Genomic DNA, 270,828 nt, shown 5'->3' with positions numbered 1-270,828 from the left:
TAAGGGAAGGTGCATTAAGCTGGAAGGTGCATTAAGCTGGGAGCCGGGAGGTTATGAGTTTCATACCTCAGATGTGCTCCAAAACTTTGTTGATAGAAATCTGCTATTGTCAACATAGCCGTGGGGGTGCCTACAGACAATACCTCCAAACTGAAAAAAATCCAAGTTTCTGTTTGTAGAATAGCCTCACCTGCCTGCACCAAGCATGATGTCAGCTTACCACAGCCTCTGGGGATGGGAAAAAATCTGCACCTTGGCCAGCTACAGCCATCCGCCAGCACCAATGCCAGCCCTGCTACTGCAGGCTTTAACTCCAAGGGCCCACATTCAAACTGACTGGAAGCCCTTCTTCCTCTTTAAATTGTGTTTTTCTTCAAGCATGCCATCGTAACAGGTGCCTGCAAGTGTGGAAAAAGATGTGATGCAGAACCCCCAGTGTGTAACCCAACCCCCTGCTCCCACCTGCCGCAGAGCTGAGCTCCTCTGCCTCCTCAAACCCCAACCAGGGGAAAAATACATGGGAGCATCTTCAGAGAAATCTCTGTAATTGCTGCACATGTGAAAAGAGCGCTACAAGCAAAACAGTGCAGGGCCAAAGCTAATGATGCCTCCAAGGCTTGCAACTGAGCTGTCTTTAATATTCTATGCTGCAGGGCTTCTGTTGTCTCCAGCCCTTTCTGCCCCTGTATATGCTGATAGCACAGGTGCAGGAGAGGGGGAAGATGGTTGTGCTTCCGTGCTCCAAAATGTCCTGGCTGCTGCATTGGGATGCATTCTCTGAGGCTCTCATTTATCTGGAAAGCATGTCCCTTTATCTCAGCCAGGATCTCCAGTACGCACTCACACACTGTCCTTGTGGTTCCTTGTCCCTGAACTGTTCCTTCACTTTTATCTGCCTCTCTGAGCACTTTGAGTTCAGTAAAATGCTAAAACCATAACCTGGCCTCTAAAAGCACTGAAATTTGCTTTTCCCACCTTCTGCTCTGCTGCAACTGGGAAACATCGGGCAACAAAGCACAGCATGCGAAGAGGTACAACATTAATTTCTGCAGGCACTCACTGCACAGGCCTGCCTGTGCCTTCTAGCCAAAGAAGAGCACTTTGCTACTTGCCATGCAGCCCTACTAGGCATACCAGCAATGAGATTTGTTTGCAGGCAGCCTTCCATCTGTACTGCTCGTGTGAAATGCCAACAGAGAAGTGCTGGGAGCTGGCAATAATCATTATGAAAGCTAAGAGAAATAGATAGGTAAGCATCATGGCTCTTTTTCATTGGCATCCCATAGCATGTTGTAAGGGCACACCATCTGCAGTTGCTGTAGAGCTCTTGGCAACGAGCAGGCATTCAAACACAGAAGCATTTGGAGCTGATGATCAGGTACTGCAAAGGGTGACAAGACCAAATGTGGTGTGGACTGCTAGGAGCAGCAAAGGACAGGAAGCAGCTGTACCTATGGGAAACATTATGGTTTCTGACAACAAGCAGAAATCCTACAGAGCTGCTTGACCAAGCTTGGGTTATGGAAATGATAGAATCATGGAATGGTTTGGGTTGGAAGGGACCTTAAAGCCCGTCCCCTTCTGACCTCCTGTCATGGACAGTTTGTCAGCTAGATCAGTTTGCCCAGGGCCCCATCCAAGATATGGGAATATAATGCAGTACATTGGAGTTTTCTGATTTTTACCAACTTTCCAGACTCTGCATCCAAACCTTCAGCCCTTCAGAGCTCAGAAGCGGCCAGCAGAGGGTGAGAGGAAGCTGCTAAGCCCCAGGAATCACTCGAGTACGCTGCTGTCCCACCCCAAACCTGTCCTTACTCAGTGCTATGGGGCAGTGTGCTGCAACGCGATGTAACAAGCTCTCTCCTTGCTTCCAGACAGTGTCTCCTGCAGCTGGAGATGTGCCATGCTGGCACCAGCCTGGCAAACCCTACGCTCTGCTGCCTGCTATGAGTCACCGTTATCGTCAGCAAAATCCTGCTGTAACCCTTTTGTCTGATCTTTTCTATGGTCTTGTGATGATCGTTTTCTGTGCTTCACAGCTTTTATTGCTACAACCTTGTTAGTCCTTTTTCATAGGCCTGAAGGATTCTTTGTCTCATAAGACACCACATGACCTAAGAGGATGCCCAGAGCTGTTCTTACCAGAAGTAGGAATGAAATCCAGACACTAATATGACAGCTTTAATTTCCATCTATTAATTACAGACACAAATAAAATTACAACAGTGATTGTTAACAGCGCAAACTGGAATGTAAAAAGAGACCATGCATATTAGTTCTCCTTATCCTTTGCTCACCCTGCCCCACTATTCTTTTTCCTGGCAGAAATACATCATCGATCTTACATCCAGCACGGCCCAGAAGTTTATTTTCGATGGAAAGCATAAAACAGCATTACCTGCAGCTTTGCATGCATTGCATTTCAGCACCCAAGTATATGGCTCAAGTTCTGTGCAACTGGTACCTGCCTATCTCCTCTTGGCTGAAGCCTGCATTGGTAAGTCTACACAGTAACTTTGGCAAGGGCAAGAGCTCCCTTGGGTCAGGTTTCTGGTTTCCTATCAGCATTCCCGTGAAGAGCCAGCCCTGCAGTCACTGTACCATGTCTGTTCTATGCCCAGCCTGAAGGGCATCCAGGGAGATTCAAGGTGTCACCTCTTGTTTTCTGTGTTGGCCAGCGGAAAAGATTTCTCATCGATGGTGAGAAATCAGTGAAAAATTGAATGTTTTCTTTATCTCGAACCGATTCTCACAAGAGAAGGGGTATGAAGTTCAGCTCTTTACCTCTGTGGTTTCATATGGCTCACAAAAGCATTGAATTCCCAACCAGCCCACTTTTGAGGTCATCCCATCAGAGGAGCACCTCTGTTCATTCACAGGAGCGAGTTATGCCTGGAGCAGAGCTTTTTCTCATTGACCGTATGGTTCAGCTGCACACATAAATGACTGAGAAATGATTGTAAACCATTGCTGTTACAGGAGTAGACAAAATACTCTGCTGGCAAAACTGAGCATTGTCAAATATTGTTGTAAAATGGGGAGGCAAGAGAAGGGAAAATATCCCGTCAGTATTTTGAGTGTGATACTACAGCAGTTGTTAGCTTCTGCCTGGACCATAACTGGTTTGGACACATGTTCCAGAGGCATTGAATGTAATACAGTTTCTGGTTTCTCTTGTAGTTGTCTGTAAGTTACTTTCTGAACCCTTGTTTAACTTAAGGAGACTCAGAAGTGGGGAATCCGCAAACTGTGTCTTCATGTCAGAGGGATAGCAGGCAATATCCTCTACATTTCTAAGCAGAAAGTGCTCTGTATCCTGCTGATTTCTGTATGACATTTCAGGTGTTGGCAACCTTCAACAGGCGTCCAACTATCTCTCCCAAGCTCAATGGATTGTCCTCAGAACTCCAGATTGCAGCAGTGCCTTTCAGCATAGATTGCATCGCGGTTTTGGGCTTCTCTATGTTGCTGATGGAAACTTCGATCAGGCTTTATATCACCTGGCAAACGATGTAAGCCAATAACAATACAGCAGCCTTTCAGTTTTCCTTCCTTCTGTAGCTGTTCTAAGGAATATGAACATCCCAACTGATAGGTCTGCAGAACTGATTTGAGGAACCAGGACAGTACACATTAAGAACAGCTGAACTGCATGAGTCTTAGGTACCGTGTATCCAAGTGTTAGCCAAAGTTGTGTTTTTCCAGCTATGGTTATTCTTAAGTGATATCTAACTCGTCTTTCCTGCATCTGCTTAGAATTTTTTTCTGTCAGCTTTTTTAATCTCCTGATATCAACAGACATTCCTACCACAAACTGCTACAGCTGCCTTTTGTTTAGCAGATAAGACATTGTATATTTTGGTCATTTTCCTATTCTATTCAATGGCAATTCTCCATCATCCATTCTTTAATGAATGCCTCACTTCACTATGTAAATGCCTGATTCAGTACCTTTGTCCCCAGTTCAATCTTTTTAGCCACGAGAGTGGTTTGAGACATGTGAAGTGGTTATTGCCAGCAGTGTTCCTGGGGATGCTTTGCCTGTTATTTAACAGCCCAAAGGCAGATGAACTCCGTGACTTCCTATTTATGTCCCACGTTGACTAAATTTACCCAGTGCAGAGTGATGTATACCCACTACTGTTGAATTTGATAGTCTCTTTTTACAACAGCTTTCTGTGGGCGTACAGATGACATACAGTGAAGGAGAATTAGAGGCTTTCTATCATAACATATACAACTCTGTCTTTATTTAGTTTGTAAACCTGCTGTAAACCTACCGGGAGAGATTCCCTGCTATGCCTCTTTTGTTGGTTTTTTAGGTTGCCTTGGTCTGGTGCCTGAAAAGGAGTAGCACAGCAGGTTTTTTACTACTATTGAGTCTCTGGGCTGCATCAGAACAGTGCAGGACCTGCTTGGATTTTGGCTGTGTGTCTGAGATCTGCTGAGAGTCACATGCTGGCTCAGAATAGCTGGAATGTGCCACTGCCTTCCCACTACCTTCCCCTCTCTTTGGCTGGGGCTCTGGGGAGGAAATGGGCATGTCTGGAGCTCTGAAAAGCAGCAGCAAGTTGTTCATTTGAAGACAAGAGACCTGCAGGATGCACACTAAGAGGGAGAGGTGTGAGGAACCTGCCCCATGCTTCAACAGGGCAGCACACCATGAGAAGGAATCCTCTGCCCCAGCTAGTGAGGCATCTGGGCGTGCTGCATTCCTGTGCATAAAACACAAAATACTGCTTTGCCTCAGTACCTCATTTTACAGTTACAATCAAGTGTAACTAATGCTATAGTTACCCAGAAAGAGACAGAATTTTGCAGTATTATTAATCCATAATAATTAAAGATGTATCAGGGTTGACATGATTGTTAAACTCCTGCTTTTTCTTTTCTGTTAATATTGTTTCCAGATTTACCTTGCTAGTTCTACATTTGGACTAAAATCTGTTGAGGCCTCTGGAGGGTATTTCCACATGGCTAATGTATTTTTTCGCCTGAACAAAATGGACATAGCAGACTCATTGTATGCTGAGGTTGGTAAATCCAAAGCTCGTCCTGTCTCTGTTTCTCAGTTAACTTTCTTTTCTTTTTGCTTTTTTTCTGTGTGCTTTCCAATGTTTCCCTGTTTCTGACTGCCTTTAATGTGATGGCAACCAACCATATCAGTGTTTTAGCATCAACATTTTCATATCCAAACATTTCCCCGACTTAAAACCAGAATAAATAAATTCTGGAAAAGGCATTGAAGCTGTAATTTTCATAGGTAAATCTCGTTAAAAAATAGCTCTACTACCCAAAGCCCCACACCAAAGGCTAAAGATATTCCCACAGGCAGAGAAGGTGGCCAGGGAGTTTCCATAACTACAGAAGAGTGGCTGAGCAGCAGTGGGATGCAAACAAGCCATGTAAAATTGAAGCAGAATATCAGTGAAAAGTCACACTGCTAAAAGCTTGTCAAGCAAAGGAAGTGACAGTTGTCTAATGACCATAACAACTGGGGAAAAATTGAACTTCCAGTTGTCTAGCTTGACTTTTTAATGAGGCTTTGCCTCCACTCTGCTCACATCTAATTTACTTTGAGTTATCAGTTGACTTTGTTTTGTTCAAGTTTGATGAAAACTAATATTCGGATAGAGCAATGAGCTTCCAACTCAGACTCCCGCTGGGAGAAGAGCCATCAGATCTCCATTTGAAACATCCAGCTTGGCAGCTGCCTGCCCACTAAGCAGTAGGCGCTGAGGTTGTTGCAGTAGGGACAGACACTGCAGAATGCATTGTTTATAGAACAGCCAGTTGCTAAATACCACGTGTTCAATTGGGTGAAATAACTCATTCACTTCCTGGTAGGTCACTGACATCTGGCACACCTTTCTTGCAAAGTCAGTTCAAACGCAAGAGCAAATTCACAAGTTGAGAGCAGAAAAGTCTCCGTTCACCGAGGACAAGGAAGTGGAAGTCAGTGAAGACACCATGAGTAAGCGCCTCTATTGTGCAGGAGTGTTTGAGAGACAGGAATTTTAAACATCCATCCATCTTAGCATTCATATTTACTGCATTGGATTTTGCACTGTGTTTCTCTAGACCAAATTTAATCAGAATTGTGAGTATTTGTGATTGTTGTACCCAGTAGATAGTGCTGGATGAAACAAATGAGGCCACTTTAGAAATGAGTGTTCAAGAGGAAACACAGCCTTGCCCTTTTGGTTTACCCTCCCCTTTTCACAGTCTCCTTGACACCAACTTCAACAATACATGGTGGTGCTTTTCAGGTTTCAGTTCCACTTCATCATTCTTGTTTCTCAGCAGCTCCTTTCATTTAATTGGGTGAAATTTCATCTCACTTAGGTAATTCCAGCACTATCATGTGAAGCAGTGGGACACAATGGAATAGCATGTGTTGATAACTGGATGTATTAATCTGGAGAGTAAGCTAGAGGAAGGTGCATGAAGCATTGGGAAATATGCCAGTGTGCATGGTATGACTTCAGCACTCCATGAAGTCAGTCTAGATTCCATTCTTTGTCTTCCTTCTACCATCTGCACCCATAAGAATGCTGCAAAGAAAAAATGCTTCTGCAAATCCCTTTACCTGGCGTTCTCTCAAATCATAGTTGCTGCAATAGGAATCACACAAGGCAGGTCTACATGAATCCATCTTTGGATGTGACAGGAGTATGAACGTTGCTCTTTTCATGCAGCTGTTATGACTTCACATCCTTACTGAAGGCTCATCAACACGATTACAGACTGGATGAAAAGATATCTGTTAATGGGTATGGAATTTGCATGGAGCTGGTATGCCACACTGATGCTTGTTGTAGAAGTGCTTTGATGTCTAGAAGAGATAATTGGGCAATTTTGAATATATTATCTTGTATACATACATCCAACAAGATTATTTCATTCTCATTGCAGCTGAAGCCCAGCAAGCAGAAGCAATTCAGGTCCTGAATGCAGTACTAGATATCAGAGAAAAGGCACCAAAGCAACAACCTGGGGAAACTGCCAAAGTCTTGCATGCTCTTGCAATGCTTTATTACCTAATCATGGATTTATCAAAGGTAAGTTTCACCTGTTGAAAGGGTGCAGGAAGGTGTTGGCCCCATTCCACAAAGGCATGAATGCAAGCCAGCTGTGTTCCTCTCCTGAAAGCACAGCTGCCTTGGAGCACTGGATAATACAGGGCAAAGCTGCTTCAGTAGCTCTGCACAAAGCCAGCTCATGCTCTGCATTCTGTCAGGGCTAAAATAAACCAACTGGGTCTGTTTCAAGCTCTGCCTCAGCATCCACAGCAGATCTTGTACTTACTCACGTTTTCTAGGTTTGTCCTTCATCCTGGCAGTGTAGGTGCCTGTCACAAGCCACATTTAGATACCAGGCTGGATGTTACGCAGTAAGAAAGACATAGGCCTTGCATGTATCCCTCCATGAGCAAGACTCCCTGTCATTGCCGTGATGGGACCTTGTAATTCAGTTTTGAATTTGTGCTGCTGTATTTGAGCGCTTGTGGCTAAAAATTCAGATGCAACTGCAAACTTCAGTGTGCAATTTTCTGCATTTAAGATAATTAATCGTGAGAAAATGCTGAGCTTTAACTGCCTGGAAATCAGGTATCTTTGGGCTGAGCAGTCAGAATCTCAGGTTTCTTCTGCCTGTGAATTGGAGGATGGAGATACAGATTATTAACAGTCTCTGTTGCGTTAGAGAAAGCTACAGTACAAATAAGTGTTTGGAAGACACAAAGAAAGAAATTCAAAATAGAAGAAGGAAAAGAAAAAGCCGAGTTTTGTAGTTGTGAGACTGTCTGTGCAGGAAGGGCTACCGAGGGAAATGAGGGATTTAGCTCAAACTGAGTCAGTGCAGCTGTTTTCTCCTGAAATAGCTTTCAGAATGTTCAGATGAACTGGTGTGTCAGATGGCAGGTAATGCTCTCCAGCAGGAGGAGCTGGGGTTGGTAATCTCTTCTGTCTGCACCATTGGATCCTAAATATGATATCTGTGGGCAGCTTTACTCTCTCCTCTAAAGCAGCTTGTACAGGTCACCCTTTGAAACAGGTGGCTGAGCAATTGGAGCCTGGATCAGATCCAGCGCAGCCATTTCAATGAGTCTCTACAGGTATTTTAAGTACCCTTTGAGAAAAGCCAAATTCTCCACAATTGCATTGTCTTTTCTGTTTCACTCCAGGCACGTGAAATGGGGATGAAAGCCTTTAACCTGTTGAAACAACTACCTGAACAAGAGTCTCTAGAAGCCATCAGCTATTTGTTGAAGCTGATCGACTCCCAGCCTTCCTGCACAAAATAAGGAGCTCCTTCTACCAGAGCCAGGTGCTTGGCTAGGTTATCTAAACAGGTGTCTGAAAACATGGAAAATGCATTGCGAGCTGTAGGTCCTTTCTGTTGTCAGCTCTCCATGAGTGTCCTTTTCATCTGGAAGTGTTTGAAAACTAAGCTCGTTGTCTTAGTTAATTGTTACATGCTTGTCAACCTCAGCAGACTGTTACAGAGTAACAGCATGAGGGTGGGAAATAAAAGCACTACGGTGCAAGGTGCATAAATCGCTGCCGACTTGCTAATGTAAATAAGGGTAACAGCCTCTTATCTCCTCTCGTTGTCTGACAAGATTTTAAGACCAGCTGAAATGTGTTTGCTACTGTTTTCCTCATTTTTCTTTTCACTTTGATGAGTAAGATGGGGTGGAAGGCTGTGGGAGAGGCCTGGGGAATGTGCCCACTACATTCCTAACTTGGATGGTTGACATCTGCTCCCCAGAACCTGGTTGGGCTTGTTCAGGTGCTGCACCTCTCTGTAGTGCCCCTTCATTTCCAAATCCACGCTCTCAGTTTTTGCAGGCCTCCATCAAACTGACTGCCAACGGGGAACCCCCACAGGTTTCAAATACCCCTGGGAGCAGAGAAGGAAGGAAGGCAGGGCACGGGGTGCACGTAGCCATGAGAGTGAAGGCCAAGGGGCACTAGAGAAGGGCTAGGGGAGTCCCTGAGAGCAAGATGGTTGCAGGGCTGGAAGCAGCTGTGGAGTGAACTTGGTTCAGACACTGGAGCATGTGACAGCCTTGCACCGCTGGGAAAGAGGTTAAGGGAAACTTGCCCTGTTGCTAAGGTCTGGATTCAGCTGAGCTTTAAGCCTACGATTAAGTCTCATTTACTTCAGGAGGATTTATGAATGCATTTAATTGCCTTGCTGAATTGGGTTGGAGTCAAGTACGCTTTTAAATGCTTCGTCGAGCTGGGACCTGAGCAATTAGAAGGGATTGATGCTGCTGCTAAAGGAAAAGTTGCTCACTCCAATCCAGCTGATTTTTAATTGCACGGGGTGGAATAGCTGTGATCAGTGCACGCAAGGGGCCCCGTGGCAGAACAGGGCAGCTTCCTGAGACTGTAGTAACACATGTGGGAACAGGGGATGCTGGCAGCCAGGATGCTTAGTGCCTGCTGGCACAGTGCCTCAGGACGTGGAGGATTTGGGTCACTGTGGCTGGGGATTTGGAGCTGTGGCAGTAATCCCCCAAGACATGCTGTGGCCAGGCTAGCTCTATGTGACACATCAGGGCCGGCATCCCTTCCACGGTGCTGCCACATGGCACACTATCGCTGTGGGCTGCTTCAAGCAGTACAGAAATGAATTTTTCATAGGTCTGCAGGCTGGGCAGCTGTGGCAGCAGGGCCTGCACAGCAGTGAGAAGGGAAGTGCTGGTAAAGCAACCCAGTGTCCCAGCACACAGAATATTTTGGGGAAGCGCTGGAAGATTTTTACAGGAGCTTTTCTCTATGACCCTTTGGAACAGCTGTCTCCACTGTACACACTTCAGGGCAAAGAGCTATTTTGACAAATAGCTGAAAACCAAAGTGAACAAGCTCAGCACTTCTTTGCCCGGCAGTGTTCAGACTTGCAGCCCTTGGCACTGGGTTAGGTAAAGGAGAAATTTCCCCAGGAAGCAGCCAGGAGATGGCAACAACAACAGCCAGGAGCACAGTGTGGACGTTTCATAACAAGGAGCCTTACATCCCTGGGAGGGAAAGCTTTGGCAAGGAGGAGCACTCACTGCGGAGCTACTCTTAGAACAGGGATAAGACACAAACACCCCATGAACAGCAACTGAGCTGCACCCAGGGCTGGCCTTGCTGAAGCTCTGACCTGCTGCACTCTACCAGCACTCCTCCTAAAAAGAAAGGCACACAGCACAACAGGTTGGGTCGCTGCATACATTCCTGTTTATTGTTAGCACACCACACGCCTTTCTCCATTCTCTTGGCACTTATGTTTATGCACATTAGGGAAGAAAAAAAAAAATAAGTGTGTGCAGTTTCTGGGATGCTGCACAGATACGTGTTGAGTTTTGTCATGGTTTTTCCTACCTTTATTTTTTCAATGTACTCACTTTCAAAACAGACAAATAAATTAAAAAAAGAAAAAAAAAAACACCAACACTATTAAATAACTGCACACGGCTCTGGGAATGTGCCAGTAGTTCCTACAACAGCTGCACTCAGGGGAAAAGGGGCTGCTTTTTGTGTTGGTTTTCTACGTTTTGCTTTAAAAGGACAGTATTTCTCACTTTTAATATACTAAAGGACTAAAATTCAGTGCAATAGATACAACTACAGTGCAGGTAATTAACTATACAAAAGTCATCCTAACCATGTACAAGCTTTCCTTAGAGTTGCTAAAGAGACTAAACCTTTGCATCTGTACCTTTTTGTATACATTATACACTGTGAATATACTCCGAGAATATTTACAGTACAGTTCCTTGTCAATCAGAAGCACTATAACTTAACGTCTACTATTAACACCATTGAACAAAAATATATATAATATAAATATCTTCCAGTCTATACACAGAGCAGGAAATGTATGTATCCATGTGGTGAATTTCGGTGACTCTGGGATCCATGTGGTGGCGATGGGAAGGTGTGCTGCAGCGCGGGACCACCGCCCGCTCCTGGCACTGCAGGGGCCAGCATTGTGCTGGGGAAGGCTGAGGCCACAGCTCCGTGCTGCTGCTGAACCCACGCTCCTCTCCGCCAGCACTTTGCTCCACAGCTGACCAATAAGGCAAATATTGCCAAGAATACATCAAGAGATCCCCTCCCCTCCCATCTCAGCCTGCCCAAGCGCACAGCCAGCACGAGACCGGATGAAATCCAGGCGAGGAAGCACATGCAGCCCTCTGCTCAGAAAGGTGAGAAGCTGTTCCAGGAGCCTGCAACAGGGGGAGAGTGCACTCTGCCTCCTGCTCCAGGACTGCTGACCTCCCCAACCTGCTCCAGGGGAAGCACTGCACTCCAGCCGCCCCAGAGGAGGACTGTGCCCACACCTCACATCCTCAGCACTGCCCCAAGGCGCTCCCAGAAGGCAAGGAATCCCCATCCACAAACCCAATGGGGGGGTTGAAATCTTAGACTGCTTTAAAAAATAACTTTTAAAAAAAAAAAAAAAAAACCTTGGTTTAGACTTAATCAAATTACAAGATTTCTCTATGATTAGAATGTTAAAAAAAAGAGTATCCAGCTTTAAAAACTTCCGCTATGTGATTCTTCACATGGAATAACCTATCTCTTCATTAAAAAGGGAGCCACCCTCCTGCTCGCAGAGGCTGGAGGATGCTGCTGGGTTGGTTTTAAAACATTAGTCACTGTTGCTGAATCTATCGGCTTTGAAATCCTGGACGTGAAACCAGCTAAAATCGTTCCTAGCAAAAATACATCAGTCAGTCACTGATGAACCAGGCGGCCACTGGGGGAGTCTGGAGAAGGAGCATATGCAGAAGAGCCAGACCCCCCCGCTCCCTCCTTCCTCGTTTCTGTACAAGTATTAAAAACACTCAGGAGAGAAGTTAGGAGGCTCGGAGGAGACGAGATGTGCCGCAGCTGGTTAGACCTGGGAGTCAGCACCCAAGCTGTGGAACTCGTCTGGGGTCTTGTCACTCTGGCTCGCACCCCCCTGGCGGAAGCCGGAGGCGATCTCATCGAAGGTCCGGCCCTTCGTCTCCGGCACCTTGAAGTAGGTGAAGATGAAGAAGAGGACTAGCAGCACCGTGAAGATGATGAAGACATAGGAGCCACAGAGTTGCTGAAAAGGAGAGCACCAAGAAGCAGTGAGCATGTGGACGGAGACAGCAAAACCTGGGGCCCTGCTGGGGCTGCCAGAGTGCAGCCACCCACCAGTGTCAGGCACGAAGCAACGCACCACTGCCTGTGCCCTCCCCACCCAAGGGAACTGTCATCTGGTGACTGTGCTGCCCATACCCACTGCTACAAGAACAGTGCCAACTTGCTCCAGGACATGGCTTCCCTGTGCCTCATCCCTAGGGGCATTCTGCATACCAAGCTGAAAGCAAACCCAAGTCACAATCCTAATACAGGTTTGAGGGCTCAGGAATATTGTCTATACTCATAATCCAACTGGTGTAACGTAGGGCTACCTGCACACACACACCCAGACCCACTGCCCCAGAGAACATGAGATGATTACCGCAATGTACTGGAAGCCCATGCCCACAATGAAGTTGGAGGTCCAGTTAGACAGCCCAGCAACAGCGAAGGCAGCAGGACGAGGACCTTGGCTGAACAGTTCTGCCACGATAAACCAAGGGATGGGGCCTGGACCAATCTCAAAGAAGGCCACAAACCCGAAGATGGCAACGATGCTGAGGTAGGACATCCAGGACATTTGGTCCTAGTCCAAGGGAGAGAGAAAACAGGTCAGTGAGTGCTGCTCATGAAGATGGACAAAGTGTGCAGCCAGCACAGGTGAGACTGCAGACAAGCATGGTGCTAGCAGAAGCCATGGGGTTTCTCTGGATTGGAACCACGGTTTCTGGGATCCCAAGAGAGATCTGCACAGAGGGGACCATGCGGATCCCAGGGAGGAGGATGTCCTTCACCTCCAACCCCATCTCCCCACATGCCTCCACAGTGAGGAGTGGTGTGCAAGCCCTCCTCCCACCCACCCACCCCCAGCAGTCCCCATCACTCACCAGCAGCGTCAGAGCAACGGTCATGAGCACTGCACACCCTGCCATCCCTGCCAGGCCAATGAGGTGAAGGGTCCTGCGTCCAGCTCGCTCCACCACAAAGAGCTGCCAGGTAGGCAGAAATCTGTCAGCACCTCCAGCTGGGGAAAATCTCCCACCTCCCTTCTCCCTCCCTCCCTGCATGCACTTTCTCAGGCAGCAAGCACAGCACACACTCACCGCTCCCCACCTCCATAAAGCCCACCAGCCCAACACGAAGCTCTCAGGCAAGGTAGAGGCTACAACTCACCGAAACAACAGTGAAAGCTGTATTCACCACCCCAGAGCCAATGGTGGCGTAGACGGGCTGCTCCACACCTGACTTCTCAAAGATGCTCGTGGAGTAGTAGAAAACCTACAAACAGAAAAGATGTGCCATGAGCAAAGGAGTCACCCTCAGCTTGGGGCTGGCACCAACCCACAAGCCATGCACACTGCACCCAGCACAGCCCACGCTCTTGTGCCTGGGTGAAACAAGCTGACCCACAGTGGGTCCCCGGCCCTATACTCACCGCATTGATCCCTGAGAGCTGCTGGGACAGCTGCAACACGATTGCAATGAGGATGGGCTGGCGGTACATGGGAGAGCGGAAGAGCTCCATTATAGTGACCTTCTTCTCTCTCATCATTTGCCGGCTCTCCTCCTTCATCTCCTGCAGGTCGCTGCTGACATCTGTCGTACCCCGGAGCTTCTTGAGGACTGAAGGAAGACAGAGAGTCCAGGTCAGGAGTGGCTAAGGGCCCCATGCACAGCAGGGTGAACTCAGGGATGCAAGTCACTCACCACTCTTGGCTTTGTTCTCCTCATTGCGGTTGATCAGGAGGAAGCGGGGGCTCTCAGGGGCAAAGGGGAGGATGATGCACTGCAGCAGGGCAGGGACGAAGATGAACCCCAGGAGCAGCGGCCAGAGCGACTCATTTCCCATGATCAAGTCCAAGCCAAACACCTGAGAACAAGAGGTTTTGAGCCACATGAGTGCTGTGGAGTCTCCCCTTCTCCTTTAATCCAGCTTACTACAAGCACCATCCAGCCCCGCTTCATGGGGCACCCACAAACACTCGAGCCTCACAGTGTGCCTATCAGAGGGGCAGAGCAGCAAGATGCATCCAAGCAGCCTATAGACATTACAACACAATGCTGGGCATCCAAACCCTACTTTTTATCCTGATGCCTGTTGATCCCTGCTCCATACCTCCAGCCCTCACCCTTCCTGGGGGGCTGTGCAGAGCCACAGAGCTGGGCCAGCTGAGACCCACAGCAGCAACAACAGTATGAAGCAAATCCTTGTTGACTGTCCAGAGACAGTGCTGCAGACAGACAGATCCCCCTGGAGAGCACTTACTTGTGCAATGAGAATGCCCAAGACAATGCCAAGCTGATGGAAGGTCCCCAGTGCACCCCGTAGTGCGGTCGGTGACACCTCGCCCACATACATGGGCACAAAGCCCGTGGTGAGGCCAGAATACAGGCCGATGATGAAGCGGCCAAGAATGAGCATTTCAAAGGACAAAGCCATCTTGGAAAAGCCCATGAGGACAGCAGCCAGGAAGGCGAGGATGTTTGACATCAGCATGGAGTTACGCCTGTGGAAGCAAGGAGGGAACACGATGAGATCAGACTGAAGTGCGTATTGGAAGGGGCTGTTTTAGCCATGTGAAACCAAACGCCAACATTACACACGAGGGAGGTGTCCACAGTCATTCCCCATGCAGGAAAGCATCCAAGGCTGAAGCGCAAGCACCACACAGCGCTCACCATCTGTCTCTACAGCCTCCAGGGCAGTGCAGGCACATGGCCACACACCGCTGGGAAGCAGAGGCACTCACAAGGTTCAGGAGAATAAGGCTGATGCTCCCCCATGACAGCCAGACAGTTAAACAGATGCTGCCCTAAGGAGCACAACAGTGTGGTTTTGATGCATGCTTAGTTTAAACAACAGACTCTGAAAAGGCCAACAGGGAAGCTATTAAGGGACAGACTACACACTTTTGGCTCGCGCAAAGGGCTCAGCTCTGCAGCAGGCCAAGCCTTGGGGAGGCTGGAAAAGAAGGCTTGCCAGCTCCCAGCACAGGCAGTAACAAGCTACAGAGGGAGGAAGAATGGTCTCACGAGCAAGGTGTGAGCCCCAGAGCCAGGCCCTGCCACCAGGGAGGTGGCACATGGTTGGTGCTCACCGGCCAAAGCGGTTGACAAAGAGTCCTACAGAAAAGGATCCAATCATGCCTCCAACTGAGAAGATGGCGACGGAGAGGGACCACAGTGTGGTGAGGGTGGCAGGGCTGATGGGCTCCTCATATCGGTACAGCCAGGTGCGGTTGTAGAAGTCTTCAATGACCTGCAAGGGGGAAAATATAAAACCGCAGGGTAAGGCTGTCTCACACCATGAGGTTCGTACACATCTGCCCATAGGGCCACGCTGTGCAGGGCTGGGCACGTCCGTGCTCACAGCCTGCCCCAACACACAGCTTTTCCTTGAGGAAGAGCAGCCTACGGCCAGACCCACGGCACCGACAACACTCCATTGCCATGGCAGATGCAGCACAGCCCCCAGCACACCTTGCCCCAAGCACTGTCAGCTCAAGAAGGATGTGACAGCCCAACATAGGCCCGCTGTGTCCAGGACTGTGGCCTGGCCCATCCCATCCCCCTGGCACCATAAGGCAGGGTTCACCAGCTGCAGGATGCAAAGCTTTGCCTGGGCTCGCTTGGAAGTGGAGCAGACACCACAGGCTCCAGCCCTGCAGAGCCCGGTGTCAGCCCAGCACAGCTCCTCCACCACAGCCACATGCGGCCGCTCAGATGGACCGCGTTGAGCCTCGCATCGCCTGCCAGCAGCCAGAATTCCCATTCCCAGTTTCAGTGAGGAATGAGACTCCTGGCCTCATCACAGCTGCTACCATTCCAACTCCTCCCTGCAGGCAGCTGTACGTCCACACCTGGGGCAGCAACCCTGCCTTGATTCCAGTGCTGCAGCCCAAACAAGGAGGCTGGGATCACCTGGCAGCAGGGCACCTTTGCTGCTGACACCCAGGCTGATGTGGGCACAGAACTGAGCACCCTTCAAAGCTTTCCCTAGCTATTACCCACACACCCTTCTGCTAAGGCTGGGCAAGCCCTCCTCCACTCTTGCTGCTCAAGATTTCATCTTCATCACCAGTGCCACGAATTCCTCGGCCTCAGCCCAGACACCTACAGACTGCGGGCAGCTCCCCATCACCGTGCAAGCCTCAGTCACAAGGCTTGGCCCAACTCTTCCCCATCACAAGACAATGTGTCACTGAGCAAGCCCTGGTTTGCCGGCACATTCCCATTAAACCCAGCACTCTGCTTTCCATTAGATGGGAGCCACCCAGCTGCAGGCTGGCAGCAAGCTGATAGCACGGCTCGGATCTGGGAGGAAACCTGACGGGATGAGCAGTGAAAATGCAGCCAGACAGGTTCTGGGCTCGCCCTGCCGAGGCTCGGCGCTGCCAAAACGCCTCTGAAGCCACCGCAGGAAGGTTGGGCTCCTCCTCGGGTCACTGCGGACAGTCAGGGATACAGCAACCAACAGCGAGGGGCTGAGCAGGGCTGCAGGAGCAGCACAGGGCTCCCTGTATTTCTAAGGAAACACAGAGCCTTCCCAGAGCAACACACCTGTGCCCCGGAGAAATAGAGCTCAGGTACACCGACACTGACCCTACTAATAAAGGAGCTCCACTGGCTGCACAGAGGAAGGGCCTCATGCTGCTTTTTGACAAAGCGATGGGTCCTGAGGCTTCTTCCCACCTAAGGCCACCAAAATATTTGCAACTACGGTCGAAGCACACATCAGAAAAAACAAGAAGCCCGCTGCCTTACCCACACACAGCAGCACAACTTGGAGCTGCCATGGCCCTGCCGTGCACACAGCAAAGAGCAGGTTTCATCCTTCAAGCTCTTGATTTCCCTTCCCAGATGATAAAGGAGGGCCTGAAACTCCCAGTCCTGCTTATTAGACACCTGAAAATCGCGTTAGGGAGGCGGATGGTTAAAGGGAAGCTGTGTGTAAAGCTCGAGCTGGGCAGAGAAGCAGCAAGCCTGTCTTCTCTACCAGGAACTTAGTGGCTGCAGTTATTTAACAATTTATGTAATGAACGCACCAGCGTGATGCGAGCTAAAAATAGGGCCTGCAATGGGACCTGGGATGCAGCTCCACACAAAGCTCGGTCAGGTTGCAGTGGATCTTCTCCAGGACACCACAAGTGGAATCTTTATCCCCAGCAGCCCCGATTCATTGCTTTACAGCCTCGCAGGGAAGATAAACGTGACTGGGAAAGGCTGCACCAAATTCCTCCCTGCCTTCCCCAGCAGCCTGCAGCTCACTTCCTAAGAAGCAGAGAGGAATCCAAGTGACGGCCGATGCCCCAGAGCTGGCCAAGCCCTGCTTCCTCTGGGCTGTGGTTTTGCTGCTGCTCCTCCCTGCACTGTAAAGGCCCAAGGGGTCAAACAAACACTGCTCCAAATCCCTCCTCCCAGCCCCTTTCCCTCTGCAAAAGGGACCCGTGGGGAACCCTGCTGCGAGCCAATTGCTGCGAGGGGATGAAAAACCCTTTTGAGCTTAACAGAAGAGGAACAACCAAGGGGGTGTTAGAATTCACATAGGCTGCTTGTGCCTCCCTGCCTTCCTCCTGCTTCATTGCAGCTGAGTGTTTTCTACCAGCCCTCCTCACCCTCTTTCACACCATCCCCTCCACGCATCACCTCTGCCACAGCCCCGCAAGGAACAAGTGGCTGTTTCAGCAGCACAGACTATATTGGGAGGACCACAAAACCAGCGCTCAGCCCTCGCAGCAAGAAAGGCCCCTTTCTTGGCTGTTTTTGGTGAGGCAGCCGGACACGGGGAACGGGTGCAAGCAAACCATGCTGTGCATGCACTGCTGAAGCCAAGAGATTAGTGCACCTTTTCTGCAGTAAGAAGGCATCCCAAAGTGCTTCCCCAGCTCTTTTGCATCCCCAGGCAATACAGCTTGTTGGAAGGCTCGCCCCCCAGAGCACAGCACAGCCCCCAGGAAACCGAAACAGCACATGCATCTCTGTGTGCTGCAGGTCTGCATGATGCTGAGCCCCCAGCACCGAGGGCACAGCTGGACATCATCCCCCAGGCTCTGCAAGATGGGGGAACACACCTTGTGGGAAGGCCTTACCCACCCCTTGCCAACATCCATTGGCTTCCCCCCTAACCTAGTGCTGCCTCAAGGGAAGATCCCATAGGACAATTGGGATGCACTTGCAGCCCCTCAGCTGGAGGTCAGCAGGACAGGCTGCAGAACAGTCCCAGCAGCCATCAGGAAGATAGAGATGGAAGGAAGTGACTCGCATCCCCATCCCAGGCACCGAGACAGGCAGGTAGGGCGCTGATGCAATGCAGTAATTACAGCACGTCTGCTCCCCGAGGTCCCTGAGCACTCAGCACTGCATCAAGATCCACTCTGCACAGGGCTTTGGGGATGGGGAAATTAGAACAATGTCATCCAGGGCTCCTCAGCTCACCACACCACTCCTACCACTGCGCTTTGGCTCAGGTGTGAGGCACACAGCACTCCCCAGCCCTTGCCCTGCAGAGCCCATCACCCAACACAAAGGCCATCAACCAGCACAGGTGGGCTGCAGGTGCCTGGGCACAATGGCAAGGCCGCTCACCTCCACAAAAGGACTCCTCTTTGCACACACACAGAATCTGGCAAGATTTTTTGCATGGGGTCTTTTCTCCTTCACACATTTTTCAGTGCTCAAGGTGACACGACGCTGTTTGTGCTCTAATGCAACGTCAGAAGACCTTGCAGCCCATCCACCAATCCCACCAGTAATAGGATTAATACTCTCATGGCACAAATTCTGCCTCGGAGTTTTAATTATTCGGGATTGTGCATTGGAGGTTTGGATGTTTCGCTCTCCCCGCAGCCCAGGAACAGCCAGTTCCTTCAAGCAGAGCAGCAGCTGAAGCCCAGTTTGTCTTTCAACACCTTGCCCTGGCAACCGAGCTTTGCCCAGGGCATGTTACAAGCACAATAGAGAATTTCTGAGCTAACACTTCCAGGGCCATAAAACTTCAAAAGGCAGTTCAGGGGAGCCCAAGTTTCTCAGGGCCCCCAGGTCCCCACCAGATGCCTGGACACAGGAGGGTCCTGGCTCGTGTTAGCTGTGGTAGAGGAAGGAGCAAATCGCCCTTTGCACACAGATTGTGTTTCCTCTTCTGTCCCAAAACACACATTCACCTCCTGGTGACATTTGGCCTCTGGCGGCTACACAGGGTCCCCCCCCATATCTGCTCCTCCAAGCATCACAGTGCTCTCACCCTTTGAGACCCCGATTAGTTGGTAATGTAAGCTTCCCTTTGGGGAATCTGTGTAGGATCTCACTTTGCCCCATTGGGGACCGCCACCCCCAGTGTGTCCACAGCCGCCCCACAGAGCCCAGCAGCTGGGCGACAGGTTGAGGTCCCAGCAGCAGGACAGAGCACGGCACAGCCCAGCAGTCACCCAGGCCAGGTGAGTTATTGCTCCCACACCCAGAGCGCAGGCAGCCCGGCCTTCCCCCTCTCCAGCCACCACCACCCGGCGCCTGCTGAGTCAAGGATGAGGCAGCTGTCGGGCATCCCCCCACCGCGGTGAAAGGGCAGAGGAAGCGCCGGGTACCTGCCCTCCTGCAGCCCTACCCTGCAGCCAGTGGGGCAGGAGGGCCAAAGCAGGAGGGGGGGACACTGCGTGAAGGCTGAGCAGACACAGGAGCCCCACGGCACCTCACTTTCTTTCGGAAGGGGTTGGGCAGCTTCTGGCAACCCCAACCCAGCACTATCCCACAGCCTCTGCCGGAGCAGCAATTATCAGCCCCTCCTTATGTGGGCAGCCCACCAGGGCTGTTATCTCCACCTGTCGGGCCGTGTGGGTGAGCACTCCCAGGCTGCTTTGTCCCAGAGTTCTCCATTGCTCGCCTGGCAAAGCCACACCAGAGAAAGTGCTGCAGTTCTCATGGCGTGCCTGGACTCTGACTCTCAGCCATCGGGGCTGCCCAGCAGGGAGTCACTGCTCGACATGACCGAGCTCCTAATTAGCTTCCAAAATCTTCGCTAAGGCCGAGGTTCAAAGTTACACCGACCCACCCCAAGAGCCTCTCAAACACAGGCATGCAATTCCCAGAAACAGCCGGCAAAACGCTAAGCAAAAAAGGAAACTAATTCTCCAGGGAACACAAGAGCTAAATAGCTCCTTAACAAATCCCATTAGGGCGGTAAGCTGCCTAGCAGGATGTACTATTTCAGCCAGGCTCAGGGCGGATGCGCGAGGCGGGACGGAGGTGTGTTTGTTTTCACCGCTGGGCTCTCACCTTCTGCGGGGCGTTGATGACGCCGGTGTTGTAGCCGAACTGCAGCGATCCCAGCACTGCTCCTCCCACGGCCAGCATCAGCCGGGCTGTCATCTATGGGGAGAAGAAGCAGAGGGTTATGTGTGCCCCACAGCCCCGAGGAGATGAAAGGGAACCCCCCACACACACACACACTCCCACCCCCCCACTTCCCCAGCACGTGGGCTGAACAACAAACAGAAGCACAGGACGCCGTTTGGGGATCCCATGGATTTACTTATTGATTTTACTGTTGCATCCAGATTCGGGCCCATCAGGGTGACCGCATGCACCACATCCATGTGCCAAGAGGCAGAGATAACCGTGGGCTGAGCGTGCCACTGCTTGGCTTGGCCCATCCCTGCCTCCACTCGCGGGGACACGGCAGCAGCCTGTGGCTTTCACCTCTCTCCCAAGTGCCTGTCCACGCTGCGAGGCTCTGCACCCCCTGCTCTCAGATCTGGGGCAAAAAGTGCTCCCCGTGAACTGACCGAGGGCAGCAGAGCCACCCAAACTCAGGGTCAGCCCCATCACCAACATGGGGATGCCCTGCCGCTAACAGAGTTGTGTCAGAGCCCAGCTTATCATTTCCCAGCGACTATCCAGTACCTCAGTGCCTCTGACCATTTGGCAAGCCTTCGTCCAACTTCCCTTTCTCCTGCTTAAGCTATGGCAACAATTGAAGGCTTGTTTTGGAGCAAGGTCAGGGCAGGCCAGCACTTGGACACCTCCATCAATGGCCCAATTATCCCAGGCAGGAGATTTCCCTGCTGCTCAGCCCAGCCTTGGTGCCCCGAGAAATGGGATTGAAGTTCCCAGGGTGGGTTAAGCAGCTTAGGGATGTTCACGTGAACCTAAAGCCCCTTCTCCAGGGCTTGGGGGGGCCTCATTGGATCACCCAGTCCCCGGGACCCACAGCAGCCTTCCTTTTCCTTCCCAATGGCCACTACCCATCTCTGGGTTATCAGTGAGCACCATGTGGGAGCCATCTGCTTCCTGCATGGGCACTCCCCTGCTGTCCTGCCACAACCCTGGCAACTCAGTTCAACTCATGCCATGCTCCGACCCGCCACCTAACTGCTTCCATACCCACAGATCTCAGCCTGCTCCCTGCCTGCTGGCTTCCCCACTGCTATCACATAGAGGGTCAGGCTGGGGGTTAGGGAAGCACTCTGCTCCAGACGGCAGTGGGCATGGCCTCATGCTGGGAGCACTCAGACACCACTCTCAGCCATAGGGTTTGGGCATTGGCATATGCAGACAGGGTTTGGGCTCTGGGATTCCTATGGGTCCCATCCAACTCCCAGCGTTCTGTGATTACTGAGTGCACTTGAGGCAAGTCCCCAGACCACAGGTGACCCAGCACAGCAGCCATCCAGCGCTGGGCATTCCCACAGATCCTCCATTGCCCTCTGCTGCTCATCACTCCCTGGACCCCCATCCCAGGTCCTGCCACATGCCCGGTGAGCAAGAGAGGTGCAGCCCCACACACCTCCAACACAGAGCAACACCTGCTATTGCTGGGCCCACCTAAGCATGGGAGCACAGACACACCAAGGGATGCACACTGTGATACGAAGCAATCAGCAGCAGCTCACCAGCACCCCTACCAACCCGCCCTTCTCTGCCATAACAAGGAACTAGGAAGTTCAGTGGGAAGAGCAGCAATGGGACCCCAGGCTGCCTCAGGAAATAAAGCCAGCACGCCGTTAATTAAGTTCATTAATTAGGATTGGCCTGAATGCAACAATTGCGCTTCCCAGGGAATCGGGGAGGTTTGGGCACTTGGCTTTGTTCAGCGTCTGAGCAGAGAGAGAGAGCCCGAGTGGAGCGGGCTCAGCTCCCAGCAGCCATGGCAGGAGGTGCTCAGCACCGAGCTGCACAGCTGCAACGTGGGGCTGAGAGCAGCGCTGCCAACAAGTTAAAGAGCAGAGCACGGTGCCACCGCCTCTCCCAGCACAGACTTCCGCACAACCAGAACACACGGGGATGCAAGAAGCGCCCCATGCTCGAATCAACACCTAAAAACAGCAAACGACGCTCTGTGCTTTGCTTCTCTCCCTCCCCAGGGCGGTGACTGCAGCCCCATCTGACACAGTGCAATGCTCTCCTGAAGCAGGAGCGGGCTGGTGAGCGCCAGTTTGCACATCTAGCAACGCGTGCCATCGGTCCCACGTATGTCACGACGAGCAGGAAGCGACGGTGAGTCACCCGCTGCATTTGGGAAGGGAGTGAGAGGAGCTGTGCTTGAACTTTGCTCCGGGAAGATGCTGGCGATGCTGGCCGTCCCCAAAGGGCTCCTCCGGCAGGGGGCTGGGATGCACTGCAGGAAGCGGCGCTGCTCAGAGAGCTGCATTTACATGGGGTGTAGGAGGAAGAAGTGGGGCACACAGCCTCAGTGCATTCAAGGAATGAAAGTCTCCGGCCTGCACTGAGCACACTGAGCAAGGGGGGGAGATGCTCACCCAAAAAACAAACACGTGGAGTGACCCCAACTCAGTGCCCTATGGGGAAGAGCGAGGCGCTTTAACACAAACCACGGCGTTTGTGCTCAGGAGGAGCCCAGCTGTTGGACGCAGTCCCGGGCGGCCGTGAGTCAGTGGCCATGCGGGGTGCAGCACAGAGCCTGGCCATGAAAGGAGAGGCTCAACATGGGGGAAGAAAAAAAAAGGAGCCGGTTTCTAGTGGCCGCCCGGCGTGAGAAAGTCTTGTCAAGCTGCGCAGAGTGCGGCTTTGTTAGCGCTCACTGGGGCCGAGCTCCTGTCCCCATGCCCTCTATGGGCACGGAGTCCGAGTGCCGCACAGAGAGAAGCTGGGGAGCAACGCCTCGGTGTGTGCCCTGCACGGAGCACCGGGGAGCGGCTGGGAGCAGCACGGGATGAAGAAGTGAATAATCCCGTCAAAAATATAAACCAAATCAAGAAGTTCCAAGGAGGGAACGGCACAAAGATCCCGACTGGCACTTCCCTTCGGGGCTCAGCACACCCTGGGCCATCCCGAGCCGCACTCCGTGCAGTCCCACGAGTAACCGGCGTCCCACAAATCCTTCCCGGAGCAGTAAATCCCCCCCTGCCCCCCGGCGGCCGCCAGCAAGGTCACAGAGTGAGGCTGCGGGGCAACGGGAGCACGGCAGCAGAAAACTGCTCTGCCCGGCGACTTCACGGCCTCCCCGGCACAGCACCGACCGCGCTCGGATCCCATTTGGGGTCGGGATGCGGCACGGGGCTCAGCCACGGACACACAGCGCTGCCCGCAGCCCCTCGTGACACCACGGACGCGCTCGTGGGTTCCAGCAGCTGCAAGGCCTCCGCGACGGGAAGGAAAATGGGTCACCGCCTTCACTCGCTGTAATATTTTCTTGCAGTGAGGTCAGCCGGGGACATGGACGGATATCTCGGCGTTTCCCAACCGCGGGATCGCCGCTCAAACAGCCCCAAAGAGTTGTGTTACGCAAAGCCCTGAGCACGAAGAACGGCGCTCCCAACCCCCCCACCCCCACAGCCCGGGACCACCGCGCAACAGCGCATCAGAGCACGGCACAAACCGAACCTAACGAACCCATCCCGGACCGGAATCGGGTCAGGAAAGCAGGGCCCCCCCCCCGGCCCGGCGGAGCCCCCCACGCCATCCCTCGTCACAGGGGCCGCTACCACGGACCCCAGCAGGGCAGCACTGGGAGATGGGCCGCTCGGTGACGCGGGGCAGCGTCAGCCGCCGCCATCAGCTCTCTTCCTCTCCTAAAAAAGTTGCGTCAGTTTCGCGTTCCTCCCCCCACATCGAGGATCCGCCGCACCGAAGCGCTCTGCGCCGCCCGGACCCGAATGCGCTCAGCCCGGAACGGGGCAGCGACCTTTCCTCGCTGCTTTCCCCCAACAACCCCCCGATATCGCCTTACCCCCCCCGCCCCCCGCCGCTCCGTCCCCATTCCTTTCCCCCTTTTCAGTCACTATTCCGGCTGCGCTGCCCTCCCCGCCGTCCCAGCCCGGCGGCACGTTGGGGTTTTTCCACGCTCGCTCCCCCCGCGCCGCGTTGCATAACTCCATCCCTTCCCCCGCAGCCCCGGGACGGGCCCCCCCCGCATCCCGCCGCCCTCATCCCCGCTCCGGCCGGTCCCGCACCTTGCTGCCGCTCTCCATGTCGCTGCGGTGCGGTCTGACGGGCGCGGGGCAGCACGGCGATGTCGCGCGGCCGCCGCGGGGGCATTGGAGCGGCTTAAGAGGCGGCGCGGGGGGCGCGCGCGGCACGGCGCGGGGCGGCGCCCATTGGTGGAGCGGGAGAGGGGGCGTGGCCGGGGGGGCGTGGCCCGGCGGGGGGGCCCGGCGGGGGTGTGCGGGGGGCGGGAGCGCGGGGCGGCGGGGAAAGGGGGGGGGGCGGCCGCGGGGGGAGCACGTGCGGGATGCGAGCGGGGAACTGCGGGGGGGGCGCGAGCGCGCGCACTCGGAACCGCGCGCGAGCGCGCGCACGTGAGCATCCGTCCGGCCGAGAGCGCACGTGTGCTCTCTCCCACCCCCCCCATCCACCTCGTATGCGCGCACACCCCCGTGTGTCGGAGCGCCGCGGGACGGGGCCGGGAGGGGCGCGGGGCGATGTGCGGCCGTGCACGTCCGCCGGCTCCGCCCCTCCTCCATCCGCGGGGCCGCGCCGGGGCCGGGGGCTTTGTGTGCCCGGGGCTGAGCGCCCCCCTTCCCCTCCCTCCCCAGTTTGGCAGCCGCGGTCGCAGAAAGGCCCGAAAGCCGCGTTTTCCCCCCAAAGAGCGATGTGGGGGCGGGCCGCGCGCTGCTCCCCGCTCGGCTTTTTGCTTTGGGAAAAGTGGGAATTGTGCAAAAAGTCGCGATCTTTGCGGGGGGGGCTAAAGGGGGGGGAGGTTCGCTTCCCGGAATCCTCCTTTGCTCCAAATTTGGGCATTCGGGTGAATGTCGCTCCCGCACGGCTCACACCGCACGGCTCACAGCCCGCGCTCCGGCGGCCCCACTCTCCGGTCTCCCCCTCTTTGAGAACGAGAACCCCAAATCCCAGTGAAGGGCTTTGAGACGGAGCGATGTTTGGCTCCAAATGGAAAAGGCCGGGAACGAGAACTGATGGGACAGGAATGAAGGAACTGCGCATCCATCCGGGCCTTCGGGGCTGCTACAAAGTGGGTTTGGGGTATCCAGCAAATGGTGTGCGCTGCGCCCCAGCCCAGCCGTAGGGCCGTCACCCCACCCGGCACAGGGATGGCCCCACACTCTGTGACACCGACACGGGCTCACCCCATCCGGGTCACCCCGCGGTTGCAGCGTCGCATTTCAGCGCTGCAGCACCCCAGTGCAACGCCCTCTCCCATCACTGCTTGCACAACAGCTGCTGACAGCTGCAGCCCCAGCGACCCATCCGCAATCCTCAGTGAATTGGGTCAAACCGGCCGGATTTGGGGCCCCAAGCGATGAAACTCCACGTCCAGCATGGAGCTGGGCTGGACGATGCCATCCCCAAATGCTGGTCTGGTGCCGTCTGACCTGAGCTTGCCCCTAAATCACCACAGGGAGGAGAAAATGGAGCCAGGAAGGGATCTGGGGCCAGCTGAGGGCTTGGGGGTGGGCTTCACCCTGCTGGACCGGGGAAGCGCTCCCTGCTCTGGGATGCGTTGCGGCAAGCTTGCTGCAGCAATTACCCCATGCAGGAAGACAGATTAATACCCATTACCTAAATAACTCCCCGCATAATAATTAGTCAGGTATTCTTAGTCCTCAGTCATGAAAAAGCTCTTTTGCAGAGGCATGTTGGAAACGCGGTCCTGAGCATCAAACGTGCCGACGTGGGATTCTGCTAACTCAGAAGTAGCAAAGATCAACCCCAGGCGCAGGCAGGGAGCATCGCTGCCACCCCATCCCGGTGCTGCTGTTTGCAAAGCCCGTGGCTGGGGGATGGGGGTGGGGAAAGAAGGGGGGCTCACCCCCTTTCTGGTGGTAGTGGGAAGCAGCTCGCTGCATCGGGCAGCCAACGCACCCCAAAGCCCTCGGCCACCCTCAGAGCCGGGTCACCGTCCCACTGCTTCTCCCAATTAAAAGAATGAAAGAAAGGAAATTGGAAATGCATCCAGCCCTGCTGCACCTCTCGTCTGGAGCAATTAAAGGCAAAGTTTTAATGAGCGGCTGATGAAGCACAAAGGCGGAGGGAAATTCTCGGCTCATTAGAAGGAGAAAGCCGTGGTGCGGGGCCGGGGCAGCGCGTTGGAGGGTCTGTTTGGGGAGAACCGCCCCAAAACGGGGCCAGCTGGGCCATTCCCTTCTGAATTGCCCACACTTTGAGGTTCCTCCTGCTGGGTTTGGTGCTCAGGGCGTCCCCCAGCCCCGGGGCTGTGCCTTATCAGGACCATTTTCAAGGTTTTACACTTGTAAGCCAAATTTAAAGGCTCAGATGGAGCGTGAAAGTCCCCCACGGCCAAACCAGCTCCAATATCTCCCCAGCAATCGACGGCTGATTTTCATGTTGTTTCTCATTCCCGGGGGCTGTAAATGCAACGGGACCTCTGCAGAGCCCTGAATATTCTTCACCCGGGGGCTGCTGCAAATGGGGCGGCCCCAAAACTGCACGGATGTGGAATATTCCCCTTCTTCTTAAGCATACATCCCATACATCCCCCATATCTGCCCTGCACGTGCAGAACAGGTTCTCCCTGTGCTTCCAGCTGTCACTGGGGACAAAGAATAAACGGGCCTGGGAGCTTCTGTGTGGTCAATAGGAGATGCTGAGCTATGAAGTGGGCACAGAGTGGTGCTTCCATGGGGTCAGTGGGGATGCTGAGCTATGGGACAGGCATGGAGCAGTGTTTCCATGGGGTCAGCGGGGGTGCCGAGCTATGGGATGGGCACAGAGCAATGCTTCCACGGGGTTGATGGGGATGCTGAGTTACGGGATGGGCACGGAGTGATGCTTCGTGGATGTCAGCACGAGGTCACCGTCAGAGCTGGGCACGCGGCGCTGCTGGGGCTTGCGGCGTTCCCACGCAGCCGCTTTGATCCCAAATACCTGCGGCTCCCCACCTGCCTGCCGCTTGCTGCTGCTCCCTGGCTCTGCAGGGACCTGCCCTCGCACCCCGCGCCGCCGTCCTGTGCCTGGCCAATAGCCCCGAATTGCCAGCTCAGGTCAGGGCTTGTCCCTCCTGTTGCAATACCCCGGCTCTGCTCTGGCATGCTGGGTGCAGCGGCCACGTCCCAACCAGCCCACAGTGCCCTGATCCCAGCTTCATGTGGGGTTCGGGGCACAGAGAGCTTCTTCCCTATAAGGGATCAGGAGGGTCCCTCCCTCCTGCAGCACCTCGTCCCCATCTCCCACCTCCAGGGATGCTCCCAAGCGGGTTCCCCCTGGTTTCCTATTGGGGTGGGAAGCACAGACACGTATCATGGCATATTGACAGCTCAACCCATCAATATGCTCATTGCACCTTGAGAGCTGTGGGGCTGCTTTCTTGTGTCCCCGTGCCTCAGTTTCCCCACTCTCAGGACCCACCCCAACACTGCAGCTGAGCAGAGAGCTCCGTGCCCTGTGCCCTGTGCTCCCCTTGACCAAACATGCAGGTCCCCAGCGCTCAGCACTGCCCTTTGGAGAGCTGAATTCTGAGATTCACCCCACCGTTCTGAGATTGACCCACCCACAGCCCCACAAGGTGCATTTATAGCCCCAGCAGTGTCTGCTGGATGCCTGCCTGCCTTCAAAGCAGCTTTTTTTTTTCTTAATCTTTCTAAAAGAGTTAAAAATAATGATAATAAAAAGAAATCCCGTCTGTATTTTGCCTTCGGGGGCAGAAGCCCGTGGGACCTGCAGGCCGGCACTCGCAGTGTTTGTGTTGGATTTGCAGAGTCAGGGTGTCCGGGCTGCGCTATATGTCTGTGTTTGCTTTGCAGGCTCAGCTTCTGCCTACGTGCGCCGCCAGAGAGCCGGCCCCAAACCCGGCCCCAAAATGTGGCCCCAGGGCACTGCGATGCTCACCCCAAAATGGGCCCTGGGGCAGCAAGAGGTCCCCATGGTTATGTGCAGCCCAGGTGTTCAGCCTCCAGAATGGAAATACGTGGCTCATCCGGAGCCTCAAGCATGGGCATGGTGCTACGGGGCCGTGTGGCAGCACCGCGGTGTTTCGGTGCATTCCCGTTGTGTCAAAGCCATCTGCCCCCCATTGACATTTCCACCCGAAGGCCAAAAACCAAGCAAGAGGCTCCAGTTTGGTGTGGTTTCTCAAGCCGGTATCCTGGTTGGCCCCACACTGCACTAGGAACAGGCAGACAATGGGGCTGGGGGCTGCAGGCAGGGCTCACCCCCACCCAACAGCTCCCAAACAAGGAATTTGGGGGGAGAAATGGTCAAAGGTGGAACTTTCCCCACTGGCTTTGCATGGGCCGCACCACTTCCCACGGCCGTGCTCCCGGCCCGGCTCCAGCCCCTCGGGGGGAGCCTATTTTCACGGCCCCCTGCAGCGAAAGCTTTTCTCTCTCTTCCCTTCCCCTGCCCAAGACTTCCTCCGCCTTGCCCCAGCTTCCTGGCCCGCCTGTTTATTCGCTTCCCGCTCCCAAACCCCTGATTTCTTTGTTCAGCCCCTGGTAATTTTCCATCACCGCTGCTGCATCCAGCTCGCCGACGCCACGCGGCACCGCGGCACCGCACTGCGTGGTTGGCATCCTGCGTTGCCCCACTGCAAAAATCAGGGTCCTGCTTTTGGCCAGGTAGGCATTTCTCTGTCTGCCAACCTCCTCCAGTGGTTTCCAAAGCGTGTCCAGTGTTGGGTTGCAGATGGGCACTTCGTTCCTATTGCACGGGGAAATGAGTTGTAGAGCCATGGAACCGTAGAAACACTGAATCATAGAGTCATAGAACCATAGAATGGTGGAATTGTGGAGTCGTAGAATCATAGAATTATAGAGTCATGGAACCATGGAATCAGAGACCCATAGAACCACAGAACCAGAACACCGTAGAGTTGTAGAGTCACGGAACCATGGGATCATAGAGCCACAGAATCATAGAACCATAGAATCATGGAACTGTAGAGTCATAGAACCATGCAGCTGTGGAGTCATAGAACCATGGAACCATACAACAGTAGAATCGTAGAACCATGGAACCACAGCATCACTGAACCATGGAATCATAGGATCACAGGATGGCTTGAGTTGGAAGGGACCTCCACGATCATCCACCTCCAGCCCTAGATCTAGGAGAACAAATCCCAGGGGTTCTACCTCAAGTGGTTCTGCTCCGGGGGTGGTGGTGTCTCCATGCTCCTTTGCAGCATTGTTCTGGCTCTGCAGATGAGAGGTTTTACCCTAATATTTGCCCACTGCCACCCAGCCTTGTTATGCCCTGCTCTAAAAGGACCAGAAATGAGCCAGATAAGCACTGGGGAAACCTTGCAACCACAGCAGCAGCGGTGGGCCTTGCTAATTCAGTAGATGTTATGAAACCAAGGAACATAATTCACAGGATCCATAGGTTTGAGAAAGAAGATATTTTCTTTATTTTTTTCTCCTTTCTAAGAGCTTCAGCTTTCTAAGGAAGAGCTTCAGGCCCACCAGGAGCAGAGCCTGCTGGGGAGGGAGGCAAGGTGCAAACGCTGATGGAACCACACTTGTGCCAGAACCTCCTCTGTTTCTCCCAGAGCCTGGCACCACTCCTGCTCCATATTTCCAACCCTTCCCATGGCAAAGGACTTGTCAGAACTTTTTCTGAGGGGATACAGAGCAAAACATCCTGGAGATGGGAACCCTTGGCCGGGGAGGTGAGGAGTCATTCAGGGGAGCTCATGGGGATGTAAAACTCAAACCACGGCCTTGCAGAATGCAGATCCATGGGTGGGCAATGGGCAGTGGGAGAGTGCTGCCCACGGGCCTGGCACTGAGAAGGAAACGGGGTGTTAAGCTGGGTTAAGAGGTAATTTCCGCACCACTCCTTGCTTGTTGCTGTGGGCACAGGCTGATGCAAAACATCCCACATCCCAACAGAACCGGCCCTGTGTTGTCGCATCCCTACGCACTGGGCACAGCAGCAGCACCGTTTGCTGCTTCTCCCGTTGCATTTGTCAAGGTTTGGGGTTTTGTTTTAGTTTGGTTTGGAATTATTATTATTTTCACTTTCCTTTTTTTTTCTTTCCAAGAGCCAATCCCATCTCAGGGAGAAAATATTTGGTGGCTGTGCCCGACACCAGCTGTGTTTGCTTAGTGAGGGCTGGGCTGCAGGGCGCAGGTGTGGGTGCCATATGAGAGAGCGCTCTGGAAGCTGATGGAGTTGGGTGGGAAGAGCATCAGTGCACCAGTGCAAGGGGAAAAATGAGGGCTGGAAACAGCAGGCAAAGGGAAAGGTGCTCTCAGCCCATAGAGCATCACCAGTTTGGTGCCTGAGTGGCACCAAACGTGGCTCTCAATTGAAGGTGTGCTGTGGACACAAGGATGGCCCAGCCATGGGTAAGAGGCAGTTGAGCCCAATGCCCCGAGCATCCTCCTGCATCCCAGCACAGCGGGCTCACGCGGCCAAGCTCCTCGGGAAAGGCTAACGAGCTTTAATCCAAGCAGGATTTCGTCTCTCTGCAAGCATTAACATTTTTCAGATATTATTCGCTGCTGTCACCTGACCCGCAGGGACGTTCCAAGGCGTTTTTTGATGCCTTCATGGTGGTTTTTCTTTTTTTTTCTTTGGTCTTGTTGTTTTGGGTTTGTTTTTTGTTGTTTTTTTTTTTCCTCTTCCCGGAATAGTGCAAAGCTCAATAACAAAATAAAACACACAAGAGGGGCATTCACAGGGTGAGGAAAATTCCAGGTCTGCAGAAAGGTGGGAGAAGCGCCGAGCCGCTGTTTGTTTAACTCAGGAAACGCCGGCCGAGAAAGCGCCGGTGCCATTGAAGCCGGGATGTGCATTGTGCCGACCCGCTTCACCACTCCGGTTCCCCGCTAAGGGGGGGAACAAAGCAGCCGTGCCCCCCACCAGGCTCAGCCCCATCAGCACCGAGTGGAGAAACTGCATGGAAAATGCCAACCTGACACGAGGAGGAGGAGGAGGAATGGAGCGATGCTCTCCATCCGCTGCAGTGCAAAGCTTGGGCACTGCTCTTCCAAGAGCCCACGGGAACGCGTGTGGCTGGCAGGGTGATGTGGCCGTTTCATGCCTTTTCAGATGGTTTGCGGTTTGTTTTTTTTTTTTTTCTGGAAGTATAAGAATTTTCTGGGTGCCCAAAAGAGGCGCTTCCATGAATCGCAATGAGCTGTGCTGGTGGGCATCCTCCTGCACTGTGGGTTTGGGCTCTTGGGACATGACACTGGTTGCCCAGAGAGGCGGTGGTGCACCAACCCTGGAGACACAAGGTCAGGCTGGAGTGTCTCTGAGCAGCTCTGGGTGTCCCTGCTCAGTGCAGGGATTGGGTCACGCGGCCTTTAGGGTCCCTTCCAACTCAAGCCATCCCATGACTGCGATTCTATAAATATTTTCATCATCCTGGAATGAAATGGGACCGAGCACGACATGAGGCACTAATTGGAAGACGCCACTTGCTCAAGATGGGCTGTGTCAGGGACACACCTTGCTTGTGGCGACGCGTGCAAAGGGCAATATTGGTTCAGAAATGGGGAAAAATGCTTTCAAGGCCTTAATTTTGGTTTAGGATGGGGTGGCTTTCCTTCAAGGAGGTGAGGTACGCCTAAGGATGGCGTGCACTTAAAAACCTCGTGGTTAATTATGGTTGTTGCAAAAAAGTGGATGGAATCCTCAATAGCGGAAGGAGGAGACAAAAAACAACGATGCAATTTGAGCGGCCCTTCTGTGCCAACCCAATGGGGAGCACTGGAGGAAACACATCCAAAATATATCATTAAGGAAGAGCAGGGTGCAAAAAACATGTCCAAAAGAGCCCCAGGAGACACAGTTCTACACAGACCTGTGGGGATGTTGCTGGGCAGGGAGGATGCTGTGAGCTGGGGCTATCTTTAGGCCAAGTATATTCAGTCTGCTGTTATCTCTGCCTTGCTGCAAAAATATTCCAGCCCAGGGGCCCAGCGCTGCAAAACTTGCTCACTCTGGGGTCCCGCAATACAAAAATAGCCTTGTCTGGGGGCTCAGCACAGCAAGAGGGCCTCTCCCTGGGGGCCCTGTGTTGTGAAAGCATTTCTCTATCCGGATCTCAGGGCTACAGGACTTTGCTTGGAATCTTTGGAGGCCCCATGCTGCAAAAATGTGTCTCCTGGGAGATTCCATGCTGCAAAAATACCCAGCAAGAGGCATCGCCCTGAACCCATCCCTGCCTTGCTCACACAGCCGGGGACCTCTCGCTTGAGATTTTTGTAGCAGGGAATTGAAGAATTCTGCAGTAACACAACTGTGAAACCATGGAGCCATAGAGCCATGGAACCAAGGAGTTGTGGAACCATGGAGCCATGGAACCAAAAGTCATGGAACCATGAAGCCATGGAATCAAGGAGTCGTGGAACCATTGAATCATTCCATAGAACTGTGGAATCATGGAGTCACAGAACCATGAAATAACGGAACCATGGGGCCATGGAACCAAAGAACCATGCAGTAGTGGAAGAATGGAACCATAGAATCAAAGAATCATGGAATCATGGAACTATAGAACCATGGAACCGAAGAATCGTGGATTCACAGAAACATGGAACCAAAAAAATCATGGAAACATGGAATCTTGGGATCAAAGAATTGTTGAACGATTAAATCATAGAATCCTATAACCATGCTCTCATAGGACCATAGAATCACAGTACAGAATAATCATGGAATCATGGAAGCACAGACTCAAGGAATCGTGGAACAAAAGAACCATGGAATCATGGAACTATGAAACCAAAGTTTCATACAACTGTGGAACCACAGAGTCACGGAACCATGGAGCATCTCCAGGTGAACCCTGGCTGCTTGTGCAAGGCAGAGTTGGGTTGGCCCAGCTCCTCAATCTGAATCGAGGAGGCTTTGCTGACAGCTATGGGAGAATGACAGCACATCTCCGCTTCATATATTTTGGATCAATGGACCAACCCATCCCTGAGCGTTCTGCACAGTGCCGGGCTGGAGCAGGGCAATGTTTCCTCACCAGCCCCATGGCCACACTAAGAACAAGCAGCTTTCCTGCTATTGAATTGCTTTCCCAAAACAGCCCCTCCTTACATCAGAATCCCTTCACAGGGCATGGGGAGGATGCACAGGCATTCATCTGCCCCAGCAAAGCTGTTTCTGCTCCAGAGCAAGAGATTTTTAGCACTCTCTGCACAAAAACTGCCCTTTTTTTTTTTTCTTTCTTTCTTTTTCTCTTTTTTTTCCCCTGAAATACCAGCCCAGGGATCAAGTTCTTAGCAGATTAGCTGGGAAGAAATCACACGGGGATAAAAATATGGGTAATACCCGTTTTCCTGGTACTCACATCAGGGCAGTGTGATGGGTGTGAGGAAGAGGGGCCTCCCCAGTTTGTACCATCTTTTGGTAACCTGGGACCCCTTTGCACAAACCCAGGGCCCCATTTGGCTCCAAGTTGTTCCTTTTCTTAAATGTGGGGTCCCTTTTTGCAAAGCTGGGGACCCTTTTGGCAAATGTGGGTCCCCGTGCTGCAAACCCAAGGCCCCCTTTTGCAAGCGTGTCACTGGATTTGGTAAGATGGGGAGCAAAAGTGGGATTCTTGCCTTTCCGAGTTTCCTGCATCTCTTGCAGCTCACAGGAGAAACTCTGCTAGTGCTGGGCAGCTCTTCCCCTTTGGCCAAGCAAAGTGCCAAGCATTTCTGTTTCCTATGCTAAAAGCAAAGCTCATTGCCTGCGAGCCCCTACTCTCTCATGGCTTCAGCATGAATTACCTCCAGCATGAGTGTCACATCCAGCTCCAGAGGGACGTTTGCAGGGCTGCAAAGGATGGGTTTGTGGCCCCATTTCCAAGGGGAACCCAGCACTTGGTGTCAGCTGCAGGGGGCTCAGAGGTTCCTGTTCCTGAGACCCCCAGTGCAGGTGTCCACAGGGGCATTTGTCATCTCCTAAACAGCCCACAGCCCCCAAAGCACTCTGGCTTATGGGGCCAAGCTTAAAAACTATAAAGCTATTTACCGGCTTCACACTATCCACGTCAGTTCCCGGAGAGCACGCATGCACTCTTGTCATTTCCAGGAGGGTGAAAAGCTTATTTTGCCCTTAAAAGCCCCAAACCTCAGCTGAAAGCATGAGGATTTTGGGGCACGTGCCACACGCCGGGTGCTCTGCTGGCCTGGGGGTGTCAGCAGGAAATGTTTTTGAGCATCTGCAGTTTTCCTTCCCCCTCTCGTGAATAAGAAGCCCTTTCTTTGTTGGGGAGCTGGCAGGAATTAGGCTGATGGCAGCTCAACTCCAGCCGAGGCCAGAGAAGGAGGTTATAAAGGTGATGTTGAGATCAATATTGGAACTCGTATTGATGTTCTGGGGCACCTGAAGATGTCCCAGCATACACTGGCTCTGCCCAAAGCAAGCTGCTTCCCCTAGTTTTCCCCTTGCTGGCCCATTCTATTCCCATCCTTCCTGCTGCTCTGCTTTCCACCCCTGCAAAATTCATGTTAAGAAGTGAAATCTCCTCATAGCCCACTCGGACTCCGGGGTAGACCCAATGCATTGCACACCTTTGTGTGCTCTGGCCTTGTGCTTTGCTGTTTGCACCGTGGCATTCCACCCCAGGCTGAGCTGGACGTGGGTTTTGTTGCTTTCTTTCTTTTATTTTTCAGGCTCATTTCTCCCGCTGGTGCAAAGGGCTGGAAAATGCAAAGCGACAGCTCTGCCGGCCCAGTGCCGCGCAGCCGTGTCCTGCCCTCCTGCTGACCTGCTGGGCTGACATCATCCGTGGGGCTTTGATGGGTTACCCGCTTTTCTGGGGCCTTATCACTGCTTGGATACAAAATGCAAAGCTGAGGCTGAGACTGGAGATGAGACGATACCTTCAGGCTTGGTACGTGGCATCGCTTGGTGCAGGGGAGGTGCTGCCTTGCTCAGCCTCCATCATGTGTTGGAATACATTGGAATTGAGGTTTTTTGGTGGGTTTTTGGTTTTTTTTTGGTTTTGTTGTGTTGGTTTTTTTTTCATTTTTGCTGGGAAAGCGTAGAAGCTCCCCTGGCTGCTTCGAAAGGAAGCAAAACCGCTGTTTCAAAGGGAAGGAAGAGGAAGAAGCCAAGTGGTGCACAAATAATCACCATCAGACAGAGCAAAGCGGGAGGATGTGAGCCCCACGGATGCAGTGCTGGGAATGGGGCTGCTCTCCTGCAGAAAACCCCTGCCCCATTTCTTGGCTCCTGGCGTGGGCACTTTGTAGTGGGGTTGGGCCATAGAAGCAGAGCGTGGAACACGAGAGCTGACATTTGCCATCTCACATCGCTTCAGGCGCATGCGACGGCAGAGGGAGCTTCACACCGGCCCTGGGTCTCAGCTCTGTGCAATGGGGATCATAGAGCCATAGGGTGGCTGGGTTGGATGGGACCTCACTGCCCCAAGTCCCAACCCCTGCCACTGGCATCCCCCACCAACCCTCACTAATGACTGGATGCTTCCCCTGCTGGAAGAGTCGATTCACAGTGAAACAATGTGAAACCTTCCACCTTGGCCTTATCACTGCAGCTGTTGACAAATATTTGAGCAAAGCAGCCGCTGCTCTGCTGTTCTCAGGGCTTTGCTCAGCTGGAGGTGTTAGGAAGGAAGGACAGGCTTAGCACTCACCATGTCCTCTTGCCAGCCCCATTTTCCCAAGCCTTTATGTAGGTCCATGGCAGAGCAGAGATGCATTTCCAGCTAACCACAGTGTCACCATTCCCGTCCTGGTGCTGAGGACCAGCCTCAGCTGACCTAAGCCCAGCTTACTGCCCAAATCCACTGTTTACGTTCTGTAATTGGAGATAAGATCCTGAATCCGGATCCGCTCCTGCCAGCCCAGGTGATGCTGAGCCTGGCCCACTGCCATGTTAAATAACCTGGAACGATCTCCTCACGTTTGTTTCCCTTTCTGGTGTTCCCATCCAGGAAGGGCTGCAGGGGCAGATCCCAGTGATAGGAATATGGTTGGGATTTTGGAGTGGGCACCTACCGGGCTCCAGGCATCCTCATGAGAGGCGGACTGGGAGCGTGCGGGTGTTCTGGAGGTGGTTGTGTCCGTGTAATGGGCAGGATGAGATGTGCTGGGTTTTATACAGGTAGAAGCATGTCTGAGGTCAGCGGGGTGTTCCCACTGCAGGGACTCAGCCTCAGCTCTGACCCTCCTGGGATCCTCCCAAAATCATTCCCTACCCAAGCTGGATGCTTGTCCCCACAGTGTAAATAAATCAAGGGCTTACCCATGTGTGAGAGCCATCGCAGACAACCCGTTCCTTCTTTACTTTGGATCTTGGAAAAGAAAACACGTAGTTGGGAAAGGCCAGGAACCTCTCAGACCAGTTCTGCCACCATGGATATGGCTGTGCAATCGCCTCTTCCCAACCTCCACCCCAAAGTGACCCCCATGCTTCCATCTCTGCTTATTTTCCTGCAACACCTTTTGGGATGGCTGCTGCGATGCCTGCAAACCAGCTCATATCCAGGTCTCAGGGTTGCTTAGAGCAGGGTGATTCCCAGCATTGAGCACTGCTGTCCCTGACCCATGGATACCCAGATTTGGACATGTTTATAACACCTCTGGAGTCTGGTACACAACATCTCCCACCGAGCAAAGGCAAATCGGGAACCTCAAAGCTGAAAACTCTATCAGGTCCTGCTGCAAATAGGGGAAAAGAGCATGAAGCTCTTGGTGAAATCTCAATGGTAGAATAGATTCATTGAAAGAGACAATCCACAACTGCAAGTGTTAGATAATAGATTGATAGGATAGGTATAATGGGTGGGTGGGTGAATGGATGGATGGATGGATGGATGGATGGATGGATGGATGGATGGATGGATGGATGGATGGATGGATGGATGGAAAGACAGAACAATGAATGGATAGATGGGTAGATGGATGGATAGATGGATGGATGGATGGATGGATGCGGATATAGATGGATAAATAGATGGATAGATAGATGGATAGATAGATGGATAGATAGATGGATGGATAGATGGATAGATAGATGGATAGATAGATGGATAGATAGATAGAATGGTGGACGGATAGACAGGTAGATGGATACATGGATGGATGGACGGACAGATGGAGGATTATTATTAAGTATGTTGCTTGCTTTACCTTGTCTTCATCTGAGAAAAACAATAGAAAATGGAGAAGCGGGACCAAGAGTGGGTTGGGTGGGTGGTGGTCAATGTGATACAGTAATGAAAGAGATGAAAAAACAGTAAGCTGCAGCCTTGGATAGGGCAGTAAATCCAGGACAGCCCAAGGGCAAGGGGACAGAGAGCATGCATAGCATTAATGATAGGAGTTCTTGCTGGTATTGTCACAACCATAGTTATGCTCCAGGATGAAAGGAACATCAGAATACCCAAGGTGACCCTGCCAGTTTGAGCCAATCCCTGCCAGCACGTTCACCTGGGTTTGCCAGTGACTCAGTGCCTGTTACTCTCCATTCTGGGCTTTTGTAATGTTGGCTAAACCACATTTATTAGAAGAGAAGCACTAGGCTCCTTGCAAGGGACAATGCAATGGTGGAAGCCAAATGGAATACTTGGATAAGTCAAACCCCCATGCACTCAAATTTGTTGATACCTTTTATTTCTGTGGGGTATTGAAGGGTTAATGAGCATTTTAGAGCAGGATGAAGGCTGTTGCTTATCTGCATTACAGATGGTTGCAGCAGCATCCTTCTAGGGGCACAGATGGTTGGGAGAAAATGTGGAGCTGGTGGGGAATTTAACATGAAAATATCAATTCAGGGAATAAAGGGGGCAAAAGAAAAAGAAAAATGAGGGGGAATAACTGTAGGAAATGGCTGCAAAATACTTGGAAGTTGGGTTGGTTCGACAGGCCAATGGCACTATGGGCATGGGACTGCTCATTGAGCCGGGTCACAGTGGGACCTTCAAGGCTTTTCATTGGACAAAAAGTAGGGTTGTTTTTTGTGATCAGCAAGGACTGGCTTCCTCTAGCTGCAATGCATATGCACAGAAATATGTGTTTTAAGTACACATTGGATTTCCCCATCCTCCTGCAGTACTTGGAGCAAAAGCAGTCCCACAAGCAGGCTTCCCTCTTCCCGATGGAGGAACAACTCACTCTTATCTCCAACAATGCGTGGGGGTTTTGTTAGGGCAGGGCTGGGTTGGTTATCTGATCCTCGATTTGAATCTCACTGCTTCTATGACCCAGCAGCCATCACCTTCAGCATCATGGTGCTTAACAGCCCACAGATCAGCTGGTCTTTCTGGAGGCAGCTGTGTGATGCGGAATGCAGTACACCCCAGCAGCACTGTGCTCCCCAGCCCAGGTATGTATGAGATTGGTTTGCAAATGAGTCCCATTGACTGACCCTAATCTTTCTGGGGTGTCACTGTTTTGCTTTGGGGGACATAGGGCCCAAGGGCAGTGCTTCCATCATAACTCCCCCAAAGCAAAACAGTGTGATAAGCAACAGGGCAAACATCAAAAACAGGCAGCAACAGCTCTTGGAGTTCTCTGCCTAGAATCACAGAATATCCCGACTTGGAAGGGACCCACAAGGATCCCTGAGCCCAACCCCTGGCTGCACACAGGACCACCCAATCCCAAACCCTATGGCTGGGTGTCCCAGTACTCCCAGTGTGAGGCTGTGCCCACTGCTCCATGGAGCTGTGCCGTGCCCACTGCCCTCTAAGTCACAGCCTTCCCCTGGTTCCCTCTTGTCAAGGGAGTGTGCAGCTCCTCCTGACTCTTCTTTGCCCACGAGCTTATTTAGCACATATTCAATGCCTGCAACTGGATCACTTATAAATACATTAAAGAGAACTGGCCCTAAAACCGAGTCCTTCTTGCCCTTGTATGGCAAGAAAGGGATCAAGTAGCAGAACATACGAGGAAGCAGACACGTCAGCACCCAAAGTAAATACACGCCAGCATCACGAGACCAATCCGACGACTTCCCCAGCCGAGTGTTAACAGCCAGCAGTTCAATGCAGCACACTCTGCCATTATCTCAGAGCCCCTCGCTGGGCACCAAATAGGCTCCTGTGGGTCAGTCCTGGAAAGGCCAGCAGTTCCCAGCCGCTTGTTGCTTTCCCCTGGATCCCAATGGGTTGGGAGAAAGAAAGGGCAACAGCAACAGCAGGAAAACTTGGGGCTTGAGGTGAATGTTGGGTAAAGTGAAAGAGGAGGATAAGGAGAGAGGAAGAAAGCAAAGCAAATCAAAAGAAGGGATGCAAAGGCAAGCTCCCGCCACCTCACATGGGGCAGAGCAATGCCAGGCAGTTCCTAAGCAGAAGAAAACCAACACCCAGCAAACCTGTGTATCCCCACACAGGCTGCTAGGAATACAGCTCCATCCCAGGCAGACCCAGCTCCCGAACCTGCTACAAAACCCACTGCCAGCCTGTTACAAGCCCCCCGTGAGCCCATCCCGTTCCCACCACTGAGGCTGGGAAAGGACACGTGGAGCCTGGAGCGAAGACACCACCTCCCTGGGCCCAATTCCCCCTCCCTGCTGGTTCCAGTTCATGAGAAGCTGCAGGGTTTCATTCATCTGGGGAAGGAACGCGGCCGTCCTGCCTCCCGGGCGCAGCCCCACGCAGCATCGCACCTCCCACCCCCCCGCTCCCAAGCGGCTCTTTCGTCTGCCCCTCCTGCAGCTGGTTTGCCTTAAATCACTGAAAGCAAAGCAGAAGGCACAGGGAGCCAACGCAGAGCTCTTCCCAGGGTGATGTGAAGCAAAACTTCCCCCTGGATGGCCTGAAAGAAGAGGCATCCATCCCTGGGAAAAGCCGCAGGCTGGAGGTAACAGGAGGAAAACAACTTTCTGGAGCCTCCAGCAATCTGCTGCACTGGATAGGAAAGCCTCACTGCTTTTGGGAAGAGCTTTATTAATAGCCAGACTTGCACACAGCCACAGATGCTTCCAGAGATGCAATTTAGACCGATCTGCAGTGAGGCTCGGTGCTCCTGACCGACCAAGTGGGCAAATCCTCCCAGCTCCGGTGGCAAACAGTGGTGGGAGCGCAAGGAGCTGAGGACATGACAGGGATGGTCAGGATTCAGCCTATTTGATGGCTTTGCAATGACAGAGCAGCCTCCGTGCACAGTCTGGCCAGCCTGCTCTTCAGGGCGGTGCACCAGCACCAGGGGCTGGGATGGGGCTTCCAAAGACTTGCTAATTGCTTTGCCTTCAGTCAAAACATCAGGACAAAGACTGATGGAGGCTCTCTGAAGGCCCATTGCAAACCCATTGCCAACACAATTCAAGACCATTGCAAATCCATTGCAAACCCAAAACTACCAGTTCCCCGGACTCTATTACAGAAGACATCCAAGACCCCACCTCACCAACCCGCATCTCCGGTCAAACTGCCTTCAATTAAACCTTTTCTTTTCAAGACACCGATGCTATCAGGGAGGCAGAGGCTTGGCACAGCCACCAGCGGGCTCTGCCCCCTTTGAGCATCCCCCAGGGCACCAAATCTGCCCTTTCTCCATGTAAGCCTTGCCCAATGGGATCCAGGCTGCACAAACAACGTGGATCAGCCTACGACCTCACCGGGAGTTTGTTAAACCCAAAGTAATTAAAACTAAAAAACAAAAACGGGGCAGAGAAGGGATGAAGATTCCTTCCTGCAGCGCAGCTGTGCTTCCTGCTGCCAGATGTTGGAAGAACGATGGAGAAAGAGAAAATAAAAGCTGTTCTTCCTGCATCCCACCACTTGCAGAACTCCAACCCAATCCAGACAGGTCAGCAGAGCCCACCGACTGCCTTGCCAGGCCTCATTAGGGCTCATTAACGAAGCGTCAGTCTCGCCACGGTTGCAGGGGCTGCTGGCCCGAGCTGTCAGTGCCCATTAGGAGTTGGGTCCTATGGGCTGGGAACGGGACAGGGCTGGGAGGATCAAAGGCAGTGAGTGTCCGGCTGCAGTGGGGCAGAATAATTTAATAGAGAGGCTTACCCGGGTGTTTTACAGGATATTTTTTTCCTTTGCTCTTACTGGTGCTGACTCTGCCCTTCAATCTTTGCCGCAGCCCCTCTGCTGCCCCCTCCCTTCCCAGCTGCACCATGAGGCAAAATCATCGCAGTTATTGTTTCCAGTTCAACCTGGAATCACTGGCAAAACCCACATCTCTGCTTCTAGCACACCTAGAGCCCACTGCTTGCTGGCAGAGGAATGGCAAAGTTGGGGACCACGGGCAGCAGGCAGCCACAAGGCCAGAGCGCTGTGACCTCTCCAGATCCTGCAAGCCTCTTCCCAGCATGCAAGCCCCTGCCTTGTTGGTGCCCATTAACCTGCACTGCAACCTCAAGGTGTTCACACACACCAATGCTGAGTGCCCCGCCATGTACACAGGTGCAGAAACATCCCCAGCAGCGCAGGGCTCATCCTGCTTCCAGGTGCTGGGGCAAATTCACATTGCATCAGCCAGGCTTCGTCTTGCAGTTCCTGCCACCTTGCTGCATAACCCGACAGCGCGCAGGGCTGGGATGTGCATCGGCTCGACTGCGAGCAAATGAGAACTGTTTGCTCTAATGTGGGATATTCGTGGTGAGGAGAAGATGGGGCAGTGATTTATATGGGTAAAAGAAGGCTTTAATTGCAGTGAGGTTAAATCATCGCTCCAAGGAAGGTCAACATGCCTGGAGTGATTTGGGACGGCGAACGGGGCTGGAGCAGGGGCTGGAGCTGACCCCAAGTGGATGGAAGCTGAAAGTTCCACTCAGTGACAGCAAACAGGAGGTTCGAGTTAAAAGCTGGAGGACTGCGAGAAAACTCCCCGGCTGTCAGCAGATCTCACGGCCCACCGAAATGGTGCAAAAAAAAATCCCTGAAAACATTAAAAAATACAAAGCAAACAAAAATAAACAACCCCAGTTTTGTCCATGCGGAGCCCTGAGGGCAGCAAACTCTCCTCTCCCGCAGCCCATCCTGCAGGCATTCCAACCACGCAATGGATTGGAGCACCCCCAAAAGAACTCCCAGGGGGGGCTTTTCTCAGTGCCCGGCCCCACGGGGCCCTTTCAAAGCCAGCGTTTGACAAACTGCCCCCAGAAGCTGCAAACCCCAGCGGGAAATCCGCTCCTTCCAGCCCCCCGCCGGGATCCAGCGCAAGCCGGGGACGGAGGCGTCGGTGCAGGAGGAGCTGCGTCACCAGGCAGTTTCCTTTGGAAAAATACCTGCATCCAAGGCACAGAAATACAACAAAACCCAAAATGGGACATGGCACACTTGCATAACCCACCCTTCCCCTTCTCTTGCCTTCTCGACATGGCTCTGCCATCCCCGGATCCTTTCCAGCAGCCTTCCCAGGGAGGGATGCTTAGGAAACAGGAGGGTTGACACTGCTGTGGGGATGGCACTGGCACCCATTGCAGTGCTGGGGGGAGAAGATCAAGGGAGAAGAATTTGGGAGTGATTTGCTCCGGAAACGAGGTCAGGGGAAAAACAAACCCTATGAGGAGCAATGGTGATCACCATGGGAGGATGTCCCATGGGGGGGGAGGGCTTCAGGAGTCGGATGGCTTGGTCAAAGCCCCGTTAAAACAGGACAAATGGTGCCCACTGCAACCGAGATGTGTGGTGCATCTCTCCACCCCCGTGCAGTAATGGGGGCGATGCTGACAGGGAGACGGGACCACCCGAAAGGGCTTTTTGTCCCCCCTCAGAGCCCACACGATGCCTCGCGAAGCTGCCGGGCAGCGGGATGCCGCGGGCCCACCCAGGGGCTGCAGGTAGACGGATGTGAGGCAGCTCTGGCAGCGGGCCCCGCTCACATCACCAAATATCCGGCCCCATTGTTTGTGGGGATGCGCCGCGTCCGTGCTTTGTTCCCCCCCGGCACCCGCAAGCCTTTGTGTCTGCACAAATATTTGTGCCCTCCCGGCCCACGCGCGGGGCGGCAGGAGGAGACGTGGCTCACCGAGAGGCTCCCAAACACGTCCGGAGGGAAATTTCCAAGTGGAAACCCAGCCCTCGGCCTGTCCCAGCCTGAATGGCCGCCCCACTGCGTGCACACAATGAGCCTCTGGGCTTTCAAGCTGTTCCCGCCCGACTCCCCGGGGTGAGAAGGGAGATGGCATCAGGCGTGAGGCCGGCCCAGCACTAGGCCCAGAACCGGGCACAATGCTAGGCCCAGAACCGGGCCCAGAACCAGGCCCAATGTTAGGCCTAGAACCAGGCCCAATGCTAGGCCTAGAACCGGGCCCAATGCTAGGCCTAGAACTGGGCCCAATGCTAGGCCTAGAACCGGGCCCAATGCTAGGCCCAGAACCAGGCCCAATGCTAGACCTAGAACCGGGCCCAATGCTAGGCCCAGAACCAGGCCCAATGCTAGGCCTAAAACCGGGCCCAATGCTAGGCCCAGAACCGGGGCCAATGCTAGGCCCAGAACCGGGCCCAATGCTAGGCCCAGAACCAGGCCCAATGCTAGGCCTAGAACCGGGCCCAATGCTAGGCCCAGTGCTAATCCTGCTGCTAGCTCCTGTACTGTGCCCAGTGCTAGGCCTCATGCTGGCCTTGGTGCCAGGTCCTGTAGCAGGCCACGCTGTACATCCAGGGGCATTCATCACAGCAATGGCATCTCACAGCACAGCGGTGGGGATGGCGGCCATGGTGCGAGGATGAGACTGAGGTGTGCTGCTGTGCCCAGGTTGAGTCACCCCAAGCCCAGGGTGATTGGTACCGGGGGGACACCGACCCTGTGCCACTGTCACAGCACGGCCATTGGGTCCCAGTGTCCACACGGGTGGTGGTCTCACAGGTCATCTTCTTTTGGGGCAGAAAGCGGGCGGTTTGGGACACGTGCTGCTCTGAGACTGACAGGCAATGTCCCTCGGGGGCTGCACCCACCACCGCTCCTCACTGCCCAGTGACAGCTGTTGGCTCCATGCATTGCAAAAGGAGCCCCCCCCCCAAAAAAAAAGGGAAGAGACAATGCTCAATGCTCAGAGCCGCCCGCAGGCTCCATCTCAAGGCAGCTATTGCCCTCTGCTGGCTCCAGCCACGCAGCCCCAATGTTCCCCAAACCCCAGGCAAGGCAACTCCACCCCCAAGCGCTGAGGGGTGGCAGAGGCACGAGCAGCGCTGCGCCCAGCACCACGAGGACACTGCGGGCACAGCCAATCCCGAGAGCCCCGTTTGCAAACCCGCCCGGCTGCACAATCCCAGCCCCTTCCTGCAAATCCGGGCGTCCTGCTGCAGACCGGGACCCTGCCTGCACTCCTACAAATACCCCTTTGCAAACCCACGTGCAAATCCTCCAGCCCCACGTGCAAAGCGCGGGGTCCTATTGCACATCCAGGAGCCCTTTAGGAGCTCATGCACAGCTCGTGGCCTCCGTGGTTGCAGGGCTGCCTTCACTCGTGCAGCTTTGCCGTACGCAGCCCGTTTTGCACCAGCTCGCCCTGCTCGTTGTGAGTTTGCACTTCGCAGCCCACCTACCCCATCTCTCCCCCCCGGCACCCCGCTTCTTGTAGGGTCGCTCTTCGCACCATTTCCTTTCTCGCAGCCCGCTCCCTACAGGACCGGCACATCCACTCCCGTCCGCTCTCGCAGCCTGCACCCCATTCCTTGCTCTCTCGTGCTCACGCTTTGCACGCCTGCTTCTTGCACGCCTGCTTTTTGCACGCCTGCTTTTTGCACGCCTGCTTTTTGCACGCCTGTTTATTGCACGTCTGTTTATTGCACGCCTGCTTTTTGCACGTCTGTTTATTGCACGCCTGCTTTTTGCATTCCTGCATTTTGCACGCCTCGCTGTGCAGGCTTACCCCGTAACGCCGCTACCCGCACCCCGCGGTGCCGCATCCCGCACACACAGACACGCACCCGCCCCCCCCCCCCCCCCCCCCATGGGGTCGCCGCTCCCGTTTCCGGCCCCGCCCCCTCTCGGGGCAGCTCGCGGGCAGCCCCGCCCCCCGTTGCCATGGCAGCGGCCCTCCCCTCCCGGCCCTCCCTGTTGCCATGGCGAGCCCGAGCCGCGGGCGCTGGGGGCGTGGCCGGCGGGCCGGCCCGCTTTCCGATTGGCCGCGCGACGCACGTGACGAGCGGCGGAATGCAAATGAGCGATGGCCGCGCCGCCGCCCGAGGGAGCGCCGCGCCGCCCCGGCGGGAGGGAGGCGGGCCACGCCCCTCCGCGCTGACCACGCCCCTCTCCGGTAGCCCCGCCCCGCCCCGCCCCGCCCCGCGCCGCCGGCCCGCGCGGCCGCAACCCCGGGAGGCGCTTCCGTCATGGCCGGCGGGAGCCGGGCCGCGGGGCCGCAGGTACGGAGCGCCGGGCCCCGCCGCTTTGTCTGGGCCGCGGGAGGGCGGGGGGTGGGGGGGCGGGCCGCGCACGCGTCCGGGTGTCGGGTGTCCGCGCGTCCCGGCCGCCGTGCCTCAGTTTCCCCGTCGCTGCGGGGGGGTTTGGGGGGGGGAGGGAGGCGGTCGCTCCGATCTCCGCCGTGCGCCCTGCCCTCCTCCCCGCGCTCACGCCGCCTCGGGCGGAGGCTCGGCCCGGCCCCGCGCGGCCCCTCCACGTGCGGCGATCGGCAGAGCCGAGGGCCGGCCCGGGGCTGCGGGGGAACCGCGCGCCGCTCGGCCCCGCGTGGGGTTCGAGGCCACGGAGCCCCGCCGTGCGTGTCACCGCCCCGCCGCGTCCCGGTGCCGCACGCGGGGACGGACGGGGACCGGCGGGGAAGCTCCTCGCTGCGTTCGTAGCTCCGTCGCGGCCCCACGCGTGGGGACGCCCCGATGCCGCCGGGACGTCACGGCACCGCTCGGGGATGAAGCCGCGGCCCGGGCGCCCAAACCCTGCGGTGCTGAGAGCGGAGCGCGGCGGATGTCACGGGCACCGGACGGCGCGTCGGCAGCCGCCTGCAGCGTGGATCCCCGTCACACCTGTGCGTGTCCCACCTGCGCTGGCACAACAGCGCCCTCCGGGGATGTGACCCCGCGTCCTCACGCCGTGGAGCTCAGCGGGCATCGCACTGCCGCGTCCCGCCGTCCTGCCGCCTTGTGCCGTGTTGGTCCCCGCGGGGCTGAGCCGTGGCCGTTGGGGTCGCCTGGCACCGAGACCCCCCGCTGTGGGCACGTGGCTGCTGTCCATGGTGGGCAGCCCGGCGCTGCTGTCCCTGGTGCTGGCTGTGGCACCCGCCATGGTGGCACCCTCCACGGTGGCACGGGGCCTTGGGTTTCTTGCTGCTTATCGGAGGTCTGCGGGCACACGTGCGTGTAAGCAAAGCGTGGGTGCCCACAGAGCCATTGGGTGCTGGGGCCTGGCAGTGTGGGCACGGCCCTTGCTGGGAGAGATGATGGCGGTGGTGGTGGTGGTTCTTCTGCTGCTCACCTCCCACCCCCCAGTGGCACTCAGCACACAGCGCTTTCCCCTCCATCGCTGTCCTCGTCCTTCTGCCCGTCCATCCTTCTGTCCTTCCCTCGCACCCTTCAATCCCTTTTCTTAGCCCCTTTCCTCTTCCCGTCCATCCTGTTGCACATCCTTCCCTCCCTACACTTCTTTCCTTCTTCTTTCCTCCCTTCAGCCCATCTTTCCTTCGCCCTTATTCATTTCCTACTTCTTTGTGTCCATCCTCCCTCCTTTTGTATTTCTGTCTGTCTATCCTTCCACACCTTTCCTACTTCCTTCCATCTTTCTGTCCACCCTTCCCTCCCTTCATCCCTCTACTTCCCTTCATCCCTCTTTGTCTATTCTTTCATGTCTGTCCATCTTTCCCTCACTCCTTTGCTTTCCTGTTCCCTTCTGTCCATCCTTCCCTTCTCCCTCTTGTCCCTTTCAAACTTTACATCCACCTTCCCATCTGTCCTCCTTCCCTCCCTTTGGCCTTCCTCCCATCCTTCTGTCCATCCTTCTATTTCTTCCTTTGCTGTCATTCTGTCCGCCCTTGTCCTTTCCCCCCTCCCTAATTCCTTCTGTTTGTCCTTCTGCTCATCCTATTCCTACATCTTTCATTCTTTCCTCTTTGCTTCCTTCCACCTTTTTCTTGCTTGTTCCCGTCTCTGTCCTCTGTCTCTTTGTCCTTTCTGTCTGTCCCCTCGTTCCTTCCATCTGTTCTACCTTCCCTTTCTCTCTTTCCACCCTCTTTCATTCCTTCATGCCTTTTCTACCTCCATTTATCCATCCCTTTTTCCACCCATCCCTCCATCCATCCCTTTCATACTTGTGTCCTCATCTGTCTGTCCATCCTTCCCTCCTGCCCTTTGTCCGTTCCCATCTCTTTTCTCTTTTCTCTTTCTTTCTTTCTTTCTTTCTTTCCTTCTTTCTTTCCTTCTTTCTTTCCTTCTTTCTTTCTTTCTTTCTTCTTTCTTTCTTTCTTTCTTTCTTTCTTTCTTTCTTTCTTTCTTTCTTTCTTTCTTTCTTTCTTTCTTTCTTTCTTTCCTTCTTTCTTTCTTTCCTCCTTTCTTTCTTTCTTTCTTTCTTTCTTTCTTTCTTTCTTTCTTTCTTTCTTTCTTTCTTTCTTTCTTTCTCTTTCTTTCTTTCTTTCTTTTCTTTCTTTCTTTCTTTCTTTCTTTCTTTCTTTCTTTCTTTCTTTCTTTCTTTCCTTCTTTCTTTCTTTCTTTCTTTCTTTCCTTCTTTCTTTCTTTCCTTCTTCTTTCCTTCTTTCTTTCCTTCTTTCTTTCCTTCTTTCTTTCCTTCTTTCTTTCCTTCTTTCTTTCCTTCTTTCTTTCCTTCTTTCTTTCCTTCTTTCTTCCCTTCTTTCTTCCCTTCTTTCTTCCCTTCTTTCTTCCCTTCTTTCTTTTCTTTCTTCCCTTCCTCCCTTCATCCCTTCATCCTTTTCTTCCTTCTGCCCTTCCTGGCTGCACTTCCTCATCCATCATTCTGTCCATCCTGCTTCCTTTCGTCCCTCACTTCCTCCCTTCATCACTCTCCTCGATCCCTGTCTGTTCATCCTTCCTTTGTCCGTCCATCCACACTTCCTTCCTTTGCCTCAGGATCTGAGGTGCCACTTGCACCGGGCACAGGTAGAGGTCAGCTGGGGCACGCAGGGCCGCTCCATCTACCACCCTTGTGCTCCCCACCCCATGGGACCCCCATGCCCACCTCCATGCTCTCCCCCAGCTCTAGGCCACTCCAGCCGCCCTGCGTGGCCCCTGCCACTGCCATGGAGAACGAGCAGGTCCCGGCACCTCCGCCTTCCAGCAGTGCTGGTGGCACCGGCACGACGCCCAGCAGCACCGGCACCACGCGCCCACCTGCACCGCAGATCTCTGTCTACAGCGGCATTCCCGACCGCCAGACTGTCCAGGTAGGGCTGTGCTGCACACCCTAATCCTACCCATCACCCTACAAATGGGGCCGGGGTTGGGGTGCTTGGGTCTCCTCTTGGGTTTTAGAGCAGGAACGCTGCATGCATTAGGGGGCTCTGCTTAAAGGATAAGGTGGAGCAGCATTCAGGGTGCTGTGGTCGGAGTGGCCTTGGGTGTTGTGTCCCACGGCCCCGCTGCTGCCCCACAGGTGATCCAGCAGGCCCTGCACCGGCAGCCCAACACGGCGGCGCAGTACCTGCAGCAGATGTACGCCGCCGCAGCAGCAGCACCTGATGCTGCAGACAGCCGCGCTGCAGCAGCAGCACCTCACCAGCGCCCAGCTCCAGAGCCTGGCGGCCGTGCAGCAGGTACACACCCTCCCTGGGTCACCCGTAGGTGCCGCAGTGCAATGTACACACAATGCTTTGCTCCCGTCCCCAGGCCAGCCTGGCAGCCAACAGGCAGAGCGGCTCCTCTGGTAGCAATGGCACGCAGCAGGCGCCTGTGCAGCAGCCCACGGTGAGTCCCCAGCTCGCCAGGAGCACCCCGCAGCCCCCACCCTGGCCCCAAAACCCCACTGTCCCATTGCAGATCAACCTGGCCACATCGCCAGCAGCCGCCCAGCTCCTGAACCGGGCACAGAGTGTCAACCCCGGCGCATCGGGCATCGCGCAGCAAGCTGTCCTGCTGGGCAATGCCGCCTCGCCCGCCCTCACCGCCAGCCAGGCACAGATGTACCTGCGGGCACAGATGGTAAGAGGCACTTGGCCCCACGGCACTGTGGGGCAGCTGGGACCTACTGGTTGGCCATCGCAATGCAGCAAGTTAGCACAGACCCACGGGAATCAGATGCTATAGGGTCCCCTTTGCCCCCACAGCTCATGGGGCTCCACAGCTGTGCTGTGGGGGTGGGCTGGATGCATGCAGAGTCCATCACTCCATCATAGGGTAACCAGAGCCTACAGAACTTTTAGATTTCCCTAGCTGTGGGGTAGCCAGGCCCTGTAGGGTGCTGGGAGATGCCTAGATCTCCCAGGTTGCCCATTGCTCTGCCATGGGGTGACCAGACCCCACAGAGTGCCCATCACCTGGCTGCAAGGTGCAAGGCCCCTGAGGGGGCACCTGACCCTACAGAGTGAATGTTGCTCTGCTTTGAGGTGCCCTGGCCGTATGGGTGCCCAGACCCCACAGGGTAACCACACACTGCTCTGAGATCCTTGGACTCCATAGAGTGCCCGCTGTCCCCACCCTAGGAGTGCCCAGACTACATGGGGTGTCAGCACGGGCTGTATGGGCTTCATGGGGTGTCCTCACCCTATTGGTGGTACCCAGACCCCAAGAGATGCCACCCAGACCTATAGGGTGTCCCTCACCTCACTGTTGGAGCCCACTCCAGGAGGGTACCCTCTGCTATAGTAGCAGGGTATCTGGATCTCATGGGATACCTACACTCTGTGGAGTGTTTGCCCAGACCCCATAGAGGGCTGCTACTCTGAAACGGAGTGCTCAGACTCCAGAGGGTCACCCAAGGGACATGGGGAACAGCAGCATTGAGCAGGGACGTGGGCAAGTATCCCACATGTCCCGCACTTCTGCCATCACATGAAGACATGGGGGGGACACTCAGGGTGCCCCCACAACCCTTGGGGATGCACACCCACCCTTCTCTCCCCCCAGCTCATCTTCACACCCACGGGCCCCGTCAGCGCTGTCCGGCCTGAGAGCCCTGCACCTGTCCCACCGCCAGCCCCACCGCCTGCCCCACCACCCGCCACCCCCCAGGTGAGCCCCCCCCATACACCCCACATTCCCCTTTCCCCCCAGCCCACTGACCTGCTGCCATTGCAGGTGCACAGCCTGGCGCTGCGCCCCGCTGGTCCCCACCTCCCTGCCCTGGCCATGAAGCCCCCTGGCAGCACTCCACGGGCCGGCCCTCCCCGGGCCCCCCCACCCGAGAACCCCGGTGACCACCTCAAAAAGGCTGAGGGTCCCGATGCCCGCACCCACCCCCTGGCCCGCACTGCCACTGCCCCTGCTGCCGCCCACCCACTCGTCACCCCAGGTAAGGCACCGTGTTGGGGTTGGGCTGGGACACCGTTAGGTGCTGCAAGGAGCAGCAGGTGTTCACTCTGAAACCTAATGATGGCCCTCCCTGCTGTTTTCTGGGCACCCCATCTGCACTGGGGACCTGTATAAGCCCCAGTGCCAGCACTGGTGGATCAGAGGGGGAGGAGGTTCCTCCTCGTGGCTCAGCTCTGGGGGTGAAGGCTGCCCCTTCCCCAACACCCACCAACCCCCTGGGGTTACCCAACCTCAGGGTGCTGCTGTTACCCCCCTGGCGTAGCCTCATCCCAGCCAAGAGCGAACGCCGCCAGGGTGAGGAGCAGCCTCGCAGGGAGGGGGCTCGGGGGTGGCACCACTGATGAAGCCCCTGGGCCTTATCCCCCCACCTCCCCCCACAGCCTACACCCCGCTGCAGCAGCCCCAGTTCCTGCAGCAGCCACCGAAGCCAATGCAACAGCAGCAGCAGTTCGTCATCCAGCAGCAACAGCAGCAGCAGCAGCAGCAGCAGCAGCTGGCGCCCCGTGGGCAGCCCCCTCCAGGCCCAGCTGCCCCCCAGCTCCAGCCGCTGCCCCCTGCCAGCCCTGGTCCGGCCCCTCCGCCCAAAGCAGGAGCCCCCCACGGTGTGGGGACGGAGGGCGCAGCCCCCAACGGGCACCCCGGCTGCTATGGGGCACCTCGCAAGTTCCAGCACGCCTCCGCCGTCATCCTGCAGCTGCAGCCCACCGGCAGCACGGTGAGGACCCCCCCGGCCTTAGAGAGCAGGGGGTGCTGGGGGTCAGGGTGCACCCTGAGCACTTGGGTGGGTGCATGTCTGCTGTGTGCATGTCTGCTCTGTGCACGTGTGCGACTCTGTGCTGGATCCAAGTGTGTGTGCATGCACGGCTGGTGCACGCCTGAGCTCTGCCAGCGTTGCATGTGAGCATGACCTGCACGCCGCTGCCTGCTCCGTGCCCAGTTGTGCCACATGCATGTGTGTGCAGCGGCCCGCACGCGGCTGTCCACAGAGCTTATGCACCGGGGCCGTGCTTGCATGCGTGTCCGTGGCTCACACTCAAGTGTGCGTGTGTAAGGCGTCGGCTGCGTCCACGTGCACACCCCTACCTGTCCCATGTGCACGTGAGTGCGTTCCTGGCCTGTGCTTGCACGTAGGTGACCCCGCACGCGTGTAGGAGCGTCACCCCGCCCCCAACGTGCGCACACATCGCGTGTCCCCCGCACACACGGACGGCCCGTCCCTGCCGCCCCCCGCCCGTGCTGCGGGTCGCTCTCCCGTCCCGCTGACGCCGTTCCCGCCGCAGCCGCCGCTGGGTGCCGCCGAGGCCGCCCGCCGGGACGCGCCGCCCGCCGCCCGGAGTCCTCCCGCCGCCGCTCCGCCCGCCGCCGCCGCCCCCCCGCCGCCCCCCGGGCCCGAAGCGCCGCAGGGGGAGCGCGCCGCCGCGCACGGTAAGCGCGGGAAACTGAGGCACGCGGGGCGTGGCTCCGCTCGGCCCCGCCCCCTTTTCCCGCCGGACGCCCCGCCCCCTTCCCCGAAGCCCCGCCCGTCGAGCGGAGCGCGCGCGCGCGCGGCGGCGGCCAATGAGGGCGATGGGCGTGGTCGCCGCCCGGCCCCGCCCCGCGCAGCCGCCGCCGCCGCCCCGGCCCGGCCCGGCCCCGCTCCGCCTTTGTCCCCGCTCCGCCGCCGTCGCCGCCGCCTTTGTCCCCGCCATGGGGCTGCCGCGCCGCTGAGCGCCGCCGGTGAGTGCGCGCCGCCCCGCTCCGGCCCGGCCCGGTGGGCGCTGACCTCACTTCCGCATCCGCCCTCGGCCCGGAGCCGCCGCGGCCCCGGTCAGGTGAGGCCGATGTGGGGGAGCGGCGGCGGCGGGGCCTAGCGCGGCCTAGGAGGGAGCGGCGCGGCCTGGCGGGCCCGGGGCGGCCGAGCGGGGCGGGGGCGGGCGGTGCCGCGTGGAAGCTGACGGCTCCCTCCTCCCGATCCCCCCCCTCCTCCCTTCCCCCTCCTCCGCAGAGCCGGGCGCGGAGCGCGTGGATGCGCCGCCCGCCGCCCCCGCCCCCGGCATGACCTCGGGCAGCGGCAGCGCTGCCTCCACCGTCGCCGGCGCCGCCCCGCACAATGGTGAGAACAAACCGCCGCAGGCCGTGGTGAAGCCGCAGATCCTCACGCACGTGATCGAGGGCTTCGTCATCCAGGAGGGCGCCGAGCCCTTCCCGGTACGTTTCTCTCCTCCGTAACGCAACGCGTTCCCACCCCCCCCCCCCGCTCCCTCCCCCGCTCCCCCGCCGTTCCCCGGCCCCGCTGACGCCGCTGCCGCCCGCAGGTGGGGCGCTCCTCGCTGCTGGTGGGGGGCCTGAAGCCGCAGTATGCGCAGGAGCTGCTGGCGGAACGTGCCCCGCAGCACGACAACACCACCACCACGGACTCGGAGATGGAGGAGCCCTACCTGCAAGGTGAGCGGTGACGCCGGGACCGCCGGGAGGACTCGGACCCTCCTGTGCTCAGCCGCCCGCTGCTCGCTCTCTCTCAGCAGAGTCCAAAGAGGAGGGAGCCCCCCCGAAGCTGAAGTGCGAGCTGTGCGGCCGCGTCGACTTTGCCTACAAATTCAAGCGCTCCAAGCGTTTCTGCTCCATGGCGTGTGCCAAGAGGTAAGGGGTAAAGGCCGGCCCCCAGCCCTGCACCCCTCCCCTGCCCTCCTCTCACCTCCCCCCCCGCCGCTGCCCACAGGTACAACGTGGGCTGCACCAAACGCGTGGGGCTGTTCCACCCCGACCGCAGCAAGCTGCAGAAGCCCGGAGTGCCCCCCCACGGCCGCCGCCGCGCCTGCAAAGTGCCCACGCTCAGCAAGGACGCAAAGAAGCAGGTGAGGGGGGGGGCGTGGGTCCGACCCGGGGGGCGCAGTGAGCCGCAGGACCGGTGCTGCCCGGTGGCTCCGTCCCGCAGACGCCGGTGTCCCTCCCGCCGGGCTCGGGGCCGCTCTCGGTGACGGCATCGCTGCAGCTCAACCACAGCCAGGAGGACTCGAGCCGCTGCTCAGACAACTCCAGCTACGAGGAGCCGCTGTCGCCCATCTCGGCCAGCTCGTCTGCCTCCCGCCGGCGCCAGGCTGAGCGTGACCTGGAGCTGCACGACATGGAGCTGCCCGACATGCACGTGAGGGAGCTGGCGGGCATCGGGCACCGCTTCCTGCCCAGCGAACCCAGCAAGTGGAACGTGGAGGACGTCTACGAGTTCATCCGCTCGCTGCCGGGTGAGGAGATCGGGGTCACACCGTAGAGGGGCTCCGTTGGCTGCAGGGCTGTGCTGTGACTGCGTTGTGTCCAATTCCCCTGCAGGCTGCCAGGAGATCGCAGAGGAGTTCCGCGCGCAGGAGATCGATGGGCAGGCGCTGCTGCTGCTGAAGGAGGACCACCTGATGAGCACCATGAACATCAAACTGGGGCCGGCCCTCAAGATCTACGCCCGCATCAGCATGCTCAAGGACTCCTAGAGCTGCGCTGCCGGCTCGCACGGACGCTCCCACCGGGTGGGGAGGGGGGGGGACAGACCCGCGCCCCCCCCTCAGCTCTGCCTGTCCTGGTTGGGGGTGGGGGGGACCCATCACTGAGCACAAACAGCCCCGGGGCGGCCCCCCCCCCCCTCGGCTGCGGGGTGTGTACATATAGCCCGTAGCGATAGTGGCCCCACTCTGGCAGGGAACTCCCCCCAGCACGACGGGGCGCAGCAGGATGGTTGCCTTAATGCGTGGCCCTGCCGGGACCCGGCTGCCCGCCCCGGTGTGGGGGTGGACGTGGGGGGTGCCTGCAGAGATGGCACTGCCCCCAGCGGGCACCTCAGTAAAGGACAGAGGTTGGTGGGGGCTCGGTACCCCCAGCAGGTAAGGACCCCCCCTCCCCCTCAGCCCACACCGCCGTTGCCGGCTGCCACAGTCTTTCTAAGAAAAGGAGGAAAAAAGGAAAAAAAGGAAAAAAAAAAAAACCACCACAGGACCCACAACCCCTTTTTTTTCCCCCCGTTTTGTTTCTAATAAACACTGAAAAAGAAAACTTGATCACCCCCCCATACTTTGCTTCCTCCTCACACACGCTCCCATTCCCTCTGCATAAACTGAGGTGCATCCCAGGGACGGAGTCCCGGCACAGCTTTGTGTCACCTCCCACCCCCCCCACTGGGACACCCCTGTCACACACACAGCTTGGCTGCTCTGTGCTGCTGGTGGCTGCCCTGGGGGGGCACCTTTTGTTCCCTTCCTGTTCCCATGTTTGTCCCCCTGCCTCACATCCCTGCTGGCATCCAGAGCCCAGTAGGTACCCAGAAGTGAGACTGAGGAGCAGTGAGGTCCCTGTGCCTGGCTGGGGGTCCCTAAAGCTATAAGGGGGGAGGCGTGGGGGGGGAGGAGGAGGCCCTGGAGCTGGTGGCCATGGCAGTGATGTGTCCCTGGAGCTGGTGGCCATGGAGACACCGTCCCCAGAGCTGGTGGCTGTGGTGGCACCGTTGTGGTGATGGCTGCTGGCGGTGTGAGCTGGTGGCCGTGGTGTCTCTGTGTCCCGCTGCTCACACCCATGGCTGCCAGCACTCCCAGAGCTGTAACCCCCCAGCACAGCAGAGCTGCCGCCTTCCCCACCACTGCATCACCCACCATCGGGGTGGATGATGGGGAGGGTTGTGAGCCCCCCCAGGTGCCACCTTTGTGACCGCGCTGCCCCTCGCCCCGTCCCCACATCCCGGTGGCACCACACAGAGCCCGGCTTTTGTTTCCTTTTCTTTTATTCTTTTCTCTTTTTTTTCCTCCTCTCCCAACCGGGCACTGCTTTGCAGTTGGACCTGGGGGGGGGTCCCAGCTGTTCCCAACATCCCGCAAACACTCCGTGCGGCCACAGCTGCCCCTCGGGCTCCTCCATGAGCCACAATGCAAGACAGTGGGGAGGGGGGGGAATAAGGGAAGAGGTGGGGAGGGAGGGTGTCTTTTTTTTCTCTCTTTTCTCCTTTATTAAAAGGCGATCACTAGCTCTAGGGACGCGTGGCCTGGATTCCAACTAGGAACATAAAAAAAAAGGCCCCAAACGGGCTGGTTGAGGGGTGGGGTAATAAGGGGGATGGGGGGGGAGAGGCGTTAACAGTGTGTGTATAAGAGGCGTATTTACACAGTATTAACATGCTGACAAAAAAGGTTACAATATTGAGTATCGTACAACACCGAGGGGGAAACAAGGAGCCAGAGGGTGGATGGATGGGGGGGCAAAGGTGGGGTTGGGAAAGGGAGGGGAAGGCTGTGGGGACTCAAATTAATAAACAGAAGGTAATAAACACCCTGGCAAAACAATGAGTTAAGGCTTAAAAAGTGTATAAAAAAATAACACAGTTAATATCCAAAACGGAACCAAAGAGTACATAATATAGATGAGTTTCTGTCGAGTCTCTCTGCGGGGAGCGGGGCCCCCCCGGCTCTGTACACAGGGCTATGTACACACAGCGGCACGCGGACCCCCGGCGCTTCCCCGGCTGCTCCCGGCGACAGAGTCCGGTGTGGGGGGAGCAAACCCAGAGGGGAAAACGTCCTTAACATCAAACGCAGCCCAAAGGGAGCGGCGCCCCCAAAACAAAGCCCCCCCCCACCCCCCCGACCCCCGCTCTGCTCCGGAACAGTCCTGGCTGGGAGGAGGGGGGGTCTGGCGCCCGCTGCGCTCCGTTCCGCGTCTGATTTCATTCTGTGTTAGCAGCACCGACTTCTTGGCCAATAAATATATATATATATTTGTATCCAAAATGAGGGCAGGCGGAGGGCAGGGGGAGCGAAGGAGAACAACCCCCCCGCGCCCCCACACACACTCCCCAACCCCAAGAAAACTGCAGATTCAAAGTGCTCTGAAACCGTCTTTGGATGTCACCAAACCTGCAGCCCCCAGGGGGGGGGCTGGGCCCGGGGGGGGGGCGACACCGTGTCATCCCCCCCCCAGCAGCAGCGGGGCGGGACGGAGCCCACTTAGATGAGCGAGATCCGCACGGGGATGCCGGGGGATTCGGTCCTTTGAGGAGAGTGCTGGCTGACCAGGTGCTCCACCACCGTGTGTTTGGACATGTGCTTCATCAGGTACGTCTCCTGCGGGGCAGAGGGACAAAGGGTGAGCAGCGGGGCAGGGGGAGGAGGGAGGCTGCACCGTGCAGGGACCCCAGAGCCCCTCACCGAGGTATAGGCGCGGCCACACATGCTGCAGCAGTAAGCCTTGGCATGCTTGATGGCGTGCGCTGAGAGGTGGATCTGCAGCGAGGCCGAGTCCGTGTAGGCCCGGTAGCAGTTCGGGCACTTGTAGGGCTTGTCCTTGTTGTGCTGTCGCTGGTGAGACTGCCAGAGAGCGGCACAGGGTTGGGTTAGGGGGCACAGGGTTGGGTTAGGGGGCACAGGGTTGGGTTAGGGGGCACAGGAGAGCCCTGAGAGCCCCCGGCTTCACACCCCCCCCGTGGGGCCTGGCACTCTGTGCCCCCGTCCCCGCTGTCACCCGGGTGCAGCTGACCTGGAGGTTGGAGAGTTGTGTGAATGCCTTCTCGCAGCCGGGGTGCGGACACTTGTAGGGTCTGTCGCCGGTGTGGATTCTGCACAGGACGTGGGTATGGTGGGAACGTGTCAGGCAGAGGCTTCAGCGTGGCTGGGAAACCCCACAGCCCTGAGCCCTACAAAGCCCCCAGCACCTACATGGCCCCTGAGCTCAGCAGAAAGCAGGACTGGGCAGTGACAGCCACGTGCACAGAAAGGACCCAGCGATGGGGCACAGGGGGAAGGGAGACCTTGGACTGAGACCCATAAGAGCCACGTGGGTCGGAGACCGCGGCTGGAGGTGGCCAAGGAGAGGAAGGCGGCACGAGATGCTGAGTGGACACCCCACCCCATCACACCCCACTGGGGACCCCCAACCCCACGCAGCCCCTCCTGGCACCTGGTGTGCTGCTGGAGGTGGGACAGCTGGCGGAAGGACTTCTCGCAGTACGAGCAGTGGTAGGGCTTCACACCCAGGTGGATGCGCAGGTGCTGGGCCAGGTAGGAGGCGTTGGCGAAGGATTTGGAGCAGTGGGGGCACTTGTGGGGCTTGGCCTCTGTGTGCGACTTGGAGTGGATCTGCATCTCCGACTTGGTGAAGAACGTCAAAGGGCAGACCTTACACCTGCGAGGAGAGCCGCGGGGGCTGGGCTGGGGCAGGACACCTCCCTGCACCCCTCATCCCCTCCGCCCCATAGCGCTGTCACAGCCCCGGCTTCCACACCAGGCGCCCTCCTACCTGTACGTCTTGCCCTCTTTGGCCATCTCCCCCGAGGCCAGGATGGGGTAGGGGACCACGAGGACAGGCGGCCCCGAAGGGTTTTCCGCCTTGATCTTCTTGCGGCCCCGCTCCGCCTTGGGCGCCCCCAGCAAGCTGTGGCCCTGGATTGTCTTTATGGAGTCGAGGAGGGGCGGGCTGGTGATTCCTGAGATAAGGGTGGGCGAGGAGGCGATGAGGCGGCTCTGGCTGGTGGAGGTGGGCGTGGAGGGGGTCGTGGTGCCCGTGCTGGACTCGGAGGTGCTGACTGTGGGCGCGCGGGATGCCAGCCCCAACCCTGGCAGCACAGACAGGCGGGTCTCAGCGGGGCACGCGCTGCCCGTCCCACGTCCTCCCCCCACACTTGAGTGTCCCGCAGGCAGCAGGACACAAAGCAGGCCCCGCTCCCCTCCACGCGGTGCCAGTACCTGTAACGGTGCTGGTGGCCGGCCGAGCGTGCAGAGCCACGTCTGGCTGTGGCACCGCCTGCGGGTGGAGGCCCGGCACCTGCTGCAGCTTGGGGAGGGACATGATGGACTGGCTGCTTTCAGCTGGCGAGGGAGGCACCAGGAGGGGCTGCTGGGAGGCCACAGAAGTGGGGGGCAAGTGCGGGGGCCGGATCTTCTCCGCCATCAGCTGCTCCTTGATTTTGTTGATCAGGACGAGGTTGTCCAACTGGCAGGGAAGGAGGCAGAGATCAGAGGTGCCCCCGTTCCATCCGTTTTCCCTCCTCCCCCAGGCCTGGGAGGGAGCACGGTCTCACCTGGCTGGGCATGGTGGGGGGAGGCGGCCAGAAGTAGGGGTTGTTGAAGCGAGGCTCCGCCATCCTGCAGGGAAAGATGGGCCGTTATGGGGGGCAGCAGCCTGGCAGCCCCATCCAACCTCCCCGTGGGGCTTTGCAACAGAAGGAGCCCCCAGGGCCCACCACAGGGCTGAGCCACACCGACAGCAACGCAGCAACCACCGGGAGGCACTTCCTAGAAGGACCCTTCCAAAAGACGGAGCACGGAGGAGCAGAGTGCAGCGGGGCAGCCGGCCTTTTGTGCAGCTCATACCCACAGCAGAGACAGCTGCTTCCAATGTCACTCACGGGTTCCCCCAGCCCCCACACGTATCACTGCTCCCCCCAGCACCTCGGGGAAGGCTGCAGGAGGACACTGAGCACGGCGCAAGCACGGCAGCGACGCACGGACCCTGAGGAGCCCCAGTAAAGGCACCTGCAGCAACCACAGACGGCTCAGCGCTCGCTCCAGGACAAGCCCTGCTTGCAGAGGGGCTGGGAGATTTATAGAGATGCTAAATACTTTGGAAAAATGAATTCTAAAATCCATCTCTAAGTTAATAGGAAACATCTGAGCGGGGACGGCAAGAAAATGATGGCAGCGGAGCAGCCCGACATCAGCAGGCATTGCTGCTGCTCACATCACAGCCAGAGCTGGCGGGGCACACCGAGGCACGAGTGCTCCTGATTCCTCCTCGCCCAACGCCCAGAGCTGATTCAGCCAGCGCCGCCATCAGGAAACTGCACACGTTATTTTGTCTGCACCCTGAGCCGGGAGCAGGTGGGACCCCCATGTCTGTGTGCAGAGCACCGGGAGCAGCTCCACGAGAAGGAAAGAGCTCCTCGGCACCTTCCCAAGCTCACCAGGTGACAGAGCTGCGGGGAGCTGACCTCCATTTGGAGCAGAAACCAGGCCACGGAGGGAGAAACCAGAACGGCACAGACCCATCCCCACCACAGCCGGCACCAGGAGGAACCAGGCACGAGATCGGCACCCTGCAGAACACTGCTGCAACAGGGGGCAGGGAGGCCAGGGACAGCGAGGTGCAGAGTGGGACCTGCTGACCTGCATGGCACGTGGGGATGCAACCACAGTGCGGGAGGGCAGCGGCCACGTGGCAGCAGGTGGTGCTGGGCAGCTCGATGTCCTGGAGCAGCAGCCCTGCACCAGGGACCTGGAGCTGAGGGGAGCTGCTCTTTAAGAGCCTCAAACAGGATCTCAAACAGAGCGCCAGGCTCTGGCAGCTTGAGGCACCAGGAGCAAAGCAGACTGCATCACAGTATCTGAGCATCCCCTCCTCTGGGGCCAGCCCTCTCTTGTGAAAGCAGAACCATGCACAGAGCCACAGGGGACCCTGCCCTGCACCAGTCTGTGCCAGCAAACGCTGTCAGAGGGGACAACCCACTGCTTACAACGCCTGTACCACGGCTTGGGATGAGCACAGCACCCTGACGTCCTCAGGTTGGAGTTCTCCTGCAACTGCCAGGAACAACAAACCCACCACCACGGCCCTGAATCCCACCACCATCACAGCCTGAACCCGACCACCATGTATTGAGTACCATCATCACAGCCTGAATACTACCACCATCACAGCACGAATCCCACCATCACAGCACAAATCCCACCATCACAGCACAAATCCCACCATCACAGCACAAATCCCACCATCACAGCACAAATCCTACCACTATGGCCCTGAGTCTCACCACCATTATGGCCTAAGCTCCACCATCACAGCTCAAATCCCACCATCATGGCCCAAGCCCTATCACAGCCTGAATCCCACCATTATGGCCTGAGCTTTACCATCACAGCCTGAACCCTACCACCATGGCTCAAATCCTGCCACAACCTGAATCCCATGAGAACGGCTCAAAGCTCCACAACCACAGCCAGAATCCCACCACTACAGCCAGAATCCTCACACCATCACAACCCGAACCCCACCGCCATCACGGCCCGAATCCTTGCACCGCCACAGCCTGAACCCCACCACTACGGCTCCCCGAATCCCACGGCCACGGCCAAGCTCCACCATCACAGCCCAAATCCCACCACCATGGCCCAAGCTTTGCCACCACGGCTCGGCCAGCGGCTGCCCCGCAGCGTGGGAAGCTGCAGTGCCCCTTCGATCCTTGCCTGGCCAGAGCAGGAAAACAGGAAGCCAGAGCTATGATTAGAAAAGGTTTTTTGGAGCCGACCCAGTGAGCCGCTGCTCTGCCCTCGCAGCAGGTGCCCTGTGCCCTGCGTCCCCATCCCGGACCACACCGAGCTCTGCCCGCCCCATCTGCTCAAAGAAATGGAAGATCCAGCACAGCCTGTAGCTACGGGGGGGGAGAGGAGCACAACCTGCCGCAGCCCCCGCTCCCACCCCACCCGAGGAGCTCTTATTTAACAGTGAAGCTGCCACAAACGCTGCGAACCTGCCCAGAATAAAGGAGAAAGAAACAGCCGCGGTGCCAAAAAAATCCCTGCTCCTGTCCCAGCCTCATCTCATCAATTGTGCAGTGTTTCATCTGGAGCACAGGGGGAATTGCTCCCCCCTCCCAGGGCTGAGCTCGGACGGCGGGGGAAAGGGGCCGGAGGGGATATAAAGCAGATGGAAAAATACATAAAGTCCCTTTTTCTAGATTCTCAGCTAACTATGAAAAATGGAAGCTGACACACAGCAGAAAAAAAAGAAAAAAAGGAAAAAAAGGAAAAATCCATTAAAATGGAAATGATGAAGGGTGGGGAAATGCCGCAGCACGTCTCCCCCCGGCTCTGCTGGGCACGGCGCTGTGTGCCCGGGCAGCGGGATGCAGGAGGTGCTGCTGAGCCAAAGGCGGCATCGCGGACACCCAGCAGAGCTCCACGGCAGGGCCGGAGCTCCCAGGTGGGGAAGGAAGAGGAGGGAGGTGGAAAGAGCAAGCAGCAGATGCACGGGGAAGGGAGAGGCGTCGTGGTGGAGCCGTGTGCAGGGGAAGGGGTGCGCAGGCGGCTGCAGCGAGGCCCGGCGGTGGCCCGGCACAGACAAGACATGGTGCACGCCGTGTTTGGTACTCACAGGCTGGCCTCAGAAGCCAGATGGCCGCAGCTGCCTGGGGAGACGTGTCGATGAGGCTCCAGATTGATGGAGGTAGATGATGGCACGGGTGGGTACGAGCGCCAGGCCCCGCAGCTCACTATAGCCTTCCAACTTCCTACCAAACTGCCGCTAAGTCAAGCTACAGTTCTCTAGGGAACGTCTCTACTTTGGCAGCCCTCTCTGTCTCGCCTTCGCTGAAATAAAAAGAAACAAGAGATTCTTTTCACGGACACGGCACGGCACCGCAGCAAGAAGGGGTCGCTCCCAGGGACCGGCGCCGCTTCGCCCCTCAGGGCCAGCAAGTGGCCACAGGGCCGCCTGGCACAGGTAGGGCAGCAAATGGGGCACGGGGAGGCAGGGAGGGGACGGGGTGAGCCGAGCGGCATGCCTGGGTACCGCGGGGTGCCAACGGCCAAGCAAGAAGCCAGCCCTCCACCAGCAAAGCCTCGCTCTCCCAAGCAGGGTCCCCAGCTGACAAGTGTCCATCAGGAGCAAGCTGGGCATGGAGCAGCAAGCACAGGGCAGCGCCAGGAAGCAGCACCCAGTGCTGGGCAGCACGAGTCCACACAGCCTCAGACTGCAGCAGGCAGAAGCAAAGGGCCCGGTGTCCGCGGCTGTCCCTGAGCTCAGGGCGCTCACCGCCATCAGATCAGCAGGAGGGGACGTGGGGACGTGGCACTGGCACGGCCGTGCCCCCATCGCCCCCCATCCTGTTCCGTTTGTCAGCTCTCCATCTGTTCTCATGCCACCGAGCTCCGCCTGCACGCATCTTCCCCCAGCAGCGCAAAGCCTTCTCACCCATCAGCTCAGCCCTGCCCTGGGCCGCACCACCTCCACCTTCCCAGCACGCAGCCGGCACCGCTCGGAACCCATTGCACATCTCCGCGGGCTGCTCACAAGCGGCCCCAGCCTGAAGCAGCAGCTTGTCAGGAGAAACCAAAAGCCCGACTGCAAAATCCCCAGCCCCGAGCTGCCGGGTGGGAAGCAGCATCAAAGCTGCCCAGCCGCCCGTGGGCTGCCGTGCCGTGCCCAGGCGGGCTTCCCCGTGCCGCAACGCACCGTCCTGCTGCCAGCTCCAGGGACCGTCCCGCGTGGGCTCTGCGCCCACGGCCTCCGGCCCAGCTTTTCCTTAGCAGGAAGAATTTACCCTAAGGTAGAAGGCAGCAGAAGGAACGTGAGCCGGGAAAGCAGAAACAACACGTGAAACCCGGGGCAGGAGGCTCAGAAATCCCCGTGAACGGCTCCGAGGCGGAGTGTGCCAGAAGAATTCACCCAAGATGGAACCAATTAAACCCCACGTTTCCGCCCCCCGAAGGGCTCTAACTGGTGTTTCTCATTCAGATTTCCTTCCCCAAGCAAAATCAACTGAAAGCCAACAGCAGCTGGAGCAGAAAGCCGATCCCAGAGGGGTGGGGGTACAGGACGGGACCCCGAGGGAGGGGGTGCGAGGAGCCGGGTGTGTGCCCGCACCCCAGGGGTCTGCTCTGGGAACGGAGTTGGACCCCCACATTCCGCCTGCAGGGCCCCAAATGCCACAAGAGCCCACACTGCGCGAGGAGAGAGTGGGATCCCAAATGGAAGAACGCGGGACTCAAAAGCTGCATTGCTGCCCAGGGTTTGGTCCCCAGCTCGGGGAACTTCTGCAGCTGCCCACAGGCAGAGGGGGAAGGAAGCGGTGCAAAGAGGATGGCGAGAGAGGGCATGGAAGGAGCCATGATGGGAACCTGCTTCCCTTGGAGCCACCCTGGAGACCGAAACGGGAGCAGGCAGGACGGGACACCTGGCTCACAGCCCCTGAAGGTGGGGACGGAGCTGTGCTGCAGTTGGAACCAGCGGCACTCGCCCGCCCAGGCGGATGGCAAAGCAGCACAGCAGGGACCCAGCTGTGACATCGCAACAGGGACAGCAGGCACCAAACCCCCAGCACCCCGCAATGCCACACTGCCACCCCAGCACCCACACGGCGAAGAAGCACCGCTCAGAGCTGGGCGCCGTGACAGCAGCGACTGCGCGACGGCGAAGCAGAGCTTTGCCCCAAGGCCAGGCAAGGAGGCAGCAAGCAGCTCCCCCCCCCAAGCCCACCGCCCCGACCCCACACACACATGCACTTGTCACAAGGCCACGGCCAGACACCGCTCAATGGGGGAGAAGGGGATTCCTGAGGGAGAAGGGATTGCTCTGCGCAGAGAAGCGCACGGAGCGGCGGCCCTGGGAGAGGAGATGGGGATCGGGCTCATGCGGTGAGCAGGACCCCCTGCGTACCCACACTGGGTTCGGCGTCCCCTCCCCACACCCCCGGGCAGGTGACCCAGCTGGCAGCCCCAGGGGGGCTCTGCTGCCCAACGCTCCCTGCTGCAGCGCGGTTCGCTTCCCTCGAGCGTGCCCACCTCTGGGAGTACTGGCGTTGCTTCCCCTTATCCGCGTCCATCTCCAGATCTAGCTGGGAACCGGTGCCGCACGCGGGGCGTTTCTCTACGGGGGGACAAGGAGGACAACTTCACACACCCCGAAAAACACAGACACACGGAGGAACAAAAGCGGAGCGGCTCCCACCGACCCGACCCGTGGGAACGAAGGGCTTTTTCCTGAAAGCAGACAAAAAGAAAAGCTGTTTTCATCCCCAAGTCGCCCCGTTCTGCGGTGCCAGCAGGGCCTGCACCCATCCAGCCACCCGCCCCGTGGGCTGCACACCAGGAGGGGGCCTGAAACTTTTTCCTCTCCTCTCCAACCCCGTTTCCATCCCCGGGGGCTGCTGAGCCGGGAGCGCCGCCTGCCCCGCCGTCCCCACGCGGAGCATCCCACGGCACAGGAGGGAGAAAAAAAGGCCCGGGGATGGATCCAAGGCCAAACCGCAGCTCGCCGGCTGGGGATGATAGATGGATAAATACGGATGTGCGCATCCCCGCTACGGCACGGCCAGACCTAGGAGTGCAGGAGGACACTGAGCTCTGCGGGCACCGCTGCCGCTGGAGATGTGGGTCCCCTCTATAAAGCTGCGGCTCCCACATCCCCGCCAAAGCGCCATGCAACATCTACCCCCCGCATCCCCTCCTCCTCACCAACCAACAACCCTCAGCCGGCTCTGTCGGACCGAACAAAAATCCAGTTAATGGGGAGGGGATGAGACGAAAGGAAAGGAAAAAGGAGGGGAGCAACGAGAGGGGGGGGTGGATAAATAAAGAAAGCAGGCAGCAGCCCCCCCGACACACACAGCACCGTGCAGGATGAAAGGCCCGTAAAAATAAAGACTAAGGACAAAAAATCCTAGTAATAAAAGGAAAGAAAGCGGGCGGAGGAGGAAAGGATAACGGGGGGGGGGGGAATCAGAAATAAGAGGAGAGAAAAGCAACGGAGGGAGAAGCGACCGAGAGAAAGGCAGCCGAGCCCCCACGCTGCATCCGCCGCTCCTCGCCGAGCACCGCCGCACGGATGGGGCCGATCGGCTGCAATTAACTTTTCCATCAGACCCTCCGGAGGAAGAAAAAGAGAGAATCCAGCGAAGCGGGCATCTTCCTGGCCGCCCCCCCACACCCACCCCCCCACCTCTTCTTCCTCCTCCCTTCCTCCTCCTCCTCCTCCTGGGTTGGGAGGGATGGGGGGGGCACACGCAGAGGGGTGCCCCCCCCCCAACCCCGGGGAGGGGGCGACGAGAAGAAGCGAGGAAGCAAAGAAAATAGAGGAGAAAATAAATAGAGGGGGGGGAAGGGGGGAAAAAAAAGGCAAAACCACGAAAGCAGAACGCGAGAGGAGAGCGAAGTTGGGCGCGGAGTGAAGTTGCTCCTGCCGGGGGGGGGGGGGGGGGAACCTCCGCAGACAAAAAGGCCGAAGGGAGAAGGGGGGGATGGGGGGGATGGGGGGGGCGGCCCCGCTCCGTGTCCCTCCGCCGCCTCTCCCACATTCTCAGACGGTTTTATTAAAATTCGCAGACAAAAGGAAAACAAAAATGGCAGCCCGGCTTATTTTTAAAGCGCGGGTCGGAGCGGAGCGGGGGGCCGCCATGTTCTGCAGAGCAACGGGGACGGGAGGGGGGAGAGGGGGGATGGGGGGGAAAGGGAAAAAAAATAAAAAAAAAAATAAAAAAAAATAGAAAATTAAAGGGAAAGGGGGAAAAATGAGAAACGAAATAATAACGATTCGGATCTCGGGGAGGAACGCGGCAGCACCGCCCTGCAACCCCCCCCCGACCCACAACCGCTGTTTACCGGAGCTCGCACCGGGGGGGGGTGGTATTAGTTTTTGAATGCGGGAGGAGAGGAGGAGGGGGAGGGGGGGGGGGGGAAGAGGAGGGAAAGAAGGAGGAAAAAAAACGAGGCACTTCCTATACCGACAGCCATGCTCCCGCGTCCCGCGTCCCTCCGCCGCCGCACCGACAAAATGGGCGCCCCGCGCCTCCGCCCGCCCCCGCGCCTCCGCCCCCGACCGCCCAGACACCGCGCCGGGCAGCACCGGGCCGCCCTGCCCCGACCGACCGACAGACCGACAGACCAACCCCGGCACGGCGGCCGCGGGGCTCCGTTTGGTTCCATTCCGCTCCCTGAGCCCCCCCTCCCTCCTCATCTCCGAGCTCCCACCAGTGCCACCCAGTTCTCGGTGTACCCCACTCCTCAGTCTCCAGCTTCACTCACTGCCCCCCAGTTCTCCTCACCCCTCTCCTCAGTGTCGCCCCGGCCCCCCTCAGTGCCCCCCAATTCTCCCCGTCACCCACCGGTTCCCCTCAGTTCTCCTCAGTACCCCCCGATCCCCCTCAGTCTCCAGCCCCTTTCAGTGCCCCCCAGTTCTCCTCACTGCCCCCCAGTTCTCAGCCCCCTGCCCCTATCGGTGCCCCCCAAGTTCTCCCCAGCACCCCCCAATCTCCATCAGTGCCCCCCCCGTCTTTCTCAGCCCCCCTCAGGACTGTGCCCCCACATTGTCCCCTGTCCTTCACTCCCAGAGGCCCCCAGCCCCTCTATGGGGCAATGATTGGATTGGAAGAACTCCCCCTCCCCCCAGGGATGGGGCACCCCCAGCTCTGCAGGCAGCGGTGCCCCTCATCTCCCGCTGCAGACCGACATTGGGGTGCAGCACTGCTGGCTGTGCAGCTCGCTTCCTGCAGACCCCCCAAGTTTGCAGTGATGGTGCCATTGAAAAACAAAAGCAAAAAGCCCCAATCCCGGGCTCTGCGTGCTTTCCCAGCCCCCCAGGAGGACCCACAGCAGATGGAGAGGAGCAGGGTTCTTCTCCCCCCCCCCCCCCCCAGGCACGTTGGAGGGCAGTTGCGATGTCTCCCCTCAGCCTGCTCTACTCCAGACTAAACAAACCCGGCCCTCCTGCATGGCTGCAGTGCTCTCATCTGCCGGTCTCACTCGGAGCTGTGAGGGGATGGCAGGGCAGCACGGGTTGTGTGTTCCCGACCCGACTGTGCACGTCTGGGTGCCGTCCTCCTGAAGCACGTAAAGCCCTTCTCCCCACCCCAGGGGCTGGAGGAGTTGTATTATGGAATCATAGAATGGCCTGGGCTGAAAAGGACCGTAACCAGCATCTCGTTTCAACCCCTCCGCCACGGGCAGGGTCGCCAGTCACCGGACCAGGCTGCCCAGAGCCCCATCCAGCCCGGCCTTGATGAGCTGCTCGTACAGCATCCTCCAGTGGAGCTGAAGAGTCCGTTCCCACCTGGGCGGGGAGACGGGCGCGTTTAGGACCCTCCCTGCCCACCCTGAGGCTCCCGTTGTCCCTTTGTCCCCTGCCACCCCCTTGTTCCAAGTTCCCCTCCGTCTGCATGTGAGATACATTTCCACCACTGCTTTCACTTCTGCCTGTACAGCTGGGGGGGGTGTTGGTGGTGTTGGGCTGCTCACTATCCCCAGGGAGGACACCCCCAGACCTGCAGGAAGGGCATGCAGCCATCGGGGCAGGCTGGCCAGCAGACATCTCCTGGGGGTGCTGCGTTTTGCAGAGGCTGCAGGGGCTCTTCCAGCCGTATCCTGGGTGGGTTCCAACATCCCCCACCTCGCTGGGTGCAGGCACGGACCCCCATCCTCAGCCCAAAGGACCTGGGGGGACTCTGGCGTGCCCACCTCGCCATCCCCGAGCTGCAAAATGGCACCGCGGAGAGGAAGCGGAGCTGGCTGCAAAGCTCACGTTCAAAAGGAGGTGTTCAAAGGCTCTTCTGCCCCCGGGGCAGATCCAACCGCAATTAAAAGGGAAGGAAGGCAGGGGAGCGCTCGGCTCTGCACGGAGATGCCGCCTTTGCCATAAATCACCTCTGCGGGCGCTTGGGCGGGCGGCAGCCCTGCTCCACCTGCTCTCCCCGCGCCCGCAGAGCCGTGCCCGCCGGCAACGGGAACGGCAGCGGCTTTTCCGAGGTGGGAGATGCGGCAGGGATGCAGCGAGGAGCCGGAATGAAGGGGCAGGGGATGCTCAGAGGTGCCGCCCGCTGCCTCCGGGGCACGGCACACAGTGCGTGGAGCTGAGCCGCCGCGTTACTGCAGTCCTCGCGTGGAGCTGGGGGTGGGAAGGAGGTGCTGGTCAAAAGAAGTGTGGGATGAGGGTTAGGGGGCAGGTTAGGGTTAGGGATTGGGGTAGGGTAGGACTGGTTAGGATGAAGGTTGTTCCTAGAGAACAGTCTGGGAAAGTTGGCTGGGAAAATTGCATGGGAAAAGCCGATTGAGAACTCAGCCCCCACGCACCCGAGCTGTCACCACGCTGTGCTGGGGACCGCATTGGGGCCTTTGGTGCCAGACAGCCCTTCTGATGGGGTCTTTGTCCCCGCCAGCAGCAGGCACCGAGCAGGAAATCCTCCAGGAAATGCCTCCGTCCATCCTAACCTCGTATTTGTTTCTTTTTCTTTGCAAGAAAGCTCTCTCTTTCAGTCAAGTGAGGCTGGAGGGTTGGTGCTGGGCCGAGTTCAGCAGCAGAGCCATCAACCCGCCGCAGATGGTTCCTGCCCCACGGAGCATTCCCTGCAACACCCCACAAGTGCTCTCACAGGAGGCAAATAATTGCAGCAGGCGGCAGCGAGGGCTGGAACAAGTCGGTGCAGCACTTCCCGAGGTGTTTCCCAAGCAGTGGGACGCACACCAGCTCGCAGGCAATGACTCACGGGCGACCGCGTGAGCACTGGGGTGGGTGCAGCTGGGGGTGGGAGCGTGGAAGTGCTCCATCCTGGCTCACTGGGATGCTGCGCAGGGTAAGCAGAGCTGCAGCGTGGGTTCTTCACCCTGGAAATGGGTGAAGCTCTCAGCCCCGATGGCGCTGAGGCTGTACATACACAGGGTGCCTGGGGCTGCTGGCTGGGAGCTCGCGGAGGTTTGGGGGTGACTGGGTCAGAAAGAAAGCAACTGTGCATTTGTTTCCTTTCTCCCTGTGTAAATGGGAGGGACATTTGGTTATAATTAGGTAACGAGTTAATTAGGATTAATTAGTTAATGTTTGCAAAGCACTTAGGAGATGAAAAGCGGCAGCGCAGCGCGGCTTTGTGCATCCTGGAGGGCTGTGGGACCCCGCTCTGTGCAGGGGCACGTTTGTGTTAACCCTGGGTACAAAATCCTTGAGGATTTCCCAACCCACAAGGAGTGGATTACGGTGGCATACAGAGGGAACAGGACCGCATCCTGCAACCATGGCAGCAGCACAGCACCAATCAGAGCACAGCGGGTCCCCAAACTCCAGAGGTGTGGGCTTATCCAGCATCTCCCCCCAACCCGCTGAGAACATCTTGGCTTTGTAGCTCTGTGGGAAGGAGAGCCCCAAAGCCTCACCTGCCCTGAGCACGCAGCTCCCAGCCCTGCATATCTGCTCCGTCAAGGCCAAAACCTGCAGCAGTGCAGCGTTGGGACGCAGCTGTGCGTGCTGGGATCTGCCTGTCCCAGCCTGCTCTCCCCGCCTGCACCCCCGGCAGCACCCTTTGAACCACCGGGGAAAATTCCAGCAGCTTGGGGGCCTCCCTTCCTGCTGGCATCCTCTGTGCAAGGCACACGGCACAGAGCTGAGCGCTCACGCAGCACACAGCAGTGCTTCCCAGCTCACCCACACGCTGCTCCCTCCCTGGGGTGACTCAGTCTCTGATAACCCCTTCCAGCCATAACCATAACTCTAACCAACATAAATCCCAACCCTAACCCTGATCCTAACCCAAACTGTGATCCTGACCCTAACACCACTCCAAATCCTGATCTTAACCCCAACCCCAACCCTGATCCCAGCCCCAAATCCAACTCCAACCCCATCTCCAACCCTAATCCCAATCCAACCCCAATACAGATTCCTGGTCCCTCCTCTTCCTTTCCCTGTTCCCAGGAGCAGAAAAGCATGACCCAAAGAGGCTCCCAACTTGCCAACTGCAGCAAGAGCCCTCCAGGTGCTCATACAAGGGTTAGCAGGAGATAACGAAGCCAATTTAACAATTAACTGGGATTAATTTCCCTGTTTGCCCTGACACACATGCCCTGCTGTGTGGTTTCCCTTCATCCACACGTGCTGATACAGCTGCTGCTCTTTCCCCAGTCTCGCCCACAAGAAGGCTCCGGGCAGGGCATGCTTTCCTTCCTGCAGCACTAATGAAGACAGCTAACGAGCGGCAGTGATGTGATGTGTGCTGGGGGAACCCAGCTCCTGCTGGGGCTTCAGTGGATGACCCCACACCCACAGGCTCTGTGTCATCCCCCAGCCATCCTGTAGTGTTCCATGGGTGAAGTTCCACATTGCCCAGGTTTCTCAGTCCAGTTGCTATGATGAACTATAACCAACCATTAGCCTACCCCTCAAAGCATCACAAACCCTAACCATATCACAGACCCTAACCCTGCATCCAGCAGCCCCATGACATCTCTCAGCTGTTCTGTGTCCCCATGGGCTCGTGTCCACATTGCTCAGGTTTCCCTATCTGGACCCTATGAATAACACTAAACAAAATAGTAAACAAACCCCAAACTCAGACCCTTAAACTTACCCTAACCCTGAAACTCGGTCTAACCTGAGCCCTAACTCTAAGCCTATCATAACCCTAACCCCAACCCTGACCCTAACCGTAACCCTAACTCTAATCCAAAAGTAAACCCTAACTGTCAGCCTAGCCCCAGTTCAAATGCAAGCCCTAACCCAAGCCCAAATCCAAACCCCTAAGACTGACACAACCCAGAACCCTGACAGTAAACTAAACCCAAACCCAAACCCTAACCCTCAGCATAAGCTGAATGCTAACCCCAAACTTGATCAACTCTATCCCTAACCAGTCCCAACCCATACTCTAACACTTAACCCATCGCTAACACTAAACCTCATACTAACACTGTCACAAACTCTACCTTAACCCTAACCCCAACGTAACCATATCACAAACCCTAACCCCACAGCTCTGTGGCATCCTGCATCCCAGAGGGCTCAGGTTCCACACAGACCCAGTTTCCCAGCCATGTCCCTATGATTAAGTCCATAAACAAACCCCACTCAGCTGAGGACAAAGTGCTGGCTCTTAGTTTGGAAGGAACACGGCTGGTGCCCATCAGTGGGGTGTTCCTCCCTGGGTGCTGAGGGGGAAAACTGAGTCATGGGAAGACAGAGGACAGGGGAAGTGTGGGACACCCTTCCCACACTTGGAGATGGAGTGGGGGTTGGGTTGGAAGGTTGGGGTGAGGGTTGGGGTTAGGGTTTGGCTTGGGTTTAAGGTAAGGGTTTGGATTTGGGTTAGGGTTAGGGTAGGGGATTGGATTTGGCTTGGGTTTAGGGCTAGGATTAGGGTTGAGTTAAGGGTAAGGAATGGGGTTGGTGTTAGCATTGGGCCTGAGGACTGGGGTAGGGTTGAAGTTGAGGTAAGAGCTCGGCTTTGGGTTGGGGTTAAGATTGAGATCTGCATAACTGTTTGGATTTGGGTTGGGGTAGAGCTGGGGCTCACGTTGAGGTTGGGGTTAGGTGTGATGCTGATGTGATGCCAGCCGGGCCGCCCCTTCCCCGCTCAGCTGGCGTTCTGATGATTTAATTCCAACTTTCTCCCGTCCCCAGCAGGTCCTGGCAGGGCGAGCAGCCCCGCATTCCAACGGCAGAAACACGGGCAGAAATAACAAACCCCCGTTGGTCGGGGCTTTTTTCCCCCCTCCTTTTCCAGCCTTCGGGGCCGTCCTCCTGCCTGGGCAGGAACAAAGCGGGCGGTCATTCCCTGCGTGGGGTGGGGGCGGGGGGGCTCAGCGCTGCCATGTTTGCCTTGGCTTCCAGCCAGCTGTGGGGCTGCGTGCTGCCCCCAAATGTCCCCGTCCTTCCTTCTGCACCCGGAGCCTCACGGGGTGGGAGGCACAGGAGGGGGAACCCAGCCCCAGATCTTCCCATTGTGCCTCCGCGGGGGTCTCTGTCATTGTTTGGGGACGCTTCAGTTTAGGGGCGATGACGGTGACTCTGGGATGTCGCTGTGTTTAGGGCTGATGTCGCTGTGTTTAGGGCTGACGCTCAACCTGGGGATGGTGTTTCGGTGTGAGATCAGAGCTGAGCTGGGGACAATGGTGCGGCTCGGGGGCAAGGCTGAATTTGGGACGATGCAGAACTGGGTGACAGTGTTGAATCTGGAAACGCCGCTTCGGTTTGGGGGCAGCGCTGAGCTGGGGGCAACAGTGAACTTGGGGACAAGGCTGAATCCGAGGACAATACTGAACTGGGGCTCAGCGCTGAACGTGGGGTCCGTGCGGCGGGTGCTACCTGCGCTGTGAGGATGCCGGCGGCCGAGCAGCTCCAGCCCGTGGCTGCGCCCCCCCCTTGTCAGGGACAACAACACGGAGGGGAAAGGTCGGCACAGACGGAGCGCGGGATGGGGCGCGGCCCCTTTAAGAGCCCTCCCCCGCCGGGCGGTGGTACGCGCCGCAGGGCCGCGCCGCGCGGGGGACAATGGGGCGGGGCGAAACCACTGTGTCTGCGGGGAGGGGGGAGAGGGGCAGGCAGGAAGTGCGGCGTGGCCCCGCCCCCTTCTCCTCGCCCACCCCCCGCCCGGCGCGGCGGGGCGCGGTGTGTGAGGCGGCGGCGGGGCCGCTTCCCCGGGCACGGCAACGGGCGGCGGCGGCGGCGGCGGGGTGAGGCCTCGAACCCGGGTCTGGAGCGCGGCGGGGCGCGGAGCTGGGGGCGGGATTCGAACCCGTGTCCGCCGGGTGCGGCCTCAGCGCCGGGTGCCCCCGCTGCAGCCCCGCGGGTAGCGGCAGCCCGGGGCCTCCGCCGTGCCCATCTAGCTCAGCCCGCCGTGCCCATCTATCTATCTCAGCCCGCCGTGCCCATCTAGCTCAGCCCGCCGTGCCCATCTCAGCCCGCCGTGCCCTCCGCTCCTCACCCCGCCATTGCAGCTCCGAGCCCCTCCGTATCCCCCTGACCCTCCGTACCAACCTCAGTCCTCCCATATGCCCCCGACCCCCAGCCCACCTATTGCATCCTGACCCCCAGCGTTCCCCCATCAGCCTCGGCACCCCTTTATCCCTCTGACCCCCAGCAGTACCGACCCTGTATCCCCCTGCTCCCCACTTTCACATCCCTCTGGCCCCCATCATCACCCTCAATAGCTTCAGCCCCCCCCATATCACCCTGACCCACGCCCCCACTTATCATCTTGACCCCCAGCATCTCTAATACTAACCAGAGTACCCCCCTATATCCTTCTCATCCCCAGCATCACCCACATCTACTTCAGCCCCCCCATATCCCGACACCCAGTCCGCCTATTACATCCTTCCCCTTAGCCCCCTCGTATCACCCTGACCCCCACCCCCTTACCAACGTGACCCCCATATTACAGCCTCACCTCCAGCCCCCACATTGCAGCCCCGCTGCAGCCCCCCATTCTCATCCTGTCCCCCTTTGCCGCACTCTCACCCCTTCAACCCCCCCATCTTGCAGCCCAGCCGTCCCACTGCAGCCCCAGCCATGGCCTGCAGCCTGAAGGATGAGCTGCTGTGCTCCATCTGCCTCAGCATCTACCAGGACCCGGTGAGCTTTGGCTGCGAGCACTACTTCTGCCGCCGCTGCATCACGGAGCATTGGGTGCGCCAAGAGCCTCAGGGCACCCGTGACTGCCCCGAGTGCCGCCGCACCTTCACTGAGCCCACACTGGCCCCCAGCCTGAAACTGGCCAACATCGTGGAGCGCTACAGCGCCTTCCCCCTGGACGCCATCCTGGGGGCTCAGCGCAGCCCCTTCCCCTGCAAGGACCATGAGAAGGTGAAGCTCTTCTGCCTCACCGACCGCACCGTTGTCTGCTTCTTCTGCGATGAGCCAGCTGTGCACGAGCAGCACCAGGTCACCAATGTGGATGATGCCTTCGAGGAGCTGCAGGTGAGCATCTGTCTGTCTGTCTGTCCCAGAACGTCCATCCCCCCTCACTCCCGGGGTTGTGGTGTCTGTGGGATGCTCTGTTCATCCATCTGTGTGCACCGTGCAGCACAGTGTCCATCTGTCCACGTTCAGGACAGCCAGAGCTCCCTCTGCCTGTTTGCCGGTGGCTCTGGGGTGCTGCTCCCCATACAATCCCCTCGTCTATCCCAACAAGCAGAGTGCGATCCTCTGTCTGTCCATCTGCACTGTGTGGTCACCACCCACCCATCCATTTGTCTGTTCCTCCATCTGTGTGTGGCTCTGCTGGGCTGCTCCCTGGGGATCCCCAAGCAACCTCAATCCAGACCCTCTCCTGCCCCACACCGGACCCCACCTCCCACTGTAGCACCAAGTCCCATCCCCAGACTTGCTGTGCCAGGGCAGCTTTGTGCCGTGTGCTGACCCTCATGGGCTCCGATCACCACAGTGTCAGCTTAGACTCATGATAGATATCTATGGGGCTGCCCCACAGCTCTCCCAGCACCTCAGTGTCGTTGATGGTGGCTGGGAGCACAGCCTGAAGGTGGGGCGGGCACGAAGCTGTGCATTTTCCGCACACCCCCTTGGAACATTGCTGCTGTGGGGTGGGGAAACGGGCAGTGCGGTGAGGCCGGGTCTGAGCATGGGGTCAGAGCACTCTGTGTTGCAGCGGGAGCTGAAGGAGCAGCTGCAGGGCCTGCAGGAGAGCGAGCGAGGCCACACTGAGGCTCTGCACCTCCTCAAGAGGCAGCTGGCCGACACCAAGGTAGGAGCGAGGCCGCGGGGACATGCCCCGAATCCTTCCCCGTGCCCCCTCCCCATGCGCTCTGCCAGGATGCTGACGGGCCGCCACGGCCCGGCCCTGCCCTGCACCTCCTCAGTCCTCAGCCAAAAGCCTGAGGGCCACCATCGCGGAGGCCTTCGAGCGGCTGCACCGCCTGCTGCGGGAGCGGCAGAAGGCGATGCTGGAGGAGCTGGAGGCCGACACGGCGCGGACGCTGACTGACATCGAGCAGAAGATCCAGCGCTACAGCCAGCAGCTGCGCAAGGTGCAGGAGGGCAGCCAGATCCTGCAGGAGCGCCTGGCCGAGGCTGACAAGCACGCCTTCCTGGCCGGTGTTGCATCTCTCTCTGAGAGGTGGGTGGGCACAGAGGGGATGGGGCTGCCCACGGAGCTCCGTGCCCATTGCTACCCCGTGCCCACTGCTGCCCTGTGCCCACTGCTGCCCTGTGCCCATTGCTCCCCCATGCCCACTGCTGCCCCGTGCCCACTGCTGCCCCGTGCTCATTGCTGCCCCGTGCCCATTGCTGCCCCGTGCCCATTGCTGCCCCGTGCCCATTGCTGCCCCGTGCCCATTGCTCCCCTGTGCCCATTGCTGCCCCGTGCCCATTGCTCCCCTGTGCCCATTGCTCCCCTATGCCCACTGCTGCCCCGTGCCCACTGCTGCCCCGTGCCCACTGCTGCCCCGTGCCCATTGCTGCCCCGTGCCCATTGCTGCCCCGTGCCCATTGCTGCCCCGTGCCCATTGCTGCCCCGTGCCCATTGCTGCCCGTCCCGCAGGCTGAAGGGGAAGATCCACGAGACCAACCTGACCTACGAGGACTTCCCCACCTCCAAGTACATGGGCCCGCTGCAATACACCATCTGGAAGTCGCTCTTTCAGGACATCCACCCGGGTGAGTGTGAGACCGGCAGGGAGGCAGGAGGGGGACGTGGTGCCCCCAATGCTGGGGGATGCTGACACCCACCCTTCTGCAGTGCCCGCGGCGCTGACGCTGGACCCCGGCACGGCCCACCAGCGCCTCATCCTCTCTGACGACTGCACCATCGTGGCCTACGGCAACCTGCACCCGCAGCCCCTGCAGGACTCGCCGCGCCGCTTCGACGTGGAGGTGTCGGTGCTGGGCACGCAGGCGTTTGGCGGCGGGGTGCACTACTGGGAGGTGGTGGTGTCCGAGAAGACGCAGTGGATGATCGGGTTGGCGCACGAGGCCGTCACCCGCAAGGGCAGCATCCAGATCCAGCCCAGCCGTGGCTTCTACTGCATCGTCATGCACGACGGGAACCAGTACAGCGCCTGCACCGAGCCCTGGACGCGGCTCAACGTCAAGAGCAAGCTGGAGAAGGTGGGCGTCTTCCTGGACTATGACAAGGGGCTGCTCATCTTCTACAACGCCGACGACATGTCCTGGCTCTACACCTTCCGGGAGAAGTTCCCGGGGAAGCTGTGCTCCTACTTCAGCCCCGGGCAGAGCCACGCCAACGGGAAGAACGTCCAACCGCTGCGCATCAACACCGTCCGCATCTAGAGGGACCCCGCGGGGCGGCAGCGGGACGGGGCCGCGTCGATGCCTGCGGGGCGCAGCCGACTTTGGGTAGCGGGCACTGCGCGGCTGGAGTCCCCGTCCTGTGCTTCCACGCGGCCCTGCGGGTCCGGCCCTGCTCCGGCCGCTGCAATAAAAGGTGCATTTGGAGCCGAGGGGCCGTGCTGCAGCCCCTGCGCGGGGTGAGGGGTGCCGCGCTGCCCTGCGGTGCGCCGTGCCCATCGCCCCGAGCCGCCCCGCGCCTCCTGTTGTGCGGGTGCGGGCGGTGCAGCGGGGCTGCGTGGGGCTGTCAGGAGTTGTGCCGTGCGGGGGGCGGGCGGTGGGGCTGTTAGGTGGGGGTTTAGGGGAGCGATGTCCTGCAATCCGTGCAGGCGATGCGTGGGGCTGCGCCGTGCGGGGCTGTCGAGCAGGTCCGGGTGGCGCCGCCGCTCTCCTCCCGCCCGCCAGGGGGCGCTACGGCACGGCGCGAGCTCTATCCTCCCGGTCTCGCTGGTCGCGCATGCGCGGTGGCGGGGCCCGACCGCCGCCATCTTGCAGTGGGCACCGTCCCGCCGGTAGCGGGGCGCGGCCCGGCCGGCCCGGCCATGGAGCCGAGCGGGGGGCGGAAGGAGCGGCCGAAGGGGCGGGAGCCGGCGGCGCGCCTGGAGAAGGCCAAGCAGAGGTCGGCCCAGCAGGAGCTGAAGCAGCGGCAGCGCGCGGAGGTGAGCCGGGCGGGCCTACCCGGGGTCTACCCGGGGCCTACCCGGGGCCTACCCGGCCTGGCGCGGCGCCTGACGCGGTGTGTGCCCTCCCCCCCCGCGCAGATCTACGCGTTGAACCGCGTGATGACGGAGTTGGAGCAGCGGCAGTTCGACGCGTTCTGCAAGCAGATGCAGGCCGGCGGGGAGTGAGCGCCGCCCGGGAACGGCGCCGTCCGACGGCGGGCAGCGCGGAGCAGCGCGGAGCAGCGCGGAGCAGCGCGGCCCTTCCCCGTCCCAGTATCGACGCTTGGCGCTGCGGGACGCCGCGTTGTTGTTGGTTTGGGGTTTTTTTTTCTGCTTTTGTTTTTAATGTTTTTTTCTAAATAAAAGCAGTGCTCGTTTCGCCTTCCTCCACCTCCCGCTCGCCCGCAGCCCTTCCCCCGGAGCCTGCCCGACCCCTCCGGGATGGCGGGGCTCTGTGCCAGAGCAGCTGCAGGCGGCGGCCGCCAGCTGCACCGAGCCGGCCGCGCCACGCAGCCCCTCCCGTTCCCAGCAGTGCGGGTCCCCGCGGCGCTCGCCCCGCGATGGGGTCGTTGCGTCCGTCCGCAGCTGCTGGCGCTGCAGGATCGATCTCCCTGGAGGTCGGAGCGATGGATCTGCTCCGCTTCCTCTGCTGCTCCGCGAGGTCTGACCTTCGCTTCCTTCCCCCACCCACGCTCCCGGAGCGGGCAGTGCAGTTGTTCTCCAGCTTTTTTATTTCCAGAGAGTTCGGCCCCGGGGTTTCAGGTTCCATTTTTCCCTTCCACGTCCCTCCCTCCCTCCCTCCCTCCCACACCTCAGCGACCGGGCGCAGAAAGGAAAAAAAAGGACACGCTTCAGATATTATTTCCCTATGGTGGCACTTGAGTAAATACCGGAGCGTTCCCTGTGCCTCAGGGCTGGGCTCTGCGAGGAAATGGGGCACCCTCGTGTGATGGGCGGCCGTCTCCCATCCGCCGTGGGCCGCCTGCTGCAGGGGCTGCTTCCTCCTCATGGCGAGGATTTGGGGGACGTAAAGCCGCTGCAGTTGTGCCCTCACAATAAATTACTATGTACAGTGGGAACGCGTCGGTCACACCGCTGTCTCCTACGTCTGTGTCCCAGCTGTGGGACTGGCAGGAGGCACCTTGGGGTGATCCCCTGGGAAGGGGGTGTGTGCTCTGGTCCGGGGCTGTTCTGGCTGCGGGTACGGATGGGCAGGGCAGGTTGGAGCCCGGCCTGAGCTCTGCTGGCGCCAAGTTCCCCTCAGCGGGAGCTCAGCTGTTTTCTAAGCAGGCTCCTCCATGGTGGGAAACCCTGTGGGGCCGCAGTGTTGCGCCTGCTGGGTCTGGAGTCTGCTGCCGTGGCTGTCCTCTCTGGGAAGAGCTAACGTAGGTGGGGGTTGAGACAGCCTGGTGCTGGCATCCGAGAGTGAGGCAGAGGAGAGCTTTACTATGCGTTCGGTGGAGGTTAAGGTCGAGCGGTCTTTGCCAGGGCTGTCACCGCTTGGCCATTAGGCTTTGCAGCTCCAGATGGCGAAGGGGAGTGAGATGTACGACGCCGACCAGGCGAGGTAGTAGATGGGAGCGACCGTTGTGGGCAAGAACAGGATGGCCACAATGCCTGCAGGGGGGAACCCTCAGCACCAAGGGCAGAGTGGCACTCCTACAGCTCCCTGGGATGGCTGAGCACCTTCTGTGAAGGTGGGATGGGTTTTACCTCCGCTCCTTACCTCCAGCATAGATCACTTTCTTCCAGCTCTGTGACTCCAGCACTTTGTCGTGGGGGTAGAGGCCGCGGTCAACCATGAAGAGGACCATGGCAATAGCAGCAACGCGCAGCAGCACGATGTGGCCACCCGTCAGCAAGAAGGTGCTGGCCAGCAGCGATGAAGCGTAGGGGCACGGCAAGCCCCGGTAGGTGAAGGGGGTCCCTGCGGGGTGCCATGTGCTCAGCCCGGAGCCCGGCGGGGTGCCCAACCCCAGAGCAAGCCCTGAGCCTTACCACTGGAGAAGAAGCAGAGGCGGGCAAAGACAGCCAGCACGTAGGTGATGACCAGCAGCCCGTCCAGCACGCCGCGTGGCTGCAGCAGCAGCGCCGTGGCCAGCCCGAAGGATGTGAAGTCGGCAAAGTCGTCCAGCTTGGCTCCTGCAGGGGGTGAATGGGTGAGGGGGCGGCTGGCAGCCGGTACCCCCAACACATCCCCAGCCCTGAAGCTCACCCAGTGCCGAGCAGGCATCGAGCTGCCGGGCCACGGCTCCGTCAGCCAAGTCGAGCAGGAAGCCAACCAGGAGCAGCCAGCAGGAGCAGTGGAACTGTCTGTGGGGGGAGAGGCGTCAGCCCCACACCGCTTTCCCTGCCTGCCCCCTCGGTCGGTGCGTCCCCCACCTGTTGAGGCTGCAGAGGATGGAGGAGAGCCCCACGATCAGGTTCGCCATGGAGAGCGCGTTGGCTGCATTTTTCCGGACGAACTCCAGCGCCTGCGCCCGTCCCGCCGGCCTGCTCAGGAACAGCTTCTTGGTGTACTGGAAGATACCTGCAAGCCGCCGAGACGCTGGTCAAGGGCACAGGCTCGGGGCTGGGAGTTTACTAAGTGCCCGAGGTAGCAGGTCGGTGCTCTGCCCCCCTCCGACGATGGGAAGGGGATGGCGGAGGCTTGTGGGCAGGAGCCTTCGCGCAGCGCTTTCCCCCTCCTCCTCCTCATGCTCCTGCACCTCTCCCCAAACCATTCGGGTTCTGCAAGCCCCTGCCTCTGTCTGCCCGCGGGAGGCAAAGGAGAAAGCAAAATGCTACCAAAATAACAATCAAACAAACAAACAAAAAGAAAAACCAACCAAACAAACAAAAAAAAAGCCAAACCCAAAGCTCAGAATAAAAGCCAACCCCAGTGTTAAGCTCTATTGATCTTATATACCTATAGAGCTACGCTTTAGAGAAAGTGTTAAGGGTCATGTCCTACTAGTGTGTTTTGCACCCTGCCTTTGCCGTGGTCCCAAAGCCAGGCAAGCTGGTGAGATCCTTCATCTGAAAGAAAACAGCACGTCAGAGCACAACAAGAGCCACAACCGCTCCCCCCCGCCGCCCCGGCACGGCCGGGTCCCCGCGCTCCCTCCTGCAGGAAGGAAATATTCCAAGTATTCCTCCTTTCTGAGCGGGGTGGGGGTGCTGCTGCCGCTGACCTTTGGCCACCCCACCCCAGGCCACGCCGCTGCGGTTTGGGGCTGGGCAGGTGTGCATGGAAAAACACCCCGAGGAGGCGGGCATGGGGAGGTTTTCACCTCCAGCCCTGTTTTGCTGCAAGAAACGGCGTTTTTGGGGCGCGCAGCCCACGCAGCACAGCGTGCCCTCCCTGAGGCTGAGCGCTCTTAGGCTCTTCCTGTGCTGTGGGGAGAGGAAGAATGGGCAAAAGGCGGCACTTTGGGGTCTGACTGAAGTGGCCACGGGTCCGAAGCGAAGCAGTGCCCAGCGGGCAGCACTGTGTTCTGCAGCATCACAACGCTGCGCAGCGCTGCGCCTGGTCCTGGCATTCCCAGCCCCAAAGGCACAGTGATATGGGGAGAAAGAACGGGGTTTGGCCCTACTGCTGGCAGTGCTTTTTATTACTATTTCTGGGGGGGGAAAAACATGGATTTGTCTCTTTCCGCATTGACCCTGTGTGTGTTACGGGCACCTGCTCAGAACAGGGAGTTCCAGGGCAGGTTAGCACGAAGGCAGAGCAGGCTCAGCTCTCACTTCTTTCCATCCCCGGTTCACAGCGCTGCGGTGCACCCAGCCACACAGAGCCGCTCTGTGCCATCGCCCCGAACCACCCCACATCTGCAAACCTCACCCAGCCAACATACACCAGGAAACCCCAAAACACCCAAACCAGCCCATTTCCGACAGGAAGCCTTGCGCTGGGCTGGGGGGTGTCGGGGCATTGGAGCAGGACTTACCGACCGGCGGCGACACCATCCACATGGCTGCGGCGTGGGGAAACTGAGGCAGCAGCCGGGCAGGCGCTGTGTGTGCGATGGTGACACCGCGTTATATAGGGACGGGCTTTGCCGGGAACGGGCTGAGTCACCCGTGGGGGTGGGTCCGGCCAGAGGACACGGGGGTTTTGGAGGCGGATGGCACCGCGGCGAGGGAGGAGCTGCCTGGGGCTGCACGGCCGCGTGCCCATGCCAGGCTCACAGTGTCCATGCCAGCCTCGCAGGAGCCGTGCCAGGCCCTGCAGCGCCTGTGCCAGGATCAAAGTTCCCAAGCCAGGCTCATGGTGTGTGTGCCAGCCCCATGCTGCCCTTGCCAGGCTCTCAGCACCCATGCCAGGCATGCAGCACCCATGCCAAGTTTGCACTACCCATGCCAGGCACACAGCACTCGTACAGCCTCGTACCACTCGTGCCAGCCTTGTAGAACCTTGTGCCACCCATAGCAGACTTGCAGCACTCGTGCCACACTTGCAGCACCCACATCAGCCGTGCAGCACCCATGCCAGCTGCCCCCTGCCCAGCCCACCCACCTGTCCCAGCTTCATGTGGGTGGCACCGCTTGCACAAGGGTGTCACGAGCTGAGCTGGCCTCAGCAGCAAGAGCAAAGGGCCCCCCTGGGGAGCAAAGGTCCCCCTCACGGTCACAGGGGCCCATAAAACCCTACAGCTTTGCGCCTGCGGCAGGACGTGATGGGGATTTTCCATCTGGCTCAGGGTGGCCTCGTCCCCACAGGGATGTGGGGCTCCCAACGGGATGGGATGGGGGGGCGGGGGCCCCATGCGTGCCGGGCACAGTCAAAGGGCCCTTTGTTCCTGGTCACGCGCTGCAGACGGTGGTTGCGAGGAGACAGCCAGGCCGGGAGGGCAGGAGGCGGCGGGCGAGAGCTGGGCACAGAGCTGCTGCCACGGCCGTGTGTGCAGAACAGGGCACTCAGAGGGGACCCCTCCCCGTGATATTGGGGCACCTCGGGGTGCTTGTTCCATAGGGCCCAGGTGTCAGGTGCCTGTCCCCGTGGCACCCTGTGGGAAAATCACCACCACGGCCTCAGGTGCCTTTGGATGGAGGTTGGAGCCCATCCCCGTGGCATCAGAGCACCTGGTGCCCATCCCTCTGATATCTGGATGCCTCCAGGTGCTGCTCCTACAACACTGCAGGACAATGAGGGGACCCTTCCCGCAGTGCATGGCATCCCCATGTGCCCATCCCTGCGGTGCCACCGCGCTGCCAGTGCCCGCTCTGCCAGTGCCACCTGCTGGCAATACAGCTGCTCTCACCAGGTGTGTGCCTGGCTGTGCACCATGCGTGCATCACACCCCCCTCCCATCCCCCAGCACACAGGACACACTGGGTCAGCTCTACAGGTTTATTTGCGCACTGTGATGCACGGAGGTCGCTGCTGCCCCACTCAGCTGTTGTTTGCCATGGTCTGGGAGAGAGAAGTGGCTCAGGGGGGGCTCAGCACCCCAGCACCCCAATATCAGAGCATGATGGCACCCCTGCACCTTGGTACCCCAACATCTCAGCATCCCTGAGCCTGATACTGTGGAACTTTGACCCCCTCCCCGGCACACTGGAACCCCGACACCCTGACAGCTTGACACCCTGCTACTCTGACAAACCAGTGTCCCAACCACCCAGCATTCCAACATCTCAGCACCCCAACACCCAGCACCTCAATATCCCAACACTACAGTATCCCAGCATCCCAGCACCTGTGTCCTAACATCCCAGCATCCCAGCACTCCAACACTCCAGTATCCCAACAACCCAACACCCCAGCAGCCCGACACCCCACTGTTCCAGCCCTGGCAGCCCAGTACCCCACACCCCAGGCGTTCTGCCATCCCCACGCTCTGGCATCCCACCATCCCAGCAGTGCCCACCTCGGCAATCCAGTCCTCGAAGGCAGAGACACGGGTGAAGACAGTAGGCTTCTTCGGAGTGTCACAGCCCAGAGAGGACACAAAGCTGGCGATGCCATGCACCTCCCATTGCCCATCCTCAGCCTGGCAGTTCAGGGGGCCACCCGAGTCGCCCTGGGGACAGGATGAGGGTCAGGATGGTTTGGGGTGCTCCAAGCCCCTCGTTGTTGTGCAGTGTAGCACAGCACTCACGTTGCAGCCGGCCTGCTCGGCGCCGCCAGCGCAGATCATCGTGGTGCGGATGGCAAGGCTGCCCCACCAGTCGGGCTGTGTGCACTGCTCGTGATCCACCACGGGCATCAGAGCGTCCTGAAGTTTGTCTGGCAGTGGTCCCCCCGCTGGCAGTAGGGGATGTTTAGTGACCCAGGTGGACAACACTGTACCCAGCATCCTGCTCACCAGCCTCAGCCATCCCACATCCATCCCACATCTACTCCACGTCCATTCCATGCCCATCTACCCATCCATCCATCCATCCCACAACCACCCCATGTCCATCACATATCCATCCCACACAGAGTCACAGAATCACAGGGGCTGTGAAGGCACCTCAAGAGATTATTGAGTCCAATCCTCCTGCTAAAGCAGGTTCCCTACAATAGGACAGGTTGGCATCCAGACAAGTCTTGAATATCTCCATAGGAGACTCCACAAACTCTCTGGGTAACCTGTTGCAGTGGCCCACCACCCTTACCACAAAGGTAACACCTACCCATGCATCCATCCATCCCTACAACCCTCATTCACCCATAAACCATCCATCCACCCATCCAGCTCCCATTTTTCCAACCATCCTACCTCCATCCCGCAACCATCCATTCATCCTACGGCCAGCCATCCCTCCATCCCACATCCCTCCACCCACCACCTACCCATCATCCATCCCACATCCATCCCCACATCCCACATCCATCCGTCACCTTTCCAACCAGCCTCCCACCCCTCCCTGCCCCCCTCACCCTTCCCTCCATGCCCTGTACCCTCCCCTCGCCCCCCGCCCCCCTCCACCATCCCCGCACGCACTGATCAGCCTCCCCCAGCCGCTCAGATAGCAGGGGTAGCCATTGGGCAGCACGGTGCCCGCGGGCGGCAGCCGCCCCGTCTGCACGTAGTTGTTGAGCACAGCATTGCGCCGCAGCTTCAGCAAGGCGATGTCATTTCTGCATGGGGGGACACGTGTCAGTGTGGGGAGGCCCCCAGGGGGGCACCGCATCCCCGCCATGACGCGCCCCGCTCACCCGCAGGCCACGCAGAAGCTGCTCCACTTGGGGTGCACGAAGATGTCATCGGCTGCCACGGGGATGCGCTGCTCGGGGCCTTCGGCGGAGCTCATGTCGTACTCACCCAGCACCACCTCGTAGGTGAGCGAGGAGCTGCCCGGGGACACCGTGCCCGCTGACCACAGCGGATGGGGCTGACACCCCTCCCGCCCCCATCCTCCCCTCCTGCACCTCCCCCTGTTGCGCTCCCGCCACCTCAGTGCTGCACCTCCCAGCAAAGCTGCATCGCCCTGTGCACCGCACGGCATCCCCGTGCCCACCCTGCAGCCCACCCTGCAGCCCCCCCCGCGGGCACATGGCTCACGAGATGCAGTGTGCGGCCGTCATCACCCAGTCGGGTGCGATGAGGGTTCCCCCGCAGGTGTGTCGGAAGGTGCCGTCGCGCTCGTACTGCAGGGAGATCTGCGGGGCCGCGGGGGCGGACAGGTGTCACCCACCACAGTGTCCCCATCCCTGTCCCCTTAACGCCCCTCACCCAAACCCCAACATTAGCCCTAACCGTAACTATAAAGATAATGGTAACCCCAATCGTAGCCATAAGCCTAATTCTAACCCTGGTCCGCATCATAACCTCAACCCCAACCCTAGTTTCACCATAACCCCAACCCTTACCTCAACCACAACCCAAACTTCAACTCTGATCCCAACCCTAACCCTAATCCCAGTCCTAACTGTAACCATAACTCCTAACCCCAAACTTAACCCCAACCCCAACCCCAACCCTAACCCTATCCCAGCTCCAAACCTAACCCTAATCCCAACCCTCACCCCAACTGCTCACCTGCCATGGCCAGCTGTACGGCACCGCATCCTGCCCGTTCACCACCCGTGAGGAGTCGGGCAGCACGGCAGCATGGCAGCCTGCACAATGGGGTGACCGTCACCTGGAGGGGCACCGGGACCCCCCAACGAGGGGACAGCGGTGGGTTTGGGGGCAGCTTACCGACAGCCAGCAGCAGCAGGGGGACGAGGAGTGCCAGCATTGTGCTCAGAGCTCAGCCAGGTGGCACGGGGCGCCCACCAGCCTTAAATCCCCCCCCCTTATCAGAGCCCTCCCTGCCCCCAAGGCCACCCCTGGGAGCGGGCAGCCGGTGCCCAGATGGGTGTTGCACGGTGCGGAGAAGCCGGGCTCGGGGCTGAGCACCGGGCACAGCGCTGGGGGATGGGGTGGTGTCCCAGAGCCCCCGGGGGGCACGGCAGGGTGCTGCCCCATGGGAGACGTGCAGGTGTGGGGCCGGGGTTAACCATTAACGCCCAGCCTTGGGGGGACACGCGGCCTTCGGTGCCCTGCCGGGTGGGTGTGAGTGTTGCCGCGGCCCCGCACAGCCCCATCTCCCCAACGTGCCCCTCTGCAGCCCGCGGCCCCCCGAGCTGCGCCCCGTCCTCTTCTCACCCGCACACCCCCACATCCCCCCGCGCCCCGCAGCTCCTGCTCCTCCCGGTCACCCCGCACTGCGCTCCGCAGCTCCCCGCGCCCCGCGTCCCGCTCCCCACGCGGCTCCACGTCGGTACGGCCGGGTGTCCCCACGCGGCCCCGCTCTCGGCGGTGCCCCCACGTGACCCCGGCTCTCTGACCCCACGCCCCCATCCCGCTCCCCGTTCCCCCCGTGGGCGCGTTTCCCGGCGGCCCCGCCCAGAGGCACAGCGCGGCGGGGCGGAGCGGGGCCGGGGCGCGGAGCGGGGCCGGAGCGGAGCGGGGCGATGGGGCGGCCGGTGCCCGCCGCGCTGCTGCTGCTTGCGGCGCTCGGAGTGAGTCGGGGGGCGGCACCGGGACGGGTTGGAGGAGGGGGGGGCGGCGAGTCGCGTCCCGTCCGGCGGTTGGAGCCCGGGTTGGGGGGGGAGGCGGGGGATGGAGTCCCGCGTGGGCCGGGAGCGGCGCGGTCCCGGGGAGGAGGTGGGGTCTCCGCGGGGGTCCCGTCCCGTTTTGGAATGGGGGTCTCGCGTCGCCCCCGCGTGACCCCGAGGAGTGTGTGTGTGTGGGGGGGGTCTCGCTGCTTTTGGGGCGCTGTTGCCCCCCCCACCCCCCCTTAAGTCGCAGCCGCTCTATATTTACCGGGTGACGGAGGAATGCAAAAATAGCGCTCCCGAAATACGTCCGGGGGGCGCTGTGGGGGGGTCCCGTCGGGTGTGGGGGGGGGTGAAGGCGTTGTGGGTCTCCCCCACCCCCCGTGTCTGTGTGTGTTGGGGGGAGGTGTGGGGCTGGGACGGTGCCCGGGGCGGAGAACAGAGCGCCTTTCTGCTCGGGGCCATGCTGGCACGGCCCCCCCCCCGTGGGGATGGGGGGGGCACACGGGGGGGTCCGTTCATATGGCCAAAGATGGCCCGGCCGGGCCGCACGGGGCGGGGGGGGGGCCCGAATCGGGATAAATTAGGCAATGCCGAGCGGGGAGGAATGCACCCCCCCGTGTGCCCCCCCCGGTCCGTTACCCCCCCCCCCCCCGTGTCCCGGCCGAGCGCTCCCACCCGCAGCTGTTTCGCCCCCATATCGCTGGAGGGGGCAGGGGAGGGTCATGCAGCTGTTGGCCCCCCAGGAGGGTCCCGTCCAGCTGTGCCCCCCCCCCCCCCTCCATGGCCCTTGGGAGGAAGCGGGACGGGGGGGGGGGGGGTAACACCACCTCTTGGCCTTGGGGAAACAATGGGGGGGGGGGGGGGCGGCTATTAATAACGCCCCCCCCGGTTATTATTCCCGGCCCCTCCGGGCCCGGCCTTCCTGTGCTGCGTCACCCCCCGCTTCCTCCTCTTCCTCGCCGGGCGGGGGGGGCCCGGCTGGGGGGCGGTGGGGGGGGGGACCCTCCCCGCTTCGGGGCGTCGAGCGGAGCCGCACGTGGCGCCGGCGGACGTGACAGCGGGGTGGCGCTTCCTCCTCCTCCTCTTCCTCCTCTCCCCCGGGCCCGGCCGCGGCTCCGGGCCGGATTGTGGGACGGCAGATGGAAAATGTGAGCGCGGTGTCCGGCCGGGCGTGAGCCCGACCCGCTTCCGGAAACCCGAGAGGGGACACGGCCCCCCTCCCCCCCCCCCTCCCCGACTCCGCGCCCTGCTGGCGGCTGGACCCTGCTGGGGGGGGCGGTGGGGGGGGGGGGGTTTCAGCTCCCACCCGTGGGGGCAGAGCGGCCGCAGTTCTGTGAGCACCAATGAGAGCGGAGCCCCGAACTGTTGCATGCAGGGGGAGCGGCAGCAGAGCACCCGCAGCTCAGCGCATGCATGGGCACACTGCACGGGCAGCGCTCCAACTGGGTGCATGCTTGGAGAGCGGCAGTACAGCCCCGTGGGCTCAGTGCATGCACGGGGAGCTGCAGCAGAGCTCACGCAGCTCAGTGCATTCAGCGCATGCACAGCACGGCCTCGTGCCTCAGTTTCCCTGCCTGCAGCGCTCCCACCCAACAGCGCTCCCCCTCACTGCCGCCTTATTTTGGGGTGCTGCTCTCTGTGCCATGCAGGGGGGTGGGGGGGCCCATTTACACCCATTGTGTGGGTAAATCCCCCCCCACCCCCCCGGGCCCTGTGTGGAGCGCCCGCTTAATCCACCCGCTCTTGTTTGCACAGCAAAGTGCTGCCCCAACGGATTCCTTCTGACCAGCCTGCGGGGGGGTCCAGCCCTCACTGCCCCCCTGCTCGTGCAACGTGATGGCACGCCGCTGTGCACACACACACACACACACACACACTCGTGGGGTTGTGCACAGATGTGCTGTGTGCAGCCCTGCGTGGTGGTGCCAGACTCAGGAATGCGGTGGTGGGCGGCGAGCAGAGCCGGGGGGGCGATGAGCTCATCCCCCCACCCCGCACAACACCCCCCCTCCATCACCCGCCGTGACCGCAGCACACAGCTATGCGGCTCCGCCGGCCGCAGGGGGAGCGCGGTGACGTGGCCGTGCGGTGATGGCCGTGACCCCCCAGGTGTGCCATGGCGTACCGGCCGAGAGCTCCTTCCCCGAGGACACGGTGGCCGACCACGTGGGCAGCACGTGGCGCCGGCGCTACTACGCACAGCTGTCGGATGATGAGGACCTGCTGGCGGATGAAGCATCTGCAGGTAACGTGGCACCGGGTGGCACCTGAGGTGTGTGTGTGTGTGTGTGTGTGTGTGTGTGTGTGTCCTCCAGCTGCTCACAGTGTCCCCTTTTGCAGATGGCAGCGGGGAGCTCGGCAGCGGGGACGTGGCGGTGGTGGCTGGGGGGCCCCTGGTGCCCGGTACGGTGTTGGCACCCACTGGTAAGGGGACATCACCAGGTGACACCGCTGGGTGACACCGCCGCACTGCTCTGCGCTCACGCTCTCTCTGTTCTCCATACTCTCCTCTTTCCTTCCTCCTCTTCTCCTCTTCCTCCTCCCCTCGGTGGCAGCAGCCGTGCCCCCTCCGGCAGGCATGGTGGTGGCTGAGCCCGAGGATGATCCCCCAATCAGTAAGTGGCGCTCTGGGGACTCTCACTCTGACCTGTGGCTGGTACTGGGGGTGCCAGGGGGTGATGGTTTTGGGGTGCCGACCCCCCCCTCCCACACTCCTCCTGCAGTTTATTTCCGGGCGCTGGTGAACTTCACCCGCAGCATCGACTTCAGCCCCCGCCTGGAGGACCCCAACTCGGAGGAGTTCCGTGAGGTGTCCGAGGCCGTGGTGGACACGGTGAGGCTCTGGAGGGCTGTGGGGCTGGGGAGCAGCCAGGGGGGGCACACCGTGACTCCGGGTCTCTTCCCAAATCAGCTGGAGTCAGAGTATTACAAGATCCCCGGGGAGCAGATGGTCAGCGTGGTGTTCATCAAGTGAGTGGGGGCGTAGCGGGGGCTTGGGGGAAGGTTTGGGGGTCATGGGGATATTGGGGGTGTAAAGGAGGTTTGTGGGTGAAGCGCGGTCCCAAGGGATGCTTGGGAGGTGCAGGGGATGTTTGGGGATGAATAGGGGGGTTTGAGGTGCTGGGGAAGTGGGGGGGAGGAATGGGGAGGTTGAGGGTGCAGAGAAGGACTGGGGTGATGGGGAGTCTGAGTGCAGGGTATATTTGAGGGGATGGGAGAATCAGGGGTGATGGGAGGGTTTTGTGTGCAGGGGTGGTGGGGAAGGATGGGGAGTTTTGGGGGCTCACGGGAGGTTTGTGGGTATGGGCTGGTTGAGGGGATGAGTTTTGGGAGACAGGGAGCTATGGGGGGATGGGGTGGATGGGGGGAGTAGGGTGGTTTGGGCAGGATACGAAGTTACAGGGTGCAGAGGAGGTTTGGGGGCTGTGGGATGTTGGGGGACATGGGGATATAGGGGGCATGTGGCACTTTGTGGGGTGGAGTGCGGGGTCTGTGGGGCGGTGCTGACCCCGTGCCCGCAGAGAGCTGGAGGGCAGCGTGTTCGTGGAGCTGGATGTGGGCTCAGAGGGCAACGGGGACGAGGCGCAGATCGGCGCTGTGCTGCGCAGCGTGGTGAGCGCCGGCTCCATCGCCTCCTACGTCACCTCACCTGCTGGCTTCCAGTTCCGGCGCTTGGGGGCCGGTGAGTGGGGAGTGGGCAGAAGAGCCCCATAACCCCCCATGGGGTGCGGCGTGTCAGCGTGCCTTGAGCCCTTCTTTGTCACCGATGCCCTACAGTGGCTGCGTGTCACCTGAATTTGGGGTCCCCCTGCCCTGACGGCCGTTCTTCCCTCTGCAGTGACCCCCCAGCTGCGCCCCTGCACCCCCCTGGAGTTCTCCTGTGGCAGCGGTGAATGCGTCGCCCGCGAGTACCGCTGCGACCGCCGGCCCGACTGCCTGGACGCGTCGGACGAGCAGGGCTGTGCCGAGCTGCTCCCCAGCACTGCAGCCCCCAGCACGGCACACCCCGCCACCACCCCCCACCCGGCACTCACCACCCCCCCCGGCACCCGCCGCCCCCCACCGCCGTCCCACGGCTGCCGCCCCGCTGAGACCGCCTGTGCCGACGGGCGCTGCGTGCCCCGCGATTACCTCTGTGATGGAGAGCGCGACTGTGCCGATGGCAGCGATGAGGAGGGCTGCGGTGAGTGGCCGGGGAGCGGGGATGGCAGTTGCAGCCCTGTGGGCGCTGACCCTCACTGTGCCCCCCGCAGGCACCCCGTCACCCTGCGAACCCAACGAGTTCAAGTGCCGCAATGGGCACTGCGCCTTGAAGCTGTGGCGCTGCGATGGGGACAACGACTGTGGGGACGGCTCGGATGAGATCGGCTGCCGTGAGTGTGGTGTGGAGCAAGGGGACGTGCGGCTCGGCGCTGCCTGACGGCCCATGTCCCCACAGCCACCAAGGTGCCCGGCATGCCCTGCGGCCCCGACCAGTTCAGCTGCGTGGTCAGCGGCGCCTGCATCCCCGCCAGCTACCACTGCGACGAGGAGCCCGACTGCCCCGACCGCTCTGACGAGGTCGGCTGCAGTAAGTGACACCTGGGGACGCGGGGCAGCGCGGCGTGGCACGGTGCTGGGCGGGATGCCGGGCTGGGACTGACCCGCATTGCTCCGCAGTGCCGCCGCAGGTGGTGACGCCGCCGCAGGAATCGGTGCGGGCGGTGCCGGGGCAGACGGTGAGCTTCACCTGCGTGGCCACCGGTGTGCCCACCCCCATCATCACCTGGCGCCTCAACTGGGGCAGCATCCCCGCCAGCCGCAGGTCGGTGGGCCTGGGGGCGGGGCTATACGGAAGGGGGCGGGGCTTTCTGCCGGGTGTGGCCCGAGGTGGGAGGAGCTTTGCCGGAGGGGGCGTGGTCTGCAGCGATGGGTGGGGCTTCTGCTGGGGGTGGGGCTTGGAGCAGGCAGTGCGGGCGGGGTGCCATGCTGGTGCACGTGCTGGGCGTGCGGTGTGCTGACCTGCCATGCAGGGTGACCATCGTGAGCGAGGGCGGGCAGGGCACGCTGACCATCCGGGACGTGAAGGAAGCCGACCAGGGTGCCTACACCTGCGAGGCCATCAACACCCGCGGCATGGTCTTCGGCATCCCCGACAGCATCCTCACCGTCACCCCACGCCCTGGTGAGTGTCCCCAGTTGCCACCACCTCCCCATCCCATCCCATCCCATCCCATCCCATCCCATCCCATCCCATCCCATCCCATCCCATCCCATCCCATCCCATCTCATCCCATCCCATCCCATCCCATCCCATCTCATCCCATCCCATCCCATCCCATCCCATCCCATCCCATCCCATCCCATCCCATCCCATCTCATCCCATCCCATCCCATCCCATCCCATCCCATCCCATCCCATCCCATCCCATCCCATCCCATCCTATCCCATCCCTGCGCCCTCACCCACATCCCACCTTTTCCCGCAGGTCCCTGCCCTGAGGGTCACTTCCAGGTGACGGGCACGTCCCGCTGCCTGCCCTGCTTCTGCTTCGGTGTCACCTCCTCCTGCCATGCCACCACCCGCCACCGTCACCGTATTCACCTGAGCTTCAATCGCCCTGATGACTTCAAGGGTGAGTGATGGGGATGGGGGGGAGGGATGCAGGGTTTGGGGATGTGTAGAACTGAGTTTCTCCCTGCAGGTGTCAACGTGACGGTGGCATCGGCCCCATCCGTGCCAGCCCTGTCAGCCACCCAGCTGCACGTGGACATGGCCACCGAGGAGTTCCAGCTGCTGGACCTGTCCCGGCGCTTCCTGGCCCTCGATGCCTTCTGGGCATTGCCAGCCCAATTCCTTGGTGACAAGGTGATCTCTATGGGACAGTGGTGGGGCTGGGGGACATCCTGTTGCTACCGCTGACCCCATGCTTGTGCTGCCAGGTGGATGCCTATGGAGGAGCACTGAGCTATGGTGTGCGCTACCGGCTTGGCCGAGGGCCTCCCGAGCCAGCCCCACGCCCCGATGTGGTGCTTTGGGGCCATGGCCGCCAACTCCGGGCACACGCTGGGGCTGCCCAGCCCGACGTCCTCAACCGCCGCCGCATCCCCTTCACTGAGGTGGGTGTGCTGGGAATAGGTGCCAACTGTCACCAGTGGTCACAGATGGTGCTCCCTGGTGACGTCAGTGTCACCATCCCTGGCAGGACAACTGGGAGGATGAGACAGGCGCACCAGTGAGCCGGGAGCTGCTGCTGATGGTGCTGCAGAAGCTGGAGGGCATCTTGGTGCGGGCGGTGTATGATGGGCGCATGGCCAGCGTGGGGCTCAGTGACGTGGCCATGGATGTCACCGGTCCTGGCGACACTGGCTTGGAACCCGCTGGGGATGTTGAGGAGTGCAGGTGACTGGCAGTGGCAAAGCAATGATCCCACCAGTGTGGTGGCACCTCTGCAGTGCCACCGTCACACTTCCATGTCCCCAGGTGCCCCGTGGGCTATACGGGGCTGTCGTGCCAACGGTGTGCTGCCAATTTCGAGAGGGTGCCTCATGGCCCCTACCTGGGGACGTGCTCCGGCTGCAGCTGTCATGGCCACTCCAGCACCTGTGACCAGGTCTACGGGCATTGCCTGGTAAGGATGGGGATGTAAGGCACAGCAGCTTGGCTGTGGGACAGTGCTGCTAAACCCTGTGCCACCCTCCAGAACTGCCAGCACAACACCGAGGGTCCGCAGTGTGAGAAGTGCAAACCTGGCTTCTTTGGTGATGCCACGCAGGGCACGGCCACTGCCTGCCGCCCCTGCCCCTGCCCCTACACAGAGCCAGCCCGCAGGTGGGTGCCTCCTCTGGGTGCCTGGTGCCACATCCTGGTCCTGCGTCACCATTCTCACATCACCATCCTCTCTCTGCAGGTTCTCTGAGTCGTGCTTCCTGGACACGGACGGCCAGGCCACCTGTGATGCCTGTGCCCCTGGCTATGCTGGTCGCCGCTGTGAGAGGTGGGTGTGCAGGGTGAGGATGACGCACCATCAGAGAGTGAATGTACCCGGCTTCCTCCTACCACCCCATGTCCCCCACAGGTGTGCCCCCGGCTATGAGGGAAACCCCATCCAGCCTGGCGGCAAGTGCACCCGCATTGGTGAGTGTCCCCCACGTCCCTTCCATCCCCTCTGGCCCTGCCCACCCTCACCCTCCTCTCAACACAGGCCAGGAGCTCATCAAGTGTGATGCACGTGGGGGCAAGGACGCGGTGGGTGGCACGTGCCGCTGCAAGGTGGGTGTGTGCTGGTCCCAGCCCCGCAGCACCCAATGCTGACCCGCATTAGACCCTCTCCATTTCCCCCCCGCACCCAATCCAGTCCCTTGCAGCACCCAGTTTCCCCATCCCTGTGGCCACCAGTTTTCCCACTGCCTGTCACCCTCCTGCAGCCCAACGTGACGGGGCGGCAGTGTGACGAGTGCGCCGTGGGGACCTTCCACCTGAGTGATGCCAACCCTGATGGCTGCCTCAAGTGCTTCTGCATGGGCGTCTCACGGCAGTGCGCCAGCTCCTCCTGGAGCCGCGATCAGGTGGGCGGTGTTGTGCCATGTTGTGCTGTACCATTGTGCGCCATGCTCTGTTGTGCTGTGTCGTGACGTGTCGTGCCATGCTGCACTGTGCAGTGCCATGTTGCTCCGTGCTGTGTTGCGCTGTGCTGTGTTATGCCGTGCTGTACCCCAACGTGGGTGCCCATGGCCCTGTCCCTCCATCACCACAGGTTCGTGTCACCTCTGAGGAGGTGGCACCGTTGCACATGGCCAACCTGGCGGGCACAAGGACAGCGATCCAGGGCTCACGCTTCACCGCCCCAGGGGAACTCATCTTCTCAGACTTTCACACGCTGCCTCGTGACGTCTACTTCTGGGTGCTGCCCTCATCCTTCACTGGAGACAAGGTGCCACAAGCAGGGACAGGGGGACTGCTGGGTGCTCCTGAGCCCCGCTGAGCTCTGTCCCTGTGCAGGTGACGTCGTACGGGGGTGAGCTGAAGTATACGGTGACACACCGTGCGCCGGCGGGTGCCCATCTGCTGCAGCACCAGCCCGATGTCCTGCTGCAAGGCAACGGGATCTCTCTCAAGTACTTCTCCAATGCCAGCCCCGTGCTTGATGTCTCCACCACTGTCACCGTGCCCTTCCGTGAGGTGAGAGCCAACGTCCCTCTGGGGTGGGTATGGGGGCTCCAGGGACGTGTTGGTCACCACAGGGTTGTGCCAGCAGCACGCCTGGCGCAGAGCAGATGGGCGCGATGCCACCCGGGAGCACCTCCTGATGGCCCTGGCCGACATCGATGTCCTCATGATCCGTGCATCCTACTCGGAGCAGCAGATAGAGAGCAGGTAGAGGGGCAGGTGACACTGCCTGGGGATGGGGGATGCACAGAAAGGGCGGTGGGAACGTCCTGCCTCACCCCCCAGGCTCTCTGATGTCCGTCTGGATGTGGCCGTGCCCCATGCCACTGGCCGGCCACCAGCACTGGAGGTGGAGGACTGCACCTGCCCCCCCGGCTACCGCGGCCCCTCGTGCCAGGTGAGCTCCCCACCATCCCCACAGCCTTGGTGATGCAACTGGTGGCCCACACCTGCTCCTGTCCCTGCAGGACTGCGATGTGGGCTACACGCGCAGCACCAGTGGGCTCTACCTGGGCACCTGTGAGCGCTGTCAGTGCCATGGGCACGCCACTGAGTGCCACCCCGAGACCGGAGAGTGCCAGGTGAGCATGGCACTGTTGTGGGGATGGCGTGGGGGACACAGTGGGGACCCTTCTGTTATGCCAGCATCATCCTCTCCCCACAATACCAGGGCTGCCGGGACCACACGGAGGGTGTTCAGTGTGACAAGTGCCAGCCTGGCTACTATGGTGATGCCACCCGTGGGACCCCAGGCGACTGCCGCCCCTGCCCATGCCACGGTCCCCGTACTGACAGCCAGTAGGTGCTCTCCGGCCCTTTCTGTGTCCCCAGTGCTGCCAGCTGGGGCGCACCCATCACCCTTGTCCTCCTGTCCCATGCAGGAGCTGCTTTGAGGACACAGACGGGCAGCCCACATGCAGTGCCTGCGCTCCAGGACACACCGGGCGGCTCTGCGAGAGGTGCAGGGGACAGTGGTGTCAAGGAGGTGCATGGGGGTGTTGAGGACCCCCCTCACCGCCTTATTTCCTCCTTCCTCAAAGGTGCTTGCCTGGCTACGTGGGGGACCCACTGCGGGGAGAGCTGTGCCGTGGTGAGCCTTGGGGAGGGGAAAACGCAGTGTCCCCGTGCTGATGCTGGGGACCCCAGTTAACCTCTTTCCCCCCACTGCCACCCCCAGAGCCAGGTGCTGCTGGTGGCCAGTGCCAGTGTGACATGCAGGGCAGCACGAGTGAGCAGTGTGATGCCAGTGGGCTATGCCAGTGCAAGGTGAGTCGTGTTCCCGTGCTGCGCCCTCGTCCCGGGATGGGGACGACAACATCACCTGCCCCATCCCACAGGCCAACGTGGAGGGCCCGCACTGTGCCACCTGCCGCCCCCACCACTTCCACCTGAGTGCCGAAAACCCAGTGGGCTGCCTGCCCTGCTTCTGCATGGGCATCGTGCAGCACTGCACCAGCACCTCCTACTCCCGCGACACGGTGAGTCCCCCATCCCACGGGCCCCTCAGGTCCCTGCCATCCCCCGGTGTCCCCGAGGCACTCAGCCACTCTGTACACAGGTGCGAACTCCATTTGCTGCTGGGAGCTGGCAGGGCTTTGCGCTGGTGAACCGCCAGCGCAGCACCCGCGTGACCACAGGCTTCAGTGTGGAGATGGGCACCCAGGGGCCCCAGCTCACCTATGGGCGCTTTGGGGAGCTGTCCCCCGAGTCCTACTACTGGCAGCTGCCCCAGCCCTACCTGGGCGACAAGGTAACTGCGTGTGGGCATCCCCTCCCTGGGGCTGGTGGGGACCTCTGGCCCCAGCTGCTCAGATGTGATGAGGACTCCCAGTGCCTCCTCCCTCCTTCCTTTTCTTTCCTTCTTCTTCCTCTTCCATTTTCACTTTCTCTTCTCCTTTTGCTCTTTCCTCTGCCCTTTTTCTTCTAATCTTCTGCTTTATCTTTTCAGTTTCCTTCTCTCCTTTTCTTTTTTTCTCCTTTCCTCTTCTCTTTCTAATTTGCTTTTCTGTTTTCTTCTATTTATCTACTTCTCGTTTCTTTTCTCCTTTTTCCTTTTTGCCCTTTCTTCCTCTTTCCTTTCTCCTTTTCTCCTTTCTCCTTTTTTTCTCCTTCTTTTTTTTCCTCCTTCCTTTCTCCTCCATTTCTCCTTTTTCCCCTTTTCCCTCTATTTCTTCCCCCTTTCCCCCTTTTTTCCTTTCTTCTCGTTTCCGTTTTCTTTTATTTTTTCACTTTTTCCTTCCCCTTTCCATGTCCTCCTTCCCTTCCCTTTCCCCCTCTCCCTTCCCACCCCCCACCTCCCCACACTGTTTTCCCAGTGGCAGCCCCCATTTCCTCCCTGACTGCTGCTCTGAGCGGGGGCCCATGCTTGCACCGGGCACCCCCCAATTCCCACCACCCCTTTCCCACCCACAGGTGGGCTCCTATGGCGGGCGGCTCCGCTACACCCTGACCTACACCCCGGGGGGCCGGGGGGGTCCCCTGCCTGATGCCGACATCCAGATCACGGTCAGTAGGTGATTATGGGAGAGCGGGGATGTTTGGCACTGGGATATGCTGACCCCCCTCCTTCACCCACAGGGCAACGACATCACACTGGTGGCCTATCAGCCCGAACTGCTGCCCCGCACACCGCGTGCCTTTGAGATCGTTTTCCGGGAGGTAGGAAAATTGGGCTCAGTTGGTCCTCATCCTCCAGCGGGGTGCACTGAGGTGGTGCCCCCCTGACATCACCCCCTGCCTGCAGCACCACTGGCAGCGGCCGGACGGGCAGCCAGCCACGCGGGAGCACCTGATGATGGCACTGGCTGACCTTGACGAGATCCTCATCCGCGCCACCTACGCCAGCAGCATGGCCTGGGCCGCCATTGCCGCCCTCAGCATGGACACAGCTGTGCCCCCCCGGCCCGGCCTGCCCCCGGCACTGGAGGTGGAGGAGTGCCGGTGCCCGCCGGGCTATCGCGGCCTGTCCTGCCAGGTGAGCCGGGCCTGTGGGCCCAGTGCAGCCTGCACTGCCCTGCATGCCACGTGGGTCTGGTGCAGCCCGCATGGTCCTACCCAGCCTGCGGGTCTCATTGTGGCCGTGGCACCGACTGTCTTTCTCTTCCTGGCAGGACTGTGCTCCTGGCTACACGCGCACCGGGGGCGGCCTGTACTTGGGGCACTGTGAGCTCTGCGAGTGCAACGGCCACTCCGACGCCTGCCACCCCGAGAGCGGCCTCTGCTCGGTGAGTCGGGAGGGCTGCTGGCAGCTTGTGTTGCTCTGGGGTGGTGGGGGCACCTCGCAGGGCCATCCTCTGGCTGCTGTGTGCCCCACAGGGCTGCCTGCACAACACGGCGGGGGATTTCTGCGATCAGTGTGCTCCTGGCTTCTACGGGGATGCTACCGCCGGCACGCCTGAAGACTGCCAGCCCTGCGCCTGCCCGCTGCTGCACCCAGAGAATCAGTGAGTGCTGGGGGCTGTGGGCGCGGGGAGGGGTCAGCCCCATGCTGCCCTATTGTCCCTGCAGGTTCTCGAGGACCTGTGAGAGCCTGGGAGGTGGCGGGTACCGCTGCACTGCCTGCGAGCCAGGATACACCGGGCAGTACTGCGAGCGGTGAGCAGCATGGGGGCACCCGATGGGCTCACCCCAACATACCCGCCTTGATAGACCCACCCCTGTGTCCTCACCCTGATGGACCCACCCCATTATCCGCACCCTGAAGTACCCGCATTGGTATACCCACCCTATATCCTCAGCCCGAACGACCCACTCAGATACCTGCACCTCAGTGTACCCGCTTTGATACGCTCAGCTCAATGTTTCCACCTCAAAATCTCCATTCCAGTATCGTGATCCAAATATAATCATCCCAATATCCCCGTCCCAATATCCCCCTGACGTATCCGCCAATTAACCCGACTTATCCCGGGACCTCGACTGTCCGGGGGAGAAAGAGACAAACATGGATGCCATGATGTCTTCTCCCAATTTAATGCTGCGTCACACACCTTATATACCATCCTAAATCCCGCGCAGACACGTACACCCGCTACACAAGACCCGATGCACGCGAGAGAACCTATACACACACCTACCTAAACCCCCCGCCCACTAACTCTTAACCTACAGGCTTAACTCAGCTGTTCTAGAACACTCCATCTACTCAGAACTACTGTATGCACTCATAAATCCTTGCTAAGACAACTCAGTACCCCAACATCCCCCCCATACTCTTATCGCTGCATCCCCACCTGAACATTCCCACCCCAATATCATCACCCCAATCCGATATCCCTCCTGTATCCCAACCCCAATATCTGTACTCCAACATCCACACCCCAGTGTGGGCAACCTGACATTCCCATATCTTTGCCCCAGCATCCTCACCTTAATTTCTCAACTCAATGTCATCACCCCTTATTTCCTCCCCAGCCTTCTCACCCTGATATCATCACATCCTCACCTGAGTATCCCTTACCCCAGTGTCTCCATCCTGATATCCTTCCCCCATAACATCACCCCCATATCCCCACTCCAACATCCTCATTTCAGCATAGTCATTTTCTCGCCCTGATATCCCCATCCCTATATCAACCCCAGTATCCTCCTCTCATGTCCCCCACAGGTGTGCTCCAGGCTATGCAGGAGATCCCACTGTGAGGGGCCAGACCTGCATCCCGCTGGGCTCACCGTCCCTGCTTGCTGTCCGTGTCCACCCACCGCGCACGGCAGTGCCACAGGGCAGCGCAGTCACCCTGCGGTGCCAGGCCAGTGGGGAACCCCCGTTGTACTACCACTGGTCCCGGGAGGATGGGCGGCCCCTTCCCAGCAGTGCCCAGAGCCGGCGGCAAGGCAAGGTCTTGGGATGGGGGTGGGGTGGAGGCAGTGATGGGGACAAGGAAATGGGACAGGAGTAGGGCAGAGATGGGGATGCATATAGTTGCAAACAGCCACAAGGAACTGAAGGGATTGGGACTTGGATAGGGCAGGGGTGGGGATGGGGATGAGAACAAGAGATGAGGATGGGGACATGGGAGTCTCACCCACCCCATTCCCCCAGGTGAGGAGCTGCACTTCGCCAACATCCAGCCCTCTGAGGCCGGTGTCTACGTTTGCTCCTGCCGCAACCTGCAGCACAGCAACACCAGCCGCGCTGAGGTCATCGTCACTGGTATGGAGGGTGGTGGGGTGGTGACAGGGGATGAGGACAGGAATGGGGCTCAGCCCTCTTGTCTGTGCACAGAGACCCCCACCAAGCCCATCACTGTCACTGTGGAGGAGAAGAGGGTGCAGAGAGTGAAGCCTGGGACTGATGTCACCTTCATCTGCACAGCCAAGAGCAAGGTGAGCAGGGGGCACGGGCACCCCTGAGAGCTCAGCAGGTCTCAGAGGGGAACCCATGAGTGCTCTCTGGCTCGTTTGGGAAATATGGGCACTCATGGGTGCTCTCTGGGTCCTTCAGGCCTTTTGAGTGCCCATGTCACCATACAGCCACCCTTAGGCACCAACATGGCCACAGGGACACACAGACACCCATGGCCACCTCCCTGGACCCATGGTTCGGTGGCACCCTTGAGTGTCTACCAGGATGGCACACAGACACCCCTGATTTTCCACATGGGGGTGGAAACACATTTAGAAGCCCATCTATCCCTGTGTGGGTCCTTGTGGTGCCATGCAGGGCACACAGACACCCCTGGGTGCCCATCCAACCATGTGGGTCCTACAAGCACCCTTGGGTGCCTCCTCACTCCCTGTCCTCCACCAGTCCCCTGCCTACACCCTGGTGTGGACACGGCAGAACCACGGGACGCTGCCATCACGCGCCATGGACTTCAATGGCATCCTAACTATCCGCAACGTGCAGCCTGAGGATGCTGGAGTCTATGTATGCACTGGTTCCAACATGCTGGACATGGACGAGGGCACAGCCACACTCTACGTCCAGGGTGTGTTCCTCTCCCCCTAAAGCCTTGAGGGGATTAGCAGTGGGAACCCCAAGTGTTGTATGGGTGAAAGCTCCTGGAAAAGCTGGAACCCAGACACTGGGGTGATGGGTCCCATCAAACTTAAACCTGATCTTCCCCTTTTAGCCCCCTCGAAAACCCAGATGTATTATGGACCTGTGGAGTTTATGGAGGGGCACAGACCGGGTAAGTCACGGCAGGGGGACCTGTTTGGGGCCACGCACACCCCCTGCCTGCTGCATGCTGGGCTCCACTGCTTACCCCACACCACGCCATTGCTCTGCTTTGTGCCACCCCCTGGAGGGCACCGGCGCACCCTGAGCCCCCGCCACGTGTCACCACAGCTGCCACTGCCACCGCCCCCACCGCCAGCGTGGAGCCAGCGCAGCTGAGTGTGGCACTGGGGCAGCCAGCCGAGTTCCGCTGCGTGGCCACCGGCAGCCCCACACCCGCCCTCGAGTGGCTCGGTAGGTGCTCACCACGTGTGGGGACATGGGGACTGGGCTGGGGGATGCAGTGGGGGTGATGTGGTGCCTGTGTCCCTGCAGGTGCGCTGCCACCGCGAGCAGTTATCCAGGGTGACACGCTGCGGTTCAGTTCTGTGGAGCCATCCGATGAGGGGCACTACGCATGCCGCGCACGCAACAGTGCCGGGCAGGACATGGCACGGGGTTACCTTCAAGTGCAAGGTGAGCATTGCACCCCAATGTCCCCAGTGTCCTCTGATGTCCTTGATGTCCCTATCCCGGAGCTGGCACTGAACGCATGCTGCTCGCAGGTGCCGATGAGCCGCGAGTGCAGGTTAGCCCAGAGAGGACAGAGGTGCAGGAGGGCTCAACAGTGCGGCTGTACTGCCGTGTGTCCGGGTCACCCACTGCCACCATCTCCTGGGAGAAGCAGGGTGGCACTTTGCCACCCCAGGTGAGCTGGCTGCAGCGCCCAGAGGTATTCTGGGGTCTGGTGGCATGCTCCAGGCACCACTCACTCCATCCCCATGCTGCAGTCCCGCTCTGAGCGCACTGACATCGCCACACTGGTCATTCCCTCCATCACTGTTGCTGACAGTGGCATCTACTTCTGCGTGGGCACCAGTGCTGCTGGCACAGCCCGCGCCAGCATCGAGGTGGTGGTGGTGCCAGGTAAGGGTTGGGGATGCCACTTTGGGGATGCCACAGGGTTTGGGGACAGTTTTGGGGTGCCCTGGGTGCCTGCTGCTCCTACAGCTCACCTTGATTCCTGTAGGAGCTGCGCCACCTGTGCGTATCGAGTCCTCGTCACCTTCTGTCACTGAGGGACAGACCCTGGACCTAGACTGCGTGGTGGCAGGATCTGGCCACGTCACTGTCACCTGGTACAAGCGCGGCGGCTCCCTGCCTGCAGGCCACCAGGTAGGGCACAGGGAACAGAAGACCACTCCGAATCCTGCCCTGTGCTCCTCTCTCTGATACTGATGGGTCCCCACCAGGTATCAGGGTCCCGTCTCCGTGTCCCCCATGTCACTGTGGCTGATTCGGGCGAGTACGTGTGCCGGGCAAGCTCAGGGACCAGTGTCCGGGAGGCATCTGTCATCGTCACCGTTGTGTCCAATTCTGGTTTGCCCTATGGTGAGGCTGGGCCCTGCACTGCAGGTGGTTATGGGTGGCCCCAGGTGTCATGCCATCATCTGGCCATCACTCTTTCCCCCTCCAGGACGACCAGCCTCAGGTGGCCAGGCTCCCGTCAGGATTGAAGCATCCTCCTCTGCCGTGGCTGAAGGACAGACCCTAGACCTCAACTGTGTCGTTGCCAGCCCCTCGCAGGCCACTGTCACCTGGTACAAGCGTGGTGGGTCCCTGCCAGCCAGGCACCAGGTAGGGCATGTCAGAGAGTCTGTCTCCAAGGTGGGGAATGTTGGGAATGATTCATGTCCCTTGCAAGCCCAGTTATTACTGTGCAAGCCCATGTGGCCCCATGGGAGCCCCAACAACACTATGCAGGCTCCAGTGTTCCTCTGTCCTCCCACAGGTGTCTGGCTCCCGCCTGCGGCTGCTGCAGGTGACAGCGGCCGACTCGGGTGAGTACGTGTGTCGGGTGAGCAACGGGGCCACCACCAAGGAAGCCAGCGTCATGGTGACAATCCAGCCCAGCGGGGCCGGCTCCTACTGTGAGTGGGGACTGGGGTTACACTGCCCATGGGCTGTCCCCATGTACTGCTGCACAGAGATGGTGCTCGTGTGTTCCTGCCAGTGGAGCTTAGCCATTGTCACAATGTCACCCTCCTGTCTCTGTCCCCAGCCTCGGGTGGCACGACACCGCTGCGCATTGAGTCCTCATCCTCCACTGTCACTGAGGGGCAGACCCTGGACCTCAACTGTGTCATTGCCAGTCCTGCACAAGCCACTGTCACCTGGTACAAGCGTGGTGGGTCTCTGCCTGCCAGGCACCAGGTGAGGGATGCACAGGGCACTGTCCTCAGGTTGCGATGGCTGGGTTTGACCTGTGGTCACATGCAAGCCCAGGTGATCCTATGCAAGGGCAGATGATGCCTTGCAAGCCCCAACAGTTCCACGTGGAGCTCAGTGACCCCCTGTCTCCTTCTCACAGGTGTCTGGCTCCCGCCTGCGGCTGCTGCAGGTGACAGCAGCCGACTCGGGTGAGTACGTGTGCCGGGTGAGCAGCGGGGCCACCACCAAGGAAGCCAGCGTCATGGTGACAATCCAGCCCAGCGCGGCCGGCTCCGACCGTGAGTGGGGATGGGGTGAGAACAGGGATGTTTCCTGCAAGTGGGTGATGCTCCCTGGAGCTGCCACCCATGTGCATTCTCATTCTGGGTTCACTGTCACCAGGTGCCACCTGGTTACAGCTTTCAGGTGCAGCTGTACACCTGTAGGGGTGCAAAGCTGCCATGCAGCCATGCAGAAAGCACCCAGCAGGGAGAAATGGAGCTGAACACCCACTGTGTCCCTAGTAGCTGGGAGCATGACACAGCCTGGGTCCTGCTCCTGGTGGCCTCCCAGGATCCTGGTGCCCTTAGTCGGCACACATATGGTGGTGCATGATGCTGTCTGTAATTCTCCCATCTCGGTCCCCAGCCCCAGGTGGCACGACACCGCTGCGCATTGAGTCCTCATCCTCCACTGTCACTGAGGGGCAGATCCTGGACCTCAACTGCGTCATTGCCAACTCTGCACAAGCCACTGTCACCTGGTATAAGCGTGGAGGGTCCCTGCCAGCCAGGCATCAGGTAGGGGATGCAGAGGGGTCCCTAAGGTAGTGAAGGTTGGGGCTGATCTACGGACCTATGCAAGGCCGCATGGCTATGTGCAAGCCTAGATGTTCCCAGGCAAACTGAAATGTTCCCACACAAGCCCAGATGTCCTCAGGCAAAACCAGCCCTTGATTGGTCCTGTCAAAGCACAGATGGCATTCGTGCAAATCCAAATGATCCCATGTAAGCTCAAATGGCACCATGCAATGCCACATGTCCCCATGCAAGCCCAATTGGCAACCAGGCAGTTTCAAGTGGCCATATGCATGCATTGTCCTATGCAAGACCAAATAGTGCTTGCACAAGCCCAGAAGGCCCCATGCAGGCTATCTTGGCTCCATGCAGTCCCAGGTGTCTCCTTGCAAACCAATGGCCCCTGTGCAAGCCTACGAGTTCCCATGCAAGTCACAGCAGTTCCACACTGTCTCCAATGTCCCCCTGTCCCCTCTGTGCAGGTGTCGGGCTCGCGCCTGCGTCTGCTGCAGGTGACAGCAGCTGACTCAGGCGAGTACGTGTGCCGGGTGAGCAGCGGGGCCACCACCAAGGAAGCCAGCGTCATGGTGACAATCCAGCCCAGTGGGGCCGGCTCCTACCGTGAGTGGGGACTGGAAAGGGATGGGGACATGGGATCGTGTCACTACATGTCCCCATGGAGTGACCGTGCTGCCCTCGTCCCCAGCCTCTGGTGTCACACGCCCGGTACGCATTGAGTCCTCATCATCCTCTGTGTCTGAGGGACAGACTCTGGACCTTGACTGCATCGTGGCCAGCCAGGGCCAGGCCACCATCACCTGGTACAAGCGTGGCGGGTCCCTGCCAGCCAAGCACCAGGTAGGTGGAAATGTCAGGGAAGCATTTTGAGGCAGAAAGAAGGGTTTTGGGGTGTCAAGGTGTTCATCTGATGTGTGTTCCCCCAGGTGTCAGGCACCCGCCTGCGCATCCCCCAGGTGTCGGCGGCCGATTCGGGCGAGTACGTGTGCCGGGTGACCACGGGCAGTGTCACACATGAGACATCCCTCATTGTCACCATCCAGACTGGTGCTGGCTCCTCATATGGTACTGGGAATGTGGACTGGGAGGGCATACAAGGGCATGACCGAGGGGTGGCTGCACCCACTGACCCCGCTGCTCCCCAGCTGTGGGCGTCACACCACCTGTGAGGATCGAGACTTCATCCGCCTCCGTCACCGAAGGACAGACCCTGGACCTCAACTGCATGGTGGCCGGGCAAGGCCACCCCCAAGTCACCTGGTACCGGCGTGGCGGGGCTCTGCCCCCTAACAGCCAGGTAGGGTGCAAGGAGCTGGTGTCACTCTGAGGGCTTAGCCCCACACCCTGCACTGTCACTGCTCGCTGGTACTGACGTGTCCCTGCTGTGTCCAAACAGGTGTCGGGCACCCACCTGCGCCTCGCCCAGGTGTCGGTGGCCGATTCAGGCGAGTATGTGTGCCGGGTCACCCTGGGGACTGCCACGCAGGAGGCCTCTGTCATTGTCACTGTGCCCAGCAGTGCTGGCACCTACTACTGTGAGTGCAAGTGAGAGAGCAGCGCTTGGGATGGATGTGTACCACCATGGTGCTGAATGTCCCCATTCCTTGTTCCCAGCCCCTGGAACCTCCCAGCCTGTACACATTGAGTCTTCATCCTCTGCCATTGCTGAGGGACAGACCCTTGACCTCAACTGTGTGGTGGCAGGATCTGGTCCCACTACTGTCACCTGGTACAAGCGTGGTGGCTCCCTGCCTGCTGGCCACCAGGTAGGGCATAGAGAATGGGAGGTCACCCCAACATCCTGTCCTGTCCTCCGCTCTCTGGTACTGACATGTCCCCACTGTGTCCCCAACAGGTGTCGGGCACCCGCCTGCGCATCCCCCAGGTGTCAGCGGCCGATTCAGGTGAATATGTGTGCCGGGTGACTGCAGGCGGTGTCACACAGGAGACGTCCCTCGTTGTCACCATTGATGATGATGCTGGTCCCTCCCACTGTGAGTGCCATGCTGTGGATGGGGCTATGTGGACCGTGCTGGTCCCTGATGCTGGAAGGGATCTTACCCTTAACTCTGCCCATGCAGCCTCCAGTGTCACGCTGCCTATCCACATTGAGTCCTCAGCATCCTCTGTCACTGAGGGGCAGACCCTGGACCTTGACTGCGTGGTGGCTGGCCAGGGCCAGGCCACCTTCACCTGGTATAAGCGTGGTGGGTCCCTCCCAGCCAAGCACCAGGTAAGTGGGGATGTGGCAGGGTAGAGGCTGGTGGCCCCACGTGTCCAGCTGATGCCACCCTCTGCCACCCCCCAGATGTCGGGGTCCCGCCTGAGGCTCTCACAGCTCTCTGTGGCCGATTCGGGCGAGTACGTCTGCCGGGCAGACTTGGGCAGCACCTCCCGTGAGGCCACTGTTGTTGTCACTGTCACCTCACATGACAGCTCCAGCTACCGTGAGTGCAGCCACAGGCTAAAGAAGAGCACTGGTGCCAGGGGCAGTGTGGGTGACCTCAGTGGCTTCCCTGTCCCTTGTCTCCACAGGGCTTCAGAGCCCCATCATCTCCATTGACCCGCACAGCATGGCTGTGGCCCCAGGCGAGGATGCCACCTTTAAGTGCCGCATCCATGATGGTGCTCGGCCCATCAACATCACCTGGCGGATGGGACCTAGCCAACACCTCCAAGGTACAGTGGTCCCTTGGGTGGCCTAGGCATGGTGCCTGTGGTTGCCCAGGCACTGAACCTTCTCCTTGCCCAGACAATGTGAAGATCAGTGCCAATGGTTCCGTCATCTCCATCACTGGTGCCCATGTGGGCAACCAGGGTGCGTACCACTGTGTGGCCTCCAACCGCTTTGGCGTTGCCAGCAGCGTTGTCAACCTCCTGGTGCAAGGTACAAGTTGGCTGGGTGTCCCCGTCTCTGTCCCTACTTTCTCCTTATGCTTCACATGCTCTTTGGGTGGTGATGTCTCCATCCTTGTCCCCATGTTGTCTCCCATATGCTCCAGGATGGTCGTGGTGCCTCCATTCCCATTCTGATGTCTCTATCCCTATACTGATATCTTCTGTTAGCTACAGTCATCCCTGGGGTGGTGGTGTCCCCATCCCCTTATGGCCTTGGTGCCCAAAGGGTGGTAGTGATCCTGTCCCTGTCCCTTTGGGATTGTTCTCCAGATGCTTCCGGGGTGGTGGTGTCCCCACCCCTATGCTGACATCCTTCAGGTGCCCTTGGGGTGGCGGTTCCATGTTCCTATGCAGATATCCTTCAGGCACCCCTGGGGTTTAAGATACCCCTGTATCTCCACCTCCTTCCCTGTGATGTCCTCCGGGTGCCCCTCGGGTGGTGATGTCCCCGTGCCCATCCCCACACTGACTCCTTCCCCATTCTCCAGGTGCCCCCACAGTGTCAGTGATGCCATCCGGTCCTGTGACGGTGAAGGAAGGCAAATCTCTCAGCCTGGAGTGCCTGGGCCGGGGTGAGCCACGGCCCCTGGTGCGCTGGAGCCGACTGGGCTCACGGCAGAAGGTGGAGCACCAGACGCTGCTGCACATGGACAGCCAGGCTGTGCTGCAGGTGAGTGGGGCATCCCAGGGTGCTGCATACTCCAGGACATGTCAGGTGCTCAATATCCACTCTCTCCCCTCACCAGCTCTCACCAGCCAAACCAGAGCACGCTGGGACCTACATCTGCACAGCACAGAGTGCCCTGGGTTCAGCACAAGCTCGTGTGGATGTCAGCGTGGAGACGGCACAGAGGCACCCTGGGGCCCCCAGGGTCACCGCACCACCCACCGTCACAGTGGTGGCTGGGGACACCGCCACGCTGCACTGCTCAGCTACAGGTAGGGGATGGGGACACGCTCTATGGGAACCTGCCTGGACCCCCTGCCCCGGGAGACATGGGGTGACATGCCCACAGGAGAGCCAGAGCCCAGGATTGAGTGGTCGAAGCTGCGGGCACCGCTGCCCTGGCAGCACCGCGTGGTGAATGGCACCCTGGTGATCCCCCGTGCTGCTCAGCAGGACTCAGGCCAGTACATCTGCAATGCCAGCAGCCCCACCGGCTTCACTGAGGTTTTCATCACCCTGGATGTGGAGAGTAAGGGATTATAGTTTGGGTCCACACTCTGTCATTGCCCTTTGCTGCTCTCCCTCCGTCTGTCTGTCCAACCCTTCCAGATCTGCTCATGTCCTTCCCCATCACTTCTCATACTCCTCTCACACATAGTTCCATCCTCACTCTTCCATCTCAGCATTCATTGTCTTCTCCAGCTCTTTATGGACACCTTCATTCACCCCTTCTCCTTGATGTTTCCATTGCCTTGTCCATCTCTGCACTCATCATCTCACCATCTGTGCTCACCCTCCTCTCCATCCACTGTTCACAAATCCACTTGTTTCTCAGCCATCCCAGCATTCATCCCTGCATGCAGCTCTTACTGCATCTGCTCATACTCTTCCATCCTTCCACAACTTATGAAGCTGTCCTCACTCATCCACTTGCACTCAGCCATGTGTACGTCTCTCTCTGTTCACATCCGTCTTTTCCTTGTGGATCCATCCTTTATCTCTCATCTGCACAGTTCTCTCTCTTTTGCTGCTTACTACTCCATCCATCCCTTCTTCACCCACCTTTGTCCCGTCTATCACTTATCCATCTCAGCTGGTGCTGTATGTCCCTTTGTCTTGGATGTGTCTGTAACGTGTCCCTTCATCTTGGATGTGTCTGTAACGCATCCATCCAAGCACTCATCCCCACACTCATCCACCTTCCCCCACAACCATTCCTTGGAGATCAATCCACTTGTCCTTCCCTGCTCATGCCTCTTTTCTCCATCCATCCCCTTCTCTTGGTTACATCCCTGCACCCATCCCTACACACATCCGACTTCACTCACACCCCTCCATCCATCCCTTCCTCTCACCCATCTCTCACCCATCCCAGCACAGCTCCATTCCCACCCCACCCACACCCTCCCACTGCCACTCTCCATGCCCCACTGACACCTTCATCCCCCATCGCGTTCTCACCGTGTGCTGACCGCTCCATCTCACAGCCCCACCATATGCCACAAGCTTACCAGAGGACAGTGCGGTGCATGCAGGCGACACGGTGCAGCTGCAGTGCCTGGCCCATGGCACCCCACCGCTGCTCTATACTTGGGACAAGCTCAATGGCAGCCTGTCACCCCGCGCTGTGCCCCGTGCCGGTCTTCTGCGCATCAGCCCCACGCTGCCTGCCGACGCCGGCACCTACCGCTGCATGGTCACCAACCGTGTGGGCAGAGCTGAGACCTTTGCCCGCATTGCTGTCCATGGTGAGTGCCCGGGTGCCCCATGCCACGCTGGGGATGCCCGCCATGCCCCATGTCACCTTTACATCCCATGCAGGTGATGGTGGTGGTGACAGCGCTGGTCCTCTGGCCGTGCGGGTGACGCCGGGGAGCTTGGTGAGAGGGGTGGGCAGCACGGCTGAGTTCGCCTGCACCGCGTCAGATCCACGGGCGCACCTGGAGTGGCTGAAGGACAGTGGGGAGCTGCCCCCCCGGCACAGCGTGCGGGATGGGGTGCTGCGGTAAGGCAGGACAGGGTGGTGTGGGGTGCAGGCAGTGCCCCATGGGTCCCACAACTGTATGTGTCCCCCGTGTTCCTGCAGGATCCCAGTGTTGGCGCAGGGGGCGCAGGGGGTGTACGTGTGCCGGGCCAGTGCTCCGGGTGGTCAGGCGGAGGACAGGGCCATGCTCACCGTGCAGGGTAGGAACCACTGACCTGACCCTGCAAACAGCAGCACCTTGCTGCCCCTGAGCCCCTGCTGCACCTGCAGATGCCTGCTGACCCCAGTCCCATATACCCCGGTACCCCTCATTGCCCCTAACCCATGGGCACTTGCTCAGCCTGCCTGCTCTTCCCACAGGCTCCCCGGTACCCTTATCACCCCATGCCCTGGGTACCCTTGTTTTCTTCCTGTAGGCACCCAATCCCTCCCCCTACTCCTGGGCTCTCTGATACCTCTTATTTTCCCATGCCCTCAGATACCTTGGTATACCCAATTTTCCCCCATGCTCTGCAGCAGCCTACAGGTTCATCTGCATGCCTACAGGCACCACAGAATTCATGTTTCTTCCCATGCCTACAGGCAGCCTGACACTCACCTATTTCTTCCCATTCCCCTTAGTGCCTCGCTACCCTCTGTTCTCTCATTGTTGCCCTTAGGCTCCCTGGTGTCCCCCATCTCCCCCCATCCATGTGCACCTTGGTACCCCCTGTCTCTCCCATGGGACACTTATGGGCACCCCAGTGCCCCCTGTTTCTCCCCATGTACTCTGGTACCCCCTCCTACTTCCCCATAACCATGGGTACCCCAAAACCCCTCATCTCCCTGTACCCATGGACACTCTGCTTCTTCCCACCTCTCCCCACAGGCACCCTGGTCCCCCCAGTCTCTCCCTTTGCTGGTTCCCTCCCCAAATCTCACGGTGCCTCCCCATGCCCGGGGTCACCCCTAAACCATCCTTTCCCCCTCCAAGCTCTTCCCAGGGCCCTGATTAACATCCGAACGGCGGTGCAGACAGTGCTGGCGGGCATGGAGGTGGAGTTGGAGTGCCTAGGGCTGGGAGAGCCACAGCCCCATGTCACCTGGAGCAAAGTGGGGGGCCAGATCCGCCCAGGGGTGCTGGTTCACGCTGGCACCCTGACCATCGAGCGGGTGGAGCGGGCGGATGCAGGGCAGTACCGCTGCACTGCCACCAATTCTGTGGGCACCGTGGAGTCCCACGTCATCCTCCATGTGCAGGGTGAGCAAAGATGGGAACTCCAAAGTGGGGAGAGTGTCCCCAACCCCAGCACAAGGGGTGACGGCTCTGTCTGTCCACAGCTGCCCCGCACATTGCCAGGCAGTCGGAGGTGAAGGAGGTGTCAGTGGGCTCAAAGGCTGTTCTGCCCTGCTTGGCATCTGGCTTCCCTGTGCCAGAGATCAGCTGGAGCAAGGTGAGCAGGGATGCAGGGACATGAGGCTGTGGGAAGGCAGGGTTGGGTGCCCTGTGGGTGCTGACCCCTGATGTCCTCACAGCTGGACGGGGAGCTGCCAGAAGGTGCACGGGTGGAGGGCACAGACCTGATGCTGCCAGCTGTGAGCCTTGAGGATGCTGGTATCTATGCCTGTGCTGCCAGCAACAGCCGCGGCCAGGAGAAAGCCTTATTTGTGCTGAAGGTGCGAGGTGAGTACTGGACAGGGAGGCTGGGGGGGACTGCATCCCTGTCTGTGCTGAGCCCCATGTCCCCGCAGAGCACCTGGTGCCCTACTTCACGCAGACTCCTCGCTCCTTCCTGCGGCTGCCCACCATCAAGGATGCCTACAAGACCTTCGAGATCCAGATCACCTTCCGGCCTGATGCTGCCGATGGTGAGCACCGTGGGGGCCCCTCGGCCCCCTGAGCCTGATCATGCCACAATGGCCTGCTCTCATTCCTTCTCTCTCCTCCTCTGTCTGTCTGTCCTTCTTTTCATCTCTCTCCCTTCTTTAGCCCTCATCCTGTACTCAGGTGAGCTCCCACCCCGGGGACCTTTGTTCTCCCTGCTCCCCGGGGTGCTTCTGGGCCGCCCTGTGCTGCGGCTGTGCTCACTCTGCTGTGTCCCCATAGGGATGATCCTCTACAATGGGCAGCGCAAGAGCAGTGGTGCCGACTTTATCTCCTTTGGGCTGGTGGGCGGGCGCCCTGAGTTCAGGTGAGAGCACAGGAAGGTACTGCTAGCTGGAAGGGCAGCACACCCCTCACCCCATATATCTCCCCATTTGATGGTAGGTTTGATGCTGGCTCTGGCATGGCCACGATCCGGGACCCGACGCCGCTGCGCCTGGGCAAGTACCACACCGTGCGCCTCTTCCGCAACCTGACTCGTGGCTCACTGCAGGTGGATGGGCAGCCCCCTGTTAATGGGACTTCACAGGTACAGGGTGCGGGCACCCCACAGCTGTGGGGTTATGGGGGGTGAGCCCCGAGTCTGTGCTCACCCCCCTGTGCCTGCAGGGCAAGTTCCAAGGGCTGGACCTGAATGAGTATCTGTACCTCGGCGGGTACCCCGATTATGCTCTCGTGGCCAAGACGGGGCTGAGCCGTGGCTTTGTGGGTATGCAGTGAGACAGTGGGTGCAGGGGGCCAGCACTGGGGTTGGGGCTGAGCGTGTGTCCCTGCTGTGTCCCATAGGCTGTGTGCGCCAGCTGCGCATCCAGAACGAGGAGGTGGCCTTTGGAAATCTGGACCTGGGGGCACACGGTGTCTCCAACTGTCCCACGTGCCAGGACCAGCCCTGCCGGGTGAGACTGGGGATGATGCGCACCGTCCCCTTCTGCTGACCCATTCCTGGTGCTTATCTGTGTCCCCAACCCGCAGAATGGTGGCATCTGTGAGGACGCGGAGAGCAGCACCTACATCTGCCGCTGTCCCCAAGGCTTCACTGGCAGCAACTGCGAGTACTCGCAGGCCCTGCATTGCCACCCAGGTGGGTGTCCATGCCACAGAGACATCATCTGCCGCCCTCTGTGTGCGGGGATCCCCAGTGCTCATTTCCTGTCTCTATTCCCTGTCCTTGGGCAGAGGCATGCGGGCCCGATGCCACCTGCATCAGCCAGCCTGATGGGCAAGGCTACAGCTGCCGCTGCCACCTGGGCAAGACTGGGGAGAGGTGCACTGAAGGTGGGTACAGCCAGGGGTGGAGCATGGGGTGGGGACAATGCCAGGGACAGTGGTGTGGGGCTGGGACCCTCCTGGGGATGTGCATGGGGATGGGACCAACCTGGGGACAGGGACATGGGGGGCAGGAGGACCACTTTGAGGACACGGACATGGGAATGGGGATGAGAATGACTTTGGGGACGAGCAAGGGGCTGGGAGCCTCTGGGGACACAGGTATGGAGAATGGGGATGACATGAGGAGCTTAATCATTGAGGTGGGGATGATGCAGCTCTGACTGCCCTGGGGATGGAGGCATGGGGCTGGGGGCAACCCCAGAGACAGGGATGTGGGAATGGGGTGACCCTGGAGACAGGGGCATGGGAATAGAACAACCTTGAGGGCACAGACATGCATGGAGATAACTCTGGGGATGTGGGCATGGGGATGGGACCCCCTGGGGACATGGACATGGGGCTGGGACCACTCTGGAGACACGAGCATGGATCTAGTCTGGGACAAGAGCATGGAGATGGAGATGACCCTGGGGACATGGGATTGGAACCAACCTGGGGAAGCAGGTGGGATGGAGACAGGGAACTAGTTGCCAGCCTGGGGATGTGGTCATCATGGACACAATGGGGATGGGGAATTGGGGACCACCTTGGGGACACAGAAATGGGACTGAGTACCACCCTGGGAGATGGGGATGGTGGAGACAGGGCATGAAGTACCAGCTAGGGGAAGGGGAGCACTGTGGGGATGAGTGCTGAGGTGTGGGTGCTGCAGGGGAGGCAGTGAGCGTGCCGTCCTTCGACGAGGTGGGCGCCTTCGTATCGTATCCACCCCTGACCAACGTGCACCACGAGCTGCGGGTGGAGGCTGAGTTCCTGCCACGTGCACCTGACGGACTGCTGCTCTTCAGTGCTGGCAAAGCCTCCCCAGTTGAGGACTTTGTTGCCCTCGCCATGGTCGGTGGTCATCTCGAGTTCCACTATGAGCTGGGTTCAGGTAGGCTGGCACAGCGCAGCAGGGCCTGGTGTCACTGAGGGAGCTCTGGTGTTACTGTGAGGGCTCTGACATGGCTGGGGTGGCCTGGCATCAGTGGGGTTCCCAAGCCTTATGGGATCCCTTGGTGTCAGTGGAGTCCGCAGGCATCATTAGTGTCCCAAGGCATCACTGATGTCACTGAGGATCCCAAGCAATACTGCCCCCTCCCCCTCCAGGATCAGCTGGCGTTTCTGGGTGTCACTCATGTTTCCAGGCACTGCCAGATTCCCCAGATTTCGATAAGAAACTTTACAATCTCTGGGGCCCCCCAGGATCTTTTTTTGTCCCTGGGAGTTGTTAGCATCTCTGGGCACCATTGGGTCTCCTGATGACCGTGGGGTGTCTGGACACAGCTGGGGTCTCTGAGCACCATGAGGGTTCCAGCATATCCCTGGGGTTCGCAAACATCACCAAGGTTCCCAAGCACCACCAGGGTCCCCAAGTAGTCCTGGTGCTCTTGGGCTTCTCTGGGGGCAATGGCAGTGCTGAGTTGTGGCATCACCCTGCCACACTGCAGGCACGGCGGTGCTGCGGAGCATCGAGCCAGTGGCGCTGGGCCGCTGGCACCGGGTGACAGCTGAGCGGGTACACAAGGATGGGACGATGACGGTGGACGGCGGCGCCCCGGTGCAGCGCTCCTCACCTGGCAAGAGCCAGGGGCTCAACCTGCACAGCCCTCTCTACCTCGGGGGAGTGGAGCCCCCCCTGCGGCCCCCCACCAATGCCTCCTTCCAGGGGTGCATCGGCGAGGTGAGCCCCCCGGGCACTAATGTGGGGTCCCCCTGGTGCGGGACGCCCTGGGTTAAACCCCCATGTCTGGTGCAGGTCTCCATCAATGGGAAGAAGGTGGATCTGTCGTACAGCTTCCTGCGCAGCCGGGGTGTGGGGCAGTGTGGGCAGAGCTCGCCCTGCCTGCACACACCCTGCCTGCACGGCGGCCGCTGTCTGCCCCTACCCACCGGCAGCCCACCGTTCCGCTGCCTCTGCACCTCTGGCTTCAGTGGTGAGCACCGTGGGGCTGCGTTTGTGCGTGCTGTGTGCATGCACCTGGTGTGTGTGCAGTGTGCGCGTGCTGTGTGCATGCACCTGGTGTGTGTGCAGTGTGCGCGTGCTGTGCTTGCATGCTGTGCGTGCAAGTGGGTGCGGGAGGTGCTGAGACCCCGCGTGCCCATGTCACCATGTGCCATCACTGTGTCCCCAGGGCCGCGCTGCGAGCGGGAGGCTGACCGGTGCCTGGAGCACAACCCCTGCCTGCATGGTGGCACCTGCAAGGACAATGGCTGCATCTGCCCCGAGGGCTACGCTGGTTCCTACTGCCAGCACGGTGAGCTGGGGGTGTGGGGACATGGGGACGTGTGGGGATGTGCCACCAGTCCCCATCACCTTCTCACCCGCAGGCGCAGCGCTGTCAGAGCTGGACCAGGACTGGCAGGAGGGCAGTGGTGGCAGCGGTAAGCTCCGCAGGGTGCTGTGCACCTGTTTTCCCTTTCTGGCACCCAAACCTGCTGCTGGGGATGTGCTCAGTGGTGCCTCCTCTCCCCATCTCCCTGCAGACACCCCTGGGCAGTTCAGTGCCATGTTCCATGAGGGCTCCTACCTGGCCTTGCCCGGCCACCTCTTCTCCCATGGGTGAGTGACAGCAGGGACAGGGACCCTTGTGGCATTGCACCCATCACAGTGTTGCACCTCTTCCCACTGCACCCACAAGAGTGCTGCACCCCTTTCCTGCAGCATTGCACCCATTGCTGCATTGAACCTTTCTCCTGGTGCTGCACCCATCACAGCGTTGCATCCTTCCCAGCGTGCAGTACTCTTGCCACTGCATTGCACCTTTCCAGTGGCATTGCACCCTTCAAGGCTGCTGCACTCTCTCCTGCAGCATTGTACCCATTATGGTGTTGCATCCCTTCCTGCAGCATCACAGCCATCATGACTTAGCACTCCTCTTGCCATGTTGCACCCATTGTATTCTTGTACACGTTGTATCCTTGTGTATTGCGCACTGCGCTGTTGCACCTGCTGCATCCTCGTACCTGTTGCATTCTCGCACCCCATGCATTCTTATTTCAGTTGCATTCTTGCACCCATTGTGTTGTACCTGCTGCATTCTTGAACCCACTGCATTTCTGCACCCTTTATTTCTTGTACCCACTGCATGCTTGCACCCATGGTGTTGCACTCTCCCAGGCTCTGTACCCATGCCCTGCCCCTCTTGTTGCAGCGCACCTGACTTGCAGGACACCATTGAGCTGGAGCTGAGGACAAGCAGCACTGAGGGGCTACTGCTGTGGCACGGGGCGGTGAGCAGGGACATGGCCAGGGCATGCAGCCCTGGGGAGGGGTCAGAGTTGTCCCCATCCCGCTCACAGCCCCGATGTGCCTACAGGAGAGTGGCAAAGCCAAAGACTTCGTGGGGCTGGGTCTGAAGGATGGGCACCTGGTGTTCAGGTGAGGGGTACACCTATGTCCCTTGGGGCTACACACCACCCATGTGTCCCCATGCTCAGCCCCGTGTCCCCTCAGCTACCAGCTGGGCAGCGGCGAGGCCACCATCATCTCCGAAGACCCTGTCAATGACGGCGAGTGGCACCACGTGATGGCGGCCAGGTGAGGTCAGGACACAACGGTGTGGGGATTGGGGTTGGGACATGGGTGCTGATGCTGCCCCCACAGGCAGGGCCGGCGTGGGTGGCTGCAGGTGGATGGAGAGGAGCCGGTGTTTGGAGAGTCCCCTGGAACCAATGTCATGGCCAACACCCAGGGCAACATCTACATCGGTATGGATGTGTGGAGAGTGGGAACGGGGTGTAGGATGGGACACATGGCATGGGGGGGGACAGCACAGACAGGACGGGATATGTGATGGGGCATAATGGAGTATGGTGGAGGGAGAACATAGGAGATTGTATGGGGTAGGACATGGTGTGGGTACAGGATGGGACACAGGGCAGAGGATGCTACAAAGTATGGGACAGGATGGGGCACAAAATTCAGGATGGGACATAAGGGGACGTGGATGTGGGGTGGGACATGATGAGGCACTGGGGGCAATGGGACAGGACACGAATGCAAGATTGTACGTGATGTGGCACGGAATGGGATGTGAGACGTGGCGCAGGGTGGGATAATGGGAGGGGACCCATGAGACATGATATGGGACACGGGATGGGACATGGGACAGGACAAGAGAGGGGACACAGAAAGGGGACATACGGTGCTGGGATGTGACGTGGGGCAGGACACGGGAAGCAGACCTGCATGAGGACCGTGGGGTGCTGTGTCCTCCTGTTCCCACACTCACGTGTCCCCCCTTTCTGCAGGCGGCGCCCCAGACCCCGGCAGCCTCACGGCCGGCAAGTTCCTCACCGGCGTGTCGGGATGTGTGCGGGGCCTGGTGCTGGCGCCCGCGGGGACCCCCCGGCACCCCACCGACCTGCGGCACGGCGTGGTGGGCGGCTCCGCTGTTGCCCCCTGCCCCTCCTAGCCCCCCCCCTGCCCCCACACAGCTTGGGGGGATGAGTTTTGTCGGGTTTATTATTATTTTTCCAAAAAGCCACGAGAAAAAGGTGCTTCGCTGCCCTGGGATGGCTCCGGGGGGGCCGGGACCCCACAGCAATGTTTACACCCCCCCTCCCCACTCCCGACCCAAGCCACGCTGGGGCGGCCGGGCCGCTCAGGTGCCTCCTGGGGTGGTACCTGGGTGGGGGGCGCAAGGGACAATCGTGGGAGTTGGCGGGGACGGGGAGCTCCTCCAACCCCCCTGTGCTGGGACACCTATTAAAGGAGAGAGAACGAGCCGGGGGGCCGTGTGTGGGTCTGTGCCCTGGGGCTGCCAGCTGAAATGGGGACTGTGCTGTGGAGGAGGGGGCGGGAAAGCTGGTGTTGTGAGTGGGGTTTGGAAGCGTGGGGTTGGTAAGGAGGCACAGGGAGGTGCGGGTGTGGGGTCGAATGTGTGGGAGGGCCTGGAGCAGGTCTTATGGGGGGATGGATGGATCCGGGGGGCTGATATTGTGGTGCGGCTGTGGGGAACCGGGACAGGGGGATGTGAGAGCACGGGAGGGCCCGGAGGGGTCCGGGGGGGCCCGGATGCAGACATGGAAGGTGTAAGGGATACAGAGCTCCGGACGGGGCTGGGTGTCGGGTCCCAGGAGGTGTGGAAGGGGCTACAGGGCGCCGGGGGTGCTGCGCGGGGCGGAGCTGGCTGCCGCGGTGATCGAACCGGCCCGACACGAGCGGCGCTACGGCAGCAGGGCCGCTTAATGGCGGCCGGAAGTAGGTCCAGCCGGAAGCACGCTCCGCCGGAAGCGGGATCCGCCCCGCGTCGCGCGGGATGTGACGTCAGCATCTCGCGCCACGTCGGGCGTTACCGCGTCGCGCGTGTGGCGTCACGAGCCGTGACGGCGGCGGGAGGGGCCGGGTCGGAGCGGGGGCGGCGATGGCGCCGCGGCTGCAGTTGGAGAAGGCGGCCTGGCGCTGGACCGAGACGGTGCCGCCCGAGGCCGTGACGCAGGAGCACATCGAGGCGGCCTACCGTGTCGGGCTGGAGCCCTGCCAGCGCGGCGCCTGCCGGTACGGGCCGAGCTCCGGGCCCCGGGCCTCGCTTCCTTCCCCCGCCCTTCTTCCGCGGTCCCCGCGCTCCTCCCTCGGCTGCTGCCGCAGCGGTCCCTCCTCCGCTCCCGGCCCCGCAGCCTCGCGGTTCTCCCCCGGCTCCCTCCGTTGCCCCCCGCGCTCCCCGGGCCGCTCTCGCACCTTATCCCCGAGATGGGGGCTCCCTCTCCCTGTCTGTCACCGGATACGCGGCCCTGGGCTGCTGGGGGCCCGCGCTCCTCCCTTTGCCCTCCCCCTCCCCCCCTTTTGTTCTGTCCGGCTCCCAGCGCACCCCGGGGTTCCCTTCCCATCCCCTCCCCGTGGCTTTCCCGGTTCTCCCAGCCTTGTGTTTTGGGGAGGGGTGGGACGCTGTGAGTCCCCCTTGTTGTCCCCACAGTCACCTTCTCCCCCCCCCGCCCCTTCCCAACCCGAGGGGCTCTGTCCCTTTCGCGGGTGACGGATGGCCTTGGTGCTGGTCCCGCAGGAGGAACTGCCGGGGGAACCCCAACTGCCTGGTGGGCATCGGGGAGCACGTCTGGCTGGGCGAGATCGACGAGAACAGCTTCCACAACATTGATGATCCCAACTGTGAGCGCCGCAAGAAGGTACAGCCTGCAGGGGGACACCTCTGTGTCACACCTGTCCCAGCTGTTAGTGGGATGCACAGCGCCTCGCCTGCTCCCACCCCACCTGCTGCATTTCTACTTGCTTCTTGGCAGTGGCAGATGCTAACTGTTGCTTTCTTTGTCGTACCAGAACGCATTTGTGGGCTTAACGAACCTCGGCGCCACGTGCTACGTGAACACTTTCTTGCAGATGTGGTTTCTTAATCTAGAGCTCCGGCAAGCCCTCTATTTATGTTCCAGCAGCGAGCATGCGGCCAGGGAGAGCATCCCCAAAGACAAAGGTCAGTGGAAACTTACCACAGCATTCTCTTTTTGGTGAGAATGAAGCGGTCTTCCTTGTTTTCTTCTAAAATCTGGCTGCGTAGACTTTGAGAGTACGTTGATGGTGTGAATCAATGGCTGATGCTGCAACTGGTGGTTCCATCTCTGTGAGGCTCTTCAAGTCCTTCACTGAGTCTTTAGGAGCGAATCAAGCGAAGACATCCTTTATTATTTCTCGAATCGCTGTGATCTGATTTGGTTGAAAACTTGTTGGGTTTCTAGTCAGAAAGCTGTGCTTGGTGCCATGGATGGGGAGGATTTAGGTGCTGGGTGTGAGGGGCTGTGGTGCTGCACTTTCTGCATGGTGCTGTGCTGGAGGCGTGCTCTGAGCCACCCTGTCTTTGAGGTGCATAGCGAACAGCATCTTGCTGTTTGGCTCAAGCTGTTTGCTGACAGCTCGTGTTGGGTGCTGCAAGATGTTTGGCTGTGTGGGCACCCAGCAGCAGCTCAGCTCTGGCTGCTTTGCTCACTGCCCCTTCTCCCAGTGAGATGAGAGAAAGAACCAGGAGGAAAGAAGTAGAGCTTATGGGTAGAGATAAGAACCCTTTACTGAGGCGGAAAAGGAAGAGGGAAATGACTGTAATGATATTTTACTGAGTATTTATAAAACAAGGGGTGCACGAGGCAGCTGCTTGTCACCTGCCGACTGCTGCCCAGAGCAGTGGCTTCCGCTCCAGCCTCAGTTTTCTAGTTCCACGCGATGCCATTTGTCATGGAATATCCCTTTGGCTGCTTTAGGTCAACTCTCCTGGTTCTGTCCCTCCCAGAATCTTGCATCCTCCAGCCCTCTCACTAACAGGGCAGAACAAACAGCTGGAAAGCCGAAATGTCCTTGGCTTTGTGCAGCACTGCTCAGCAGCAATTAAACACTGGGATGTTATCAGCACTGTTTTTTCTCCTAAACATAGCATTGTACCAAACGCTGTGGAGAAGATGAACTCTGTCCCAGCTGAAACCAGGACAGTTAGCTGTCGTTGATGACATTAACCGCTTCAGATCTCATGATGGTTTAAAGCAGCACTACTAACGTGTGACTTTTAGTTATACAAGTTAACCGTACAAAGAACAATTTCTATTTTTTTTAATAGACTATGAGCCTCAGACCATTTGTGAGCATCTCCAGTACTTGTTTGCCTTGCTGCAGAACAGCAAAAGGCGATACATCGATCCCTCTGGGTTTGTCAAAGCGCTGGGCTTGGATACAGGCCAGCAGCAGGTAGGCTTGAGTCTTGTCTGTAATTACCTTCTCTAAAGAAGCGTGAAACTGTCCTTTTAGGTGTTATTTGAACAACCTCTGAGCCGGGATCTGCTCAGCCTCATTTGTACAAACACAAAGGGAGAAGAATTGCTCCAGGCCCTCCCTGGGGTGAGTGCAGGAGGAGCAATGAGACCAGCACCATTCGCGCCTGCTCCACAAGCACTGAGCATGCTGAGGAGTGAGCCAGGACCAGCTTTCCCAGATCATTTCCCAGGTCCTTCCCTGGAGCTGAGAGGCACTGGGAAGGGCTTTGTGCTGCTGAACTCCTGTGGTGGGGGGGGAGAGAGGGGGAACTGAGACCCCAACGGGATGAGAGCTGGCTGAGGTCCTGCATGAGTCTGTGAGCAGAGAACTTGCTTTTGGGATTGGTGAGCACTGCATGGGGCTGTTGCAGAAGCTGAAGAGGGCTGAAGAGAAGGACCAAGCTTGAAAATGAGCTTTGAGTAGTAAGGGAGAACAGCTGGAATCGGAGCCAGAGTGCGGGTATGCAGTGCCAGAGGAGGATGAGGGAGGGAAAGGTCGCTCCTCATCCCAGGGAAGGAAGTGTCTGTTAGTGACTGGTGAGGTTAAAGGCTGGCCAAGTGCCACGTGCCATTGTGACAGTGGTAGGAACCAGAGAGAGGAGCTGTGGGACCACAGCAGGCACAGCGCTGAGAGGAGAGCTGAGGGCTGGGCAGGCGGGCAAGGTGAAAGCCAGCTTGTTTTCTGGAGCAGAGAACAGAACAGGGCTGTGGAAGAAAGGAGAAGGGAGGCAGCACAGAAGGCAGAGAGCCATCTCGGGAGAGGGCTGCCCTGTGGTGTGTGGAGCAGCTCCTGTGCCTTGCAGGAGGAAGGGAGCAAAGCCACAGTGCAGCATCTCAGTTTTATTTTTCCTCCCATGTCAATCGATGCAACTCGATGTTTGTGTTGTGTGCTGAGGCTTTGATAACGAGCGCTAACAGGATAGAAATCTCTGCAGGAATGGTGGGCTGGAGAGATTAACTCCCACCCAGCCATGCTGGGGCAGGGGATGATTAATGCTCTGCGAGTTGCTCCTGCATCCTCTTCGGAGCTGCTGTGATCTAGCAGGGCAGAGCAGCATGGCTGGGCAGCAGGAGCCGATGTCTGCACACCAGGTGGAGCACGAAGGGATTGACGCGGTTAACAAGCTGCTGTTTTCCATCCAGAACCCCTGTGAGCAGCGGGGCAGAAGTCAAAGCCACCCGGAGCTGCTGGCCCAGAGCCAGCCTCAGTCCTGCTGTGCTCTCACGCTGGGGGCCTTGTGCTCCTTTTAGGCAAATTCCTCTTTTCTTTAGTTCTCCAGCCCGGTCTCTTTCTATGCAGGGCACGCGGGAGTCTCCGTGCAGGCTGTGTGTAGGGCTCTGTGTAATTGGCAGTAAATTAGCAGTGATTGCGCTTTGTGCCTTGGCGTATTGTTAAAAGCCTTGGCTTTCTGTTCCAGGATGCCCAGGAGTTTTCCAAGCTGTTCATGTCACTGCTGGAAGATACTTTATCCAAACAAAAAAATCCAGATGTTCGAAACATCGTTCAGAAGCAGTTCTGTGGGGAGTACGCCTATGTCACAGTGTAAGTGTGTGGTCTTTGGGAAGGAATATTTACACATTTCAGAAGGATATGAGGGGAAATTTCCCACCTAACAGCTGGAGCAGGCAGGTAAGCTGCTGAAATGCTGTGCAGGAGGTTTCTGGAGTAGTAAGCAGGTGCTCTGTGGTTTCCTGGTAGGTGCTGTTATCCTGCACACGCTGTCCTGCAGTGTTGTGATGTACCACGTTAGCTGTTACATAGCTACAGGGGGAGGGTTACTGGTGGCTGGGGAGTTACAACTCATCGCCTGGTGAACTTGCCTCACGCATTTGTGTTTTCTTTATTCTAGTTGCAACCAGTGCGGTAGGGAGTCCAAACTCGTGTCTAAGTTTTATGAGCTGGAGTTAAATATCCAAGGGCACAAGCAGCTGACAGACTGCATAACAGAGTTTCTCAAGGTACGGTCTGATTGGTTTGTGAGCTGTGCTGTCCTTAGTGAAGTGTTCTGTTCCCTCCATCAACCAACAGCTTCTGAGGTCGGTGTGGGCTGCTGGAGCTGAGCTGCCTCAGTGAGATGAATGCAAAAGGAAATGCTTTTCTGTGAACCAGAGGACCCAGTCGCCAGTCATGCACTCCAGACAGGGAGGGAGAAGTGGCTCTGGGCAGGATTGCTGCACATGCGCATGTAACAGCTTTAAAAAGCACTTGGAACGTGTGTTTAGTCATAATGCCTTCCCAGGAAAGCTGGGAAAAAGCCCCCGAAGCCTGAGTAAAGGTGTCTGAATGCTTTGTCCTGGATAGCACTGGGAGAATGGCTGCTTTTTGTGTTTTCTATACCGGTGTTCATCTGCATAGCAACGGGAGGCATTTCCTGCTCTAAAACCTGCTCTCAAAAATACTAGCAAGGCCCTGGAATAGCTGAGGGAACAGCTGCAAGTGCTTGTTTGTGACTTGAAAATCTGCTGGAATCCAAAGTCACTGCCCTGGTAAAGGCTGGAGGCGTGAGTGCAGAGCTAACCTGCAGTGTGATGCTGCCTTGCTAGCTGGTTGCTTTGTTCCTGGAGTGTGTGCTGGGAAAAATGGCAGCTCTGTGTGTGCACCTGAAGGGGCAGCTGCGTGCAGACAGCAGTGCTGCTGCCCTGATGCTGGTAGCTTCCAACTGTGTGTTTCTCCTCTGAATGAAACGGTTGGAGTTGGAGTTCTCAGGCCTAGTCCTGTCACTGGTGCTGCCCAAGCTCAGACTCTCCTTTCCCTGGCTGATGTATGTTTTGCTGAGCCCAAAGGACTGTGATTTCTAGGCTAAAATGTGACTGTACATTAACTTGGTCTGTGTGATCTCATAAAAGGGCAGTCCCTTTTTCTCCTTAGCCCTAGTGGTATTAAACCAACTTGGTGCATTTGGTCAAGCGGAGAGCAAACTTGGCAGCCTTCTAAGCAGCCTGAGGTCTGGCCTGACATTTGAAGTGACAGCATAGTCACAGCAGACTTCTGTGAAGTGCCATTATTAGCCCAGAGGATTGCAGATTTCCAGCCTGTAGATTATTTTGGAAGGCAGCTGGGCAGAGACTTAGTGGTTAAAATAATTTCAGTGCTTTCCAGTCTCCGGTGGGTGGCTTGGGCAGAGGGGCTGACTGCAGGGGTAACCTGTTCTCAAGATCTTTCTTTCTGCCCCCCCTCCCCTCCCCTCCCCTGGTCAGGAAGAAAAATTAGAAGGGGACAATCGTTATTTTTGCGAAACTTGTCAGAGTAAGCAGAATGCCACAAGGAAGATCAGGCTGCTAAGTCTTCCATGCACACTCAACTTGCAGCTGATGCGTTTCGTGTTTGACAGGTAAGCCTCTCGCTGGAGTGCGTGCTGTAAAAGCAGGAGTGCCTTGGGTGCTTGGAAGCCCTTTGGAAAGCCATCTGCTCTGCTCTTTCCACATTGGTTTGAGATATTGAGGATTGAATGCGTGCATGAGCTTCTCTTGGGATGCTCGGTGGGCTTCGAGGAAAGTTACTGTGAGATGTGAACTGTTAGTGCTGTCCCCTGAACTGAAGCTTGGCCATTTGCCTTCGCACAGACAAACCGGCCATAAGAAAAAGCTGAACACCTACATTGGCTTCTCCGAGCTGCTTGACATGGAACCTTTTATGGAACAAAAAAGTGAGTAGCACTCTGTGGTGGTTGGCAGTTACTGCTCAACAAACGAGAGGAGGTCTTGTCTGAATCTGCTCATGACTGTCCAGAACTGTTGGAAGCCGGAACAGCAGCTGGCTGTGCCTAGCTGGGCAGGATGCAGGAGCTCTAACTAGCAATGTGAAGAGGGCTTGGGGAGATGTGCAGCTAGGTGTTGCCTTTGCGTGCTACCCTGCAGAAAGCTGAAGCGCTAGGAAAGAAAGCAGGAGCTGAATAATCACTGTTTTCCTTCCAGATGGTGTCTATGTGTATGAACTGAGTGCTGTGCTCATACACCGAGGTGTGAGCGCATACTCGGGGCACTACATTGCCCACGTGAAGGACCCACAGACAGGAGAGTGGTACAAATTCAATGATGAAGACATTGAGAAGATGGAGGGGAAGAAACTGCAGCTGGGGATTGAGGAAGATCTAGGTAAAACCTTTAAGTTGTGAGTGCCCTTTTAACAATAACTCTTTTCACGGAGGCCGAATACGTGGAGGCTCTGATGCTCTTAAAAACAGGAGTGCTCCTACACGTGCTATCACATCTTAGGAGTAAGGTGTGAAACAGCAGTTCTGTTAATTACTGCCAGATCTGCTTCACTGTGCCCATGTGCAAGTGTTTATGTGCAAGTGTTTATGCAAGCCGAGTGATTATTCCCTTTCCTCTGGTATTTCTCTTGCTGCCACATGGCAGATAACACACTGATAAGCTGGGGTGCTATCGGGGTGGAGCAGCTGCTTCCTTGGCCAGAGTGCAGGAGGAGGCTCAGGAGCAGATAACAGCATGATTTTCAGCTTCCTTAACATGCTGTTTTCATTTCCGCTGCATTGTTTTACTCTTTGGCTCTATTAGGAGGCAGCAGAGAGTCTTCATACAAATCTCAATCCAAAAAATCCAAGATAGCCTTTTTCAGTTTATGCTTCTTTCTTCTGTTGTACTGCTGTCACCTTGCCTTCTGTTGGTGTCCTCTTACAGTGCCAGTAACCGATTCCCAGAACACTTTTCCCCCTGGGTGCTTCTGTTGTGCTGCATTTCCAGCACCAATCATTGGACCTGATGAAACACTGCCTTTTTTAAAGTATCCGTAAACAACAGCCTAATGAAAACACGCCCTTAGATTTGTGTTCGAAGCTGTGGGGTGTTGACCTGCCTCTCCTCTTGCCTCCCATGCAACACCTGCATGATGCGAGTTTATTTTCAGCTCTCTTGCTAGTCAACACCTTGCAGTTCATCATGGCATGCATCAGTGCAGACTGCTGCCAGAGCAGCCTTGTCACCCCGTTAATGTTTGACTGCTGCTTGATCTCGAATGGTGAAGCTGGCTAGACATCTAGTGGTGTAAGGGAGAAAAATGAGCCCTGAGAGGAAATAAAAGGTTCTCATCCTTTTCTCTTTAACCTCCCAAGTTACCCAGAGGAGCAGAATAAGATGCAGATGGACTACTGTGGCCTTGACCCTCTAAAAGATTGTGCTTAACTGCAAGAAAGAGTTCATGTTGAAGCACAGGGCTGCTTGGGTGGAAGCAAAGCATGTCTGGAAGCTTCTTCGGGCTGGAAGCCTTAGCATACTCACTAAATGTTAAGCAAAATAGGAAAGTGCTGATTTTATTTGCCTGTTCCACGCAAAACTGGAATTTGAGAGTTGCTGTTTTCATTACAAATGCATGCAGCAGCAGGAGGAGGTTGGCAGTGCAAAGCAGAGGTCTGCTGTAGGGATAGTCCTGAGGCCTGGCGTGGCTGATGGGAACAACCCAACATATTTGGAGAAAATGCAAAACAAAGACCGTCTTGGAAGTCCCCTGGGTGGCTTGGTAGAAAATGCCTGAAATTTTTCTCCAGAACCTGGGAGAGAAGCAAAATGACACTTCTTAAAAACGATTTCAATATTTAGTTTAAAGTTTGACCTACGGAGGGTTGGGATTTTTTAGTATTTTTGTTTTTGCATTAACACACATGATGAATTTTGACTCTGCAGCTGTAGGAAGTTTGCTTTCCTTGCCTGGCAGTCTGGAAGCAGTCACTCTTGCAACATGAGCTTGCATCATACGACAGCTGCTCTGAGATGAGCACTTCCACGGCTGTTTCCCTCAGCCAAACTGCCCAGCAGAACTGTCCCAGTCTTGTTTTTAAATCCATGGTCCTGTGCAAGTAGATCTCTTCCCTGAGGATGTGACCCTGTTCTTTGGTGTCAGGACACCAGCACTAACAACACAAGGCGTAGAGGAGGAATGTTTGTGCAAGAGCTGCTTTTGGCTTGGCAGGGTTGGACTGGGGAGAGAAGAAAGCCTCTCTGGAGGAGCATGGTTTACAGCAGGGCCCTCATTTAGTCCTTCTAGCTGTCCTGCCTCCAGGAATGCTGGAAGGAGTTGGGCTTGCTTTGGGCTAAATGTTGGGCTGGCGCCAGGCTTGCAGGAGCATTGCTCATCCAGGTGGCCAGCTTGGTCTGTTAAAAGAGAGTCCATAAGCAAGTTTGTGTGTTCACTGTGTTCTGCTTCTGTGCCCCACAGCGGAGCCTTCAAAATCTCAGACCCGTAAACCTAAATGTGGGAAAGGGACTCACTGCTCACGCAACGCCTACATGCTGGTGTACAGGCTGCAGACCCGGGAGAAGTCACTGACAGTGGAAGTACCAGGTAAGGGAGAGCACTCCAGACATCTGCACCTCTTCTCCTGGAGCACATCCCTGCTCATGGCTGTGCTTGAAGGATCTTTTGCTGTCTGGTGCTGCGTGGTGACTTGCTGTTGCAACGTGGGCAAAATCTTTGGACTTCCCCAGCACTCTGATTGTGTAAACCTGATAGTGCCACCTCTGGGCCTGCTGGGGGCACCTTGTCCCCACCTCTGTGAGAGGGTCAGGAGGAGGTGATATCCCATTCGGATTGACTGTCAGCAGGGCATGTGCTGTGCTGGAGGGGAATAGTGCTGATGTTTTCTGCATGTGCTTAATCTCTGCCAGATTGAGGATAGATAGCATAAAAATGAGAGACTGCAAGCCTTCAGCATGAGCTCTGTGCAGGCACGTTTGTATCTTGCTTTAGAATTACGGGGGATGGCAGAAATCCCTGAAGGTTTGCCCTGTGGATTTAATGATGCACAGTGTTTGTGTGCTACTTGATCTGAGGTGTTAATTAGGCCCCTGGTGCTGGTGAGGCTGCAGGTTTGTTGCTCCTTCTCCCTTTTCTGTGGAGCCGGGCTGATGGAGGTGTTGCTTCCCTCAGAGCTGAGCTGTGTGTCAGCGTTCTGTGTCACTGGGTGCAGGGGTGGCACTGAGCTGTACAGCTTTCTCCAACCCTGCAGGATCCCTCTGATCACAGCATCAAAGCTTTTCAGCCCTCCTGTCCCCCCCCACCATTCCAACCTCAAAGCCCACCCTCCAGACCTCACAGCTCAGTGCTGGTTTGTGCCTCCCATCGGCGTTTCAGCCTCTTTTCTGAGCTCTCTTAGGCTCCCTTCCCTCCCACCCCTCTGCCCAAAACAATACTCGGCAAAGCTTCCCCACCCAGCTCCGAATTCCTGAGCAGCCCTGCGGTTGCCTTTGTTTCACATGGAGGCGTGCCAGGTACACAGAGCAAAGGGCAGCCGTCAAGCCTGGTGGTTTTGGAGAGGCTTCATGCAACTGCAAATTCAAGGCATGTTGCTTTGATGCCGTTAAAAACGACTCTTCCAGCACGGCAGAGAAGGGCAGCTTGGCTCCCCAGCCCTGACCTGAGGGCAGGGACGTCTGGCTGATGGTTCATAGTGCTGTTTTTCCAAGGTGGTGCTGCGCTCTCTGGCTGCACAGGCGTTCACCTTTCTGAAATATTTTAGTTCTTCAAACTACCTCTAAATAGGAAATGCCTTCAGATAAACCACGCGGTACCCCTCTGTCAGACCAGTGTTGCAAGGGAAATGCTTTATCTTTCTCCACTCCAAGTTTTTTTTTCCATTGGTGACAGCAAAATTTCCCATTACCTCCACTTCTGCAGCAAGGTGAGGGTCGGCCCCGCGTATCTCTAGTCTCATCAGGGCTCTGTGCCCTTGTGTGTGCAGCACAGGGCCTGAAGGTTCGCCTGTGGGACAGGGAGCAATCAGTTCTGTCCTGAGAGCAGCTGCTCTTCATCAGCAGGAGGAGCTGCTGGGCAGCAGGCAGGGCAGTGCTGGGGTGTTCTGCCCCGCCACAGCATTCACAGCCTCTGCACTTCATGCAGCCACCAGCGCTCGGCGTTGGCTGCTCAGCAAGCAGAGGGTTTCTGCAACACAGCAAGTGTCGCTTCCCTGCACAGCACTGGGTAAATGATTCTCTTGGGTGCCTTGTATCCTGCAGGATGGCAGCATTTAATCATCTACTGCCATAAGTATTGGAAAGAGCAATGTCCGTGTGCTTTGCTTCCAGAAGGACCTGACATGTTGGTAGCCATGGGGGTGGGGGAATTCTTGGGCTTAGTTGTTGTCCCTAATAACTAATTGTGGGGCCAATGATCATCACTGCATTTCTCCCTGAGGCGACAGGTGGCTTTTTCTTTTCCTCTTTCCCCACAGCTTTCCTGCAGGAGCTGGTGGAGCGCGATAACTGCAAGTTTGAGGAGTGGTGCAATGAAATGGCCGAGATGCGCAAACAGAGCGTGGCCAGGGGCAAAATCAAGCACGAAGAGGTGAAGGAGCTCTACCAAAGGTTACCTGCTGAAGCTGGTCTGTAAGACATTGTGGTAGTCTTTTGTAGTAGCCCCTTGCTAAGATTAGTGATGTTGTATAACTAACCTGCAGCCCGGCACTGTGGCCCTCTGGGCAAGGAAGGCGATTGCTGTCTGTTGTTGCTGTGTGCATGCTTAGGATTTGCTTCCCTTCACTTGTTTATCTGCCTTAACCTATCTTTCTCCCTTTTCACTTGTTCTAATGGCCTTTGGCATTGCTAATTCCCATCTTGCTCCATTCCTGTCAGTCTCCTGTGTGCTTCCATGCATTGTGACTGCTTGCTTCTGCCTGGTGAGCAGCTAGTCTCGTTAAGAGCTCAGTGGCATCGAGGCAGAATAACTGCCCGGTCTCAGATTGCCAACTCACGTCAAGCTGCGGTGCTGTTGGTCTAAATTAACCTGCAGGTAACAGGGTACAGGAATGCTTGGCTTCCAGCAGAAAACAATTCTATTTATCATTGCTGAGGCTTCAAAGCTGCGTGCCTGAGCTTTGTAGTCTGTCTTATGAGTGACTGAGGTTAACCCGTTCCTCCTGTTCCCTGCATCCTATTGCCTTAGCATATCTGAGCACCAGGATCCTTATCTTCCACTGCCTTTCTCTCCCGTCTTCCTCAAAGCAAGCATACGGGAGCTCACTGTCTGCCCAGCATGGGGGGATTCCTTCCACTCTGCATCTCCTAAAAACTCCCAGCAACTGGAATTAAACACTTCCAGATGTTTGTTTGGCCTGTTAGACAGCTTGGATTGTTTCTAGCTTTTAGCTTGCTCTGTGCTCAGAACCAGCAGCAGGAGCTGAGCAGCAGCTTTTGGCTGAGGTCTTAAACCTCTCCCCTGTGCGTGTGCCTGCTCAGTCCATGAGCCCACGTTGGGAACACGGGAGCATAACTCACGAACCAGGGGGTGTCACAGCTCAGCTGTGAGGCTGAGGGGTGTTAAAATGTCACCCATAAATCAAAGCTATGGTGGATGGTCGTGATAGAGGTATGAATATGCTGTGAGTCACCATTAGAAAGGAGCAACAAGAGCAGTCCTGGTGAGTCTTTTATCCCCTTCAGCAGCAACAGAATAGCTCACTCTAGACATTCCTACCGTGATAAAGCAATAAATCTCAGCTCCTCTGCTCCTGCTTTAAGGTGCTGCCCTGGGGACAGCGCTGCTGAGTGGGGCAGTGCGGCTCAGAGCTGCTGCAGGCCCAGTCCCTCGGGAGCTCTGCTTCTCCCTGCAGCTGTGCAGACACATTTTCTGCCAGCTTTGTAGAGCCTGCCCCAGGAAAAAGAAAAGCCCGTCCTTCCTGGGGGAGGCGGCTTTCATCCCAAACTAGCAAAGCCTTTCTGACAGCACTGCAATTCTCCGGAGGTCACGGCTGTGCGTCTCAGCAGCGTTGTGTAAGATGGAAACGCTGCTGCTGGATTTTGCAGGAGAGAGAACTGAACACTAAGCCTTGCAAAGCCCCTGTGCATGTTTTAGGGCTGAGTATTTTGCTGGAGCTTCTCTGTTGTTGCTCCTTGGTATGAAATGATGGATGTGTGTTAATTTGAAGCGGGCAGAAGCACTGAGATGAGCCACCTGGTCGTGTGTGTTTCCATGTAATCCCAGCAAGCAGCTTCACAATGCACCACTCTTCCTCTCAGTGTAACCAGATGTGTTCTGTGGGTGTGTGCATCAACGTGGGTCTCGGGATGGAGATGCAGGGGTGTCATACAAAGCCGTCTCACAGCTTGTACTGACCTGACCCACTGCTGACCTGAACCCTGGCTCTGTGCTTCCCCTTGTGCAGGCAGGAGTGAGCCTGCAGCTCTGCTTCCAGAACAAAAGGAATTCATGTTTGGATTAAAAAAAAATAGACCAAGTTACCATTTGCATTGTAAATCTCTTCTGCCTTCCTGGGCCAGAGTGGTAAGAGAAGCCCAGAGGGCTGGACAGAGGTGCTGCGTCACTTGTTTGCCAGCTTGTACCGTTGATATATAACCAACTGCCATAGCCTGTTCGTTTATGAAAGTACCATTGAATGCCAGAGTAATTATAAAATGCCATTCACTATGTAGTGTGGTGGCTGACACGTATGGGCTTGTTTCTCTCTGTGTTTTTTCTCCCCCAGGTTCCCCGTACGACTTCATCTCTCTTGAATGGTTGCAGAAGTGGCTGGATGAGTCCACCCCTCCCAAACCCATAGACAACACAGCCTGCCTGTGCTCGCACGGGAAGCTGCATCCAGACAAGATATGCATAATGAAGAGGATATCGGAGTACGTGGCTGACTTCTTCTACAGGAGATACGGCGGGGGACCCAGGCTGAACGGTGAGGCTCGCAGGTCTGCCTCCTGCTGTGCTGAGCATGCGCTCAGGCCTTACTCTGGGCCATCCTTTGTTACCAGAACTTTATTTCTGTGCTGCTATTTCCGAATGCTTCAGGTTGTTGTTATTATTATTTCTAACATCACTTAATTATGTTAGTGTCCAAATAAATACAGTTAGTCTGATGGCAGGGCTGGTTTCGGGCCTCAGCTCTTCCTGAGAAAGCAGCAAAGTGAATTCTGAGAAATAGCACAATTTACGTGTGTAAGCCCCAGACTTTTCAAAATGATTTTTAATGCCTGATAAGAAAATCTCTGCTCCCTCGCCACCACCCACCCCACAGCATGTCCTGGGCTGATTCATTCGCTGGGAGCATACACCTGTCAGTAAACAATGCAGGTGCTGCACACATCTGCCACGTGTGTGATCTGTGGGCAGGGTTGGCCTCTGCTGTCCCTGGGCATCTCTGAACTGAGCTCCAGGCTTGGTTCCTTTTATAAAGGAGCTCAATAGCTCCCACAGAGACCAAATTAGCTTGGCTCCTGCTAGGCACTTATAGGGAAGAAATACAGACGGCAGAACATTCTGTGATGCAGGCAGGCCTCGTAAAAACAGGGCAGCCATTATCAATCAGCTGGAAAATCACCTGCAGTTTCTTCATTGAGGATGATGGAGAGGGAAGGATCTGAGTGTGACCCCCCTGCTCCCGTCCCTAGGTTTAAGCCCACGTGCAGGGCTGTCCCTGCTTCTGGATCAGTACGGCATCACAGAAGTTTTGGAGCTTTCCTGTGCTGTTAGCTGGATGCTTGCAGGAGTTCCCTGAGCTGGGTGGCAGGGAGCCCCCTCATCCCACGAGGCTCCTTGGAGGTGTCTGCATCATCGCACCTTAGTGCCACAGAAGGGCACAGCCTTTGGGGTGCATGCCTCAGCCCCCTGCCTTCTGACTCCTGCATCCAGGTGTCAGTGTGAGCTCCCTCACAGCTCTGTATTCTGGCACCAGCCAGCTGGCGGAACAGACAGCACCTCAGCTGAGCAGTTGTACCGTGGCAGTTCCCCTGCTTACATGCCACATCTCAGGCTGTGATGCACGGTGACCGATGCACACCTTCCACATCTGAGTTCTCAAACCAGCTAGGTGCTCAGCTCAGCATGCTTGGAGTGTAACAGTGTTTCTTTCCTCCTTCATCCCAGTCAAAGCACTTTGCAAGGACTGTGTGGTAGAAAGATGTCGAATCCTGCGTCTGAAAAACCAGCTAAACGAAGACTACAAAACCGTAACCAACTTGCTGAAGATAACAGTCAAGGGGTACGTGAGTCCTGGTGCCTTCAGACACATCGCCAGGGTGTTTTTAGCTGTGCTAACTGACGTCTAAGTTAGCTGTACCACTTGGGCTGTGACTTGCATTGCTAACACTGCCGTCTCCCTGCAGGAGTGATGGGTTTTGGGTTGGAAAGGCGTCCTTGCGGAGCTGGCGTCAGTTGGCTCTGGAGCAATTAAATGAGCAAGACGAAGACGCAGAGCACAGCAATGGGAAACTGAATGGAAACACACCAAACAAAGGTAGTTCTGCTGCTGTAGAGCTCTGCCAGCTCTGACTGATCCCCCCCCTAACAAAAGACCCGTCAGGTGTTCTGGTGCGTGTTGTTTTACTTCCCTTTTATGAGCAGGGAGGGAAAGCACTTTGGGTGGTTTGATATCACACAGCCTTCATTTCAGGAGCTTTTTATTTGATAAGCTTCAAAACTGCCAGGTGATCTTCATACCCAGAGAAGAAGATGAGGTAATAAGTAGTTTTACAGAGCTGTGTACAATTACCACCCCAGGCACGTGATCTTTTCATCTACTTTTATCTGAATGAGAGTGTGCAGGGGAAGGAAGAAACATGAACATTATCTTGGGGATGTTTACTGCAAAGGCCTACGGATGAAACAGCACAGCTGGTGGAGCAGCACTGGCAAAACATGGTTTAGAAAAAAATACCATGAGCTGGATTCTGTTCTGTCCCTGTATTGAGTGTTTGTAACAACTCGTGGGGATTTTTATTTGCCTTCTGTTATTTTATTTGCCTTCCATTAGAAACCCGATTCCTTTTGAGCTTTTTTCCTTTCATAACTGAGGGCAAGGAGCTCATTTGAATGGAAGTGGAGATCAGCTAATTGCATCGATCTCTGAGAACATCAGATACGGCGGTGATGCTGTCTGTAGGCTGCTGCTGGGGCTTGTGGCATCCACTGAGAAAAGGGCACTTCTTCCCTGCGTCAGCAGCTGAGGGGTCGTCCCACGTGCCATTTCATGGGGGTGCAGCCTGCTCTGAGGGCAAGGTGACCTCCCAGAAGTGCGCTGTAACTGCTCAGAAGCCAGCTTGTTCCTTAGTCACATTGTTGCACTGTTACATTGCTGGTTTTTCTGTTACTCTCACTCAGTGGCCAATGCTTCTGTCTGCAGAGCAGTTCTGAACTCCAGTGCAGCAATGCTCATGCTGGATATCAGAGCATGGAGCAGAGCACACCGTGCTGTGATGCTCAGCCCTCACCTAGAGGTTTGAGTTAGCTCTGAGCAGTGAAGCCCTGTGGTGCTGCAGCTGGAACAAATGCACCCTTTGTCATATCACAAAAGATGCTCTTGTGTTCCACACACTTCAAAGCACTTCAAAGCACTGCTGCGTGCCACGCAGCCTGGCCTGCAGGCACAGGCCCATGTGTTGGAGAAGAACAGAATAACACTTCCCAGGTTTCCCCTGGGCTGAGAGCTCTGCTGAAGAGAAACCAGGCTCTTTCCCCCCAAAGGTTTCCCCTTTTCTTCAGAGAGAAATGATAAAATCTTCTTATTTTTTCTTTCTTTTTTTTTTTTTTAATTAGATGAAGCGAACGAGGAGAAGAGAGAGGAGGAAGAAGAGTTAAATTTTAATGAGGACATTGTTTGCCCACATGGTAAGTCTCTGCGGGGGATGGAGCTGAACACTTCTGTTGTTGCCCACTGTTCCAGATGTTAACCTCTGAGCCTGGGACCAGCATGAGCAGTTACCACAGAAACATGTTTTTATTCTCATTTTCACATTTCCTGACATTTAAGAACATGGGATAAGTGGTACAAAGGGCACGAGCACAGCACAGCCCCTAAGGAGGAGGAACGTGGGTGCTGCGTGTGGCTGCAGCATTACTCTGAGAGCAGCGAGAGCTGCTAGAGAAAGCAGACAGCATCAGATCGCTCTCCCTGTATCAGAAGCACTTACCCCACAACTGCAGAAACTCCACTGTTTCTATTTGCAGCCGGGGCACCCAGGCATATTGATTCCCCCACCTGCTGTGCTTTGGTGTCCGCTTACACCAGGTTGTGACCTGATGTTGGCTGTTTTGCTCTGTGCTTTGCTTGGTTAGCTATGCTGCTGCTTGGATCTTACTGCTTGCCCCACCTGCCTGTGTTCTGATCTAGGCTCCTGTTGGCAGGCATCCATCAATTAGCAGCACACCTCCTGTCATTAGGGCTCATCAAGGCTGTAGGGTAATGGTGTTTAAACAGTTTGTCGCAGCACTACCTGCTTTTCAGACAGTGCAGAAAAACTGCTGCTGGCAAACAGGAGCACCTAATGCTGGCAAGCAGCATGGAAGCAGGCTGCTAGGGTTGTGGCAGCGTTACGCTGCTCAGCTGCTCATTGATCTGATGCTTTGGGCCATATTGGAGCACATGGGTGCCTGGCAAGTTGTGTTTCACCTGCTGGAGGTAACCTTTGGCTCCTTGTGGAAAACAGCCCTCTTCCACCTCTGCGTGCTTCAGATGTTCCTCTTCAGTGTATGGGATGAGGTGTCGTTAGGGTAATTAGGCCTTTGTTAGTTGCTGGTTAGTTGCAGCTGAGGTTATGTAGCAGAGATTTTGTTTGCTGAGGTTGCAGGAAGCGCTCAGCTCCTCTTCCACAAGGCATGGGTTTGTCTGCAGCCCGCAAAACAGAGTCACCCTGACCTCACAGCTCTGTAGCCATGGTCAGAGAGCCGCAGCCTGGTGCCCCCACTGCAGTCCTTGCTCCTCCAGGCATCTCCCCTCCCAGCTTCCCTGTGGTCTGTATTTACCCACTGCTCGAGTCTCTGAAACCTGAATGTGAATTCAAGTCTGTTTTTTTGGCAGTCAGAGCAGAGAAACGATAAAGAAGTTGAAGGTGACTTTGTGTATTAGTTGGGCTCTTTTTGCTGACACAGCTGCCTTCCCCCACGCTGATACCCACTAATCTCCTGAATCTGGTTTGGTTGCTGAGCGCAGTGGGGCAAAGCCCTTCTCCTGTCTGTCTCCCTGCAGGTGACCTGTGCATATCCGAGAACGAGAGGAGGGTGGTGTCAAAGGAAGCCTGGAAGAAGCTCAAGCAGTATTTCCCAAAGGCCCCCGAGTTCCCAAATAACAAGGAGTGCTGTTCCCAATGCAAGGTATCCAAATAGCAAACAACACTGCCCCTTTTCTGGCTGTAGATATGTGGCTGCATTTCTTGTTTCCTCTTCAACGCTCTCCAGTGCAGTGGGGAAAAACAATGTGACCTTTGAATAGCTGCTAGGAACTGAAGCACCAACCTGTTTTGGACAGATTTTGGAGCGCGAAGGAGAAGAAAACGAAGCTCTGCACAAGATGATGGCCAGTGAGCAGAAGACGTCCCTACAGAACTTGTTCCATGACAAATGCCGGCCTTGCCTGGGCAGCTGGCCACAGGTAGGGGCCAGGGTGAAGTATTGGGATGGAAGCTGTATCCCTGGTTAGCTGCTTTGGCACTGAGCCTTGTGTTTGGTACGCAGGAGTCCTCATGTGCCAGTACAGCTGTTGCTGGCCTGGAGTCAGTTAGATGAGCAGGGATGGTATTTCTCGATGGTTACATCCATCCCTGGAAATACTGATGCAGCGCAGCCTTACTGGTAGTGTTCAGAAAGTGGGGGCAGGTGGGCTGGTCTCACCCCATACTCAGGGGGACACAGAGATCTGCTTCAGAGCCCCAGTCCAAGGAGTGGTACTCGGCCACAGGAACCCCAGTGCCAGAGAGCTGCTCTGGGGAAATGGCTGTTTCCTGCTATGAATTAGAGGTAATTGGATCTAAAGCTAAATTAACTTTGTAATAAACACAAGATTAGTAATGTAAGTGCTTGGTACTTGATCTCAAATTATTTTACTTGGCTTTCCCAGTGTGCTTGGTTGGAGTTGTCATGGTAAAAATGCTGAGGTCTCGAAGAGAACAAGCACTGCAGAAAAAGCTGAACAGTCATTGCCTCTCTATTGTTGGGCTGATTAACAGAAGGTCGTGGGTTTTTTTTTCCCCCTTCCAGGAGACAGATGAGCTGTATATCGTCTCACAGTTCTTTGTAGAAGAGTGGAGGAAATTTGTCAGGTAACTGGGCTGAGCTCTTCGGTGCTTTCTGTTTGGTTTTGAGGCTTTGAGTCGGTGTTGCGCAGAGCTGCGTGCGTGGAAACAAGGAAGCTGATTTGGAAGGACCTGGACCCTGCACTTGTAGCAATTGTAATACACTGCAAGAATCCAAATTTCCTTGTTTACTGTGCCTTAACCAGATGGTCAGATTAGATAGTAACCTGATTAGTTTTTTCATCTGCCTGGAGCTGTCTCCCAGGTGGAGGTCACCGTTGCCGTGGGCTGCGGATGGTGCGGGCTGTGCGGGACAGGAGCACAGCTCTGACACCATGTTGGTGGCAGTTTCACATTCCCCATTGGAATGCCATCTGCACGTACCCACCTGCAATTTCCTTTTCTTGCTGCCTGCAGACTTGTGCTTTCTTGCTCTGTGCCATAACCTCCCCCATTTCCCTTTGCCCAAGCAGGAGGCCGATGCGGTGCAGCCCCGTTTCCTCCCTGGGGAACAGCGCTCTGCTCTGCCCCCACGGGGGCCTCATGTTCACCTATGCTTCCATGACCAAAGAAGACTCCAAGCTGTGAGTTCCTTCTCCTCTCACATCTGCCTTGCCCTGCAAACCCCGGGGAGCTTCTCAGAGCTCTCTGAGCTGCGGTGACGCAGGAGCACACACTCCCCCAAACAAAGGGAATGCATCCGCTTCCTCAGGCGTACCTTAGTATAAATCTCCATGCAGGGTGAGACCCAAATTGTCCAAGGATGCTGGCTCAGGAAAAAAGAGCTTACTTAAGCTTGGCTAGTTCCTAACAATAGCCTACCCAGAGCCTGACTGGGGCGTAGCAGCATCTAGCTGCTGAAGCTTTGCTTTCCCTGAGACTTGCTCCCGGAGCACCGGGCACTGGGCTGGAGCTAATGCTCCACAGCCTTGCTTCTTCAGTGAGGCAGAACTAACAGCAGCAGATCTTCCACTTCTCTCCTCCTCCCTCTGGCCATGCACTGGGCATGGCTGGAGCTCAGCAGCGTCACTAAGGACATGCTGCTGTGTCCCCGTTACCTTGGCACACCGGCCCTCATGTAGCTGGGATAACCGAATGGGTTCTGCTGCTCCTCTTGCATTAGCAGACTGGAAGGAAGAGGGGAGGCGTTCCCATGTCATAAAGCACGTTCTTGTTTCTTTGCACAGTATAGCTCTAATATGGCCCAGCGAGTGGGAGAGGATTCAGAAACTCTTTGTGGTGGATCACGTCATCAAAATCACCCGCACGCAAGCTGCTGGGGATCCGGAGAGTGTGCTGTACAGCTCCGAGCCCCGTGAGTGAGCTTTCCCTGCTGCGTTGCTTCTCAGTGCTGCAGGACCCGGCCCTGCTTGGGCAGATCCCTGTGGATCCCACTGAGCTTGGCGGGCACCCCTGGCACTTGTGGGTTAGCGAGGAGCGGCGCCGGGCAGGTGCAGTGCTTGGTGTCTCCAAGGAGCTGAAGCAATTAAATGCCTTTTCCTTTGTGCCTCCCCAGAACTCTGTCCAGAGTGCAGAGAAGGGCTGTTATGCCAACAGCAGCGGGACTTGCGTGAGTACACCCAAGCAACCATCTACATCCATAAAGTGGTGGATAATAAAAAGGTACGGATCTCTCCTTTGGTCCTCCATCATCCCAGCACCATTTCATTGCTCAGAAGCTGCCCCAGCTGTGAACCCACATGGGCAGATGAGTGTCTGTCTGCAGGCAGGGCAAGGCAGCTCACAGGCTTCTGCTGATTTCTTTCTCCCTCCCAGACCTGTTATGGGGGGTGGAGTGGAACCCAGAGATCTGCTCTAAGCTGTCAGAGCAGAGCACAGAACGTGGTCTGGAGCCACGGCTGTGGTTTTGCAGCCTGCATAGGGGCTGAATCCCAGCATGGTGCTTGGCTCCAGTGCGGAGGAGGGCTTTTTGTCACAGTGCTGGACAGGGCTGTGAGAACAGGCTGCTATTTTCCACCCGGCAGCTGGGGCTGGCAGAGGGGGCGAGAGCTGGCACGCTGATCCTTCATTGGTGGGGCAGTGCCCACTGCAGTGCTCAGAGCCACCGCTCCCCTCCTGCCAGCTCTGCCTCACAGTCAGGGAGTGTTTCCCAGCAGGTAGCCCCAGCCCCATGCAGACAGCAGTCAGCATAGGGCAGCACTGTTGGAATCCAGAAGGCTCTGGGGATGCTGCAGTTGGTGCTGGACAGCTGGGAGTTGCAATCTTGAACTGCAAGGACATGGATGGGGTTTGGCTGTTAGGCAACTGGGGTGGAGAGCACAGCTGGGCTCCCTGCAGGCTGCAGGCAGATTGTGGCCATGTGAGCACCCAGCAGAGCCGTGCAGCCTGCAGAGCTGCGGGCGAATGAGCAGGGTGTTACATTCTGTACATTGGTGTCAATTATTTAGGTTTCGTTTACTTATGAACTGCAGACCCATAAATAACAGCAGTGAGTGCCTCTTGTCAGGCTGCTGCAGGGATGGATAAGTGTATAATTTACAGATAATACTCCTTTCTCTGGGTTAGGGCTTTCGTAATATACTTACTTGAGTGGAGGAGCAGCCAGTTAATGGGAAAGAAATCAGTGCAGGCCCCTGGAGATGTTCCCTTTGCCTGAAGAGGTCTGGAGCTGCAGGAAGTAGGATGTCCCTACAGTGGGGTTTGCTTGGCAGCCAGCAGCTGCAGTCCAACAGAGCTGCTCCAGAGCTGCATCTTCTCCTAAGCCTGGTCCCTATGGCTCAGTGCAGCTCAGGGGGGAGAGTGTTCCCTGAGCACATGAAGCGGATCTCCAGGTATCTCTAGCTCAGTTCATTTGATCTAGGTGGCATCCTTGAAGCCTTGAAAGCTGTTTGCCATGATGCGACAGTCTGGGTTAGTTATGGAGAATGATTTTTATGACTTCAGGTAATGAAGGACGCTGCTCCAGAGCTGAACGTGAGCAGCTCAGAAGCTGAAGAGGAAAGGGAGGAAAACAAGCCAGAGGGGGAGCAAGACCCAGATTTTAACCAGGTAGAGATCAAAACACTGTGAGGTTCCTCTGCACTGCACCAGCCTCTTTGAGTCAGCATGATGGAACAGCTCTCCTCTGTTTGCATCTTACGGGACAAAGGGAAAGCAGCAATGCCCATGTGTCCCATCCTGGTGGTCATACCACATGTTTTGTCTCTGTTTGCATTACTGCGGCCATTTTTGTGCCTGCGCTTTTTGGTTTTAAAACCAGCTAAGTCAGAGGCCTGTGCTCAGAGACCTGCCCACCTGCTGTGTCCTCTTATTCCTTATGCCATGTCCCAAATGAAGGGACACTGGGGGCTGTGCCTCCCGGCACTGGGGCACTGTTGAATGGTGCAGGTGATGCTCTCTTTTTGGACAGGAGTGATCACTGCAGCATCAGGGTAAGCTCAGTGCTGGTGCTAGGAGCAGGAATTGAAGTTCCTTTGGTCCTCCTACCTTCCTGGTGGCATTGCATGTGTTGGGTGCTCCCCTGGGGCAGTGCTGCAGCCCAGGAAGGAGCTGGTGCGCTGTATGGTGCCCACAGCCAAGCTCCTCATCCCTGGCTCTCTCTTTCAGAGCAATGGTGGTGCGAAACGCCAGAAGCTTTCACACCAGAGCTACATCTCCTACCAGAAGCAAGGCATCCGGCGGAGCACCCGGCACCGGAAGGTCAGAGGAGAGAAAGCACTGCTTGTTTCTGCTAACCAGACATTGAAAGAGCTGAAAATACAGGTAAGGCTGTTTTGCTGCAAGAAATGTGTCTTCTGGAATAAAAAAGACCCATGAAGTTAATAGTCAGGAGAGTGCAGCTGGGAGGAGATGGAGGGAGTAGTTTGAACCCCTGCGGTGCCGTGTGTGTGTGTGTGTGTGTCTTTTTGTGTAGCTCAGCAGTGTGTTTTTTCCTCCGCACAAAACCAGCATGTCTCATTGTGTTGGCACAGATCATGCATGCATTTTCAGTTGCTCCCTTCGACCAGAACTTGTCCATTGATGGGAAGATCCTGAGTGACGACACGGCGACGCTCGGCAGCCTGGGCATCATCCCTGAGTCTGTCATCCTGCTCAAGGTAAGGGGTGAGCAGCACAGCTCTGGGAGGAATCACAGAATCACAGAATCACAGAATTATAGGGGTTGGAAGGGACCTCTAGAGATCATCGAGTCCAACCCCCCTGCCAAAGCAGGCTCCCTACACCACGTCGCACAGGTAGGCGTCCAGGCGGGTCTTGAATATCTCCAGAGAAGGAGACTCCACCACCTCCCTGGGCAGCCTGTTCCAGTGCTCCGTCACCCTCACCGTAAAGAAGTTCTTGCGCACATTCGTGCGGAACTTCCTATGCTGGAGTTTCAGCCCATTGCCCCTAGTCCTGTCCCCACGCACTACTGAAAAGAGACCAGCCTCGCCACTATAGCTCCCACACCTCAGGTATTTATAAACCTGGATCAAGTCCCCTCTCAGCCTTCTTTTCTCAAGGCTAAACAGACACAGTTCCCTAAGTCTCTCCTCGTAGGGGAGATGGTCCAGGCCCTTCACCATCTTTGTGGCCCTCCGCTGGACTCTTTCCAAGAGATCCCTGTCTTTTTTGTACTGGGGAGCCCAGAACTGGACACAGTATTCCAGATGAGGCCTCACCAGGGCAGAGAAGAGGGGGAGGATCACCTCCCTTGACCTGCTGGCTACGCTCTTTTTAATGCACCCCAGAATGCCATTGGCCTTTTTGGCTACAAGGGCACACTGCTGGCTCATGGCCAACCTGTCGTCCACCAGGACGCCCAGGTCCCTCTCAGCAGAGCTCCTCTCCAGCAGGTCTTCCCCCAACCTGTACTGGTGTATGCAATTATTTCTACCAAGATGCAAGACTCTACACTTGCTTATGTTAAACCTCATCCGGTTTCTTACTGCCCAGCTCTCCAGCCTGTCCAGGTCTCTCTGAATGGCCGCACAGCCTTCAGGCGTGTCAGCCAATCCTCCCAGCTTCGTGTCATCAGCAAACTTGCTGAGGGTGGCCACTATCCCCTCATCAAGGTCGTTGATGAAGATGTTGAACAAGACTGGACCCAGCACAGACCCCTGGGGGACACCACTAGTCACAGGCCTCCAGCCAGACACCGCACCGAAGGAAAGCAGGAAGCTGAACCGCTTTGCTGAGCTCTTCCCCCGCAGCTTTTTGGGGAACGAAGAGCCTCTTTAAGGAGCGTGACCCCATGCAGCTCTGCCAGGTGCTTGCTAACCTTGTCTGCTTTGCTTTCCAGGCTGATGAGCCAATTGCAGATTATGCAGCGATGGACGACGTGATGCAAGGTGAGGGAGGTGGGCCTCTGTGTGTTTGCGGGGAGGTCCAGGATTTGGGAGGTTGCCTCGCTGCCGTGCTTCTGGCAGGGATGGGGGCAGCTGCGTAGAGCTGTGTTGGCTTTGGATTGAAATGTGAGGGGAAAATAGAGATGTTGAAGCTTTCCCATGGCTGTCGGCTGGAGGTACAGCTGAGCTCTGCAGCGCACTGCGCTCACACAAAGGATTCTTTTAGAAGTGACTGTCAGGATACTTCTAACGTGATGCCTCTCTCTTTCCATCCCCAGTTTGTATGCCTGAAGAAGGATTTAAAGGTGAGAATCTTCCCCCCCACCCCCTCCCCTTTTACTGAAGCCCACGCTGACTTCAGCTCCGCCTCGCCAGCGCTGTAATTGTCGGGTGGTTGTCTCCTTGCTCCCAGGGACGGGCTTACTCGGACACTGATGGCTTTACAAGCACTGGCTGACCAGAAGGGAAGAGGATTTGACATGGTAGGGCATTTAGAAAAAAAGGTGGATACGGGACTGAGCTCTTGACTCTTCCAGAAGGCAGAAACCCATTCTGAAATGACTGCCCCCAAAATGCCTTATGTCAAAGCAGATTGCACTGAAGGACACCTCCTGACTTCAAGAGAACGTTCCCCATTTTATATTTAATAAAGCAGCAGTAGGGTTGGACAGTGTAGCAGCAGAGGCAGCCTGTGCCCCATTCAGGCAGATGTTTCCAGCAGGGGAGGCGGGGGCATCGTCTGTCCCAAAAGGAGTTGTGATGCAGTAGATCAAAACCATCTTGATCTGTTCTCCGGTAACAATTTAGGCGTAACCTGCTTCCAGATAATCCTCTCTTTGATCCGCTATTCCTCTTTCAGTACAGCATGAAAGTAAAGAAATTATTCGTTGTGAGGAATGTCTTCATCCATTTCCCTGCGGTGGGAGCCCTGTGCTCCCAGGGCTGGGCTGCCCTCCCCGCACCGCTCGCCTTGGCAGCTTCACTTCCAGCCGTGACCGCTCCGAGTAGCCGCACGGTCGCTCTGTGTGAACTGTGTTTTTAGAAACGTGGGCTGTTTTAATGACTTTTGATACCATCTTTCTCTGGTCCGTTACTGCCAAGAGCGCTCTGCCCGTCTCTTTGGATCCATGGGGCTGTGTTGGGCCCCTGGCGAGAGGTTTTCCCTGTTCTCGTTTTCAGGAATGCACTAATTAATTTTTGTACATCTCCAGCTCCCAGGAAGGATCTCTCCCTTTCCCCAGTTGTGTGTTTGTAGCAGGGGCCAGTGAGGGGGAAAAAAACAAAACAGGGGCACTGTTGAGGTATCTTCATAATAAAGTTAGACGTTTCCTGTTCTGTCGGAGCTTTGTGGCCATTGCTCTGGGAACCTGCTGCTCTCCCCCGTCCTTCTGGCTGTTGACACCTACAGCTTTCCCTGAGTACAGCCCACATGCTGCCCTGCCCTTGGCCCGGCGCTGCTTGGCAGCCCTTTCCCAGCAGATGCAGTGCTGGCTCGTGCTGTGGGACAGAGCTGTGCGGGCGGCTCTGGGGCTGAGCCTTCAGTGTTCTCCTGCTGGCACTGGGCCCTGGGGGCAGCGGTTTGGTGCCAGCCCCTGGCACCTGGTGGCCAGCAGTCTGAGCCAGCCCTTCCCTGAGCCACTACCTCCCTCCTGCAGCCCCAGTGGTGGCTCTGGGGGATGCAGAGGGGTCGTAGGGGACAGCCGTGGCATGGGGACAGGTGGGTGGATGGATGGACTCCAGGGAGGGGAGGTCAGATGGACAGAATGGACACCAGCGTTGGGAAGTTGATTGGGTGAAGGGGCAGACAGGTGGACTCTCCAGGGGTGGATGGATGGATGGACTCACTCGGCACCAGGGGTGAAAGAGCAGATGACTGGGTAGAAGGATGGACGTGCAAATGGATTCATTCTGGGCATCAGGGATGGAAGGAAGGATGGATGGGCAGACAAATGGACTCACTCTGTCCTCAGGGTTGTGGACAGGGTGATGGATGTGAGAGCACTGCGGGTACCGATGGGGGGAGGACGGGGCAGCTTGGCTGCTCGGGGCTGGAAGCACAGAGGAGCTCCGTACGCGGACGGATGGATGGAGGGGACGTTGATTGCCCGGGCGGAGAGGATGGAGCCGCCGCGTCCCGCTTCGCTGCCCATCCGCGATCCCCCCGCGAGTCTACGCGGCCGCTGCAGGTTACGGAGGCGTTTGCTCCGCTCCTGGGGCCGGGATGGCGGTACCCGGTGCCGATGCCGGTTCCGGTGCCATTCCCGGTGCCCGCCGCCCCCGTGCGAGCCGCCCCGCCCCGCTGCACGTGACGCGGCGCGGTGGCTGCGAGCGGTGGGGCGCCGCGCCGCTGCGCTCCGGTACCGGTACCGACCCGGCCCCGCGCCGCTCCGCTCCGCTCCCGCCGCCCCCGGTAAGCGCTGAGCAACCACCCCGGGGCTGCCCCCACCGCCGCTGTCACCGGGGCCGCGCAGCAGCGTGGAGGGCCGGGCCGGGCCCGTGACCTTCAGCCGCTGCCGGTACCGGGAGGAGGGGGAGGGGAATCTGGGCGTGGGGGGCTTCAGCCCATATGTGTCCCCAAACCTCCCTACTATGTACCCTACAAATTACCTCCCCCGTTTCACCCCCAAACCTGTTCTCTCTCCCTCCCCCCCCCCAACCCGACCCCATGTTCTGCCCCCCCCATCCGTATCCCTGCAATCCGCTCTCCTTGTTACCCCCAACCCCGGCCTGGCCCCATATTTGGGTGTCACCCCCCCTCCCACTTCCAGAAGGCCCCATGGGCAGATGTGTGTGTGTGTGTGTGGGGGGGGGGGGGATGCACCTGGCGGGCTTTGCAGGGGGCGGGGGGTCGCGCTTTTTGCACGGGGCGGTTGGGACGGGCTGCGATGCGCGTGGGGTCCCCGCCGCTGTCCGTGGTGCTGCCCCGCTCCGCTCCCTCCCGCCCGCAGAGGGCGCCCCGCGGGGTTCGGGTGGGGAGGGGGGGCGACGACGCTGTTGGGGAGGGGGCGGCGATGGTTTAGGGTCCCACCGCAGCCGGACACCCCCAGGGAGCAGCTCCCAGCAGCCCGTCTCCCCCAGGCAGCGCCACGATGCACCCCTCCTGCCCGCCCTCGGCCAGCTAGCTGCGTCCCACAGGCACCGCCACCCCCAGGTGAGTTGTCCCCGTCCCGTGGGTGACCTCCCGGTACCGGGATGGATCACACAGCCCCCGGTGCCCCCCTTGTCTGCGGGGAGCCCCATGGCCATGTCCGGCAGGCAGCAGTATGGCCCAGCAGCACCGCGCCGCTCCCCCCCCACTCAAGGTATGTGCCAAAGAGGGAGGGATCAGACAGCACCCATGGGTGCCAGCAGAGACTCATCCCCTCCCCCCCCCCCCCCCCCATTGCCTTGCAGACAGAGGAGGACTACATCCCATACCCCAGCGTGCATGAGGTAGCGTAGCCATGCTCCCCAGATTGGTGGGGTTGGGTGGGTGTGGGCCAGGGAGCACCCAACTCAGCTGTGGGTGCAGGTGCTGGGCCGGGAGGGGCCGTTCCCCCTCATCCTGCTGCCGCAATTTGGGGGCTACTGGATCGAGGGCACCAACCACCAGCTGAGCGGAGCCCCTGAGTCCCCCCCGAACCTGGCACCTGGCACCCGCGTGCGGCTGGAGGGCAACCACATGGCCAAGATCTACCGCAAGCACTTCTTGGGCAAGGTGGGCACTGGGGAGCGTGGTCCCATTGTTGTGCGTGGGTGGAGGTGTCCTGTGAGTGTGGGTGCACGTGGGGATGGACACCGATGGACATGGGGAGGCCAGTGGCAGGGGTGCTTATGGGTGAGGTTCTTCATGCAAATGGGTGCATGTGGTGATAGAGACCCTGTCCCAGCAGGGCTGGGTGGTCGTGGGTATGGGGAACCAGTGAGGATGTGTGCCCATGGGCCCACAGGCATGTGCTCATAGGCCTATACTGGAGATCATGTGATGGTGAGAGACAGGTAGCCACGTTGCGTGTGTGCCTATGGGTGTGAGCGTCCACTGTGGATGCCCCATGTGTGAGCACCCATGGGTGCCCCCCTGGCTGCTGGCAGGAACACTTCAACTACTACTCCCTGGACCCTGCACTGGGCCACCTTGTCTTCTCCCTCAAGTATGATGAGCAGGAGCACCTCCACCTGCTGCTGCGGTGAGCAGGGCCGGGGGCACCTATGGGTGCTGGGTGAGTGTGAGAATGACATCTTCATTCCTCCCCTCACCTCGCAGCACCCGTGCCCGCACCCTGCATGACGTGGTGCCCATCTCCTGCCTGGCTGAATTCCCCAACGTGGTGCAGATGGCCAAGGTTGGTACCCCCTGCCCACCGCGGCATGTATAGGTGCCCCCCCTGCACCCACTCCTCAGCACCCTGCCTCCCCTCACAGCTGGTGTGTGAGGACATCAACGTGGACCGCTTCTACCCTGTGCTCTATCCCAAGGTGAGCACAGTGCCAGGGGGCAGCACCCACCCCAACCCCAACCCTCAATCCATCCCTACCCCTATCCCTAACCCACCACCCCACGCTCCCCCAGGCCTCCCGCCTCATCCTCGCCTTTGACGAGCATGTGCTCAGCAACCACTTCAAATTTGGTGTCATCTACCAAAAGCTGGGGCAGGTACCGGGGTGTGGGGCCAGGGTGGGGATCTGGGGAGGGGGTCCGGGGGGCACCCACTGCTGTCCCCACAGACCTCAGAGGAAGAGCTCTTTGGCACCACGGAGGAGAGCCCAGCGTTCACCGAGTTCCTCGACATCCTGGGGCAGCGGGTGCAGCTCCGGGACTTCAAGGGGTGCGTGTGGGGTGCAGGATGGGGGCGTCCCAGAGGGTTCCCCCCTTCCCCTTCCCCCCAAATTCCTCTCCCCTTAATTCCACGCAGCTTTCGGGGAGGGCTGGATGTGACACATGGGCAGACGGGCAGCGAGTCGGTGTACTGCCACTTCCGGGACAAGGAGATCATGTTCCACGTCTCCACCAAGCTGCCCTACACCGAGGGCGATGCGCAGCAGGTGGGGGGCAACGGGGGTCGTGGGGTCATTGCTGCGGTTGTGAGGGCTGGGGGGCCGTTTTGGGGTGTATGGGGATGCCAGCGGGGCACAGGGGTTCCCGGGGTGGAACTGGGTGCTGGAGGGGATAAGGGAGCTGCCGGTGCTCCCCGGGTATTTATGGAGTGTCAGGACCCCGTGGGGCAACCCCAGGGCCTGGCGGACGGCAGGACCCAACCTCATCCCTGCGTCCCTGCATCCCCACAGCTGCAGCGAAAGCGCCACATCGGCAACGACATCGTGGCCGTCGTGTTCCAGGACGAGAACACCCCGTTCGTGCCCGACATGATCGCCTCCAACTTCCTGCACGCCTTCGTGGTGGTGCAGTTGGAGCCCGGCGGCCCCCAGGGGCCCCTCTACAAAGTGTCGGTCACCGCCCGCGATGACGTGCCCTTCTTCGGGCCGCCGCTGCCCGACCCCGCCGTCTTCAGGAAGGTGAGCGCCGGTGGGTGCCGCCCGCAGAGGAGCCCCATCGGCGCCCACCCAGCGCCGCCGCCGCCCCGCAGGGTCCCGAGTTCCAGGAGTTTCTGCTGACGAAGCTCATCAACGCCGAGTACGCGTGCTACAAGGCGGAGAAGTTCGCGAAGCTGGAGGTGCGCGCCGCGGGGCCGGATGTGCCGGGCGCCACGTGCGGCCCTGCTCAGCGCGGTGCGTGCCGTGCAGGAGAGGACGCGGGCGGCGCTGCTGGAGACGCTGCACGAGGAGCTGCAGGGCCGCAGCCAGGCCATGCTGGGGATGGGCCCCGACGAGGAGCGCCCGGACAACGGCTCGGCGCCGGGCTTCTTCGAGTCCTTCAAGGTGGGCCGGGGGCTGGGGGGGGGGGCGGGGCCTGCCGGAAGGGGCGGGGTCACGCGACAGAGCCCCGCCCCGTTCCAGGGCCGCACCCCGCCGGGGGCCACGCCCTCAGATGCAAACCCCGGCGCGTGAACGCGAAGCCACGCCCCCTTGTCACGCCAGGCCACGCCCCTCGAGCGCGGAGCCCTGCCGCTCCACGTGCTACGCCACGCCCCTTCCCGCACCCCCCACCCACGCGATAAGCCCCGCCCCTCGCTTAGCTCTGCTCTCCCATAGGCCCCGCCCCGATAAGTCCCGCCCCGTATCGAAGCCCCGCCCACCGCCGCCCGTCTATCCGCACGCCCCGCCCACCTCTCCTGACCCCGCCCCTCGTCAAGGCCCCGCCCCCAGCCCCGCACGTCGCCCCCTCATTCCCTCCTCCAATCCGCTCCGTTCCTCACGCCGCGCCCTCCCAGACTCCGCCCCCTCCAGCCCCGCCCTTCAGACGGTCCCACTCGCCCCGCCCCGATCGCGGCTCGGCCCCTCCCACCGCCCGCCCGGCCCCGCCCCCCCGGCCGAAGCCCCGTCTCTCCATTGGTCCCCGCTCCCAAGCCCCGCCCCCCGCCCCGCCCCTGACGCGTGCCGCCGCAGTCGCTGCTGGTTCCCGGGAGCCGCCGTGGCCGCCGCGGCAGCGCCATCGGTCTGGGCTCCGTGGAAGAGGTGCGTGGCGGAGCGCGGGATGCGGTGACGGACCCCTCCCCGCTTGTCGCCCCCCCCCAACCCACCGCTGACCGCCTCCCGCCCGCCCGCAGGCGCTGCTGGTCCCCGGGAAGAGCCCGTCCCGGCGGCGGCCCGGCCCGCTCGGCTCGCGCCGCTCCAGCGCCATCGGCATCGAGAGCATCCAGGAGGCGCCGGGCAGGTGGGGACGGGGGCGGGGGGACACGGGTCGGGTCGGCCCCCCCCATCACCGCCCAACGTCCCCCCGCAGGGACGGCACCGCCACGGGCAACGACGGCAACTCCTCCGCTCACAGCTCACCCGAGAGCCGGCGGAACCACGACAGGTCCGGCACCGGGACACGGAAGCACGGACACGGGGACGTGGGGACACACAGACATGGGAATGAGGACGTGTGGACATGAGGACAGCGGGACGTGGAAACACGGGGACGGGAACACAGGGCCGTGGGGCATGGGATAACCGGGAACACAGCGCTGGGGGATACGGGAACGCAGGGACACGGGGACGGAGGGGCACCGGGATGCAGTGAGGCCGGGTGTCACGTGGATGGTGGCGGTGGGATGGGGACAGGGCGGTATGGGAGCAGTGTCACACTGTCACCCGGTGGCACAGGAACTGGGTGGTACAATAACACAGCGATGGGGTGGCGCGGGGACAAGGAGCATGAGGACAGGGTGGCACCGGGTCACACACCACGGTCAGACAAGTTGGTAGGGGTGGGATGGGGCGGCGCAGGAACAGGGTCTCACCAGGGTGGGGTAGCACCAGGACGCAGTGGTGCCGGCACAGGGTCCCATTGGCAGCCAACGGCACAGGGACGAGGCAGTGAGGGGATGGACTGACACGGGGGTGGGACACGTACAGGGGTCCGGGGTGGCACGGGGCCAGCTCTGTCCCTCACAGGGCGGAGAGGCCGGAGCCTCTGCAGGACTTCTCCCGCTCGTCCTCCAGTGCCAGCAGCTTCGGCAGCGTGGCCGAGGAGCCAGAGGAGAACCCCGTGAGCGAACCGGGCAGGGTACGGGGGCAGGGAGCCGAGGCCGGGGGGGGGATGTGGGTTTTGGGGATGCTGCACCACGTCACCCTGCCCTGCGCCCACAGGACAGCCGCTCGCCCTCAGGGACCCCCCGGCAGCGTGACACCTCTGCTGACCCCCCCTGGCCAGAGGAGCCCCCCGGCACCCCCCCAGGTACCTGTTCCTGCGGCATTGGGGTGCTGGCGCCACCCATGGGTGCTCATGCTCCCCCCTAAACAGGCAGTGCTCGCCACCCTGAGATCAAAATCCAGCTGGAGCGCCCCCCCCCAACCCCGGTGAGGCTGAGATCCCCCCCCCCCCCCCAACCCGTGACCTCCCAGTGCCTTCAGCACAGGCACAGCCCTTATTCTTCCCCGCACAGGGCTTGTAGCTGACCCCTAAACCCCAGGGTGGCACCGCTGGAGGAGGGTCCCCGCTGTGCCCCCCTGCAGTGCCCCCCACCGCTCACATCCAGGAGCCGAAGCCATCATCCCCACTGTGGGATTGGGGCCCCCCGTGGGGTCACCCCCCCGATTCCAGACAATCTCCTTTACCCCAGTGCCCCCTCCGGGGGGGGGAGGTGGGTATGGGCATAGGAACACACACAGCGCAACCCCCCTCCAACCCCAAAAGCAGAGTGGGGCCAGACCCAGTGTGCCCCCTCCAGAAAAAGAAAAGAGAAAATCCCACAATGTGGGGGCTCAGAATTCAGCGGGGGACACGTTACTGCCTCCCACCCCCCCCCCTTCCCCCGCAATCCCCCCTGCCCTTCCCCCCCATTTTATTTAGGGACAACAGCTCCAGACTGGAGGAGGGGGGGGGTTGTTGCTGTGGGAGTTTTTTCAGCACCCCACCAGGTTGTGGTTGTGTTTCCCGTATCGATGTACAAATAAAAGTCTATTTATCGCTACAGCTGATGCTGGGGGTGGGGGAGGAGGGGGGTTCTCCATTCTCTGGGGGCTGCAGTGGGGCCCAGGGCTGCAGGAGGACGACAGAGATTTTGGAGCCGGGTGCCCACGTTTGGGTTTTTCTTTCCCCTCCTTTTCCCCTCTCTGAGCCTTTTTGTTACAAATCCCCCATTCCCTCGGCAGGGTTATTTTAGGATTTTTGGTCTATCCCCCCCACCGGACCCCCCCGACCCCAAGCCCCGCAGCGGTCGCACCACTCAGCGCTTCCCTCTGACCCCAAACCACACACAGACCCCAAATTTAGCTCAGCACCGCCCGTTCTGGGAAAGCCCAGCGCCGGGGAGAGGGGGGAGAGGGGGAGGTTGGGGGGATGGTTTGGGGTGGGGACACCGCAGCCCCACTGCTGTGCCAACCGCCATGCGACAGCGCTCTGAACTTTGGGGGTGTAGGAAAAACGAAGGGAAGGTTTTATTTATAGGGGATTGGGGGGGGGGGGTCCAGGGAGGGGGGAATAAATAATGGTGCCGGCAATGGGGGGCTCGCGGTGCTTTCAGGGTGCATCTGCGTGGCACTGTCTGCAGCTGCAGCGCAGTGCTGGGTTGCACCCGCATGGTGACATTTGCACATCCACGCAAGGCAGTGCTTGCTCCCCCAGGGCACGGTTTGCAGGGCTGAGCTGGCACACACATGGCTGCATTTGTACATGCAAGGCTCCCTTTGCATGCGCACGTGTGGCAGCGATAGCTCACCCGGGGCAGCAGTATGCAGAGTCCCACATGCACACCCAGGGGGCTGTCCCCCCCTACTCCAGGACCCACAGCATGCATGCATCCCCGTTTGCACACCCACAGCACCATTTGTACACCCGCAGCACCACTGCTTCCATTGCATGCACACAGTCCCACGTGCACGCCATCTGCACACCCATGGCACCCTTCACACACCCTGGAGCCCCTCTCTGGCTATACCCCACCCCCATATCACCCCGCCTCCCCTCCCTCTTCCCCCTGCTCCCCCCGGTTGCCCATTCCCAGCCCCTAAGGAGGGGGTGCTCTCCCCTCTGCTCCCCTCTCCATGCAGTGCTGAGCCCCAGAACCGTTCCAGAGCTCAAGGAGCCCTATGGATGCCCACACGTGCAATGAGTTGGGCACCGGCATTGAGTCTCAGCTGATCCTCCTCCCACCCCACCCCCCCCAGCTACACTTTGGAGGGTTTTGGCTGCAGCTCCGAGCCAAATCCCACAGCGGGCCCAGGACTCTAATGACAGGGGAGGAAGGTTGTATTTACAGGGGCACAGCCCAGCGCGCCGTGGCGGCACCGAAACCACCAGCGCTGCTTTGCTTTGCTGCGCCGAAGTCTTTCTTTTCACTCTTTTCCCCCACAAAAAGAAAACCTCTCCTCTCCAGCCCCCACCCCCTCCCCCCGCCCCTCGCTTCCCCCTCCCCAGAACAGCTTTGCTTTAGCAGAGGAGGAGGAGGAGGAGGAGGAGGAGGATGGGCAAGAGCGCAGCGGTGGCGGAGGGGCGGGCGGCGGAGCTGCAGTGCGCACGGTTGGGGCCGATGCAGGCGGCATAGGCCATGGCGTGGGGGATGTAGTTCTGCTCGTGCACGCCGTGCAGGAGGTGCGCCATGGGACCGCGGGCGAACACCGCCACGTCCTCCCCACCGTGCGTCTCCTGCCGCAGCGGGACGGCCGCCTGCGCCTGGTAGTTGGCGTGAGCTGGAAGGGGAGGGGGATAAAAAGCATCAAAACCCACCCGTTGGCACACGGCCCTCGTGCCGCTGTGGGTCTCGGCCCCATCGCACGCACCGAAATCCACAGCGGAGACGTTCTCGCGTTCGCCCCCCACAATCTTGTAGCCGGGGCCGTTGCCGTACAGGATGGAGGTGAAGGGTTTGCGGTCCACGTCGCTCTGCATCGGGGCCAGCCCTGGCGGCACACACGCATCGGTGACATCCCCATCCTGGGATGGGAAGGGAGATGGGGGGGGAAGGGCGCTCACCGAAAATGGGGTTCCCTCGCGGTGTGTAACCGCCGAAGGTGAAGACGTGTGAGTGGTCGGCGGTGACGACGCTGAGTGTGTCGCGGGGGGAGGTGAGGCGCCCGGCCAGCCCCACGGCGCGGTCCAACTCCACCGCCTCGTGCAGCGCCTGCTTAGCCTTCCCCTCGTGGTGCCCGTGGTCAATGCGGCCACCTGCAGCCGCCCCACAGTGCTGTGCCCCGCGGTGCCGCCCCGCTGCAGCCCCCCTCAGCCCCGCACCCCCGACTCCTCCATTCCCCCCATCGCTCTCTTAGTTACCCCCCCGCCCCTTTGCATCCCACTTTTGCAACACACCACCTGACTTCTTCCCTCTTCCCTTCCTCCTTTTGCACCCTATCGCTTCCTCATCCTCCCCCTACCCCCCATGGGCCCTCCGGCCTCCCCACCTTCCACCAGCAGGAAGAAGCCCCGTGGGTTTTTCTGCAGCATCCTTATGGCCACGGCCACCATTTCGCTGAGAGACGGGTCAGTCTCGTTGTTCCGGTCCAGCTCATACACCATATCCCCCGGCTCGAAGAGACCTGGGGACAGCAATGCTGGAGGCGGGGCGGCCCCACAGAGCCCAGCACCACTTTTGTGCTGGCTCAGGCACTTGAGCCCACGCCGGATCCCATTCCGGGACTGATTAGATAGGGATGGGGATGCTCCCGGCCCTTCCTTCCTCCCCCCAGGCCTGACCTAGGGAATGGCAGTGGGTTGGGGTGGGGAGTAGGGGCAGGGGTTGGGTTTGGGTTAGAGACAGAGATAGAGGTAGGGGTAGAATCTGAGTTCAGATTAGGGTTAGGGCTATAGTTCAGGTGAAGGGCAGGAGTAGGGTTTGGGTTAGGGGTAGAGGTAGGGTTTGAATTGGGGTTAGTGTTAGAGCTGCAGTTATGGTTATGGTTGAGGACGTGGGTTGGGTTAGGGCTTGGCATTATGGTTATGCTTAGGATTACGGTTAGAGTGAGGGGTGGACACAGGTAGGGTTGTGTTTAGGGATAGGACTAGGGATAGGGGTAGGAGTTGGGGTAGAAGTTGGGTTATGGTTAGGGTGAGGAGTAGAAGTAGGAGTTAGGTGTGGGGTTATGGTAATTGTTAGGGGTAGGGATAGGCTTAGGGGTAGGGTTAAGGTGAGGGGTAGATGTAGGTTGAGGTGGAGAAAAAAGGACTGTGCGCCCAGCGGGGTAAAGATTGCTTCCCTATAAGGGTGGAAATTGCGTCCTTCAGAAATCCCACATCTGAGGGCTCACTGTGCCCTGGGGGTGTCCACACGTCCATGGGGCACCAGGGGTCACTCACCCAGGAGGAAGTCAACGCGGCTGAGATTCAGCGCCAGCAGCTCCCTCCGGTGCCACACATACTTGGCGACCTGTTGGGGCCACGCGGGGTCACCTCCCCATAGGGACAGCCCCCCTTCCCCAACACGGGGCTGCTGGGTGCCCCATCCCACACCTTCCCCGCAGGCTTAGCGTTGTGCCACGCCTGCACCAGGTCCTTCCCATCCAGGCGGGTTCCGCGGTGCCGCTCCTCCTGCGGGTACTCCACGTCGCTGGTGTTCTTGGGGAACATGTACTTGCGCCCACCCCCCAGGATCACCTGTAGGGAAAATCCCGGGCGTAGAAATGTGGCTTTTTTTAAATTAATGTTATTATTTTCTCCTATAGGAGAAGTGGAGAGAGACAAACCCCAAAGATGCTCCAAGGGACGCGGTGCCCAGGAAAGCCCTGATGCAACCACCCCGAGGAATTTCTGGCTAGAAATAACTCTCTCCCTCTTAATCTCTGTTAATTACCCCAAGGACAGAAATAGCCATTTCCAGCAGCGGTGCTGGGCAGGGATGCTCCTTTAGGGTCCCCATGTGACCCCGCTGGAGTGGACCCCATCCCGCAGCCTCTGTTTGCTTTGGAGCACCCAATGTTTGCCTGCCGGTATTTATAACTGGGCTGAGATTTATTTCTTTTTTTTCATTTCCCACTCCCTCCCCTCCCCATTCAGAAGGTGAATTATAAAGCAGCAAAACAACACCGCCAAAATTATTAAGGGAAGAAGAAGGAGAAAGGGAAAAACAAAAAAATCCCTTCCCCGCTATATAATTATTTCCAGCCTGGGACAGAGTTAAAATTATATTAAGGGGAAAAAAAAAATAGAGAAGAAGAGGCTATTAACCAGCTAAATAACAGGCTGGGATGTTTTGCTTTGGGGCTATTTTGAAGTACAGAAGCTTATTTATTTACAGGGCTGAATTTCTGCACAAATCCACAGTGAGGGGCAGAACTGAGGGGACAACGCGGCTTTTTGGGCACAGGAAGCGTGAGAAAGGGGGTTGTGTCTCACTGTGAGAGCGGGGCAGCTGCTGCAGTCTCAGCCCAACATCTCCTGAAGCCTCAGTCCTGCACCCATCAATGGTCCCAACACAGTACCTACTAGATCCCTGCTCTTCACTCACAAGCAGTCCATCATCTCCTGGAGCTCCAGCCCTAAACCCGACCTACTGAGGATCTCAGCCCTACATCTTCTTGGGCTCCCAGCTCTGCATCCTTTGGTGGACCCAGCCCTACATATGCCAGGTCCCAGCTCTTCCCCCATGAGCAGTCCCAGCCCAACATCCGCTGGAGGTGCTGACTCTTCACCCATGAGTTATCCCAGCCATCATTTTCTGGAGCCCCAGCCCTAAACCCATCAGAGACCACAGTCCCAATACCTCCTGAGGATCTCAGCCCTACATCTTCTTGGGGTCCCAACTCTGCTCTCTTCAGTGGTCCCAGCCCAACATCCACCCCCTTCTGTGCACCCTTGATGTGTGTGCACTGCACCCCCTCACTGCAGTTTGCTCTTTTAGCTTTTTTCCATCCCATTTTCATCCCAACTCCGCACCCTTTGGTGGACCCAGCCCAGCATCAGCCCACCCACAAGTGGACCCAGCCCCTCCTGATCCCGCTGTCCCCGCTGCCATCCCCACCTCGATGTCAGGGATGTTCTCCACCAGCTGCCGGGCGATGTCTTTGCAGCCACCCTCCAGTGCATCCAGGGGCATCTCTCCATCCGAGTACCAGTCACGGTTGGCCGAGTGAGCATAGGCAGCGCTGGGCGTCGCGTGGGTCACCCGTGTGGTGGTGACAATGCCCACTGCTTTGCCTGCACCGGGAATTCACAGGATGACAGTGGGGACGTTCCAAAAACTCAGCGTCCCCAAAACCCGGCTTCTCACCTTCCTCCTTAGCCCAGCGGAGGATGGAGGTCACCTCCTGGCCCTTGGTGGTGTTGCAGCGGTCACGGGTGACACCGGCGCTGACGCCCACCGTCCCCTCGTTGGCTTTGACGCCGCAGAGGTAGGCAGTGGCTGTGCCTGCGCTGTCGGGCACCTGTGCATTGGTGTTGTAGGTCTGGGGGAATAAAGAGACCTCTACTGTCATCCCAGCCATCGGCATCCTCATCACTGTCACCGTCCTCAAACTGGGACTCCCCTCCTGCACTGTCTGGCACTCGACACCTTCTGAGGATGCAACTCTGTACCCTCTGGTGGTCCCAGCCCTTGGATACACCAGGTCCCAGCTCTTCCCCCATGAGCAGTCCCAGCCTGGCATCCCCCTGGAGATCCTGACTTCACCCATGGGTGGTCGCAACCCAACATCTCCTGCAGCCCCAGCTCTGCAGCTACTGGTGGTCCCAACTCAACACATACTGAGGACCTGAGGATGCGTTACTGACTCTCTGATATAACGAAATACGAGAACATGTAATTTATTCCTGCAGAAGAAGCATATTTAACAAAACTCAGCCCTGCATCTTCTTCTTGGGCTCCCAGCTCTGCACCTGTCAGTGGTCCCAGTGCAGTACCTACTAGATCCCAGCTCCTCACTCATTGGTGGACCCAGACATCATCTCCTGGAGCCACAGCCCTAAAGCCATCAGTGGTCCCAACCCAACATCTATGGAGGATCTCAGCCCTGTATCTTCTTGGGGTTTCAACTCTTCACACTTTGGTGGCCCCATCCCAACATCTCTCTTTTATGCACCTTTAGATGAGTGCCTGCTGCACCCCCTCGCTACATTTTGCTGCTTTTAGTCTCTTTCAGCCCATTTTTAGTCAACCAGAGAAAAGCCCAACCTCTGCATCCCCACAAGCATCCCCTGCAGGGACCGGCTGAAGGAAGGGGCGGGGGCTTGCAACTTCACAACAAAAGGAGCCTTTTCTCCAGCAAAACAGCCCTGGGAGGAGAGGAGGGGTCCCAGCCCCCCCCCCCCCATTCCCATGGGTGAGCCCTGGCACAGCACTGGGTACAGGACACCAGCCAGCGCTGCTAGCCGCCCATGACCTAATTTCAGCTTCGCTCGATGCTGCCCGCCTGCCAGCGACCTTGCAGCGCCCGCCCCCGGGCTCACCTTGGCCAGGGCGACATATGGGAACTTGTCCATCTCCAGCAGGCTCTCCTCTCCCTTGCGGTGCTGCAGCTGGCCCTTGAGGATGCGCGCAGCCGTCACGGTGGAGACGCCCATGCCTGCAGGTGGGCACTCGTCACCACCACACCAGGATGGGACGGCATGGGTTATGGGGTGCAGCACCCCACTCACTGCAGCACCCCATGCACTGCAGCATCCCGCATATTGCACCACCCATGCAGTGCAAAGCCTGGTCACTACACCCTGGGCAGGGTCCCCCCTCACCGTCGCCCAGGAAGAGGATGAGGTTCTTGGCCACATTCTGGTTGAGGTGCTGCAGCCGCAGTGCATCCCGCAGCGTCTCCTGCGCCTGCTGCCTCCAGTACTCGGGGTCTTTCTCCCTCTCTGTGGGGTGCAGGGTGCTCGGTGAGCTACGTGGCCCCAAAGAGCACCCAGCTGGGGTGCAGTCCTGACAAGCCACCTACCGGGAACCAGTGATGCCGAACAGAGCTGGGCCAGGAGGGTGAGGAGGAAAGCCTTCATTGTGCCCCTTCAGTGCTCCTCTTGGGGAACGGACGGGAGGAAGCTGCGGAGAAGCACCCGCTGTGCCTCAGTTTCCCCACCCAGACCTTTGTCCCAAGGCTCGGCCAAGTGAGGACAGAAGGGGATGTCCCATCCCTGTGCAGTCACACTGTGACCCCACTGGGCTGTGGGGCAGCACTGCACTCCACCAACTGTGCTGGGGAACAGCAGCGCGGCTCCACTGCCCACATCCCATTGCACACTGGGGTCCCCATTGCACGGCTGTGTCCCCACATTGTGTTCCTGTCCCCATCACACTGTGTCCCTGTCCCATTGCATGCATGTGTTCGTAGCACTTTGGGATCCCCACTGCACGACCTGGTCCCCATTGCACATCTGGGTCCCCTTTTGCATGTGCGTCCCCATGTGCTTGTGCCCGCCTGTGTCCCCACCATGACTGTGTTCCCACTGTGCGTCTGGGTCCCCTTTTTATTATTAGTGTCCCTAGTCATGGCATGCTGATGTCCCTCCATTGTGTCTGTGTCCCTGTTGTGTCTGCGTCCCCATCTCACACCCACGTCCCTGTCCCACGGCCATATCTCCGCTGCACACCTCCAGCCCCACTGCACATCTCTGCCCCCATTGCACGCCCATGTCCCCACTGCACATCCACGTCCCTGCTGCCCCCCTGTGACCCTACCGAAGTCCCCCTGCACACCCACTTCCCTACCGCCTGCCCGTGACCCCGTCCCACATCTGCACGCGTGTCCCCATCACCGGTTCCGCGTCCCCGTGTCCCCGCCAAATCCCCGTGTCCCCGCTGCCCATCGATGTCCCCCGGCACAGCCGTGTCTCCACGGCCCCCCCCGCCCCTCGGGGTCCCTGTGCGGGGGTCCCTTACCCGCACGGGGACGGTCCCGCACAAAGTTGGGCGCAGTCGCGGGTCCCTCCGGGCGCGGAGCGGAGGAGGCGGGGGGGGGCAGCGGCCTTAAATCCCCCCGGCCCGGCTCCGGCCCTCGCCTCCTCCTCCTCCCCTTCCTCCACCCGCTGCCGGCACGGGGGGGGGTGTGGGGGGGAGGCAGCAAACTGGGCTTACTGGTGCCCTCTGCCGGGTCTTACTGGGAGGACTGGGAGCACTGGGGGGGCTCGGCGGGACCGGGCGGGATGGGGGTGTGGAGTCTCTGGGGTCTGCTTTGTAGTTGTGCTCGGCCCCGCTCCACTACAGCCCTTTAGGGCAGTCCCCGGGTGAACCCTCGTGGACCACGCGGGGATGGTGATGGTGCGGCCGGGGCGGTGGGGTCGGAGAGACGGGGTGGGGGCGGAGGGGTCGGGATGATGGGGTAGGGGATCCAGTGATGGGGTCGGAACGACAGAGTCAGGTGGTGAGATTGGGACGATGGGGTGATTGGGACGATGGGGTGATTATGGGACGGGGGCACCGCGTGGAGCCGGGGGGCGCTCGGTGCTCCCCAGGAGGGGGCGGCCTCAGCCCAAAAATGCGCTCCGACGGCTGCAGGGAGCCCCAACCCCACGAGGGATGAGGCCCCGGGGGCTGCACACGTGCGTGCACGCCAAACCGCTCCCCGCCATCCTTGCACGTGCTTGTTTGCGTGCACCGCGGCGGGTTTGCACCCTGGCACGCTCGCTTCCCCCTCGTGCAACGGCGGGACCTCCGTACACCGACGCGTGCCCCCTCCCTTGCACAACTGCGCGGCCACGTGCTCGCAGCGCTGCACGCTCAGCGTTGCACACTCGCAGCGCCGCACATCCGAACTCGAACCTCGTCCTCCCCCTCTCCCCCCCCTGCTGTGGGGCGGTGCGGGGCGGTAGGGGCGGTGCGGGGCAGCGCGGGGCCGGGCCATCTCCGCGGCCGCCCCAGGTGCACCCCCGCCCCGCGCCGCCCGGGGCCGCCCCGCACCGCCGCACGCAGCCATGGTGAGCGCGTACACCCCCCACCCCCGGCTCCGCACTTCCCTTCATCAGCGCTAATTACCCCCCTCCTCCTCCTCCTCCCTCCCTTCCCTCCGACCTTCCGGGCATCGCGATGAACAGGGAGCACCCGTGGGTGCGGGGGGGTCCCCGGCCGTGCGGGTACCGGAGGGTGGAGGCGGGGGGGGTGGGGGGGTGAACGGGGCGGGCGGCGCCGCGATGGCGGCGAAATGGCGGCGGTCTCGCCCCGAGGGCGCGGTGAGGGGCTGCCCCCCCGCCGCCCACCCATCCTCGGTTCCGGATTCACGCGCGGGGTGGGGGCGGCGGTGCGACGGGGGGGGGAGGGAGGGTGAAGGGCTGTGCGGCCGAGCCCCGCGTGGGCTCTGCGCTGTGCGGGGCGGGGGGAGAAGCTCCGCGCAGGGCACGGCGGCGGTTGTGCGGGGCGGCCCCGCGGGAGCGGTGCGGCGCTTCCCCGGAGCCTTGCCGGGCTCCGCGCCCCGAGGGGGGTCCCGGGGATGAGCGCTGCCTTCCGCCGCTCAGCGCCGCGCTCCCACCGCCCCGCAGATGTCCACCTACAAGCGGGCCACGTTGGACGACGAAGACCCCCTGGACTCCATCAGTGAAGGCGATGGGTACCCCAACGGGTTCCAGGTAGGGGCTGGTTTGGGGGGGAAAAGGGCAAGATTGGGGTCCTTGCAGCGGGAGGCCGCGTTCCCCTGGCTGGTTGAGACCCCCCCCCACAGGACAAAGTCCGGTGCCGCCGCTCTGCACTCTCTGCCCTTTGCTCCTGTCCCCGCTGGCACCAGTGGGGCTGCGCCTCTGGGCCGTGGGGCATCGCGTGGAACATCCATCCCCTGGGGGATCCATGCTGCAGGGCATCCATCCCATGGGGTATCCATCCATCACGGGGTAACCATCCACTGGGACATCATCCGTCATGCGGGGTACCCATCCTGAGGGACATCCATCCCATGGGGTGTGCATCCCACAGGACATGCATCCCATGGGGTATTCATCCCATGGGACATCCATCTCTTGAGGTGTCCATCTCATGGGGCGCACATCCCGTGGGACGTCCACCTCATGGGGTCAGGTCCATCTCAGCCATCCCCTCAGAGCTGCAGACCCCTCCTGGCCCAGCAGGGTGGGCAGTTACCGCGGGACAGAACTTTGTCCCCACATAAAGAGGATTTTAGGCTAATTCCTTCCTGAGCAGCGGGAAGGCAGCTTAATGAGGGCAGCCGGCAGCAGGAAAAGAGCTCTGGCAGGGAGAGGTTTGGCGCTGGAGCTGCGCTCCTGGCACAGTCCCTTCCACCTCACTCACAGCAGCATTTCCATCCCAACATCAGTGCTTCTGTCCCCACACCGTCACATCGCCCACCCTTCCTGGGGCTGTTGTGCACAACGGGAGGATCCCGTTCCGACACTCCTGTCCCCACCCTGCCCGGTGCCAGGATCACTGTGGTGACGGTGGCCGTGGGGTGGCACGAGGTGGCAGGTGATCCCGCAGCCACGGACGCGCTCTCCCCGTTCCCTTTCCTGCCATTGTGCCGCCCTTCCTGGCGGCTTTCTGGAAGGCAGCTGTGGCTTTTCCCAGGCTGGGTTGCTCCCGCTGCCTGTCTGGGGGCTGCTCGGCGCTGCGGGGTTTGTTAAGGGGGAGGATGGCGGATGTGCCTGTGGGGTTTTCCCTTCGTGCTGCCGACGGCGAAACGGCGCTGCTTTTCCCGCAGGTGAATTTCTCCAGGAGCAGCGCAGGGTGCTGGGCTCAGCGCAGCCGCACCGAGAAGCAGCTGGTGGCGGTGGTGGCCGTGTTGGCTGCTGTGCTGGGAGCGTGCCTGCTGGGGCTCGTCCTGCAGTACCGAGCCCGTGAGTCCTGCGCTGTGACCTGACCCGTCAGGGGGGGGCTGGGGGGCGGGAGGGGATTGTGGGTGGCAGGATGGGGTATGGGGGGAAGGTTGGAGTGCTCACCTCGGGGTGAGATTCCTGCGTACTTGCAGCTTATGGGATGCTCAGGCACAATATGGGCACCCCAGGGCAAGATTCTCTGATGGGATGGGATCTTTCACCCCAGAGAGTGAGGGTGGAGCACAGCATGGGATAATTGGGTACAAGACAAAGTGCTCAGCTCCAGCACCCCAGGGCAAGGTGCTTTGGCAGAGGGCTCACCTGCATCCCTAGCACCAGGGTGGGATGTTTGGCGCTGTACAGGATGCTTGGGCATAGAGAAAGACTTCTGGCTGCACCCCTTGCAGGCCCTTGGGTAGGCCTGGAACCAGGCAGACTGCTTGGGTACGGGATGGGATACTCTCTCTCTCTGTCACCGAGGGTGGGATGTTTAGGTGCAGGATGGGGTCCCTGCCCATGTGCCTTGTGGTGGGGTGGGATGCTCATGCATGGGGATGCTTGTCCACATCATGGACAGAATGGATAGAATGCTGGGTGAGCAGTGGGTGCCCTCTGGTGCAGCTGGGGGCTCCTTGTGCTGAGCTCGCGATCTCTCCACCAGGGCCGCCTGCCGTGTGCCTGTCGGAGGCCTGCATCTCTGTCACCAGCTCCATCCTCAGCTCCCTGGACCGCACAGTGAACCCCTGCGAGGACTTCTTCAGCTACGCCTGCGGGGGCTGGGTCAAGGCCAACCCCCTCCCTGATGGCCACTCGCGCTGGGGCACCTTCAACAACCTCTGGGAGCACAACCAGGCTGTCATGAAGCACCTGCTGGGTGAGCACGGGGCTCTCTTTGGCAGCTCTTTGCAGTGGGGCTGCTCCCAGTGCGGCTGTTGTGGGGCTGGGCCCTGGGCACTGCCTTTGCATGCAAACACTGCAGCACAGCGGCTTATCCAGGGGATGTTTTGTTCAAGATCTGAGCAAACAAGTGCCCCTTATCAGCACTTTCCTCTGCGCCAGGCGCTGGGGTGCTTATCTGGGAGCAGAGCTGCCTTTTGGGGACGGCTCTGTCCCTGCTCTTCCCGCAGCAATCTGAAGGCAGTGGGCTGGGCCCCCGGCCAGTGGCTGTGCTCGGCATTTCCTTGCATTCCTTGGAGCCGAGGGACCCAGCAAACAAACTCATGCAGCTGGGGAGCCAGAGGTGCAGGCTGTGTTGTGAGGAGAGGAAAAACCTCGAGGAAGCAGGGCTTTAGGGAAAGAAAATAAAAGATAGTTTTGGAGGTGGAGAAGAAAAATGGGTTTATTGTTCTTCCTTGTAGAAATAAATAACGCAGCCTGGGGAGCAAGCTGGGGCTGCCAGCACAGGGGCAAGGGCAGCGCGGGGGGCTGGGATGCTGGGAACGGCAGAGCGCTGGAAAAATACTTGTTGTTTTTCTTTCTTTATCTCTGTCTTACAAAGAACTGGAGAGGGGGCAGGGGCAGGGCTAGGGCTGTGGGATGTCCCAGGGGCACACGGAGTGATCTGTAGTGTTCTTCTGGAGCTGTTGTCTAAGCTAAGGTTGAGCACTCGGCAGAGGGTCAGGGGCTCTGCAGCCCCCCACCACTGCTGCCTGCCCCCACAAGCCGCCCTGGGTGCATCTTGCAGAGAACACTACGGCCAATGTGTCGAGCGAGGCAGAGCGCAAGGCACAGCGCTACTACCAGGCCTGCATGAATGAGAGCAAGATCGAGGAGCTGCGCGCTGCACCACTGATGGAGCTCATCGCCAAGGTGCGTCCTTCCTGCGGGCACGAAGAGCTGCCCTGTGTTCTTCCAGGTCCTGGTCACACATCCCCACACTGCTGTGCCTGACTGAGTGTCTCTCCTCAGCTGGGAGGATGGAACATCACCGGGCCCTGGGCCGGGGGGGACAACTTCAACGTGACTCTGCGGGAGGTGACGGCGCATTACCGCGTCTCACCATTCTTCTCCGTCTATGTCAGCGCCGACTCCAAGAACTCCAACAGCAATGTCATCCAGGTGGACCAGTCAGGGCTGGGGCTGCCGTCACGGGACTACTACCTGAACAAGACAGAGAATGAGAAGGTCAGGGTGGTGGGGGGGTTGGAAGAATAGGAACGACTGGGGGAGTTAGGTTGGTTGGAAGGGTTAGAAGAGTTGGAAGGGTTTGGAGAGATGGAAGGGTTGGGAGGGTTGGAAAGTCTGGAAGGGTTGGGAGGGCTGGGAGAGTTGGGAGGGTTGGAAGGGCTGGATGGGGTGGGAGGGTTGGGGTTGTTGGGCGCCCTGGTCACACTGAGCTATGGGTGACACTTCGTCCCCTCACAGGTGCTTGCTGGGTACCTGAACTACATGGTGCAGCTGGGCATGTTTCTGGGCGGCACTGATGAGGAGTCAACACGGCAGCAAATGCAGCAGATCTTGGAGTTTGAGACAGCACTGGCCAACATCACCATCCCGCAGGAGAAGCACCGGGATGAGGAGGTCATCTACCACAAGATGACAGCTGGAGAGCTGAAGGTAGGAGCACGGTGTTGCTGCAGCCCTGCCTGGAGCAGGGCTGGTGGAGGGGTGATGCAGCTCCTCCAGGGAAGGCCAACACCAGCCCTGACTGGGAAGTACTTGTGCAATAGCTTGGCCTGTTCTCCCACCTCAGCCCACTCCTCCCAGACTCCAGAGTGCTGCTGGGACTGGCAGCCATCCCAATGAGGCGCAGACACCCTCCTGGCTGCGCTGCCCTGCAGACGTCAGCCCAGCTACCTCCCCTTGTCCCCAAAGGGCCATCATGTGACTCCCCCCCACCCCACTGTCAGCATTTTCACACCCGCCCAGCTTTCTTTTCCTTTGTGGGAGGAAATTGTTTAGTCCCCTTCAACCTTTGGAGGATGCTGCTTCTATGGGAAATGGTTTCTTCAAAATCAGCCAAATCCATCAAGCAGAGCTGATGTAACGGCCACCAGCTTGGGAAGAGGCTACCATTGCTGATAGCTCTTAAGTCCATAGCAGCAGCATGGCTTTTACAGGATCTGGCACCAGCTGTGGACTGGATGCCCTTCCTCTCTACGGTCTTCTATCCCGTGGAACTCAATGAGTCAGAGCCCGTCGTGGTCTATGCCAAGGAGTACCTGGAGCAGGTCTCTGACCTCATCCTGGCCACAGATAAATGGTGAGAGCCCCCCACCTGCATGGAGAGGTGCCTGGTGTACATCCTGCTCCCTGCTCACTGCCTCTTGCCACAGCCTCCTCAACAACTACATGATCTGGAACCTGGTGCGTAAAACCAGCCCCTTCCTCGACCAGCGCTTCCAGGATGCTGAGGAGAAGTTCATGGAAGTGATGTATGGGACGAAGAAGGTGGGTACCGATGCCTCCAAGTAACTGCATTCCTACAAAACAGTCATGGCGTTTTTTAGCAAAGTCCCCATCACGTTGCACCCAAGGATGGACATGGGGTGGGTTCTGGGGTCATAGCTCTGGTTGGTGATGGTGATCTCGTGGTGTGAAGGCTGGGGAGCCGTGGCCATGCTGTGCTTCCACTCATGGCCGCCTGTTGCCCTTGCAGACCTGCCTGCCACGCTGGAAGTTCTGCATCAGTGACACGGACAACAACCTGGGCTTTGCCCTGGGGGCCACGTTTGTCAAGGCTACCTTCGCGGAGGACAGCAAGCAGGTGGTGCGTCCCTACTACCCCACAGGCAGTGTGAGGCCCTGATGCTGGGAAAGCTGCCCATTGTGTTATCCCAGCCTTCTTCCCCTCTGTGCAAAGGGTTGTGTGTCAGTCCTTGGACTTACTCGAATGGGAAGCCAGCTCTCCAGGCCAAAATGCGCTGCTTTCTTTTGTCTAGGCAGAGGAAATGATTGCAGAGATTAAAACAGCCTTCGAGGAAAGTCTGGAGACCCTGGAGTGGATGGATGAGGAGACGAGGAAGTCAGCCAAAGAGAAGGTAAGGTGCTGGCGGCAGCAGCAGGGAGACCAGCCCATCCTCCCACCTGGCACCAAAAGCACCTCCATCCTTGTCACCCCAGGCGGATGCCATCTACAACATGATAGGCTACCCAAAGTTCATCCTGGACCCCAAGGAGCTGGACAAAGTCTTTAACGATGTGAGTTGCTCTGATAGATGATATCCCCTGGGTCTCCCATTCCAGGATGTGCAGGGTGTGTGTACCCATGGCCACAGCCTTGGGTCAGCCTTGACCCCACATCCAAAGGGTCTTGCTGTGCCCTTGGACCCTCTCTGGAGACTTCCCAGATTGCTGCAGCTGGTTCTGGGATGGCCGGGCCTCTTGGGATCCCTGCCCAGACACCGAGGAGCTGGTTTCCGTAATGGTGATTCATGGTCTTCCTGGGGTTCTGCAGATGTTGGAGGGGAGGAGAAATGAGATTCAGCTGGCTCCAGAGGCTCAGATGAGACCATGCGGGGAGGAGTGGTGCTCACAGTGGTGCTCAGTGGTGCTCGTCACATGCTGCTCACACCTTGCTCTTTTGCAGTACGATGCCGTGTCTGACCTCTACTTTGAGAACGTCATGCAGTTTTACAACTTCTCAGCCAGGGTCACAGCTTACCAGCTTCGGAAACCGCCAAACCGGGACCAGTAAGTCCTCTTTGCTGCTTGGCATGGCCACGCTCTGCTTCTCTGTTGTGGCCGCTGGAAGTATCTCCTCACTCACAGTATCTCCTCACTCGCTGCAGCACTGGAATTTGGTCTTCCCCTGAATGCTCCTGCTGGGCTGTGCTGGTTCTGGGAAATGAAAGCTGGGCTGCCATTTCTGTGCTGTGATAAACGCGTGCAGCTGGAGCAGAGCGCAGCGATGCTTTGTGCTGCCACATCCTTGTCCCTGCAGGTGGAGCATGACGCCTCCAACAGTCAATGCGTACTACTCTCCCACCAAGAACGAGATCGTCTTCCCTGCCGGCATCCTCCAGGCCCCCTTTTACACCCGCGCCTCTCCCAAGTGAGATCCTGGGGAAAGGAAGGGAGGGCAGCAACCCCTAATTTCCTTCTTTGCCAGAAGTCAGTGCCGAACTGTGTGGCTGGCGTAGCAGTGGCTGCTCTCTGAATCTTGGTGTCGCCGTCCCACAGGTCGCTGAACTTCGGTGGTATTGGTGTGGTGGTGGGCCATGAGCTGACACATGCCTTTGATGACCAAGGTATGGCCAGGGCTGGGTGGGCAGAATGCTGGTGGGGCGGCCAGCAGGGTGACAAAGGACCCGATGTGTTTTTGGCAGGCCGGGAATATGACAAGGATGGCAACCTGCGTCCCTGGTGGAAGAACTCATCAGTGGAGGCCTTCAAGAGGCAGACGGCATGCATGGTGGAGCAGTACAGCAACTACACCATCAACGGGGAGGCTGTCAATGGCAAGCACACCCTCGGGGAGAACATCGCTGACAACGGGGGGCTCAAGGCTGCCTACCGGGTAGGGCTGTGGGGCTGGGGACAGCTGGGCACGCTGCAGTTGGGTCTGTGCTGTTCCCTGAGCCCATCACGCTCCTCAACCTCCAGGCATATCAAAACTGGCTGAAAAAGCATGGGGAGGAGGAGACTCTCCCGACCCTTGGCCTCACCAACCACCAGCTCTTCTTTGTTGGCTTCGCGCAGGTAGGCAGTGAGGATGGTTGTGTGGGTTTTTGGGGTTCCACCCATCCGTGGCTTTCCTTCCATCCATGGAAGTGTGTGCCCAGATGGTTTTGGGAGAGCATGACATCAAGGCTGAGGTCTCTAGAAATGCCCCAGAGAACGAGATCAGGGAGGTGCTGGTTAAAGAGCAAGCCAGGCTTGGCAAGAGTGGGGTCCTGCAGCTGCAGACATCGGCACTCTTGTTCTCTCTCACAGGTGTGGTGCTCGGTTCGCACACCAGAGAGCTCACACGAAGGGCTCATCACTGACCCGCACAGCCCCTCGCGCTTCCGCGTCATCGGCACCGTCTCCAACTCCTGGGAGTTTGCAGAGCATTTCAGCTGCCCTTTGGGCTCCCCAATGAACCCCCCCAAAAAGTGCGAGGTCTGGTGATGGGTGGGTGCTGGGATCCGGCTGCGCCGTCCTCTGCCAGTGGCCGAATTTCCCCATCCCTTTGAGAGTGGTCCCTCAGACCACTTAGTGCAGCGAGCTGCCCAGCTCTCACCGGAGCAGCATCCCCGGTATCATACGAGCTCCGATCGATCCACTGTGAAAACTTCCCTTCCCCTCACTCATTTGTGAAATGACTTCAATGTGGGGAGGTTTCTGTCCCACATGCTGGGGCAGTGCCACGTATTTACACACGCAGAGCTAAGCCTGGTCCTAACAGGAGCCCTAACCCTGAGCCCGGCACTGTCCTCTGAGGCCATAAAGGGAATGCCACGGCGCCGGCAGGTTGGGCTGTGTGTCTGAATACAGCCGGCACAGCCTCCTCAATCCAAAGATGCGCACACGAGGATGGTAAATATTTTAAGATATATTTTGGGGTGGGCAGCGGGGAAATATATATATATATTTTTTTCATGCGTTTTGGAATACACTGGAAAAGTTCAGGGAAAAGACATTTTAAAGCTTTTTTTTTTTTTTTTTTTTTTTTTTTTAATGCAAAGGATTAGTATATTTATTATTGGTTTTTTTTATACTCAGTGCAGCTGTAAACACAGCGCCCTGTGGTGACAGTTCCCAGCTGGGGAGTCCAGATGGGCTGCGGCCAGCTGGCCCCACAGCCTATGGATCTCCAGGAGGGACTGTCCTCGGAGGATGCTGATGGGGACAGTGGGGACAGGGCCCGGGGATGGAGTTGTAGAACCCTGTTAGGAGCTGGATCGCAGGAGGGCTCCGCTGGGATGCTGCAGCTCCTGGGGTTAGCTTTCATTTCTGAGTGCAAAGGGAAAAGTCGATGTGCCAAAGCTGTAAGCGAGGTGGGGGTGCTGGCGGTGAAGCTCCTGGGCACGGCTTCTGCTTGTCCCAGGTTTGCAGAGCACAATGACTGCACCCTGCAGTGCCTGTCCCTGCAGGAGAGGGGAGCCCAGGAAGCAGCATGGAGAGAGCAGCCGCAGGAGTGGCCCTGCATCCCTCCCATCCCCATAACAGGAGGTTGCTTGCAGCACCCCAGCCCAGTATTGCTCCAGACAAGTGCAAGCAGTGCTTGCTGCCGCTTTGCTTGCTGCTGCTCCCCTGTGCACAGTCCATGCTCCATCCCAGCAGGGCCGGTGCAAAGCTGGCAGGGCGCAAAGCTGGCAGGGTGGGCACAGCATCCTCCGGGGCTTTTTAATACTGCAGTCTAGAAGAGAAACCACTGACAGTAGCTCAGGTGCCACATGTTGCCTCGCAGCACCTCTAGACAGAAAGCAAAGACGTAGAGGGATTTTTAATATTTATATATAAAAGGGACATGGGGGGATTTTTGTTTTGTTTTTGTATCTATTTTTTCACCCTACACGTGGAGCTTATAACTGAAATAAATACTTTTTACTGGGTCTGCAGGTGCCTGTGACTTTTTAATATGTATTTATTTTTTACTTGCTGGTAGCAGGGAGTTATCTTGCATCCCACCTGCGCTTTTTTCCCATTTTCACTGTGTTTTCTGTGTTTCCCTTCCTGCTCTGGACAGGAACATAGAGGCAGACGTGCTGTTGGTTCACAGGCCCTTCTTGTTTTCCTGCAGAGCTGGAGGCCAGCTGAGCTCTGCTGGAAATGGTGGCACGGACCCGCAGAGGGCGGTGGAGCCGAGGCAATGCCATGCGCTGCGACCAGCAGGATGGAGCAGAAATGCTTTGGGCCTGGATCATAGATGCAGCCCCAGCTGCTGCCTGCTTAAAACGTGGCAAAACGCAGCGAGCTCCACAGTATCTCCACACATGTCCAGAGTGAGCTTTATTCGGTGTACAGCTCACTTGTGTCTGCTGCCTGTTTGCATGGAGCAGACAGCCCAGCACAGGAGGGGCTGTGAGGGCGAGCAGCAGCTTGCACCAGGTTCCTCATCCCACTGCGGCTGTTCGCCCATCTTGGGGCTGGCGCAGCCCAGGGTTGACTCAGCCGCTCGTGTGCTGCTGCCCGCTGTGGGCCTGCCCGCTTCTGGGTGGTATTGGTTTTGTTTTGCATCAGCTGCGCCCTGTGGGGCTGAGCTCGGGCAAAAGGGGGAACTGGTGTAGAGCCTGGCAGGAAAACAGCCCTTCCACTAATACCCTAATTTCCACTGGTTTCCCAAGGCTTACACTTTCTTTTGAAACAGAATGGCCTGGGTTGAAAAGGACCACAACGATCATCTCGTTCCAACCCCCTGCTGTGTGCAGGGTCATCAACCAGCAGCCCAGGCTGCCCAGAGCCACATCCAGCCTGGCCTTGAATGCCTGCAGGGATGGGGCGTCCACAGCCTCCTTGGGCAACCTGCTCCTTTTCGGTAGCTCTGGCTCGCTGCGGTTGGCAAAGCAGCACAGAAGTGTCGGTGGGGCTGCAGACCCGTTGGCGGTGCCCAGGTGCTCATCCAGCAGCACAACACGTAGGACCAAAAGCTCAGTGGAGGCGGAGGGAGGGCACGGATCCACACTGCACTTGCAGAGGCTCGCCAAGCCTGCGGGTTCCATTGGCCGACCCATCGTGCGTGGGGTCGCGTCCAACAGAAGCGGCAAAGCGAGGCACCATCAGGCAGAGCTGAGCGCTGTGCAGGGCTGGCACAGCTCGGGACACAGCGTGGTGCAAACGCTCCCATTGGTGGCGGTGCTGCTTTTGTTTTTCGTTCTAAACAGGCACAAAGATGTCATGTATCTAAAGACGCCTGAGCTCTTTCACAGCTGTGTTTACAGGCGGCTCTTTCTGTAGCACACGGGGAGCCATCGATGTCAGTTTGCAATCAGTGTTCGTTTCCTCCCGCACCGAGGGCTGTTCCAGGAGCACCGTCGCGCTCGGAGGGCGGTCGATGCACACTAACACCGCACGGCCCGCACAGCCGTGCCGCCGAATGACCGCAGCCGATCCTTCACAAGAGCCTGAACGAGGCCGGGCAGCGGCGATGGCGGCGGGGCGGAAGAGCGGAGGATCCCCCGCTGCCGCGCCCCGCACAGCCGGGCGGTACCGAAGTGTCTCCGGAGCCGCTCGGCCGCCGAGTCGCTCCCCGAGCGGCTCCGAAGAGCCCCGAGCGCAGCCCGGCTGAGCTGGAATATCTCCTCCGAGCCGCCCGAAGCTTCCCGAACTCCCCCGCGTCCGGAGAGAGCCGAAGTTTCCCGAGAGCGAGGGGTCACGGGAGGCGCCGGGCCGAGCCGGGGGGGGGGGAGGGGCGGGAAGGGGAGCGAGGCGCGTGCGCCCGCGAAAGGTCTCCGGAAGAAGCCGAGGTTTCCCGAGCGCTCCTCGCCGGCGAGCGGCTCCGGAAAGAGCCGAAGGTTGCCGAGCGCCGGCGGGCCGAGCGGCTCCGGAGCGGCCCGAAGGCGCCCGAGCGTCCGTCCTGCCGGACTGCTGGAGGCGGCCGCAGCGCCATGTTTGATGCTCCGCTACTTCAGTGAGGAAAATCCGCCGGCATCGCCCGAGAGCCGCCACCGCGAAGGGCGCCGCCGCCCCCGGGGAGGGGCACCGAGACCCCCCGCCGCCAGCGGCCCATGAGCATCGCGGCCTGAGCCGCCCCCCCTCCCCCCTCCCCGCCGGCCCCGCGCCGTCCCCTCCCCGCGCCGAACCCTCGGGAGCCGCGTTGTCACGGAGACCGGCGCCGGTGCCGGCCCGCCGCGCTGCCCCGGCCGCCGTCCCGGCCCCCGGCCCGCTGCCCGCTCCCGCGGCCCGGCTCCCCCCCGGCCCCGGCCCCGCTCCCCTCCGGGGGGTGGTGGCTCCGCTCGGCGATGAGTTTACCGCAGAAGGCGGCTTTGAAACCCGGCGCGGCGGCGGCGGCGGCAGCGGGGCCCGGCCCCGGGAGTGGGGCGACGGCTGCGGCGGCGGGGCCGCCTCCCCCCCCGGCTCCCCCTCACCCGACGGCGGCGCCCGCGCCTCACCCCGCCATCAGGGCCCTGCCGCCCGCGGCGCCCCAGCAGTATCCTTTGCCCCGGGAGGAGAGGTGGGGGGTGGGGGGTACCGGCGCTGCCCTCCGCTCGGCGGGTGGGGGGGCGGGGAGCGGGCCCGGTGGGCCGCGGGGTGTATGTGTGTGTGTTGGGGGAGGGGGGTGCACCTGCTGGGGGTGGGGGGGGCCGACCCCGGGGTTGGGGCTCTGTATCTGTGTATAGGGGGGCCCTGTGTGTGTGTGTGTGTGTGTGTGTGTGTGTGTTGTTCCTCCCCTTCCCCTCCCCACCCCCCCCGGTGAACTTTTAGTTGGAAGATGCTCTGCAGGTAAGTGCTGTGCTATGTTGTGTTGTGCTGGGGGCACAGCCCTGCTGCCTGCTTGGGGCTGTGCCGTGGGATGCCCCTACACCCGTGACACTGGTGGGGGAGAAGCTGTGTTGTAACTTGCCGTGAAGAGGCTGAGGCCCTTCCTGGGGGTGTGAGGGGCTTCGGAGAAAGCCTGTGTGGTCAGCAGCGCTTCGGGTCTCTGCTCCGTCAGCCCCCACTGCCCCAAAGCTGGGGGATCGCTGTAGTGCTTGAGCGTGGTTTGGGCCTCTGTGCACGCCTGCTGCTGGTGGGGTGACTTCTATCAGAGCGTGGAGCCGTGGGATGTGTTTGCTCAGCGTGTTCCGTGCGTGGAAGCGTTCCATTGCTCTCACTTTCAGTTTTGAGGTAGGAAAGCAGAGCCTTGCTGTGATCGGTTCAGATCCATTGTTTTGATGAGCTTCCGGCCGGGCCTGACCACAAATAACACTGCTGAAGTCACGGGGCTGCTGGCGCTATGGAGTGTTTGGGTCAGGTGAGAGCTGGGAAGGAGTGAGGCTGTGCTGGAGGGCTGTGCTCTGCTCCCAGCGTGCTGCTGGGATCCCGATGTGGGCTTTCATAGGGAAAGCAGTGCGGAACTGCTGTCACTGCCAGCAGCGGCATTTGGTGAGTGAAGGCGCTGCTGTGGGAGCTGCTCAGTTTGGGTGCAGGCATTATGGCTGCTCTGGAGGGGCCCTCCCAGCACGGTGGGTGCTGCTGGGTGCCTGGGACTGGGAGCGCACTGCTTTCCCAAAGCACACTCCTCTATTCATCACCCAAAGAGCTGCGAGGGGTTTGGATGCTTCCCTGAGCTTGGTGGTGGTCTGTCATGGGCAGGGCAGGAGAACACTGCCTCGCAAAGAGCTGCTAGGGGTTTGGATGCTTCCCTGAGCTTGGTGGTGGTCTGTCATGGGCAGGGCAGGAGAACACTGCCTTGGAGTGAGCTTTGTCAGTGATGTGTGTGGGGGGGGTGGAAGCCTGGTTTCCCTCCGAGGTCTGTGGGTAGCAGTGTGGGGGGAAGGTGCGTCCCCAGAGTGAGAAGCACAGGGAGTGGAGAAGTGCTGGGTGGACAGAAGGCAGTGCTGTAGGTGGGATGGCTGTAGCACTCCTGAACTTCTGGACTGGTAAGCTGCCCTTGTCAGACACTGAGCTGGTGCCTTCTCATTCAGCCACATCCTGCTCTGAAAGTTGAGCACTTCCAGGTGGTAAACAAAAGCTGTTGCCTTTTTATCAGCACTGCTCCAAAGTGAGGCTTTGGGAGCATAGTTCACTGGAGCTTTACTGAAGTTTAGAGGGTCATCTGACTTCAGCCTTATTTTTAGCTCCGTTTGGTTTTGGGCTTTTTTTTTTGCTGCTTTGGTGCCACTGTTGAGGCAGAATTACCCATGGCAGATGAACTGGAGATGCAGTTCTGTACAGCTCACGTCTGGGACCTGCTTGTCTGTGTGGGGGCTGTTGGCTGATAGGAGCCATTGTGCCACCACAGATGAAGGTTACGTGTCGGTAGGTAGATAGATGGAGGTGCTGGCTCAGGCTTTTTAAACTACAGCTCTTTGCACGTGGTGAACTTTGTGTTTTTGGAAGCATGTGGTTTCAGCGTCACATGGAATTAAAGGGCTGTATATATGACTGGAAAAGCAGAACTGGGGGGGACAAAGCCATGCAAGAAAGAGGTTTTCTTGCTTTGTGTGCATTTGTAGGAAGTGAGTAATGAGCGGGAAGAAAAACTTGGGGGGGATGAGGTTTTCAAAAGAGATTTCTTGAAGGAAAGCAAAGCTGGAGGGTGACAGACATGGAGAAGAGCGATGTTCTGTCAGGAGGTCTGTTGTTACATGCTGGATGGGAAGTCAGCGGGGCTGCTGCAAGACAAGACTCTGCTTTGAAATACTGCTGTAGCACCGTGGCCTCAAGAAATGCAATTGTCTATGTAGGAGTAAGTTAGGCCGGCATCATGGCTTTAGTGGTGGCCAGGCCTGGCTGCAGGCAGGAGCAGTGCCCAAGGCTGTTGGTGTGAGCCCTGGCGCCCTGGCCCTGTATGGGACGGATGGGTGGGTCTGTATTGCTGTGAAATGACGCTTTGGGGATGCTTTTATCAAACATCACCTTAGATCTGCCCATTTTTGCTTGGCTGTCAGGCTGTCCCTGAGGAGCAGGTTTGTGTGCATGTTGTTGTGCAGCAAGGCTTCCTCCATAAAGCGTGGCACCAAGGAGGTGCGCTGTGGGCTGTCTGCTCCCTGCAGCCTTTCGTGTTTGCAAGCTGCTTTGTGTTCAGTGCAGAGCGCTTCTTCCCTTCCCTCCATGCACCCACTTATGCACTTCCGAAGGTACTTTTGTGTGTTATAACCATTTGCTGTTCAAAAAGTCTGCATGCTGTGAATAAACATGGCGGATCAATATAATTAGGTCACCAGTGTCTTCCCGGCCCAGACCTGCACTACAAAGGGCAAATAGATTGGTGTGTGCCATACTCAGGACTGTTGCTTAAAAGTCTGCCTCTGTCCTTACAGCCCTCACACTTTGATTCTATTTCTGAGAAGCAGAAAGGAATGGTTGGCATTTGTGGCTTTTGTTGTCTGTGTGTGTGCAGTGCCTTTCTGTGCATAGAAGCTCTGGTTTTGCAGGTGTTCTTGGCTAACTTGACGTGTGTTTCTGTTCCCACAAGGTGCCCTGGCTGGCTGTGCTCAGGCCCTTCCAGCAGCTGCTCCTTGTGGTAGCTCTGTCAGGATATGTGTGCAGAAGTGGAGGAGAGCCATGTGAACACAGGGTGGGGATGGGATGTTGTTGATGATCCAACTGGAGCTTTGGGATAAAGATGTTTGAAGTACTGGTTGTAAAAGGAGAGAGGTGGGTAGGAAGGGAGGACTGGGATGAGCTCAGAGGTATTCCTCAGTTGCTATTGGCAGTATGAGCCTCGAGCTCAGGAGCTTTCTGAAACCTTGGCTGAGCAAAGGGGCACAAGGGACAGCTGTATTCCCTGTGAAGTGTTTCTGTTTTAAATATATGTGAAGCCTTGAAGGCCATAGAGTTGTGGAAAAGACCACTAAGATCATCTAGTCCAGTCATCAACCCGTAGTCCAACCATCAAGCCATCTTATTTCTTAGGAGGGCTTGCAGTAGGAGAGCATCCTCTGAAAACACAACAAGTGGAGGAATTGCCCTGCAGAGGAGGAGCAGGCACAGGGCGTGAGCGTATTGCCAAAAATTGAGTGCTTTTAGACCTCGGCTGTCTCCATGCTGATATTCCCCAGCCTTGGCACATCTCAGAGTTCTTTCAAGCAGAAATAGCTTTAATTTATTTAACGACAAAAGCTGATCATGTTATAGCGCAGATGTGTCACTTTACTGGCTTTATAAGATTTTGTGGTGAAATGTCTTAGAGAAAGCCATTCTTCCAAAAATGGGATTTGCAACAGCTTGTTTTCTTCTCATGTCTGGAGATGTGCCGGCCTGTGTTCTATGGCAGAAGTCTGCAGGACGAGGTTGCTTTACTCACAGGTATGTCTATTTTGTTGCGCAGTACCCATTTCAGAAGGCGGGCTTTATTTTTATCCATGGTAAGAAGTTGATTGGGGAGTGGTGGGAGAACCAGAAGAACAAAGTGCCCTGCTCAGCATTGGGAAGTAGGATGCCCATCTGCATGTGCGGGCTTTGTTGCTGTGTCAGGCCTGAAAGGCTCTTTCATGTCAGCAGCTCGTGCTGGGCTGTGTGGAGCTGTTGCATTTGCTGTGGTTTTGTTTCATGGGAAGAGTTAGCAGTGAAGGCCTCTCTTTAGAGATAACCTATATTTTCTTTTTCTCCCTAATCCAGCATTTTCAGGGCTAGTCAACTGTCAAGTTTAGTTGTGCGTAAATCCTCTAATATGATTAGAGTTGCTGGAATTTTCACTCCGAGGAATTAGAGGTGGGTAGTATCACTGCTTTACAGGCATTTCTTTAGTGGGAAGCTGCATCTGTGACTGGATGTCTGCTTGTAATTGCACAGGCTTTTCTAGTGTGAATGAGCAGGAGGGTGCTGGTGTTTGCTGCAGGGCTTGAGGTGCCACGCTCTGGGCAAGCTCAGGAGCTTATTTTCCCATTCTGAAAGCTGGTGTGACTTCTCAGCGTTCCACGTTTGCACTTCGAGGTATTTCCAAGAACTTCTTGTAGGCACAGTTTTCCTTTCTGGGCTGTGGACTTGGTTTTGCCTCCCAAGTAGGAAATAATGTGGTGGAGGGAGAAAATAGGATGCGTTCTTAAAAAATAAAGTAAAACAAAGGAAAGGATGAAAGGGAGGAGAACAGAAGGAGCTTTTAGGCCGGTAATTTTCTCAGGTACGTGTTATCCTTGTGTTGTGTTTTGTGACTCGGGGAGGTGTCCTGGAGCATGCTCTCTCCTCCTAGCAGGTGATGGCACACTGTTGCTGATGGGACTTGACTCAAATTGCTGCCAGGCACGTAACTGGGTTAATGGGACAGTGCTTTTTTCCTTCGTGAGAGGAAAATTACATGTTCTCTATTGTTAAAAGTTGTTTTTACGTCCGCTTTGCTCTTCAGTCATCTGAGATGGCCAGAAATGGACTGCTTTCCTACACAGAGCAAGGCCCCAAGGCTTCCCTAGGTTGTATCAGATCTGAGTCAACCCCACCATGAAAGTAATGTGTTTCTGCTGTTGGTTGTAAGGTCTCTGTGTGTCCTTTGTCTGGGTGGGAGTTGATGTATTTCTAGAGCTCTAAACAAGCCTGAGGAAAAGCAAAGTGGCTTCTAAACTGCACGTCTCGACAGAGAAACACATCTTTGATCCTTGCCCGGTGCCGGGAGCGTCCTTTAAAACTATTGGGGAAGTGGCAGAGAGAAGCAAGAAGAGCTCACACAGCTGAACAACTTAAATAATGCAGATTTTCCTGGGTTGTAAAGCCTTTGCAGGGTGGAAGCTGCTACATGTTGTGCTGGTTCTCTCTCAGGTTGCCAAATAATGATTCCCTATTTGTTTTTGTTTCGGTTTGATTTACACCTGAGAGTGACAATGTGTGAGTTACTGAATTACCAGGAGCTTGATTTAAATGCCCGTGCTGGTGGCTTTTGAAAATCCATTAGAACCTGTGCTAATAGCAGCCTGAAAAAGATTTCTCTCTTTTACTTATTATTATGAAGTCACAGAAGTTGCTGTTTCTTGAGAATGGTGTTTTTCAGGGCTTGTTTTGTCCTTTTAATGGAAAGGAAAACTGAGGGAAGTCTCCTGTTCTTTCAGGCTCAGGAGGGCACCTGCCTGCAAGGGTCGGGGAGGTGTTTTAGCAGTCCTGCTTGCAGCTCTGCACGTAGCAGGGGGATTGAGACTAGAAGATGCTTATGGTCCTTTTCAACCCAGGCCATTCTATGATTCTGACTTCCTGGAGAAGGGAAATATCTGTGTTAAGAAGTGGGTTCCTGCCCACAGGTGTGACAGCAGGTGTCTCATCTGGCAGCATGCAGCTGGTACATGGGGGTGGACACAGGATGTGTGTTGTGTTTGCAAGGGAACTTGGCAGGGTGCAATGGCTGAGAGGTTAGTCTGGGCCATTTACCTGGGGGAAGGCAAAGCCTGAAATCAAAAAGTGCCTGAAGCACATTAGTTGTGACTTCTGATGGGAAATTAGTGGTGCAGGTGAGGCTCCGGAGTGTGCTGGGAGAGCAGTTTTGGGAGCGGTTGATTGATGCCCATTTCAGTCTTATGAGGCTGGTGTAGGATGTGCTCCTAGCTGTGCTTGTTGAGCTTCTGAGGAGTTCAGCTTGCTGTAGGACGTATGGTGAGCTTCGGTTTGTGGCATCTCTCCTTCCAGTGCTGACACAGATACAAATACAGTTCCTGAATGGTCTGTCTTCAAATGCTTTACTCTTCTGAGCTCTGCGTTTTGTATTCTGGAGCTGTAAAGTGCAAATAATTCACCTGTCAACCTGTCTTCAACTTAGGCTGTGTGTTTCCTTCAGTGGAAGTGTTTTAAGGTAGATTTCCAAGTGCTTTTTATGTTCCTTTTGCAAAGAAAAAAGATGGAGTTTTTGTTGATACGCAAATATCGCCGAGGGGAATCCTGCAGGATGCTCTGAGAGCTTCAACTGCTCCATTTTATAATTTCTTAATTAAAAAAAGACACAGCAAACTAACTACAGAAGTCCACCTGCACAACCGGACTGCTTCATTTTTAAGTGTTTAGTTCTGAGTTTGCACACTGAGTTTGGCTGTGCAGGATTCCTGTTCCTGCCCCCCAAACATGGGATCCAGCTGTGCTGCAGGGTGGTGGCACCTGGTGCTGCAGGCCTATCAGAAACGATTGCTGCCGGCGGTTGGCACTGTCTCCATCTCTTGCTGAAGCCAAAGCGTGCTTTATCCACTCAGGCTGATGTTAAGATCAATACATAAATGAATGAATTGTGCTGTCACCAAATTCTGATCCTGGCAGACTAAAAACATGTGAATTTTATGGTGGAGACTTCTGTCCAGAATGTCTTATTGAATGTCAGCAGTGGGAATAGTCAGCAAAAGCTTTCTAGTGAAGTGTGTGTGTCTTAATGAGGTTTATGGTGAGGAGAGGTGCAGGAGCCTGTATTACTGGGCCGTGGGTCATTGTAGAGCTCCTACGGAAGAAAGCAGAGCTCTGCTGACAGTGTAGGGCTGCCTCCCTCTGTGCTGGGATGTGCTGAAAGCAGGGATGGCTCTTTGTCTCCACAGAGGAGCTGGCATTGTCATGGCTGAGCCAAAATGCCCTGAGGTCACTTGGGAACAGCTTGGGGCAGCCTGCTGAGCTCTGCTTCCAGGAGAAGGCTGAAGTGTTTCCTGAGAGGAGGAGCTTGGGCTGCTCTTCCTTAAGATCTAGCTCCATTCTCAGTGTGATGTGCTTTTGTTGATGCATGGAGGACATCAGAGATCTGTCATGTTTGATGGGGGTAGGTCACAAATGTTCCTGCATTGCACAGGGAGAAGCATAAGTGTGGTTTGATGGAACGAAGTGTCATATAACTGTCCTGCTCATACTACAGCCCCAGGGTCTGCCATAAGGGTGTGGGACCTCTGAACATCTGCAGCTGTGGGGTGGGAGAAGCAGTCCCAGGCTGCTGCGTGTTGGAGCTGCTGGGAGGTGCTGGGATGCCTTTAGAGCTTCTGCTGGCTGGAGGAGCGATGTGCGGCTGCCTGGCTCCTCTCTGCTCTGCACCACAGACAGCCTGGGGTGTTTGCTTCAGTCCCTTCCTGTTCTGAAGCGTCCAACACAAAGCTCAGTGCTACCAGATGGAAGCAAACCATTTTCTTCCTTTCTTCCCTGCACCTGAGTGTTTGTCTTGATGTCTCCTGCATGCAGAGAGGTCTGAGCAGGCAGAAGGTATGGATGGGTCCTGAGCTTCCTTCCATGGGGAATCATGTCTATACATCTTTGTGTGTGAAGAAGTGGATGTGCAGAGCATTGGATCACAGAGGCCTGGAGCTCCTGCCAGATGGGCTGCTTTGAGCTGTGGCTCTGCAGTGGGGTGTGAGGCATCGCTCTGCCGTCCCAGGGGGCTGTGCTTCCAGGATTGCCTTTTGTCTGACCTGGGATTTGAACCTGAGAGAAGTCATAAGTTCTGCGCATGGCAAGAGGGTACTTACAGTTTCATTTCATTTTGATAAACTGCTGAAATACGGATTCTGGAGGGGAAAGGCAAGGTGTTAGAAAACTGGGAGCTGAAGTGCACGTTCCTTCTCACAAGAAATGTACTAGGGGAGTTCTTGGGAGGACAGTCAGTCTGGGTGATAACACTGTTATCACCGTGATGGTTCCTGACAGACTGACCAGCAGGGTGTTCTGTTTTCATCTCAAGTTGCAGTGTGAAGTATTAGAGATGTGGTAGAAAGTACAACCTGGTGAGTGGGGCACACCATGAGGCTGGTGAGTCCCAATGGCTGTCCCTGTAGAGCAGAGAGGTTTGTCTGTGTGGTGGCCTTGGCAGCTGGAGCAGCTGATCTGTGTTTGTGTGGCACGAGGAAGGCAGTGGGTGGGCTGGAGGCAGTTCTGTGTGAATGAAATGCCCAGGAGGGTAAAAATGAAATCTGGGCTTGCAGGTGAAAATCACTGCAGATGAGCACTGCTGCAGTGCTGGAGTCTGGCTTGGAAGCTTTTTTTCCCCGTTCTTATCTTGTAATGACATGCCCCAGATGCAGGTAATTGCTATACTGGAGGGGAACTGGAGCTGGATGGCTTCACTTGGTGAGTTTTGTGCTGGAGGGCAGATAGAGCAGCGCTGAAGGTTGTGGTAGGCTGTAAGCTGGTGGGCTGAGTTTGGCCAAAGGTCTGCTGAAACTGAGGTGGTGGGGCTTTTAGTTTTGTTTTCTTCTGGGGTATCTAATAATCTCCCACTGGAAAAGCATAATGTTGTATCTTTCTATCAAGCTTGGTATTGCCCTTAATGCCCCAGTCCCTGCCCTGCTTTGGTTTGGGATGAGCAGGGCCTGCTGCTCTGTGCTTCTCGCCTGACTCTCACCTGGCCCTCTGCTTTCTCTGCTTGAACTCCAGTGTTCTCAGCTAGCTGTGTGTCTGCAGTAAGAACTTGGTATAGAAGTAACTCAGTGTGTGTTAAGGAACTGTTCTGAAGAAGGGGGGGGGGAAAGGCAAAACATGGAGCAAACAATCCCAACCTGTTCTTGCTGGCAGGCTGCTGGCTGCGGTGGTAGTGCTGTCCCAGGGGATGTGATGAAGGGAACCACGGTGCTCCTCACACACGCTGTCTCTGATGTTGCTTTGTGCCTCGTTGGCCCGTGTTACCCCAGCTCGTGCTTGGCCGCTGCTCGGGACTTCTGTGGGTGTGAAGCTTCTGTCTAAGTGCTTATTTCCTATGAATGATTTCTCTCTTTCCTTCCATCCTACTCTCCCAAATGATAGTTTCTTTCTCAGGGCTCCTCTGTGCTCACTGGGAGTGATGGGCTGCCTGCCGGCCGCATTTCTACCTTCCCCCTGTCTGGATGCAGTCAGTCGCTTTGATTAAGTAATCCAGGAAACTTTGCCCATATTTCCTTCTCCCACTCCTACCATTCAGTCTCATCTGAATGCTGTAAGCAAGAGTTGATCCACTGAAGCTGTTTGGGGAAGAATCTGATGGTTTTTGTGCTGGTGAAGCTGCGGGGTGTGATTAGCTCGATGGAGGCTGTGGTTATCAGCTGGGGCTGAGCAGCAGCTGAAGCCTTATTTTTGGTGCCTTATTTTAGCAGCCTCTTCACATTCATGGTCTCAGGGGCAGTTTCAGTGTGCAGTCACCTCTGGTGTGTGTGCTTGGGAGTGTTTGGTGCCAGCATGCCATCTCCCTGCTCAGCCCATCCGTAAACACAGCTTAGCAGTTACCAAACACTTGGTAGCCAGAGGCTGGTCTAGAAGGGCCTTGGAGAGGAAAGCAATGCTAAGATAGCTCTCTCTTCCAGGCAATGTATTTTTTTTTCTCCTCTTTTTTCCTTCTGTTGTAGCTAATTGCAAAAATAAATGCAGTTAGCAGTATGCAGAGGACCTTCTCTTGCTGCGCCATGCTGAGGAATGCCTCATGTGTAGTGGTGGTTTCTTGCCTCCCAGCCTGGTTCGTTTTTAGATGCCGAAGGGCATTTTGAGACTGTTGCAACTTCATTTTACATTGTGTTTATATGAAACAGACCAAAAAAAAAAAAAAAAAAAAAAAAAAAAAAAAGATGCAGTGCTTTGCCAAGTATTTCTGGAAGGAACAAGCTTGGTGGATAATCGTTTTCATGTTCTACCTGCTCCTTGGTGTGTTAAAGCTACAGAAGAATCTTCTCTACCCTGAATGAAGGCTTTGAGGGATTAGCCTTCAAGTAGTCACTTGAGGTATGTTGATTAAGAAATATCCTCTGTGCTAGATTTAATCAAGATTTGAATAATGGAGCTGCAACTGACTGTTGCTCCTGGGATCTCATGAACTTCCAGGCAGGGATCTGTGCATGCTGCTCCCCGGGTTATCTGTGCTGTCGCTCTGGAGTGGACTGAGCCGACTGCCCTATGACAGCTCAAAGCTGCTCCAGCCCTGCAGTGGCTGTGGCATGGCTATATGGGAGTTTGGTGAGTCCAGAGTGTTGGAGAGGGGCTTCCTTGCTTTGCCGATGTGCCCTAAGCCTGCAGAGAGCCTGGACTTGGGAAATTCCCTTTAAGAATATGGGAAGTGCAGTAAATGGTCCTTGCACCAACCCAGGAGTGGTTGCCCCACAAATAGCAAAGGGCAGCACATGTGCCTGGCAGATGCTCCTTGGCAACATCACTTGTGTAGTGGTAATATCAACTTCCCCTTAGGAACATTCACGTCTCCTTGGACAGAAGGCGGCTGAAGCTTGTGTGGAGTTAACCATGTGGTGCTCTGAAGCGAAGAGTTCTTTAACCATCAGCTGGAATAGGGGTGAGATCCTGTTCCTGTCCTGGGGAGGGGTGTCTGCACGGTGTCTGTGCCGCCTTGGGTGGCAGTGGGGGACAGCAGAACTTCCCATCTCAGCAGGCTCAGGCAGCTGCAAAACATGATGACTGAGTCAGGATGAATGAGGTGGTTAAAAGCTCTGTGCCCCTTACGGTTCACAGTTCAGTAAAAACAAGGGATGTAAAAGCAGGAAGCCATCACTGACCATGCTTTGAAGGGGCTTACACGGCTCACACCTCCTTGCTGCGCTGTTTGTCCCTGCTGCCCTGTCTGGGCTGTACAGAGAATGCTGCCCTGCAGCCTTTGTCCTCATCCTGTTTGATATCTGAATGCTGGCATTCAGAAAGTGTGTTGGCCTCAGTTGGTATTTCTGGGTTGTATGATGCTAAAATAAGTGGAACAAACACATTGAGATTCACCTGAAGGCAGAGCGTGCTGCCATGTGGACCTTCCTGGTGCTTGTGTGTCTGTGGTGGCAACAGTACAGCTTTGCAGTGAAGGGGTCCAATTGAAGTTGCTGCTGGAGCTGAGTGTGTAGCAGACGTTAAAAAAGGGAAAATGAAGAGGTGATGTTAGAGCATGCTGGAAAACCCCGCTCTGAGCAGCCACAGGTACTGTGTGCAGCACGAGAGGTTTTGCTTCAGAAGCTTTTTATTTAAGTTCCTCTTCCCCACGTTTCGTCCCTCTCCACCTGCAAAGAAACAAAGGAGGGTTTGTGCCCGGAGCATGGGGATGTCCGCGGCACCACACTGCCCTTAATGAGGCCCTCCCTGCTTCGCAGCGCTCCAACAGATCGGCGCTTCCAAAAAGATCTTTATCATAGCAGTTGAGAACGGGAGTCCTTTCTGTATTGAAAAACCTGAAAGGAAGCGGCATCCTGTGCAAACTGCGGCTTTGTGCGTGCTCACGTAATGTGCTATCAATCAAATTTAATTAAAACCAGGGTAACCGTGGAGTTTTGCTCCCTTTTAGCTCAGCCGTGGCACAGGGGAAAAAAAGTTTCATCTTTACAAGCTGCTCTCACAGAAGTTATTGCTGCGATGGCAGTTAAGCCCTTGCTTAAAGGCAGTGAAATTAATTTGCTTGTTTTCATAGAGAAATTTCTTGCCTGTTGGCCAACTCCAAAAATAACTGTGGAGTCCCTAGAAGCAAAGTGTGCGCTTCAGTGCAGCGGCATCAGTTGGTGCAGAAAGACAGGGTTTGCCAGGCAGCGTGCGCTACTTTATTCCTGCAGAGCCTTTCTGCATCTCCCTGAGCAGCAGAGGGTGCACGATGGGCTGCACTGCGTGCCAGGACCCGCGTCGAGCTCTTGCAGCCCTGCTGGTGAGCGGGTGGTGCTGGGCTGCTCAGAGCTCGCTGTGTTGGAGCACCCTGCTCCCCTCGCAGCCTGGCAGCTGAGGAGTCGTCCCCTGAAGAGACAGTACCCTTCTTCCTCCCACCCTCACTTTCTTTCTGCTATATATTGGGCCGCTGAATAGGCTTGCATTGACCGGGTAACAAAGAAGTCTTTCAGGCCCTAGCTTTAGCCACAGCCAGTGTGCTGTGGGCTTTTGTTAATACTTTCAGTCCCCGCTTTCTCTTTCAGCAGCCCTCACTCTCATTGTTAATACATTTCAGGAGCCGCAATGATATTTCTGCATTCATTTTGTTTGCTCAGTTTGCAGGAAAAGTTGCAGAGAGCTGAGAAGGAGTGCGCCATCTCACCCTGCTCTGCAGCACGGAGAGCGGTGTGTGCTGCGGGCAGATCCCCATGGAGCAGGACGTGATTGAGAGCTGTGGGGCTGCTCACTGGCCTCCCCCCTCCTGATGTGTCTGTCTCCACGTTCTCCTGGTTAGTTCTGGTCTGGCATTGGGAAGCGGAAGAGGAAGGCCCTTACTGGCACAGCTGGCTCTGCTAATTGGCTGTTAGGTGCATGGAGAGCATTGTTCATGAATTGTAAATTCATTCAGTGTCTTCCCAAGTGGATGTAACGTGTGGCTTTGTTTTGCAAGTGGAGGATGCATGTGTGTGCTCCTTCCTACCAGCAGGTCGAGATGAGCAAAAACCAAGCTACTTCTCTGTTCCTGTGCTAGTAAATCTGAAAGCTGCTGGAAGGTGCTTTCTAATAGTTCTAAAACATCAATGTGGGAATTAATTCCTGGAAATCAAATGTTAGGAAGCAGCTGATTGAAGGGCTGATGCAGAGCAGGCACGCAGAAATAAAGATGAAAGCATCCAAGAGGGAGGTGGATGATGTTAGGGTTGTCTCTTCTCCACTGCAGACCATTGCTGGGGTAGCATTCTCGCAGAGCAGGTGTGTTGTTGGAGACAAACCGAATGGTGTTGGGGATGGTGGTGGCAATGAACTCCTGCCCTCAGAGCTGTGTTGTGGTGCCTGCAGTGGCTGCCATATGCTTTGGAGCATCTCAGCACACCTCCTTTTTTCCCCAAAAAGGTGGATTTTCGGCCCTTTAAACTGCTGTTTAATGGACCGAAAAGCTGTGTTGTCTTCTACTCAATGAGAGCATAAACTGTGGTGCTCGGAGTGATAAGTGTGACTCTATTTCTGCACCTTTTAAAAGATCGTGTGAGTGTGGCCAATACCTCATGGCACCATTCTGTTAAATGGGACAGAACAGATTTGGAAGTACTTTGCACAGTAGAAGGTGGAGATGTTGTGGATACCATCACTCCTGGGAGGAAGCTTCCAGCATTATTGCAGATGTAGTTCATTGCTTGGAAGGTTTCCTTAGCCCCGTGCCCCCCAAAACATATATATATATATATATATATAATAAAAATCCGCTATTTCCTAATTACTCAAAATGAGTTCTTGTAGTCAGGGCCAGCTTTACAGGTGCTCAGCTGCACACTGCGAACGCCCCTCCTGCCCTGGTCAGTGTTGTCTTTAGTTTTGTTTTCCTTGTCAGAGGATCTGGTTCTGGTTTTTCAGTTGTTCTTTTGTTATTTTTTTCAGCTTTTGTAAGTAAATGCCTGGGGTGACCTCGCTGTGTGGCAGTGTAGTGCTATAGGGGGAGTCTGAATGTTAAATAAAGCACCATCTGAATTCCTCCCAGTTTCCTGTATGAAGAGATGGGCCTTGCCCAGTGTCTGGAAGGCTGATAAATTCAGGCCCTCACAGATTGAGGGGAAATAAATCTGAAGGCTTTGGGGTCTTCACCGTGCTTAGGGGTATGGAACATGTCTGTGAGACAGCACTAAAACTGTCCTTACCACTTCTACTTAATTTGGTGCCGAATATTCCCAACTGATAACAAGAGGGTGTTTTTCCTTGTATCTTCAGCCAGTGTAATGCAGTGGCAGAGGGTTTGCACTGGGGTGTGTTATCCTGACCCTCTGTGCCCCTTGGTGTGCTTGCTTTGAGATCCCTGTTCACGTTGTGCAGCTCCCGTGGGCCTCAGTGGAAGGCTCCTGTAATCAGAATCTTGGGTTGAAGAGCCTTGGCCTATGTTTTGACCTTGGGTGCCCCTTTCACTGCTGCTCTTTTTGTACCTTTGATGTTAACAATGGCTATTGGAGTACAAAGTGTGGGAGATGCACTGGAAATAAATATGGATTTGCTTGCTTTTACACGTCCTCATGCTAAGTGTCTTAGTACTGCTTTTCATGCAGACTCTTCCATCTCAAGTGTCTGTCCTCTTGAGATCTGCTTACTTTTTTTTTTTTTTTGTAGCATCATAGAATGACTTGGGTTGGATCCTCAAGGAACATCGGGTTCCTGGGCTCTGCCACAGGCAGGGCTGTTAGGCACTAATTGACCAAATTGCCCAGGGCCCCATCCAGTGCGGCCTTAAACACCTCCAGGGATGGTGCATCCACAGCCTCTCTGGGACTTGTTTGAACATGAGAGCTTTCTTGGAAGCAGGTGCTTTGTGTGGGGACGTGGATGGTTTGGCACAGCTCCACACCAAAATTCAAGCTTCAGAGATGAGATTCAGGAGGTTCTGTCGCTCCTTTGCCAAATAACCATTGCATTTGAAAAGCTTTTCCAGGTGCCAGAACCCCAGATTGCTTTCTCTCTTGACAAATATCATGAATGCCCACTTCATACGTTCCTCCACTGCCATCTATCCACTTCTTCCCAAAGAAAGCACAGCTCAGCTGTCCCTGTTTTGAGGGCGTTACTGCAGTTGCAGGTGAGACCTTAGCCCTGCTGAGAGTCACCGGCAACCCTCGTGTGTAGTGCTGGGACTGCTGTGAGCACAAGGACAGCTCCAGTGTGCACAGCAGAGGGGTTGAATGCCTTGGAAGGAAAAAAATGTGGTTATTATTTTTAACTTCAAATGACTGTAAGAGCCTCTCCTTCTCCAACAAGGTTATGGCGTACCTGGTAGGGGTAAAGGCATACAAGAGCTGATCACCAATGTGTGTTTCAGTCAGGTATTTACAAGGTAAAATAATGCAAAATTAAAACAGTTGAGTGGAAACCAGGCTGTCTCCCTGGTTGGCTGAATGGCTCCCAGTAACACTGAGCAGAGGCTGCAGGTTGGGATGCTGATGTTCTTGCTCTGCAGCCTCAATGTTTCTTTTTCCTCTTGCCTGCCAGCAGCCTCTCCTGGGATTTTCTTTGTTGGAAACACTTTCTGGTGCAGCCGATTAAAAGGGCTCCCATTGGTTGTCCTCAGTGTTTTAAGAAGCATCTCTAAGCATTTTGATGCAAGTCACCCTAATGTCTGTATAACCACCAGCAAAGGCCTTTGATAGGGCCACGCTAAGTGCTGCAGGCTGTGGCAGGTGTGGGGAAATGAATCAGAGCTCAGGTCTGCAGATCCCACTGGGGATTTCCACTTGGGTTTCCCCTTCAGCAGAGCTGGTGGTTGTCATTACCATGCAGTGAAGGTTAATAGTAAGTGATATGAAGAGGAAGTGAGCCCACCATAGATTAAAAGTAAAGTTGCTTTGACTCCTCCAGGGGATCAGTCGACCCCTGCACGTGAAGAGCTGTGAGCGGCTCAGCTCGGCACGGGCTCCTGTAGAATCTTTCATTTAGCAGAATTCTGACTTACAGGTCCTTACAAGTTAATTTTTGAACAAAAGATTAACTGAAGCATTCTGGATTATTGTGAGGTTGGCCCAGGTTCAAGGCAGCAGGGTGTTTGGTTGTATTGCTTTGCATTCTGACAGTGTGGGTCTCAGCTGGGATGTGTGTGTGGGGTTCTGGCCCTGCTCCTCACTGGAGCACTCATCATATGGCATTAGGGAAGGTTATGGAGCAAGAGCTTCCTGCAGGGATGGGGTGTAAGAGCTGTGTGTGGTGCTTTGAGCATCCTTGAAAATTTGCTCACACTTAAATCTGGTGGAAGCCTGGGGAGGCGTCAGCTGCTCCCTGAGTGAAAGGCTTCAGTGCTTCCCCATTCAGCAGATACCCATGTGGATGACTGGTAGGGCTTCTTGCTCTGTGTTGGATGGGCCCCTGGAAACCCTCCCTGCCCGCACCAGGTGGACTGCACTCTGCTGAGCAGCACAGGGCTGGTTCCAGCCTCTCAGGGCCTTCCTGCCTGACGAGGGCCTGGGCCCAGCATCCATAACACACTGTATCTCACATAAATTTAGAACAGAATGCAGCAGATTTTCACAGGCTGCTGCTAAATTATTCTTTCTCAAGCTATGCCAGATAACTTCATGCACCAAAGCAGCACCGGCTTTGTGAGCGAAGGGTGCTGGTATGGCTGCAGAGCCATCTTCCAGTGATTGAGGAGCTGTGTGCAGCCCTCCACTGCAGGTATATGGGTGCTGCTGAGGTGAAGAGCTCCCGGTGCCATACATCAGAGAAGTTTCACAAGGAAGGTGGCTTCTGAGTGACTGTAAACATCTCCTGGCTCACCTCTGCAAGGATGAGGCGGTGTGAGGACTCCACCAGTGACACTCCATCCCTGTGGGCATGGCAGGTGTGATGACTTTGAGAAGGTTCCTTGCTATTATTATTTTTTTCTTTGACTGCTGCCTTTTGTTTGTCCTGTCCATTTGTTTGTCCCTAACCCTACTGTGCCTTGCATGTAAGTTAGAGCCCTGTGCTCCAGTGGTATCACATTCCTGTAACTGCTCTGCCTGCACCGAGCAGGATGAGGGCTGTGCTTGTTCCTCAGCACTCGAGCTGCTCCTACCTGTGATCTGTCACTCCCCAGCTCATGTGAGTGCCAACAGACTCCTTTCCCAGGGCACTTAATGCTCAGAACAGAACTGCTTGTCCTTCGGGCCTGATATTGCTGGGGCAATGCTGGACAGGTGAGGGTGTTGCCCCCTGGGTCCATAGCCATGAGCCAACCGTACAGGTGTACTACTATGGCTCCATGGATCATAATCAAGTTGCTGCAGAGATGAAATGGAATTTTAAGGCTGCAACCCTTGGCGTGTTCTCCATGATGTCGTGACTTCCCAGCTGAAGGGAGCTGATGAAGTCTGTTGACTTTTCCATCTCTTGGAAGAGTCTGTGTATTGTAAGAATAAAATGTGAATTTAAGAAAAACAGCAGCTGCTGTTTGATGGAGGAAGATGGGCCAGTGAACAAACATTTTCAAGCGACCTGGCTGCTGAAGAGTTGTCTGTAGATTGGCAAGAGCCGTGCTACAGCCCCCTGTTCTCCTTGCTGGCCTGTTACAGGGCACAGCTGTAATGCAGGGGGCATCTGTGGTGCTTACAGCTGGATCCCCATCTGGCTGTAGCCCTGTTCAGTCTGTGCTTTGGTAACTAACTTTTTGGAGATGCTTCAGTGTGAGCTGCAGTGGGACAGAAATGATTTCCTTTGGCATCTAGGTTGACAAAGACAGGCTGAGTTGCACAAGCAGATCTCCCAGCACTGTGTGGGGTGCACGGTGCATTGGGTTCTGCTGTATTTGCATGGCCATGGTGCCCATGCTGACAGCTCTTCCTGCTCAGGGCTGGGTAAGGTGAGGGCTGCGGGTAATTCACATGCTGCTGAGCCATCTCCAGTTCTCTTTAATTTAGAGATGCAAAACTGAGCCTGAAAGTAATGAGCTCCAGATAATTAGGTGCTTGTCTGCAGGTGTAACCAGCACGTCTGCCTGCAGCTGCTGCCCCTAATATTGCTGATTTTTATTTGGAAGCATTGGGGGATGAATGAAGTGCCGGCAACACTTCTGAAAGTGCAGAAGTTGGAGGGTGGAGAGATGTGTGCAGTGTAGATCAGGTGATGTTACGGCAGGCAGAAGGGGTGGGAGGTGTCTGGATTACTTAAAAAGAAACACTGAGACAAATGATACGTAATAAGGTAAGAAACTTGAGGTGAATTTCAGGGAAAGTTTTTATTTTCAGGGAGAGTGCTGGTTGGGAGCATGGTGTGATCTGGGTAAGTGCTGACAGCCTCACTGCTTGCCGCATCTGGATTGGGATGTAGCTTGCGAGCAGTGCTTAATGAGGAGCCCTTAATTGGCAGAGGGGCAGGGAATTCTTCGCCTGCATCTCTGAACCTCTGACTGCAGTTTGGTGTGCTCGTGCCAGGAAGTGTTTATTTTTTGGTGTCTCTCGGTGGGTTTCACTGATTTAAAGTACCTGCTAAATAACCAGGCATGCGGCTGTGCCTCCTGGTCTCTTATGGCACAGGGAGCAGCTGCTTTGGAGCATGAAGTCAGAATTTGCACAACTGCTTCCTGAGGAGTTTATGCTGTGATGAAGCTCCCCTCGGACATGGACTGCTGATGCTGCCCAGCACCACCCGGCTGAGTGGCCCTTACATTCCGTGCACCAGAAAGCTGCAGGTGGTGCTGAAGGTTTGGGTTTGCTGTGGTTCCAAGCTCTGTACGCTCCCCTGATGGCTTTGCCTCGTATTTTCATTTATTAATGCACAGTTGTGGTACAAGCAGGGCCATACAGTGGGGTTGTTTAACCCCAGGGGCTGGCAAAGGGCTCACTTGTATTGTACTAGAGGGAGATTTCAGCAAGGAATTCCTTCTGGCTGTAAGTGCTGTGCATTTGTCGTCTGTATGGCATGGCAGCATGGACATGTGGCAATGGGGGCTAAATTCCCCAGGTAGCAAGGAGTGCTGCAGGCAGGCTGTACTAAAATACCTTGCTTGTAGCCCCTGGAGCACTGCTCAGCCTATCCCATCCCATCGGAGCCCCCAGGAGCACACTCTCCCATCCCATCAGGACCCCAGGAGTACATGCTCTGCCCATCCCATCAGAGCCCCAGAAGCAGCACTCTGCTCATCCCATCAGAGCTCTGCCCATCCCATCCTATCCTGTAGGAGCCCTGGGAGCACTGCTCTGCCCATTGCATCCCATCCCTTTGGAGCCCCAGTAGTGCTGTGCTGCCCACCCAGTGCCTGCATTTGCCAGAAGCCAGGTACAGGAAATAAGCACTTTCTCCACCCTTTGGATCTCATTAAGACTTACTGGAACTTAAGGCACTTCTCTCTCCATCAGTCTTATGCCCAGATCAAGTCCTGTAGCAGAAGGACTTAGAGGTTTCCTTTTAATCTGATGAGAGCTGTTGGTTTCCAGAAGTGATCTGGAAGCAGCCACCCTGGGAACAGCCCACCCAGCCCTGGGCGCAGGCAGTGAGTTAACTGCTCAGAGATTATTTTCCCATGGCTTATATAAAGTTCTAAAATAAGAAAATAAATCCTAACCTGCTTGAGGATGAAACAGTTTTTCCAAACTTGGGAACGGTCCCTTTTGGAGCAGAGATTGCTCATTCATTTATTCCTTTCCTCCTTTATTTATTCTGAGTACCTTTCCAACTCGGGAACCACAGTGGTCTCTACACCGAGACTTAAAACCTGTTGGCAGCAGCTTTGTTGAGTGGGCAAGGAGGGGACTTACTGCCATAGGGAAGCAAATGCAAATAGGGTGATGGTGACTGTGGCTCTGTGTGAGGCGGAGGGAGGAAGCAGTGCTGCCCCCCACATCCCTCCGTGCCGCTTTCCTTAATGTGCTGCCCACAGGATCCCCCGCGGCCCCGTGCAGCAGCCCCTGGAGGAGCGGATCTTCACGCCGACCGTCTCCGCCGTGTACAGCACTGTGAGTATCTGTGTGATGCTGCTGGGTGCTTCCCAGCACTGGAATTGCCTGGTTTCTTGCATGCAAATAGGTAAGCAGTGATGCTGTCTCCAGGCTTTGGGATCCCTTCCTTTCCTGCTAATTCAGCAGAGAACAGTGGGTTTCCTAAGATGGAGTTGGCAGTGAGATGAAGGCATCCTGCACACCGTTGGTTGACTCCATCCCTCCTGCCTTGTGCTGCACGTCCTGTCACAGGAGCAGCCCAGGGAGATCGGGGTTTTTGCATTGAATGCTCTTTTTGAAGCTGCAGAGAAATGTTATGATGGCACAATGAAAACCTGGGATAGGTGCTTTGGTTCATGTTTGTTGGTAAAGCTGGGTCATCAGGGAGTCTCAACTCCGAAACACAGTGGTGTTTGTGAACGTATGACACTATTTTCCTTTGATTCATTTCTTTTGTTTCCTGCATAGCAATGGCTGGAAGCCCGACGTTATTTCTAAGCTATGTTAAATCAGCAGAGCCCTGGGAAAGCACCGCTTTGCTTTTCTGGTGGGAGAGTGCAAATATTTTGAATGCCAAAAAGGTTCTTCCAAGCAGCTCCTTATTATCTGGGAGACAGGGAGAAAAGCTGTGGATGCCGGGAGTTCCATCTGTGTTTTGCAGACAGTTTGTTTCTAGAAGAACTCAGGCTGCTGCACAAGGGCTCTTCCTTCCCTCATCACCTCTGTGCCCAGGGGACCCCCCCGACCCACTTATTTCAGTTCTTTGTGAGGGTATAAAGCAGTTGCCTGTGGGGAAAAAGGCGACTGTAAGAATGTAAATTGATGTGAAACGTATAAGTAACAGTAAAGAATGAGCTAAAATGTATTTTCACTGTGGAAAATAGCCCTCCTTGGTGTGGTGCAGGAGCAGAAGGCAGGGCTGAAAATGTCGCTGTGCTTTTAGAAAACACAAGTTGGGGAGAAAGTGTTCCGTTTTAGGGAAAGGAGTGCCATTTTTCAGTTGGGTTCCATGAGAACTTTCCTCCCAAAGCCTTTTGGCAGATGGCAGACATGGAGTAAATCCTGGAAATCTGAATGGGGATGGAGGACACACAAGTACAGCTGGTCTGGGAGCTTGGAGGTGCTCAGGTGTGCCAGAAGAGCTGCTTTCTGGGTGTGAGGTTTTGAATCTTTCCTTGTGAGCTGCTTCCTTCCTGGTGGTTCCCAGCAGAGAGATCCTTGCGGTCACTCCTACACCTTCTGTGAGGTCCTTGTCACCTGTGATAAAAGCCCTGGGCAGCAGGTTGTCCCTGGTGGTGGGATGAGCACTCCCAGCCCGCCTTGGTGTGCTTAAAGGGATACTGAAGGCAGTCATGGAGAAAAGAGATTACAGAGGATGAGCAGCCCCGGTGCTGCGGGCAGATGGGCTCTGGAGGCCACTCCACCTTGTGGGCATTCTGGGGGTCTCTGTGTTGGTCTGGTGGTTAGGCTAGGTTCTGGGAGGAAAGAGGTTCTGCCCAAGTCAGTTTTTGCTTCATCTTTGGGATGCTTGTGGTGTGCCCTGTCCCTTGTGGTCTTACCTGAGGGTTTCCTGGGTGTTGCTGTGTGCCTGAAGTTGTGGACTCAGAAGGGGAAGAATAGTGCAAAAACTCGCTGAAAGCAAAAGATTTAAACTCAAAGGGAGAGTTGCAGCCTGAGTTTTCCTCACACGTTGTCTGTTATTTGCTTTAAAAGGCTTCTGAAAAACAAAAGATGCAGACAACTTAGCAAATTAGTATGCAATTTTCTGTATCTATTTTTAGGAGAATTATTTCAGCTCTGGATTTATGGATGTATGCTTCCTTAATAACCTCAGCCCAAGTTTGTGCTCATCCCTGACCTCCCTTCAAGGGGAGCACCAGGGTCCTGTAAATCTCCCTGCACTGAACAGTTCTGGGCTGTTTCCAAGCCCTGGAAGATTGCACCTTATCATTCTTGTTGACGGTGCAGCTGTTTCAGTGTTGGAGGTAATGTTTAAGAAAGCATCAACATTTGGAATGTAACAGCGTGACTTGGGAAAGCATGTAGTTGAACTCAGTGACTTCTGCTGTTATGCTATCTTGCCACTTGGTGCTAATGCTCAGCTGCAGATGAAGAGCCAGGGCTTTGCTCCTGCCTTTCTGGTGATGCAGAATCAGTGAGGTTGGGTACAGTATGTCATGGAAGGCTGCAGCCTGGAGCCAGAGGGGTGAGTGCTGCACAGCACGGCCCCAGCATTCCTCCCCATTTCCCAGTGGCTCTGGCTGGTGCTCTTGGTTTTCAGTCCTTCCCCATTTTCCTTATTTGTTTGCATTGACTTGTATGGAGTCTCACTAAAAATAATGATAATAATACTGTGCTGCTAGCTGCTTTCTTAAGAAGAGGACAGAATCTCTACAGATCAGATTACTAATGTTCTGTTTTACTAACAGTTTATCTCCACACAGGTAACACAAGTAGCAAGACAGCCGGGTCCTCCTGCCCCATCCCCTTACACTGCACATGAAATAAATAAAGGACACCCAAATATTGCTGCAACGCCACCGGGACATGCATCGTCCCCAGGGCTCTCACAGGTAAGAGCACCGGAGCAGCACGTTCCCAGCCGCACTCTTTTCCTCTTGTGTAGTTCTCGGCTTTGCTGCTCAAATTCAGTGTACCTGTCTTGTCTGTGGCCAGTACAAGTTGATGGAAGGACAACTCAATCTGGCTGTTGAGGACAGGCTGTTGGGCAGGGTGACACGCTGCGATGGGATGGGGACAGCTGCATGTTTCTGTGAGCTGGTGGCTGTGCTGGGGGAGGTGAGATTCTGTCCTTCCTGCCAGCCTCTTCAGTTTGGGTGAAATATTAAACCCCAGTTGACCTTTCAGACCACAAGATGTGTGAAAACAAATGAGGTCATGCGAGGAACACTTCACCTTGATGTTCTGTGTTCTGGATAAAGCTCAGTGATGCATGACTGATAGTGCTTGGTGGGAAAATGGGAGACCTGTGGTTATGTTTGAAAATGTGCAAATGTTCGTCTTTCATGAAGTGGGAAGTCAGAGGCTGAAGTATCTATTCAGGATCACAAGTAGCTTGCGGGCGTTAGTCAGCAGTCTGAGTGGTCTCTTGTGCTTTCGTGGCATGGCTGTTGGTTAGGAAGTCTCTGGTTTGAAGGCTGAGCTGAAGAGCACAGCAGGGCTGCAGAGCAAACTACATGCTGGCCAGCTTGTGCCAGGGATCACAGAGCTCATTCCTGGTAGACACCATAAACAGAGGGAAGCTAATTGTGGTAGATAAGAGGGGAGGGAAGAGGACATTCTGGGCAGCTTCTTAACAAGAAAACCCTAATCAAGGTTTTTTTCTTCCCTTAATATTTTCCTGTTGAGTCAGTGCGTACGTAGACAGTGGGCTGTGTGCCAGATCAGCGCTCTGGCAAGCGGGGAAAACACTCGTTTCCTGTTCTGCTGGCTTTTATTCTTTTGGAAATGAGGGTCAGGCGGCTTGTGTCACCTTGCTGCTACCAGCAGGACCCTGACCTCGTGTCCTTCTCAGGATTCAGGGGCTTTGTGTCCCCTGCTGGCATGGGGCAGCCCTGCTGGTGGGACTGCAGGGGGAGGAGGTGTGCTGGCTCAGCCACACGCGGTCGGGGCAGGTCTGCAGCAGTGCCACAAAGTTGGGATTTGGTGGCAGAACAGCAGTAGTAGTGCTTTCTGTTTGTCGGCAGTGTGTGCTTGTCTGTGCCCTTAGCTGGTAGGGGTTTGGGTCAACTTGAAGGCTGTGGTTATGTGATTGTTCCGGTTTTTTGTTGTTTTTTTTGCCTTCAACCATAGAAATGTTAGCATTCTCTCCTGTACCTCACTTCAGCTGTGGTCAAATGTTGAGTCACAGTGTTATAACACAATAACCAATTTTCTGGCTTTGCAGGTTGTGGGGTGGAAGCGTTACCTATTTATTGCATCTATCATTTTTCTCCTCTGGGTTTCTCTAAATGCCCTCATGTGTTTGTGTTAAGAAATGAGGTGAGTAGAAGTCTCTTGTTTGCAGACCACATTTTTGGGGAAATTCTGTCACGACTTAATGTATTTGTTTTCATTTGAGTAAACAATCAAAAGTCCCTGAAATCTCTCATCACACGAATGATTTTCTGTGCTCTGATTGTTCTTTTCCTCTGTTCAGACCCCTGGACTCCTAATGTTTCCCATTTGAGGTACAGGGCTGGGAGCTGACGTGGGGTTCTGAGGAGTGGTGTACTCATAAGTTCTGTAGCACCAAAGTAGCATTTCATGAACTGCCCCTGATCTCTGCAACCTGCACTGCAGAGGTTGTCTTTGCATTTTTCCAGTCGTGCCTGACATGTGTGTTCTTGATTTGAGAGCAGTGAAGACAGTAAGGAACAGAGCACTTCATTTGGGTAAGAATCTGATTCAGGCATCATTCTTTTTTCCCCAGGCCCATGACTTAATGAATTTCCTTAAAACTGAGTCTTTTCAGGGTAGGGACAGCCGTGTAAGCAGCAGTGGATGAAAACTTGTACATGCTTTTGGGCTTCAGGTACTGAGATCTAAAAACCATTTTGCACATTGCTAGCATACACATCACTGGTATGGTCCCAGACTGTGCCAGCACTGTCAGCCCAGTGCTCTGCAAAGGGGTCGCTCCCTGTGCAAAACTCGGGTGCTTTGTAGCTCTGCAGATATCTGGGATGAGCTGAGAGAGGTTGCTGGGCCTAGGAAAGCACATCTGGGATGGCACAGGCTGCAACAGCATACGGGGCGGTTGGTGTCTGCTGTGGGAATGAGAGCCAGGTGCAGATGAATGCGGTACTTCTGTAGCTGTCTTTCCTTCTCCATTTAAATGAACAGAAGCAGATGGCTGTGTGCTGCTGTTGCTCGGTGTCCCTTTGCTTACTCTTCTGCCTTTTCCACTTAACATAGCCAAACAGGAGAGAGGCTTGCTGTTCAACTTCTGCAGTGACCTGCCTCTGGCACTGTGCTGCCCTGCAGAATTAGTTCTGCAGCACGACAGGAAGAGCTTGGCAGCAGTGAGAATTGCTCCCACAGCAAGACCAGCACTTCTGTTTCCCTCAGCTTCCCAAATTCCAGGGCCTTGAAGTCACACTGCTCCAGAATGTGCTGAGCTCTACTTGCATTTGGGAGCAAACAGCACATGTTGCTGCAGTGTTGCTACAGCAGACATGACATCTCACCTCTCCGCACTGTGCAGCGGTTCCTGTGCAGCAGGTGAGGAGTGGCTCAGCCCTGCCTCCTCACCTGGGACTCATCTGAGACTTTTTCAGCATGCTGAGAAAAGGAGAAATCAGCAAAAGGCAGTAGATAAGTTTAAGCATGGTAACCAGAGCAAGTTCTGCTGGGCTCAGGTAGGGCGTGGGGCATGGTAGAGTACTACTTGCTGGAGCACACTGATCTCATGCTGGATGTGAGGCTGTGCAGCACGGCGTTCACACGGGCTGTTAACACAGAACAGCTGAGGGGCTGTAAATCTGCAGCCTGCTCTGACTCTGTGCTGTGGTAATATATTGTGCAGCCGTGCCTTGTGAAGGGAACAGCAATAAAGCAGAGATCTTCCAAAGCAGCCAGACTGGGACTTGGAAGGAGACAGCAGAAGAGTGCTTCCCTCTGCTGAGCGGTGAGAGGAGGAAGAGGGGCTCCTGCAGGCAGGAGGCAGCGCGCAGGAGGCGTCAGGATGGGGCTGCTCAGTCTTCCTCACCAAGGCCTCGGAGTGCTGTGAAGGATCCCAGGGAGCAGGGGAGCAAGGGTGGTGGAGTCTGGTGTGGGACGTGAAGGAACACAATGGGGGAATGGTTCAGAAATAGTGTTCCAAAGAAGATTCTTTGTTTCTCTGCTTTAGTTTTGAAGTGAGAGATTCCTCTGGTTTGGGACAAGGGTGCGCAGCACCGACCAGCAACTCTTGTAACAAATGGCCTGGAGTTTCGTCTGTAATCATGAATGCTTCAGGTTTTGCTCCCAGAACGCTGTGCGCTGCAGATCAGTGCTCTGCTGGGCTGGCACTGCTGAGCACCCTGTGGCATCCAGTAGGAGCTCCCTCTGAAGCTGCTGTACCCATTGACAGCTGTGTTTAATAATGCCTTATCTGTTTGTAACAACGTCAAGATATACTCACAGAAAACAAAAGTGCTGAGAGCTGAATTCTTAGGATCCCAGTATACAGAGACCTTGACTTCTAGGTGGCTGATTTAAATCCAAAACAGATTGTACTAGCTGAAGCTTGTTACCATCTGGTTCTTTGCCTTAAGTGAAAAGAGTTTTGTGGTCTCATTCTGGTCCTCAAAAATGTCACCATCGTGCAATTAGCATTTGTAACAGCACTGAGACATTCCTTGGTACCTCACGGCCTGGGAGGCTGCGCCAGGCGGTGTCTGCGTGCCATCTGTGGCATGTTACAGGCAATCCCCACACCCCTTTATTTATTATCTTGGCTTCTTCCTGTGGGAGCTGGAGTTCTGTTATAGCCATGGTGTTTATTCAGTATTTCCCTCCCATCATCATTTCAGATATTACATGCTTTTAATGAATTAACAGGTCATCTGTCCATAGCAGATAGCAGGGATGAAGAACACTGACGTAGCTGCGCTCTGGTGGTGCCAGCAGCACGCCCTGCAACATGCTCATTATAACACTCATGTTTGTAATGCAGCTCACTGCTCCTGAGCTTGTGAGGAGTAGATGACTGCAGGTGGAGGTCTGAACGGTGAGTTATTTAATAGCTGATAAACCCGGGAGAGGCATAAGCTTCTTCTGGCCTTTGTGCAGAAAGGCTGCTGGAAGGGCAGCCGAACTCTGTGTTGTGTAATAGGATTAGGGGCGTTTTGATGGGGTTAACAGCACAGGAGATGTTTGCTCGTGTAACATCCCTCTGTGGGATTGATGAATCCCTGTGCCTTCTACCTCCTTAATTTTGACTTTGAATTTGGGGAATGCAGCTGTGTTTAAGAAGAGCTGCAGGCTTTTGTGGATCTCTGGGATAGCAGGAAAGGCGCAGTACGGCTTCAAGTACACATTGATGCCATTAACTTCTGTAATTGTTTCGTCTTGGAAACAGTTAATTTTTCAAAGCTGTGATGAGGAGGGGATGAATGAGTTGGCACTTGGGAGGGACTGAAAGCAGCCTTGTTCTTCTTTTTGTCTTATTCTAATAAGGAAGGAGGAGAACCCATTACAACTTGGTCACCTGCATGTGCACGGTGAGGGCTGCAGTACAGACTGGGCTTGCACAGGATGAGTTCTGTGCAGACCCTTGGGCCAGAGCAGTGGTCACTGCTGTGGTCTTGGGTGGCCAGCAGGTGAAGGTCAGTGTTTTTCTCCTGCTTAAGCTTGCTTGCTGTCGGGTGTAAGCTGCCCTGGCTTGGAGTCACCCTGGCCTATCTCCCTGCTGCAGACACAGAAGTTTGAATGCAGAGCTCACCCAGTGTGTCCTGGGCGCACCATCCAGCAGGAGGGTTCTCCCTAGGAGAGTCACAGCTCCCTTTCTTCAGGAGGTTTTATATGCGCTTTCTGTTATCAGTCACGTGCGTTGTGCTTTATGGTGATGCTTTTCAGACTCTCCCACTTATTGAAATGCATTTTTTGATAACATAAAACAACATGAAGCGATTTGCCACTTTCTTATGTTTAATAATTTCTACTGTGGTAATCCTTCCGTAATAACACCTTCTGTTCCATGCTATTTAATTGACGTTTTCTTGCACACTCCAGAAGAAGACGTCGTTCTCCAGCAAACATAATGTGTTGCAGAAGGCACTGTGTGCTCATAAACACTGGAGTTAGCACAAAAGAGCTTTGCGCAGTCTGCGTTTGTAAACAGAAAGGGCAAAAATATCTTTGCAGCGAGATAAATCTTGGAAGAAACAAGTTTGTTTGCTCGCTAGGAAAGCTTTTCAAGTGGTTTGCCACACAGAGCCTCTCCGACAAAGCTGTGCTTTTGGAATTTATGAAACCCCAGCAAGTGGCTTCAGCACTCTCCCTAAAAACTGTTTTGGAGTCAGAGCCCTCAGACTGCTGCCCTGAGGGTCAGCGCAGGGTGTGGGCCGAGCAGTGAGAGCAGGTGGTTGTGGGCTGAGCCTGCTGGGGTTTAAGCTTCTCCTGGAGGGGAACATGGAAGTTCTTGTAGTTCAGTTTGTGACTTTTCCCTTCTGTTCTGAGGCACACAGCTGAGAAGAGGCTGATTGTCATCACATCAGCAAGATCCCACCCAAGCATTCTCATCTTGAAGTTACAGACCCAGCTCCTTCTGATCTGCCCAGTGCTCCAGAACTGGTTGTGCACATGAACAGAAGGGATGGTACCAAATGTATGGCTGATGTCCTTAACCATGCTAGCACTGGGATATGTCCCGCCCAGACAGTTGCAGGTTTTAGTTGGCTGCTGGAGGGAGGGCACAGAGCGGTGCTCCCGTATGGTTGCAGGCTGTGCTCCTGAGCAAAAGCAGTTTTCCTCAAAGTTTGTATTTCTTAAATTACAAGATTTTGTAGGCAGGCCTAGTGAAAAGCACTGCGTAACTCAGTGGGTTCTGCTGAGAGCTCCAGGTCTGTTCCCAACAGGAGAGGTGCTGGAATTTCTCCCCCTAACTAAAAATATTGTGAGTACCTTCATTATGGAAAATAGCAGTTCACTTGATTACATCATGGTGATGACCAGACCACCTCCATGTTCCAACACGTGTGCTGCACTCCAGACAGGGACTGGCATTTCAGTTTCTGTTAGAAGTCAACTCATTCCACACTGGTACTTACAGATGTTAGTAATATTAGTAAATGTTAGTAAAAAGATGATCTGCTGTGGCATTATCCCTGCCCTCGTGCCTTCCTTAGCAATAGTTTTGAACTTGTCCAGGTGATGTTCTGTATGGGTGGGCTGTAATGGCCACGGTGAGGAGCTGCCCTGCAGGCAGGATGTTTGAAGCCCAGTGTTGCAGAATGAACATCTCGCTCTGTGACCACAGCACTGGGATCAGGTTAGCAGCTGGAATGCCTCGGCATTTTTATTTCTTAAAATGGGAAGCCCCGGGGTTGTCCTTTGCTTCCCAAAGCCGTGTGTTGAGTTTGCCTTCGCTCGAAGCACTGTGCCGAGGGCTGCCCACCTTCAGCAATGCGGGTGCTGAGCAAAGAACTGCGATGGGAATGTGCAGGGTGGTTAAAAACACAGGGTAATCAGAGCTCATAGGAGGCAGCACGTCCAACAGGGACACTGTCTCGATTTCCCCTTTCGCCCTTCTCCTTTGTAACATCTCTGCAGGAATAGTAACTGCAGTGTCTTAAGCAGGAAGGAGAGGAGCGTGTATCTTGTGTCTGTGTGCCCTTGGCACAAACAGCCTTTGTGCAGGGGACAGGAAACTGTGTTTTCTTCATCTTCCCTCGGTGGGAATGTGATTTTTGGTGTTGAAGTTGGAGCGGTGCCTGTAGTGCTGTGCCTGCTGCTTGGGACTCTGCTTGCCCGCTCAGCTCGCTGCATTGGCCCTCTTAAAAGTGTGATGCTAAATCATATGAAGCCATAAAAAGGTCGTTAAAAATTGAGTGGGGATGGTAATGACACAGATGAGATACTGTGAGATAAACTGCTGCAGAGCAGTAAAGATAACAAAGGTTGAGCCGCGCTTGTGAAAGAAGTAATTCCTCCCAGGTCAGGATATTTTTATCCTTTTCAAGTTTGAGTTTGCTGCTTCCCGGTACTTCGCAATGCAGGGAGGTCTCCTGAAGGCAGGATGCCATGATGAGGATGAGCTGATTTCAGTGATGCCGTATCATTTGCGAATGAGTTGATAAAAATGAGAGGTTCTCATTGTGCTGCATACTGAAGAATTTCATATTTCAACACAGAGCTGTGAGTGGGGCTCTCTGTTCAAGCAGAACAATCGGATGGTGTGTTTGATTATCTGCAGTTGAAGTATCGTTGTAAATAGGAGCTGGGAGTATGCAGATGGGAATGGCCCATGTTTATCAATGTAAGGCTGAAAGAGTGCAGGCTTGGCGTGGGGGGACTACAACAGGACAGCTTATTCTAGGGACATGCAAGTTCATGGCAGCTTACACCTTTCTTAGCCTAAAGCTGAGGCTGTTCTGAACCTGAAGGTTGGGAAGAATCGAGGTGCTCTTCTGTAGGAGAAGTAGTCTGGAGGAATACTGCGGCTACCTATAGGTGAAGTCAGTAGGTAGAAACGGAGAGATGGGATTGAAATGGTTATCCTCTTAATTCTGAGAGCTGATATGCTGAGAAACTGCTGATTACCAGCACTACATGCTTGCAGTCATTCAGGTAGTAAAGTGTTTTGGCCGTGGGAGGGCAGATTAGAACCAACTCGCCAAATGAAGGATGATTCAGGATTACAAGCCACGTCTCTGCTGGCATCCATTTGTGCTTGTGAACCATGCAATTGTTTGTGCTGCCACAGGGATTTCCACCTGCAGCTGAGGCCAAACTGCTGCCATGCAGGCTGGTGGCCCAGGGGAAAGCTTTCTAAGAGGCTTTTCTGTGCTGAAGAGCAACCTTGAGTGCTGCTGCTTCCATACAGCTGGCCTGCGGTCCCTCTTGTGGTTTTCCTCCAGGAAAACAGTTCAGCAGCTGGAGGGGATACCAAGTCTGGCTCTTAGAAGTAGGGCAGGCAGGAGAAGGAGGCAGGCATGCAGTGATGTTGAGCTGTCTTGTTTCTCGCTCCTGGAGCAATTAGGTTTTGTGGCAGGGAGCTGGTGTGAGAACTTGTCCATCTGGAGTTACTTTGTGCCCACTTGGAGTGTCCTGGAGGTGGCTTGGCTTGTTGTGGGCTGGGTTGTCACCCTCCAGATCAGTAAGAAGGGCCTTTGGGCTTGCTCAGGGATAGCTGAGAGCCACCTTTGGCCCCGTGTGCTTTGTATAGCTATAACGTGTTTTGCTTCTGCTGTCATGTTCCTTCCAAAGAGATGAAAGCATTTTGCTGGCATTCAGCTGAGCTCCAGCTCACCCCAGCGAGGAGCGCAGCCACTGCTGCTGTTACTGGTGAGTAACTGGAAGTCCAAAGGTTTTTCTCACCCAAGGTCAGGTTGGGGTTCAGTGACGGAGAAGGAAACAGCAGCAGGCTCCTGAGTCACGGGCACATGTTGGAACTGCGAGACCATTTGACCTCCTGCTACATAACTTCAGTAAATATAAACCCCTCCAAACTCCTTCCGCAAGTCAAGAGATGGCTCAGGGAGTGGTGACAGAGCTGAACCGTGTCTCACTGGGCCGCCAAAGGCGGGGAGCTCAGGAGCAGCACCTTTCTGCCTGGAGATGGGAGAGTTTTGCTCCTACGAGACAAATTGTCACTGGCTGCGGGAGGCAGAGAGCTGCATGACTCAGCTCTTTCTGAACCTGATGTGTGTACTTTGCCTGTTTATTCCCAGTACAGTCAGTACTGAGGGCGTCATGTTACGCAGCAGGCATAGTGTTTACTAACCAGCTTGGGAGCTGATCTAAGAATAACTTTTTTCATTTGTTTTGTTGGTAGCAATGATTTCTTGTTTTATTTTTACTTTATGCTTCGCGCAGTCGGCAGCCTGAAGCTGGAGCTCTGCACAAAAAACATGGGAAGGGTTTCCCCCAGCAAAGCTGCTGGAATACATAAACACAAATATTATCGCCTTTCTCTCCATGGATAGCAACGTTTCAAACACAGAGCCATGAGGATGAAAGCTTCAGGAAAGCAAATTGCTGTGCCTTGGAAGTGGAGCAGCTCTGCAGCCTTCCGTTCTGTTCCACCTCAGGGTGCTGCAGCTGCTGAACTTCATGGATCTCAGTGCCAGCATCTAGATGCTTCTCAACCAGGATTTATGTGCAGAGCAAAACTTGTTTCCCAGCCTTCCCTTCTGTGGTAATTTATTTAGGGACTTTCTGGAGTATCTTTTCCATTGTTCACCTCATGCTCAGCGTTTCAGCCATGGTGCTTAAAAGCCACACATTTCCAGCATGACAGAATATGATTATAATTATCTTGTGTACCTGTTTATATGCTTGGCACAGGAAAAGTCCTTTTGACAGATGAATACGTGCAATACTTTTAATCAGCCTACTTACTATAAAGTGATGGATTGCTGTGATTTTTGTTCCGATGCTTGTTTTGGTTGTATTTTAGGCTGCCCTGTACTGCAGATATCTCCAAAGCACTACAACCTCAGCCTTTTCCTCGTCCTCAGTGACAGTGTTCCCCACTGCATCCAGGAAAGGGTGAAGATTCTCTTTGGTCCTCCTCTTGCTGTTAATTTATTTGTGAAATGCATATCGTATTATCTTTAATTATAGCGACTAGGTTAAGTTCTTGCTGGGCTGTCAGCTTACCAGTTTTCTCTCTGCTTGTCCTTGTCCTTGTATTCTTTTCAAGCTGCCTGCACATCCTTCCAAAGATGGTCAGCTCTTTTTCCCAGAGTCTGAGCAGAAGCTCATAGAACACTTCCTTTGCCTCCTCACCTGGTCTGTCACAGGCTCCCACGGGGATGTCTGCCTTGCTGGTTTTCCCCCCACCCTACCCAAAGAGACACAGCATTCCCAGCCCTGAGCTCTGCAACATCAAAACAGTCCCTCACATACGGGGATACCCCATTGCCCTCCTTCCTTGCCTATCCCTCCTGCAGAGCCCATGGCCCTCTCTTGCAGGTCTCTGGTTGTGAGTGTTCCCCTTGTGTTTTGGTGATGGCAGCTAAGTCAGATTTTGCCTGCTGCATGGTGGCTCTGAGCTCCTCCTGTTTGCTGCCTGTGCTGTGGGTGTAGATGTGCTTCAGTTATCGGCTGTTGTGGTTGGGAACAGCGCTGGCTGCCCGAAGCATTACCTTGTTTTGATGACAGTTTAATAGCCGGAGGAGCCCATCAGTAGCTGCCATTTGAGTTTTGATACAATTGTTTTTTTTTTTTAATAACTTAATGCTATACTGACTCTGATAGTGTTTAAATGCTTACACAAATCTGATACTGTGCTGCAGTGTCTTGTATTTGCCTCTCAGCCTTGCAAGTGTCAGAAATGACATCTGTTATCAATGAGATGGCTGTATTTGAATGTGGCACTGTGTTTAGAAATGCCTGCTTTGCAGTCGTGCTGGCTAAACGTTGTTAGGCTTAGTGTTCTTAGGGATCTCTGTTCAGAGGTGGGTTGGGATGGTGGTGGTAGTGTGAAAAAGGTTTCTAACCTTTTTTTTTCTGTTGCATGCAATGTAAGCCTGAAGAAGGGGAGGAATACCTGATATTTCCCCCTTTTCACTGGGAGGAGGAGCAGTTGGAGCAGTCTGGGGTAATGCCTCTTCTCTTGAGGCACAGAGCAGGCATGGGAGTTTCCATCATGTAGGATGTGAGAGGAGCACCCAGATGGACACGGAGCTGTTGGTCCTCCCACAGGAGAAGAAGCCTCAGTGTCTCAGATGGGCAGAAAGTCAGGAGTGAGGTAACACTCGATAGTGGATGGAAAGGCACCATTTTCCCTGCATCTTGTTAGGCCTTGATTGTTTGATTGACTGAGAGCCCTCACTGCAGTTACTGCTGTGAGTTATGTGAGATAGTGTTTATTATACAGCATGACACGAACAGCTCAAGCAGAATCACACTTGTCAAATAAAAGGGGAAAATATTTGATGCTGCATCTGACATCTCAAAAACTAGAAGGCAAATGACTTGTTAATGTCAATTAGAGACTGCCATTGGTAAGAAGGGAAGGAAACACTGGTTTGACAGGATTGGTCTAAGTAAGCGAGCTCCCCAGGAGGAGGGTAGCTGCAAGCCTGCCAGAGGTTGCTGCTTCCAGAGCAGGAGCTGATGAAAGCATTTAATGGCTCTTGGCCCAGTCTTTTCTGTTGTGTTGGTATGAGCTGCTGCAGAATAACATTTTTCAGCTAAATATTCTACCCATTATTCTACACTGACAGCAAAAAATCTGACGATATGCTTGGGGACAGGGATTTTTATTATCTTCCTGACCCAAAAAGCAATGTGAAAATCAGGTGGAAAATAACAGCCCGTCCTCCTGAATTAGCTTGTGCAGTGAGAATTCTGTCCTTCTGTGCCTGTGTGCTTGTACTTGGGTTTTGCTCAGTGATGACCAGTTTGGCTAAGTGGGGCAGTGTGGGACCAGACAGCGTGATGCACCTTGAGTCTGGGAGCTGAGAAATATGTGTGTTATGCAATCAGCCATCAGTAAAACTCCTAGTACACCTTGTAAGGACTGGCTGATCCTCCCTTCAAGGCCAGGGCAGGCCTGCTTACCCTTGGCATGGTTTACTGTCTTAGGCACAGGAGGTTTGCAGGCTTCAGCACTGCATTTCAGGGCTTTGTGCTGTTCCTACACCATGGTTTGCACAGTTTCCCTGAAACTGAGCTTCAGGCTTTATGCTGGATCACCAGCCAGCCCTGCTGCAAATCCTGTCTTGATTGCTGTGGAACTGCTGTTGCACAAGTTTCTTTTTTCTTTCTTTATTACGTTATTATTTAAAGAAAAGGTAGGCTATAATTGTAGTTGCTATTTTTTAAAGAGAGATTACACCAAGGAAACATCCTCAGAAAGGAGGAATGTCTAGTTAGAGTGGTGATTGGTGTAGCTCTAAAGCTGTGGTTTGTTGTTACTTCAGGCAAATAACGTGGGGGGAGAGCATCTGGTAATACAAATTGTTATAGCCCATTGAAATCAGTGGAACTATGAAAATTGACGCAGCCAATGGTCTGCCTTACAGCTGTAACAATTTTGGGAGGTTTCATTGTGTTGCAAATGCTTTATAGCAGCAGTGGCTTGTAGTAAATGCATTCAAACTTACTTCTTGTGGATTGTGAAGGGCTTGGCAGCAATGCCCTACGGCTCCAGCTCTCCTTGGAAACAGGTTCTGAGCAGCTTTCTGGGCCTTCTGCGTGGCCAGAGGGACCAGACCACAGAGTTGTGGTGACAGAGGTGCTCTGGTGTGTGCTTGTCACTGTGTTTTCCATGGTGGCACTTCTGCACTTTAAATTGATTGGATCCTTGACAGAGAAGTCTTTGGCCATGGTAATCACCCAATCTGTGTGTTGTCTTTATCTTGATGGTAATCAACAGTGTGCCTTGATGATGCATTCAGTTCCCACCTTCTGGCACAAGATCTTGGGTACACTCATGTTGTGTTTACTTTCTTGTTCCCTGGCAGGCTCCTTACCCCTCAGGACAGAATGCAGCTCCAACCACACTGGTGTACCCTCAGGCCCCGCAAACAATGAACACTCAGCCTCAGACCCGCTCGCCGGTAAGGCAGCCCACCTTTGCTTTATCTCCTCTTCTTTCTTCCTCGTTTGCATGGTTCTTTGTGTGTGTGTATCTGCAGCACTTGGCCACTTCTCTGGAAGGCTGGTTTTACTGAACTGGAAGCACATTCCAAATGACAAATCTTGACTGAATATGCAGGCGTTGTCCTTGTAGGATGATTTTCCTTATCAGAAAAAAAGCGATGGAGAGATTCTCATCTACATTCAAATAACATGATTTATTTTTAGCATAGTTGCTTTCAGGTTCACTTCATTTTAGAATTAGATTCATTACCAGAATCTTTCTCTTTGCTTCATTTGTTTGTTTGTTTTTTTTCTTAAAGGAAGTATTTGCTAAAGTGGTAGCACAAAGATCGGTAAATGAAAGCACTTCTCTGCAGTCACACTCAGTCCCCAGTGGCCTGTGGGCTTTACTCAGTGCCACTGGATCAGTTCTACCCATTTACTTCTTAGCACTAGGTAGGTGCTCGTGCATGGAAGGTAGAGCTTTTGTGTCCCCCCATCTTGCTGTGGCAAGCCCCCTTCCATCTGCCTTCAGGTTTGGTTGTCCTCTGTAATCTTTTTGTACTGCTCTACTATGACAGGCCTTTGGCTCCCTGAGCTCTTGTTGGCAGGTCTCAGCTTGTAGTGCAGTCCCACGTGGTGCTAGGAGACTTTCCTGTGGCATCGCATGCTTAGCCTTGTGCTGCAGGCCTGCTAGCGTGCTGACCTGATGCTGAAAGCCTTGTGTAGCCAAGGGAGCAGGAGTCTCTGCGTCTCTTGTGAACCTGCATATGCGTCGCAACACTTCAGGTTACCTGTAAAACCACTGCACCATTCCCAGCACTCTTCTCTTTTTAGAGTAAGATGAATGCTGCTGAAGCGTGGCAACTGAAAGCCTCCGAGACAGAAGCCTTCTGTTTGCCCACTTAACAGGTACAGTACAGGGCTAGCTTCCCCCTGTGCGGCTGCACCGATGTGTGTGCCCCACTCCTGGGGGTTCTGCCCCCAGGGACTGCAGGAGGGTTAGTTCTGAGAGCCGCTGACCTCTGTGCCATGGGTGAGCCAATTAATGCCAGGTGTGATGATGTGATGATGTGCTGGGGACCCCACCAGATCCTACTGCTTTCCTAGTCCCCTGTTCTGGTCAGTAACGTGGGATACTGATGGTAGAGCTCTTTGCTCAGTAAGTATATTCAACGTCTTTGTCTTTAATTGTTGAAAAGCGAAAATAAATTGATATGGTTAGAACTGGAGCAAAACCTGACTGAAGAGCTGCATCTCTAAACCAGTTTTTTTGACAGCCCAGCAGAACAGTGCCAATACATTGCACAGACAACTGGAAGAGGAGGAAGGTTTTGGAACAGAGTCCGGTTTACAGGTCCCTGGCTGGAAGAGGCTGGATAAAATACTGCATTGTAAGCAATATAACAAACTGTACTCCTTCTTGCAGGCGATTGTGCCGATGGCACTGTTTGATTTCTTTATTTCTTTATTTTTTTACTACATCTTTTTTGTTGGCTGATCTACGGAAATGCACTGATTTGCTTCTTTGCTAAAAGCATGAGCTCCCGTGGCAGTTCCTGCCAGGTTAAGTGGCGACAGAACATCCAAAGTTGAATTGCAGTTTGGAGGCTCTGACCTGGTAGGACAGAGACCAGAGTGACTTCGGGTTTTCTGCTCAGCACATAATGTTTTCAGGAGATTTGGCCAAAAATGTATCAAATTGTAGGGGCTTGTCCGTTACTGAGGAGGTACTGAGGAAGAATTTACCTGCAGTTGTCAGCCATTTCTCTGTGGTCGTGAACCATTTTTTTTTAAACTCCTGTATGCAGTTTTTTCCATCTGCTCTGCTAGTGACCATTTCCACCCCCATTACTAAAAGCCATGCACATAACATTCCATCCACCTCCCCACCCCAAAACAAATGCAAGACTGGCCGCTCCTGAGCTACTCTTGCATTTTGTTTTGGCCTTGGTTTACTTTATTATTATTATTATTATTATTCATTTATTTTTAACATTCTTTTTTGGTGGTGAGGGGAGGGCGCAGGGGGCAGAGGAAGGTGGCAGGATGGCTCTGCCACCCACACGTGGCCTCGTCGTCCCACTGTGGTGATGCTGCCAGGGCAGCTGGAGCTCCTTCCATGCAGTCTCTGCATCCCAGGGCCATTGGCAATTGCACGGCTCAGGCTTTTCTGTTCCTCCCAGAACAGCTGCCTTTGCAATCCCAACTGGCTTCACGTGTTGTCCCCATTACCTTCCTAGCGCCGCTGCTGTTGGCTAGTGGGAATGTCAAGGTGCAGCTCCAGCAGGGGGAAGGAGAATGAAATCTGAGTTGTCTGACGCTGCCGCAGATGACCCGTTAGGTGATGGCAGCGCCAGCTGCCTGTTGTACATCTGCCAAAGCCCACACTAGTGTTTGTGCCATCCAGCAATGGCTCTTTCCAGATAGGTGCTCCCTGTGCCAGACCACCAGCAGCAGATAGTGGCCGTGCCCAGGTGTGTGCAGTGCTGCCGCCAGGTTTCCCCACCAAGCTGTCCTTCCATCCTGCAGCCCTCAGAAGAGCAAAGCGTCTGTTTGAATCTGAGCCAGCAGTGACTACAGTTTGTTCTGTTGCTTACAGCTGCTAATAGGAATGAATCCTGTCAACCTGAATTGTTTTCTTAAAAAAACAACAAAAAAAAAACCCAAAAATTAAAAAAAAAAAAATCAATAGCCAGTGGTGACCAGTGCAAATAGATCAGGGTGTTTTTCACTAACTTTTGAGGTTTTGTTTTTATTTGTCTATATTTTTTTTTCTTCTAACACATTGCTGTTCACGCTGGCATAGTCCCTGGCTTCCTAAGGTGTAAGCATCAGTTCTTGTTGAGAACAAATCTTTCCTGCAGAACAGTGATAAGAGAGGCTTTTTGGCCCTCAGATTAAGCAGCACAAGGCTTTTGTACCCCATTATGCTCATTTTAGTGCTTCTAAAACACATCTGATGCATTTATTTTTCACTGACATATAGCAGGACGTGCAGCCCCACCAGAAAGGCCCCTCTCAGCCTTTCCAGGGTCAGCGCTATTCCTTCTTCTCAAACACCCAACGTAGTTTGAGGAGTTCCTCCTGAGGAACAGGGACCCAAAGTGCATCCATCTCCACTAGGCTCCCATAAGCCAGTGTTTCCTGTGGCAGCCTCTGGTCAGCAGGTCTTTGAAGAGCTGAGAATCTTTTGTGTTTTTTCTTATCTAGAAAGATGAGGGATATGGTTCAGGAGTGCCTGCTGGGAGTGGGGATGTCATTGGGTGAATCAGTGCAGGTGATTCCGTGTGAGCTCTCACAGTAGTCACTGCGTGTGCGTTTCCTCATTTCTGAAGGTTTCCACCTTTCCACCCTGATGTTTCAGTGAAGGTAGAGGGAGTGTATGAACACTGATATTGGAGACCGCTTCTTGGAGACATGGGGAACGAGTGATCAGAATGTTTATTAGGGAGAAAATCAGCTGGACCAGTGAATATTTAAACTTGCCTTTCATATTTAATGCTACTGAAATAGCAGGGATGTAGGGCTGGAAGTCATTCCCACTCCACTTATTCTGAGAAAAAAATCTCTTGTACAGGAGTCAGTAGTTAGCAGCCAGTTTTGATTGCTTTTCTCGTTAGTCCTTTTCTACTGCGGGATCCATGGCAGCCCTCAGGGTCCCAGCAGGGGCAGCAAAGGGATGTGGGGCACCTCTGCACAGTGCTGGGCAGAGGAACATCACAGTGGGACCCAGTCTCATTGCTCCCTTTAATTGTTGGAGCTGTCACCCGTAGGTGTACCTGTTCTCATCTGATAATTCTGCTGGTTATGCTGCGAATTAAGAGCTGAAGTACCTAACTTGGCTTCTGAAAGAGGATTCCTTGTCATCTTTATTTATATTTTCCATTTCTTGCATTCATTTTTATTTCTATTTTAACAACCTATTACTTATTGGAAAATGCTTTAATGTTGACCGAGCATGTTAAATTCTGAATGCTTTCCTCCCTGTGTAACCCAGGCGGGTGGGAAGCGATGTGCCCCATGCTTGGGGCTGGGGGCCCTCCCATTCCTGGTGCCAGCAGTGCCTTCGGATGGGGGTGACAACCCCTCCCCATACAGACTGGGGAGCAGCTCCGAGGCCAGCTGCTTTTGCCATTTGACTTCACTGTAAACTGCTGAAAGCCTTCACTGCTGCTGCTTTGAGTTTTTCCCCAGGCAGGGTAATGAATGCCTGCACTGCCCCAGGGCACCTCTAAACGACTGGCAGCTTTGGCTGTTTGTCCGCCAGCTCCACAGCAGCACACACTCCACTCCCGGTAGCAGTGTTCACCCGTTCTATCTCAGTACCTGTCTGTCACCGTCCTGCAGCAGAGCTTTGACTGTTTGTGGTTTTCCTTGTGGGTTTATTTTTGCATAGAGTGTGACATTTTGGTTTCGTTGTGGTGTTTCTGACTCTTTGTGCCTTTCCTTTTGTGTTTGTTTCTCCCGCCTTTCCCCAGTTTGCAGCGGGGCCTCGACCTGCCCATCACCAGGTACAGTACCCCGCCCCTTCATTACCATCCTAAACTAATCTGCTGGGGGAGGGGGTGGTCAAAGGCTGTCACCCACTAACCTGGGGCGGAGGCCAGCTTTGGAGCCCCATTCTTAGCTGCTAGCACCCGCATAACCCCGCTAACAAGCTGCCTGCGATGCGGAGTAACACATAGCTCCAGTTTGGTGTCACTGCAGTCATTAACCACCCCACTTACACCATTTCCATAGGAATGGAGAACATGTAGAGGTTGCCAGGTATGTGTGAGATTTGCTTGCCTTTCTGAGTCGCTAGGAGCTCGTGTTTCTCAAAGCGCCCAGTGCATGACGTTGCCTGAGCTGAAGACTTCGACGTGAGCTGGGCATTCATGTCTTTCTGAAAATCCTACTTTTTAAACTCAGAAATTCAAATTTCATTCATTCCTTGTGTATATTCCTGGTTTTCTGTTATCCTTACACTGCACAGTGGGTTTTTTTCCCCTCAGTATGTGAAATCCAGACGTTAGGAATCATTGTAGTATTCCTGCTGTATGACTTGGGTATCTTTAGGAATCGCTTGGCTAAGAAGAACAAAAATAAGGAACAGTTCTAGAAGTCAAGGGGAGCACTTGTTGGTAGGGAGGACAAAATGGCAGAGGAATATGGACAGTCACACAGCTCTGTTTTGACCTGTCTGAAGTTGCCTTCTCCATCAGCTCCAACGTGGTCTGTGCCAAAGCTCTTTGTTGGTGTGTCTGGGGACCGGTTTTATTCCCCGTTGTAGCTTTATTGGGGACAGAGGTGGCCTGAGCCACCTGGATGTGTGGGACAGCCAAGTAGGGGCACAGTGGTGTGGGAAGGCTCTCCCACCTTGGTCATTTCCATGTCATTCTTCCTTCTCCTTCCTTGAAAAGAACCCATCGGTTTGCACCATGTTAACGGAATAAAAATAATTGGGTTAACTCTCGCAATGTTGGGACAGGCTTACGTCACAAAAGGTGTGTTCCAGGAGAGCTGTAGTTGTCACATCACTCCTGCTGGTCTGAGGGTCTTGGTGCTACAGCAGTGCATGCCTTTGGGACAGCAGGTAAGAGGGAAACACTGATCAGCTTTGTGCTGTGTGCCTCAGTGAGCAGCAGGCAGGCATGCACCCTTCCAGATCAGGGCAAAAAAAAAAAAGGCTTGAAGAGTAGAACAAGGTGTTTTCTGGACTTACTTGCAGGCAAACATCATGAGAGAGAGAGAAATGATTTTTTGCATGGTAAGGGATTGCATTGACAGCGGTGGAGGAATGTTTGCAAGGATTATTGTGCAACATGCAGAATGACAGAGTATCTTGTTTAGGTATTGTCCTTCATCTCTGTGTTGATATTATATGATAATGCGTGGTGGGAGTCTTCTGTCACCCTGATATTGGCTGGAAGAGCAGCACTGCCACACACACAGAGTCCAGGAGGGTCCTGCAGCACAGAAGGCATGACTTTCAAAGGCAGTTGGTGGGGCAGTTGGAGGAGAGAGCATGGCTGGACCTGGTTCTTACAAAGCAAGACTGGCAGGGGACATGAAGGTTGGGGGTAGCCTTGGATGCACGTGACTGTGGGATGGTGAAGTTCAGGATCTTTCAAGGAAGAAACAAGGCAATAAGTAAGATTGCAATCCTGGGCTTCAGGAGAGCCAACTCTGACCTCTTCAGGGTCTGCTTGGAGGTATCGCATCAGTTAGAATGTTGGAAGGTAAGGTGTTCGTTGACACTCGAGCACCATTTCGTCCAAGCTTAAGATCTTTGCATCCCTGTGAGTAAGAAATCAGGCAAAGGTGGTAGAAGACCCATGTGGATGTGCAGTTCGCTCATGGAAAAACTTGAGCAGAAGAAGAAAGTTTATGGAGTGTGGAAAAAGTCTTTAGCTGCCTTGGAGGAATATAAGAACATTGCTAGGGCATTGCGGTGAGGAATGTTAAGGTGCACTTGGAATTAAATCTGGCGAGGGAGGTCAAGGACATGAGGAAGGGCTTTGTTAGGTATGTCAGTAGCAAAAGGAAGACCAGGGACAATGTGGGCCTGCTGCTGAATTAATGGGTGCCCTGGTAACAAGGGCACTGAGAAAGTAGAAATACTGAAGATTTTTCTTCATCTTTGCTTTGGTCTTTTCTGCTGAAACTGGCACTCAGGAATTGCAGACCCTGGAGATAAGTGGGAGTCTGGAGGAAGGAAGATTTCCCCTTGGTTGAGGAGGATCTGGTCAGAGGTCATTGAGGCAGACTTGACACATGCAAATCCATGGGCTCTGACTGGCTGCAATCATGAGCGTTGAGGGAGCTGACAGAATGATTGCTGAACTGCTCTCTGTCATCTCTGAAATGTCGTGGGCAGTAGGAGGTGTGCCTGAAGACTGATGGAAATCCACCATCACTCCAGTCTTCGGAAAAGGCAAGAAAGAGGAGCCAGGCAACTCTGGGTGTCATCCTTACCTCCATCCCTGGGGAGGTGATGGAACGGCTTATTGTGGGTGTCGTCTCCAAGCAAGTGGAAGAGAAGAAATATCAAGAGTAGTCAACATGAATTCAGCAACGGGAAATCATCCTTGACCATGATGTCATGGCCGGCTGAGTAGACAAGAGGAGAGCAATGAATGCTAACTTAATTTCAGCAAGCCTTTCAACACTGTTTCCCTTAACATCCTCATAGGCAAGCTTGGGTAGTGTGGAAAATATAAATGGACTGTGAGGTGGGTTGAGAATAGACTGACTGGCAGAGCTCAGAGGACTGTGATCAGTGGCATGGAATCTAGCTGGAGGTGTGTAGCTGGTGATGTTCCCTGGTGGTCAGCACAGGATTTAGTCAAGTTCAGCGTCTTCATCAGTGACCTGGATGAAGGGATAGATGCACCCTCTGCAAGTTTACCATGATACAAAGCTGAGAGGAGTGGCTGACACACCAGAAGGCTGTGCTGCCATTCATCAAGTCCTGGACAGACTGGAGAGTTGGGCAGAGAGGACCCTGATAAAGGTTCAGCAAGAGCAAGTGTAGAGTCACACACCTGGGGAGGAACAACTGCAGGCACCAGTGCAGACTCGGGGCTGTGCTGCTGGAGAGGAGCTGAGAAGAGAAGGACTTTGGTGTCCTGGTGGCCAACAGGGTGACCATGAGCCAGCAATGTGCCCTGGTGGCCAAAAAGGCCAATGGGACCCTTGGGTGCATTGCATAGAGTGTGGTCAGCAGGGCGAGGGAGGTTCTCCTCCCCTCTGCTCTGCCCTGGGGAGGACACATGGAGCACTGGGCCCAATGCTGGGCTGCCCAGTTCAAGGCAGGCAGGGAACTGCTGGGGAGAGCCCAGGGCTGCAGAGAGATCAGGGCCTGGAGCATCTCCTGTATGAGGAAAGGCTGAGAGCCCTGAGGCTGTTCAGTGTGGGGAGGAGAAGGCTGGGAGGGGATCTGAGCAACACTTAGGAACACCTGCAGGGCAGGAGGCAAGTGGATGGGACCAGGCTCTTTTTGGTGGTGCCCAGCAACAGGATGAGGGGCAACAAGCACAAAGTGGAACCAAGAGTTCCATATGAATGTCAGAAAAAATTTTCTTATTTTGGAGGTGTCAGAGTCCTGGAACAGGCTGCCCAGAGAGGTTGGGGGAGTCTCCTTCTCTGGTGATATTCACAGCTTACCTGGAAGCTTTCCTGGGCATCCTGCTCCAGGGAATTAGCAGGTGATCTCCAAAGGTCCCTTCCAACCCTTATGATTCTGTGATGTTTGTCAATCAATAGTTATTTCGCAGGTTGATACTAATACAAACTGTGAGCTGTTAATAAATCTTCTAATGATTACCAAATTGGTGGAAGCAGAATCTGGAAGAGAAAGCTCTGTGGTGAGGCAGGTTGGCCAGCTGGGCTCACTGATGGCAGTGCAGCACCCTGCTGTCACAACTGGGGATAAGGCTTTCTTTGGGCTCAGCTGTGACCCTGCCACCAGTTAGCATTTGTGTTAAGTGTTTTCCTGACTTGAGCACCCCGTAACTTTTAATCCCAACCTCGGTCATTGCCCATCATGCATGGGGGTGGAGAAAGGGATTTTTGCTACCTACCTGTGCAGAGGAGTGACAGCTGTTGGGGTGAACTCATTGTAGAGCCAACATGAAGAGGAATTTGAGTCTGATGTAAATTATTCTTGTTCGTGAACTGGGAAAATGTAGCATGGTGAAATAGAGAAACGTTATGGAATATGAGCAGCAGACTTGGAGGCTGATTTTGTACCCTAAAAACCCTTAAGTGCATCTCCCACAGTGGTGTTGCTGTGTGTTATGGCAGTGTAACATGTTCTTGTAGGAAAGCAGCAACACAACGAAGTTTGTAACAATCTGTGTGATGCCATTCACACAACGAAGTTTGTAACAATCTGTGTGATGCCATTCATATGCTTGTTATCGATCCTGCGTCTTTTGCAGCCAAGGGATGGATTACTCCTTAATATTATTTCTTGTAATTATTAAATCTTTGGAGTCCTCAAATTAGCACAGTTCAAGCATCTGAAGGTGGTACGGGCAGCAGTCTCGTCTTGGTCAGGGGTGCTCCAATGGCCCCAAGCTAGCCAGTGCTATAGGTGGTGTCATCGAAGCCTGTGTGACAGAAAGTATTAAGATGAGATTTAAGATGCTGTGCTGAGTGAATAGCGGCTGAAGTCCAATGGAAACAACTGCAGTGTTTCTGAGTAAAAGTTAAATGTGCGTAACTGATCCTCGCTGCTGGTAACACAGCTGTGGAGGCACGGCTGGGAGGCCTGGCATTCTAGCAGGGAGCAGATGGGTGCCATTGAGTGTTCTGCAGTGGTATTTTTACGTCTGTTGTCCACTTGTACAGCCCAGGGGATGCTGCTCTGGGGCTGGGATTGGAAATCCTGCATCCTGCTGTGTGCATGTAGTGTCCCTGTTTGTGTTCTTCCTGTTGGTGTGAGGCTATTGGGTCACCTTGTTGCTTTTGATCCTCACAACTGGGAATAGCAGTTTTCTTTGGAGTTAGAGTCCAAAAACGCAGAATAATCTTTAATTTGGGAACCAACTTCAGGAGCACGTGGAATATTCTAGAATGGATGCTTCGAAGAAGCCGGTATAATTAAAAACAGAAATCAGTGTAAGTATAAACTCAAAGGTTGTATGGCTATAATTGTATCTGAGATAAGTTTACTAGCTGTGGCAGGCTGGTTTAGTTTGAGGTTGCAGTTGTAGCTCATTGCAGTTCTATTTGCAGTTATGTGAGTTCTTCTGAGTGTGGCTTATGCAGCAGAAGGCATTGGCTGTGTGCTGCGTTACAGAGCCTTGCAGTGCTAAGAAGTCAGAGATTTGCTCCTGGAGTTTGTTTGGTCACAGGGGATGAACTTTTTGGTGGCTTATGGCCAGCAGGTTGAGCTTTGCTTTTACTGCCTTTCTCTCCATGGACCCACTGCAGCTTCCAGCCTCACTGCTCAGCTGTCTGAGCGGCGCCCAGCGCTCTGCTGTCCCCAGGAGCTGAACTGCTCAGTGGAGCTTTCAGAGCATTTCCCTGGGAGTGAGGACTGAGAAATCTGGAGTCGATAGAAAATCAGTTAAGATGCAGTGGAGGTTTATCAGGAGGTTGGCCCTTGCTTTGATCATTGATTTGCTGGCTTGCAAACCTGGTGTCTCTTGCAGCAGCCCTTTGGCAGGCAGTGCCTGGGACCACAGGGTTGTATGTAGGAGGAAAATTAAAGCGGAAGGTGCTTAATAAGAGAGTATCGGGATGTCTATAAGGACCGATTAGGTAAGTGGCAGAGTAGTGCTGAGAAGGGTAGGCAGGAGGTTCGTGGTGGATTTCCTTCGTTGGTCACCCTGGCACGAAGAGCAGGTAATGTCTGCAGCAAACCTAATGAGTACAAGGTTGGGAAGTACAGGCAGCGTAGGGAGCCTGTGTGAGAAGGGCCACTACTGTGGAAGCAAGGTATAATTCAGCACTGCAGAAAGCAAGTCGTCACACTTCTGTGCCAAGGGAAATACCAAGCATCAGCTGGGACCGCCTGTGTGATGCCATTGTTACATGAGCAAGTATCCAGTTGGAACTGGGACTTATTACTGCTGCGTTAGGAAATAGTTGCACAACCCTATCTGAGATATGTGTGTGATCATCCTTATTTTCCAGAAAGATTTCCTTGGGCAGGTACAAGGAGAGCTGCTGAATTGAGCAAGCAGGCTGGAAGAGTTGAGCCAGCAGAGGTGGACAGATGAGGGATGAGACAGGGACTTGAGGACCACGGCTCAGTTCTTTTCTGCTTGCTTGTTGACTGGAGAGTGTTTTGCACTAATTTGACCATCGCTGAGATACAGCAGGGCTTTTTGAAGGCGGTGGTCCAGGAAGGTCAGAAGCACCAGGGCACCTTCATTCTGGCCGTGTGGGTGCTGTGTACTCTGGGCCAAGTGCTATGCTTTCTGGAAGAAAGAGGGGCAGAATGTCTGTTTTTAACCTCCTGCCATCTCCTGTAGGATACCATTAGCGTTACCTGAAAACAGTGTCTATGTGGGCTCCTCTTTGACCTTTCAGGACAAATCTTTTAGCAAACCAAATTGGTGTAGTAAAATACTTCTGTGAATGACTCTGAATATTGCAAGTTTAGCTTCAAAGGGTCATAAGAAAGGAGAAAGGATCAAGAAGTCTGACAGTGCAGTGTTTGGGCAGTAAAACCCATAAACAAACAGTGCTCTGAAATCTGATTTTCTTGTGTGCTTTAATTTGACTTACAGGACCTGGAATAACTTCAAGTAATTCAGTCTTTGCTGGAGACCTCTGTGGCTGGCCCTTCCACATCCTCCAGTTGTCTTGTTTGGAATAACAGATCTGCTTCTTTTCTTTCTGTATCCTCTTCCTAGAAGTAATGAGAACCTTATTTTTTTTCCTTCCTCTCTGGATCCAAGCTCCCTCTGTGATGGTGTGGGCAGTGTTGTGGGAGAGGTTGTTGGTTTGCTTGCTTAACCCCAGGTTTCCTTGCTGGAGGTTCTTTTTCTGCCATAGAGCATCTCTGCACTCCCCCGATGTTACCGAGTGCTCGATGGAAGGGCAGTCCTGCCTACCACCACCCAACTTGGTGTACGGAGCGTGCTTTCATTCCATCTGCCAAGACAGGAAGGAGAGCTGGCTTGTGTTCCACAAGGAGCAGATTTTCCAGCATGTCTCCTCTACCCCTTGTGTTTCATGCCCTGCCAGAGGCAGAAAGTCAGAGCTATCCCATAAGCGGCACTTTCCATTACTGTCAGGTTTTCCTCTGCCATTTCAGTGCTGTGTTACCAGCAGGCCCCTGACATGTGTGCAGGAGTGTGGGATGTCACCCGTGTGCCCCACTGCAGGATTCCCAGCTTCTGTCCTGCTGCTGGGGAGCATCTGTCTCCACCACCTTCACTCTAGATGGATGCAGAACCATGGTGGCTATTGCCTTCTCCTCTCTCCCTCTCTTCCCTTCCCTTCCTCTCCGTTCCTCTCTCCATAAGGAGAGTAGGAATAATCCCTACTGCACTCTGGCTTTCCCAGAGTTCTGCAGCCTGATCACAGCATAGCAATGGTCATTGCTCAGCAGTTGGCAGTGGATGAAGAAGGGACATGATTTCATTCATTCCCAAAGCTTGGGTACAGGCCCTTCCAAGGCATTCCTCCTGATGGTTCTGCACGTTTATAAGTAGCTTTGAGAGCAGTGAAGAGAAGCAGCAATGAAAGAAAATACTTTAGAATTCTTTCTGCACTTTTTGATGTCTTCAGGGATCGAGGAATTGTAGAATTCAGTTAATCTCACTACAAATTTAGCATATATCGTGGTAGTGGTTCCCCTGCATCTATAGAGCCATGCAGCTGTGTCAGTGGAGGAGCAGTGCAGCGTTGCTCTTCCCCTTCTCTTCCTGCGCCCTCACTTCCCTTGTAGCTGCCTTCTGTCTGGGTCTCACAGAGCACAGTGATGGTTCTTCACCCAGGCTCACAGAGTTGGACGTAAGGCATTGTGCTCACCTTAACTGTGTCTGGATTTCTGCAGCAGGGAGTGGCTTTTCTGGAGACGTGGTTTGGTATGGGAGCACTGTAGGTATCATAGAGCGCTCAGGAGCACCAGAACGACCACTTCAATTTCATTGTCATGTCATGTAGAGACATCACAGCTTTCTTCCGCCCTACCCTGTTCTCTCTGAATGCCGAGGCAGACAAGCCCAGCTCATGCTTTCCATCAGTTATTAGCAATAATCCATCAAAAATTAGCAATCACCATCAAAAATTTTCCATCAAAAATTAGCAATTACCCTCTCTTTTTTTTTGGTTCTCTCCATTCATGATGCAGTTACTCACAGACTATTTGCATTAATACACTTCCATCAGTCAGCTGTCTTCAGTGTGATGTACAATGACCTAATTTTATTATTGTTATTTTTTATGCTTAGCAATTAAATACGTGGCATTTCTTATCCTTCCAGTCTGGATGCAGAAGTGGAGACCAAAGCCATGATCTGAGCATGTGTTACTGCTTTATCTACTTTGTCTACTGAAAGAGACCAGAAAGGAGAAATGTTTAACTTAAGAGCAGAGTAAATACAGAGTCTTTGTGTGGCATCACAATTCCTACAGTTAATTATAGGGTTTCTTTTCTTTATTATTAATTTTTGTACTTCCGTATGAAACTTTTCAAGAGGAGTTTCTGCCCCTGATGTGGGGTTCTGGTAGGACAGTCCTGCACCAGTTCAGTGTCCTTCTTGCTGTTTGTGTAAGAGCTCAGTCACAGTGGGGCAGAAAGATGGAGCTGCGTACAGTTAGGGTGCATGTTAAATCCTATTCCTTCCTATTGATCTGTAAGCTGTTCCATTGGCTTTCTTTCTGTTTCCTGCTGCTTTCTTGCTTCGTTATTGAAGGGAGGATTCAGACCTATACAGGTAATTTTAACTCCTGGTTCTGCATGGCATAAGTGTCTCTTTATCACTTGCATCATTATTCTGTTAGTGAATGCCTGACTGTCTGCATACCTTACCAACTGGGTCTGAGGGTTGCCAAGGCTCACAGCTGGAGCAAGGGCTGCTGTGAATGCTCCATCCCGGGATGCCGATGCCTTTCTCAGTGCTTCCAAGTCGAGACCTGAGCACGTTCCAGTGGGTTCCTTGGTTTCCTGGACCTGTTCTCTTGTTTGGGGCATCACTTCATGCAAACATGGTAGAGGAGTTTGGTGCTACCTGGAAGAGGTTGCCATCCTTCTGGAAACAGAGCACAAGACAAGTCCTATGGCTTGCTTTGCATGAGGCATCTCTGGCCTCAGTAAAGCCAGGGCTTCACCTCTTCTGGAGCTAGATTGGAACAGCTGCCTTGATCTTTGATTTCCTGATTAAGGTGGCTTTTGGCAGTCAGCCCAACTTATACAAGTACATCTGACAGAAATCACGTTTCTGATAGTTGCTGTGAAAGTCGGGGTGTATAATTCAGTAGATGCAAACTAATAGCTAGATGTAAAGTATCACACCTGGCAAAAATCGAAGGTGTGAGCATGAACTTGTTGTTTACAAATAGTCAGAAATTGTCCTGCTGTTTTCTGAATGCGTGGCAACCCTTTGGAAGTAGTACTGAATGGCAATATTGTCTGCCTTTATAATGGTGCTGCCCATCCTTCCTCAGAAGGACTGACCGACTCTTTGTTCTCTCCTCTCTCCTCCCCCTCTCCCTTCCCTGCCCCAGTTTTTTCAGAGGCCTCAGATCCAGCCTCCACGAGCCACCATCCAGAACAGCAGCCCTTCCATCCGTCCTGGTGCACAAACACCAACCGCAGTGTATCAGACCAACCAACACATCATGATGGTTAATCACCTGCCGATGCCGTATCCCATGCCTCAGGCACCCCAGTACTGTATACCACAGGTACAGATACCTTTCCCAGGCACTTTAGAAGCAACCTTTGCACTGTCTGGATTTTCTCCGTGCCTGCTGCAGCATCGGGAGAGAGAGAGATGTAACATTCATTGTGGATTTAGATGCCAACCTTCTCCTTTATCTGCTCATCTGAGCATGGACGAATTAGGAATAAATTATCACTCTAGTTTTTGAGGTCCTTTCAGAACCAGTGTGAAATCAAACTCCTGGAAAATGCCATAGGAATATCTAAACTGACATAACAGCTCTGAAGACCTCGGGCTTTATGAAAATGCAGTATTAGTGAAAGCAGGGGAGGGACTTGCCTTTGTAAAGAAGTTTGACAACCTCATCTTCATTGATTTTGGAGGGTTCTGCAACATTTCCTTCATGCAGCAGCATGCCGTCCCCTAACTCTTTGTAATCAGGTGGTTATGTTTTTCCTCCTAGTATCGCCACAGTGGCCCGCCCTACGTCGGGCCCCCCCAGCAGTACCCTGTGCAGCCGCCGGGGCCGGGCCCCTTCTATCCAGGACCGGGTCCTGGAGAATTCCCCAACGCCTACGGTGAGTTCTGCTGGGGGATTTCCTGGGTGTGTTTTCTGCACTTGTCAAGCTGCAGATTTTGGATACCAAACTGGATTAGCATTTGTTTGAACTTTAAATAGCTGCTCGATTTGGTTGTGTCACAGCCCTTATTATTCACTCCTGAAAAAAGGACAGTAACGGGGTTTTGTTTGTATGAATTCTCAAGGAAAGGCTGCAGCTCATAGAACTGCCCACAGTCACACATGAACAAGAATAGTGGCTGGCTATTATTCCCTGCTAAATAATCATTATTGATTAAGGTGTTGTCAATACATCCCACAGCCCTGGTTTCCTCCAAGTTGTGCCCTCCATGTGTGCACAGCAAGAGGGGGTTTAACATCTTTGGTTCCCATGTTCCTTGTTTGGTATTTAGAAAGGGAGAAGGGCAAGCCCTGTGCCTTACCTGCTCTCTGCTGCCGTGAGGTGCATGGTTGGCCTGTGCTGTGTGCTGTGGCTGTTTACACGTGGTGCTGAGTGTGTGTGACACCATTCCTCAGGCTGTGAGGCTCAGAGCCACAGCACAAAGCAGAGGGGCATGCTTCTTCATCCCCGAACAGCTCACAGCTGCCTCTCTTCTGGCTCCCCGCATGCAGATGGGTGAGTGTCTGTCTGTCCCGTGGCACCTCTTCCTTTGGCAGAGGTCTTCTGTACACACGTAGTTCAGCCCTTTGTCATTTCTAGCATGCTGCCATATGTGATACATACCGCACTTGCAGCGCAGTCCCCTCCCAGACTTTCTGCAGGATCTTAGAGCACAGACAAACCAGCTCTGTTGGAATGACTGCATCAATCAGTGTCTTGCAGTAATGTGTATCACTGTTATTACCTTTGATTTATTTACCTTGCCTTGCCCACTTCTAAGAACCCTGGGAAACCCCAGGATGGTCCAACAAGCTCTTCCCTTGGAGCTGCAGCAATGGGGCCTGCTCTCAACTGTTGCTTTCCAGCTGACAGCTTGAGGAATGCATCCTTTGAAGCTGCAGATCAGATTGTGCAGGGTTGGGTTCACTGGCTTTTGTGAGTTTCTCCACTTGCTTGAGATAGCAGTAACCTCCTGTTCTGGTTACAGCAGTCACAAAGATGTCAGAAGTACAGTGCAGATTTTCATTCCCATTTAAAGGTTAGGTCAGATGAAGAATAAATCAAGGTCCTTTGGGGGGGGGTGAAAACAAGTGCCCATCCAGCATCCATGGAAGAACAGATAACAGCCCTGCATTGCACATTGGCCTTTTGTCTGGTATGTGGGCAGGAGACAGCTCTGCCGTGACACTCCTGTTTGTTGGGCACTTCTGGAGAGAACCTGTTCTCTGTGAGCCAGTCTCACTGCATAAAGAAAATGCAGTTGTGTTGGATGTCAGGCGTGCAGTCAGCAATGCAGTGTTATTTTGGAGTGCTGTCTGTGGCCATGCTTCTTTGCCTCACCAAGCAGAGGAGCCCAAGGGGGCACATTTGCTTTTCCTGCTCTACGGATTTCAGCAGCCACTGAGGCGCATGCTAAGCCCTCACGTGAAGAAGTGGCCTCATCTGTCTCGCTGGAACAGCAGCTCTCATTTAGTGGAAGTGGGGAAGGGCAAAACAGACTGGTTTGCAGCTGAAAGTTGTGTTTGTCAAAAGAAGGGCAGGAGGAAAAGGTGGGCAAAAAGGTGGGAAACAGCTTCACCTCTTGTGCTTGCTGTTGTTTCGTTGACAAATGAGCTGAATCTCTCACTCATTTCTGTGCTGTCCTTCCCCAGGAACACCTTTCTATCCGAGTCAGCCGGTGTATCAGTCAGCGCCCATCATAGTGCCTACGCAGCAGCAGCAGCCTCCACCAGCAAAAAGAGAGAAAAAAACGGTAAGGGTACCTCTATGACAGTGCGTTGTCTGTGGGCACTGTCCTGCTGCTAAGGCTGAAGGAAGTGGGTGAGGGCTTGAGCTGAAACCTGAGCTTTATCTTCAGAGAGGCTGACTCTTCCCTCTCACACCCACACTATGTTAGCACCGCGCAGCACTGACTTTGTTTCAGTTTGCCTTTCTGTGCTGTGTTCTGTAACGTCACAGCTGGATGGGAAGCAGCACACTTCTGCAGCTCATGGGATCCTACAGGTTGCACACTGATACTTCATTCCACATGACCTGACGAATTCCCACCCAGAGTGACTGACAGGGCTTCAGGTGTTGGTTGAGTGCTCAGTCAGTGTGTTCTCAGGTGTTTGGTTTTGGATCACATGCTCCATCTCAATATGGAAGAGGAAAACCCAAAGGCTTTCCACTGTCCCAGCAGCTGGGCTGCCAAGGCCACTGCGTCTCCTGTTGGTTTTCTGTAGCTGAACTGCTGTCCAGCTTTCACTAAGCTTATTTTCCAAATATAGAGACCATAGATGCACAGTAAGGCATGTAGTTCTTCTTAAAGTTGTGCCGCGCTTGCTTTAGATCTAAGGGAATTTGAAGAGGTGTGTATATTTGATGACCATTTCGATTGAATCAGGTTTTAAGATGAGGGGATGACATACCATGCATTTCAGGTTGTAGTGGTCCTGCAGAGCATCAGCTCAGTCCAGAGCATCTCACGCTGAGTGTGATGGCAGCATGTCCTGCCCATGCGCCCCAGGGACAGCGTGCGAGGGCAGACTCACTCTAACTCTTTCTTTGTTCCAAACTGTAGATCCGGATCCGGGATCCGAACCAGGGGGGCAAAGATATAACAGAAGAAATAATGTCCGGTGGGGGCAGCAGGAACCCAACGCCACCCATCGTCAGACCCACCTCCACTCCAACCCCACCTCAGGTAACAGCATCACGGTATGGCTTCGCCCTTTGTTAGAGCTGCTTCTTTATCTTCCATCCTGACCAGAAACACCTGATGGTCTTTCCCTAAGTTGTCCATGTACTTAAGGATTTTTTTCCTCAAGTTTGGTCATTTTTAGCAGCCCTCACCCTGTGACATCCTGCAGTGCTGCTGGCAGTCCCTCCCTTTGTGTGTGTCAGCAGCAGTGGTTGGAGCTGGTGAAGGCTTTGGGGAGGACATGGTGTTTCCACTACTGACTCGTGCCCCCCATGGGTCATGCCTGTGGTTGGCGGTACATCTTAGATCCTATTACTTTCCACACTAAAGCCTTCCTGCTTGAGTCTTGCTTTAGGGTGCTACAGTGACAGTAACTCAGGCCATTTCTCATGGAATTTCCAAATCTGGTCTTGGTGTGTTCAGCCTCTAAAAAGAAAGAAACAAACCAACAAAACCGAACCAACACAAGAGGCATTTTTCTGACCTAAGAAAAAGCACAAATATCCCAAACTGTCATTTTCCATAGTTCATAAGTCCCTGGAAACATTCTGTTCTGAACCCTTTGGAGACTCTATCACCTGAGAGGTCTGTGTGCTGTGGCCAACAATTAAGCTGATTGGAAATCTGGAGCTGTTGGGTCCTTTCCAGACCAGGAGAGCAGTGCAGATGGGCAGCGCTGCCATGAGCACTCGTCCACCTTGACGTGGACCCAGAAAAGTGGAAGTGTGGACAAGCTGCAAACAGCCATTTCAGAGTGCTTATGGGTGGTGCAGCTAATGTGGGCACTCAGCAGGTCGCTTCTGCATTCATAAATCTATTTTAAGGTACTACCGTTAAGTCAAACAGGACAAAATAAATGCTTCTCAAGAGGAGGTTCATAAGCCTGGATTTCTTATCAGCTGTCATTTGTATGCAGAGCGCAATGGTGATGTCCAATCATCTGCTCTAAGCAAGGTATGCAAATACTTCATTGTTTCATAGCCAGGCTTCATTTTGATTAGCTTCTTGGAGCCACTTTTGTTAATGACAGAAGAGCTCTGAAATAGAGCTCACCGGTGAAAGTTCATTTGTGCAACACAACTGAAAATTGAAGCCCACTCAAACCAGGAAATTCAAAGTTACTGTCCCAGCAGCATCTGTAATTTCTGTTAAGCAAGTGTGTTCTGACCTGCTTGGAGGCAGTAGCTGAAGAAGTTGGAAAGGGGAGTCCCAGGGAAGGGAACAGATGGCCAGAGCTTCTTTTGAGGGAAGTGCATTCAGCATGGATTTCTGACAGTGTGTCTGGAAGGAGCTGCACAGCCATGTGCTGGGCACTCTGCTCTGTCAGGTCGGGTCCTGCAGGAGGAGGATCCTTCTCAGCTGTGTGACCTGCTGCTCCTGCAGTTTGTTTCTGAGCGCAGGAGGCATCAAGCTCCCTCTGCACTGACGTCTCTCCTCTTTTCTCCCTGCCTCTTGGTTTTCCTTTTTCCCCCATACTCTTCTCATCTACCCCCTTCCCTGCTTGCATTTGCATTACCAGTTTTTCTCTTCTCATGTTCACTGCTGCCCTGTTTTGTCCTTCCTCCCATAGCAGCTGCCCAGCCAGGTCCCTGAGCCCAGCTCTGCTCTCTATGGGCCACTGGAGAGCACCCACCTCACCGCCGGCACCCCTGGCCCTGCGGCCATCGCCCCAAAGCAAGGTTGGTCATCGGATATTTCCTTTGCCGTTATTTTTAGTCATTTTTCTCCTTTCTTGTTGCAGTTGGAATATTTTTGGCAGAGAGAAGCAGGGTGGCATTCAGCAGCAATAGAAGGGGAGGGGCCGTCTCTTCCTCCAGTGGAACATGGAACAATGTGTTTCTAAGGGCATTAACTGAAATTTGCTGATGTGAAACTGCTTAACAAAAAATGGTGTTAAAGCTTATATGTCCTCAACATTATTCCAGAGCAGTGAGAAGTGTGAAGCTCCTCACCCACGTGCCGCCCTTCAAAAACAAGTGTACATCAGGAAAGGGCTCTTAGCAGAGAGGATTGGCATCTCTGCTGCCATTCATCATCCATAGCAGAGCATCCCAGGGATGCCCAGAGAGCTCTGGCCTGCAGGCGCAGGAGGGAGTAATTAGAAAAACTCTGATTGGGCCAGGAGTCTCAGAAGTGGCTCATCAAACCAGGGCACAGACGGAAAAAATTTCCTGAAGTGATTGTATTTCATTCTTACCCCTCAGAATGCATGTTTGAAGGGGGGTCTTCAGCTGTCTCTATGAAGAGGAGATGTCAGAGGAGGGCAGGTGCTGTGCACCAGGTCCCTCGGTGACACATTAGGGCCATTGAAAGCCTCACTGAGTGGTGTGCGTGGTGCAGGACTGCCACTGTGTGTAGCAGCACAGCTGGCACTGCTGTTGGCAGCCTTTAGAATCCTTGGACTTTCTCTACAAGATGAGCAGTCCACGCTCTGCGCTCGCAGCATTTGCAGCTGTCATTGGCTGTAAGGCTGTGCAGGTCATGCAGGGATGCAGTCAAGCAGAGCTGCGGGCTGCGGCACCCTGGCAGCACCATGTGGGCAAGCAGTGTGCAGTGCTGTCGGTGCCCCTGATGTGTGTGTATCACCGGCACTGCAGTGTGCTCTGGTGAGCAGCAGCAGCTCTGCCACACAAATATCTGCGCTGGGACAAAGGGTGGAAAAATGGCAGCAAGCCCAGCGATTATTTTTGGATAACTGTGGAGCTGGAATGGATTCCCATGTCCAGCAGGATCTCACCCACCGCTCACTGCTTCACCCAGCACCCCGCTGCCTCCCCTTGGCACACTGAGGGAAGGTAAGCGGGATGAATCAGTGCACGTGAGTGGCTCCCATGCTGTTGTTCAGCCTTCCCAGCTGTGTGTTGGTCTGTATGACTGTTTCTGTGGTCGCTGGTGGATGGGAATCCTCACCAGGCCTCATTGGAGATTTGGTCTCCAAGGAAAGATGTGCTTCTCCTCAGCCAGGTTTGCTCCTGGCTCTGAAATTCCCCTCTGGTTCTGTCACTGAATTTTGCACACACAGTCCTTCCCGCATGAGGTGCAGGTTGACGGCTGTGTGTTTGGACTACCGCTTTCCAGATACAGCTCTGTGACTCTTGCTGTGTTTTTACCTTGCAGAATGTTTTTTCTGGGATCTTCAAATGTTGGTTTTTGGTTGTTTTGTTTTTTTTTCTGAGCAATCACATTTATCTCTGGGGAGAGAATTCCCAGGCAGTGTTTATAGCGAGCTGTAAATGTCAGGAATGCTCCACGAGTTCTCTGCAGCCACGTTCCAGAATTGGAGGTGACACATTTTCTTCTCTAAACCAATTCTGGGTCGTTTCACTGAGCCTTCAGAATCCAAATCCAGCCTTCCTGAGCCTTTGGACCGCAAACACGTGGGGGTAGCGGTGCTGTTTGATGGCATCTGTGCTTCACCTGCCTTCACTTTCTTTGGAAAAGATATCTCCTCTTGACTGAAATTTAGAACAAAAATGGGATTATGTCCTTCAGTCCGTTGTGCTGGGGGGTGCTGGAGCTTAGAACTGACAAGTCCAGAAGAAGCTGAATGTGTCTCACATAGTGGTAATGATGTGATGCATGGCAGCCGTAAAGCACAGCCCGTCACCAGCTGTGGGGCAGCATCCCCTGGCACTGCTGTCCAGAGCTGTGGCTGCCTCATTCCTGGAGGTGTCCCAGACTGTGGATGGGCCCTGGGCAGCCTGAGCTGGTGGGGGCTGCCAGCCCATGGTAGGAGTGGGGCTGGATGGGCTTTTAAGGCCCCTTCCAAACCTCAGCTGGGCAGCTCTCGGTGCTACAGCCCCATATAGCTCTGCGACGAAACCCAACTCAGGTGTATTTTTGTCGTCTTTGGAGTTCGTGGAGCAGGGGAGCTGGGGCCAGGAGGGCAACTACAGTGGGAAATGGCGTTCTGTTTGTAACATTGTCTTCTGTTTTCCTTTCCCAGAAGAGAAGCCAAAACCAGACCCAGTATTAAAGCCGTCTTCTCCTGTGCTCCGGGCAGAGCCTGCAGCAGAGAATCAGGAGCCGGCCATGCCTGTGGCTGAGCCCACCCCGCCACACACCCCACCGGCCCCCACTGTGGCCCAATCTCCACCCCCTGCCCCGCTCACAGCCGCTGCCACCGCCGCTCCTGCTAAACCCTCACCTGCTGCCACCCCCGAGGAGAGATGTGAAGTCGCTTCCCCCAAGGAGGAGGTGATGCCTCTCCCCAGCGCCGTGCCCTGCTTGGACACGTCAGACCCTGTGCCTGCAGAGGAGCCCCGTGGAGAGACGTGCCAGGAGCCAGGCAGTGCCGCAGCACCTGGTGACGTTCTGGTGACTGTTAGCATCAGCTCGATTAACGAATTGAATGGAGTGAATGAGAGCGTTGCTGCTGCAGAGAGTGGGGCTGACGTGGCTGCAGGGGACGCCGTGCTGCTCGCCACTGACACGCAAGAACCAGCGGCAGCTCCCGGGGACCTGGGCACGGCTCCGCTCCCCAGCACACCCTGTGTAGCCCCATCCCCACCGCCTGCTCCAGCTGCCAGCCCTCCTCCTCCTCCTCCTCCTCCTCCTGCTACTCTGACCAGTGCAGCCCCTTCCCCACCGCTGCCTCCCAGTGCCCCTCACGCTCAGGGAGATGTGGAGGGAGAGGAGGGTACAAGGACTGCTCCTAGCGATGAGCTGACAGATATGGAAAAGAAGGAAGAGATGGAGGCAGACGGGCAACCAGAGGAGAGCATGGAGGCTGCAAGCTTGAGCTCTAACAAGAGTCCTGTCCCAGGTGAGTGCTTGGCAGCATGGGGCGTGCAGCAGAGCCAAAGGAAGGGCTTTTTGCGGTTCTTCTATCAGGTGTTCTCATTTTGTATCTGACCCTGGGAAGTCTGATTCTGCCTCATGGCCATTGCTTTGATCACAGAATGCTAAGCTTTCTTTGCAGAGACAGAACCGTGGGTAATTGTTCATAATAGAGGTAGCCAGCTTTGCACGTGCATCCTGGGGTTGGCATCTGTTGGCCAATACATGGGCTTTCACAACTGAGAAAGGAGAATTTCTCAAGTCATGTAAAGCATCGGTGGAACAGGCTGGTGCTTCAGGGAGAGTGAAACACTCCCAGGTTGGGTTTGTACTCTGCCTCTCCTGTCAGCAAATGTTGTTGGTCAGGTGGAAGTGGTAAAGAAAGGAAGGTGCTTTTCCACAATATTTGCTGGAAACCAAAGGCTTGAGCAGCAAATCCATCTGCTGTAAGCTGCAATCACAAAATCAGTTCTGTTTACACTGTTAAATATGCATGTGTGCTTGTGTCAGAATTTAAGCTGCTAACACTGGCAACAAATTACGAGCCTGTTGGGTTAATAGTTTTGTATCTTAATATGCTGCGTGGTTTCTTTTGCCCTTCCTAGGAAAAAGATGATTAGAGTAAATCACTGCAGATCCTAGAGATACTATATGGTATTTTCTTTGAATCGGTTGTCCAGGGAAATTAATGAGCAGTGGAGCTGCTAACCTGCTTTAAAATCATAAACCCATCTCACGAGAACTGGGCTGCTGGAGCAGGAGGTGCTCTGCTGGGGGTGCTGCTGTGGTTGGCCTGATAAGGGCTGTGGGTGGTGGTTACCTGTTATGATGCACCTGCTGAGAAATGCCTCACCAGGACATCACCTCCCGAAACTCTCTGGTTTCTGAGGTTCTCTTTTGCCCTGCTCGATCCTTGCAGCACTGGTTGTAAACTCCTAGCTGTCAGAAGGGCCGTTTGGAGCTCCAGCAAGCAGCTGTGGAACAGTTATCTTGTTCTAATGTTGCTTGGGTGATTTTGTTAGCACTGCATTGAAACAAAGCCTGTGCAAGGCTGCGGCTGCTCAGCCACCCTGCATGGTTAATGCCACCGTGCAGGAGGGAAGCGCGTTGCTCATGTTCTAATGGATGCATACTTGTCCTGCAGCCTCAACTGCTGTAACTGCACCAAAGACGTGGAAGAAACCAAAAGAGCGGACCCAGGGCACTGAGGAGCTGACAGAGGTGGAGGCGGAGGTGAGGCAGCACAGCGCTGCTGTTTCTGTATTCAGTGATAAAGTTGCTGTCTTCAAAGGGTGTTTCAGACACACTGCTTCCTCCATCTCGCAAGGATCCAAGGCAGAGTTTTTGGGGAACATTTCCCAGAACTGTGATATTCCCCGGCATCTCTTAGAGCAGTGCCTTTTGGCTGTTCCCAGGCCTTGAAGCTCCAAGTTTTCTTCATTCTTGCCTTACTGAACGCTCCTAGCATTTCAGAATGTGGAGTCTTTAATGCTGTCCCAAGGGGAAATGGGTTTAAACCCTTTAAATGTTCACCATCTGGGGGTCCCAGGGGCACTCTGGTGGCATTTGGGACATTCTTTTGCCGCACAGTGATGTCATTGTGATGTCATGGCCATGGAATGACTATCTGATGGAGGAGCTGGGAAGGAAAAAGCTGACGTCTGTGCAAAGCCATCACGCCTGCACTTAGACAGATTGGGGGCATCACCTGTGCTGCCATTCTGGTAGGGGTGGCGCGGGGAGAAGCTCTTTATTTTTTGTCTTGCGTAAAACTGGCAATAGAACTTATCAGACAGGGCGAGGGAACTGTAACCAGTTCAGAACATGCACTGTGCTGGTGTGGGTATGTGGAGTGGCACTGGCTGAGCTGCCTCTGCAGGTTCTTTCTGCATGTTCCCCCATCAGTGCTGGAGAAATCCCATCTCTGCACCCTTTGGTATTTACACCAGTGCTAAAGCAGAACATCATGCCATTTTAACTTGCAAACGTGCTAAAAGTGTGAAAGGATGCAGTGCTTGGTAGGTTGGGAGGAGAGAGTATCAAGAGCCTTTCCTGGAGCACCCCAGGGTCCTTTTGCCTTTTGTTTAATGGTTGCAGTGTCCCTGTGTGAATTCAGAGTAAGGCTGTATTCTCAGAGAGCTCTAAAATTAAGAGCAAGAGTGTCAGTAAATGGTGTGGTCAGGCTGTGTGTTGGTATGGATCTGCGCAGCACGTGTGGGAAGGGTTAGGGTTAGGATTAGGGGTAGGGTTAATAGAAGACGCACACACATGGCTGTTAGGCTGCGTGGGTGAATGGGGAGCCATCTGCAGGTGTTGGGCTCTGCAGGGGTTCTGACATCACCTCTGTGTTTGTGTCTGCTTCAGCCTGAAGTAGAAGAGGAACTTTCCAGTGACAAAGTACTTGAATCTGAACAGGATAACATGAGCCATGGGTTTCATCTGGAGAGAGACCCCTCTGAACTTAAAAAAGTGAAACCTGTGGAAGAGAATGGGGAGCAGGAGGCAGAACCTGTCCGTAATGGTGCTGAGAGCATGTCGGAGGGAGAGGGGACCGACGTGACCTCAGGCTGCACGGAGGGCTCTGCCGAAGGGCCTGCGCTGCAGTACAAGCCAGGTAAGCACGCTCTGGGCTGCTGCACTGGGATTCACAAACCAACAGGCTCATAGAAGCTGCACCTAAGCAGGCACTGTTTCTAAGTAAGCGCTGTGAAAGTTCTGACTGAGTGCTACATGAGAGTGTGGGTGTATCGTGTGGATTTAGTTACCTGGCCAAACAGATCTCTGAAATTGTAAGGAAAGGGAAAGAGGGGAATGCTTGATTGTTAGCTCAGGCTCTGCTGCTGAGCTGTGGGCATGCGATTTGTCAGATTAAAATACACTGCCTGGGCTCAGAGGACAGCAGTGAGTGCCCCGTTCATTCCCAAAGGCGGCCAAGGCTGAGGATGGGCCCTGGACTGCCTGAGCTGGTGGGGCAGCCAGCCCAAGATGGGGGTGGGGGTGGATCACTTCTGAGGTCTCTTCTAACCCAGAGCCATTCTGTGTGCATGACGCCATGCTCTTGTTGCTGGTCAGTACTGGATGCTGTTGGCCTGGGGCTGTTATTCATTGAGACCACTTGTAGGCCTGACCCTCTGGAAGTTCACTTTATTAAGAGGGACCTTCAGACCATCCCACTTTGCAGTTGCTACCAATTTTTAAGCTATTTCTTATTCAAGTGGAGCTTCCTCAAAATAAATTAAGTCATTTGCTTTGGAGCTTGGAAATTAAGTGTGAAACCAATTAAGGAAAAGCCTTGAGAGGGAGTCTGCTTGAGAAGAGGCTCCTGCAGGGAACAGGGTGCAAAGAACCCAAAACCAGTGATCAGGGACTGAAATAAGCTTTAACAGCAGATCTGAACGGACAGGTCAAAGCACAGCAACACTGCCTGGCATCCGTGAAGCACAAAGGTGACATCTCCTGCAGATGTGAAGGGTAAAGTGAGATGACGTGGGCTCCAGTTGGGGTTGGTTATTAGTTCTGCATGGTGCTGGACTGGCTGTGTGCCCCCAGTTGTTTATGTTCCTTTAACGTGACTTTATGTTCCTCTTTTCACTGCCTGGCGGGCTTCAAAATTGAAATTCAAGTCCGACATCCTGCGCAGCATTAGCTGACTCTCGCCTTTGGATTTAACAGAAACGCGTCTTTGAGAGTGGAGGTTTTGCTCCCTGTGAATCTCAGCAGCTTCTCTCATTATAGAGCAGTGGAAGCCCCTGGACCCGGATGGAAAGAAGCAGTACGATCGGGAGTTCCTGCTGGACTTCCAGTTCATGCCCGTGTGCATCCAGAAGCCAGAGGGGCTGCCTCCCATCAGCGATGTGGTTCTCGACAAGGTGAGAGGAGAGCCCATCAAACAGGTGCGTGCAGTCCCTTTGGTTTCCTAGTTTTTCTTAAGGAATTCAGATCTCTGATGCATGCTTTGTCCTTCAGCTTTTTGGCAAAAGACTTCTGTCAGGAATGGGGAATAGTTGGCTTGTGCCACATCAGATTTGTTGAGTAGTGCATGAGCTCGGAATTGGAAGCACTGGTGTTCTTAATGGTCTGTATCCTGGATTAAGTTATACTGGCTAGTTTTAAAATTGAAAATGCTGTCTTACAGCCATTAAGACCCAAGGATATTAGCAAAGCAAGAGCAAAAGGAGAGCTCTTGTCTTTTAAGAGTTCAATTCTGCTGCTAGGAAAGCATAGCCCTGCTAGTGGGCAAGCTGTTGTTTTCACCTGAAACGGTTGTGTTGGTACTTCTGAGCAGGTCTAATGAATGATGATTAATACCTTGGCTCTCAGAAGGCTTTGTGATTGTAAGCAGCCTTATTACAGATGTGCCTTTCTCCCCTGTAAATCTGTGCCTATTGAAGTACTCGTTATCTGGGAGGGCTGCCAGCAAGACCCTGTTCCACTCTGTTAGGGCTGTGTAGTTTGGTGTAAGCACTGCAGGCTCATTCTTAAGGTTCAAGCACAGCTCAGGGTGTAGGTGATTCTCATGTGTAGAAATGTTTCTACTCTGAATTTCACGCCCAGACAAGTAGTGTCACCCAGCATTGTTCCCAAAATGATTCCATCTACCTACCGGTTTTCTGTGCTGGCTTCTCATTGCTCTGGTTGCTCTTGTGCTGCCTGTGCTCGGCCAGCTGTCTCTTGTGTTAACACCGCAGAGATTTGTTTGAGGGAAGGTGTCAACTTTGGGATCGCAAAGCAGGACTGCTGCATTCATTGCACACAGAACAGGCCTGTGCTGGCATGGTTTTATCTTCCCTAAATCACTATCAGCTTTAAAATGTTTCTGAGCGCCACATATTTCCACAGTAACCTCTTGTGGAAGGCATACAGTGTGCTTTTAGAGCATAAAACTTGCCTGGTTTGTTAAAAGAGTTATTTGGATATTAAATATGAATACTATGGTTTAGCAGAGATTGTAGAGCTGCGGCAGCTGCAGCATGCACTGATGAGACCGTGTTTGTCTGCTCTGCTTTGGAATGCAGGTCAACCAGCCCAAATTGCCACTGAGAACTCTGGACCCTCGGATACTGCCTCGAGGCCCAGACTTCACGCCAGCCTTTGCCGATTTTGGGAGGCAGCCTTCGGGTGGAAGAAACGTATCTGGAAGTGTGAGTTTTCCCCAGCTTGCTCATTTAACAACTGATCTTGGCGCTCACAGAGTCCATCCTCACATGTTTGGGCATTTTCCAGTATTCCAGTTGTTCTGGTGTTGTCTGGCTTGAACGCGAGGGAGATATTTTCTTGTCTGTCAGAGTTTAGGAAAATGGGCAAAACATTGTGGATGTTTGGTATGTATTGCTCTTAACACAGACTTGATCTCCCCCTTCCTCTTTTTCTTCTCGAGATGTGTGGAAATGTATTTCCATGCTGTGGATTTGTCAGTCGTATGCAGGTGCCTGTACCCGTACATCACGTTACCATACTTTGGTCACTTAATCTTCCTTTTTTGCCTTTTCCTCTCCTTTCCTTTCACATTCCCTTCTTTGCCCTTTGCCTGGCTTTGCCCAAACCCTTGAACCTGCTTCTGAATTACTCCTTTCTGCCTGTGCTGTTGTTGTTCTTTGGACCGCATCTGGGTTGGAGCTGCCTCATGTGCCATCACTCATCTTCCATCTCTCTCTCTGAGTTTCAGTTTATCTACCTGGCTGCATCTAATGGTGTATCCATCTCTTACCATTCAAAACTGCTGGTTCCAAAGACCTTTTCTGAATAACCTTGACTTCTGAGTGTGCAGATTTCCAGGTTTCGGAGATGAGCCCAGTGGTCGCGCTGCAGACTCTGAATTGCTGTAGTGTTTCTGGTTTGGGAGCAGTCTTTGTCTGGTTCCTCAGTGCTGGGGCACGCGTCTTTGTCTTCAAATAGCTTCGATGTTGTGGTTTGTCTCAGAGCGCAGCGCGGTCCCGAGGTGCTGCTGCTCTCTGAGGTCGCCATCACTTGCCATGTTCGGTGATGCTGCAGTGGGCTGCAGGTTGTGCCCGGCACTGTCCGTCCTTCCGTGTGGCACCTCGCTGACACTGCTGTTGCTCTTTCTCTTTTCACAGGCCTGCAAAGTGCAGAGTGGCCCTGGATTGCAGTCCCTGGCTCGGTGCGGTTCCCCAGCATGCCCTCTCTTGGTCTCGCCTCACCCACCATTGAGGAACCTGCCAATAGGGGTAAGCCACATCCCCCCTTCTTTCCCCATCTTTGCACCTTTTTGTAGAGTTTGTTTTTTTTTTTTCCCATAATGCCCGCTGTTGATAATGAACCACATGCAGAAAGCTTTACAAAAAGGTGCAACATTGTTTTCAAAGAGAAAAAAAAAGAAAAAAAAAAAAGAAATTAAAAAAAAAAAAGAAACAAGACTTGCATTGTACCCCTCTAGGCAGTCTTCAGTGGTGGGTGGGACAGCACCAGCTGAGGGCATGCTGGGACGTTGGCCTGAGCGGGATCCGCGAGGGGTCTGCACTTTGCAGACCTATGGAAAGGGGGAGAAAAGGTAAGTGCTGCTTGCCCCGTTCATTTGGAGCATCCCGCACATAACATGCATCCTACATCTGCGCCTTGAAGGGCAGCGCCTCTCTGCATCTTCCCGAGGAGGGCCGGGAGGGGACGTTGCTTACCGAGCGGCTGTCCTGCGGTGTAAGTGTGAAGGATGAGTGCTTTTTGGCCCGAGCAGAGGCAGCCATTACCTCGTGGCACATAGCAAAGCCCGCGTGTATGCAGTCTGCCGGCTCGGCCACCCCGCCTCTGCAGAGGCCATGCTCATACGCCATCCCAGCCCACCGCCTGCTCCTTGCCTTCGAAGTAACATCGAGCAGCTCTGTGCTAACAAGCTTACGGCACATGGAAATCTTTTATTTTGCTTCCTTGGCTTTTGTCTTTCCTCCCTTCTTTTCCTTTAAATGTTTTGTGTGACTGTTTTCAGACCGTAACAAACATCGGTTCAGACAGGATCAGGAGTGCCGTCACACAGGAACAAAACACTTTTTGCTTGTAGGGAAGAAGGTAGAGGTGGAGCTGGGTGCCACAGGGAGGAGTGCTTAGTCCCTCGGCTGTGCACATCCCCCTGGCAGTCTGGGCTCCCCACGGGGTGCTGCTGCTGGGAAGTGCATTGCCAGGCCCTGTGCTCCCCTGGAGGTCAGCTGTCCCAGGCTTCCACCTGTCCCTGAGGGAACAGCAGCTCCGTAATTTCTTGAATGCTGTTGCACCATTACTGCAGGTGGAGAGTAGGAAGTGTGAGACTTTGGCTCCTCAGCAGGATATGTGTCTGTGCCTCTGTCTGCTCTCCTTTTTGCCCACGTTGATCTGGAGGACAGGTGACGTAGGTTAGTTAGCAATATCTGCTAAGTGCTTCTCCGTGCCTTTGGCAGAAAATGTGAGTGCAGCACAAGCTGTAGTGCTGCAATCACAGGTGTTACGGAACTGTTATTATTGATGGGGAGTGGGCTGTGACAGGAGACCAGGCGTGAGCTCGGTGCCTCTTCCACTTGCTGCTTAGTAAATTAGGAAGACAGATCTTCCTGCTCATAGTTTGTGATTCGTGTATTTCATTTCACATTCAAAGGAGGCCTCTGTTCGCTTTTAAAACCTAATCCAGCGTTCAGCTAGTTTGAACCAAATTCATTTGCACACATTAAACAAATAAATAAATCTGAAAGCTGTTGTTTTATTTCTGACTGTGGAGGTCTGGTGTCGGAGGCAGGCAGGTTGGAGACAGCTGTGAGGACAGCCTGCATCTTCCCCTGCGCCACGCTGACATCCCCCAAGGTGCACCATCATTTTGGAAAGGTGCGATCAGTGCCTGCAGGGCAGCTGTGTGGCTTGGTGGTCCTTTGGGCCAGGGGCACCTCAGTGTGAGATGTGGGACAGCCGCCACTTGTCTCTCTTCAGGGGCAGAGACTGGCCCAAGCCTTTGGCTTCTGGGGTGCGTGGCCAGCTGGAGCCTTCTGTAGCCACATAGGTGTGTAATGAGGCCTGGGGTGTCCGACTGGCAGCGGCTGCTTGTCTGTTGCTTTTCTTGTCTGTTTTTTCAGTGGGAAGGAAGCTTCCTCATGCCATAGCTGCACATTCATGATGTCGTGTTTGTCTGGGCAGCGCCCATGGCTGCAGACAGCACCAAGTGGTGTGGGCACAGAGCTGTGCGCCTGCTGAGGGAGGGTGGACATGGAATGGGCTGCAGGAACAACCCACAGCTGCTTTGTGTCCGACTCCAAGGGGAGCCGCGCTGTGTTGTTGTAGTGCTGTGTTCTTGGGAGCTTGGTTTCTTGTGTGGTGCTCAGGGATATGATTTAGCAGAGGGTTGTTAGTGTTAGGGTACTATGGTTAGGCTGCAGTTGGACTTGATGATCTTCAAGGTCTTTTCCAGCCTGGGTAATTCTGTGATTCTATGGCTTCATTCCGATCATGGTGTGCACCTGGAAAACGTTGCACAGAGCCCCATGTCTGTGCAGTGCAGCAAGACCTGTGCACACACAGCCCTCTTCCATCCACGCCGACAGAGCGTGTCATGGCACGAGGCCGTCACCCTCCAGCAGCATCTCATTTGCTCACATCTACCTCACCGAGCTGCCTGGTTCAAATCACAGATGGAAGTTATCAGAGGGTGGGTTTCTTGTTTTCAGTTGTGCAAAAGTGAGTTTGGGGCCATTATATGGCATGTGAGGCAACATCTGAGGTCACTTCCCATGTGTATTCAGTGCAGCTGTTAGAATAACGGAGATGGTTAGGCCTCTATAGCGCTGGCTCTGTCACTTTGCTGAACAAAGATGTGCTTTAATGGTTTGCAAAGAGCTTCCTTCTGGCCGGTGAAGAGATTAATTACTTCTGTTGAAAAGAACGGGTTTTGATAATGGAATTTTACTGCGCTAATTTTTATGTCGAGTTAAGAGGTTTCTAATAAATGAGTTTGGAAATGCGAGCACCACCGGGAAAAACAGCCTCAATACCACGTGTGATGTGTTCAGACCCTGCCAGTTCCCAGGTGATGGGAGGGGAGTTTGTGGGCACAGCTGGTGGGAACCTCCCCACTGCTGGCGGCTCTCACACTGTGTGCTGGGGACGGGCAGTGCGCGTCTCTGCCTCCTGTGAGGCTGCAGTGCTCAGTCTGTACCTGTTGGAATTCGTGTTTCCGCAGTGCAGGAGCAGCACTGGTTCTCTGCTCATTGTGTTTTATGTAGTTCCTGTCCTAAAACGGCTTTCTTGTCTGAAGCAAGCTCCAGTAAGACTTAGTGTTTTGGCAGAGCTGCTGATTAATTGCTGCCTAATTGCTTGGGATGACATGTTTGAAATGCACCGGTAAGGGTGTACCTAATCCCTCAGTACCTGTCTGCAGTGTGACACGGTTCCTGGTTTCCATGAGGCTCAGTCCCACAGTGTCTGTTAGCATCTGGGCACGGCCGAGGTGCAGAGCGGCAGCAGTCGGCCCCAGTGTCTGTTTTAGGAAGGGCTGCTGAGAGAAGTGTGCTCAGTGCACACGTGGCTCCTGCGAGCAGCTGCAGCGCTGTGTGGTGCAGAGGGAGCCCTGAGCATCCCAGGATGTGCTGGTGACTGACCTGCTGCCTTCAGCACCCACTGTCGTGTGCCCTGCAGTGCTCTGAAGGCACGTGTTTAAAAGGGGATATAACAAGGAATGTTTTTGTCCTAGTTGTTGAATGTTGGACCGAGGAGATCTCAGCCAGGCCAGAGGAGGGAGCCCAGGAAGATTATCACGGTGTGTGTGAAGGAGGACGTCCACCTGAAGAAGGCAGAGAATGCCTGGAAGCCGAGCCTGAAACGGGAAAATCAAACTGAGGACCCCGAAAATGTCAAAACCCAGGTGAGAATGTAGGCAGCGCTGCTCCGAGCATGGCTGGCTGTTACTGAGGAAAGGGGATGGTTTGCCCTTGGCTGTTGTGTGCGGGCAGTGAATTCTACTCTGAACTGCAGCTTTCCTCCGCCTTTATCTTTTTTTTTTTTTCTCATGTATTTACTCTCGACTTAGAGTTTAAATGGCAGTCCTGTAGATGGAGAGTATAAATGGCAAACACCAGACAACCTACTACCTCTCATCCAGGGTTGTTTTTCTAATGCTGTCGAATGTTTCTGACTCCATTCTAAAGCAAACAGCCTCAAACTTCCAGCACAGGTCTTGCTTTTCATCCCCTTTTAGACTGCATTTCTGTACCAAGCATCAGCCACACTGAGGTTCCTCTGTGGGAATCCCGCAGCTCGCACTGTCCGGCTCAGCCACGCTTTCACTGAAGCTTTCTCTGTGTCTCTCTCTCCCTCCTTCCCTCCATGGGGCAGCCGCTGTAGGTGAGGTATTTCCCCAGTGGTAAAGCTTCTGATTCCTGGGATAAGTGGAGGTAGTCGTGGAGGACTCTGGGGTTCTGTCCTCAGGACTCACAGGAGCTTTGTTGACCTTATTATCATCAGGATAGTTTTTTTCTTAACGCCTTAAATACAGAAAAAGTTGATTGCCTCTGGATGAGGGAAGAGAGAACCGCTCCCTGTTCATTTATGTTTTGTAGCTGAACTGATAACAAAGAAGAATATTTCAGTTGGGTGACAGCAGGTCTTTGTGCTTGAAAAGAAAGTGCTTGGATGTTTGCAGAACATGTAGGGCAGCCCCGAGCTGTGGCAGCCCATAGCTGGCTCAGGGCTGGAGCTGAAATGCACACAAATGAGTGTTCACGTGTACCTCAACATTCTAAAAGCTCCTACAGCATTCTCTTCTCTGTTCTCAAAAATGCATCCTAGCTCATTCCTGAAAGCCACGTGTGCCTGTTTGGTTGGTGCTGCTCCTCAAGGTTTGTCTGTTGTTTAGGAGCTGTTCCGCAAGGTACGAAGCATCTTGAACAAGTTGACTCCCCAGATGTTCAATCAGCTTATGAAGCAAGTCACAGACCTGACAGTAGATACTGAAGAGAGGCTAAAAGGAGTCATCGACCTGGTCTTTGAGAAGGCTATTGATGAGCCGAGCTTCTCAGTGGCGTATGCAAACATGTGCAGGTGTCTCGTGACGGTAAGAGCTGCCAATGGGAGTCATTCCTTGGGGTGGGCGCTCTGCACCTTATCCCCATGCACTGATGGGCAGTAATGTAAGCGTGACAAGAGCAGTACTGGATGTTAATTTCTGATCTTGAAGCATTTACGCGGTGGATTTCTTCCTCTATGTTCATTAGTCATGGCAAGCTTTGCTTGGAATGACACACTGTTTGGAGTGGAGGACATGGAGCGCTTTGCTGTGCCTGGCTGCGAGTTTAGAAAGTCTGTTTTCTCCCTCTCATTCAGAAGGGGAGCCCAAGGTGCAGAGCCAGGCCAGCTTTCAGATGCTGACTTTGGGACAAACCAGCCTGTCCTCCCCCAGCAGTGATTTCCATGGCATATCGTGAAGGAGCATGGCCCCAAGGCCTTCAGTGTGCAGTAGCAGTGTTTTTAAGTAGTGAGACTTTTTAAAGGATTTAGTGAATGGAAAAGCAACCTGTCTCTGGGCAGAGGTGTTGTCAGCAGAGTTATGTCCATTTCCAGATGGAATCTAAAACTGCTGGAAATCATGGCATGGTGCTTAACTGTCAGGGCCGTGCAAAGTTGCTGCTGAATACAAAGTATATAATAAAATGTAATGGGTGGCTTACAGCAAATCTCACTTGTGTGTGGACTTTATCTGTATTTCTGCTGATGTTTTGCTTCCTCTTCCTGCAGCTGAAAGTGCCCATGGCAGACAAACCTGGGAGCACAGTAAATTTCCGCAAGTTGCTGTTAAATCGCTGCCAGAAGGAGTTTGAAAAGGACAAAGCTGATGACGATGTCTTTGAAAAGAAGCAGAAAGAACTTGAAGCTGCTACCACTGTGAGTGGCTTTTTCCCCACAGACACTCAAGAGAGCCCTCAGAAAAGGATCTCTTTTGAAGGCTGCAGCCAATGTGGGGGAAATATCGGAGTAGTTTCGTTCTGCTGCTGTGTCTGAATGTAATAAATATTTGCCTTGATGAGTGTGTTCAGAGCAGCCACTTTTTGGCTCTTAGGAGAAAAAGAGTAAACAGGAACAACAGCTTCTGTGATTGTAAAAACTGGCTCTTTTGAAGAGTCCTGTGCTCTTTGAACGTGCTTTTTAAAGCTGTTTTTTTGCTTTGCAGCCAGAGGAGAAGACACGGCTCCATGACGAGCTGGAAGAGGCCAAGGACAAAGCCCGGCGGAGATCCATTGGGAATATAAAATTCATTGGTGAGCTTTTCAAACTGAAAATGCTGACGGAGGCGATCATGCATGACTGTGTGGTAAAGCTGCTAAAAAACCACGATGAGGAGTCCCTCGAGTGCCTTTGCCGCCTGCTGACTACCATTGGCAAGGATCTGGACTTTGAGAAAGCAAAGGTAGGGCAGGGCCAGGAGCAAGAGATGAGTATGTCTGGGCAGGGGTGGAAAAATGGGTGTGGGGTGTTTTTGTTTGAGGATCTTCTTTTCCTCTGGGTTTTTCTTGTACGGCACGAGGAAATGATCTACTGCTCTGTGCATGTTTTGTCACTGCCTGGCCTTGCTCCTGCCTCCTACCCCTTGCTCATAGATTCTGTGCCATTTGCAAAGCTGGTTTCCAGTTGCAACTTGTTCCCAGGCATTTCATCCAAGTTCACGTTCTTAAAGTGCTCAGCGTATGCTGTGGATTCCTAAAACATTATGTTGTTTCTAAAAGATGAAACTGGTTTCTTTTCCATGGAGGGTTTATAGAAATCTGCCATTAAACTTATTGTTTTGGGTTACACTTTAAAAAATAAAAAGCCTTGTGAGCTGCCCAAACCTGAAAGTTGGCAGGTGTTTCACTCTGTGTCATCATCTCCAGCTGTGCTGGAATGAAGCAGCTGTTTTGCAACTGCGCTGCTCCAGTGCCCTCCTGCTGACTTCCCAACAAATGTATATGTAACAGGGAGCATTGTGCGCTCCTTGAGCTCCTATTGGTGCAGGCAGTCTGCTTCTCCTTTGCAAAAGCTTGGGATGAAAAAGCTCTGAAGGCTTTTGCCAGAGATCAGTCAGACTCAGCCCTGGAAACAAACGGAGCTAATTGCTTTCAGCTGCTCCGCAGAGCAGTGCTGGATCGCAGCGAGTCAGTCCTGATCCACACAGGGTCTCCTTGGAGAAGCAGTTTCCCAAACTGCTATGTGGGGCACGGCCTGAAGCAGTGTGGCTTGCTGCTCATCCCCCAGACCTGCATCATGAAATAGTGGCATGTGCGCTGTTGGTGCTGGTCTGAAAGTGCCAGAAAAGAGATTTAAATTTCTCCACGTGCTTTGAGGAGAAAACAGGGTCTGACTTCTGAGCAGTAGCTGAGGTCATGCTGGATGACTCCTAGACACTGTTACAGCCTTTGTTAGCAAGGAAATGGCGTAACAGCAGCCTCGGTGTGAAGCCAGGGCTGCAGCCCCGTGTCCTGTCCTTGTGGTTGTTCTTCCTATCAGGACTGAGTGAGGATCCCTCATTTCACAGAGGAGGTGCTGTGTTGTGCGTTGCTGTTGAAGCTGAAGTGGCAATGAGTTATAATTAAAGTTTCTGGAAGAAGCCCGCTTCATATATTTTTGCCATCATTTGTGTCTTTGGAAACCTTTGCTCATATGGCTGAAACTTTCCAGAGCAAGGCTGGAACCAAATTTTAGTAGAGGTTTTCTTGTTCACGTAGGTGTAAGGAAAAGGACTTGGCAGGTCCTTAATGAGGGAAAGGGGAAGCATTTTATAAAAGGGCCCTTAAGCGTTTTAAAACAGATGCAGCTGCCATAGAGGGGCAGAAGGTTCTGTGGAGCCTGGCAGGCCAAGTCCAGACCTAGCAAAGGCTTCCCAGTGACGCCACTGTGTCTTAACGAAGATTTGGTTTCTTTACTTTGTGACTTTTTGGAAGAAAAGCCATAAGATGGCACGTAACACTTGTGGGATTCTGAGCTACAGCTCTGCCTGTGAAGCAGCTTCATGCTGTGTGTCTGCTCTCTCTTTTGCCTTTTGACCTCAACTGGGATGGGTTGGGGAGGTAAAGCAGCAGAACAGTGCAGGGGTTTTGTGCCCAAGCACACTCGGAGGAGGGGGCTGGCTGCCATGGAGGTGCTGCAATCCAGAACCTGCTGCGTCTCTACAGAGGGAGTGTTTTCATTTTCTTCCAAAGTACACTGATGATGTTTCTCTTGTGTAGCCTCGCATGGACCAGTATTTTAATCAGATGGAGAAGATTGTGAAAGAGAGGAAAACATCTTCAAGGATTCGGTTCATGCTGCAGGATGTAATAGACCTTAGGCTGGTAGGTACCAACCCAACAAGTAACAGAGCACTACCCTCACACAAGATCGGGTAGTACTGTGTTAACAGGGTGACATCTGTACCTTTTGGCATTCAGAAGTTTGGCTGTTCAGTAAGGATGGTCTTTTTTGTCTTAGCGAAGGGCAGGGCAGGCAGACAGAAGGATTGCTTTACTAATACCGGCTGTTCTGCTTCAGCCAACTAAGCTGCAGAAATGACAAACCGGACCATTTGGTGCAGGCACGGCTCGAATGGGGACCTGCCCCTGATGTAATCAAGTGAGGGTTTCGAACAGAGTGTTAGACCTGGGCTCTCAGTGAAGAGAGCTTCTCAGCATAGGGCTCCTTATGTCAGGTTGTTCAGGAGGGCATCTGGGTGAGTCTAGAATGTCTCCAGAGGAGACTCCACCACCTCCCTGGGCAGCCTCTACCAAGGCTCTGTCACTTCTGTGTTTTCAGATGTTCGTATCTTTTGCTCAGCCTTGGAGGAAGGGCTCCCGTGAATGCTGCCAGTAGTAATCAGAGAACACAGCACCCTCCCTATAGGCCATCTCTTTCCTCTTAACCTAGAAAGACTGGAAAACTGGAAATGTGCAAGATACGAGGGGTTAAAACATCTGCAGTTCAGTCATGTCTCCTCACAGTCAGGTTTTCACTGCAGCCTTCAGTCCAATAGATGGGCCACAGCCAATGTGACGGAGTGCACAGCTCTGGCTTTGGTGCTGGGATAACCATATCAGCAGTACAACCCAACCCCACAGAACTTCCTACGGTCCCTTGGAGTGCAGCTCACTAACACGTCGCAAGGCTTAGGGAGGTTTAGGCCTCATTCAGTGTGCTCAAAATAACCCATTTTCGATGCTCCTCTCCCAGAAATGTCACGAGTATGTTTGTTTCTCTCTAAGTGCAACTGGGTTTCACGGAGAGCAGACCAAGGTCCGAAGACCATTGAGCAGATTCATAAAGAAGCCAAGATAGAAGAGCAGGAAGAACAGAGGAAGGTCCAACAACTCATGACCAAAGAGAAGAGGAGACCAGGTAAAATAAAAGTCAGGTTTCTCACTTCACTCATTTCAGATCCAGTGACCACAGTCAGAATCCTATAGAAAAGAAGTAAGTCTTCTTTTTCCAAAATGAAACGAGCAAAGGGACTTGGGGCCGTATCATGGCTGAGGCTGGCAGTGGAACAGGCGCACCATGGATTGGCTGTGTTTTGGACCACTCCCTTGGTAAAAAATAAACATCACCGGCAAGTAGTGCTTGGCTTTCGTGTTCGTGCAGGCCATGCCAGAAATCTGTTCTAACAAGTTCCTGTCTGGGAGCCAGATTTGCCATCCATTTTTGTGTACAGCAGCATTTCATTTCAAGAGAATAGCATCTGATTTCAAGAGTAACCATGTTATCTTCAGCAGTTAAAGTTGTGAGGTGTTAACTCCACATGAGAAAGTGTTTAACATCACCTTAGATTGCTACCAGCCCTTGGAGTTGACACTACCTGAAGATGAATGTAAAGTGGCTGATGCTTTAGAGGCATAGGACCAAAGCAGGCAAACCTGTTTGGTTTCTGTGGCATTGTGGTCCCTTCTGTGAAAACAGAGCATGAAGAAAATGTGCACAGACTTTGTTTCCATTGGCCTGAAATTGTTGTCAGTAGAAGGCAGGGAACTGCTTGGATGGTTCTGTGCCTTGACTGTCTCTGGCACTGTTGAAATCTGTGCAATGAATGCAGGCTTTGGTTCGCCAAGGCATGTCTTCTGCTCCTTTCTTGAGCTGGTGAGCACACAGTGTGTGCAGCTACACTGAAGCAGAATGAGTGCAAACTGAGAAAGTGTTCTGTAAATAGGAACCTGCCTTGAAAAATGCTGTTTGTTTGTTTGTTTTTTAATGCTATGACTGTTTTTTAACAATAGCAAGGCAGACTTAGATATGTCGTGTTAATCCAAAGAAACCTTCTGAAGGAGGTGACTTCTGCACAGAACTGTGGTCAGGCTCAGCAGAAACATGCCATCTTCTTTTCCACCTTGTTCTGAACTGAGAGATGATCACCCACAATCTCCCTGGGCCAGCAGAGAGGAGCTGAAGGCAGTGTGTTTGTCGTTGTCTGCAGGTGTCCAGCGGGTTGATGAAGGCGGATGGAACACTGTGCAGGGGACAAAGAACAGCAGAGTGCTGGACCCTACCAAGTTCCTTAAAATCACCAAGGTAGGTGCCAGCACAGGGTTCATTCAGAGCAACAAGGTGCCAAGTGTTACCTGGCTGCATTTGTCTGTCTCACCTAGGAGAATTCTAACATAAATGGGTGTTTCCCAGACGTTTCTGTGTTCATGGCTCTGTGCCTGAATTTTGCCCTCGGTATCCAGATGCTCAGAGAACAGTAAAGCAGAACCTGCACAGACTGCCCTTCTGCAGGTCAAGCTCAGTTTGTTTCTTGTGAAAGTCATAAAACAGACTTCAAAAATTAATTCACAAGGGCGATTCAGCCTGCTTTTATTTGGGCTTACAGCTCACCTGGGAAAAGTCCTTCTGCTCTGTTTAATGCAGGTGCAGTACAAATAGACCAAGGTCCACAACTACTGCATTGTTGGAAGGTGAGAAGAGCTCACACAAAGAGATCTTTAGGATCGTGACCTCTTCATCAATAAATTCACCTACTGAGCTCTGTAAAATCAATGTTCTCTTCTTGTCAGACGCTGCTGTTCCCTCCAAATTCTGCAGCCTATTGTCGTTCTTTGTCCTCTGAATCCTATTACTGTGCAGATTCACCCCAGGGCCATTCCTGGCATGTGGGGTGCACTGTAGAGCTGTTGTACTCATGGTAACAAACTGAACATCTTCCAAGTACTGATATGCTGTACTTTTTCCTCCTTACGGAAGTTCATAATTTCTAATGAAATGAAGTCATGGTCATTCTGAATGTCTTTCGCTGATGCTTTGGAAGAGGCTGTTTGTAATGACCTTTGTTAGTTGCATGCTCTGTTCTTGGCTAGAGATCAGTCTTCCAAAAATGCATTTAAGCACGTTTCAATTTTCACAAGGTGGACACTTTCACCAAGTAAATACTCCATTTATAAATAAGAAGTGAAACTTGTTAACCATATGTCCTGATGTGTTTTACAGCCCACAATAGATGAGAAGATTCAGCTTGTGCCTAAAGCCCAGTTGGGCAGCTGGGGAAAGGGCAGCAGCGGTGGAGCAAAGGCAAGCGAGATGGGTAAGTAGGGACAGATCCTCACTCTCTGCCTTGCTACCAGCTGTCAGAGAACACCTCAGAATCATAGAATGGTTGGACCCATTGGCCTCAGCCCAGTCTGACCAGATCCCTCTGTAGGGCCTTCCCTACCCCCAGGCATACTGGCACTTCATCCCAACTGGCTGTCATCTGCAAATGAGGGTGCAACTCAGTGCTCTCATCCAGGCCATCAATAAACATAATAAACAGGATGGACCCCCAGTACCAACTGTAACTGGCCACCAGCTGGATGTAACTCCGTTTGCCGTCACTCTGTGGGTCCGGTCCTCAGGCAGTTCTTTACCCAGCAAAGAGCGCACCTGTCCCAGCCATGGGCTGCAGCTTCCCCAGGAGAATGCTGTGGGAGACAGAGTCAGGGGCTTCGCTGAACTCTAGGTAGACTGCATCAGCAGCCCTTCTTTCATCTAACAGGCAGGTCACTCCACCATAAAAGGCTGGTCAGGCATGATCGTGAACGCATGTTGTGTAACTCAATCCCAAGTCCCCCAGCTGTCCCACACGTGCTGTGTGATCTCCCTCAAGATAACTGTTTATTTAGCTCAGAAGAGGAAAACGTGCTGCAGTCGGCTCTGATGTTGAATGGCGCAAGAGAGATGTTCACAGGGGCTCTGAGTTGGGCACGGCTCGGTCTGTGCTTGTCACAACAGGAGTTTCTTACAGCCTCTCCTCTGTGCAGCTTCAGGGCAGGGGGAGGAACTGGCGACACGGTGGGTTAGCAGCTGTGCCCCTCTGCATGCGCAGTGCTGCTTGTGACAAATAGCACCATCTCATTGATTCTCACCCTGAGAGAAGAATCCCTTTTTTTTTTAATATATAATTTGTGTGTTTCTTTAGGGTGGGGGTGTTGATTTGGGGTGTTTTATACGCCATCAGATGGAGAAGACTCCAGGTGTGTCCCCCTGCTTTGCCTCCAAAGGACAGGTGGAGCAGGAGCTGCCCTTTCCACTGGTTTCCTCCCCATCACTCTGAAAACAGCATCTGCTTCAATGTCTTTGTGATGCTGCGGTGTCAGCAGATACTGACCTTGCCTTTCCTCTTCTCTGTGTTGTCTTTGTGGTCTCCCAGACTCCTTACGACCAAGTGCCACTAGTTTGAACAGATTTTCTGCTCTTCAGCCTCCAGTCTCATCTGTGTCTGCCTCATCTGCATCCTCAGAACTAGATTCTCGCAGGGCCTTAACAAGGTAAGGTTTGCTCTGCCAGTGAGTTTTCCCTTTTGCTGTTTGTATGCTCGCCCATCTCATTCACTGCTCTAGCTTCTGGAAGCACACTGAACAATGAGAATTTCATGGAGCTTCCAGGAATGGCAGGGTCGTTTTTCCCTGTGTGTACTTTGAGCTGACTTAAAATTCATTCATCTTCCATAGTACTATACGAGAGGCAAGTGGTATTAAATTTTAAAGGAGTTATGAATGTTTTAGCTTCCACTTTGCAGTCACCCTTTTTAAAGGACGTGTGTGAGCAGTTCATGATGCATTCAGAAACGTTCAGAGGAAATGTTTGCAATAAATAGGTACAGAAGTTGAACTCAGTGGTTGTATGTTCAGCCGAGCCACTGGATTTGTTGATCCAACAACCGTGCTTAAAGCCTTGCACAAATGTACCAAGGCTCTTAGAGCACTCCGGCTGTCCCTGACTCCTTCTCATCTGCTGTGACCACGCTTGTCTTTGCCTCTGCTTCATGCATGAGGCCACGCAGTTCTCACGCACCTGATTACGCTGGGACTGCAGCCATTCCAGGCTGTAGCATGAAACATCAATCCTTACTAATTTATTACCTTGGGACATACTTGATAAGTGTGCGGTTCATTTGAAGTGTCACGAGTTCTTCCTTGCAGTACACACCAAGCAGCAGGCTGTTGCATTGATTCCTCATTCTCATTCCCTCCTCCTTCACAGACAGCTCTCATTACTGGAGGCTGTTCTCTTTTGGCTCTGTTTGAGGTTCTTTTTCAATAAATGAGTAAAAATACACCGCTGCTTTACAGTGAAACAGTGCCTTTACATCACGGACTTCACTGCGCATTCAAAATGGGTGCTGTAATGACTTCAGTGCTTTTCCATGTGTTCTCTGGCTCTGCCTGCCCACTCTGTGTGTGCTGGGTGTGTTCGTGCATCTCTGAGGCTTGCGGTTGTAATCAGCGGAGCTACATCTGTGAGGAGTTGAGGCAGCAGTGCTGCTGGGCTGAGGGTCTGTCATTACCAGCACTGCGAGCTGGAGTTGCTCATACTGTGACTGTCAAGTACTTATCTGTGTTTTTGTTCTGCAGTCGCGGGAGCACGGGCAGGGAGAAGAACGATAAGCCTCTCCCACCTTCCCTGTCCCGCCCCAACACCTTCCTACGGGGCAGCAGCAGTAAGGAGCTGCTGCTGGACAATCAGGCACAGGAGGAGCAGCGGAGAGAGATGCTGGAGACAGTGAAGCAGCTGACAGGCGGCATGGAGATGGACAGGAACAACACGGAGGCAGAGAGGAGCAAAGCCAAGGAGTCTGGTAAGCGACTCTTCTGCACTCAGGGGATCTTGCTGAATGCATGGAAAGACTCATGGGAGAGCTTGTAAGCAGCAGTGACAGGTGTCTGTGCTGTGGTGTGAATATCTGGCCCACGGTGACGTGCTTTTGAGCTGTGATAGCTAAGAACCACCCAGAAGTTTATAACACAACTGATGCATACAGGTTTTAGCATCGTTTGCTGCCACCAGGTCCTCTTTGGGTTTTCTTGAAGCTGGGGGCCGCAGGGAGCAGCAAAACGCCAGCACATGGCGTTGTCCTTCCTGCGGGTACCCTGTTGCTGTTGCCACCTGTTTTGCGATACAAGTCTCCAAAATCGGGGTCAAGAAGCATCTTCTCAGTGTGTCTCGTCTCCTGTGATCAGTCACAGAGACAAAGCTTGAGCAGAGTCAGCATACAGCATGTTGTACTTGTGCTTGGAGGGGCCTCCTTGATTGTTTAAGGGAGGTTTGCCTTTCCCAGAATCACAAAATGGCTTGGGTTGGAAGGGACCTCAAGGATCATGAAGCTCCAACTCCCCCACCACAGGCAGGGCCGCCAGCCTCCACATTTCATACCAGCCCAGGCTGCCCAGGACCCCATCCAACCTGGCCTTGAACCCCTCAAGGGATGGGGGCATCTGCAGCCTCTCTGGGCAGCTGTTCCAGCACCTCACCACTCTCATAGTAAAGAACTTCCCCTTGTATCTAGCCTAAATCTTTCCTCCTTCAACTTCAAACCATTTCCCCCTGTCCTGCTGTTATCTGCCCTTTCAAAGAGTTAGCTCCCATCCTGTCTGTAGGCTCCCTTTAGGTTCTGGAAGGCTGCAATGAGCTCACCCCGCAGCCTTCTCTTCTCCAGGGTGAACAAGCCCAGCTCCCTCAGCCTGTGTTTGTAGGGAGGTGCTGCAGCCCTCTGAGCATTTTTGTGGCCTCCTCTGCACCCTCTCCAACAGCTCCCTGTCTTTCTTGTACTGGAGGCACCAGACCTGGGCACAGCACTGCAGATGGGGCCTCATGATGGCAGAGTAGAGAGGGAAAGGCAGAATAGAGGGATACTTTGCACTTGTTGTTCATCTCCAGCTGGTTACAGAACTGGCACAACCAGAGGATAAAACCAAGCACAGGTCCAGCCCGTAGGCACTCCCTAGGGTGTAGGCTCCTCCCCAGGCCAGAGCAGAGGGGGGAACTGGTTGTTCCTAAGGCAGAATCCCTAAGTGGAGCTTTTAGCTCTGCTTGTTGCCAGCCCTGGTTCCATGCTGGGCCCAGTGCAGCATGGCGCTAACACCCACTGGGGTGACCTGTCACTCTGTCAGAGCTGCAGCTCCCAGTTTGGATCCTGTTTTGCTATTGAGGGCATATTTGAGGACACAAGGTCCCTTCCAACTCGCACAATACTATGACACTATGATGATATGATACATTTAAGACAGTGTTCCCTATGGACACAGCTTTTGCAGTAAGTACCAGGTTCTGGTTCTTGCACGCAGAAATTGGTCTCGGTGTAGGAACTGTGAGGAGTGCATCTCAGCACCCACAACACAGCACACGCTCACTGCTCTGGGAGGTTTGGGGATGCACAGCCCCTCACAGCATGTTCTAAAGGTACAGTGTACCCTCAGAACTGCTGTAATAGCTCAAAGTTTAATTATTTAATGCAGATAGAGTGCTTTGAAGGCGCTGCATCCCATGTCACTACGTAGTGTCTGCAGAAAGGTTGATTTACAGAGTTACTGGATATTTGTAGAGGGGAGAATGTAACCAAGGAAGAAGTGATGTGAGCCAGGAAGCACACCCTGCACAGCCCTCACATTCCTGCTTGCAAATTGTCTTTGTTTTGGTTATCACAGTAAAGCTTGCTGTGGGCTGTGGCTGGCCAGCCGGCAGGGTTGGCTCTGTGACTTCTGTTTTCAAACTGTCATCTTTGGAAACAGTTCTGATTTTCCTTTCCACGTGCTGTTTTTCTGCTTCCACCAGCAAAACTAGAGGCTCCCCCAGCGCCAGTTCAAGAGAAGCCTTCGCTATCGGAAGAGGAAATTGAGAGAAAATGCAAATCTATCATTGATGAGTTCTTGCATATTAATGACTTTAAGGTGAGCAATGTGAGATCCTTGCTTGGCAGCAGGGTCTGCAGCTGTGGGGCCCGAGGATGTTTCTCTGCAGAAGCAGTGGTACTCGCTGCTCCCAGGGCTCATAGCAGCAGTGGGTGCTGGTGAGGTTTGGGTGGCAGCAGCTCCATATAGATGTTCTCTGCCTTGCTAGAAGCAGGGAAAATGAGCCGGTTTGTGTGTTGTAAGCAGCAAGATGGATGTGTGTCTGTCACAAATCACTGAGCGGCTCCATAATAACAGCAATTTTGGAAACAGAAGAGCTAGTGGGAAAATAAACCGAGGTTTTCACTTAGTTATCAAAGCATGCGCTGTTCTGATCCGCGGGCAGATAAAGCAATACTAACTATTGAGCAAACCACTCCAGGGTATTTTTAATAAACACTGAAGATTATTGAGCAGCTGTCAGCACTTCTAGTTAAAGGTTCCCATGTAAATGGATTTTTAGCCTGTCCAGGCAGTTTGCAGGAAGGGGTGCTGCAGAACTGATGGGTTGGATCTTTTGCTGAAATAAAATTCAAAACCAAGCAAAGTTTGAAATGACAGTGCTTGGGGTGTTCCTTGCTTGGCACCCTTCAAACAGAATTGGATTTTATAGTGCTTCTAATTAAAAGGGGAAAAGGGAGTATCCTTATGATGATTTGTTTGGGGTTTACATGTGTACATCTGGTTCAGAAGCGCATCAAACAGGGGCAGCTCATTTGCAGTAAGGGGTTACTTTGGATCCTCAGTGCCCTTCAGATGTGGTGACAAAGTTTCTGATGAATGCAGCTTTGTCTCACGTTAATAGGCCAGCTCTTGTGCTAATGGAGCACTTGGCTAAGGAGTAGAGCTATGGCACTTTGTATTTAAGACTGTTTTATTTGCATAGGTTGCAAAATGTATATGCCAGAAAGCAGAAGCTTTATACAGAGGAAATTTCCCTCTTGCCATTAACCATGTTTTCTGCTTTTTTGTATGGTGTGTTGTTGTAATGTAGCATTTCTGTTCAGCCAGCCCAGTTAGTAGTGAAGCTAACCTGATGTCCTCTTTTGGACTTGTCTTGATATCTTATGGAATAGTGGGGATTTTGGTGACATCCAGAAGACAACCTCTGTCCCTGCACTTGGCTGCCAAGCAGTGTGTATCTTAAAAAATTATGTTGCTTGCATGGTGTAATTTTGGTCTTTTTTTGATTCCTGGTTGCCATTTCAGTGGTGATCTGTGATGACGTGCCACAGCCTGGTTTGACTTTGCTATATATTTATTCATGAAGTAGAACTGAAAGGCAGTGATCTCCTGAGCTGCTGTCAGAACAGCTCCCATGCCGTGTGCCGGTTGCTGAGCAGGACACCCTGAACTGGCAGCAGCCATCATCCTGCGGTGCTTTTTGTTTCGTTTTGGGATCTTTAGATGTCTGCAGTTCAGGCAGATGACCTTCATGTCGTTCAAAACAGGAAGCGATGCAGTGCGTGGAGGAGCTGAGTGCCCAGAGCCTGCTGCCTGTGTTTGTGCGAGTGGGAGTGGAGTCGACGCTGGAGAGGAGTCAGATCACCAGGGATCACATGGGCCAGTTATTACATCAGTTGGTGCAGTCAGGAAAGCTGAGCAAGCAGGATTTCTTCAAGGGGTTTGTATTCTGCACATAGAGACTGATGCTTTTTTGAGTGTTCAGTGCAGCTGAGCACTATTTGTGTTAGAGAGGAATGATTTCTCACCTCAAATTGGCATCCTACGCTCGCCACACATCCTTTTGGGAGGAGCATTTCTACCTGGGTGTGCTTACAAGTAATACAAATATTTTAGCACATTTTTAATGCTTTCAAATGCTTTAATGAATGTAAGTATTTGTGTATTTCTAACACATAGCTGTACATTTAAATGTGCGTGTTGAGATCTCTGCTTTGCAGAGTCAGTGTTTGCCTTCTGGCAAGCCATTGAATGTGATTAAAAGGGGAGGAGGAAGATAAAAATCTTGATGTGACATTGGTGCCTGGAAGCTCAATAATCCAAAGCGCTGTGCACAGCTGCTGACCCGCTGATAGAACAGGCTTCATCCACACTGTGCCAGCTCAGCTCTGAGGTGTAGGTACATCCTTAAGGGTCTGAGGAGCATCCAGGTCAGAAATGGTATCAGGGTGCTCCCTCTGCACTCGTGTCTGGTGGTGAATTTCATCGTGATGAAATTGAGTGGCTCCTAGGAAAAGTTTAGGCAGCTCAAGTTCAAACTGTGTGGAGCAGCAGTAAGAAAATACGTGCACAGGGAGAACACGTTTATGTCCATGCAGTCACTGATGGCTGAGATGTCTGAAGTGATACATTTCCATAATGGATTGTGATTAGAGCTGTTCCTGTGCTTCCTCGGGTGCAGAGAAGTGGTTGTGATGCCAAGTTACCTGGGATCATGTTGAAACAGTGGAATGTGTGGTTTGAAAATGGCATAAATAAAGCAGAACAGCTCCCAAGGATGATGAAAGGGCAAGTGCCCTTTGTGGTTTCCAGTGGGCACATGAGAACAGCACTAAAAACCACTACACTTATCGATGCACAACAGCTACTGTTGTTACTTACTGTTGGCCCAAGTGTTTGAATAGAGCTGGATTAGTGGCAGCAAAGGAGACAGCACCTGCTTAGAAGTTGAACCCCAGAATCTTCAAGCTTTTAAGAGAGAAGTGAACTATGATCAAAACATGCAGGAGAACCAGAAAAATCATCATCTTCTATCAGGCTTGGAAAGTGAAGCCACCTACCAGGCTTTTATCTGGAAAAGGAGTTTCGAGCTATGCTGGGAACTGTATCCAGAACTGGGGAACGGTTTTGTGACTCAGCCTGCTGCATTTTCTGTTCTGCAGCTTTAAACAAATAGTTTGTGGAGGATGGAGCCAGCCCCTTCTCCTTCTGTAAATGCCTGGTTTTTTTAAGAAGGCTCCATTTATTTGGTCTTGTAAATGTAAAAAGCACTTTTATCTGTTAAGTTTTACTAGTTAGCAAGCAACACATTCGTGGGATACAAAAGCTACTGTCTATGAGGCTTTTCTGGATGCATCATCCCTAGCTGCTGGGTTTACAGGAGGCAATGCTCTTTCCATGTTACTGCCTGAAGAAATCAGCCCCTGGCAGATTTGAAGCACTTGCAAGCATAAGATGTCAGATGTGTTCTTTGTTATCTTTGTGGTTTGCTTTTGTTTTTAATAGAGGATTTATAAAATGCAGATTTACTTTGCAGGAAGAGTTGCAGTTTGAGTTGTATTTAATGCTTGACGTTTTTCTTTTCTTTTTTTAAGGTTTTCAGATACCTTGGAGATGGCAGACGATATGGCCATAGATATACCCCATATATGGCTGTACCTAGCTGAGCTGGTGACCCCCATGTTAAAAGAAGGAGGAATCTCTATGAGAGAACTTATACAGTAAGCAGTGCTGCTCTTTTTCACTGATGGCCAAGCTCCAGCTGTCTGCCTGGCTGTGTCATATTTCCACAGCATGGTTCTTATCAGTAGATAAAAGACAGACCGTGTTAAAGGCGCACCTTCTCGTATTGGTTGCTGGATATCCTTTGGGACTTAGGATTTGTACCAAAAGCTGGGGTGGGGAGCTTGCTGCTCTTCAGTCGTGGTTCAGGGGTGAAAGTTTTATCCATAAATATATTTCAGTCTTTTTAACTCTGGCTGAAGTAGTAGTTAACCTGATGTTGCACAGTCAGTGCCATTCAGTAACACAGATTTGGAGAGAGTGAGGTGTCACGCAGGTGTCTTCGTGCCTCAGGGTGTAATAACAGCTGTTTGCGCAGTGCCTTAAACACGGGCATAAACCTGGCCCGCAGGGCTGGAAGCTGTTCCCAGGACCAGATATAGTTTCCTATATTTTGTACACTTCTCATATATTTGGGGATTAACTAGAAGTCAGTTGAATCGTTCCCTTCTTAAGTAGAGACAGTCATAACTTTTTTTACTGAGACAGTCATAACTTTTTTCCTCAAAAGCTCTCATGATGTAGGGTTCTGCTACCTAAATGCAGCACCCCATAAAAACTGAATTGGCCTCAAGCAGAAATGAAGGAAGTATTTGTAATTAGCCCTGTTGTGGCAAGCAGGCTTGCATCACCAAAGTCTGTTCTATCAGCTGTGCTAGCTAGATGAAATCCTTTATCCCTGGTAGAAACTACAGCTTTTTTCCTGCCTCCATTTGGTGATACCCCTTGCCTTCCAGACTTGGAACACTGTTATATGAGTATTTAACTTTCTTCAGGAAGAAAATTAAAAAAAAAAAAAAGGAATGATGTGCAAAGATACCTGTTTTTCTCTTATTCTAGAGAATTTAGCAAACCTTTACTTCCTGTGGGAAGAGCCGGGGTCTTGCTTGCTGAAATCTTGCACCTTCTATGCAAACAAATGGTAAGTGTCCAGGAGTACCATTCCTATGAGCTGCAGGCAGCAAGTATGTGTCTATGCATGAAACCAACTGCTTACATTTCCCACTTGAAGATACTTAGGGATGGGCCGGCCAGTCCAGATAACCTAGGAAACTTGCTTCTTCATCCCCAGTTTCAAACCAAGCCTTGTGAGGTTCCAAAAAGTTAACTTTTTTTTTCTCATCACTTTTCCCTTTTGCAGGTACCTTTGCACCTGGCTTCTTCCAGAAGCTAGAGTGCTGAAATACTGCAAGAGGGACATTCTCAAGGTATTTCTGGGCTGACCAGAAGCAGCAAGTGCCGGAAATCTTGCGAGAGAGCTGTTCTTGCAGACCGGAGAGGTTCTGAGAGTTCGGATAAGCTCCAGATGGCCTCTCAGACTTCTGGGTGCTTATCCAAACTAAACCTGCCAACTCTTAAGACTCACCCATCACTAGGGGGTAGTGACACCTTTTCACCCTGTGACTTTTAGAGCTCTCTTACACATTTCACAGTTGTGTGTCCAAACAGTTTGGTGATTTCCCTATAACTCTTGTCTCCATTTTTGTCTTTTTTTTTTTTTTTTTTTAAATCCAGCTGAATATACACTTGGAATAGTGTCTATTTTAAATGCTGCAAAATCCTTCACTTGCCTTTTTGGTTGTTTTTAAGCATGCATTTAAATAAGGGTGACCATTCCTAGAGCATTTCAGGCCAGCAGTGCAAATAGTGATGTTTTATTGATTTCTTTTTGTCTGATGCTTGTTTGGACAGTGGTGGGGTTTTTTGTTCAGTTTGATTCTGGATTTTGTTTTTTCTCCTCTGTTCTGTGAGAGCTGCTCTGCTCTGGGGGCTGGGAAGGACAAGCTTGGGTTTCTCTTTCTGTCTTAGCTTTATAATTCTCTTGTCCAGGCCAATATTTAGACTTGGTTATTTCCAGTCGGGTGTTTCCATGCAATAGCAGTCCTCATGAATAGTCTGATCCTGATGAATTGTAGCAGGAACTACGCACCATTAGCATTTAATAGTCTATATTCTAAATTTAAGATTGTAATCTGCTTTGTAAATGGAAAATCAAGTTGCTTTTATCAGTGTTTAACTTGGGCTATGCAGTGATCTCCCGTGTGCAGGTGCTATGGGGTCAGTGATTTTGCAGAGCTTTGGAGTGAAAAGAGCTGATTGTGTTCTTGTTAGAATTATACCCATGCTGTGCTAGGCAGGGTACCAGAGGGTCAGCACAGCATAGGCTGTGCAGTGTGTGCTGCAAAGGAGATTTTCCTCAACACTTGCAACAAATTCTCAAAATCGAGTAGTTGTGTACTGTGTACACAGATTGGAGGTGTTCTGTGAACAGAAAACAGCCATGTACATAATAATTTTCTAGAAGTCGTTAATTTGCCAGGGCAGGGTGGAAGGTGTTACGGAGGAAGTTCCTGACAGAGTCAGAAGAATCACACTCCTCTGCCTGCCAGCTCTGTCACGGCCATGGGAAACTGTGCCTTACTCAGGCATGTCTTTTCTCATAGGTGATCTCTGGCTGAAGCTGTTTCAAACCCCATGTGTCACGTTATGCCTTGTTTATTACCCATCACCATGGCATCTGACCACTTTACAAGTCACATATACGTGTGGCAAGATTGTGTCTATTTCTCTTGCACGGGATTTCCAGACATTTTCACGTTATTGCTAGGCATCTTGTTTGTAGCTGAATGGTTCTTTATTTCCCCTGACACAGCTGCACCACTCCAGCTTGTGTAAGCTCCCATGGTTCTCTCTCAAGTCTTTCAAATGGGCAAACTGTTTGTATTTTAGAGCCATAAGAAAGTGGGAGCCTTATGGAGGGAGACTGGCCTCAGTTGGAAGGACTACTTACCTGAAGGGGAGGATGTACATACCTTTCTCATGGAACAAGTGAGTGAAGAGCAAGCCTCTGCTTAATGACTTTGTCATGCTGACTTGTGTATCGTGTTTGTTAATCTCCTTCCAGTTCCATTCTTAGGTGTAGTTGCTGTGGGTTGAAATGTCTCCATCTCTGAAATGAGGTTATACGATTTCAGCGCCTTTCTGAAATGCCAGCAGGACTGGCTTCTCTGTGATCCTAGGCATGCATGTCCCACCAGCTGGTTTCAGCTAGTAGGTGTATTTCTTTTAAAGAGGGGAATGAGTTCAGGAATGAGTTTTGCAGCAAGCAGGACAGACTGTGTGCAGAAGTGTCCGAACAAATGATATATTCACCAGTCCCACCTTTGCGTTGTGATCCCAGAGAGTTTCACAACGAAGAGGAGCCAAGGCTGACAGCGGGCACCTTGCAGCTGGTGGTTGTGCTCCTAACAAAGTACCTGGAGGTCTTCTTTGGGAGCCCCAGCTGACCCACTGCCCTGTTTTAGGACGTAAGACGTGTTGTGCTGCAGGCAATGAAACAGATCACCAAAGCCTGGCGGTTGATGGGGGCACTGCAGATCCTCTGTCACATTTTGCAAGAAGGGAGGCATTAGCTGCAGCTTTCCTGAGCAAATGCTGACTCTGGTAATTGCATTCCAGCTCCCTGTAGTTTTAGTTGAGCAGCATGCACTTTATTTTGTGCACACTCCTACTGTGCAGGGCTGGAGTACTTCTGGGATGCTGGGATGTTTTTGCTGGATAATGAAATTCCCGCTTTTGTAAAATGCTTTATAGTGTTTGGAACAGTATTATAGATCATTGCAGTGCTAACTTTGCATTTGAAAGATGCAGAAAACAATGAAGAGTAGCTTGCTGCCTCAGCTTGGCATAACTCGATGTGGAGAATTTTGTTTAACTAATCTTCATCATCGCTTCTGATGTTGCAGAAGTTGGAATTCATGGAGTCCGACTGTTCCAGTTCCTCAGAAGCACTTTCAGAGAAAGAACTCTCTGCGGAAGAGTTGAACAAGCAGCTAGAAAAACTCATTGTTGAGGACAAGGCGAATGATGAACAAATCTTTGACTGGGTAGAGGTACAAAGGCCGTTTTAACCCTCCGGGCGCAGTTTATTAACTGCTTTTGTGAATATTTTCTCATCTAAAGGAGCATCCCTACAGTCTCTCAGGTCCTCTTACATTTATACAGTGCTAGGCCTGAGATATCTGGAAGGAAAACTGCCAGGAGACAGCTTGTAAGATCGAGTAGCTGGCACAGAGCCCCTTCCTTGTTGCTGAGTATGTGCCACCGAGAAACTATCAAAGGCATTTACAGCTCTCACCTGTATTTCTCTGACTAGACCAGGCACTGCCCTCTGTCTCTGGTTGTGTTATTTAAGGCCTGTGTTGAATCTTATGCCTGAAATGATACTCAGCTCGATTCAGTTAGCTCTCTGCTTACAGCTAAGCCTTGGTCAGCTTCATTCCACTTATTTCTGTTGCTGGAGGAATGTGTGAGAAATGGTATTTTCTGTGGCTGTTAGAGAATTAGAGAGCAGAATGAAAGAAGCACTGAAAATCTAAGAACACCCACAGGCTCTCTTTGTAGTCTTGGACAACTCATATAGCTATTCTCTGAGTGTCTTCTGCAGAACAAACAAGTCTCCATCCGTGGAGCATTTTGTAAAATTTGTTTTAAAAGCTCACAGCAGATGTATAAGGGTACTATAAACAACAAGTGTTATTGTTTTACTTTCATTTTTTGGGGCATATCATGGGTTGTGGGAGTAATTAAATGGTGTATTGATTATTGGAGAACTTTTGTTGCATGTTGATGTACCTGAGCTGTTTCCAAGAAGTGAATGGGGAAGTTGAATTTTTGCACGGGGTGAAATGGATTCCTTCTGCAGCAGCTGTTGCTGAACTTCAACTTCCTGCCAAATTCAGCAGTGGAACTTGGAAACGGTTCCTCTTATGCACCAGCATGTTTTTAACTGTTCCATTTACTCTTGATTTCAGGCTAATCTAGATGAAAGCCAGATGAGTTCACCTACATTCCTTAGAGCTTTAATGACAGCAGTTTGTAAAGCAGCTATTATAGGTGAGTAACTTGCAATGTAAACACCATACCAACTGACCTTGCAAGGAGTCGATATATACTTATTTTTCAAGTTTATATCACTTTTTTCTCCCCTCTGAAACTGCTTTTTGTAATGCAAGATTTGAATTTTAGTGTTCAAGAGCAGGATGTCTGTTCCCCTGCAATGGCCAAGCGCTTCCCTGGTTGTGGTGTGCTCAGGCTCTGGTATGGCCCAGTGACCTTGCACAAGCAGATGTTTCAGGTGACTAAATAATACCAGATTGTTCGTTGATTGTTCTAGTGAATGTGGAAATGCTCTAGATGATATTAAAGTAATCAGCATTTCTACTCCTTTGTCAGCAAGCTTGCATGGGCACTCTACCATTGCAGATTGCTGTGTGTGAGTTGGAAATGCAGGTTGCAGAGCAGAAGCCAGCTTGTATTGCTGTCTGGTTAATAGTTTTATGTCCAAATCGTGTTGCATTTTCAGAAATATAGTTCATAGGGCTTATTTGAAGGTACAGCAGTTGCTATGTGCAGTTTGAAATAGAGGAGGTGGGTTCCTAAGTCACGAGCCTCAGTCTTGCAGGGTTGTTCTGCAGACTGATCCATTCACATTGTTTTCTTTAATTTTACTCTTGGTGTCTGGTAAGGCAAAAAACTGTGCTTGTAAAGCACTCACTTCTGCTCCTAACTGTAAGAATCATGGCTCAGCACAGGGAACGAACAGGCTGAGCTTCATCTCTTCATTGCAAGGCACAGCTCAGCACCTTTCCTCTCTGAGAACAGAACCTTTCTGATGCCACCTAGTGTTAATGGGGAAATGATGCAGGATTTTATGACAAATGTTGGAGAGTTAACCTGGTGAATCATTGCTGGGAGTATATCAGAAACATCTTCTGTTCTGCTTCTTGGCCTTGCTTCTAATAGAAGATTTTTTCTTCTGTTTTCAAAAAATCACTGAATTGTGTTGTCCGATCTACTTACAAAGCTGCTAATGTATCCGTGTTGCTGATGGACTTCTGACATGTATTTTTGCATATTCCTGACCTCCTGTGTCATGTGCAGCTGGTGATTCTGTTTATGCTTCAGTATTTTCAGGGGAGGGGAAAAAAAGAAAAAAAAGAAAAAAAAAAAAGAAGTTATCTAAAAACCTTCTATACTTCTATATAGCTGAAATGTTAGCTCTAGCCATTGTGCATTGTCTGAACATCCAGCTGTGTGAATTGTGCTGCAGAGTTATGTTGAAGCAGGCTGGTTAGTACCAGGATCACTGCAGATAACAGCTGCCTTTGGGGAACTGTAAAAATCAAGACTTCCAGAAAAAGCCATTGATCAGAAATACTTCCTATTGTTTCTTATCTCTTTGTCTCTCCATGCTAACCAGTATCAGTGATTTCTGTTTGAATAAAGATGATCAAAGATTTACTCCTGCTGCCATCTACCACAGCTGACCCTATTTTCTTCTCTTTCTTTCAGTGGACTCTTCTAGCTTCCGTGTGGACACTGCTGTTATCAAACAGAGAGTGCCGATCTTACTCAAGTACCTAGACTCAGACACAGAGAAGGAACTACAAGCACTTTATGCACTACAAGCATCAATAGTAAAACTTGATCAGCCTCCTAGTAAGTGTTGTCTGTGTGCTGGGGATTTGAACCCTTGACAATCTGGCAGTAGGGTCTGGAAAGAAGTGCTTTCCTGGCAACAGAAACAGAATTTTACCTTTGTACATGGCAGATGAGATAACGCAGTGTACAGTGGTTTCTGCTTGTCCAGATTCTAGCTTTTAGAAAAGCACAGCTCCCCAAATGCTTGGCCAGAGGTCGGCTTTTCTCTTGTTTGCTCCTACAAGCGGCTGTGCAGAACAAAAAAACAAATCTCTGTTATGCAAAGAGGACAAAGAAAGAAACAGTAGAAGGTTAACCCTTATTGTGGAGGGAGCTGCCTTCCCCCTTAGCTGTGTCTGAGCGGCCAGGAAGCAATAATTCAGGGGCAGGTCTTCCCTTTACTTGTGTCTGCATCTCCTGCATTAAAGGCCGCATTAATCCCTTGATCCATATCACATCTTTGCCTGTTGGCTTCAGCTGCGCAGTACTAACAGATGTTCTCTCCCCTGATTCCATTATTGCAGATTTGTTGCGGATGTTTTTCGACTGCCTGTATGATGAGGAGGTAATATCAGAGGATGCCTTCTACAAGTGGGAAAGCAGCAAGGACCCAGCAGAGCAGAACGGGAAAGGAGTAGCGCTGAAATCTGTCACAGCGTTCTTCACATGGCTACGGGAGGCTGAAGAGGAGTCAGAGGATAATTAAAACTTAAAATACAGGAAAAAAAACAAAACAAAACACAAAAAAAACAATTTAAGTATTTTTTTAAAAAGTTTCACGTCTTCGCCAATCACAGTGCAGCAAGGCCAACTCTCGCGCAGAGCCCCCCTTCCCCCACACATGCACGAGTGGGAGAGGTAAAAGTAGATAAACACAAAGGTGATCATGGAGGAAAAAAAGGTACTTGAAAAAACAGTCAACTTCAAACCTGGCAGGAGCACTAAACCAAAACACATGTATTATTTATAGAAAATATTTTCTGTTTTAATCTTTGATTTTTTTTTCTTTTCTTTTTAAACAAGGACTCATGAAAACACGAAGCAAAACAAACCTGTTTAGCCAAAAAAAAAAAAAAAAAAAAAAAAGTTTAAAACTTTTAATTTATTATTTTAAGGACTGCAAATGCCAGTGTAATTTTTAAATTTGCAGTTTCTGTAAACAAATTGTATAATAGAACAAAAGCAGAGAAATAAATTTCCCTCCCCTTCGTATGCACCTCAGTTTTGTTTCAAAGCATGATAAATAGCGAGAGCTTTTCAAGGGGGTTGGGGTAAGCTAGATGAGGAAGAGATCCTTTTTTTCTTTTCTAAATTGTCATCAGATTTTTCTGCCTGCCTCTCAGCTTGCTTCAGAAACATAAAAGGACGTAGTGCGTAACTTTGCATCGGAAGGAAGTGAATTTGAGAAAACGGCTGTGGACCAGAGTGCTCCAAAAATAACTCATTCAAAACAGTGCTACCCTGGGGAAAAAACAAAGTACTAGTGATACTTTCAGAACCTTTAGAGCAACTTTAAGGCTTGTAAATACATAGAACAAATATTTAAAAAAAAAAAAAAAAAAAAGAAAAAAGAAAAAAAAACAGAAAAAAAGAAATTGACTCGGATACTATTTCTTTTCACTTTCAAAATATAAAGAACAAAATAAAGACAAGCATTGCAAGTTTAAAAGAAAGTAGAACGACTTCTCCTTTGACAGCTGCTGAATGTGTGCACCATCACAGCGGTGCTGGCTTCCTTTTTGTTGTGTAGATCCTCGGTTTCAAATCGTGTACATATAGTGTGTGTATGTATGTGTGTCCACCAAAAAAAGAGGGGTGAGAGCAATTGTTTTTATAACAACAACATGAATGTGGGGGGTTGCTGCGTGGGAGACTTTCTGCAGAGAGAACTTAATGGCCAACAGCAGCTGGCTGCTGCAGCACTGAGCCCGGCTGCTTGCTGCATGCTGCTGAGAGGCTGCGGGTGGCCACAGGGCCGTGCCTGTTTCCACAGCCGTATGAGTGCAGTGCCTCGTGTGACTCGGAACAGTCCTGGGGACTTATGACATGGCAACTGCGGAGGCTGCAGCTGTTGGAGCAGAGAACCCCGCTAGCCCTTCTCCATGGCTTGTGTATCTGTTGCTGCCCAGCTTCCAGCATTCTCTTCCACACCTGCTGGCTGCCCTGGTGTTCATTGGAAACCCAGAAGGGTGAAAAGGAACATGACCTATCAGAATCAAGAGGTGGAACAAGCGCAGGGAGCGACGCAGTGCTCTTCCCAGCCCTGCCCACCCTATGAGGTGCCTGAGGCCTGCTCACCGAGTGCCAACTGAGCTGCTGCTGGGTACATTAAGTCTCCTGGGTGTCTCATCAACAACCAAAGATGACCTGCTGGCTCTCACTGTGAAGAAGCGTCTGCCGTCATCGAGTTGTGAAGCCCCAAGATGTAGTTTGTGAACTGTGGTCTGTGGACCACGAGTAACCTGTGGAGCATTTGCTGGTGGTCTGTGCAGCGCTAGCTGTTCACATGATGCTGTCTTTTTTTCTTTCCAGCTGCTAAACCACTTCTTTTTAATCTTAACCAAAAAAAAAAAAAAAAAAGGAAAAACAAGAAGAAAAAAAAAAACAGGAAAAAAAAAAACATTAAATACTTTCCTAATTTTACTTTTACATGTAAACAGTTCTACTTTTACATGTAAACAATTGCTGTACTCACATAAGGATGTTACGTGATCACCAAGGGGAAGGGAGGAGAGTGCCTGGTTGTGGCTGGAGGGGGAGATGTCTGTGTGACACTTTCCCTGTTAATGTGTGTTCCATGCCATGCATCTGAGCTAGAGAACCTGTGGCCTAAATCACTAGAGCATTGTTTAGGTTTTTTTTTGGTTTGTTTTTGTTTTTTTTTTTTTAGTAACAATAAAACACTTTTCTCTGATGTTTTGTTAAAAAAAAAAAAAAAAAGAAAAAAAAAAAAACAACAAAAAAACCCTTCTTACCCTTAATATATGCATATGTATGTATCTGCTTGTGTGACACCCAGAAATTCCTCCCCACCTCCAGCCTTGGGCTCACCGTTCCATGATGGTTTGCTCAGGCTGTGTGGGTTGCATGTGTATTCTTGCAAAAACTGATTTTTGAGCCAGAACAAGAGTGGGTATGTGATGGTTTGCAGTAGTGAAATAACTCAGTTTAGAAGATGCGAGTTTGTTTATAAATTAGGCCAAATATTTTCTAAGTTGTGCAGCACTACACCTGATGAATTTTCTCTTGGAGGCTGGGTGGTGTTCAGACCCTGCTGGGAATGTGTGTCCTACACCAGAGCCACCACATGCCACTGCACAAGGACTGCAATTTGTGTGTTGATTGCCTTGAATCAGAGAAGTAGAAATTGCTAGTCTTTGAACATTCATTTGAATCAGAGTGTGCAAGGGCAGAGATAGCGGAGAGCTTGGATCTTCAAGACTGAAGGAGCTAGAAACTCACTGGCTGGAAGGAAGGGGATCAGCAAGCACATGGGTGGAGGAGAAAAGTCCCTCCTCATTTGAGCCATTAAATGTGCCTAGGGAGTTGAAATTTGCCTTGTTAGTTTCTTGCAGAAGGAAGGAAGGTTTCAGAAGTTTTAAGAATGTTTTCAGAATTCCCAAAGGCTCTGAAATGGTGTGTTTGCAACACATGAGTTTTTGCATCTTAAGCTAGAGGAATTAAGCTGTGCATGGAGCAATGTGACAAGTTTATACACTAGACACTGGCTTCCAGCAGTGAATGTGTGACCTTGAGGCTCAGCTTCCTACAAATGTCACTACAAGGAGCACATCTGATACCAACCTTGGACCAAAATTGCTTCCTCTGCCCACCTTGCTCTTGCTTACCTGCAGGCTGCAGTTGCTTTTCAGTCACCTAAATCTGCACAGATTTTAGGATATAGCCAGGGGTCCACAAAGATCTTTGCAACACATCTTCCCTGTAGGTTGTTAAAGAGAAAAACTGTAAGAGATGCATGAAACAGAAAAGAGGGAAACTAATCATGAGATGTTTTCTTGTCATGTGATTTTTAGAAATCTCATTTTGCATACATGCATGTCATTACCTATTGATAGAGCAAAACTAAGCAGGGAGGACAGCAGATATCCCCTAATAATACTAAATGTTTGTGGTTTGTTTTCCCCTTTAATCTTGGTCTTGCAAAGCATTTAAACACATTGTCTGGGCAGGCTTATGGACATGGCAGGGAGTTAATGCAGCTCAGCAGGAAAGAGATGCATTAAAAGCCATTTCCACTGCTGGGAGCCCTTCTTGTGCTGTGTGTGCTATCAAAGGCGCAGGCGAGGAGGAGCAGATGCATCTCTTACGTCTCTGATTTCCTTGCTGAAAATGTCCTTGAATCTGAAGCAGTCTAAGTATCCAGCCCAGGTGTGTGCCTAAGGCTGGTTTCTTTCTAGGAAAGTGTTTCCAGGACTGCATCAGCCATTTCTAGGAAGGAGGTCAGGGAGCAAGCAGATAACACAGTGCAGTTAACACGTTTCTGTTTTTAGCCTCGGTGTACATCCCTGCCTTTTGCTTTTTCCCTATAAAACTGCCCAATCTAGCTGTGTTTCTGCTGTGCCCTGTGTACATTGGAGCCAAGGAGCTCGAGGTGCTCCTGAGTCACCTGGGTTGTGGCACGGTGCTATGGTCACACCTGAGTGCTTTCCATTTCAAAATGAGGCAGCAGCTCCCAAAAGCCTGTGACAGGGATGTTGCAGGTACTCTGCAAGTGAGGACTGTCACAAGAACAGCCACAGCCCAGGCTCTTAGGGTCGCTGTAGGGGTACATGGTTGAGATTTGCCCAGGACCAGCAGTCCCTGGTGCGGGAGCTGATAGCTAAAGGCTCACGGAAAGAGATTTGGAAAAAGGGATTTGGCAGTAGAGGTTGTTTCCAGCATGCACGAAGCAGGTTTAAGCTAATAGCGACTCAGCAGTCTGCTGCATCCCCTTGACCTTTTGTTTCTAACCTACAGATATATTTTTTTTTTTTTCCTGAGAAAGACAAAGCAGGGCCTCTTAGAAAGTCCCATTAACTTGCTGAGCTTCCTTAGACCCAATTGCAGCTGTTGGCATCTGGTTGCCAAAAGGCTGGCTGTGATTGTTCCTGTATGTTGAGTTCCAACATGAGTTTTGCAGACAAAGAGACCTGAAGCTGGTTGGTTTGTCAGAAGCAGTCACTGTAGAGCAGAACAGTTAGTACAGCTGTGCCCCTGGAACCAGTCACTTGCTTTTGATTTGTTCCACAGACGTGAGAGGTTTCAGCTTTGTAGGAAGCAAGCTCAAAACCAGACGCACACACCCGGAGCCCTCTTGTACCCTCAGCTTTCCTAAAGACCACATCAGGGAAATGGTGATAACTGCAGAGAAGCCTTAAGATACTCACCTCCCTTTAGGTGAAGTGGCTGTTGGCCAGATGTAGATGTGCTGGTGGTGAGGTGCTGCGAGGTGAGAGTCCAGTCTGGGCTGTTGAGGAGGAAGCACGGGGCAGAAGGTCAGACTGGCTAGCACTGAGCTCCCACATGATGTGCTTGGTCTGGCAGGGAGATCTTGGCCTTTCTGCTCTGTAGAAGATGTTGGCTTTCTGCTGCTATTTGACCCTAGGCCAACTGAGCAGCACCTCTGGCCAAACAATATCAGCAGAGTGGCACTTTGGCCAGAGGTGCTGCTCTTCACCTGCCACTTTCTTTTAATAAGGTGCTAACTCAGGTGTGTCTGAAAGGCCACGTGTTGATAGAAACCCTGAGCAATGCTCTGATGCGGCCTGAGGGCCACATGCACACTGCAGCAAATGTAGGATGGAGCCCAGGGCTGCATGGCTGCTCGTCACTCCAGTGCCATGGATAGATAATCCTCAAGGAGCCATAGCAGGAAAAGCATTGCAATAGACAAACAGCCTCAGCAAGCAGCATGACTGAGAAAACTTCAATAGAAATTTTCTACCCTTGTATTTTCCATGGGGCTCTGCATACCGCCTATCCTAACAATCATGTAATTGTGGTTTTCTGAAACAACTCCTCCTTATTTAAATGCAGCTGTAGGGATGACCTGACCATGATCTACAGAAAGTTTTCATCATGTGGAGCTGGTCTATCTCCCTCATTTCCAGCTGCTAAACTGCACTGAAGAGAGAAATAAAACCAGCTCTTGCTCCATTCAGTGCTTTCCAAAGGGGAATTTGTCCAAATGTGCCATTGCTGTCCCAGCTGCAGGGATGTTTGTGCTGTGACGGTAAACTGGAAGGGAGGAAGGGGTTATGGGGAAGGCAATCAGTGCTTTAAGGCAGCCAGGTAATCTTTGTGTTAGTGTGAGAAAACAGTAAAGCCTTCCTTTTGCATGCTTGGTTGTCACAAAGCACAGTTCCTAAGTTTGTGAGTGCAGAGTATTAACATGTAGGAGAGCACTGTTAGAAGTGTTTTACTATAGCACTGCAGAGAAGAGCTGAAACAGCCATTTCAGCTGGTACTTTTGGGTCTCACCTGTGGAGGAAAGTGGGTCATTTCAATGCATCAGAATGAGCTATTGTGAAATAATGCTGGGTGCAAATGCTCTCTGCCTTTAAAGATAGACTTAGATGAATGAGCTGTCTATCTTGGCCATCTCCTGTCTGTGTGTGACTGAGCTGTGCTGGGTACCTGTGTACTGCATCAGAACAAGGGAGCCTAAGAAGGGAGCAGCACTCAGCATTGCTGCCATGTTAGTGATGGACACAGTCCATGGCATTGTTCTGCTGCACAGCCCTGCCTTGGGTCTTCAGGGCAGAAATAATTCTAGTGAACTGCCACAAAAGCACAACACAACAGTGGGTTGGTAGAACCCATCCCATTACTGCATCAGTGCCTGCCTTGGGATCAGCTGACATGAGATGCTTTTTTCATACAAGGTAATCATCAAATGCAAAGAATTTCACACATCTTCTCTGCAGAACACATGCTCATCCTCCAAGGAAAGGACGATGGAACCATCCAGCTCTTCTGGCTGCCTCTTCCATCACAAGGTAGTTCATTTGAACAGGAGCCTGGACTGCAGCCAGTCAAAGAAGAATGTCAAAGAAGAGCCAGCTGACAGGATTTCCCATGGAGAGACAAGTGAGCCAGCACAAGATCTGGCTGTACGCTTCAAGCAAGAGCTATGGCCAAAAAATCTTTAAATTCCTGCTCAGCCCAAGGGTTTTGTCTTCCCAGCAAGGCTTGCTGGCACACTGTTGCTCTGTTAAGGTTGCAGGACCAGTGTGGAGGCCATAGGCAGCTGAATGTGCTGGGTGTGCTGCTGATGGCAGGGGCATGCAGTGCACACATAGCAACCAAAAATGAGCTTTTGTAGCTGGAAAAGTATCCCAGCCGGGAGGTGTTCCTGACAGTAAATTATTACCTGCCTGGTTGAGAGGAACAGCAGCTGCCTGCTCTGTGCTGCAGCCTGCTGCAAACCAATTTTATTCTGAAATGGTATTTGGTTCAGAGAGTAAAGGAATTTAACAGTGTTCCCACTGCCAGATACTAACCGTGGGGACACACTGCTTTGGGGAAGGTGTGTTGACCTACTATGAGATGCCACGCTGGTCAACTTCAAACTATCTTAGAATCATAGAATCACACAATCACTAAGGTTAGAAAAGACCCACAGGATCACCAATAGTTCTCACTAAACCATGTCCCTCAACACAACGTCCAAATGTTCCTTGAACACCTCCAGGACTGGTGACTCCACCACCTCCCTGGGCAGCCCATTCCACTGCATGAACACTCTTTCAGAGAAAGAGCATTTCCTAACGTGCAGCCTAAATCTCCCCTGGCACAGCTTGAAGCCATTCCCTCTGGTCCTATCACCAGTTACACGAGAGAAGAGGCCAACCCCCAGTTTACTATTATCTCCCTTCAGGTAGTTATAGAGAGCAATAAGGTCTCCCCTGAGCCTTATCTTCTCCAGACTGAATGATCCTGGCTTCATCAGCCTCTCCTCACATGGCCTGTGCTCCAGACCCCTCACCAGCTTTGTTGCCCTTCTCTGGACACGCTCCAGGGCCTCAGTGTCTTTCTTGTAGTGAGGGGCCCAAAACTGGACACAGCACTCGAGGTGCGGCCTCACCAGAGCTGAGTACAGGGTGACAATCACTGCCCTGTTTCTGCTGGCAATGCTGTTTCTGATGCAAGCCAGGATGCCATTGGTCTTCCTGGCCACCTGGGCAAACTGTCAGCTCATGTTCAGCCGAGCATCAATCAATACCCCCAGCTTCATTTCCTTTACACAGTCTTCCAGCCACTCTTCCCCAAGCCTATCGCACTGCCTGGGGTTGTGGCCAAAGTGCAGGACTGGCCGCCAGTTGGATTGAGCTCCATTCAGCACCACTCCCTGGGCCCAGCCCTCCAGCCAGTTCTTTACCCAGCCAAGGGTCTACCTGTCCAATCCATGGGCTGCCAGTTCTGTAGAATACTGTGGGAGACAGCGTCAAAGGCTTTGCTGAAGTCAAGGTAGACCACATCAACAGCCTTTCCCTTATCCACCAGATGGGTCACTAAATCATAGAAGGAGAACAGGTTGGTCAAACAGGACCTGCCCTTTGTGAACCCATGCTGGCTAGTCCTGATCCCACAGTTGTCCCGCACATGCGGCGTGATCTCCCTCAAGACAATCTGCTCCAAACCCTTCCCTGGCACTGAGGTCAGACTAACAGGCCTGTAGTTCCTCGGGTCCTCCTTACAACCCTTCTTGTAGATGGGAGTCATGTTGGCAAGCCTCCAGTCTTCTGGGACCTCACCAGTCAACAAGGAGAGCTGGTAGATGATGGAAAGCGGCTCGGCTACCACCTCCACCAGTTCCCTTAGTTCTCTTGGGTGAATCTCATCCGGACCCATGGACTTGTGGCAGCCCAGTTGGAACAGTAGGTCTCTGTGTGCTCCTGAATCGTGGGGGGTTTAGTCTGCTCCCCAGCCAAGACTACCAGGTTGGAGAGAGGAATACCCTGAGGATAACTGGTCTGACCTTTAAAGACAGACGTAAAGAAGGCATTCAGAACCTCTGCCTTTTCCTTATCCTCAGTGGTCACATTCTCAGCCTCTTCCAGTGAAGAAAGGAGATTCTCCTGAGTCCTCCTCTTATTGTTGACGTATTTGTAAAACAGTTTCTTGTTCCTTTTTACCCCAGTGGCCAGGCCGAGTTCAAGCTGGGCTTTTGCCATTCTGATTTTCTCTGTACGCATCTTAACAACTTCTCTGTGCTCTTTCTGAGTTGCCCGTAGAGGAGGTAGATTCCCTTTTTCTCCCGGAGCCTCAAGAATAGCTCCCTATTCATCCATGCCAGTCTGCGGCTCATTCTGAGGCTCAGTGGTACCGCCTGCTCCTGCGCCCTTAAGACTTCCTTCTCGAAGAGCGACCAGCCGTCTTGGATCCCCTTACTCTCTCAGACTGAATCCCAGGGGACGCCCCCTCCTGGGTTTCTGAACAGTTCAAAGTCCGCCCTCCGTTAGTCCAAGGTAGCAGTTTTGCTGCTCCCCCTCCTGGCTCCACCAAGAATCGAGAACTCCACCATTTCACAGTCGCTCTGTCCAAGACAGCCCCAGACGTTCACATCTCCCACCAGACCTTCTATGTTTATGAACAGCAGGTCTAGCAGGGCAGCTCCTCTCGTAGGCTCAAGAATACAGATCTTGAGGCATGAAAGAATGAAGCAGTAGGAAGGAGTTCCCATTGTGGAATGAAATGGAAAAAGACTCTGAGAATGTGAGTTTGGCTGTAGGCCAAGCACATTAAACACATTGGAAAGGTTTTTCAAAACAAATATGAAAGTAAAGGTTAAAAGTGTAAAACAAATTTGCCAAAGTGGGGTATTTAGACAAGGCCTAAATATAATCAACACAAGTTTGAAGTTGCGGGCCAGTGTTAAAACTGAATTTGGTAACAAAGACACTACGCTCACTTAGCCAATAGATTCATGAACATAGCAGCAGAAGCTGATTTCAGTGTATACAGTGCACACCATGACATGGGTAGTGATAATCTTCTGTTTTGTTCTCTGTGAGGTAGGTAGCTGTTCAAATACATGGGTGATGTGTTCATTAAATTTATGTATATATACATGCATATACATATAAAAATTGTGGCAAAATGGGGAAAAAATTAGTTGGTGTGTGGGAAGAAAGTAAACAAAAAGGCTTGTGACCCCTGAAATGGGAGGTACCGAGACAGATGTACAATGGTTTTCATGTTTCCAGAAGAAAAAGAACATGTGGCATTTGTCTGGAAAGTCTGTATGGGACATGGGGTGGAAATGGTAAATCACTTAACATGCAAATTTTATGGATATCCATCTAAACAGTAGCAACAGCAACTCGGTTTAAACTGCAGGCTGAACTGTGCAGTCAAAACCCAGAGCTCCAGGCAAATTTGTAGAAGCTTTAGGGCTTCAATCAAAATAAAAAATTGTTTTAAGGAAAAATAAAATCCGTGAACCAGCTGGGGTTCATAGTATTACATGGCACCTGGTAGGGCTAGAAAAGGGACTGAAGGTGCTTGCTCTTTTTAGAAGTATTTGATGATGATGACAGTTCTGTATACAATGACAGCTGGCAGTTTCTCTGTCCTGCACTGCTAGCTTCCTCTTGTGTATCCTCACCAATGTGTGCAAGGCCACCCTGGTTCCCAGAACTTCACTCTAGTATCACTATACTATATGTACATATGTGTATATATAGTGTACACTAGTGTGATACACTATATGAATGAGGGGGGGAGGGGAAACAACACCAGCCCACCCAGAAAGTGGGGTGGAGAGGAAAGATTGAGCAGCAGTGCCACGCTCCCTCTGTGGGATGCAGCTGCCTTGCCCAGGCATGGTATTTCTTCAGGCTTCCCAGCCCACTGTGGTCAGGCAGGCATGTGGCTGTAAGGAATGCACAGGGCCCACAGCTCCCCTCTAGGAAGGATTTAGAGATATTAAAGAG

General features: G+C 54.8%; 13 protein-coding genes across 62 annotated transcripts; 8 read left to right on the top strand and 5 right to left on the bottom strand.

Annotated features, from left to right (window-relative positions):
• Positions 1-10,213: 10,213 nt before the first annotated feature.
• SLC2A1 (solute carrier family 2 member 1) lies at positions 10,214-24,654 on the bottom strand. The gene is made up of 10 exons (XM_072354391.1): positions 24,521-24,654; positions 20,385-20,477; positions 15,215-15,375; positions 14,383-14,623; positions 13,824-13,986; positions 13,552-13,739; positions 13,290-13,394; positions 13,004-13,105; positions 12,499-12,702; positions 10,214-12,096 (listed from the first exon to the last, which is right to left on the bottom strand). Exons 1-10 carry the CDS (start codon positions 24,536-24,538, stop codon positions 11,899-11,901), a joined length of 1,473 nt encoding a protein of 490 aa, XP_072210492.1. The 5' UTR covers positions 24,539-24,654; the 3' UTR covers positions 10,214-11,898.
• A 20,948-nt stretch (positions 24,655-45,602) lies between these two features.
• On the top strand, positions 45,603-55,063 carry PHC2 (polyhomeotic homolog 2). The gene is given in 16 exon segments (XM_072354098.1): positions 45,603-45,720; positions 48,512-48,698; positions 48,908-48,976; positions 48,978-49,067; positions 49,141-49,218; positions 49,291-49,452; positions 50,377-50,481; positions 50,548-50,761; positions 51,162-51,496; positions 52,062-52,206; positions 52,766-52,968; positions 53,076-53,205; positions 53,286-53,400; positions 53,480-53,615; positions 53,696-54,002; positions 54,088-55,063. Coding segments are annotated over 15 exon segments (2,388 nt in total). The 5' UTR covers positions 45,603-45,720; positions 48,512-48,554; the 3' UTR covers positions 54,243-55,063.
• A 136-nt stretch (positions 55,064-55,199) lies between these two features.
• On the bottom strand, positions 55,200-66,401 carry ZNF362 (zinc finger protein 362). Of its 19 annotated transcripts, none has more exons than XM_072354095.1 (10): positions 66,383-66,401; positions 64,281-64,365; positions 61,873-62,087; positions 58,805-58,868; positions 58,470-58,716; positions 58,024-58,339; positions 57,685-57,909; positions 57,265-57,343; positions 56,937-57,095; positions 55,200-56,852 (listed from the first exon to the last, which is right to left on the bottom strand). In XM_072354095.1, the coding sequence occupies exons 4-10, from the start codon at positions 58,865-58,867 to the stop codon at positions 56,736-56,738; spliced, it is 1,206 nt and encodes a 401-aa protein (XP_072210196.1). In that variant the 5' UTR covers position 58,868; positions 61,873-62,087; positions 64,281-64,365; positions 66,383-66,401; the 3' UTR covers positions 55,200-56,735. The 19 variants fall into 19 exon arrangements, with proteins under 19 accessions (XP_072210196.1, XP_072210190.1, XP_072210197.1 ...); XM_072354089.1 differs by lacking the exon at positions 66,383-66,401 and adding an exon at positions 66,218-66,290 and having other exon boundaries at positions 64,281-64,478; XM_072354096.1 differs by lacking the exon at positions 66,383-66,401 and adding an exon at positions 66,218-66,290 and having other exon boundaries at positions 61,873-62,082; positions 64,281-64,478.
• Positions 66,402-72,379: 5,978 nt separating this feature from the next.
• LOC140261149 (E3 ubiquitin-protein ligase TRIM62) lies at positions 72,380-76,804 on the top strand. 3 transcript variants are annotated; one of them, XM_072354292.1, is made up of 6 exons: positions 72,380-72,639; positions 73,732-74,166; positions 74,855-74,950; positions 75,066-75,322; positions 75,746-75,861; positions 75,944-76,804. In XM_072354292.1, the coding sequence occupies exons 2-6, from the start codon at positions 73,759-73,761 to the stop codon at positions 76,492-76,494; spliced, it is 1,428 nt and encodes a 475-aa protein (XP_072210393.1). In that variant the 5' UTR covers positions 72,380-72,639; positions 73,732-73,758; the 3' UTR covers positions 76,495-76,804. The 3 variants fall into 3 exon arrangements, with proteins under 3 accessions (XP_072210393.1, XP_072210392.1, XP_072210391.1); XM_072354291.1 differs by lacking the exon at positions 72,380-72,639 and adding an exon at positions 72,802-72,938 and having other exon boundaries at positions 75,944-76,803; XM_072354290.1 differs by lacking the exon at positions 72,380-72,639 and adding an exon at positions 72,827-72,920 and having other exon boundaries at positions 75,944-76,803.
• A 198-nt stretch (positions 76,805-77,002) lies between these two features.
• Positions 77,003-77,456, top strand: SVBP (small vasohibin binding protein). The gene is made up of 2 exons (XM_072354317.1): positions 77,003-77,210; positions 77,313-77,456. Exons 1-2 carry the CDS (start codon positions 77,094-77,096, stop codon positions 77,397-77,399), a joined length of 204 nt encoding a protein of 67 aa, XP_072210418.1. The 5' UTR covers positions 77,003-77,093; the 3' UTR covers positions 77,400-77,456.
• A 602-nt stretch (positions 77,457-78,058) lies between these two features.
• Positions 78,059-81,266, bottom strand: TMEM269 (transmembrane protein 269). Of its 2 annotated transcripts, XM_072354315.1 has the most exons (7): positions 81,143-81,263; positions 80,187-80,231; positions 79,596-79,743; positions 79,429-79,526; positions 79,212-79,355; positions 78,940-79,140; positions 78,593-78,830 (listed from the first exon to the last, which is right to left on the bottom strand). In XM_072354315.1, exons 1-7 carry the CDS (start codon positions 81,165-81,167, stop codon positions 78,721-78,723), a joined length of 771 nt encoding a protein of 256 aa, XP_072210416.1. In that variant the 5' UTR covers positions 81,168-81,263; the 3' UTR covers positions 78,593-78,720. The 2 variants fall into 2 exon arrangements, with proteins under 2 accessions (XP_072210417.1, XP_072210416.1); XM_072354316.1 differs by lacking the exon at positions 80,187-80,231 and having other exon boundaries at positions 78,059-78,830; positions 81,143-81,266.
• A 1,266-nt stretch (positions 81,267-82,532) lies between these two features.
• Positions 82,533-85,408, bottom strand: CELA3B (chymotrypsin like elastase 3B). Its single transcript, XM_072354211.1, has 8 exons — positions 85,328-85,408; positions 85,166-85,245; positions 84,689-84,786; positions 84,343-84,477; positions 84,128-84,264; positions 83,297-83,442; positions 83,066-83,218; positions 82,533-82,608 (listed from the first exon to the last, which is right to left on the bottom strand). Exons 1-8 carry the CDS (start codon positions 85,365-85,367, stop codon positions 82,588-82,590), a joined length of 810 nt encoding a protein of 269 aa, XP_072210312.1. The 5' UTR covers positions 85,368-85,408; the 3' UTR covers positions 82,533-82,587.
• Positions 85,409-86,018: 610 nt separating this feature from the next.
• HSPG2 (heparan sulfate proteoglycan 2) lies at positions 86,019-117,012 on the top strand. 3 transcript variants are annotated; one of them, XM_072354210.1, is made up of 93 exons: positions 86,019-86,133; positions 88,282-88,417; positions 88,513-88,596; positions 88,728-88,787; positions 88,896-89,005; positions 89,084-89,142; positions 89,694-89,854; positions 90,011-90,355; positions 90,426-90,545; positions 90,611-90,742; positions 90,832-90,976; positions 91,185-91,336; positions 91,641-91,787; positions 91,857-92,020; positions 92,095-92,271; positions 92,358-92,554; positions 92,636-92,783; positions 92,856-92,983; positions 93,063-93,149; positions 93,231-93,289; positions 93,357-93,424; positions 93,580-93,720; positions 93,909-94,085; positions 94,154-94,333; positions 94,410-94,528; positions 94,607-94,718; positions 94,789-94,902; positions 94,992-95,119; positions 95,203-95,280; positions 95,362-95,411; positions 95,499-95,587; positions 95,659-95,799; positions 95,880-96,071; positions 96,734-96,826; positions 96,899-96,979; positions 97,065-97,295; positions 97,432-97,545; positions 97,637-97,764; positions 97,829-97,915; positions 98,928-99,154; positions 99,363-99,473; positions 99,546-99,646; positions 100,071-100,251; positions 100,396-100,455; positions 100,614-100,736; positions 100,818-100,958; positions 101,048-101,190; positions 101,273-101,408; positions 101,512-101,657; positions 101,735-101,873; positions 101,959-102,119; positions 102,274-102,412; positions 102,544-102,695; positions 102,853-102,991; positions 103,341-103,492; positions 103,972-104,110; positions 104,196-104,347; positions 104,434-104,572; positions 104,653-104,804; positions 104,904-105,042; positions 105,122-105,273; positions 105,363-105,501; positions 105,589-105,740; positions 105,816-105,954; positions 106,043-106,186; positions 106,260-106,394; positions 106,894-107,075; positions 107,152-107,344; positions 107,422-107,601; positions 108,560-108,820; positions 108,894-109,077; positions 109,159-109,256; positions 110,030-110,296; positions 110,377-110,489; positions 110,572-110,719; positions 110,788-110,904; positions 111,143-111,227; positions 111,305-111,449; positions 111,530-111,629; positions 111,707-111,816; positions 111,893-112,001; positions 112,097-112,195; positions 112,962-113,183; positions 113,740-113,972; positions 114,048-114,225; positions 114,424-114,546; positions 114,620-114,673; positions 114,776-114,851; positions 115,444-115,522; positions 115,609-115,670; positions 115,746-115,829; positions 115,896-115,999; positions 116,543-117,012. In XM_072354210.1, exons 1-93 carry the CDS (start codon positions 86,086-86,088, stop codon positions 116,704-116,706), a joined length of 12,585 nt encoding a protein of 4,194 aa, XP_072210311.1. In that variant the 5' UTR covers positions 86,019-86,085; the 3' UTR covers positions 116,707-117,012. The 3 variants fall into 3 exon arrangements, with proteins under 3 accessions (XP_072210311.1, XP_072210310.1, XP_072210309.1); XM_072354209.1 differs by lacking the exons at positions 86,019-86,133; positions 88,282-88,417; positions 88,513-88,596 and having other exon boundaries at positions 88,733-88,787; positions 114,626-114,673; XM_072354208.1 differs by lacking the exons at positions 86,019-86,133; positions 88,282-88,417; positions 88,513-88,596 and having other exon boundaries at positions 88,733-88,787.
• A 590-nt stretch (positions 117,013-117,602) lies between these two features.
• Positions 117,603-142,618, top strand: USP48 (ubiquitin specific peptidase 48). 4 transcript variants are annotated; one of them, XR_011905686.1, is made up of 27 exons: positions 117,603-117,791; positions 118,294-118,414; positions 118,566-118,716; positions 119,845-119,972; positions 121,456-121,580; positions 121,888-121,996; positions 123,236-123,369; positions 123,602-123,684; positions 123,953-124,132; positions 126,210-126,335; positions 128,221-128,370; positions 130,471-130,671; positions 131,859-131,973; positions 132,098-132,228; positions 133,527-133,598; positions 134,956-135,080; positions 135,235-135,357; positions 135,963-136,024; positions 136,471-136,581; positions 137,185-137,312; positions 137,514-137,620; positions 138,902-139,006; positions 139,565-139,720; positions 139,949-140,055; positions 141,240-141,288; positions 141,564-141,590; positions 141,698-142,618. XR_011905686.1 is itself a non-coding variant. In XM_072354500.1 (27 exons), exons 1-27 carry the CDS (start codon positions 117,658-117,660, stop codon positions 141,718-141,720), a joined length of 3,066 nt encoding a protein of 1,021 aa, XP_072210601.1. In that variant the 5' UTR covers positions 117,603-117,657; the 3' UTR covers positions 141,721-142,618. The 4 variants fall into 4 exon arrangements, 3 of the variants coding, with proteins under 3 accessions (XP_072210601.1, XP_072210599.1, XP_072210600.1); XM_072354500.1 differs by having other exon boundaries at positions 139,966-140,055; XM_072354498.1 differs by having other exon boundaries at positions 139,930-140,055.
• A 935-nt stretch (positions 142,619-143,553) lies between these two features.
• On the top strand, positions 143,554-149,777 carry RAP1GAP (RAP1 GTPase activating protein). Of its 8 annotated transcripts, none has more exons than XM_072354506.1 (21): positions 143,554-143,695; positions 144,364-144,436; positions 144,541-144,587; positions 144,679-144,717; positions 144,797-144,982; positions 145,357-145,451; positions 145,529-145,607; positions 145,687-145,740; positions 145,835-145,918; positions 145,990-146,090; positions 146,178-146,307; positions 146,551-146,778; positions 146,850-146,936; positions 147,007-147,141; positions 147,769-147,837; positions 147,930-148,036; positions 148,151-148,180; positions 148,810-148,873; positions 148,957-149,044; positions 149,111-149,166; positions 149,253-149,777. In XM_072354506.1, exons 3-21 carry the CDS (start codon positions 144,549-144,551, stop codon positions 149,259-149,261), a joined length of 1,680 nt encoding a protein of 559 aa, XP_072210607.1. In that variant the 5' UTR covers positions 143,554-143,695; positions 144,364-144,436; positions 144,541-144,548; the 3' UTR covers positions 149,262-149,777. The 8 variants fall into 8 exon arrangements, with proteins under 8 accessions (XP_072210607.1, XP_072210604.1, XP_072210605.1 ...); XM_072354503.1 differs by having other exon boundaries at positions 148,762-148,873; XM_072354504.1 differs by having other exon boundaries at positions 148,106-148,180.
• Positions 149,778-150,222: 445 nt separating this feature from the next.
• Positions 150,223-157,759, bottom strand: ALPL (alkaline phosphatase, biomineralization associated). Its single transcript, XM_072354334.1, has 12 exons — positions 157,602-157,759; positions 156,664-156,764; positions 156,464-156,583; positions 156,182-156,297; positions 155,007-155,181; positions 154,758-154,933; positions 153,251-153,394; positions 153,098-153,167; positions 152,206-152,340; positions 151,781-151,972; positions 151,588-151,707; positions 150,223-151,497 (listed from the first exon to the last, which is right to left on the bottom strand). Exons 2-12 carry the CDS (start codon positions 156,719-156,721, stop codon positions 151,238-151,240), a joined length of 1,566 nt encoding a protein of 521 aa, XP_072210435.1. The 5' UTR covers positions 156,722-156,764; positions 157,602-157,759; the 3' UTR covers positions 150,223-151,237.
• Positions 157,760-158,518: 759 nt separating this feature from the next.
• ECE1 (endothelin converting enzyme 1) lies at positions 158,519-167,952 on the top strand. 6 transcript variants are annotated; one of them, XM_072354331.1, is made up of 18 exons: positions 158,519-158,635; positions 159,194-159,280; positions 160,360-160,495; positions 161,136-161,348; positions 162,159-162,283; positions 162,383-162,598; positions 162,839-163,030; positions 163,534-163,676; positions 163,750-163,864; positions 164,073-164,183; positions 164,356-164,454; positions 164,537-164,614; positions 165,003-165,106; positions 165,357-165,467; positions 165,596-165,663; positions 165,742-165,932; positions 166,019-166,114; positions 166,349-167,952. In XM_072354331.1, the coding sequence occupies exons 1-18, from the start codon at positions 158,633-158,635 to the stop codon at positions 166,523-166,525; spliced, it is 2,265 nt and encodes a 754-aa protein (XP_072210432.1). In that variant the 5' UTR covers positions 158,519-158,632; the 3' UTR covers positions 166,526-167,952. The 6 variants fall into 6 exon arrangements, with proteins under 6 accessions (XP_072210432.1, XP_072210431.1, XP_072210434.1 ...); XM_072354330.1 differs by lacking the exon at positions 158,519-158,635 and adding an exon at positions 158,667-158,765; XM_072354333.1 differs by lacking the exon at positions 158,519-158,635 and adding an exon at positions 158,668-158,761.
• A 2,269-nt stretch (positions 167,953-170,221) lies between these two features.
• Positions 170,222-260,926, top strand: EIF4G3 (eukaryotic translation initiation factor 4 gamma 3). 12 transcript variants are annotated; one of them, XM_072354067.1, is made up of 37 exons: positions 170,222-170,486; positions 190,080-190,155; positions 192,567-192,710; positions 205,257-205,352; positions 206,655-206,768; positions 209,856-209,888; positions 218,739-218,759; positions 219,550-219,729; positions 220,171-220,285; positions 222,040-222,140; positions 222,951-223,073; positions 224,644-224,749; positions 227,017-227,835; positions 228,994-229,082; positions 230,214-230,463; positions 231,585-231,742; positions 232,865-232,990; positions 233,924-234,034; positions 237,505-237,675; positions 238,666-238,863; positions 239,544-239,690; positions 239,977-240,213; positions 242,009-242,113; positions 243,017-243,149; positions 244,219-244,313; positions 245,229-245,322; positions 246,427-246,544; positions 247,631-247,854; positions 249,828-249,943; positions 251,395-251,567; positions 253,222-253,347; positions 254,249-254,330; positions 256,139-256,237; positions 257,155-257,301; positions 258,223-258,304; positions 259,763-259,909; positions 260,416-260,926. In XM_072354067.1, exons 1-37 carry the CDS (start codon positions 170,299-170,301, stop codon positions 260,595-260,597), a joined length of 5,526 nt encoding a protein of 1,841 aa, XP_072210168.1. In that variant the 5' UTR covers positions 170,222-170,298; the 3' UTR covers positions 260,598-260,926. The 12 variants fall into 12 exon arrangements, with proteins under 12 accessions (XP_072210168.1, XP_072210169.1, XP_072210167.1 ...); XM_072354068.1 differs by having other exon boundaries at positions 170,223-170,486; positions 192,582-192,710; positions 224,641-224,749; XM_072354066.1 differs by having other exon boundaries at positions 170,223-170,486; positions 224,641-224,749.
• Positions 260,927-270,828: the final 9,902 nt, after the last annotated feature.

Source organism: Excalfactoria chinensis, chromosome 20 (assembly GCF_039878825.1).
Source record: "Excalfactoria chinensis isolate bCotChi1 chromosome 20, bCotChi1.hap2, whole genome shotgun sequence".
Taxonomy (NCBI): Eukaryota; Metazoa; Chordata; class Aves; order Galliformes; family Phasianidae; genus Excalfactoria; species Excalfactoria chinensis.
Note: the sequence above shows the minus strand (reverse complement) of the source record. Positions and strands in the feature narration are given on the sequence as shown.

Excerpts from the sequence above, each read along its gene's own strand:
- LOC140261149 (XM_072354292.1), top strand. The coding sequence starts at position 73,759 with ATGGCCTGCAGCCTGAAGGATGAGCTGCTGTGCTCCATCTGCCTCAGC. Across the intron at positions 74,167-74,854 it reads ATGCCTTCGAGGAGCTGCAG|CGGGAGCTGAAGGAGCAGCT; the intron begins GTGAGCATCTGT and ends TCTGTGTTGCAG. Across the intron at positions 75,323-75,745 it reads GTTGCATCTCTCTCTGAGAG|GCTGAAGGGGAAGATCCACG; the intron begins GTGGGTGGGCAC and ends CCCGTCCCGCAG.
- TMEM269 (XM_072354315.1), bottom strand. The coding sequence starts at position 81,167 with ATGTGGATGGTGTCGCCGCCGGTCG. Across the intron at positions 80,232-81,142 it reads GATGGTGTCGCCGCCGGTCG|ATGAAGGATCTCACCAGCTT; the intron begins GTAAGTCCTGCT and ends GTTTTCTTTCAG. Across the intron at positions 79,141-79,211 it reads CCTCTGCTTCTTCTCCAGTG|GGACCCCCTTCACCTACCGG; the intron begins GTAAGGCTCAGG and ends GGCACCCCGCAG.
- HSPG2 (XM_072354210.1), top strand. The coding sequence starts at position 86,086 with ATGGGGCGGCCGGTGCCCGCCGCGCTGCTGCTGCTTGCGGCGCTCGGA. Across the intron at positions 90,977-91,184 it reads AGCATCCCCGCCAGCCGCAG|GGTGACCATCGTGAGCGAGG; the intron begins GTCGGTGGGCCT and ends CCTGCCATGCAG. Across the intron at positions 111,817-111,892 it reads GCCAGGACCAGCCCTGCCGG|AATGGTGGCATCTGTGAGGA; the intron begins GTGAGACTGGGG and ends CCCAACCCGCAG.
- SLC2A1 (XM_072354391.1), bottom strand. Across the intron at positions 13,987-14,382 it reads TGGGCATTCTCATTGCACAA|GTGTTTGGCTTGGACTTGAT; the intron begins GTAAGTGCTCTC and ends TCTTGTTCTCAG. Across the intron at positions 12,097-12,498 it reads TGGGCTTCCAGTACATTGCG|CAACTCTGTGGCTCCTATGT; the intron begins GTAATCATCTCA and ends TCTCCTTTTCAG.
- ALPL (XM_072354334.1), bottom strand. The coding sequence starts at position 156,721 with ATGAAGGCTTTCCTCCTCACCCTCCTGGCCCAGCTCTGTTCGGCATCA. Across the intron at positions 155,182-156,181 it reads CATATGTCGCCCTGGCCAAG|ACCTACAACACCAATGCACA; the intron begins GTGAGCCCGGGG and ends TTATTCCCCCAG. Across the intron at positions 151,708-151,780 it reads GCGAGGGAACCCCATTTTCG|GGCTGGCCCCGATGCAGAGC; the intron begins GTGAGCGCCCTT and ends GTGTGCCGCCAG.
- RAP1GAP (XM_072354501.1), top strand. The coding sequence starts at position 144,549 with ATGGCCCAGCAGCACCGCGCCGCTCCCCCCCCACTCAAG. Across the intron at positions 144,588-144,678 it reads CCGCTCCCCCCCCACTCAAG|ACAGAGGAGGACTACATCCC; the intron begins GTATGTGCCAAA and ends ATTGCCTTGCAG. Across the intron at positions 145,741-145,834 it reads ACCCTGTGCTCTATCCCAAG|GCCTCCCGCCTCATCCTCGC; the intron begins GTGAGCACAGTG and ends ACGCTCCCCCAG.
- EIF4G3 (XM_072354066.1), top strand. The coding sequence starts at position 170,299 with ATGAGTTTACCGCAGAAGGCGGCTTTGAAACCCGGCGCGGCGGCGGCG. Across the intron at positions 170,487-190,079 it reads CCGCCCGCGGCGCCCCAGCA|GATCCCCCGCGGCCCCGTGC; the intron begins GTATCCTTTGCC and ends TGCTGCCCACAG. Across the intron at positions 227,836-228,993 it reads TAACAAGAGTCCTGTCCCAG|CCTCAACTGCTGTAACTGCA; the intron begins GTGAGTGCTTGG and ends CTTGTCCTGCAG.
- ECE1 (XM_072354327.1), top strand. The coding sequence starts at position 158,860 with ATGGCGGCGGTCTCGCCCCGAGGGCGCGGTGAGGGGCTGCCCCCCCGC. Across the intron at positions 159,281-160,359 it reads GGTACCCCAACGGGTTCCAG|GTGAATTTCTCCAGGAGCAG; the intron begins GTAGGGGCTGGT and ends CTTTTCCCGCAG. Across the intron at positions 164,455-164,536 it reads GGAAGTCAGCCAAAGAGAAG|GCGGATGCCATCTACAACAT; the intron begins GTAAGGTGCTGG and ends TTGTCACCCCAG.
- SVBP (XM_072354317.1), top strand. The coding sequence starts at position 77,094 with ATGGAGCCGAGCGGGGGGCGGAAGGAGCGGCCGAAGGGGCGGGAGCCG. Across the intron at positions 77,211-77,312 it reads AGCAGCGGCAGCGCGCGGAG|ATCTACGCGTTGAACCGCGT; the intron begins GTGAGCCGGGCG and ends CCCCCCGCGCAG.
- USP48 (XM_072354498.1), top strand. The coding sequence starts at position 117,658 with ATGGCGCCGCGGCTGCAGTTGGAGAAGGCGGCCTGGCGCTGGACCGAG. Across the intron at positions 128,371-130,470 it reads AAGGTTACCTGCTGAAGCTG|GTTCCCCGTACGACTTCATC; the intron begins GTCTGTAAGACA and ends TTTCTCCCCCAG. Across the intron at positions 141,591-141,697 it reads GCCTGAAGAAGGATTTAAAG|GGACGGGCTTACTCGGACAC; the intron begins GTGAGAATCTTC and ends CCTTGCTCCCAG.
- ZNF362 (XM_072354078.1), bottom strand. The coding sequence starts at position 64,918 with ATGGCGCTTTGGCGGGGATGTGGGAGCCGCAGCTTTATAGAGGGGACC. Across the intron at positions 58,717-58,804 it reads CCCCCACCATGCCCAGCCAG|TTGGACAACCTCGTCCTGAT; the intron begins GTGAGACCGTGC and ends CTTCCCTGCCAG. Across the intron at positions 57,910-58,023 it reads AAAGAGGGCAAGACGTACAG|GTGTAAGGTCTGCCCTTTGA; the intron begins GTAGGAGGGCGC and ends CTCTCCTCGCAG.
- CELA3B (XM_072354211.1), bottom strand. The coding sequence starts at position 85,367 with ATGCTGGCACTCCTCGTCCCCCTGCTGCTGCTGGCTGTCG. Across the intron at positions 85,246-85,327 it reads CCTGCTGCTGCTGGCTGTCG|GCTGCCATGCTGCCGTGCTG; the intron begins GTAAGCTGCCCC and ends CCCATTGTGCAG. Across the intron at positions 84,478-84,688 it reads ACGGCCGCACACTGCATCTC|CTCCTCGCTCACCTACGAGG; the intron begins GTGAGCCATGTG and ends GTCCCCGGGCAG.